The following is a 288,358-nucleotide window of genomic DNA, read 5'->3' as shown; positions in this document are numbered from 1 at the left end:
CTCTGCTGTTGTCTCCCTGGCTCACAGTTTGTTTAGAGTTTAGTGGCCATGTTAATGCTGTTCTTTTAACAGTGTTTCCCCATGGTGGATCCTGAGATAAGCATTATCTCTGGCAAGCTCTTTTTTCTTTCTTTTCTTTTTCTTTTTTTCTTTTTTCTTTTTTTTTTTTTTTTTTTTACTTTTCTTTTTTCTTTTTTCTTTTTTTTTTTTTTTTTTGATACAGGGTTTCTTTGTGTAGCCCTGCCTATCGTGGACTCCCTTTGTAGACCAGGCCTTGAACTCACAGAGATCCTCCTGCTTCTGCCTCCCCAGTGCTGGGATTACAGGCGTGTGCCACCCTGCCCAGCTGGCAGGTTTTTTTTAAATTATTATTATTAAACACCTCAATGCCTAAAAGACCCGGTCTGGTGGTAGCAAGAGATTGACGGTTGCACCTGGCCTGATCAGTTCCCAACAGCCCCACCCCCACCCCACCCCCCACAGCCTGGATGATTTTGTTATTTTGTTTTTCAAGACAGCATTTCTCTGTGTAGCTATTCTGGAACTCACTTTGTGGACAAGGATAGCTTCAAACTCATGAGGTCCTCTTGCCTCTGCCTCCCAACTGCTGGAATTAAAGGCGTGTGCCACCACGCCTGGCTACCTGGATGATTTTTATGTAGTAAACAGTAAGATTTTTCTGTTCACACTGTGTATCATTATGTGTTGGTTTTGGGTGCAGTAACAGGTAACCCCATTTCCCCCTCTTCTCTCTGGAGTGGGTGCTGTTTGGTTTTTAATCATCACTATGACATTTATTCTTTGTTGACAGTGTCCCAGTACTGCACTTTGGCATGTGAGAATTGTTTTGAGGGTCTGTTTTATTTTGTTTTGTTTTGTTAGAACACTAACTTTATAAACCAAATTCTTGGCTTATTGTATTAAATTCCACCTCATAGGATTGTTCTCTCTATAGGAATAAAACTGGAGCCGTGGGGCATGGTGCTGAACACCTTTAATCCCAGCACTAGGGAGGCAGAGGCAGAGGCAGAGGCAGGTGGATCTCCGTGAGTTTGAGGGGAGCCAGGGCTGCATAGTGAGACCCTGATTCGAAAAAGCAAGAAAGAAGGAAAGAAAGAAACAAAGAAATCTGGCATCCGGGCACTTTTGTTATTTGGTGGGTTTGAAGCTGGGACAGGAATTCTGTCAAGTGCTTGTTTGTACTGAGGATTTCAGAATTGGGTTTAGAGACCTCAATAAGATCATATGACAAGTCCAACAGCCCAAGGGATTTTTAACCTCTGGAGATTATGATAATTTCGACGTGAAATAAAATGGCTCCCTCCGATGCAGGAAGCCATCCGGCATGCAAAGCCACCCATATCACACACCGTTGCCATGCACAGGTATCCACATTACATAGTGGTGAGACTTTGGCCCCGCCTCCTCATCCTCATTGCACCAACAGAACAACCCTGGAATGGCAGCATTTCATACTTGTGACAGTCTTTCTTTGCAGCACTTCCTGGTTTCCAGCCGTGTAATTGATTATGTGTCCTTCACTGTGACTGCTAGGGTAAGAAGTCTTGTCACTGGTGTCCCATGTGGCAGGCTTCCAGTTTCTGATAAGAAGGCCACTTTCCCCTCCCAGGTGATCTCCTTCGGCCTTTTGGATGATGGTCCTTGAAGCTGCTTTGCTGCCTCTTCCCCAGTAGATCTGGCTAATGTTGTTAACTGATAAGCTAACTGACTGGCCTAACTCACACTCAGGTTAGGCGCTTAGTAAATTAAGAGTAACTTCTTTCTTGTTATTTTAATTTAATGTTTTAAATTTAATTTAATGTTTTGAGTCAGGGTCTTACTATGCAGCCCTGGCTAGTCTGGAACTCTCTATGGAACAGGTTGGTCTCAGACTCACAGAAATCCACCTGCCCCTGTCTCCTGGGTGCTGGGATTAAAGTACACTAAGGTTAAAGCCACCACATCTGGCTCCTAAGTAATTTTTTAAAAATCTATTTAAAATCCAAGTTTTATATCCTGTTGAGCTACAGGTCAGCTTGACCAATTACAATGTAAGATGTGAGGTGTTGTCACCAAAGGGGAGGAAAGGCAGGCAGTATCACCATATGTTTTGGTGAGTTGACAGTGGCCTTCTGGGAGTTTCCACCCATCTCCCCAGGTAGGAATGGGCCTGGAGAAGATGATAGAGCTGGTTACCAGATAAAGTCCCAAGCTTCATGTTCATAACAGAAGGGAGCTGACAGGATGCATCCGGACGCTCCATTGTCACATGGAGGCTCCAGGCATTTTCCTCACATGGCCTGACCAGTTTTAACATTCAACTGACTACACCTGGGCACTCTGAGTTGCTCAGCATCCTCTACGTATTAGATAAAATCGATCACTTGTGCTTAGGATGGAACCCAGGGTTTTGTATGTGCTGGGGAATCCCTCTGTTCCTGAGCTACACCCTAAGTCCCTCATAGCCCTTGATTCTCAAGCATGCCTTCCCTCCTGTGTGAGGAAGTGTGGCATGGATGAGTGAGTGAGCTCGGGCAGCCACGAGATGCAGGTCAGAGTGTCACCATCACTCTCAAACCACCTGGCCAGTGCGCAAGCCTTGCCGCCTTGCCTGTAAAGTGGAGCCAATTCTTTTAGCACTTAAAGGGGATGACATGTAAGATGCTGAGCATGTATGCTACATAGACAATTTTTCTCCCCATCTTTCTCTTGTCAGCATTTAGAATGTTCTGGCTCCTCTAGAGAAAGCAGAGGAGCCAGTATCTTTGGAGGAAACACTCAAAGCCTTGATCTCCCATTGAAATAGTCTCATGCCATCTCTCAAGGTGTCTGTTGTCCCTGGGTGTTAAACATGAGGCTTTGGGAGCATCTGACCAGTCATGCCATGCTATTTTGCTTCCCTGTGTGGAGGTTTGCTCACTAGCTTCCATGTGCATCTGTCACTGTCTGGGTACCAGATTGTATTTAGAGAATGGCTCATGCCACTATTATGTACACAGAGAGCCCATGTGTAAACAAGCACATTAAAGTACACTGCAGATAATGGAATGCCACATTCCAGAGTTTGCTCTGCTTCTTTCTGTATTTGTTTTTAATTTGATCTTTTTAACTTTTAAATTAAGTGTGTGTGTGTGTGTGTGTGTGTGTGTGTGTGTGTACATGCATACACACCATGGCACACATGTGAAGATCGAAGGACAGCTTGCATGAGGTAATTCTCTCCTACCATGTAGAACTTTCAGGTCAAACTCAGGTAACAGGTCCCTTCCCCAAGGAGCTATCTTGTTGATCCTATTTTAAAAACTATTTATTATTGTTGTGTGTATAAGTCATGTATTTGTACACGTGTGCCATAATCTACATGTGGAGGTCAGAGGATGACTTGGTGGCATTGGTTCCCTTCTGCTATGTGGACCTTGAGGATCAAGCCTAGTCCTCTAGGCTTGACAGCAAAAGCTTTTACTCACTGAGCCATCTCGCCTGGTTAGACTCAAGGCTGCTTTCTGATCCTTTCGTAAGTTGCTCTCGTAGGAGGCATTTCATAGCTGGAGTTTCTCTGGCTGTTTCGCCTAAGTCCTCTGTCCTAAGTACAGGTTTTTTTTTTTTTTTTTTTTTTTTTTTTTTTTTTAAGCTTGCTTTACTCTTTTCCCTGCCGTTGGCTCCTGAGGTCTGGGTTAGCCAGGCCTGGGAGTTGTTCCCTTGGCAAAAGGACAGAGGTAGGCCTCACAGACAGAATGCTGAAGGGCAGTGACAGCCTACTGGCATAAGGTCACTTTGCAGTTCTGGAACCCTCTGCACACAAAATAGCTTTTTGTGTCTTTGCACCCACTCACGGTCAGCCTGACCTCCTTGGCACAGCTAGGCAGTGTATGTGTGTCGAAAGCACATTGGATCCGAGATTAGAATCTTCTCACGCTATTTGGTCCTGCAGTAGCAGCCAGCTCTAAATTCTGCTGCAAGCTAGATACAGGCGGGTCATCTTCAACTCAGGGGTTTGGACTCAGCCGTCCCCTTCCTAGCTAAAGCTGAGTGAGGAGCAGGTCTCTTAGTGCCATCAGGTGTCCCTGCTGAGTGGGCAAGGTTAGGACCTGGGCACACCGAGCAGAGGACCTTCTACCCTGGTGATCTAGAAACGCATTCGTAGAAGGTAACGCTCCTTTTGATCTGAAAGGATGAAGAACAGTTCAACCCCTCCTGTAGGAAAGGAAGGCCAAGGCAGGGGTGGCACACCCAAAGCCATGGCAGATAGTCCTGTGACTTCTGTTCAGGGGAGGGCGCTTCCCTTTCTTCTCCTTCAAAAAGCCCTGGAGACTGAGGAAAGCCTTAGAGGAGGTGGTTGGTGGAGCCTTGCTTTCATTCAAACGGCTCTGGGCTGCTGTTAGGATGCCTGGCTTGGGCAGAGCGCACCACCGCTTTTTCTGCTAGTCTGTCTGTCTGTCAACTTGAACCCTGGGATCGGCTCTACTCTCCCTTCCTCAGTTTTGCTTGGTGAAAAGCTCTTCCTGAGCTGGTTCTGACTTATTTTAGGAAACAGTGTGAAAAGAAACCCCCACTTGGGTCGAGTGGCAGCTGACTGCCCAGTGAGTGGCGGGGAGAAATCTTTGGGCTTGCAGCTGTTCACCGCCCACCTCTTTTGTTTTTGTTTGTTTTTTTTCCTCTCTGTGGACATCTGGATGAGTTCCGACCAGAGCACTTGGGCCCATGTAGGCTTTCTCAGCACAGGGAAGCAAACCTATTTCCCAGCTTAGGCACCACGGGGATTGTTCTCGAAACCTCTAGGGAGTGTCTGGGACGTTTTAGTGCTGAATACTCATGGCAGAGCTCAGGCACTCTCCTGCTGTAGGAAAAAGGCAGCTGACCAGCACCACCTGGCAGGTGATGACTTGGTAGTAGTCACACTTAACACATGCAGATCTAACTAGGGGTTATGCTGTGAAATACAGGGAGACTTCATGACAGCTGCCTGCAAAAATGTCAAGAACTCAGATGCTAATTGGTCACATACATGATTGTAGCTCCTTACTAATAATTGAGCGCAGTCACCACAAAGGATGAATGGTGTATATAGTCTTGACTGTGAAGGCAGACGGGCTGGGCTGGGCGTCCTTGGCCAGGTGAACCCCTAAGCCTGTTTCTGGAGTTCAAGCTGGGTTAACAGTTTCACCCAGAAGCCATGGGCTGGAAGGAAAGGGGCCCCGGTGTGCTGAAATCTGCCAGGCACAGGGAACAGAGCATTAAGTCAGGGGGCACAGACTTGCCTTCTGTGAGTGCTACCAGCTGGGCAGCTAGTGGAATGAGTGACCCCTAAAAGTTCATGGCCCATCCAGAGAAGAGTGTTCCTCAGTCAGTGAATGACAAGTAACCAAGCAGGGCCATATTGAAGGTGCTGACAGCTACAGGGAGCTGACGGCTGCCTGACACTGACCTCCAGCAGCTCACTTGGGGCACAGGGCTGTGAACCTTCTCTCCAAAAGCTGCTGCCCCTCCCTGGCTGCCTTCTCTGCCAGGTTCGGCCACCCAGTATACATACTCCTGAGAGTCTGCATGCCTAGGAGGTGAGAGGGTAGGGCACCAGGGAACTGCCTGGGTTAGATCTTAGTATCTAAGAGCAAAGGTAGTACCCTGGAGCTAGAGTTACACAGGTGCTGGGCACTGAACGTGGTTCCTCTGTAAGAGCACTGTCTTCCCTTAACCGCTAAGCCATCTCCAGCCCCAGCACCTGACGTTTGGCTGTGTCATCTCACCTCTGGTTCCTTGATACCTTGACCAAGAGAAAAAAATAGCAAGGGCTTTAGCTCTGAACACATGTGGCTTCATAGCGCAGCACCTCCACTGTATAAGTCAGCTATTGCCGCACCGATGCTTGGTAACAACTATCCCCAACCTCAACAAACTCCTTCACTGACATCAAATTCGGCCAACTGTAGTTCTGCTGAGTGCTACTTCAGGCTGGAGGTCAGGTGTGCTTATCTGTAGGACACACAAAGGGCTCAGTCCGGCTACACTTGTCTTGTTCTGTTTCCAGACTGAAAGGTTGCTGTCCTATGACACTATGACTATAGCAACTCTTTCTTATTTTCTTTTCTTTTTTTTTTTTTCTTTTTTTTGTGTGTGTGTGTTGTTCTTTTGAGACAAGGTTTCTCTGTGTAGCCTTGGTTGTCCTGGACTCACTTTGTAGACCATACTGGCCTCGAACTCACAGACATTCACTTGCCTCTCCCTCTCTGAGTGCCGGGATTACAGGAGCGAGCCACAACACCCGGCTGACTATAACAACTCCTATAAAGAAAAGCATTGAATTGGAGCTGCCTTACAGTTCAGAGCTTTAGTCCACTGTCCTCTGGCAGGGAGCATGGCAGCCTGCAGGCAGACATGGTGCTGGAGAAGGAGCCAGGAGTTCTATGTCTGGATCAGCAGGCAGCAGGAAGAGAGAGTGAGCCACCCGGCCTGCCTTGAGCTTCTGAGACCTCAAAGCCCACCCCCAGTGACGCACTTCCTCCAACAAGGCCACATCTCCTAATACCACTCCCGGGCCTTTGGGGGCCATTTTCATTCAAACCACCACAGACAGCAACTGCCTGGGGCTTGCTCATTCCAAAGTGGTCACTAGGGTACCCACAACCAAACACAGAGTACATGTGAAGATCCTGCTCAGTTCACGCCCTTCACCAACCGGCCTGTTATCAGTGGGACTGGAATAAAGTCCACCTACAGTGGGAGGAAATTCAGTTTTGTTGCAAAGGCTGCTCATGAAATTCAAATCCAATCTTTAATGTTGGTACTTAGGTACTGAACCTCAGTCTCTTCGTCGACGAAACAAAATCGTGTGATTTTTGTGTAAAGTTCATGGTAGATAACTTATCAACAAATAGAGTTCTTGCTGAATAGCGCTCTCATTGTCAGCTCCATTTCAGAGATGGGAGGACGGAGGCACCGTGGGTTCAGATTGCTAGAGAAGTGCCCAACAGGCTTCTGTGATACCAGAGCCAGCGACTTTGGCAGTGAGCTGAAAAACATATGGCCTTTCACAGCCCTTGCTGTCTTCCTCAACAGGAGCCCTTTAGGAGAATGCTGGACATATCTACCCACTCTGCCTCCCTCCCTTCATCCGTCTGCCCCTCCCTCCCTCTGACCCTCTCCTTTCCTCTCCCTCCCTTCCTTCCTTTCTCCTTCTGTCCTTCCCTCTGACCCTCTCCTCTCCTCTCCCTTCCTCCCTTCCTTCCTTCTTCCTCCCTCCATCCCTCTGTCCTCTTCTCCTCTCCTCTCCCTTCCTCCTTCCTCCATCCCTTCATCCCTCCCTCCCTCCCTCTGACTCCCTCCTCTCCTCTCCCTTCCTCCCTCTTCTATCCCTTTGTCCCTCCCTCTCTCCCTCCCTCTGACCCTCTCCTCTCCCTTTCGTCCTTTCTCCCTCCATCCCTCCCTTTGTCCCTCCCTCTGACTCCCTCCTCTCCTCTCCTCTCCCTTCCTTCCTTCTTCCTCCCTCCATCTCTCCGTCCCTCCCTCTGTCCCTCCCTCTGACTCCCTCCTCTCCTCTCTCTTCCTTCTTCCTTCTCACCCACAACTGTCTCATTTAGCTCAGGCTGGTTTTGAACTCACTACGTCACCCATAGTGACCTTGAACTCTTGATCCTCATGCCTCATGCCCGAGTGCACCACCCCAGCCACATTATTGTGTCCTAGGTCCAGGGTCTCCGACAAGCTAGGTAGCACACTACCAACAGAGCAGTGCCCCTGGCTCCAGATCTCTCTTAGTGATAGAGGCCCTGGGACACTCCAGTCCTGTGGTGCTGTACCCTCTGCAAGGACCCTGCTCTCCATTTCTGTGACACTTCTAACCCTACACAGAAGGTTGGGGTGTACTGACACTGCCTGTTAACATGTAGGTTTTGTTCATGGTATTCCCAAAGACAAAATGAGACGAGGCAAGGAAAGGGCTCTTGGCCCTAACTCTGGCACAGTGGGTCATGACCCAATGAAGCACCCATCCCTCCCAAGGCCTTGGCTTCCCTGTTCCCCTTCTCCTTGAGGCCGGAGTCAGAGCCATCCAGCCTAGGAGAGGGCTCTCGCCGGAGTCAGATCCATCCAGCCTAGGGGAGGTCTCTCCCCGGAGTCAGAGCCATCCAGCCTAGGGGAGGTCTCTCCCGTTCTCCCAAGCACTTCTTCCCCATTGCTTGTGTGAAAGGCTGCTTCTCTCCCACCCAAATCGGGTTTCCCCTCCTGCAATTGGCTGCCCAACCAGAGACTGTGCTTCCCAGCCCCCTTTGCAACTGCATGGGGCCTTGCCATGCTTAGGCCTCATGTGCGCAGCTGTAGCCCTCCTTTAGTACCCTAACACGGAAAAACCCGGGCTTTTTGTTGTTATCATCCAGGGTCTTTTTCGGATGCCTTTTCTCTGCCAGCTAAAGAATGAAAAAGCAGGAAAAAAATCTCCAGCAGGTAGCCCTGGTGAAGTCTTGAGTACAGCCTACAGCAGACAGTCTCAGCAGATGGAGAAATATGTTTATGGTGGGTTGGGGCGGGGTGAGGAAACACTCATGGCCCAGACACATGGAGAAAAATGCCTTCTTCAAAGCAGAGATGGGCTTTGGAAAACCATACACCCGGTCTCCTCTGAGGGCTGGGCCTTTTTAAGTTTCTGAAGGGTCTTCATCTCCTTCCTAATTTAGGAGTCTGACGAAAGGATGCTGATTGGTCCGCAGTTGTTGGTGCAACATGTCCTGGTCTGGCTTTGTCGAGCCAGCCCATCAAAAGGGGTCTGCTGGCAGGAAAGGAGGACCACAAAGCCAAGAGGTCTTAAGCTGCCAGGCTTTTGTTTCAGGTCAGCGAGGTGAGAGAGAAGCTAGCCATGCTGGAAGTCCTTTACCTTTGTTACCTGGCTGTGGCCCGGCTCTCTGCCATCCTCACCGCCAGGGCCTCCAACTCTTCTGGTTCCTCATCGGGATAGAGTTTTGGAGGTTTGACAGGTAGAACTCAGGGCCGTGCTGAGCGAGGCCCCAGCCCCTGTGGTCCGGATGAAGGCAACAGCGCGGACTGAATGAAGGTGTGGAGGAGGGAGACCTCACGGCAGTCTGTGCCGCTCATCTTGCTAGCAGGGATCTTTTCCCTGGGGTTGTGTCCTTCCTGTTAAAATGCCTCAGAATTCACCCTCACGACTCAAAATTCTCCACCTCCTGTACCCCACCCCTCCTATCACCCCCCCACACGGGACAGCTCACAACAGTCTGTGATTCCAATTCCAGAGGATATGATGCCCTGTTCTGGCCTCTGCAGGCACTAGGCAAGTCCATGCTGCACAGACACACATGCTGGCAAAACACCTGTACACATAAGAAAAAGAAAAAAAGGGAGGGAGGGACAGTCCCCAACAGACTTGTCACAGCCTGACAACCCTTCATCAAGACTCTCTTCCCCCGTGATTGTAGGCTGTGTCAAGTTGATAATTAAAGCGAACACCACACTCCTCCTACTTCTACTCCTGCTGGTGAGTCACTGCTCCCCTACTGCCCCTGCGCCCCGTGTACTGCGCTGCTCTGCAGTTCCCATGCTTCCCAGGGCAAAGGACTGGGTCGTGTTTATAGTGCCTGACCGGGGTGTGCACTGGGCATGTTTATGGTGATTCTCCTCATCTTCCTCCAGAGGTCCTGAGCCCACAGCCACTTGGTTTTTTGCTCTGCTCTTCCTCCAGCAGTTAGAGGAGGCATACACAAACACACACACACACACACACACACACACACACACACACACACACACACACACACCAGTGCCCTCCCCAGCTTAAATCTTAGACTTCCCAAACGGTCATCTTTGCTTCTCTCTGGAAGTGAAATGGTTTAAAAAATTCTTACCAGAGACCCTCCCAAGTGAAAGCCAGTTCCCGCTTAAAAGGCTAAGAATAGTTGTGCCTGGTTTGAGATCTGGGAGGCAGCACACACCCATTTGTGTGCACTGCCAACCCTTGCTGAGTAGCCATAGCACTGCCAGCTTTGAACGGGTCCCAAGGCAGATTCAGGTTGCAGTTTAAGATGCTCTGCCAGCTTCACCTCATGACCCCACGGATCCAGTGGTGTTTACGTTCTCAGAGGTATGCATGCGCTATGGCACTCCCAGAAGACTCAAGCAGCAAAATGCCTGTGTCCCACAATCACTTGGCACAAGGTCGCATCCTCCGCTGATCATTTTGAGAGGTAGCTTCTGAAGAGCACTGGGGCCTGGAAGAGACTGCACACCTGACCGCACCAAGTAACTATATAAGCCAAGCTCTCCGTCATGAACCGATGTCAGCCACTCCCTGTCTGCCCGTCCAGACCTGCTCAGACAGCAACACGTTATCATCAGGAGAGAGTAAGATGGCATACGTCCATTTTGCAATATTCCTGACTCTTCCTTATTCTCCCCGAGTTCTCGCAGGGGAGTCACTCCTTGTCATGAGTTGGTGGAGGAAGAAAGAGCTCTGGCCTAAAGTAGAAGTGGATGGTTGCAGCCCCACTGAAATCCCCTGGCAGGGCAGGCACTGCAGGTGGCAGACGCTGCTTCTGGAAAAGGGAATTCTAAGCAGTACCTCTCAGAAGGTCTGCTTTACCAAGATGGAGGAAGAAGTCCAGAAATATAGCCCCAATACTTACCTATGCACGGGGTGGGTGTTTTGTCTGGATGCTCAGGAGAACGGTAAGAGCTGGGAGATTGGATGCAAGTACATACATGGGAGAGGACCTGCAGATGGCGCTCCGACAGTCCGAGCAGGGTGGGAGGATGGTCTGTCTGGTCCTGTATACAACACCTCTGTGACCATTGGGCAAGATGCTGCGTTTTGGAGGTTCTAGGCATTCTCTTTGCCTAGGTGCCCTTGTGCTCAGCCAATTGCTCACATACAGGCTGGCCATGGTCCTGAGCTGCAGGTTGTGAATGGACATAACACGGCTTTCCTCTCATCAAAACTGACTTAGGGTTCCTTCCTTATATGGCCCCGTTCGCTACAGAACCTGCCATCTAGATGTAGACTGATTAAGTGGAGTGTCTCCACCGCAGATGCAACAGTGCTCTTGGCGGGTGTTCCTCCCTGACCACTGCAGGCACTGGCCTGCGAATGCCCCATTTCCAGTTGTGCACTCATTGAAGATTTGCTGGCCCAGCGAAAGAAACGTGACTGTGGTTAGACCCACACAGTGTGCTGCTGTGCTGTGTGGGTCCTGGGAATGGAACTCAGGTCCTCTGGAAGAGCAGCGCTCTTAGCTGCTGAGCCATCTCTCGAGCCCATGGGCTTTGGTGGTTTAGAGATGATAGTTCCAGGTGGGAGTGCATCAACGGTGCCGGTGAACTAGACATCCATTTTGGACCTACACTATTGGCATGACAGGCAAAAACTTGGTTTGTTTCCTGGCTGGGCAGATTGGTAGTGACTGCTAAAGGCACTTCAGGGTGGCTGCTGTACCATGGCGGCATGGAGGATAATATATGGAGACTACTTCCGTATTTAACCATACAAGATCAACAGAAAACCAAGGAGTCATTTTCCAGATAAACCCCAACTGGAGAGAGAGAGAAGTGATAAAGATCAGTGGAGGTCCAGGGATCAGTTTCAGAAACCGGTAGGATTTTCTTCCATTTCGTGTGTGTGTGTGAGAGAGAGAGAGAGAGAGAGAGAGAGAGAGAGAGAGAGAGAGAGAGAGAGAGAGAGAGAGAGGGGAGAGAGAGAGGCGGACTGAATAGGAGGCTGGCAATGATTACACTTAGATCTAATTTGTGTATTACAGTATGTGAGGGAGGATTGTGAAGGCTGGAACTGAAGGAAGCGTGAGTAGATCCAGGCTCCTGCCTCCTCCAGAGACGAGGCTGAGAGAAGGGCTCCGAGAGCCTCATTTTGGAGTGAGGAGGAGCATGCCCTCTCATAGGGTGCTCACCCCACTAGGACCCATGTGTTATTGCTCATGAGCAGAACATTCATTAGGACTGAGAGGGTATTCATGGGATGCCCAGTAGGGTGGACAGTGCCAGACTGTTTCTGTGTCTGCAGATCCCACCCTTGTCCTGTCCCGGCCATGGCTATTTTCATGTGTATGTATGTATGTTTTGCATGCCTAGTGCTTACAGAGGTCAGAAGAGATGTCCAATCCTCTGCAGGTGGAGTCGTAGATTTATTGTGGGCCACCGTGTGGGTACTGGGAATTGAACCTGGGTCCCTTGTAAGAAAAACAAGTTCTCTAATCTTCAAGCCATCTCTCCAGCCCCATCTTTTTGTTTTGTCTTTTTTCTTGACAGTAGGTCTCACATTGTCCAGGCTGGCCTCAGACTCACTACCTGAGAGTGACCTTGAACTTGATTCTCCTCTCTCTGCCTCTCAAATGCTAGGATTACAGGTGTGGCCCACCATGCCCAGTTTATGCAGTTCTAGGGGATCAAACCCTGGACTTCATGCATACTTGGCAAGCACTCTACCAACTGAGCCACGACCCCAGCCCTATTATTTTTCTTGTAACCTTGTTGTAGATACACAAATTTTTATACTTTATTTTTTTGCAAAATAAATAAAACATGTGTTCTCTGGAACAAGTTATATCCCCAGGTTGGGAGGGCCAGGCGTGGTGGCACACGCCTTTAATCCCCGCACTTGGGAAGCAGAGGCAGGCGGATCACTGTGCGTTTGAGGCCAGCCTGGTCTACAAAGTGAGTCCAGGACAGTCAAGGCTACACAGAGAAACTCTTGTCTTCAAAAATCAAAAGAAACAAGAAAAAAGGAAAGAGAAAAATAAATTAGGGCGGAGGCATGTGCCCTGGTCAACCCCAAGAGCAAATGTAAGCAAATGGACACACACTATAAACTGTGAATTCCTGTGCCCAAATAAGTGGCCTTGTAACAATGTGAAAAGCTTTGGCTGTAGGTGAGGCTGCACTCTGTCCTTTCTCAGCCTCCCAACTGCTGGGACAATAGGACATTGCCACCTTGCCAGGCTAGCTTGCTCTCCGGAAGAGCCGGGTCTGAAACCTCACACCTCTACCCCTAGTTCCTGACTTTAGAAATGAAAGTTGAGTAGACAGACACGGGTTAGAAATGAAAAGCAGTTGCTCCTCCTGGATGCTTTATTGGGGACTCTAAGCACGAGCGGCAGTGACACCCAGACCCTTTCCCAACATGCAGAAGGCACAGGAAAGTGAGACCCGGGGTGGGGGGCAGTGTGGAGGAGAGACCCCACTGCATGCAGTATGAGTTTCTGGGAAATGGAAAGGTGGCGGTCATGAGGGATGCACCCCTGCTCATGAGCTGAGACTGACCTTCAGAGGCGGAGGTCATGAGGAATGCACCCCTGTGCTTGAGCTGACTGACCTTGGGAGGGAAGGTCAACATGGCTTTTGCTGGAAGTCCTCCTACCTTGAAGGGTGGGAACTCAACTCAAGGTAGGGTGGGAACTCAACTCAAGGTAGGGGTGGTGGATGGCTGCTGCCTTTGGGAATTTCCAGGTAAGTATCAAACCTCATCAGCTGGCCAGTGAGGAAGGGGGTGAAGGGTGTGCCCATGGAGTTAGTTGGTCCCAGCCATGGATGGGTTTTGGGGTGCCACTGCTTGGCTTGAGCCAGTGCTGTCTCACTCAGTCCATGTCCAGGAGAAGAATGAGACCCCTTTGGATCTTCAGAGGCCTCCCACAGGGACCCTGGCTCTGCAGTCCCAGACAGAGGTACTGGTTAGATGAGTTGAGTCTCCATGTTGGCTTTGTCCTATAGAAGAGGTCTCTGCCAAGAGGGAAGGGAGGCTGGGGTCAGGCCCTCTGAGTCCCCAGCACCTCCCAGAACCTGGGCCCCGCTGAGTGGAACGTCCAGGGACTCACCTCAGATCCTAACCAGTCCCCACAGTAACGTCTTGAGTCCTTGAATCAGAAGAAAAGACATTCGGGTTGCCTTTCTCTTGCTTTCTTTCTGTGTCCTCTGGGAGAGCCGTGGCCGTAGTTCACGGCGTTGACAATGTCTACTTCTAAACTATGGAATGTTGTCACACTGACAATAGAATTACTAGGAAGAGGGGGCAGGAAGTTCTGTCCAGTGCTCATGGGACAGTGAGTTACTGAGAGAGGGATGTGGGAAGCACACAGCACAGAGACACCGCCAGTCATACACCAGGCCCCAGCCCGGCTCTAAATGTATTTTTTCTTGAGGTACCAGTAGGCAAAGTAACCCATCCCACCCAAGGAGCCCATGAGGAAGGATGCCCCGAAGAATGATGGCGGTTTCCGCTTGACCAGTCGGAACGCATTGGGAATAACAGCTGACAGCAAGGTGGTATGGATGTCCCCCAGGACTTTCCGGAAGGCAAAGCGTCTCTGGACTCTCTCAAAGAACGACTGCAGGTTGGGCCGGCTGCCGTCTTCCCAGTATTTCTTGGACAGTCCCAGGAACTTGAGGCGGTGCAGGGTGGCTCCCAGGAGTACATCCGCCAGGGTGAAGGCACAGCCACAGAGCCACAGCTCACACTTCTGCCCTGGAGAGGGAGAGGACACCTGGCTCTCACTTCCCAGAAGCCCTGGCTCTGGTCTGCCGGCCAGTGTCTCCTCAGGCCATATGCTTCCTTGTGCTGCCTCTGCTTTTCCTTTACGTCAACTGACTTGTAAAGATCTACCTTATATTTTTGTTTGTTTGTTTGTTTGTTTGTTTGTTTTTAAGGCAAGGTCTGATGTAGCCCAGGCTGGCCTCTGACTCACTATGTAGTGAGGATAACCTTGAGTTTCTCATCCCCCTGCCCTGCCCTCCCCCCTTTTCTCTCTCTCTCTCTTTTTAATTTTCAAAATAGAATCTATATCCAAAAACTGGTCTCAAACTTATGATCCTCCTGTCTCCGCCTCCAGAGTGCTGTGATTTCTCTCTGCATCATCACCCAAAACTGTAGACTGACATACCTACATACCTAGCTGCCTGGTTGATAGCTCCACCTAGTGTCACTCCACATTCCAACAGGGAACTCTGGATTGTCCTTCCCAGAGCATCAATGCAGTAGTGTCTCTCCACCCCCAGGGCCTCTGGGCGTCTGTGCCACCACCAACTCTTTTATCCACTGTCCCCCTAGTCAGTCTACTGGTATGCCTGATTAGCTTTCTCTTCAGAATACAGCCAGACTCGTGTCTCTTCTTAAGCCATGGCAGCCCAAACAGTCACTCTCTTCTATGCACGTTTCTTAATGGCCCCCCTTGCCCCAGCTTCTGCCTCCTTAAGTCTACTCTCAGCACTGCAGCACACAGAGGGATCCTGTTAAGATCTACGTGGGATTCTGTCAAAACTGATGCGTCATGGCCACAGCAGAACCCTGTGGCTTTACTGTGTGGCCTGCCCCCCTCCTCCCTTCCTTCCAGGCCTCAGAGTCTGCTTTCCCCTTGACTCTTACCCACCACACTGATCTTGCAGATCCTCGTGCCAAGCCCGATCTTACCCCAGGGCCTATGCATTGGCAGTCTCCTCTGCCTGGAACAGTGTTCTCCTACAGAAGTGACAGGCTCCTTCACATCCATAGATCCTTTGCTGTCTAGTCAAGGGGCCTCATGGACTATTAGTTTAACATGGAAGGGGCTGAGGGCATAGCTCAGTTGGTAGCACGCACTAGGCACTTGGTTTGAGCCCCTGACTTGAGCAAACCGGGCATGGTAGACCATCCCTGTAATCCCAGCATTTGAGAGGGGAAAGCAGGAGGATCAGAAGTTTAAGGCCATTCTTCATTACAAAAGGAGTTCAGAGCAAGCCCGGGCTACTGGCCAATGGGGCCAAGTGTGTGTGGGGGGGGACCCCAGGCTAGAGATGCTGCAAAGGGGTATGGTGGGCATGAAGCTGGTGCGTCAGCAGCTGTTGGAGCCCCAAGACATCCCCTTGCAGGGCCAGGTGAGACGATGGGTGCTAACACTCACGACATCATCCTTTCCACCCATGGGAGTAGACAGACGCATGCCATGCGCTGCCACCCTGAGTACTCTGAACGTCTTGTGTCATACAGTGTCCCAACGATTCTGTCATTCTCCCTGCTCTGTGAAGGATAGACTGAGGGCGGGACTTGGCAAGGCCACTGCAACCCCAGAACCTAAGTCTGCCTGAAGCCCCAGTTCCTGGTCCTAACCAGCTGGGAGGGCTCTGCAATCTCTGGGGACGGGGGCCAGAGCTGCGGATTGGCAGAGCGGGTAAGGTAAGGTAAGCAGGAGGCTGAACCCTTTAGTATGGCGTCCATGGCACCCACCCTCGTTCTCCAGTTTCCTCTTCTCCAGCTCTGCTTCGATCTGGTCCAGCACCATAGCCAGCTCCCCAAGGATCTTCTTCAGGTAGCTCACATCATCGTGTTCCAGGATCTTGGCCTAAGGGCGGGACAGGCAGATGCCCAAGCATGAGCTGGTCTCCTGGGACTCCTGATATCCAGAGATGGAGGAGCTCCGCCTAACATCCCCCCAATGCATATAACCCGCCCGGTGTATGGCATGGCCCACCATTGCAGTGCACCCTCATCCGGGACTGAGCCAGTCCAGTGAGCTTGGCCACTTTGCCCACATTCCCTGGTATGGGGCTGGAGCCATTGTTTTTTTCTCAGAGGATGGCTGCCTGCCTGGGAGGAGCCGTCTTGCTGCTCAGAAGCAGATGGAAGATGAACCCCCTCCACCCCCACCCCACCAGGCAGTCTGTAGCCAATGGCTGATTGATACAGGGTATTAAAGCATGGCCAAGTGTGTAGAACCTTCTACATTCCAGAGCTTTCTGTGGGGCCAGAGGAGGCTCGGCTACATCCCCTTTCCTTCCTCACCATGTCCTTGGAGCACTCTCTCCATACCATCTGATGTAAGCACCTGTGTTCAGGCCTCTGCTTTCAAACTAGAGGTTGGGAGTAGCCGTGGCATTCCATGGCCAAACAGCCAGGATATGGTGGAGAAGACATGACTGGAAGAGCAAGCCAGTGCTTTTTCCAGTCAAAGCATCTGCTGATCCTCCATTTAGAGCTGGTTTCTCCCAGTTGTCCCTGCCTGTGGGAGGACGGAGGGATGGAGGGAGGGGGTGTGGACAGGACACTCACCATAAGCTTCTTCTGTTTGGAAAGGTAGGGCTCAGAGAGTTGTGGTTCCTCCTCATGGTCCAGTTTCATGAGGTCTGTGGTGGCGTTGGCTAAATGTCCTGGGACAGAATAGCAAAACTCTTGTCTCCCTGCTCTCTAGGGCCTCTCCTTCCCACACGACCAGGAGAGGACCACCAGCCTGGAGCACATGGGGCCAATAAACCTTGCTGTAGGGGAGGCTGTAGCCTTGAGGAGGAGGAAGAGGAGGGGGAGGGGAAGGAGGAAGAGGAATAGGAGGCGGAGATGATGCTGGAAATGTGTAGAACCTGAAACCCAGGGCTGTTCACCTTCCCAGAATCCGTGCCTGGGATGTCTCCAGAGCCCCTCACCTCAAACCAGGCCCTGGAGGTTCTCCCTCCAGCACTCATCACATTTGCAATCCCCATCCTGACCTTCACTGCTCAGTGCCCACCTGTACCTCCTACTTGAGTGAGTTTCACAGGGTTTGCCATGCAGCCCAACAGGCCTAGAACTTGCTGTATAGACCAGGCTGGCCTCTACCTTGTGGGGATCCTCCTGCCTCTATCTCCTAAGTGTTGGTCTAGAAGTTTGCATCACTCCACCCTTCTCCACTCTCACCCACTGAAGAGCTTCTGTGCACACACTCCTTCCCTTCCCCCTGCCTACAGCTCCTCCTGGGCCCTTCAGATGTTGTCCCAGCTCTCAGCTTGCCCTCAGAAACCATCTCTCAGCTGCTCTGTCTCTCACTGAGCTGCCCCCCAAACCCTGTCCCACCAGGTACATTTCAGACACTCAGATACATTTCTATGTGCCAGACCATTCCAAACCTCCTAGCCCACATCTCCTTTCCTGGAATAACCATGTCCTCTACACTTTTTTTTCTTTCTCTTTTTCCCTTATTTTTGCTGGACAGTGGTGGCACACACCTTTAATCCCAGCATTTGGGAGGTAGAGGCAGATGGATCTCTGTGAGTAAGAGGCTAGCCTGGTCTACAGAGCATGTTCCAGGACAGCCAGGGCTACACAGAGAAAATCTGTCTGGAAAAACAAAAGATTTATATATATATATTAAGTATGTTTTGCCTGCATGTGTGTCTGCACACATATGTAATACTCTTAAGAGTCCAGAAGAGGGCTTCAGAGCCTCTGGAGATGGAGTTTACTGCTTTCGCTGCCTTGTAGGTGCTAGGAACAGAACCCAGCTTCTCTGCAAAAGCTACAAATGCTCTTCCCTGCTGAGCAGTCTCTCCAGCCCCTTGAAAGCCTCCTGCTGGATCTAGCTAAACGGCTCCCTCTATGAAGTTTCCCCTGATCTTCCTGGTCTGACCTTAGAGCCTTTGTTCCCAGTGCTCTGCAGACCCCTGCCAAGAGACGGAAAGCTACCAACCAGGGCTGCCACAGTCAGTCAAATGGCTCATCTGTGGCCTCTGTGAATGGTGTTCCTTGCACAATGCAGTGCGCAGCGTGTATTGTTTGCCAGATGTGGTGACTTGGATGTTGGTGTACTTATCTCTCCTCGCAGTCTCTGAGCTGCTGCAGTATAAACCTCACCTCTGTTCCCTGAAAACCCAGGGCAAGCCTGGGCCAAAGCAGGACTCAGTGAGCGTGGAAGGAAGGGAGGGAGGGAGGGAGGGGTGAGCAAGAGTGTGAGAGGCTGCAGCCCTCTGGTGTCTGAGGCCTCCTCACCTACCTCCCACCATGGCCTGGTGCAGTAAACACTGTCAACTGGCTCCTCTAGCTGTGGGTTATATTAACTCTCAGTGATGTTTTATGAATGTGAAAGTCAAGCGATCCCTCTCTTCTCTTCTTTTCTCTCCTCTTCCTCCTCCTCCTCTCTCTCTGTCTCTCTCTCTTTCTCTCTCCCTCTCTCTCTCTCTCTCTCTCCTTCTCTCCACGGCTGCCCTTGTGACAGTCCTTAGAGTATGGGGAAGACCTTAGACTACTTTTATAGTCCCTGTAAACTGGCTTTGATCATCTTCACCCTGTGAGGTCCCCCCTTCCCCACTCCCTGTGGGATCCTGAAATTATCTCTGCTCCCTCAGAGGGGTGAAAACGAGGCCCACTCTGAACCTTGCTGCCTTCCACATCCCATGAGATGGATCAGGACAAGACGAGGGCAGTGCCCACAGCCCAGACTGGACAGGTCACTAGTAACTTAAATGACAGCCAAGGTTTCATACCTCCTCTTCCAGGGCTCTGTCTTTGGAAACCACAGAGCTGCCCATGTCAAGGCCCATCGTTCCTCCCCCTCCTCCAGGCCTGCTCCTCAAATCCACACCAGACTCTGCTGCTGCCCCGTGCTCCACTCTGCCCCATTATGCTCCCTTTGGCTCTGCACACCCTGCACCTGTCTTACCCCACAACCTAACGTGATCCTCCCCATCTCTCACAGATGTGCCTACTTGTTCTTTGATGTTGTCACAATCCCAGGTCCTAGGATTCTGTGACCCTGGGACCTCTGTATTGTCCTGACTCTGATACTGGAACTAGATTTTTTTTTTTAAGTTTAACTAATTGATTTGCATATAGGTTACATAGACATTAAAAACATACATAGGGGCTGGAGAGATGCCTCAGCAGTTAAGAGCACTGGCTGCTCTTCCAAAGGACCCAGGTTCAATTCCCAGCACCCACATGGCAGCTCACTATTGTCTGTAACTCCAGTTCTAGTGAATCTGGCTCCATCACACAAACATAGATGCAAGACAAATACCAATGCACATTAACTACAAATTTTAAAAAATTTAAAAACCTACATACTTAAATAGGACTTCATGAAACTGAAAAGCTTCTGTAAGGCAAAGGACATTGTCAATAGAACAAAATGGCAGCCTACAGATTGGGGAAAGATCTTCACCAACCCTATATCTGACAGATGGCTAATATCCAAAATATATAAAGAACTCAAGAAATGGGCTGGAGAGATGACTCAGAAGTTAAGAGCACTGGCTGATCTTCCAAAGGTCCTGAGTTCAATTCCCAGCAACCAAACGGTGGCTCAAACCATCTATAATGAGATCTAATGCCCTCTTCTGTTGTGCAGGTGTACATGCAGGCAAAACGCTGTACACATAAATAAATAAATAAATCTTTTTTTAAACTGGGTGGGAAGGGGACTGAGGTGGGGATCAGGTAAGGGCAGAACAAGGGTGGGAGGTGAGAGGGCTGGGAGAGAGAAAGGAAACCCACGCACAGGGGTGGGGAGGTGGTGACATTTCTGGGACAAGCTGAAGACCTGTGATGGGGGAGGCTCCTGGGAGGGTATGGGGGTGACTCTAACTGAGACTCCTGGTAACAAGGGATATGGAGACTGAAATGGCCACTTCCTATAGCCAAACAGGACTTCCAGTAGAGGGTGAGGGACACCAACCGACCCACCAAACCTTCAACACAAAATTTCCCCATGCCTACGAGGTGTGCAGGGATAAAGACGGAGCAGAGATTGAGGGAAGGGCCAAACAATGACTGGCCCATTTTGAGATCCACCCCATCCATGGGAGAGAGCCAACCCCTGACACTATTAGTGATACTCTGTTATGCTTGCAGACAAGAGCCTACCATAACTGTCCTTTGAGAAAGCTCCACCCAGCAGTAGGTCAAAACAGATGCAGCGACCCACAGCCAAACATTAGGCAGAGCTGGGGGAGTCCTATGGAAGAGTTGGAGGAAGGAGAGAGGGACCTGGAGAGGGCAAGATCCATAGGAAGATGAACAGAATCAACTAACCAAGGACCATGGGGGCTCACAGAGACTGAACTACCAACCAAAAAGCATGCATGGGCTGGCTTGAGGTCCCCTACAGGTATGTAGCTGATGGGCAGCTTGGTCTTCATGAGAGTTCCCTAGCAAGTAGAGTGAAGCCTGTCTGATATGGACTCTGTTGTCTGTGGATCCCTTTCCCCTAACTGGGCCTCAGGGGAAGAGGGTGCACTTAGTCCTGATGTGATTCGATGTGCCAGGGTGGGTTGGTGGGGGAGGTCTCGCCTTTTCCGAGGAGAAAAGGAGGGGGGAAAGGAGAAGAAGATGGGACTGGGAGGAGAGGTGGGAGGGGGCTGTGAGAGGGATGTAAAGTGAATAAATAAGTAATTTTTAAAAACTTGGCAAAAGTAAAGACGTGTAATAAAAATAAATCTCACTAGTCAGATGTGGTGACCAACACATCTGTGTTCCCAGGATTTGGAGGCAGAAGGATCAGGAGTTCAAGGTCTACCTCAGATACATAGTGAGTTCAAGGCCAGATTGGGCTATGTGAGACTGTCTCGCAGACCCCCAAAACAAAGCAAAACCATAATTCCCTCTCTACCCTCAGACTCTGAGCTCTGTTCCCTGCAGTACAAACTACTGAAGTTTCTTGTACACTTTTCCAGAAACATCCCTCGCACTGAGAGCCCGGGGCATTCTTCAGTACTTGCTAGAGCAGGAGGCACGTTAAGTGCTTGGTCCTCTCCTCTTTCCACCACTCATTAGTGTATCTCTGAGAACATTCTATGTGCCTAGTATTTTTCGACAGCTCCAAAATGAATTTGCTTGGTCTCTAGCTTGTGGACACCAAGGCTGTTTCCAGGGATATTTCTCATTCTGCTGTGGTGGATACCCCCACCATCCCTTCCCCCAAGATGGGGATTCTCTGTGTAGCCTTGGCTGTCCTTGATGCACTTTGTAGTCCAGGCTGGTCTTGAACTCACAGAGATCCACTTGCCTCTGACTCCCAAGTGCTGGGACTAAAGGCGTGTACCACCTCACCTGGCAGATAGCTTTGTATGCACTTCTTGGTGCATGAGTTCAAGAGCGACCTTGGGATAATCTTCAAGGCATGAGCCTTTTTGGCATTTGGTACAAAGTGCCTCCACCCCCAACTCCTAGCTGTCCATGTTTCCTTGGTCTTGCAACGTCACCATGTGACCTTGTCTTTGCTCCCAGGTGACCCTGGGATGGCAGAAGCTGTGCTTACCTGTTAGCAGCCGCATCGAGGGTGAGGCTGACCGAATGGGAACAGCGGCATAGACATAGCTCCTGAGTCTTCCTCAGAGGATTCTACAAGTTAGGCCTGAGCTCCACAACCTGAATCCCTCCCCCCGCCCACACACACCTTTGCACATCAGTGGGACAGGAGGAGGATGGGGATGGATAGGAGGCCAGCACGCGCTGAGCATCTAGGACCTATTAGACATGGTCATGGCTCTTCTGTCTAGAGGACCACCAAATCCTACAATAGAACCTAGACCCAAATCTCCATGAATAAACTACTTTTTGGCCATCTGGCTGGATCTAACTTTCATCCACTGACGGTGGGCAGGATGACAGTTAGGAGAGTACATAGATGACCTTGGATCAGAAAACAGAGACCTACTGGGCGTCTTGCCATGGCTGGGCAGCCTCTTGTAGAAACCTCAACCCTGATGCCACTCAGTGTTCTTGGCTACCTATGTAGGGCTCTTCCCCAGGGCACTTGACCTCAGGTATCTGCAGCTGGGACTCCCCAGGAGGTCTCACAGATGTGCAGAGCTACTGTTGGACAGGCATCTGTGCACTCATGTGATTGGGGTGGCGAGAGTGGGGGGGGGTGCACGGGAGGAAAGACAAATGGAGAGAGAGGGAGGAAGGGGACAGATGAATAGAGAGACCCCAGAAGTGGAAGTGTGAGGTGAGAGGGGAAGACCTTCCATAAGGAAAGAGGGACTGGAAGGGTGAATGGGGGGCTCTGTGGGGGCAGGACTCACTGCGGATCTCGGCCGTGGCGTACTTGGGGATCATGGAATCCGTGGTGAGCTCAGGGTGCAGGATGCAGCCATGCGTGTAGGCGTCCATAGGCAGAGCATCCAGCAGCTCCCGGTACTGCAGCACTCGGGCATGTTGTGGGCTGCCTGCCTCAGGCATCAAGGCCACCACATGCTCTGTGGATACCACCAAGGGCTGGAGCCAGGTCTATGTCTGGCCCCACCTAGATACCCACCCCCTAGGAACCCAGGACCCCAAATATCATGTCCAGGGGTCCCAGACCAATCGTTCTGGGACTCAGCCACTGGCAGTTAGGAATCCTGGTGACCCAGTAGCCCTGGCTACTCTGGGCTTCACTAAGCTGTCCCCATGGGGCCTTCATGATGCCAGATAGTAGCCAAGTGGAAGTGTATGTCCAATGTTGCCTGCTCTCCATGGGCTGAAGAGCTGGGTGCTTAGAACTTAAGCTTCCTTGTCTTGGAAAATAATTCATATTTATGCTTCTTTTTTTTGGGCTGGTATCTCACTGAGTTTGCAGCCCAGCCTATTCTCAAATTGGAGATTCTCTTGCCTCTGCCTCTAATGTACTGGAAGTGCAAGGCATAAACATGTGCTTCCATACCCAGAAACTTTATATTCTTTTTTAAAAAGTTGTTTTGAGATTGGGTATGGTGGCACATGCCTTTAGTTCCAGTACCCCAGAGGTGGAGTAAGGAGAATCTTTGTGAGTTCTAGGCCAGCCTGGTCTGCATAATGAGTTCTAAGTCAGATAGAGTAAGCTACAGAGTGAAGTTTTATATATGTGTGTATACATGTATGTGTGTGCGTGTGTATACATATATTCTTAAATTGAGATGAGGGCTCAAATTGGGCTATGTAACTGAGTCTAGCCTTGAACTCCTGATGCTCCAGCCTCCACCTCCTAAGTGCTTAAATTACAACCATGTGCAACTGTATCCTACTTGCGCATTCTTGCTCTTAAAAATAGTACAAGCCCTGGGCCCTGAGCCCACGGTCTCAGCTGTCTGAACTTCTGCCACAGGCGGCAAGCACCGAGCCTTCAGAGGCCAAAGGGAGGCGAGTTTTAGGGGGTCTTGTGTCTCCAGGGTTCCAAGTTGCCTGCCTGAGAGCACACCAGTGGGGTTCCTGGGAGTCTGGTCCTGACTATGCTTATAGGGTTGTAGGGTGCTGGGCCCTGAGACATTTTGATCCTGTCTGTAGAAGCCTGAAGGAATCCTGAGGGCCAGGGCTGAACTTGAGTGAGGTTCTGGAGAAGGGGCGGGGCTATACCCCAATTGATCTGGGTCATCTGGGCCATGTCTTTCCCTGGGGTGCCAGGGAGAGGTGTGTGGCTCCAGAGGCATCTGGGCCCTGGTGGTAGCCCTGTGTGGTTTCTTTGGTGGAACACTGAGTCCTGCTTAGGGCTTGCTTAGATTTAAAGATGCTGTCCGAGCCCATGGGATCCCTGTCGCGTGCCCGGCCCACACCTAGGGGTGCACAGCATACCTCCTGTGAAGGTGCGTTCCACGTAGTCAATGATCTGGTCGTAGTCGCTGATAATGTTGTCTCTGTGGATTATGACCGGCACCTCCTCACCCAGGTTGAGCCGCATGAACCACGGTTCCTTATGCTCGCTCTGTGGCAGGCTCACATCCCTCTCTTCACAGGCCAGGCCCTTCTCTGCGATCACCAGCCGCACCTGCAGGTGCCAGGGTCAGAGCGGGGGGGAAGGCGGGTGGACACAGGGGACACTCTGCCCGGGTGGGGGAGGCATGCAGGAAGGGAGGTCAGAGGTCACACACAAGAGGGGACACTTGCTTGCAGACCATTCTTGGCCACTTGGGTGGGTGGTGGGCTATGGCCAGGGGAATGTGCTTTGAGGGCTGGAACACAGGGCAGCGCTGCCTGGTGGCTGAGGGGCTAACATGTTGGGCTGAGGTCCCATCTGTGCAGGTGTGGGCAAGTTGCCAAAACCCCCAGGGCCAAATGAAAGTATTGATAGTTCCAAGTCCGTGTCTGGCACACAGAGGGTGCTCAGTTCGTGCTTATTGTTACCACAGTGCAGACACTCAGCTCCGACTCCAGGGGTGGATCTGGCCAGGAAACTCAGAAATTCCAAAGGCTGTCATAACTGAGAGCTAAGTGCCACAAATGATTTGGGGGACAAAAGTGAGGTAGAAGATAATGTGGCCGTGTCCATGCAGTCCCGAGTGGCGCCAAATACCCTCCCATCTTGATTGCCTGGTTGGATTCTGGCAGCAGCAACCAGAGGTGGGCATAACAGGGGTGGGGGGCAGCCAAAAGCCAAGAGAGGGTAGGCACCATGCCCCACATCAGACAGCAGCTTAGCAGCCAGGTTATAACAGGAAGCAATGGTTCCATTCAGACCAGGGCCAGTTTCCTCTAGGAGTTCCTGGGGCTTGCCTCTCCCGAGCCTTCCCTTATGTCTCTAGGGGGCTAATGAGGCTGGACACACTCCTGACTAAGGCTGGGTTTGGGAGCTGGGAGATGCCTAAAGCTCTTGTAGCCCTCACATGTGGAGGAAGACTCAGGAGGGAGGATAGTCTCATCCTAGATCCTTGGAAAACAGGTAGTGGCAATCTACTCCAACACTGCCCTCCCACCCCCAAAAGAGGTAGAGGCCGTTCTTGAGCATTTGTGTCTGCCCACACTACACATGGCAAGTCCTAGGCTGAGCATCCCAACCCATGTGGGAAAGACTGTAAGCTTTGTCACAGGTAAAAGCAGTCTTGGTGGGCTTTACCTTTGGACACCCCATGGATACCCTGAGATAGACTGGGTGGAGCCATCCTGGGCCTGCCTGGAATTCAGGAAGCAGACCTGGGGACTCCACCTGGACTATTGTGTTTCTAATTGACCCTCAACAGGAGAAGGAGACTGCCCTTTGCAGGTGACACAGACAGGTGAAGAGGAGAGAGCAGCAGCAGGTACAGGCGGGGCACGTGGGTCAGTGAACAGGGTGGACCAGCATGCAGGCCAGAGACTAGGGACCCGTCCCGTGGAACGGATACTGGAAGGTTCACTCTTTTTTCCCTCTTGTGTAAGCTAGTTGGGTTGTATAATAAAGTTTAATTGTTAAGAAACAGAGCCTACAAACCCCCTCTGAGGTTCCAGGTTAGTATCAGAAAAGGGGACCTGGCGTCAGAATTACAGGCTTCCTGTGTCTTTTCCAACCCAGAAGATGGCTTTAAAAGTCCCCTTACTTCTGGGAGCCTCCTGCTACAGGGAGTCCCACTGTGTTCCCTCCGAGGGCTGTGGAAGGAGCAAAAGCTCCTCCTGTATGACGTCCCAGCACATAGTAGGGACAATTGTGTTAGCTGCGTGGATTAGACCAGGTATTCTGGCTAGTCTCTTGTTTTTAATCACAGCAATGGAAAACTAAGATTTCAGGTTTGGGAGACACAGACTAGAGTCATTTGGAAAGGAGGACTCTCAATTGAGAAAACAAGAAGATGCCTCTGTGAGATCCAACTGTAGGCAGGTCTGTAGCACATTTTCTTGATTGATGTGAGAGGGCCCAGGTCACTGAGGACAGTGATATCTCTGGGAAGATGGTCCTGGATGTACAAGAAAGCAGGGTGAGCAAGTCAGTAAGCAGCACCCCTCCATGGCCTCCGCTGCTGTGCTTGCCTCAAAGCTCCTGCCTTGTTTTTTTGCTCCTGCCTCTGCTTCCCTCAGTGATGGACTGCCACCTTGGAGTTGTAAGCAGAAACAAACCCTTTCTTCCCTAAGTTGCTCTTGGTCAGTTTTATTTTTATCACAGCAATAGAAAACTAAGACACCGAGTTTGGGAGACAGAGAGACTTGGTATTGAAGTCTGGCTCTATTGTATGTTTGCTGTGTGATTTGAAGAGCCACTTGACCACTCTGACCCCTGGTGAGATAAACGATTTATTTCTGTTGTAAGGTTGGTGTGAGGTTGAGATGGAGTGGTGTGGACAGAGTCCCAGCACAGGGAGTTAATCCATGGTCATAACATGGACACACACACACAGACTGCACACTCACTTGGTGTCCTGGAGCCCTTCATGACCCACACTCACAGGTATTGTGAACGTCTTTCCTTCTGTTTGGTGGCTTTGCAAAAGGAGAGGTAGTTCACCCTTGAACTTCCAACATTGAAGCTTTGAGTGCTCCTTGGCTAAAAGCTAGTTCTAAAAGGGGTGGCTATGGTGTAGATGGAACCCCTAGGCTAGACACAGGGTCCCAGCTCATCTTTCTGGCTCTGCTGTATGGCTTCAGCAGTCATTGAGCCTTTCTGGGCCCCCTTTCCAGCTTCTTCCTTCCTTCTTCCCTCCTTCCATCTCTCCCACCCTCTGAGATAGTGGGAGAGGTGTCCGGTGCTGCCAGAGCCAGGAAGAACTTGTGTAGTGTGAGCAGCCTGGGGCAGCATCTGTTTTTCTCTAGGTGTGTGAGTGGGCAGGTATGAGTGGGCAACTGTGTTTGCATGTGTACACTATGCTTGCAGGAGTGTAAAGGAAGCGTGTCTACTCAGCCCGGTAGAGTGTGTGTGTGTGTTCATGGGCAGGGTATGTGTGGATGTGCACATGTGAGCCCATGGTGGTGGGGGTGAGGTAGGGAGGGGTGTACCCTGGAGAAGACCCTATGCTTTGAGGTGGAGCTGGGCAAGACAAAACCATGTTCCATATTCCTGTGTTATCTCTGGCCTTTGGCTCTGCCAAGTTGAGGGGAGGGACTCTGAGTCAACCTGGGACTTCCTAGTGGCTAGAAAGAAGACCAAACCAGGCCTTTGCTCTTTTCCTTTCTATCCTGTCAGGGCACCTTTCCCCAGAAGCCACACTCTGGCCTGTGCCCTGAGACTCCCTTGAGGGAGTCAGGTACCGGCTTCTGCCTGGGGAGGTACTATCTTTAGAGACACAGTAGCCCTGCGCGGAGCTGCCTCAGGTCACCCTGGCAGATGGCCGAGGAGGCTTTCACCTTTAACGGAGCTGAAGGCCAGAGCTGTGCACCATCCTGCAGGAGAGCGAACCCGGACAGGAAGCAAGGCCCAGGGGAAGGGCACACAGCCACCACAGCCATCTGCCACTCAGTCTCCTGGAGATTTGGCCAGACACACACTCTGTGTGACCATCTCTGGGGGCTCTACCTCCTCTGTGGGTGCCTGGAAAGTTTTTTCCGTTGCTTCGTTGGGATGGCACACAATGCAACAATGGTTGTCGGCTTTTCTACCCAGTAATGCAGTTGCTGTGTGACTTTGTAAAAGTCACTTAAAATCTCTGAGCTTTATCTATTCTTCCAATGTCCCCTCCCCAAGTAAAGTTCTTTATGGGCAGCTGCCAGTTTATTGAAGCAAATACTTTTTTAAAAAATTGTTTTTATTTTTAGGCAAGGTACTTTTTTTTTCTTTTAAGACAAGGTCTCTAGCTCAGGCTGACCTCTATCTCCCTATATAGCCAAGAATGACCATGAACTCTCACCGTCAGGCCTTTATCTTCCCAGTGCTGGGTTTACTAGTATGTGCCCCTACACCTGGTGTATCAAACACCAATGGCTTATGAATACACCACTTTTCAGTACTTGTTCCCTGAGGATCTACAAGCCAGGCCTTGTTCTGAGTGCTGGAAGCTGTGCGGGGAACACAACAGACCCTGTACTGCTATTTCTGATGTGGTAGCAGGACAGATGAAGATAAAATGTCAAGACAGCAGAGCAGGGTCACGGGTATCAAGGTGTCAGAGAGACAAGGGCAGCATCCAACAGGAAGGCGCATCATTAGGCAGGCCTATGAGGATGTAACACTTCAGCACAACTCTAACAAAGTGATGGAGTGGTCCATGGGAGGACCTGGGCAGGGAGTTCCAGAGCAAGAACTGCCGCTGCAGAGGCACAAAGCAGAGCTACGGGGATAGGTCTGAAGCACCCAGATGCCAGGATGGGTGGGTGAGGCCCAGGACTGGAATACAAGAAGGGTTGTGTACTGTGGCTTAATGAAGACTCCCAGATTTTGGTGGGGCGGGGGCGGCCGTGTGCAAATAAATACGGGGAGTCCATGAACCAGGACGGGAACGACAGATCCCTTTAGTGACAGAAGCTGCCTGGCTGCTATCCTTTTCTTCAAGGATGTGGGCAATAAAGTCTGGTGTGGGCGTGGCTTCACAGTTGTTGCAGTCACTCAGAGTATGTGTGTACTCACTGGGACTTGAACGCGACCTGCCACCCGATTGTGTTAGATAGCGGGCTAGTGCAGAAAGACAGGTCATCACACACAGCAGCGGTATTCAAAATAGTTCCACTGCTGACCTTGAAAGTGACTGGTCCTCTTTCTGCTCTGATAACTCAATCATGACACATTGTTCAACTGAAAACAGCGTGCTGAGAAAGGTCTGTGGGCTTTCTGTGATTCGTCCTGACTCCCCATCAGGTTAGAGTCCTTGGGGCCCGTGGGAGGACTCTGGGTCTCTCCTGGAGGGACTACAGAGCTACTGTGGGTGCCTGAGCAAGGCAGGCCCAGGAGTTTGAAAGGCAAGGTAATTAGTTGCCCTTCCAGCTCTTCCATGGCGTCAGGAGGACTGGTCCCTGGCAGGACCCGGACCTAAAGCTTTTAACTTTAGGGTCTGAAGGCTGGGCTAGGGCTCCTCATGGACACAGCCAGGACAGTGGCCCAAGAAGATGGGACAGAGGAACCTTGAATCAGGCATGTGGCAGAGGGCAGATTCATTCTCAGAGAAATAGCAAGATCATCACCAGGTCATTCTCTTATATCCTGCTGGTCCAGACGCTGCACTGACAGCCTTACGTGAACGTAATCGCATGCTCCCTACAGATACTCGGGGATCTGGTGCCAGTGCCTACGAATACCCAAGCACTGCCAATAGTCAAACTTTGCAAGAGGAAAGAAGTCCAGAGACTATGAGTAACCGTTGCAAGTAGCTTAATTCTTTAAAAGATTAGCAGATAAAGGGGAGTGGGGTATAAGTAAGTATGTGTGTGTGTGTGTGTGTGTGTGTGTGTGTGTGTCTAAGGCAGAGGCCACTGGGTTAGGAAAGGCTTTCTTTCTGTATGAGGAAGGATGGGTCCTGGCGGCTTGTAGCTTATATATTTTCCTATTGAGGGAACTGAGGTCCAGACATATCCAGTTAGTGGAGCCGTGGTCCTCTGACTTTCTGATTTTTGCCCCTCTTGGCTTCCCTCTTTCCCTGGGAGGTAGAGGAAACTGGAGAAGGAACATCCTTAGGAGCCATGTTCACATTTCCAGGATGCAGTCACATCTTCTTCCAAACCCCATGGCCTCCAACCACCACCCATGACAGTGCCTGACCATTCCCTGCCAGTGTGCAGCTGTGTAATACAGGTGCTCCATGTGTGACCACGCATGACACCATTCAGCCCTCACACCATCAGATGGAGTTGCCATGGTTGCCACAAAAAAAGTACCAAACAAAGCGAAACCTACAGAGGTGATGACACCCACAGGGCCATGTGGCTGAGGGGGACAAGGATTGAATCTGGCTCACGTTGCAACTGGTGTCTACATGGCAGTCAGTGATCACAGAGTCCTTGGCACATGCCATGTACTTCCTAGGTGATGCCCAGAAGTCCATGTACTGCCTCCTTTCAGTGATTTTTATGCCCTGTTTACCAAATGCATAAATGAGACAGGAGAGGCAAGGTAATATGTGCATTACTGCTAGACAGGGGAAGCCCAGCTGTCCGGGCCCAGAGTCTAGGCTTTAGGCTCCTACATGGTCTTGCTGCCCTTGGGGTCTACTACAGTGCCCAGTGCTCAAGGGAGTGTCGATCACTCTCTGAGATAGGCCATTTCTGCAAGTACCAGCTCAGGTACCACAAAGGACATGCTTCCCAGAGGTACCTGTGGGGAGAGTCTGCTGCAAGCATGGCCTCAGAGCCAAAGAGAAAGATGAATGCGCCAGCTGAGTTCCTACTGCACACCAAGCTCTTAACACACACACCTGTATTCTGGAAATTTCTGCCTGCCCCCCTCCCCCCGCAGCAAGGAAATCTGCAGGGGCCAGAGAGAAGGCCCTATTTGCAGGTGAGGATGTTGAGTCACAGCCAGGTGAAGTGATTTGCCCAGAGTCACTCAGAGGGTGAGCAGCCAAGAGGAGATGAGCCAAGCCATATGGCTGCCAAGCCTATCCTCTTCCTGTGTGCTGCTTGCAGGCTGCTATGTGTCTGCCCTGGTGGAGGAGGCAGGAGGATGCCTAGGCTAGCTTGGAAGACATGTAGCCTAAAGCAGTGCTGCTGTGAGAGGTCCCTTCCCTAACTCCAGCCCACCCAGGCCTTGTGCTTGGGCTCAATGGTGAATCTTTCCTGGGGATAGAGTAGAAGAGGTTCTTGAGGGACAGCAGGGGATGCCTCCACCTGCCCCACATTGTGTCCCAGTCCCTGAGGCCTGCTTCCTGGAGATCTGGATTGGGAAAGTTCTGGGATCTGGAAGTCAGTCCGACCTATCTCCAAATCCACAGTACCTTGTACAATTTAAGACATGCTCAGAAATCAAATATGTGCTTGGTAGGCACATGCAGAAAGCATGGACAGGCCTCAGAGTGACCTTGGCAAAATCTGACTCTTCTTTATTTAGCAGTTTTTTTCCCTTAATGTTGGGACTTGAGCCCAGAGCCCCATTCATGTTAAGCACAAGCTCTTCCACCGAGGTGGTCCCCATGCCTTCCCCTAACACTTTCAGGAACCCTCACACCCCTGTCAGCAGAGCCTCCGTCCCTCACCAGACACCAACATCAACACTGTTCACAATTCACTTCATCTTCACAGTAGCTCCCTGTGGAAGTGACGGTGTTTGCCCCATTGTGCAGATCAGAAGCACTTGGCCTTTGGAGAGGCAAACAGGGGTATCCAAAGCTTCATAGCTGGCCAGTGAAGAAGATGGCTCTCCTGCTGGGCTCTGCCTGGCCTCAGACTCAAGGACTCTAAACTGGGTGACCAAACCCTGATGGGTGGCCCAACTTTCTCGGTATCACCAAGATTAGCCTCTGGAACAAAAGCCATCTGGGGCAGAATCCCCAGCAGGCTGTGTCTTATCCAGGATCATGAAGTGATTTCAAGGCATAGTGGAGTGTGAGAAGAGCCAGCCTGGAATACTGTTGTGTCACCCCTTAAACAGTCCCTCCAGCAACTCTACTGAGGGGCTGAAGTTCCTATTATTACCTCTATCACTATCCTATCTTCCAGGTTATAAAACTGAGTCTGGACCAAAACACAAATCTAAGTCTTTGGTTTCCAAAGCATTTATCTCCAGCAACAATTCCTGACCCCCCACCCCGCCCCCAAATGTAAACTGGCTAGGAAAGCTCTAGTAGTCTGGGAACAACTCTGGGCTCTGGCCATGGTGCTGAACCCACAGGCTGCAAACAGCACCCAGGATGAGAGACTGAGTCCCTTAGAAGCAACTGAGTATTGGGGCACAGTATTTGGTCTCACTACCACAAAGCAGGAGCCCCAGTGACAGCATTAGGGTGTACTTTCAACTGCCTTTACCACAGAAAGTAGGGGAGTGGTCTAAGGGGCCAGAGCCAGTCTGTATCTTTAAGACCAAAACACAGATCTGATGGGCAAGCCAGCTGTCTGAGGGGATGGGTTAACTCCTTCTTTCTCAGCTCTAGCGAAAGGGTGACGGCTGGCGACAGGCTTTCCAAACCCTAGAATGAAGAAGACCCCAGCCAGAACGAGGGCCTGGGAGCTGTGCTCTGCGGGCTCACCATGTCTGGGGCAGCGGGTGGGGTCGAGGCTGGCCCAAAGTGAGGTTCCCTCAGCTCAGCCCCATCAGGCCGCTTGCTGGCAGGGCCGGTCTGTCCCTGGCCTTTGTCTCTCTGTTCAGGTGTCCCCAGGAGGGAACGAGGCCTAAGGAGATGCTCCTGGAATTGGGGCTGGGCTCTGCGGCCAGGCAGACAAGACAGTTCCCTCCGGGGAACCCCATGCTATCTGCCCTTCTCGCCGGTCCCCTCCCAGCCTCCTCCCCGCACCCGGTGCCCGCTCTACCTTCTGCGAGCTGAAGGACTGGGTCCAGTGATACAGAACCAGGCTCTCCTTGGGCCAATGGGCGGGGCTGGCTGCCTCCGGTGCGTCGGGGGCCTCCACTGGCTTGGCTGCATCGCTCTCTAGCGCGGAGATGGGCCACCAGCTGCAGTTGGTGGGGGTCAGGTTGTTGGGGGTCGCCATGACAGCCCGCGATCCGAGGAGGAAGGAGGCAGCTCGGCGGCGGCTCGCTGGCGCCCAGCATCACATGGCCTCGTCGAGCCTGCCCCTCTCTCTCCTCCCCCTCCCCGCGATGTCATTACTCACTGGGTGCAGGGGGAGGGGCAAGGGGATCCCGGGGCTCTTTCCTCCTCCTCCCAGCTGTGGGTCCTCCCTGAGGGCCCTAGGGAGGGAAGGATGCGGAAACCAGGGCCGCGCCCCCCAGAGCGCTCACAGCTGGCCAGTCACCTGCCAAAAACTCTACCACCATAAAGCATTTGTAACCCTCAATCTTGCTAAAGCACTTCTTAGTTTAGATAAATGGCAGTATAGAGGTCTGTTTAACCCTTTTCCACAAGTAGTGTCTGGAGATTGCTCTATCTGAAACTGCCGGTTTCGTTTTCTGACTTCCAACAGCAGAAGGGTATGAGCTACAATTTATTAAATCACATTGGCAGTTGCTTTCTGTCCAGGATGGCAACTAAGGGCTTCACAGCTGTCGACCTCTTTGGCCTGTTTTACAGAGGAAGAAAGAAAGGCTGGGGGGTGGCGGGGGGTGGTGGGGGGTGAGAAGTGACCTTGCTGAAGGTCACTGAGCTGCTAACTGTTGAAGCTGAGATTCAAACTCAAGGCTGGCTGCATGCAGGACAGGACCAGCTGGTGATTCAGCAGTCCTGCGAGCAGCAACTCAAAACCTTTCACGGAATCATGTGTCTCAGCTACGTGGACACGACTTTCCCAGATGAGGAGGGGTGCCATTGGTGGGGTCCTAAGTCCCACCTTTTCCCCAGGATACGCAGCCAAGTAGGAGTCTGTAGGATTTCTTGAACGTTCTGTTCCTTAGTAAACCCATGCTTCCTTTGGAGAATATTTTTTTTGAGACTTATTTATTTTTATGTGTATGGGTGCTTTTGTCTGTATGTATATGTCTGTGTACCATCTATATGCCTGGTACCTTCAGAGGCCAGAAGAGGGTGTCAGATCCCCTGGAACTGGAGTGTCAGACAGTTGTTAGCCACTGTGTGGATTTGAACACCAGCCCTCTGGAAGAGCAGCCAGTGCTTTTAACAGCTGAGCCATCTCTTCAGTCCCAGAATATTATGTCTTAGTTTACTTTTGAGAAGTGGACCCTGAGAAAGTAGATGAAAATATAGTTGCTGGCTGGGTGTGGTGGTGCATGCCTTTAATCCCAGCACTTGAGAGGCAGAGGCAGGTGGATTACTGTGAGTTTGAGGCCAGCTTGGTCTAAAAAGTCCAATACAGTCAAGGCTACACAGAGAAACTCTGTCTCGAAGAAAGAAAGAAAGAAAGAAAGAAAGAAAGAAAGAAAGAAAGAAAGAAGATACAGTTGCTGGTCGTTTAAGGAGGGGAGAAGTTCCTTGGGGCAATGTCTGCAAATGTCCCAGAGTTTTACTGAGAACCACTGTCTCATGTGCCCTGTTGTCAAACCCTGTTTTTATGAGTTCATGTAACTGGGAGAGCAGGCCTCTCAGTTTGCTACTTGGGGCTCTTGGGCACATCACCTCACAGACTATATGTGTGTGTGTGTGTGTTAAAGAAATGGAGTTTCTTCCTTCTACTAAGTAAGCAAACTTCTGCAGAACCCATCTTTTCCTTTATGCCATCGCTGCCAAGAAGCTTGAGCTGTGTTGTCTAAATCTCATTGTTACCATTAGCTTCACTGTTCAGGAATTTTTTTGTCATGCACTGTGACTTTTTTTTTCTTTCTTTCTTTCTCCTTTGAGCGTCTTGTTCACAGTTTGATTTTGCAAAGACAGACACTATACTAGTCAGGGCTCTCTAGAGGACCAGAACTGACAGAATGAATGCATGTCACAAAGGTGGGTTTTTTGTTGTTTTTGTTGTTGCTGCTGCTGCTGTTGTTTGCTTTTTGTTTTTTGAGACAGCGTTTCTCGGTGTTGCCTTGCCTGTCCTGGACTTGATTTACAGATAGACCAGGCTGGCCTAGAACTCACAGAGATCACCTGCCTCTGCCTCTGCAAGTGCTGGGATTACAGGCATGTGTCACCGCACCCAGCTACACAAAGGAGTTTAGTTTGCTTTAGGGAGACAGGCTGATGAATATAGTAGCAGCTGTCTGCATGCTGGAGAACCGGGAACCCAGAAGCTGCTTGGTCCATGAGGTTGATGTTTCAGCAACTCCAGCTTGGCGCTGTAGGCCTGGGGAGCCACTGGTCTTTATGTCGGAAGACCAAAGAAGCTAGTGAAGGGTGATGGCGGCGGCAGCAGCAGCGAAAAGCAGGCGGCAAAAAGCAGCCATTCTTTTCCTTTAGATATTTTTACACTGGGCCACCAGCGGAAGGTGCCCATGGTAAGGGAGAGAGTAGTCTTCTTCCTTCAGTTCATCCTTGTAGAAAATACCCCCTGTCTTAGTGAGGATTGCTGTTGCTGTGATGAGACACCACGACTAAAAGTAACTTGGAGGAAGAAAGCATTTATTTAGATTGCATGTCTTGGCTGGGCGATGGCAGTGCACACCTTTAATAACAGCATTTGGGAGGCAGAGGCAGGTAGATCTCTGTGAGTTCGAGGTCAGCCAGGTCTACTGAGTAAGTTCCTGGAAGGCCAGGGTTCTGTTACACAGAGAAACCATGTCTGGCAAAACCAACCAAACAAACAAACAAAAAGATTACATACGCTGAACTACAGTTCACTGAGGGCAGCCAAGGCAGGAATTCAGACCAGACAGGAACACAGAGGCCGGAGCTGGTACACACAGAGGCTGTGGAAGAGTGCTGCATAATGGCTTACTCGGCCTGCTTTTTTTTTTTTTTTTATAGAGGCCAGAAAAGCCAGCCCAGGGGTACACCCCGACACATAGTGGGCTGGGCCTTCCCCCTTCAATCACTAAGAAAATGCCCTACAGCCTGATCTTATGGAGGCATTTTCTCAAGTGAAGTTTCTTCCTCAGAGATGACTCTAGCTTATGTCAAGTTGACATAAAACTAGCAAGCACAGCATCGCCGGTACAACCAGGGCCTTGTCTCTTAGTTGATCCCAGGCCCAATCAAAATGATAATAAAAATTGATGCATCTTGTGGGGAACAGTCAAATATTTGTGAATTTAAGGAAGCAAACCTAGATGTTTGAAAAGTTAGAAATTCTGCCTCATAGCCAGGAGCGGTGGCGCACACCTCTAACTCCAGCACTCAGGGAGGCAGAGGCAGGCAGATTGCTGCGAGTTCGAGGCCAGCCTGGTCTACAAAGTGAGTCCAGGACAGTCAGGGTTACACAGAGAAACCCTGTCTCGAAAAAGAAAAAAACAAAACAAAACAAAAAACAAAAACAAGCCGGGCATGGTGGCACACGTCTTTAATCCCGGCACTCAGGAGGCAGAGGCAGGCGGATCGCCAACCTGGTCTAGGGCAAGTCCAGGGCAGTAAAGGCTACACAGAGAAACCCTGTCTCAAAAATTAAAATAACAACAACAACAAAAACAAAACAAAACAAAACAAAACCAACAACAAAAACAAAAGGGAAGGAAGGAAGGAGCTCAGCGGACACGGACACTTGTATATCCATGATGAGACACAGTTGTCATTAAAACCTTGTCCCTTAGCCGGGGCTACACAAAGAAACTCTGTCTGAAAAACAAAACAACCAAACAAAACTTGTCCCTCTTCCATTCTTTACTAAAGGCTAGAGTACTTGGAGTAAATTATGGGTATTGTCTTTATCAAATGAAATACTTCAGTTTAAGTGACTGGTTTTTGCTTTTGGGTTTTGTTTTATTTTTGCTATTTTTTTTTTTACATTGATTCTTATGTGTATCAGTGTTTTACCTGCATGTATGTCAGTGTAACACTGATATGTCTAGTGGCCAGAAGATAGTGTCAGATACCCCAAGAACTAGAATTACAGATGGCTGTGAACTGCCAAACAGGGAATTAAACCCAGGTTTAATTCTGCAAGAGAAGCCAGCATTCTTAACCAGTGAGGTACCTCTCCAGATCCCTATTTGTTTTTTGAAACAGTCATATTCTCTGTAGCCCCAGCTGCCTCAGCTTTCTAAGTGCTAGGGTGACAGCTGTGAATCACCCTGAGCATCTCAGATACTTTGTAAAGTAATAGGTACTTCATATCTAACATAGGCTGTCATATGTGTGCCCATGTTTACATGTACACACACATGTGTATGCAAGGGTGTGAGTCCACATGTGCAGGTGGAGGCCAGAGATTGATGACATGTGTCCCCACACTTAGGAGAGAGGCTTTGCTCTCAGATACAGGCAAACAAGCTCCTACTGGAAGGACAGGATTAGGTCTCCCAACTTAGAGCTGTCCCCCTCCCCCAACACCTGTGGAAGCAGCAGAGCCTTTCCCAGTATCACCAGCACAATCCATCCTCAAAGGTCTGAGCCCTGCTGCCCCCAAGCTGTAGGCCATCTGTTCTTGGGTGCTCTGATAGGTCTGGGCATGTGCTGGGCTTGATGAATCAACTGGGAGCCTGCAGGCTCCTCTGTCAGGGAAGGAAGGACTTCACAGACTGGAGAAGTAGACTACAAGACAGGGCGCTTTGCCCAAAAGTCTCAAGGCTTTTAGGTCTGCAGGCTGAAGAAAATGACAGACTTGTTCTGTGATGTTCTGAGCCAGTCAGGAAAAGAAAAACAAACAAACAAACAAAAAACCCTCTGAGATGACGTTACAGCTGAATCAGGAAAATTTTCAAACTGGCAGGAAGGGGTGGAGCCTGGATGACCTTCACTGTAGGGTGTTAGGGGCGCTGGATGTGTCCTTTGAAGGAGTCCCCCACTGAGCCTGAAACGTGGAGCCATCTCACTGGCAGTGTGCCTGGGTCATCACGTGCTTCCTCCTGTGGCTGCTTATACAAAGCCTTTATGAACAGAACAGTGTCTGGGTTGCTCCCTTCTTGCTCCTAAGCCCCAGGTCAGTGCCTGCAGCTAAGCTCCCAGAATCTGTCACAGCATCTGACATAAAACAGTAGCTGCCCAATAGGTAATTGTTAACTTAACTATAATTGGTTGAAATGAATGTTAATCCCTTAAGAGTTTCTGATTGGTTATTCTTGCTCACAGCAAACTACTTGGCATCCTTCTGTGCCTTTAAAAATAATTTTAGTCAAATGTTCATATTTTCAGTGGTTTACTTGTTTTCTCGTATTCTTCATCTGGCTTCTCTCTGTATTACGAAAACAACTAAAATATCCTAAATGGCCCATAAGGGGGGGGGGTGGTGTTAAATTAAGTTCAGGTATGTAATGATTTACTTATTTATTTATATTTGTTTTTTCCAGGCAAGGTTTCTCTGTGTAACAGAGCCCTGGCTGTTCAGGAACTTGCTCTATGAACCAGGCTGGCCTTGAACTCATAGAGATTTGCCTGCTTCTGCCTCCCAAGTGCTGGGATTAAAGGCGTGCCCTGCCACTACCACCAAACTGCTTTTATTTGTTTTAAGAAACATGTTTGTTAACTGCAAGCAATTGTAGCTCAGTTAACAGAGTGCCTGCCCAGCATGCATGAAGCCCTTCGTTCCATCCTCAACACCCAATAAGGTGAGTATGGTAGCATATGCTTGTATTCCCAGCATTCTGGAAGTGGAGGCAGGGGGAGCAGAAGTTCAACATTATCCTCAGTTCCATAGTGTGCTTGAGGCCAGCCTGTTTCAAAAGGAGAAATAATAATAAATAAACAAATTTACATATTATACAGTTAGCCAATTTTCCTTGCTGTTACAAATTTCCTGGGAAAAGAACTTGTAAGGAAGATTTGTCTTTGCTCACAGTTTCAGAGGTCTCAGCTCATATGCTCCGTTGTTTCTGGGCCTGTGGTGAGGCAGAAACTATGGCAGGAAGAGGAGGTGGGCAGAGCTGCTCACCTGGTGGCAGCTGGGAAGCAGAGAGGCAGGAAGGGGCTCAAGACAAGATGCATATTTCAAGGGCATGTACCTAGTGTCTGACTTCCTACATAATATAGCTGTATTATGAATCCATCATGAGCTTAACCCATTGATTAGGCCAGAGTCTTCAGAATCCAGTCACCTCCCCAAAGCCTATACTAGCAACCAAACCTTGAACACAAAAGTCTCTCAGATTCTAATCCTGAGAGTCGGTGAAACAGTAGGTTAACTAAGCAGCTTTAGGGTGGGAACTCTTGTCTTTTGTCTGTTTGTTTTTTGAGACAGAGTATCCTTATGTAGACCACGCTGGCCTGGAACTCACAGAGATCTGCAAGTGCTGTGATGGAAGACATGGTGGCCTGATTCATAAAATATATTTTTAAAATGTGCCTACAAAGTAGTTAAGAGAGCAGGTTTTGTTTAAAGGAGAATAGGAAACTCTGGAAAGTGAGTGGGAGGGGGGCACGCGGCAGAAATCCCATGTCCACAATTTTGGTGGTTCATAGGCTCCCTGAATTTTCCCTAAATCTAGGTTAAGAACTAAAGATCAAACCACCTAGCTGGAAGGAGCCGCCAAGATACCAGCGGCACGGCACGGTACTCTTGAGAGCTTGTTACAAGCTGGGCAATGGTGGCTCAAGCTTTAATCCCAGCACTCAGGAGGCAGAGCCAGACAGATTTCTGTGAGTTCAAGTCTAGCCCAGTCTACAGAGCTAGTTCCAGAACAGCCAAAGCTGAAAACTTGTCTCAAAAAACCCAATGAATCAATCAACCAAACCAAACCAAACAACAACAATAAAAAACCCAAACCTTGTTATAGGATCTTTCTGGAATAAGCACTCCAACACCAGAGTGGAAGGGAGGAGAGTTACCCCAGTGGACTGGAGCCAGGAGAGTTCCTTCAAAGGCTTCTGTCCTGGGTCTAATTGGCATTTTTGTTGTTGTTGGTTTTTTTGTTCTGTTTTGTTTTGAGACAGGGTTTCTCTATGTAGCCTTGGCTGTCCTGGACTCACTTTGTAGACCAGGCTGACCTCAAATCCACAGTGAGCCACCTGCCTCTGCCTGGTATTCTTGAGATAGAATAAGCTGTAAAAGATAAATTATTAGATATTGACATATTGGTTTGTTTAGCGATTGACTTAAAGCACCGCTCGCACTGTCTATTTGATGACCATGACTTCACTTGCTGCCTGGAACAGAATGACCTGGAGGAACAGCTGCAATAACCCTAACCCCAACCCTTAACAACCTGCTGACTGCCGGGCAGGCTTCTACAAAATATTGCTTGCTTGCCTGTCTCGCCTTGTAGTTTTAGAGTCTTAAAAATGAGAACGCAAAGCAGGCCTGACCCTGAAGGCTTTAAAGGGCTGTCCTACCACCAGTGTCACCTGCTACCTTCCACTCTCACTGGAGCCACAATGCTATCCTGCTACATTCTCATTGTATGCCTTGAAACCACAAGGTGGGGCAAACAAACAAGCAGGTTTTACGGACTTGTTCACGGCAATCAGCCGGCTGTTTTTAAAGGCATGTATCAGAGTTGACAGTGGTAAGCTTCTGTGGTCAGGTTGTTAAGGGCAATAGCTCACTGTTTCGGCTATTGTCAGGTCACTCTGTTTCAGTGAGTGAAGCCATGCTTAGGAGTGAGCACTACAGTTCGCGCAGTGTTTTAAGTACATCTCTAGGTAAGTTGGTACAGCAGTATCTGATGGTTGGCCTTTTCTATCATATTCTTCTTCAAACTGCTTTCTGATTGGCAACATTTTCTTTCCCATTCTTCCCCCTCTACTGCTCTGAACATCTGTTACTTACAAACAAGTAAAACCAATAAATAGGAACTGGAATTATTCCAGACCCCAAATCCCCAGTGCATCTTAGCCATCTTGACCTCACTGGCAATGCTTTTGAGAAAGACAGGGTTGAAAAAGTCAATGTTTGCAATTACTAGTAAGTGGGGAAGCCAAGGCTTAAGGAGGCCCAGCAAGTGTGGGGCAGGAAGGAGGCCAGAACCAGAGCTCAGGCCCTTCCTCACGTTACAGCCTCCCTTCTCTTCCCACTATGAGCCTGTTGCCACTCTCCTGTCTCTAAGTTAGCAAGACAGAGTATCTGAGGCAGCTGTGGCCTTGCACTGGCTTGGTTTTCGTATGACTTGAGAGTGGAGGGAGCCAGCAGACCAGGCAGGATCCACATCCCTTTACTATATACTATACTGAAAATGCACACTGGGCTGTGGCTTAAACACATAGAACCCTTGTCTCCAGCATCAGGGCCAGGAGCATCTGCACACTGTGAAAATCCCTCTCCCCTCTCCATCCCCTTCATAAAGGCTGCAGGGAGTTCTACAACATGTCTGCTGCATGGATTATTTTCTTGGGAATACCTAGGTCAGAATACAAAGTCCTTTAAGGACTCTTTCTCCAGGCTTGCTCTTTAGTGTGTGGAAGAATGGATAGGAGTGTAGTCTGGGGTCCACTCCATATATGTGCTAATGAGACATGGGGGAGGGAAGGATAAGCCTGTTCATGCTTCAGCTAAGCCTCCACCAGCAGCAGCTCAGGCTCTGCAGGTGCACTGTGTGTGCATGTGCATGTGTGCACGTCTTGGTTGTGAAGGCCCTGGAAATCCTGAGGAATGAATGTGAGGATTTCTTCTGTGTCTGGGTAGACTAGTCCTAGACATTCTAGTGTGGAGCCCTGGTCTGTCGTGAGGCTAACTGGTTGAGAGGCAGTGCCTGGTTCTGGGGTGTGCACTAATAGAAGGTGCTTAGGAAGAACAATGGAGTGTCTGAAGGCCAGAGGAAAGGAGACTGTAACCTGCAAGCTGGGTGGGCTCCTCCAGGGCTATACCAATGAGCTTTCTCTATACACCCTGCAGAGAAAGCGGTACCTTCCACTGGGACCTTTTTTTTTGTTTTTTGTTTTTGTTTGTTTGTTTGTTTGTTTTTGAGACAGGGTTTCTCTGTGTAGCCTTGCTGGTCCTGGACTCTCTTTGTAGACCAAACTGGCCTCAAACTCTGAGCAATTCACCTGCCTCTGCCTCCCAAGTGCTGGGATTAAAGGCATGCACCACCATGCTCAGCTTGTCTTTTAGGACTTTCAATCATGGCCTTGCTTGTACATTTATGCCACCAATTTCACTTCAGAATAAATTTAGAACCATTTAAATTTAGTTGAGAAGCACTTAAATGCACCATTGGTAATATTTTAAAATTTAATGATATTGGAAGGTAGTTGACTAAATATACCTATAAAATGTTCAGAATTAGAATTAGGTAGATTGCAAATAGAAAGATTGGCAGTACAGAATGGCAAAAGGAAAATGTGAGGTGCAAAAAGGGTGGGTGACATTTTATAATATTTAATGAACAAAATGATATGAACAGGTGCATCCCTATGATTGTACTGAAGCTGTACACACACAGAAACGTGTCTGGGCTTTGAGGTGTTTTGTTTTGTTTTTGAATTCATTTGCTTGAGACAGTTTCACTCCAGCCCACAATGGCCTTGAACTTGGGACCTTCTCACCTCAGCTAAACCGTAGTGGTGCTTTCTGTAGAGTGGGAGGGAAGGGCAGAAGAGCACAGGGCATGTTTTCTTTTCTGTAGGCACTCTAGCACCTGCCATCTTCCAAGAACGCTGTAAAATAATCAGTATAAAAGGAAGGCTCAGAGCAGAAACCTCACTGAACTCCAGCCTGCTCCCCTCACCCCCAGCAGATCCAGCCTGAGGGGTTCCTGGAGTGGCAAACTTAAAAGCTCCTAAGCCAGCAAGTATCATACAAACCCCAGTACCAGGTCCTCATGGCAGGCAGGACAGGACAGGTACTCCACCTTGCAGGGTCTGAGCAAGAGACCCCAAGATAGTACTGTAGCTTGCTCAAGGTCTCACAGGAAGTGTTATTGTAAAGAGATTGGAAGGAAGGAACCCAGCACTTCCTGGTCCCCACTGCTGGGTCCTTGTGCTGCCTCCCTCAGGGGGTTAGAGCACTGGCCCAGCACCCACACAGTTGGAGGGCTTATCAACATCTTTCTCCAGACATCTCTGATGCAGCCTGCATCCTCTTGCACTGAGCTTTGCATAGTAAGGAGCTGCCAGTGGGCACAAAGCTCCACAGATGCCTCACCTTACTGGGCCTCATCTCTAAGTCTCAGATAAACATGTCTAACTTCTTGAAGTTGTGTGTGTGTGTGTGTGTGTGTGTGTGTGTGTGTGTGTGTGTGTGTGTGTACACGTATGGTGACCACAGAGGTCAGAAGAGGCTGTGGATCCTCTGGAGCTAGAGTTACAGGCTATTGTGACATGCTCAACATGGGTGCTGGGAACTGAACTCCAGCCCTCTAGAAGAACAGGAAGTGCTCTTTGTTGTGGAAGTTTTGGTTTGTACGTAAACATGTTTTTGTTTTAATCCCAGATGTGGGATGTGGGGCCCTTCTGAAAGGGCAGGTGGTATTTGTCAGCTGTGAACTACCTTGTGTTGGGGCGTGGTCTTTGTCAGTGGGGATAAAAGCCAGCCTTAAAGGAGCCTGGGGGCTTGGAGAAAGGCAGCTGCGGCTGCTGCTTCCCCCTTGCTGCTCCTGGCTGCTGTAGCTGCAGTTGGATGAGAAGTTGAAGACATCCTGACCCGAGGATTGGATTTGCCCCGAGGAACCTGAAGACCCTGAACAGTAGGAAGCAGCTAAGAAAAAGTATGCCCCCTCTCCCCACTAGCCTTCCCTCCTACCTGGTGTTAGAAGGGACTGAGGTGCAATAGGGAGAGACTTAAGGAACCCAAAAATAAAAAAATAGTTGTTTAAGATTACACCAACAGCTCTTAATTCCATTTCCCCATCCCCTAGTGTCTAATTTTAATTTGGGCCTTCTCTTTTGATCAGGTGGCTAAAGGTTTGTTCTTATTTTGTCAAAGGATGAACTCTATGCTTCATTTATTATATGTATTACTCTAGTTTCTACTCAAAGTAGTCAGGAGGAGGCCATGCCCAGTGTCCAACAGTGCCTGGGCTTTAACCATGCTACTGGATTCAGAAACACCAGGTTATTCAGGAAGCTGGCAAGACGTAGATAGATAGACAGACAGACAGACAGGCAGGCAGGCAGACAGACATGGGTAAGTGTAAGTAGAGATGCTGACTAAGGAGTCTCTGAAGGGAAAAACGACAGTTGCTTCAGAAGGGACCTAGATAGAATGGGGCTTTTTAAGTTTTGGTCTTGACTTTTTTCCCCTCATTTTGTTTTGGAGTTTTAGAAGGTGAGAGAAATTCTTTGTCTATAAATATAACCTGCCCATGTGGCAGAGTGGGGTGTTCTGAACCCTTTTTGGTCTGGACTGCTGCCAGATTTTAGAACTACAAATAAAGCCAATTAAGACTAAAACGAAAACAGTGATAAGTCAATCCGAAAAGACACGAGAAGACATGGTGTACAGAAAGCAGTGTTTCCAAAGGAGGTGAAATAGGGGAGTTTGAGGGCTACTAGAGCAGGGCTGGTGTCATACCAGCCTGGAGACAGACATAGGAAATGGACCCAAACAAGGAGACAGGCACATGACTCATGTGATACCTTTTCCTCACCAAGCAGAATTAGCTGTTGTGTAGATAGCTAGACTTTTAGTTGTGATTTTACTAAACCAACAAGGCTGTTCATTTCAGAGTTCAACCAGCAAGTCATGAATAGGCCTGCTATCCACTGCCCACCCACTCCTCCAAACCTCTGAAGTTGACTCCATTGCTCTTCATTGCTGCAGAAGCTCTCAACTGGGCGTGTGGTTAGCTCAAGGGTCTCCTGACCCAGTCAAAGTTAAAAACTATAGTGATAAGACATCTCACCCTAACCCAATAACCATGTTAACACATTGCTTTGCATACTGAGGTTTATTTTTATTACATTTATTTATTTGTGTGTGTGTGTGTGTGTAAGTATATGCCACAGTTCACACTGAAGTTCAGAAGACAACTTTCAGGAGTCTGTTCTCTCCTCCCATGTGGGTTTCAAGGTTGTCAGGTTTGGTGGCAAGTCCTTTACCCACGGAGCCATCTTTAGAGGTTTGTTGATGTTTTGTATTTTTAGATTCTGGAACTATACTGGGTTTGAATAATGCACAAGCATTAAAGTACATATTATAATATTTTCATAGGGTGACCACATTCCTATAGCCAGTACCAGATGAAGACGTGCATATGTTTAAGGGCGTCACAAGCGCCTCTCCATAGTCCCCGGCCTCGTCGTAAACGCTCTCTGGCAGCTTTACTTCTTGATCCCATTTTCCACATAAACCTTCCTGACATCATCGCACAATTTAAACTGTATAAGTCCGGCGACAGAGGCCAGCTACTCACTCACCTGGGGTCTTTCAAGCTCTGAAAGCTTTAAAGAAGGGAAGTTGCCACCCCTCACTGTCTGCTGGTCAGAAATAGCTACTAGGAAACAGTCTCCCTCCTGCTGCGAATTACAAACAGGAATTCAGGAGTTCAGACCATGGCCAACTTACCAGGAAGCAAGAGAGATGAACTGGGTTAGGCTGTTCACGATGTATCGCTATAGTAGCCCTTCTGTGCCCCAACATTTGAGGAAAGCATACATATGGTAGCTTTGGGTCCTATTCCCCCAAATGAGAGCATGTAATGACCCATTGCTCAGATTAAAGGCTGAAGGGATCTGTTGTGGTTCTAAAGTGCCAATAAACAACTAGAAGTCCTTGCTGAGCTGACGGACTGACAGATGGCTCCATAGGCTCACTCAGTCAATACAGTGCTAAGCCTGTGCAAGATTCAGACACACACACGCAACCGATGTGAGCCCTATTCTGAGGGAGTGACCATGAATTGCCATAGGAGCACCAGTACAAGGGCATCCAACCTACACAGGTAGACATGAGATGGCAGGGCTGAGGGGATAAAGTGTAGCAGGTGCTTCTTGCCATCCGGGCACTCAGCAGACAGCTGATGAAGAGATGTCTGGGTGTCACTGTCAGTTTTTTGTCGACTTGACGTAAGTTAGAGTTATTTGGATAGAGGAGCACCAATGGAGAGAATGCCTCCATCACATTGCCTATAGGCAAGCCTGTGAGACACCTTGATTGATGATCAATGGGGGAGGGCCCAGGCTACTGTCTGTGCCATTCCTGGGGCAAGTGGTCCTGGGGTACATAAAGCAAAGTGCCTACGCCAGAAGGATGAAGCTTGCGAGCTGTCTTCCTCTGTGGTCTCTGGTTCCGTTCCTGCCTCCTGATTTGAGTTGTTTCCCTCAATGACCTAGGGTATGTAAGCCAAATAAATCCCTTCTACCCCCAGTTAGTTTTGATCACAATGCTTTGATTACAGAATAGAAATCCAACCAAGACAGTGGGTAAAAGGCTGGAAGGTAACCAAAGAGGTCAGCCCCTGAACATGAGTGTAGTGTCACTGGAGTGCGGGAGCTGGGGAAGAGCCCAGAGCTGGCAGGTGATAGGCAGCACCTGCAGTGAGAGTCACACCCATTTCACAAAAAGTCCTGAAGGTCATGGTCCAAAAGCCTCTGTCAGGATAACAGATACCCACTGATTAACATACAGAATGTATCCTTTCCTTAGCTGAGTTTTGCTTTCACCTGGGGTTCCAATTCCTTATGTGTAGTGAGAATTTTGTAATTTTGGCTTTTTTTTTTTTTATAAAGAAAACACAGAAATACTAGAATATGTTTTGTTTTAATCCCATGGGGCTGCTTTGCAGCAGCTGACTATGATTTGTCTCGTGTTCCAGCAGAGGTGTGATTTTTGCCAGCTGCACATAGTTTCTGCGTTTGTGTGATGTTTGGAATTCTGGGGATTTTCAGTGGGTATATAAATGCTAGAGCCCTATAGGTAGGTTGCTGTTTGGTAGTTCAATGCTGTTGGTTGCAGTTTCTTAAGTAGTTGTCTTAAAGAAGCAAGAATAAGAAATTAGATATCCTGATGGCCAAGATCAAAATGGCCCCAAGGAATCTTACACCCCTAATCAGCAGGAAGTCGTCTAACCCTGACACTGCCCCTTTCGCCTCTCCTTTTCCCCTCCTATCTAGTGTTAGGGGATTGAGGGGGAGGGAAAAGGGGGTATAGAAAGGTGGAAGAATGAACCACAAAGTAGCAAATGCTGGCTACACTTATGGCCCAAGTCAACCACCCACTTCTCCAGCGTGGTCCTCCTGAATTCCCTCTCTTAGTGAAGGAAGTGTCACCTTTTGGCCAGGGGTCTGTGTCCAACGCCCTGAATCTAGTCTCTCCAGAACCCCCTCCATCTTGTGCCCCTTCTTCAACATCTTTTCTGCTAGACTCACAATCTCCTCACCTGCTTTCTCAGGTGATACGAACTACTAACTGGCACACTGCCTTCATGAAAATAATTCATTACTTCCCAGGAAAAGTCAGGCTAACCGGATTCTCTCACTTACGCTGGCTGGCTGCACCTTCCCTAAGCCCAGGCAAGCCTGCCTGCCTTTTCAATCTCAGTAATACCTCTCCAAGGCGCAGCCAAAGCAGGCTGGGTACCATCTACTATCTACTGGGCTTCGGGCTCTGTGGCTCTCTAATGAGTGTCTAAGGAGTCCATGAACTTACTTCTCAAGCGCTTTTGCACAGCACTGGGCAACCAGCCGGTGCTCAGTGAGGTCTATGTGAGGAGTAACTGAGAAGAGGCACCCTGGCAGGCTAAGCAAACCAAATGGAGCTCTTTGCCCTTCCAGTCTTCCCAAACAATTACTATGAACCCATCTCCTCTCTCCAACCACTACCTCTGGCAACAGGAAACATTTTCAGATAGTTGTGAAGATTAAAGATATTTAAATTGCCACAGTGAACATTCAGCACCTTCCTTTGACCAGTAATTACTGAGTGCGAGGTTTGTGCAATACAAGACTTTAGGCCCTGGGGATACACCGTGTTTTCAACTCTAAGATATCTCTTCCTGCTTTTATTTTTTGCGTCAGTTGAACTCAGGGCATTGTCCATTCTGGTCAGGTGCTCCACCACTGAGCTATCTCCCCAGCCCAAGATACCATTTTGAAGATTTACCATTTACTGGAGGTGCAATTAAGAAAGAAAGAAAAAAACATGGAGAAATGTGCACACAAGACTTAATTAACAAGTAGTGATGAGGACAAGAGTCCAAGTCTTTTTCCTCAGGGCAGGTTCTGTTTATGTGAGCAACAGTAAACTTCTATAGTGAAAGTGTGCTGAGCAGCCAGAGAGGATTTTTAAGGAAAAATGAAACAGTTAAAAACAAATCTAGGAGTGGAGAAGACTGCCTGAGTAGTTACAGAGGCTCCTCTAGGGAAAGAATATGAAGAGAGACCTGAGCAAAGAGATGAGGAAACAGCAAACCTGGGAAGATTTGAGGGGAAAATAAGTTCAAGGCCACCCATGGCAAGGATAACCGGAACAGAGTCCCAGATCTGGGCAGTCAGCTTCCTCAAGCCCAGTGTTCCTGTCTGGCCATTAGATGTGCATCCGGAGTTGGAGTAGGGAGGGTAAAAATAGTAACAGGTCAGGAGGGAGGGTGTAGCCAGACTGTTCCTCACTTTCCAAGTCCCCCTGGGTAAGGAATCATACTCCCAGAAAGTGCCTAGCTTTATGGAGATGTGCTCACACAGAAGGATGTTTTCACTTTTTAGTACTTAATGACATACTAGGTGAAAGTAAGGTAAACCGGGAGGTTATCAGAATTGTGCAGAACATCCACTCAAGGGTTGTGCTCTGCTTTTCAGGAGTTCCTTAGTGATCTAGAAATCATCTCTGGGGATCCGCAGAGATTTTGCCAGGCCATTCTTTGAAATGGTAACTCAAAGACACATACTTGATGCAAGTAAGCCTGCAATGCTGAGGGAGAAACTCAATTTTCCTTTATTATTTCCCAGGAGATGCTGAAGAGAGCAGCTGTGGACAAACAGGTTTTTAAAGACATTTGGGAATAAAACAGATCTTTTATTTCTTATTCGTACGTGTTACTGATGTGTCTGTAAAGTGTGAACACAGATGGTCAAGGTCACAACTGCATGGAGTTGTTTCGCACATTTCAACTTTATTTACATGGGTTCCAGGGACGAGGCTCGGAGACACGATCTTTAGCCACCGAGCTGTCTTTCTAACCTGACTTTCTAGCACTATGGAACACAGGACAGAAGAGCTAATAAGTTAGTTACTGTATCTCCCTGAATCCCTGTCATCCCTATCTACAGGATGTGTAACATGACAGGAATATTAAATCCGAGAAAATGTACAGAATTGCTGATCATTAGCATTACTGAGTTACAAGAGGGTTCCCCCCTCCGTGCCCCGCCCCACTGTGAACCAATTACAGTACAGAGAGAATATAAATGTTTTATTCAGAAACTATGACATGCGTTATGTTTAACAACCCTATACAGATGCTCCTTAACTTGTGAAGGGGTCACATCCTACTCAGCAGATCCCAAGTAGAAACATCACAAAACCCAAACACACTTAATACAAGTAAAGCACTGAACACCAGAGCTCAGCAACAGAGAGCACATCAGTTTACATTTGTGCTCCTGTGGCTGAAAGGGAGCTGCATCTACTGGCCAGTATCCACAAGCATATCACAGGGTATACTTTTAACTTGGAAAAAATACCAAAATTCAAAATCCGATGCAGTTCCCGTCGAATGCAAAAGGCTTTCACGATATTATAAAGCAAGCAAGCACAGACTAAAAAATAAGAAAAAACAAAAAACAAAAACCCAAGCCAGCTGTCTGAAGACGGGGCTGTCAGTCCCGTGAGGTGTAGATTCCAGGCTCCATGGGTTGCCTCTTGTTAAGCTGGTCATAGCTATTCTAGGCAGCTGGGTGATCACATTTGTGGGAGAGGCCACTTTGGGTTCAGGGGAAAACCCACTCTGGGGTTTAGTTGCTAGAACCAACCCTATGGAGGAAAGCTGTTTTCCTCACAGGATTCAAAATGGAACTCGGGTGTGGCAGGTGAGGGGGAAGCGTCCCCAGAGAGAACAGGTCCTGACAATAGCGGCGGGGTGGGGGTGCCTTTCACTCCTCACCCGTCAGATCACTAAAAACCAGAGGCAGATTGATCAATTTCTTCTTGCAGAATTTAGTATGGACGTGCATTTCCCACCTGATGCTCCCAAACTATGCTTGGAAAAACAAAAACAAGATGCTTTTGCGGATACCATTCCAGACTAGGTAACTGGAGCGCAGAGAGAAAAACAGTGAAGGAACGCACGGGAGGTTGATGCGGGGGGGGGGGGGGGGGGGGGGGGGATCAACGCTAGTTTCAGACTAGCCTCTAACCTACACAGATGAGATCCTGTTTGAACACACACACACACACACACACACACACACACACACACACACACACAACCCTTTTAAAACATTTCCACTCCAATTCCGGGCTAGCATCCACAGCCTGGGCGTCTTCCAATTAATACCTTCTTGGCTTCTCTGCGGACCCAAAGAGACGACGGATGGCCAGTGTCGCGCCAAAGCATTCTCGGAGGCCTCCTCGGCTGGCGCAAACACTCCCGCAGCCCGCCGAACCCAGTTAGTTGCCTTCGGGACTTCAAGTGGAGAAGAAGGAACTAGCACAAGCTCACTCACGTGACAGCGAAGAGGAAGTAGGCACGCCCAAAAGCCTGCCGGGAGCGAACGCAAGCTAGGGGGCGGAGGGAGCGAAAAGAATAACAGGAAATGACCTAAGACGCACGTGCTTTGGAGAGGGGTTGGGAAGAGGGGGTTCGAAAGGCGGGGCCGCGGCCGTACGCCTGCGCACTTGCGGCTGGCCGTGCTGCCGAGTCACTGGGGTGGGAGGAGCGTGACCAGTGGGCGGGGCGCGAGCCTACGTGGCGCAGGCGCAGTACGACTCCGGAGGCGCGGGCCGACCTATCTGCGGGGTTTGGATCCGGGTCAGTCTGGCGCGGCGGTCGCGGGAGAGACGCTCCGAACCGACGGGGTCGGATCCCCGGGAGCGCCTCAGCCGCGGGGAGGTGAGCAGCCTGGCAGGATGAGGAGGGCAGGGGCGAGGCTTCCGCCAGGCCTCCCATCCGCGGGAGGCGGAGTCCCGCCCTCCCGTCCGGTCGCGGCGCCGACTGCCTGGCCTGGCCTGGCCCTCGTCCGCCGCGGCCTGGAGTGCGAAGCTACGCGGCTTCGCTTCCCGCCTTCCTGAGTTCCCGCGGTCCCCGGGCCGCGCCGGCCGCAGCTTCCCCTTTCGCTCTCCTTGCCGCCCTTGGCCCCTTCCCGCCTTTTCCCGCCCTGCGAGCCGCACTCCTCTTCGCTTGCCTCCCTGCGGCTCCGCTGGCTTCTCCCGCGCCCTGCGGCGCCGCCGCTTCCCCCCAGCCTCTTCGGGTCCGCGGTTGGCCGGGCGGGCAGGACAAGAGGCGCGACAGCTCCCAGTTCGCGTGTCCCCGGCTTCTGACCTTTCTCCCTAGAACCCCCTTTAACCGCGCCAGACCCAGGCCCCTGTCGAAAGGACCAGACGTGCTGCTTTGCCTGTAGTGCGACTCGAGGGTTTGAGTGGGTGTACACGGAGAGGTGTGGTTGTGTTTTTGTCCTGGGGACAGATTGATGCTGTCGGGACCGTTCTCCTGGAGGGTTGTTGGGACAGGGCTTTTTATTCTCGGGGCTCTGTACTTCTCAGAGGTATGGGGAGTCCGTCGCTTTTAACTTTGCGAGGACGCGGGCGAATCTGATTTTTTTATTTTCAGACTCCTGAAGACGAGGGGTTCGACTTGAAACTTAAGGGCGACTTACTTAGAACTTCAAAAGTGTAAACAAGAATGTGGAAAGAGAAGCTGGCATGTGATTTGACTTAAAAACCATGCAAAGTAACTTCTTACAGGCTTTTTGAGCCCTTTGGGAATTCTTTGGGAAGTCAGTGCAGAGAAGGGGGTAATACGAGTGTCTCCCACAAATGTGTTAATGAAGATAGGCAATCCAGTCACCTGGTATATAGAGCTGTTGAGCCGGTGCTTTGTGAGCAGAAAGGCAGGAACACGGGGTGGGGTGGGGGGCGGCGGCATAGTAAGCCTTTTGTAATTATAAGCATGCTTTGCTTTAGCCCTTGCTCTGGGTTAAAGTAACTGAGGAAAAACAGGAGCAATCACAATGCTAGAAGTCTGAAAACAGTTTAGGTGGTGCTTTATTCTCTTAAGTTTTGGTCTGTAGCCAGATTTTTATTTTGGGCTGTTTGGGTTTTTAATGATACATCTCAACAAGAATGCTAAGTTTGTATTAACATCCAGGGTGGTCATCTGCATTACAATTATGTCAGCACTGTGTAATTAGAAGCTTCCAGGTTCAAGAAGGAAGCTTCATAGCCCAAGTGTGAGATCCTGGAGGGCAGGGGTGTGAGACCCCTACTGAAATGGGCTTTCCAAGACCCTTGTATTCAGTTCAGCTTCTGTTGTGGCATCCAAGGTAGTGCTGGGAGTTCTGGAAGTACTTGTGAAAGCAATGGGTTTCTGCTTGTGGTGTTCACCAGTGTACATGTAGCTTGGTGCTTACTAACTATAAACCACACTTTATTAGATTATTTTTACATGTATTATGTGTATGAGAATATTACATATGAAGGGCAGAAGGCAGCGTGGGGAGCTGTTTCCTCCTTATTCTAGTTCTAGGAACAAGCTCAGGTGGTCAGGCTTAGGATCACGAGTCCTTACTCTGAGCCATCTCACCTGTCCCGGTAAATCTTCCTTTGAGCCATCTCATCAGACCTTATTTAATGGAGTTTTGGAAGCAAAAATAATTCGTTTACAACCTGTGCTAGACCTTTGTAGATGTGCAGAGCTCAGGGCACACCAGCACTCAGCCCTCCGATTAGTGTATAAAATAGTGTGTATTGGGAGGAGTCCTACTGCAGTGAGGAATTAGAGACCAGTGAGGCCTGCAGCCATGTGAATAAGGTTTCCTCAGGTTTATGACCCAGATATGTGGGAGAGTGAGTTTATGTTGGTCGTCTCATGTTGAAGTGAAAACTAGCTAAGTTCTTTTGAGGGTGAACATGCACATAAATGTCAAACATTGTGACATCTTGACCTTTGGAATATTAGAGGTCTCACAATAACACAACTCACTTCTGAGAAGTCAGCTGCTCCAGAATCAGAGAATATTGAAGGGGATCCATAGGCGCTCTGTGAGAGTGCCTGGGGGGTGGGGGGTGGGGGTAGGGGGTACCAGGTTAGAAATAAAAATAAAGGTAAAGTATATCCTTGGCTTTAAAAAAAAACTCTCTCTCTCTCTCTCTCTCTCTCTTTTTTTAGTTTTTTATTCCCTCTCCTTTTTTTGGATACTGGTGTGGTTATTTGTTCAAGATATAGTTAGTACTTTGGTGATTTGAAGATTAGGTTTGAGAATTTATCAAGAGTTACTTGTGTTTCTTATTGCTTTAGTTGATGATCTTTTATCTCCTTCCTTTGTTTAAATGGAAAGCCAGAGTAGTAGAGATTGAGACTTCAGTAAAGTCAGTTGGTCAAGAGAAGGGCACCGTCTTATCTGCAGAACAGTACTCTGTGTGTTTTCCTACTTCTAACAAGAGAAGCTCTGCTTTGTTCTTTATTGTTGTTTGAGTCAGCTATCATTTGTATAATAACTATGGTTCTCAAAGCTAACAAACCCCAAATAAAGTGCCCAGCCAAAGGAATAGAGTATAAAATAACCAGTGATGACTGAAGTAAGTCTCCATTTCTGCTCTAACAACAGTAGCATCTTGTTTTTCATGTGGGTTGATACATTGGTTAAAATTGCTTTGTACAATTGCTGTGGTGTCATAAATTCATACTTAGAATTGTTAAGGTCAGACTAGACAAATACTCAGTAGCATTCCAATTAATCAGAGTATTGCAGTTTGAGCTTTCTCCTATCTCTGATGGTAATTTTGTTCATATGTTTCAAGGTATGTACAATCAGGGAGCTTTTTCCCCCTCAATAGCCTGAAATACACTTTTTAGATTTTGTTTCCAAAACTATAAGAGGATGTTGGCATCAACCATGTAGGTGGTTTGAATACTGTGGTGTGTGTGTAAAATTTCATATATGTATATGTATATATGTATATATATATAATTTCATTTATTTTCTTAAGAAATAAGCCCTATAGTTTGGTTACATAAATTGCCACTTAGAATAAAAAGCTGTTTTTCTCCTAACAGTAATCATATAAGAAAATATACTCTTGATTGTACCGATTTGCAGTTTTCTTATTTCTTTTTAGTATTAACAGAAACATCCATAGGAGTGCAGAATCTTCACAATGAAATCGGAAGCCAAGGATGGAGAGGAGGAGAGCCTACAAACTGCCTTTAAGAAATTAAGAGTGGACGCATCAGGGTAATTGAATATGTAATGTGTGATTTGGGATTATTTATTTACTGGATTTAAATAGTCCTTTTGCTTAGACTGTTACTCTTCTGACTTCTTTGTTCATCCTAGGGTATGTTGTAAGTGGTAATATTTTGACTGAGCTATATTCTGTGTAAATAACTGAAAAGCAGCAGTTCAATTTTACACTAAGGTTGAGTGTTTCGGTTTTCCTTCACTCTGAGGCAGTCCCTCTTCCTTATTTTAATCAAATGTTAAATCGAGTAATATCCCACCAGGGACTTCTCAAGGGAATCACAGTTTTTTGTTTGTTTTTAATTAAAAATGAATTGTCCCAGTAGAGGTCTGTGAAGACAGTCTTGATTTCACAGTTTCTAATTGCTGGATGTCTCTATGGAAGCCTGTTGCAGTAGGGGTGGGTCCCCAGGATCAGTAGTTGTAGGGCCTTTAGACAAACTCATGGGGGTGTCTTCAGATAGCTGCTGTCTAAGCAGTGCTACTCCACCCTTGACAAAGTGTTGTGTGCAGGTCAGTTCTCCTCTTAATGCCAGTTGTTTTGCCCCAAGCCAGGCGAGATCTCATGGCTGCTGGACCCTGGAGGCTCAGAGTTGAGCACTGTAGTATCAGTGATAGTCCTAGTCACCAGCATGTGACTCTTGGCCTGAGGACTGAGTAAGCACTTGGAGCAGATTTAATCCTCTACTGTCTTAGAAGTCAGACGCTGCTGTCATCTTCCTACTGGTACAAGTTGCAGTTGGAGTTTGAATGCAGAGTCTTGCTCCAGAACCTGCTCTTCGCCATTCTTTCATGTGGTCTGTTTCAGACAGCATGGACACAGTTTACAAAGTAAAATCCAAAATACATGCTAGTAGCAGCCTGCTTGTGACTAGCACTGTTTCGGGCCCATCTTAGAGTATTTAGCTAATGATTCTGTTCAGTGAATGTTTGCTTCCATGGTACTTTAGAAAAGTATTTTCCAACGAGTTTTCCCTCAGCATGGTTTTTGCCATAGCAATACTTAGATAGACATTTTTGTTTTCCATTTTTGAGACAAGGTCTTACTATGTATCCCAGGCTAGCCTCCTAATCATGATCCTCCTTTCTTTGTCTTCTGAGTGCTGCAGTTATATCCGTGTGCCACCATACCCAACTTTACGTTGTCTTTGTTTTTGTTGGCGTGCTCTGTCCTGGGGAGGGAACTCAGGGCCTTTCTTGTGGTAACTAAGTACCCTTGGTAATCCTTTTTGAGAAAAGGAAATAATGTGGGAAAACATAATTCTGGATTGTGGTTTTAGTATATTCTTTGTGGGTTTTGGTGCATAAGTGACTTAAATTTAAAAAATTCTAGAGATATACCATATACGTGCATACAACTCCTCTAGTATATAAACCTATAGAAGTAATTCTTCATATGCAGACTTTTTTCCTGATGCTTTAAAAAATTGAAATGTAAGCTTGGTGTTGTGGCACACAGCTTTAATCCTAGCACTCAGGAGATAGGCAGGACTTTGTGTTATGAGACCAGCCTGGTCTACATAGGGAGTTAGAGTACAGCTAGGATTATGTAAAAGAGACCCTGCTTCAGAAAGAAAAAATAAATTAGAGTAAAACTGAGCTATTGATGGCATTAAAACTTACTTAGGCTGTTACAAAATGTCTTTTGAATATATTCTTACAGTTTATGGTTGTAAATTACATATTCGGGGGCTGGAGACATGACTCAGTGGTAAAGAGCACGTTCTGCTCTTGCACAGGACCAAAGTTCAGTCCCTAGCAGCTATGTCTTAACTGTGTAACTGTAGCTCCAAAGAGATCCTGTGCCTCTGTCTTCCACAGAGAGCTGCTCCCAAAAGTGCATACTCATTCACAGTCACAACTAATAGATACTAAGATGGGTCTTTTTGAAATTATGTACTTGTAGCATATGAAGTGCCTTTATCAACATTATAGGAAGAAGGAACAATAGAGACTCTCTGAGAAAACTAAGAGTAGACGGGATGAGTCATTAGTGTGACTCAGCAAACTAAGCCTTGTAGAGTTTGCAGTATATGTTTCTCATCGTTTCCTACTGTTGTCATACACTCTGGATGGACTGCTGAGGACTGACTCGTTTAGCTTTGCCAGGAACTTAGCATGATCCTGTCCAACAGGTTTTGATTTTCAGTGGTATTTGTCTTATCAGGACAAATATCTTTGTACTTCTTATACAACAGTAAGCTTTTTAATGTGACTATAAACATTTAGGGAAAAATGATAAGAATGAGTCACAATTTAATCTCTAGATCACGTACACACATATTATGTACATACATACAAATACACACTTATATGTGGATATGTTTGTTTGTTTGTTGATGTTTTTCTAAGACATGGACAGGGTCTTTTTAGCCAGGCTGATTCCCAACTTGTGAACTTCTTTGGCTCCTGAGTTCTGGGATTGTGGGCATAGTGTTTTAGATCATGATGTGCACAAGCATTTATCAGAGTGTCTCTTAATGATAATACAAACATGTGCTTATGTCATTAAAAGTTCTTTGTACTTCTAGGAGTGAGGTTGGGATAGGGTCTTACTAGGAAGCCCAGACATCTTTCTGTGTATGTGGCCCAGGCTGGACTTGAACTTCTTGTAATCTTCCTCCCTTTGCCTCTAGAATTGCAATCAACGGCTATCATGCTTCCTTGGCTGGTGTGTGTGTGTGTGTGTGTGTGTGTGTGTAGACACACGTACAAGTACACAAAACAACATGGAATGTTATTCAATGGGTGGTACCCATATGTTTTTGGTTGTTTTTTAAAGACAAAATATCTCATTCACCTGGACTTGTCATACAGGCTAGGCTGGCCGGCCAGTAAGCCTTTGGATCCTGTCTTCTTCTACTCAGCTTTGTGATTACATGCACACACCATTACACCGGCCTTTTATGTTAATTTTGGGCTTCAAACTCAGGTTCTTGTGTTCCGTGTATTTTGGAAGGACATATGAAAATGCTCATGGTGGTAGTCTTGGTACAGATAGTTCTCTTCTATATATTTTTAAAATGTTCTTCACTGGGAACCCATAGTACTCGTATACTTTTAAAGTAAAGATTTAACGCTGAGTAATATTTCAGATTTGCTAGTTGGAAAAGTAGGATTTTTGTTTTTTCGAGACAGGGTTTCTCTGTGTAGCTTGGCTGTCCTGGACTCACCTTGTAGCCCAGGCTGGCCTCGAACTCACAGTGATCCTCTTGCCTCTGCTTCCCAAGTGCTGGGATTAAAGGCATGCGCCACCATGCCCAGTAAGTAGGAAATTTTTTGTAAAAGTTGTGAAGTACTCAAAAGTGTGGTCATTTGTTAGTTGAGTTAACTCTTTTAGTTCCTGTGGCTGTGGTTCCTTAGATAAAAGAGTGTCAGTCTTATTAACAGTCTCCCTGAACATAGGCTTGATCTGCCTCAGACAAACAGCCTAAAAGTCTATTATATCCCATGCTGGTTACACTTACAGACCGTTCTCTGGCTTACGATTTTGAAACCATGGGTTTTTAGGAATCTTTCCAGTTTGGTTTTGGAGACACGATTTCTCTGTGTAACAGAGCTCTGGCTGTCCCCAGAACTCTCTTTGTAGGCCAGGCTGGCCTTGAGCTCAAAGAGATCTGTCCATCTCCCTCTGCCTCCTGAGTGCTGGGATTAAAGACATGCACCACCACTGCCCAGCTAAAAAAGCTGAGTTTTGGGAACTATATGTAAACAAGAAAGAAAATAAAGGTATTACTCAAAGTTGTAGTAGGGCTAGTGAGGGTGGAAAGTTACCTATATGATAGTTTTCCATCACAGTAAACTTTGTTCTTGTCCTCAGGTCCATCATATCTCTTTCTGTTGGAGAAGGCACAAGTGTCAGAGCATCAGTCAGAACAGCAACAGATGATACCAAACCTAAAACTGCGTGTGCGTCTAAAGACAGTTGGCATGGGTAAGAGTGCCCTCCCTCTAGTTAACAGTTACTTATTTGGGGTGTTGAACCTGCCTGGGAGTGTGTGTAGAAATCAAAGGACAATTTGTGAGAGTTGGTTCTCCACTATATGTGTTTCAGGAAGCAAACTCAGGTTGTCAGGCTTGGCTTAAGCACCTTTATTCTAAGCCATCTCTTTGGCCTGAGTAAAAGCTTCCCATAGGAAAAATTGTGTTTTCTTTTGAGGTTTAATTTTTTTTTTTTTATTAAAATTGATGTTGTGTATGTCTATGCATGCTTGTCTGTATGTGCATGTGCTTGTGCAGGCCATAGACAGTGTTGGAATCCCTGGAACTGAAGTTATAAGGCAGATGTGAGCCACTTGATGTTGGCTTTCTGCAGGAGCAGCAACTGCTCGTAACCATTGAACCATCTCAGCCCCTGCTCTGAAGAAAAGACTTATCTCAGTTCTGTTTCTGTTGCTATGAAGAGATGCCATGGCCAAGGCAGCTGGTAGAAGAGTGAGTTAAAGTCTATACCCCTCATGGCAGGAACGTGGCAGGCTGGCAGGCAGGCGTGGAGCAGGAGGAGTGGCTGAGAGCTCACATGTTGAGACAAATTATGAGGAAGAGTGATACTGTAAGTGGTGGGCCATTGAAACCTCAGAGCCCTCCCCCAGTGACACACCTTCTTTGACAAGATCATAGCTCCTAATTCTTCCCAAACAGTTCCATGAACGGGGGACCAAGTATTCAAACTTGAGCCTGTGGGGCCCATTCTTATTCAAATGAGGACACCAAGTAACTTATGATTGGGTTATCTTTCCAAGTGCCCAGAAAGAGAGTATGCTATGATCCAGCCTAAGGTCCAGTGATTCTTCTCAGACACTCCTTGTGTGTCCCAATTTGAACATTAATTCATTATGTATCCCAGACTAGCTTCATGTAGCTTCTCAGCTTCTGGGATTACAGACCTGAGCCACTATGCCTGGCTTCACAGTTTTTAATAATGAGTTTACTGAGACTTTCTTTGTGTCCTGGTTTTATGTTTTGGCTGGTGCGTGGTAGGCAAGCACGCTTAGCAACTGAGCTACATCCCCAGCCTTATTATTATGTAGTATTATAATAGCTTTTGTCCTAAGGTCTGCTTGTGGGGGTTTTGGTGGAGTGGGTGGTAAAGGACAGCTCCAGAGTCCGTTCACTCTGTTTGAAATACACCAACTCTTCTAATACGTTCTTCTATCCTTCAGATTTCATGGTGCTGTTGGATTTTTTTACTTTATTTTATTATTTGTTGTGTGTGTATACACACAAATATGAGCTGTGTACCTCAGCACACATGTGGAAATCATAGAACAGTTCTGCGGAGATGGTTCTCTGTGTCCACTGTAGATCCTAGGGATTGAGCTCAGGCTGTTAGGCTTGTGAAACAGCTGCTTGTAACCAGAGCCATCTCCCCTGTTGGATTCTTGAACTAAGATGCTACCTCTCAATGCCCAGCAGGACCAACTTATAGGGACTAGCTAGTTGGGTCCCAGAAAGGTTGGAGAGAAGAGGAGTGAGAGGGGTCACCCCAGCCTCATCTCCACACCTCACACTTGTAGCCCCCGGAGAGGAGTGTCCATACGCTGCTGAAAAACAAGCGGGGCAGAGTGCATGATGAGCATGTGTGAAGAAGTCCTAGAAGAAGCAGCAAATAGAGGGACAGGTTTAAATTGCCTTACAGGTTGCAATTTCCTAACCTTTGTTATACATAAATTTATCTTTCTGTGAGTAATTCTCATAGCAGCATTCTTCATTTAATCCCAAATACAGTTAAAAAAATTTTTTCCCTTCCTATTTTTGCTCACTGTAACTGAGCCTGGACTTGGCCTCACATTCTCTCCATCCGCTTCACTTCTGAGGGCTGGATTTACAGTCGTGTGCTTCTGCCTAGTTGATCCCCCCACGCCACCCCCTTCTCTCTTCTCCCCCTCAACTCCCATTGAGACTTTTTGTTTGTTTGTTTTCTGTTTTGTTTTGTTTTCGAGACAGGGTTTCTCTGTGTAGTCTTGGCTATCCTAGACTGGCTTTGTAGACCAGGCTGGCCTCAAAGTCAAAGAGATCCACCTGCCTCTGTGTTGCGATTAAAGGTGTGCACCACCACGCCCGGCTCGAGATGGGTTTTTATGTAGTCCTGGCTGTTCTGTAATTCACAGTGTAGACCAGGTTGGCCTCAAACTCAGAGATCTGCCTGTCTGCTTCCCAGAGTTCTGGGATTAAACTTGTGTGCCACTATGCCCGGTTTCGATTTTTTTTTTTTTTTTTTTTTTTTTAAAGTTCTGTGTAAGGGTCATGAAGATAGCTTAGTGGGTAACGGTGCTTCAGTGCTGCCAAGCCTACACCTCTGAGAGCAATTTCAGGGATCCAGGTGGTGGAAGGAGAGAACCAGTTCCCAAAAGATGTCTTTCATGTGTGCACTGTGGCACAGGAATGCCACTTCCTTCCCAAAATAATTAAGTTTTAAAAATAAATAAGTAAATAAAGTCCTGCTTTTTCTTCTTCCTAATTTGCTTAGTTTCAAGTCTTTTCTTTGTTCAGCCTTTTATTTAAATGCTTTGTAAATATTTATATAGTGCATCTAATAATTATCACTTTCTAGAAATCTTAGGGACACCAAATCCTGTGTATGTTTGTGTAGATGCACACACATACTCACATGTGAAGGTCAGGAGTTGATGCTGTTTGTGTTCCTCACTTGCTGTCCCCCTGGGTTTTTTGGTTTTGTTTTTTGTCCCAAATGATTTATATTCAAGTTGCATAAGTACAGAAGCAAGCCCTTACAGCTCAATGATTAAAAAGCAAGCAATTAAAACTTATAAAAAAAATCTAAGCATACGTTTCTGAAAGCACACGCAGAAAATATTCTTCACAGTGTATGCCATTAGACGAATGCAAAATAAAACCTAATACAATCCTGCACATGAATTAGAATGGCCAAACGTTGAAAATAAAATGACATTAGAGGAGTATATTAATCAGTGGCTTTGGAACTCTCAAATAACTAAAACGTTTATTGACAAATTATTCAGTACACTTTGATGTAGAATATTATTCAGTAATATATAAGAGAAACATCACTGATACTTGTAATAACAGCAGTAAACCTCAAAAATGTTATGCTGAGTGAAAGAGGGCAGTCAGTAATGAATGGTTTTTATGTTTCCATTTTTGTGGAATTGTGAAAGAAGCAAAATGAGTCCTTATGAATAGAGTGTAAATCAGGGATTGGTCACCTGAAGTACTGGGGCTGAGCAGGGGATTAGTGGTTGCAAAGAATTCATGGGAATGTTTAGGATTACAAAAACATTCTATACCTCTTTCAGACAGAATGGTAGTTGTTAAAATTTGTCCAACTCCAAACTTGGCATGGATGCATTGTATTACAGGTTCTCCCTCGGTTTTTGTGAGGTAAAGTATTTGAATCTGGAGCTGCCCTACCTGGGTGGGCTGGCTGGACAGCAAGTCCCAGGGCCTTTCTGTCTTCTGAGCACTAGCATTATAGGTACATGCCACTGCGCCCAGCTTTTTTTCATGGGTGTTGGTGTGGCAAGTACTTCACTGACTGAGCCAGCTCCCCACTTCTGTTACTTCTGTTGTTTGTTTTTGTTGGCTGTTAAAATGATTTGTACCACTGACCCCTGTTGATAGTACTGTCATGGTGGCTTTTGTAGCAGTTAGTCTTAGTACTGGAGCCACGTTCAGAATGAGGGACTGCATTTTGGTTTTACTGCGTGAGTTTACATGCTTCTCCCATACTCAGAAGCCAAGAACGGAAGGAATTAAGTGTCCTACACCATGTGTCCCATGTGCCTGGGTGATTGTGTTACCTCACTTGTTTCTGTAGACTAAATAGGGGATGCTGAACAAAGTCTTAGGGGGCAGTTTGAAAATAGAGGCGTTGATGAACTTACACCCAGAGGTCAGTTTCCAGCTCTCATGCCGCCTCTCTCAGGAGGGCGCTGTATCGCCACATCTTCTGTGTCTTTTTCTTTTTTAGGTCCACAAGGAAGTCTTCACGAGGAACAGTGAGACCCCAGCGTCGTCGGCGCTCTAAGTCTCCTGTCCTTCATCCTCCCAAGTTCATACATTGCAGTACAGCAGCGTCTCCTTGCAGCAGCCAGCTCAAGCACAGAAGCCAGACGGAGCCGCCTGATGGCAGCAGTGGGCGGGGAACTTCAGCCCCCAAAGAGTTCAACGCAGGAGAGAACTCCACTTCTCTTGATGTTAATCACACAGGGGCAGCCATCGAGCCTCTGAGAAGTTCGGTTCCGAGGCTCCCGTCAGAGAGTAAGACAGAAGAGCCCCCCGATGGTCCCCAAGTTTCCCAAGAAAGTCTTACAGCCAACGATCTCTCTGACTTTCAGTCTGTTTCCAAGCTAAGCCAAGGCAAGCCATGTGCGTGTGTAGGCAAGGAGTGCCAGTGTAGGAGATGGCATGATATGGAAGTGTATTCCTTTTCAGGTCTGCAGAGTGTCCCTCCTTTGGCCCCAGAACGAAGATCGCTTGAGGACTGCTCTCAGTCACTGCACCCCAGAACTCTGTCTGGCTCTCCTCGATCCTGTTCCGAGCAAGCTCGTGTCTATGTAGATGATGTGACCATTGAGGACCTGTCAGGCTACATGGAATATTACTTGTACATCCCTAAGAAAATGTCCCACATGGCAGAGATGATGTACACCTGATAATAGGAAGCTAATTCATGTGCTTTAAACCAATGAAAGGTTGTTGTCAGAGGGTTAGTTAAGGGCAGACCCGGTGGCCACTCTGAGAAGACATCTCTATCTGCTCACTGTGCTTGCAATAAAACTTGTCTTGGCATCTCAGTTAATCTTCATTCTGCCAGCTCACTGAGTTCTTACGTACCTGTTAAGACAAGCAGGTCAAAGAAAATCTCCTAAAAACGTTCTGAGGGCTGAAGAAACCATAATGACTGGAGATTGGCAGCAGTGGGGACAGTGAAATCCTTGTAAGACAGCATATTTCAGACCTGCTTACGATGTGGCAGCCAAGAAGCTCAGATGTGCTTTTGTAACTGAACTTAACACTTGTCGGCATGCTATAGATGCCAGCCCACCAAGAGTAGAGCCTGTAAGACTCACTTAAACTGTTCTTGGTTTAACACGGGTTTGTGTCATTAAAGGTTTCTTATGTTGCTGTTGAGTCAGAGATATAAGGTTTAGATTCGTTTTGAATAAACCAGGTGGCCTGTCCTATATTGTTTGAGGGAGTCATTAACTTTACTTTCACTAAATAAACCCCTGCTGGTGCTGTTTATCCAGAGTTATAGTGTGTTGTTTCTCAAACTGGCTGTTGAAAGTAAGACTGCTAAGCACTTGAAGTATATGTGTGTATGTGTGTGGTACTTGAAATCTGTGTATGTGAGTCACCTCACGTAAGTGATGTGTTTCTTATAGCCAATTGTAATACAGGTCTTATGCCTCACGTGCTTCAGGTATTTGTGATCTCCCACCCTAAAGTCCCTGGATGGTTTCGTACCTATCCTAATGCGCTTCTGGTGAGTCATGGTGAACATCCCCTCCAAGCTCAAAGGGACCGAGCTCACTCCCAGCTAGGAGGGTGAATTTTATTTTATTTTTATTGTTGGGTTTTTCGAGACAGGGTTTCTTTGTGTCTCCTGGCTGTCCTGGAACTTGCTCTGGTGGACCAGGCTGGTATTGAACTCACAGAAATCCATCTGTTTCTGCCTCTGGAGTACTGGGATTAAAGGCATATACCACCACTGCATGGCTTGGGAGGGTGAATCCTTAAATTCTTACTTTTTCCAGATGAATTGGTCAGTCAGTCTCTCTCACCCCCACCCCCAAATCTCACATCTCTCCCTCCCTCCCCCTCTCTACTTCTTTGCCCCTCCCTTGTGCCCCCCAACCCCACCCCATTAGATACTGGCTTGGTACACCAGGCTGCCTTTGAATTCAAGAGATCTGTGCCTCTGCCTCCTAGCACTGGGAGTAAAGGCATGTGAATTCACATTATCCATACCTACCAAATGTGAAAACTGTCCGACCATGAAAAATAGAGGAAATTTGCTTTATCAGATAGCAGGGTAAGTCTAAATTGTTCACTGGCCTTAGTGTTGACTCAGGACAGTGGATCGGCTTCACACATGAATCATCTTTTGCACTTGGGAGAAGTAGAAAACTTTTCTAGATCGGTCTAGAACCTAAGCTTTGGAAAATAGCTGCTAGCTTAGTATGCATCTAGTAAGGAGAAAGCACTTGTCGGAGCAAGAAGCAAAGTGCCACTGTGGCACAAAACGCCGAGTGGCGCTGCTGGTGACAGGATGTACACTGTTTGATACATCTTAAGGCAGCTTTTCCAGGTCAGGATGAGGAGAGTAGGATTGTTTGCTTTGTACATCCCCCTAATGCCTGAGTTCATAGACATCAGCTACATGTATTCTCACAAAAGACCACAAATTAGGTGATCACCAGTAGCTCCAGTGCACCTCTAAGGTAAAGTCTCAGTGGCCTGAAAACTGGCCTTTCAGAAAGATTCCTCCCCGGGCAGTGTTGGCTCATGCCTTTAATCCCAGCACTTGGGAGGCAGAGAGAGGCTGGTCACTGTGAGTTCGAGGCCAGCCTGGTCTACAAGGCTACACAGAAAAACCCTGTCTTGGACAAATACACACACCAGAAAGATTGCTTAAAAGGCCCAAACTCCAGGTTTCCCAGACAGAGCCACTAGGGTATTTATTGATTATAAAGATGCCATTCCAACAACTAGTATTTTGTTTTACCTGTGGGGGATGTGTTTGTAGTTAGCAGGCTATTTAAGATGAATTCAGATGTGTTTGTATTTTGTAAAGGACAAAGTGTCAATGACCTAATAACTTGAAAGGGTCAGAGCAGAGCTTAGACATTGCAGATTGTGGGAATAAGTCATAAGTTAACTTGTTTCCCACTCAAACGCTTCAAAACAATTTTTTTGGATGTGGTCTCACCAACTTGAGTTTACAACACTAGGGAGATAGAAACAGGAGTCAGAGTTCAAGGCCAGCCTGAGCTACAAGCCAAGACCCTGCCTCTAACCAAACACCACGAACATGAATATTGAGGTTAAATATTATCCTGCTCACATCCAATTGGGCAAATTTCAATTTAGCGTCCTTCATGAGAGCATTTGACTTGTGCCTATGAGTCGTCAACACTTGATCTTTGCTAAAGGGACTAAAGGTCATATGGGTGTGGCTTATACCAAACTCATCTCCTATGTCCTGAGAAATGAATTCTGTGATGACTGAGAAGTACATGCTCTTATTTTGGTACTCTTTAACCGAAGGGGTTGTTCTGGGCATTTCTTGATTGTAGCACAAGCAGGTGCACATTGTAGCAGGTGCTGGGAATACAACAGTAGAACAATATTCTTGTCAGTGGGGAAAGGTGAACATAGTGGTGTTGGGTTGGGAAAGGATTGGGAGATAGGAAGGGCTGGGTAGGGGTGGGATTCCTATTGCATTTAAGGCCAGAAGCTCCTGCATAAAGTGCCGTTGGAACTGAAGGAATCAAAGTGAGCCTGTCGACCGCTGAGGAAGAGCACCCTTGACACATACAACCACTAGAATCTAAACGCTGCTGGAGCAGGTGAGGTCAGAGATGCAGGATGGGGTCCATTTGTGGATAATCAGTGGGGTGATTTGAAAAGCTTTGGCTCCTAGTGAGTGAGAGCCATTTGGTGGATGTGTGAAGGAAGGAGACGTGAAGAGAAGTTTGGAGACGACCTTACACAGTAGCCCTGGATGGCTTAGGCTCACCCCTGCCTCAGCCTGCGAAGCTTGGGGTCACAGAAGCACATCATGGAGACCCAAACACTGGCTATTGAGTAGATAACTAGGAGGTCTGTAGGCTGGACAGTGCAGGAGATGTGTTCTGGAACTACTTCACAGGTAGAGCAGGGCAGAGACCTACTACAGGGTGTGAGGAAGATAGGAATTAAGAATGTTCTGGTGTCCCAGTAACCAGAGACAGAGGCAGGAGGACCACTGTGAATTCAAGGTCAGCCTGGTCTTCAAAGTGAGTCCAGGACAGCCAAGGCTACACAGAGAAACCCTGTCTGGAAACAAAACAAACAACCTGGTAGCTTTTGGGAAGTTAAGAACTGGCTTAGATTCAGGAGGGGGAATTGGGAACTTGGCTTTGTTCTTGCCTGCGATGTGTGCTAGGTATGTGGAGCAGCCAAGTGGGTGCTTGCATTAATTACTGAAATCAGGAGGATAGGCACAACTGGAAAGCCAGATGTAGGAGATGTAGGAACTATCAAGTATATGGATTTTTAAAATTATGCTAATGTAAGATTTTAGTAGAAGAGAGTATGCGTGTATGCTGTACTTTCTGCTCATTTTTTGGGGCCTGAAACTTACAGAAAGTGCTATTTGAAATAAACAATTTACTTAAGAGTTGTTTTTAAAGCCACAAGAGAAGAACACCTAGGCAGTGAGTATATAGAGGTTAGAGGAGCAGGCAAGATGCCTTAGGGTAATGTCACTTGCCACCAGAGCTAATAACCTTAGTCAAGTCCTTGGAACCCATACGGTGGAAGGAGAGAAGCAATTCCTGAAAGTTACCTGTAGTCTCTGCTACTAAGGAGGCTGGGCAGGAGGATAGCTTGAGCCCCAGATGGGCAGCATTGTGAAACCTGTCTCAGGATCAAACTCTAGGACACCCAAGGTACAGTGGGCAGGGAACCAGCAGGAGCCTGCAGGGCACTGGGCTAACCAAAGAGGGGAACTCAAAAGTGAATTGAAAAGGCAGTTTTAACAAGGGAGGTCTCAACTGCACACTTGGAGACACAGGAGCACCTGCGACAGGCGTGGTGGAGCAGCTCGGAATCCAACATAGCAAGTATTCACAAACGAGGACAGAGATAACCTTGCTTTTGCACTGGGATTGGTGAGGGGTGCTGACCCAGCCAGGATGCAAAAAGTTCCCTGGGAAGGTGGGCCCTCCCACCCCAGGCCATCAGAAGCCCAGTGCCCTTCTTCTCAGGTTCCCTCCATCCTGGGAAGTAGAGGGAAGGGGTGACTGACAATACAGAGCCAGGCAGGCAGTGGCAAAAACCTTGGCAAGACATAATCCCTCCCCACAAAGACTTAACTCCTGTGATAAATGCTTTGCCTGAATGTCTGTGTACCACACTCATGCAGTGCCTGAGGGCATCAGACCCTCTGGAACTGGAGTTACAGAGATAGCTGTGAGCTAAGTGTGCACTAGGACTCAAACCTAGGTCCTTTGAAAGAGCAGCGATTGCTTTCCATCTCTAAAAACAGCCCAGATTCGGAGCAGCTTAGTAAGTTTTTTTTTTCTTTTCTTTTTTTTTCTTTTGAGAATTTTGTGTTCCTAAGGAAAGTCTGTTGTAATACACAGATAGTCACAAGAGGGCATGCTTTCTCCAAAATTCACAAGGATAAAGCAAGTGGGGCGGGCATGTGGGATGTGAGCTATAGCTTGCGTGACAGCTCAGGTCTGGCTGCATAGTTAAGGCCAATGCCAAATTCCGCAATCTGAATTTTGTTTTTGCACAATGAAAGTGTTCCTTTACTAGTGGGCTGCTTTGTCAGTAGAGAAACCACAGGGTGAGGCTGAGTAAGTAGATGGACCCAATGCCAGTGGAGTTCGTATTTAGTCTTTCCTTGCTGACGATTTTATTAATCAGAGTGGTCTGAAAAGCAATATGTTGTGTGTAGTAATAGTAGCCAGCGTTATCTAGGTGTGTAGTGCCTTCAAAATATAAACCTTATTTATTTCATACCTGTATTTTGCCTATAGGTATATCTATCTGTGTACTGCGTACTTTCCTGGTACCCACAGAGGCCAGAGAGGGCATTGGATCCCCTGAACTAGTTACAGATGGTGTGGGGGTGCTGAAAACCAAGCCTGGGTCCTCTGCTAGAGCAGCAGGTGTTCATAACCATAACCCGTCCCTTCGGTCCCTGAATGCGAACCTCTTTAAAGTAGAGACCCTTGTAACGCCTGCTCATGTCAGGTGGTTGTGATTGTCCTTAATGCAAAGGTAGATCCCAGGCAAGTTCTAGAGATACAGGACCTTGGCTTAAAGAGAGTTGGCAATCACTCCGAATACCGAGCTGGGAGGTTTTTGTTTTGTTTTTTGTTTTTGTTGTTTTTTTTTTCTTTTTTCAATATTAGGGATTGAACTTGGGCCCTCATTGCTACACCACTCCACAAGCACACTACCACTGAGCTCTGTCCCCAGCACTCTACTCTTTATTTTTTTATTTTGAGATGGGTAGCAGGGAGTTGTTCAGGCTTGAACTCATCATGTAGCCCAGGTAGGTTTTGAACTTGAAATCTTTCCATCTCAGCATTCTAAGTAGCTAGACCTGTACCATTAGGCACAGCTCAGAAATGGCGTTTAAACATACATTCAACTCTCAAACTTCTCACTCTATATGGCCTGTATAAAGTAAATATGCGAACCTACAAATATTATCAAGAAACTATTTCAGAAATTCACAATGGGCCTGGTGAGATGGCTCAGCAGCTTAGGCCTTTGTTGCCAAATCTGATGACCCCTGAGACTGACTCTCTCTCTCTCTCACTCCCTCTCTCTCTCTCTCTCCACACACACACATGCGCGTGCATGCGCACACATGGCAGGGGTAAATATAATGCATAAATAAGGGGCTAGAGAGATAGCTCTGCAGTTAAGGGGTACAGCTCTTGCAAAGGGCTCTAGAAAGTTCCGAGCATTCACATAGAGGATCACAATCACCTGTATTCCCTGTTCTAGGAGTCCAACACCTGGCCTCCAAGGGCATCTGCACTCATGTGCACATAGCTATGCACAGATACACATAATCTTAAAAACGAATAGATTAAAATCTACAGTGTTTCAAAGTCAGAGATGTGAGGTGCTGGGAGCTCAAAGCAGATGCAATGACCCAAGGCCTCTCCCAGGAAGCCTGAACTCCATTGGTCTGGGTGGGGCTGTGCAATCTGTGTCTTTATGATTGTGGGCGAGTCTTCTGGAGGGGAATCCATCACAGGGAGCTACTAGGGGTGAGCATGGAGAACGGCTTCCCACGACTGCCAGACCAGAAGGAATCTGGGAGAGAAACAGGGAAAATGGCTTCAGTGGGGAGCTGCCTGAGCAGACTGAAGGTCCCCCTGGATGGGTACCAGTCATCTGGCCAAGATGACAGCTTGTGTGGAGGCTGGTGCTGACATGTGGACCAAAGGGACTGTGTAAGATCAGTGGCTATGCGTGTAATCACGAGAACCAGCAACTGGCAGGAACCCAGTCATAAGAACTGGTTATCAGTGGAGTTGGAAGCAGAGAACACAATCTGCTCATTTCTAAAACAAGGAAATGTCCGCAGTGACATTCAGTGGCCAAAAGCATCATGGGACTTGGAAATATGTCAGATATGGCTGAAGTCAGAAAATTCTGTAATATTCTCTTGGGCCTTAGCTTGTGTGTATATGAGTGTGTGCGTGTGCATACACATGCATGTATGCGTGTGTGTGTGCCCGTGTATCTGTGTGATTTCTAACCCTCGGTTCTAGCCATGCTATGAACACACACACACACACACACACACACACACACACACACCCCTTCCATGAACAGGGAGGACACTGCCCTCTCTGTACTCCTAACACAGGCTGTGGACTGTGGTAGAATGAGATTCACTTGGAAACACTGGAGATTGTTATTTTTGCACAATTCCTCTTCCCAATTTTGCTTCTGCTCCAGTACCCTAAGAACCCATGAGGCCAGACGTCAAAGGCTCTTGGGGCATGAGCCAAGGGCTTAGATGGATTTCCAGCACCCAGGTTCCCACCAACCTCCAATAAGAAGAAATAAATCTCCAAGACAATGAAGACACTGTGGCTGAGGGCAATAAGCCCTAACTGGGCCCAAAGGAACAGGGATGATTCTGGAAAAGGTAAACACCACCAAGAAAGACCTCTTCTTCTTCTTCTTCTTCTTCTTCTTCTTCTTCTTCTTCTTCTTCTTCTTCTTCTTCTTCTTCTTCTTCTTCTTCTTCTTCTCTCCTCCTCCTCCTCCTCCTCCTCCTCCTCCTCTTCCTTTCTTCTTCCTCCTCCTCCTCCTCCTTCTTCTCTCTCCCCTCCCCCGCCATGTATGTAGAGGGTAAAGGTCAATTTTGGGGAGTTATTCCTTGTTACCCCAAATATTTTCACTTATTTATTTACTTTACGTCCTGATCTAACACACATACACACACACACACACCCTTTTTTTAAATACAGTGTCTCTCGTTAGACTCGAGCTAACCAGTTAAGCTAGATTGTCCAGCTAGCGAGCCCCAGGATCTGCCAGTCTCCTCCTCCCCAGCTCATGCCCCCACACCTGTTTTGGTTTTGGTTTTCCTTAAATGAGCTCTGGGGATCAGACTCAAGTCCTGATGCATGGCATGTAATTTACCAACTGAGCTGTCTCCCCAGCCTCCTGAACTGGTTCCTCCTACCAGTTTTCTGGGCTGGGCATGAGGTGGGGACGTGAACACAGAAATCCGACTTGCTCATGTTCAGGACTGTGAACCGGACCTTTTCTGCTCATTCTGAGTTCCACTCAGCTTTCAAAGGCGTATGTGCACCCCACCCCCCAACCATTCCTTTCTCTGTAGGTCATTGGATTCTTCAATGGGGTTGGCATCGGAAGCCCCAGGTCCTGTCACAGCATGCTCGAGGTGGTAGGGCCCCATGTCTGCCACCCTCTGTGCTCTAGGGGATATGAGGTGGCCTGGGATAGGGCAGACGGCTGGTCTCAGGCTCTTCTCCCTGCCTGCAGGTCCTAGGGACTCCCAGGTGGGAAGCAGCCCTGACCCACAAGAAGGCAAGCCACCAAGTGACTCGCTGTCCACACTTGGTTCTCAGATTTCCTGCTCAGCCCTAGGGCCAATGCCTGGGTCTGCAGGCCCATCGGATTGGGAGGCCCCCTCCCTCCGGCTCTGAAGGGGGCTGGGCCAGCTAGGGGGTTATTTTGGGAGCAGCTTCTGAGATCCAATGGCCTTGTTAGGGCAACACTGACCTTTCTATCCTGGGAGGAAGGCAGGGCTGGAGAAGGGGCGGGGCAGCCGGGAGATCTGAGCTGCACGCCCACTGGGGTGGATGAGAAGGGGGCCAGCGGCTGCTTCAGGGTGGGCGGTGGGGAATTCAGCCTCGCCTAGGTTGCTAACTCAACCTGGGAACTGGGAACTGCCCCTCTTTGAAAACACAGGACTCCTCAACTCCTTTCACTGCTCTTTTTGAGGAGGGCACACCGGACTCCATGGAAGCTGGACCTGGGACGCTTTGTGGGAACTGGGAGTCTCTTCTGTCTGCTTCCTTTCTGAGTTGCTGCCGTGCTGGGATGACTGAGGGGGCCTCCCAGCCATGGCACTGACCAGTGTCCCCACTGCCGACTTGGCCTTTGGGCTCTTTCCGCCTCTGATGGCATCTTGCTTTTTCCCCACTCCTGGAGCCCAGTGGTGAGTCTAGGGGCTCAGCCTGAAGGTGCCTGGACAGCATCTGGTACCCCAACAGCCCAAGCTGGAGGACGGAGGCGTTGTAGTCAGGAGTGAAGATGAGATGAGCGGGGGCCGCTTTGACTTTGACGATGGCGGGGCGTACTGTGGGGGCTGGGAGGGGGGAAAGGCACATGGGCATGGACTGTGCACCGGTCCCAAGGGCCAGGGTGAATACTCGGGCTCCTGGAATTTTGGCTTTGAAGTGGCAGGCGTCTACACTTGGCCCAGTGGGAATACCTTTGAGGGCTACTGGAGCCAGGGCAAACGGCATGGGCTTGGCATAGAGACCAAGGGGCGCTGGCTCTACAAGGGGGAGTGGACGCATGGCTTCAAGGGGCGCTATGGAATCAGGCAGAGCTCGAGCAGCGGTGCCAAGTACGAGGGCACTTGGAACAACGGCCTACAGGACGGCTATGGCACGGAGACCTACGCAGATGGAGGTGAGCCCAGCTCTGCTCGCAGAGCTTGAGGGGGATCTGGAAGGGGCAGTGGGAAATGGTAAAGAAATAGATGGTCTAGGGTGTTATTTGCTGTGTGGCTTTAGGTAAGCTACTCTGCTTCTCTGTACCCGCTTTCTTATCAGAAAAAGTGGGGCAATAAAGCAGTTACTGAGGAGATTGGCAGGAATGACTGGGGCAAGGCTGTTGTATGGATGTATACTCACCAGACATCTGATAAGATGTAGTCATTTCTGCTCACTCTCTAGGTATGTAAACAGATTTTAGCTTGTGCTTTAGCAGAACTAGGGGGCTAGACTCAACTTTACTATGAAAATTACTTTCACAGGATAGATCATAAGTGTATATTCATTCACCCATCCATCCACCCACAATCCACCCATCTATCCACCTCCCATCCGACTCATGCATCCATCCATCCATCTCCCAACTCATCCATCCATCCATCCATCCATCCCTCCCTCTATTTACTCAGCATCTATTTACCTATCCATCCATCCCTTCATCTATCCATCATCTATCCATCCATCCAACCATCCATCCTTCTATCCATCCACTCAATATATTCTTTCATTCAACACATATTTCTAGACAATTGCTCTACACCCCAAGCCTTATTCAATGGATGTTTCAGTGGGAACTTTTATTTATCAGTTATTGCACAAATGATTAGATACAAAGAGGACCAGGACATGGACTGTGGCGTCACAGACAGGCAGGCAGGCCAGCACCATACACAGACATGTCAGAAAGCAGTGGCAGAAGAGAACAGGCAAGTCTAAGAAGGCACAGGGAAGCTAGGGACAGGACTCCTGAGCTAGATTTTGGTGGGAGAGCTGTGACCGTGAGAGTAGACGTTGGAGTCTGTCTCAGCAGAGGGAAGATTTAAAGAGACTCAGAGAGCGTCATAGTTTTCTAAGGCAAGAGAGCACTGGGAAATGGCAGTTCTTACCTCAGCGGCAGGGTGTGATCTAGACATGTCACTTACCTGAGCCTTAGTTTTTCATCCACACAATGGGGCACTTGGGACATCAGTACTGCTCAGAACATGGCCAGGGAACAAATAGTGCCGGCATCTACCCCCAGCACAGGTGCCAGTTCAGGGCTCATCAGACCTTCCGAGCAGCAACACAAGCGACAAAGGCTGTTTTAACACGTTCACTGGGAAAGTGTCGCTTTACTGGTACCATGTGATAGTCCAGTTACTTGGAAGGCTGAGGCAGGAGGATCATTTTATAGCAGCTTGAAAATATGGTGGGAAGTAAGGAAGGGAGGGAGGGAAGGAGGAAGGAGGGATGGAGTAAAGGAGGGAGGAAGGAAGGAAGGAATGGAAGAAGAGAGGGAGGAAAGGAATCAGGGGCGAGCAAACTGTAGAGATCACTGGTCAGTGAACCTCTGCCTGTGCTGTATATACTGTAAAGTGAGAGCGTTTCAGACTTAAAATTATGGGGGGAAATCTAAAGAAAAATATTCTGTAACATGAAACATAGATGAGATCCCCCGCACGACATCCTCACATTTGCCTGTCATCTCAAAAACCCTAAAGCATTTACCTGCTAACTCTAGAAGAAAACAGTCACTGTCTTTTTCTTTTTTTTTAAATGACAGAATGTAGCTCAGGCTGGCTTGGACTTGTAATCCTCCTGCCTCAGCCTCCAGAGTCCTGAGATTATAGGCACGCCCCACCATGCGCTGTACTGTGTGACTCAAAGCTGTGACTCTTTAGAAAATAATTACTCAGCATGAGAAGCCACCTATAGGTGGTTGTGGTTATGGCTGTCACTCTTCTTTGTGGCAGGGTAGGGGAAGGGGCCTTCTGAGAGTGCATCAAGGAAACAGGGCTGAGCAACAGCAGCCCGAGGGGTGAGTCCACTTAAGCTGAGACACAGTGAGAACAACCTGAGGTGCAGGATAAGTTCATGCCTGGGATGAGGAGCCACCTTCAGCTCTGTCCCTCCAGCTTCTGAGAGCACAAAGAACAGCTCTGGAGAACTGGATGGAACTGGATTGAACTGAGGAGAAATTCCAATGACCTTGAGTCATTTACCAAGCCTCCGAGTCAGTGCACTTCAATTCAGAGGATGTTTTTGTTGAGCATGGTACTAGGCACTAGAGGCCGAGCAGAGAGCAAGCCTCAGTTTTCCCAGATATAAAATGGACACAATCCTTGCATTCATCTATGCAAAAAGGTATATGGCACGTATGTGCCAAACATCTCTCCCTGTCTCTCGTCTCTATCTTCAAGGCCTTGGAGATCTTGGTTGTGAATCACAGGGATATACATTGCTGGGGTTGGGTGACCACGAGATATGATGCGCTGATCTGCCGATGTGTCTAAAAGGAGGAAACCTATTTACGCCCTGCAGCCAACAAAGCTAACCACCTGTCACTGTACCTAGTGCTTGGGACTGGATGGAACAGAGGGTGGAGAAAATCCTCCAGAAGCCCCTGTTTGGTGAAGGAGACTGAAGCAAACCAGGAAATGCACACACACACATGTATGCGCACGTGCACACACACGCATGCACACACGCATGCATGCATACACACATATACACACACCTCACACACAACACACTCTATATAATTTCTCAAGGTGACCACTAAAGAAGGACAAGGTTGCATGAAGTGGTCTCAGACGCAGGCTTGGGGAGGACCAGAGAGGAGAACTTTCCAGTCAGGGAGTGGAGGTGCAAAGGCCCGAAGGTGGGACCAGGCTTGGCACGTCTGAAGAATAAGGAGGCCGAGGCAGCAGTGTCCGCACAGGTCAGGTGACCCCGGTGTGTGGGTCCGGGGTTTGAGCGCAGGTGTGCCAGGGAGCTCTTGAGGCCCGGTGGTCAGAAGAGCAGCTGACCTGCTTTGCCCAGCCTCCCTCTCAGTGACATGGCTCCACACCCAGGGACTCTGGAAGCCTCATGGGTTCTCTCTCCCAAGCCACATGCAAAGTGTAACCGTCCAAATTTAGATGTGGCTGGGGCTTCGGAAAATGACTTTAATCAACCTGTCATCAGTCCCCTGAGGGTTTGTTAAGGACTTGCCCCTTGCCCTCTCCTGGGTGGCACCAAGAGGAATGTGGACAAATAAGATCCTAAGATTAGGAGCAGGTGGGGGCCAGACAGAGTCCAGGGTTATGACTCTGCCCCACTGGATTATTTCTGAGCCTTGGTTTCCTCATCCATGAGATGAACCACTCCTAATCTGTCACATGATTTAAAATGTCATTAGATTTATTTGGGAGGGGGGGAGGGCATATGTGACCGTCACAGCGTATGTGTGGAAATCAGAGGACAACTTTTGAGAGTCTGTTTTCTCTTTCCATGGTATATGACTGGAGACTGAACTCACATCATTAGGGTCAGAGGCAAGTGTCTTTACGGACTGAGCCAGCCTTTGAGCCCACCTCATCGATTTCACACGGCATAAATAACAGAACTCAGTAAATGGTAGTTGTTGCTGTCATCACTACTGAGACTGTCAATTCACTCAAATAAGCATATATTGTGTTTTGCTAAGCAAGCGCCATGATTTACTGGGAAGTGTAGAAAGAACAGGATGCTCGAGCCAGGAGTGTAACAGGAGCCACACTTAGCCCAGAGGCCAGTGCTAGGCAGGGCCAGGTGAGGGACTGGAGCCCGAGGCTGGGACTCCAGTGTTCAGGAGGACTTCCTGGAATAAGTGGTGAGCTATGACACGTCGCACGTTCATGCGAGCTGCACTTTTGGTTGAAAGGCCAGAGTCCACTAATGACGTGACAGGAGGCCTGAAGCTTGTGCCTCAGCCTCCACACAGAATCGAAACTTGCTTCTTGTCCTGGACACTGAGATGCTGCCTTGTCTTGCAGTCAGCTGTGACTAAACCAAAGCAAACATCAGTTTTCCAAATTGGAGGTACCAACTGGCTTGTTGGTAGACAAATCAATTTAGTGGGTCAGGACCTACATTTTTTTTTTTTTCAAATTGAAAGAACAGTGAGTGTAGGACAGAAACTATTGGAGTCTTTCTTGGAGAACAGATGAAACATTATTTGCTGGAAAATTTTATTAAAGTTGTCTATGTACACATGCATGTGCATAAGAATAATGTATAGACATATATAAGTACCACTGTGTGTGTGTGTGTGTGTGTGTGTGTGTGTGTGTGTGTGTTTAAACATCTGTGCTTATTTGTGCCTTGTTGTAAAAGTATTTGTTACTGTAGGTCACGGCCAAAAAGGTTGGAAGCCACTGTCCTAAAACAACTTACCCAGAACCTTCTTTGAAGGCCCTGCCATTCCCACCTCCACTCGGCTGCCCTCTCCTCCCCAGCCTTGCTTTGATGGGAGGTTAAGCTCCTCAGCTCTGGCAGGGAAGTTGGTGGGGGTAGGGAAGGGCCCTGGAATGGAGCCTCTTGGCGCCCTCCCGCTGCTATAGCCTTCATTCCTTCCCTGGCCATATAAAGTAAAGCTAAAAATAGCTACTGACTTAAAGCCCGGCACACACACCCGAGCCCTGGAGAAGCAGTCACTGCTTGACAACCTGACCACTTCCACTAGGAGACCCACACACACTAACCTTTGAAGGACCATTTGTGACCCTGGCTTTCTCTTTTCTTTTCTTCCTCCTTTTCTCCTTTCCCTCCCTCCCTGATCTCTGCTTTGGAGACAAAGCCTCCCAAGTGCTACGATCACAGATGGAAGCCAACCCCTTCAGCTGTGATCCCTGCTTTGTTGACCTGGGGGCCACTGCCTCGGCTTCCTGCACTGGTAGGGTGTATTCACACGCAAATAAACAACCTGTTCTTTCCCTGGGAGATGATTTCTCAGATATCATCAGATTCTTTTTTTTTTTTTTTTTTTTTAATTTGGTTTTTTTGAGACAGGGTTTCTCTGTGTATCCTTGGCTGTCCTGGACTTTGCTTTGTAGATGAGGCTGGCCTCGAACTCACAGCTGGTATTAAAGGCATGCACCTTTAATCACCAGATTCTTAAAGTGATCTCACACACAAATTAAGAAAAAATAAATAAATTCAGTAACCATGATGTGGCACCAGAGCCAGGTACAGAGGTGCACATCTGTAATGCCAGGTTTAGGAGGAGGAGGAAGCAGGCAGGAGGGTTAGGAGTTCAAGGTTATCTTTGGCTGTATAAGTAGTTAGAGGCCAGCTTGGGCTACATGAAGCCCTATCTCAAACAAGCAAACAAAGAATGCAGTGTGAAGATGGGGCCCCGGCATTGATTGTTTTCCATAAAAGTAACAATGATAATAGTTAATGATTTTGCAGCGTTTACCATGTACTGGGGTGCTGTCCTGGGCACTTGACATGGCCATGTTCCTCTACAGGAAGTATTGTTATTACCCCATTGTGCAGATAAGGAAACTGCAAAAGGTCAAGGACTTCTGGTTAGAGAAGATGGCGTATTCTGAGGCAGTGAGATAAAGGGGATAAGTATGCTTTCCCTGACCTGAACCCTGCTGGCCTGAGCTTGATCCTCTGACTCCCATGGTGGGAGGAGAGAGCCGACTCCTGCAAGCTGTCCTCTGTCTTCTACGGACTTCCGTGGCAGGCATGCACATACAACAAATAAATACATGAAATAACAATTTATTTTAAAGAATGAAGTGCCTTATGTCATTAGAAAGCATTTTGATAGATGGTAGACAATGACACAAAATAGACAGGACCGCCCACCCGACTTGTGGGCCCCATGCAAACAGAAGTGTGGGGCCTCATGTTACCCACTTTCATGTCTTGGTGACCACAGCATCTGATAGAAGTAGCTTAAGGGAGAAGCAGTTGGGACACACAGGAGGGCATGATGAGTTCATAGTGTGGGATTGTGTGGCTGAAAGACCGCTCACCACATCAGAGGCCAGGTAGTGAGGGAAGGAGAGCCTTGGCACCCTTTAGCCTTCTCCTTTCCTCTTTTATTCCCACAGCCCCCAGACTATGGGAAGCCGACATCTGCATTCCAGGTGGCCTTTTCCTGTTCAGTTAACCCTCTGGAAATGCTCTCCCAGACACACGCCCAGCCCAGGAGGCATGCTTCAGGGAATTCTGAACTCCCAGGGGTTCTAAATCCATCCTCTACGCCTTCAAAATCTTTGTGTGTGTGTGTGTGTGTGTGTGTGTGTGTGTGTGTGTGTGTGTGTGTGTATGTGTGTGTATGTATGTATGTATTCCTTGCTCAAAGGTAGTGGCTTGAACTCACTTAGTCCAGTGGATCCTGAACATGCAAACTCAATGAATCTGTCAGAACAGAAGACTGAGTAGGGCAAGATCGTCACATTTTCTGAGCACCTATACTCCCAGCATTAAGCTTTAGAAAAACTTAACTTCCTTATTTATCTATGCCCTCAAAGGAATATTTCTTTATTCTTATTCATCTGCATTCCTAACGATGTTTTTTTAATATATGCTTTTATTTTATTACACATGTATAAAACAAACTACATACATCAGGGAAGACCGTATGACAATCATGAGAATACTGAGTACTATATATGTTACATTCATAGTGACTTGGCCATCTGCATTCGTCTCCTTTGAAGTAAGTGTCATTCCTAACAATGTTAACCTACTTTTGTTATGGTAGCTTTATAACACCCCAGCAACATTGAGTTTTCCAGTCCATGGACATGGTATAGATCCATTCATTGACGTCTTATTCAATTTTACTCAGCAATGCTTTGACCTTTTCAATGCCTACATTAAAAAATGTTATGCAGTCATTTTACAAAAATGTCATTGCATTTTTAACTTTGCTGGGATCAGGGACACACATGCCACCACTTGGAGTCAACTCTCTCCTTCCACCTTGTGGGTCTCAAGGGCGAATACAGATTGTCAGACTCTACGATGCCTAGAGCTGCCGAGCCTTCATGCTGGCCCTGTCTTCTTCTTTCTTTCGACATTGTAAATGCACCTTAAATTTTATTTTTTTCAGCCACTCAGTACTAGGTTATGGAAACATAATTTCCTTTTTCTTTTTGGAAATATTTTATTTTATTAATTATGTGCAGGTGTCTGTGTCAGTATGTGGGTACGTGCAAGTGAGCACAAATGCACACAGAGGCCAGAAGCATTGGATACTTCAGAGCTGGAGTTACAGAAGGGTGATATGGGTGTTGGGAACTGAAAGACCAGGGATACAAAGCACATACCAAAATCCAATAAAGGCAATATACAGCAAGCCTATTACCAACATCAAATTAAATAAAGAGAAACTTAAAGCCATCCCACTGAAATCGGGGACAAGGCAAGGCTACTCATTCTCACCGTATCTCTTTAATATAGTACTTGAAGTCCTAGCTAGAGCAATAAGACAACTAACGGAGATCAAGGGGATACAAATTGGAACAGAAGAAGTCAAAATATCGCTATTCGCAGATGATATGATAGTGTATATGTAAGTGACCCCAAAAATTCCACCAGAGAACTTGTACAGCTGATAAACACCTTCAGTGAAATGGCTGGGTACAAATCAATTGAAGAAAACCAGTAGCCCTCCTGTATACAAATGACAAATGGGCTGAGAAAGAAATTAGGGAAACTACATCCTTCACAATAGCCACAAGCAATAAAATGTATCTTGGTGTAACTCTAAATAAGCAAGTCAAAGACCTGTAGGACAAGAACTTCAAGTCTCTGAAGAAAAAAACTAAAGAAGGTTTCAGAAGATGCAAAGTTGTCCCATGCTCCGCGGGGGGGGGGGGGGATGCAGTAGGATTAACAAAGTAAAAATGGCCATCTTACAAAAAGCAAACCCTGTCCTCTGGAATAGCAGCCAGGGCTCCTACTTGCTGAGCTAGCTCTCCATTCCTGATATAATTATTTCATGTCGACCTTGAATCCTCTTACCTTCTTCAATACGTTTCTCAATTCTAGTGTAATTCTTGTTTCGCAGACTTCCAAGTAGCGCCTTTAAATTTAGAATGTCTCAGTTGAAGACAAAGTATAGAAATTCTAAGAGACTCTGACAGGGGACACGCCACTGTGCTTAGTCTTTGGGGCAGGGGGTTTAGTGCACTCGGGATGCTCAGACTCTAGCTGTGCACCTGCTAAGTATGTGGACATCAAGTAACCTCTCAGGTCTCCTGTGTCTCTTTTCTCTTGACATATGGTTGAAACAATGAGAGGAGATGGTAAGTGCAGAGCCCTTAGCGTATGCCCAGCATATATGAAAGAACCAGAATATGCCTTCTTCTTCTGGCACCCTCCAGATCCCTCAAGCTGAATCAATTCAGATAGCTTGAATCATAGCTGTTCTTATCTCTGGGACAATGATTTTGAACACAAAAACCAGCCTCTGTCTTTGGAAGGGTTAATGAGCTAAGATGCTGATTGGCTCAGTTCTGCCCCCGTGACCTGCCAGTGTAGATGGGACCTATACCAGGCATGACTCCACTTGAATGTAGAATCAGCATAATTTAACCTCATCTCAAGAATCTTATGTCACAGTTCACAGCCAGGGATGAGCATGACAGTGGGCTAAAGTGCTGTCTGGGCAGCTTCTTGGTATTATCTGGTACTCCCGGGAAGGAGAGCTCCCTCAACGAGACGAGAAAGCGGACACAGTCTTTCCTCGCTGGGCCTTGCTTCCGTGACTCATGTATCCGATTGGCCTAGTCTCAGCAGATGTGCCTTGTCCAAGGCAGGCCTTGGGGATTCACTCAGTCAGCTTGCTGATTTCCAGGGGTTGCTAATTCTGTGCCCCCAGCAGCTGTTCCTCAGACCGGCTCTGCTAGGCTGGCCACACCCTTGAGAGGAATGTTTAGTCTCATGTTCTAGAGCGTGGGCTGAAGGGGGCAGGGTGCTTCCTACTATGGGCCAGAGGGCTATCCCTGCTCCCTCCTAGCCCTCCCCTAGCCAGGGCCATAAAGTAGCAAGGCAGTGGGGCCTGGCCTCACTTCCTCTTGTGTGACTTTTTACTTCCCATATAAGTGGCATGTGCTGAGGGTTGAGGAACCAGGTGTCGGGGAAACAATTTGCAAAGCCACTAGAGCAAAGGCCCTAGAGCCTCCTGGGCTCTCCCTGTCAGCAGTGATGAGCACCTGGTGCCTGAGGGAGCTTGAGCCCATGCTGGCTGACCACCATGGAGTGGAGTGAGAGACATGGTGAGGTCTGAGGTGTTACAGCCTATAGGACATGCTGTTCAGGAGTCACTATGTTCCTACTGTTTATTTTAAAGGTAGAATCGCAGGCCCCTCCTCACCAAGCAACCAGGTGTAACTTCCCCCAGTGGCAGGGCAGATGAACAGTGTGTCCCCTTGATGGGGCATACAGAGAAGGACGCTGTGTCCATTTAATGTTCCGTGCCAGGAAAGCAATGGGCAAGGGACATTCTGTGAAGGGTTGCGTATGGTCCTCCAAGGCCATTGTAAGAATGTGAGTTTCAGTCTGAGAAAAATTGGGAACAATGAGAGTGGCAGGTTGGTGATGTTGTTCAGTGGCTGAGATTCCACTGTTAGCATCATAAGAATAAATAAATAAAATAAAAAATTTTTAATTTCATTTTACATATTTATGTTTGTGTAGGTGTGCATGCACCACAGTGCATGTATGGAGGTCAGAGGTCAGAGGTCAGAGTTGTAGGAATCACTTCTCTCCTACCATGTGGGTCCTAGAGATTGAACTCAGATCATCGTCTTGGCAGGAAGCAGGTTTACCCACTAAGCTGGCTTGCCGGCCTCCCAAAGCTGAAGAGTGACAGGATTTGCTTGCTTTCATGGGATACTTTTGTTCCAGGGTGTGGACAAGGCCATCTGGGGCCAGGGCAGTGTTGAGACCCATTCATGAGTTTAATACAGTAGTAATGATCCAGTGCAAAGGATGGAAGCCTGGACCACCATCACCCGAGTGGTAAGATGTGGTGCTCGCAAAGGGCACAGGCAGGGGCACAGGTAGATGTTGATGACATTGTGGCTGGGAGGACTGAGAGAGGCAGGGACAGTGGTCCCAGGTTTTGTGTGATAGTAATAAGCTGCCTTTGAACCCAGCCCTCGGCCCCCCTCCCCGCTGCATATCCAAGTCAGCTCTTGTCTATAGTCCTCAGTGTTGCTGGCAACCCTTGGTGTGCCGAGCTGACCCAGGTCTGGCCAAGGGGCTTCCGCCCAGACCACACAGGCTCTGGGCTGTCAGCACCCAGCCAGTGTTGCCCAGTTAATCCTCGGCTTCTTGTGTGAGCTGTAGGGTGTCATCCGGGGCAGCAGCCTGCATGTGGGGGTGGCAGAGCTCTGAAGGCTAAGGAGACTTGGCATCTATAGCTGCAACCTGACCCTGCTCCTGGGAGCTGTCACGAACGTTGCCAGCTCTTCTGTTCAGGGCTGTCTGTTTGGTGATCCCAGGAAACCAGAGAGCTGTGGGGCTTTGATGGATGGTGGCGTTTAGAAACCACTGGAGAGACTGTGGTGCTAGCCTTGCAGGTGAGGCAAAGAGCAAGGCCTCGAGACCGTTATGGGGGAAACACCACACTGGCCAGACTGGCGAAAGAAATGCATGAGCTCGTGGGACCCAGTTATATAGACGTCAACCTCTTTGGCTCACATGCAAAGGAATCAAAGGCATGATACGTGCACAAAAGCCACCTGGCAAGCATTTGTTGAGTGCCCACCCTACCGTGTAACCCCTAGCCTTTTGCTCCACCTGTCATGTACGTACACTCCGTGTAGCAAATGGCCAGGAAGACAGTGGTCTCACCTGAAGAGACAGTCGAGAGTTTGTCCGTATGCTCACTTGTTTGGATACTTTGCAGTGGGTATATGCACTCCCTCTACAACACACAAAATGTATGTCCATGTAGACAAGGTAAGACATCCTCGAGGTGCAAAAAGACATCAGGAGTGTATTCGTCACTTTTCTCTCATTGCAATAAAGCACCCGATAGAAGCACTTAAGGGAAGAGAGGGTTTTGTGGTTTGTTTTTTAGGTTTTGGGGAGGGGTGCAGGGGAGGTGGAGCTGACAGTTTGAGAGGGAAAAGTCCATCGTGGTGGAGATAGCACAGTGTCATGTAGAGATGGCATAGCATCATGTGGAGATGGGATGACACCATGTGGAGATGGCATAGCATCATGTGGAGATGGCATGACATCGTGTGGAGATGACATGGTGTCATGGTGGAGATGACTTGCCATCATGTGGAGATGGCCTAGTGTCATGTGGAGATGGCATGGCATCATGTGGAGATGACAGTGTCATGGTAGAGATAGCTTGGCATCATGTGGAGATGACATGCATCATGTGGAGATGGAATGGCATCATGATGGAGATGGCATGGCATCATGTGGAGATGGCATGGCATCATGTGGAGATGGCATGACATCATGTGGAGATGGCATGGCATCATGTGGAGATGACATGGCAGCTGGGTTTGCTGCTAGTGGTAGGAGTTTGCCAGGTAGCTTGTTCACATCCTGGAAAATCAGGAAGTGGGGCATGGGAAGGAGGCAGGGGTACAGACACAAGGTCTGTCTCAAGCAACCCACCTCAACCAAAACCTAAAACAACACTGCCAGCTGGAGACTGAAAAGTTTGGGGTGGAGGGGTGTGGTCAAGAGGGATCCTCAGATACACTACTGGGGAGCAAAAAGCGTGTTAGAAAAGTTATTAATGCTATGAACAGACAGATGACAGCATGACACCAGAGACAGCATGTTGAGGCCTCTGAAGAAAGGAAGTCCAGATGCGGGGGTAGAAATGGGAGCCTCCTATCCCTTTGTTATCCCTCTCTGAGGATGGGGGAGGTTTCAAAAAGCTTACACCCAGACTCTCTGAATCTCAGGCAGGAGGCAAAGATGGGGTTGGGGTAGGATGTGAGGCCACAAATACCTTCTTTGATGTGTAAACTCACTTCTCTGGTGAGGGCCACTGACATCAGGAAGTCTCAGCTGGGGACTAAGAGATACCAGCTCAGCAGGGTGCCTGTCAGGATTTTTAAGAAGGGAGGGAGGAAACTGGATTCTTTTTCTTGTTGATGTTCTTGTTTTTGTGTTTTTTGTTTTTATCAAGACAGGGTTTCCCTGTGTAACAGCCTTTGCTGTCCTGGACTCGCTTTGTAGACCAGGCTGGCCCTGAACTCAGAGCAGTCCACCTGCCTCTGCCTCCTGAGTGCTGGGATTAAAGGCATGCGCCACCACGCCCAGCCTAGCAGCTGGATTCTTACACTGTGTTCTTACAGGGACTAGGTGTTCCAACACATGAGTCTGTAGGGGACATCTGAGACTCAGATCCTAACAGGACATTTCCCAGAATCAGGATCCCAAGTGTTCCTTCCTTGTTTCTTCCCATTCTGGGACACCCCCAGGGTTCTGAAGCCTCCAGGACAGGAGTCAGCTAACCTGGAAATCTGTTTTTCCAGTCTCAGCTGAGCTACTGCCTGGCCATGTAGCCTTGGGCAAGTTACTCATTGTCAGAGCCTTTTTGAGAGTCCCCTTTTGCAAAGAGAACATGACCACATTTATTCTCCCGCCCCTTTTTCTCTGTAACCCTGGCTGTTCTGGAACTCACTCCGTAGACCAGGCTGGACTTGAATTCAGAGAGCTGCCTGTGCCTGCCTGTGCCTACCAAGTGCTAGGACTAGGCATGTGTCACCACGCCCAGTGGCCACATTTCTCCTTAAAAATAAATTGATTTCATATAACATTAACTTGCTGTGGCAAGGGATACAGCAAGGCCCTGTTAGTATCAGCATCATGGCTGATAAGCACAGTGGACCAGGGTGGGATGGAGGTGTTCAGGTAGACAAGATGATCTCCTCTCTGAGCTCCGTGGCAGTCGTGACTTTTCAGAGAGTCTCGCATCCGCCAGCTTGTCAGTAGCTGTGTGGGTGGCATGCTTGAAGGAAACACGGACCCTAGATCCCATATTAAATACCGGCATTGAGCCAGCTTTCACTGGCTCAGGAGAGCCCACAGTCAAGCTTTTAGGAAAATTTCAAAGTAACGGTTCAATCCTTGGTGGCTTGACCAGCCAGGGAGGGAGTATTTACACCTCAGAATGGTGCAAATCAAAGTTTGTTTGCTTTTCCTGGAGAGTTGGCTCGAGAGCTTATCAACTCAGTGCCCTTGTTACCCAGAGTTAGGGTCACCAGCTCTCTCGGTTTCCTTGGGACTGTCCCGGTGCTAGCACCACAAGTCACCTCTAAGAAATCCTTCTGCTTCGGGCAGTTTCTGTATCAGTTACTTTCCTCATTGCTATGAGAAGATACTTGACAGAGGCAACATAAGGGTGGAAGGTTCACTTTGGTTCAAGGTTTCAGAGGGCTCCATCCATTGTTCTGGACAAGACAAGATGGAATTCACAGTGATAGAGTCTCCTAACTCCTCTGTGGACCGCGAAGCAGAGAGTGGGAACTAGGGGGCCTGGTATACCCCCTCCCCAAGTCCTGTTCCTAGTAACATACTTCTACCAACTAGGCCCTATCCACCGCCCAAAGGCTCCCCTTCCCAATAGAATCACTATCTGAGGACCACAAACTCAGCACGCAAGTCTGCAAAGAACACACCTCAGATTCATATAATGTATTTTCTTTTCTTTCTTTCTTTCTTTTTTTTTTTTTTTTTTTTTGAGACAGGGTTTCTCTGTGTAGCTTTGGCCATCCTGGACTCACTTTGTAGACCAGGCTGGCCTCGAACTCACAGCGATCCGCCTGCCTCTGCCTCCCGAGTGCTGGGATTAAAGGCGTGCGCCACCACCGCCTGGCCATATCATGTATTGTCTAATAGGGTGAGGACAGCTCCTGTTTGTGGTGAGGTGGAGGTTCTCTACGGTGGCCTTTGTAAAGCTTTCAGCAGCCCTGAAAAGACGATCTGTCAGGCCATCTTCTTGATAAGAGAGAGAGACTCAGAATTTCACCTAAGGCCATGTGCCCTTCAATTAATCTGACAGTGTCTACTGAGTGCCTTGTATATGCAGGTCGTGATGTGCTGGGCTGGGCATGCATGTGGGAATGCAGATGTGGCCTAGCCTGTGGGAACATGGGTTCTAATTGCAGACACATGAGTTCAGGAGTGGCTGTATTGCAGAGTGAAAAGTAATTTAAAGGGAAAAAATTGAAGGATATACAGGCTGGTCTAGTGATTGGAGAAGGCTTCCTGGAGAGTGTAGTTTGGCAGAGATCAGAAGGAAGAAGAGGGGCTTAACCAGACAGTGGCAGAGAGAACAGTGAGTGCAGGGAGCCATGCTGTGTGTGGCAGAGAACAGCAAGTACAGAGACCTGGTCATGGGGACAAGCATGCTGTCTTATGTGAAACCATGGCAAGGCAGAAAACGGGAGCTGGCCTCCATCTCTTCCTGGGTTCTCTCTGTCCTTCCTGGCTCTGGTTCATCTTTACAGTTAATCCTTTCTGGGCCAGTATTTCTGAGCAGACTTTGACCTGCCAAAAAAACTGGCCTTTGAGGGGATAGGGGTAGCTCAGTGCTAGAGCAGGTGACCAGCAACACACAACCTGGGTTCCATCCCCATCACTGGGGCAAAAAGAGCTGGTCTTCAGGGGTCACGTCTTGTCCAGCATCCCTTAGGGAGCACTCCTTGATGCCAGCTCTACCAACCGCCTCCCAGGTACCTCACTTAATTTTTTCCCCCATGAGACAGGGTTTCTCTGTGTAGCTCTGGCTGTCCTGGACTTGCTTTGTAGACCAGGCTGGCCTCGAACTCACAGAGATCTGCCTGCCTCTGCCTCCCAGAGTGCTGGGATTACAGGAGTGTGCCACTGTGCCTGGCTCCTCCCTTAATCTTAAGTCAACTGCCTTCCCCACTCTACAGCTCTCTAGACATTGGCTCATGCCTCTCCTCTGAACCACTGCTGTGTCTGACCTGAATCCCAGGTCAGAAGCTTTATGGCCCATCGCTGGCACTGGAGTCCACACTCCTGAGGGTAGAGACAATGTCCTTTTTGGTCACTTAGAGTGATGGATGCATGGCCTGTGGCAAATGCTTATGAGCCGCCAATGATGCATGTCTCATCGCCCCCACTTCACAGAATATTGGAAACCGAGGCTCTGTGGGTGGTAAATAACAAATGAGGGTTTTAGCACTACTTACGGTCAGAATTAAGGCTGGAATCCATATTATTCCAAACTAAATGAGAGGAGCAACTATGGGGAGGAAGCTGCATGCAGCCTTTGTTTCCCTGTGAGATAGGACTGCATGTTCCATGCTATGGCTGTGACTACCATTCCTAGGGTTTGCACTGCTGAGTCTACCACCTGCTTCTAGTGCCTCTTTCATTCTGGGATGAGAAAGAACAGGATGTGGGTCCTTTTCTTAAGCTAACCTAATTGTGTGGTCAGGAAAAATAGTCATATGTCAATGTTTGCCGGTGGCCCCCTTGGGTCCGGGAATTATGCAGGATGCTGAGACTGTAGTGGGAGTGAGTTGGACTCTACTACTTTCTGCCTGGAAGCTGGTGTCCCATAGGAGAGGATGGCTTACAGCAAACCAATTGCCATGACGACTATCTCACAGCACTTGGGAAAAGCATTAGGAAGATGACGAGGCTGACTTGGGGAGCACTCAAAGAAAGGTTTCAGGGACTCTCCCTGGATGATGCCACATGTAAGCTGAAGTTTGATTGTCAAAGACGGCTGTGACGGAAGGAGGAGAGAGCAGGCCGAGAAAGAATGAGTGAGCCCGGCACAGGGTGGCTCGTGTCTGTAAATTCAGCCATTTGGAGGCCAACACAGGTTGACTGCCAAGAGTTTGAACCTAGTCTGGGCTGAATAGTGAGTTCCAAGCCAGCTTAGGCTATAGTGCAAGAGCCTGTCTCAAAACAAACAAGCAAGCAAGCAAACAAACAAAAAACACCAAAAACAAAAACAAAAAAACCCCACCAAAAACAAAAAACAACACACACACACACACACACACACACACACACACACACACACACACACACACACACACACACACACACAAACCAAAGCAAAAGAAGGCTGGAGAGATGGCTGAGCTGTTGAGTGCACTGGCTGCTTTTTCAGAGAACTCGTGTTTGATTCCTACTAGCCTTATGGTAGCTCACAACCCTCTGTAACTCTAGCCACAGGGGATTTGATGTCCTTTTCTGGCCTCTGTAGGCACAACACGCACCTGGTGCACAGACATACTTGCAGGCAGTACATGTATACACATAAAATATAAGTAAAATCCCCAAAATTCCTGGGCATGGTGGCCCATGCCTTTAATCTCAGCACTTGGGGGCATGGATCGCTGAGTTTCAGGCCAGCCTGGTCTACACAGTAAGACCCTGTGACAAAACCAAGACAAAAATACAAAGAAGTACATGCAAAGGTTTTGAGTTAGTAAGTGAAGCGACCAGAAAACAGGTCAAGCTTAGGTGGCTTTGCCAGGCTGTGTGGCTGCTGGGAACGTTGGTGGGTCCCTTAGAACAGGAAGCATGCCTGCCCGGGACGCTTTCATCTAAATAACTGAGGAGCGTTTCTTTGCAGATGTGTGTGCCTCCTGTGTTCCGTCACAGGCACACAGAGAGCCGGTCCTTCCATCCTCTTATCTCCCTTCCCAGGGCACTGGCACTGTCAATCTCTCCTCTGGGTGTTGGTGGCTCTTGCTGCGTGCCTGTAAGTTTCCCAATATAACCAGACTGCTTCATTTCCAACTGGTGGCCAAGAGCTGCTCTCTGTTGCAGTCTCAGGTTTTCTTGGGCTTAAAGGGGCCCTGTCAGCCCATCTCAGGCCAAATTTTAGATACAGGTAGGTTGCCTGATTCAATTTCACAGACTTCTCCAACATGGAGATCAGATGTCATCTCTGTCCCCATTTCCCAGCGTCTCTGCCCTGCTGTCCTCCCTTCCCTGCTTCCTCTTTTCCCCCATCCTCTTTGGAGAGACAGGAGCAGTGTAGCTCGGCACAGAGTTTCGGCTCTGGAAATATATGAGCTGTGTCATCCTGTGTGTCTTTCATCCTTGCCAAACCTTAGCTTTTCTTTAGACTTTTTCCACATATGAGGCAAAAAAAAAGAATAAAAGTTGTAGAATGGACACATTTTGTTCAGTCATGCAACATATTGTATTGAGTCCCTATTCCTCATTCTTCTAAGCATCGAGGACTCCACAATAAACAAAATAGACAGGAATCTTTGGCCTTATAGAGCTTCCCACTAGTGAGAGCAATAAAAGACAAAAGAAGAGTATCTATTGCTTTCTGTATGCTATGAGGAAGACTGGAACTAAGAAGGGGATAGAAACCTTTTATGGGAAGGTTATTGTTTTAAAGAGTGTGGCCAAGATTGATGACAGGAGTAAAGGCTTGACGACAACAGAAGAGTGGACCATGTGGTTGCCAGAGGGATGAACATCCTGGTCAGAGAGAAGTGTGCTCACAGAGGGTCCTGAGGCAGGACTGGTATGGGAGAGGAACATCTAAGAGGCCTCTATTCCTAAAACGGAGGGAGGAGATGAGAACAGAGAAGTGGTGGGACTAAAATTTGGGAGGGTCTTGTGGGCCCCTAGGGGCTTCAGCTTCTCCTTGGAGTAAGAACGGGCAGAATGGGGCGGTCTGGCTGCATCTTTGGACAGAAGCCCTCTGAGTTTGCTGACCAGTTGCTGGCAGAGGATGAACACTGGAGGCCCAGTCACCACCCAGTCCAAGTGAGGATGCTGAGAAGGGGTCGGGTTCTGGACCACTTGTGTGTTTCCTGGTGGATATTTGCAAAACATTGCTGGGTGGTGTTGGTTGTTTGTTTTTCTCAATTTTTCTTAGGTTTGATTTATTTATTTAAATCAACTTTGATAGTAGAGCTTTTAAGAGGAAGGGTCTAGTAGGAGTTCTGTAGGTCACAGGGACTTGTCTTTCTTTTTTGTTTTGCAGTAGGCTTTAGAGGTTCTAGTTTGGGGATGTTCTTGCCCGTGGGCTGTTGGCCCTTTTGTTTTTTAGTTCTACATTGTGTCATGCTCATCTCGTGGGAGAGCAATGCTGCCTGCTCCAAGAATTGAGAAGGGAGGACACGTCCCCCATGACCTCCTATGAGGCTCCGCCTCTTAAAGGCTCCACCACCTCTGAATAGTGCCATCCTGGGGACCACGCTTAACTACATAGATGTGTGAGAGACTGTAAAGATGCAGCAAGGTCTCTGATTGGCCACGGCAGTGGACGTTGATTGCGCAGTACTGGTATGCATGACAGCTCCAGAGTTGGAGGCCGAAGACTGGCTTTCAGTGCTGCAGTGGGAAAGACTCAGAAAGGTGTGTGTGTGTGTGTGTGTGTGTGTGTGTGTGTGTGTATCCAGGCTTACATCAGGAACTGGAGGCCAGGACTATATTGTGAAGGCCAGCCGTACATACAGTTGTAACAAAACCCCAGATGACATCATCATTGTGGAAGCAGTTTGGGGGTGCAGCCCTAAGGGATAGCTCCATAGCAGGATGGAAGTAAAACACAAAGTCTTGACAGTTTTGTGTTGGCTTCTCCACAGAGCTCAAGTGATCTTATGTGCCAGCACCACTGTCTTGAGCCACAGCATCAAGCACATATTTTTTTCTCTTGGTTTTCCCGAGTTACACACTCATTTAAACCCTCATACTGTGAACTAAGAGGTCATCGCTCTTACTGACAGATAGGAAAGCTGAGACACAGGTCAGGTTAGCTGCCTAAGGTTACACAGCAAGAGTGGAGGCAATACTTGGAATCTATACGCCTTTCTACTTGTGCAAGACTTGAGAGGCCTGCTGACGTGCTCTCATTCTCATGAGGCGGCACTTGTGTCCACACGGGCCCCTGGCTGCTGTACATACCATCAATCTGTATACTAGATCTTCCCTGGATTCAATTTGACTGATGCTTACAAGCCCATACTCACTGTTTCAAGTGTCCTTACCTTCTACTGCAATCGTAGGTGGCCTTGCACACTCAGACCTCCACGCATATTCATAATGTCTTTTCCACGGGACCATGAGCTCTTGGCTTCCTCTGTGCACACTGCCCCAAAAACACATGCCTACACACAAGGCTCTTGCATGCACATGCGTGCACGCATACACACACACATACACACACACACACACACACACACACACCTCTCATGGCTCCCACTGTTCACAGTGTGCTCTGCACTAGAACAGACATGCACTTATTCTCTGTCCTAATGGGATCTTGCCTGTCCACACCCTTCCCCTCTTCAGCCTTTTGACAGCCTTGCATAAGCACTCAAGCCTGCCTTTCCATGCAGTTCCGACCCAGGACTGCCTTACTTTAACCCATTGTGCCTTTCTCCAAAGCTCTCCAACAGGCTGTGTGTGCACTGCCTTGCACCAGCCCTCCACATCAACCACAGTACTGTACCCAGCTACTGTCTCTATATCTTCTTTACCTCATGTAATCCAAAATCTGGGCACTCGTTCAAGTAGCGTTCACAGCCTGACCTGCTCTAATAATTAGGAGGCAGCACACTGAGTCATACACTTCACACTCTGTTGCACACCCATGACCTTAGCATGTTCCCACCGCGGAACTGTTTATACCATTCCACAAATTCCTTCTGGCATGTTCGTTCCTGTATGGCATCCTCCTGTAACTTCACCCAGCATTGGGGTCTCAACTAATCACACAGCTTCACACTGATGCTCCGACTCGCACAACTCACTGGACATCTGAGGTTGCCACAGTGGCAACCTCCCCCTCCGCCCCCCGCTTGTATGTGTCTTGGCACACTTGGATTTTCCGGCATACACAGCAGAATGCATTCCGTCCCTCTGATGGCCCAGCTCTCTCTTGCTGCCATCCTGCCTTGCCCACACTCGGGTCATTGCACTCTGCTGGCTCTGCCTGTAGCCTACTGAGGTCACTCTCCAGATACATATAGCAGCTTGCATGTTCCTCTGATAGCCTGGCTGTCCTCTGGGCTCCACCCTGCCTTGCCCACAGGTCACAGCACGCCAGGGGCCCAATCTGCATCATACTGAGGCCACTTTCCAGGTAGGCACAGCAGCTAACACTCTTTGTCCCTCCGATGGCCTCTGATCTCTCTGGGCCCCTACTTGCCTTGTCCATGTCAAGGGTCACCAAGTCTGTGCCATTTAACTGACACTGCTCTCTTCGCCCGCCCTGCAGGGACCTACCAAGGCCAGTTCACCAACGGTATGCGGCATGGCTACGGCGTGCGCCAAAGCGTGCCCTACGGGATGGCGGTGGTGGTGCGCTCCCCGCTGCGCACGTCGCTGTCCTCGCTGCGCAGTGAGCACAGCAATGGCACTGTGGCTCCGGACTCGCCGGCAGCAGATGGACCCACGTTGCCTTTGCCCCCGGTGCCGCGCGGTGGCTTTGCACTCAGCCTGCTGGCCACGACCGAGGCTGCGCGTCCCCCCGGGCTGTTCACGCGCGGCACATTACTAGGTCGGCTGCGACGCTCAGAGTCACGCACGTCGCTGGGCAGCCAGCGCAGCCGCCTGAGCTTCCTCAAGAGCGAGCTGAGCTCGGGCGCCAGCGACGCAGCGTCCACCGGCAGCCTGGCCGAGGGCGCGGAGGGCCCCGACGATGCAGCCGCGCCTTTCGACGCCGACATCGACGCCACCACGACGGAGACCTACATGGGCGAGTGGAAGAACGACAGGCGCTCGGGCTTCGGCGTGAGCGAGCGCTCCAGCGGTCTGCGCTATGAGGGCGAGTGGCTGGACAACCTGCGCCACGGCTACGGTCGCACCACGTTGCCGGATGGCCACCGTGAGGAGGGCAAGTACCGCCACAACGTGCTGGTCAAGGGCACCAAACGCCGCGTTCTGCCGCTCAAGAGCAGCAAGGTCCGCCAGAAGGTGGAGCACGGGGTCGAGGGCGCGCAGCGCGCAGCAGCCATTGCACGCCAGAAGGCTGAGATCGCCGCTTCCAGGTAGGTGCCTAGTGGGGACCAACAGCCTAGGAGGAGGTCAGGTCAAGCCTAGTCCTGCATTTCTCTACTGTAAGAGTCAGCCATGCACCTAGTTATCTACACACTTGACCATCGTGCCTCAGTCATCCACTCAGCCACTGCTACCCACCCAATTCCAACCCTTGGTATATCACCCATCTAAAAGCCATGCCTCTTCACTCAGCAGTCATCCACTCTACTTAATGCTTACGCACCTCACCATGCATCACCCACCTACACCACCACGCAGTCATTCACCCATTCATTCATTCATTCATTCAGCTATCCATCCATTCACCAAGCCTAGCAGCCACCCAACATCCCTCCAATCCCTTCACAGCTCTAGTACTCAAACAGCTCGTCCCTTCACCTAGCCCTTTTACCCATCCAACCACTCCAGAGGGTTGCTCAGTCTCTTTAGCATCCACCCGAGCGAACGATCCGCCCACACAACCACACTCGCCGTTATCCACACTGTCTAATCCTCTGCACAACTGCTAATCCAATTACTCACGCATCCATTTGACCACTTACCCATCTTTCCTCCATCGATCATCTCTATTCATGCAACTAGTTCGTCCATTGTAAAAAACCAGTAACGAATCCATCCACTCACCCAGCACGTTGCTCCCAGCTACTTCCATTTATTCAGCCACCCAGCCACATTTTCACTCAGGGAAATATCCACTCCCACTCACTCAATGACCTCGCCACCATCCAGCCGTCTAGCCACACCTAACCATACTTCCATTTGCTCAAGCCTGCTCACCTGCCGGGCCTCCCACCCATGCATCCCCCCCCCCTCACCCTTGCACCTGCTCACCACCCACACCATCATCGACATTGTATCTCATAATGTCTTCTCATTGCAAAGCTGATGGCGTTCTAATGTCTTCCATTGTCTTAAACCATATCGACCCCTTGAGCAGCCACACAGGTGTCCTGTGCTACCGTAGATGAGCAAAAAGAGGGTCAGAGAAATAAAGAGCTTTGCCTAGCACTAGCCCAGGAGGTTCCAGTTGCCCCATACGGTGTCACCATTTCTTAGCTGTCCATCTTCAGCCAGTTGTTTTGTTTTGTTTTCGCTTGAAGCTTAGTAGCCTCCTCTGAACAAACAGGGCTGTTCTGAGGCTTGAGAAAAACCTGTGCAGGGGCAGTGCTTTTGGTGAGTCCCCTGGAAGCAGACTCTCGGATGGAGATCCAAGTGCCGGGGGATGTTTATGAGGGAGCGCTCTTAGGGTCAACACTCTGGAGAAGGCAAGGAGCAGGATGGGTCAGGCAGAGAGGATGAGCAGCAGTCAGTCTCCACAGAGGCTTCCGTCAACCCCGTGGGGTGCTCTGCAGAGGGATGGAGGAATTGGACCAAACCCTGTTCATGAAATGCAGACTCTCTCCAGATCGGAGCATGGACAGGCCCCTTCAGCCCAGATCAGTCCCTAGGGAGGGATAGTAGGCTGTGGTTCTCCAAGCAGCTCTTGGGTCCTGAGGCAGAATCTGGAAGGTTCGTTACAGTACCCACTATGGTGCTGAGCACCAAGTACAGGCACAACAATGCCAACAGTCACCAACATTCAGCAGACCAAGTTGACAGATGTGAAACTGAGGCCCAAAGAACACACTATGCCCGGATTCCGGTCATGATGATGCTGTTATCTGATAGAAACAGAGAAGATTTTGTTTTTTCTCACCTGGTTTTGAGGGTTTCTGTCTGCTGGGGAAGAGAAGGCACAGCAGAGCAACACAGTCCATGGTGGCCAGAGAGTATGGTAGAGGCACCGGCTGCTGCTGCCTGGACCCAGAAGCAGAGTGAGACAGGAAGTAGGTTAAAAGTAACCTGCACCTAACAGCCTTCTACCATCTAAGCCTCACCTCCAAGCTTTCCAGAAGAGTCCCAACAGCTGGAGAACAGCCATTTAAAACCTGAGCCCGGATGCTGGAGAGATGGCTGGGTAGTTTAGAGTGCTCGCTGATCTTGCAGAGGACCTAGCTTTAGTTCCCACCACTCACAACCGCATTGAACTCTGGTGCCAGTGGATGTGACACCCACTTCTGGCCTCTGCAGGTTCACGTATGAATGTGTTGTACACACATACTCAGGTGCATGCAGGGAAAATAATAAATTCTTAACACATGAGCCTGTGGGGGACATTTCTGTTTCAAAACAGAACAGTGCTCGAGACCTGGGGGCGGGGGGGAAGCAAGCAAGAGAAGTCTTAAGTTCAAGTCTTCTGATTCCAAAGCTTTAACCTGCACAGCCTTAAATCTCAAATTGTTGTGAACGCCTACAAATTCTATAAAGTAGGAAAGAAATTAAGGAGGTTCTCTTAAGACTTCTTGGCTAAAGGCTGCTAAGGTGAGAATGTTTCTCCCATCTGAACGTGTGGGTAATGTTGTTGCTGTATTAACAATCTCAAGAACTGGGAGTTTTGAGAAGTAACCGGGTCACCAGGACTCTGCTGTCATGGGTGGGGCTAATGCCATTAGGAAAGGGTGAGTTTGCAGTGTGTGTGTGTGTGTGTGTGTGTGTGTAGTGTGTAGTGTGTACACACATATGTGTACAGATGGCATGCGTATGGAGGCCAGAGGTCAACCTAGGGTGCCATTTCTCAGGAGCTATCCATCCACCTTGTCTTTAAGACAGGGTTTCTCACTGGGTCCCAGAGCTCGCTGGCTGCCCAGAGAGCCCCAGGGACCCTCCTGATTTTGCCTCCCCAGTGCTAGGAGCATAAACATGAGCCGCCATGCCTGGCTTTTTAACATGGGTTCTGTAGTTCCTACTCAGACCTTTATGCTTATGTGACATGTACTTTCCTGACTGAGCGAGCTCTCAATCCCTCGTTTGCCTCTCTGATAGGTCAGTCTTTATCCCCTTTAAAGGCCAGAGTGAGACGGTGTGCGAGTTGCCACCGTGAAACAGAATGGCCTGGCCCGAGGCTGAACTTGCTTAGACTTGTCAGTCTTCAAATCTGTGAGTCAATATCCTCCTGCAGTTGTAAACCATGCAGCCCTGAGGTATTGTGTCATAGCAGCACACATGGACTGGGTAGACGGGGCCTATGAGCAGGTGACCACACAGCTGACTGTCTGACCCTGGGTGCTTTCAAGAAGCAAAGGGAGAGCTGTTGGAAAAACAAGACGTTTATGCTGGAATAATTTTAAGTTTATAGGAAAGTTATGAGGATGGGGCTGACGAGGTGGCTCAGTGGTTAAAAGTCAATACTGTTCTTGCCAAGGACCAGATTTCAGTTCCCAGCACCCATGTCTGGCTCACAGCACTCAGGTCAGGCAGCTTATGGTCTCCTGTAACTCCAACCCTGGGGGAATCTCATGTCCTCTCGTGGACTCAGCAGACACTCACTCACCCCTTCCACATATGCAAAGTTAAAATAAAAAGAAATCTATTTTTTAAAAAAGATTGATTTATTTATTATGCATACAGTGTTCTGCCTACATATACATCTGCACACCAGAAGAGGGCACCAGATCTCATTCTAGAGGGTTGTGAGCCATCATGTGGTTGCTGGGAATTTGAACTCAGGACCTCTGGAAGAGCAGTCAGTGCTCTTAACCTCTGGGCCATCTCTCCAGCCACATAAAATAAATCCTTAAAAAAATAAATAAATAAATAAAAGAAAGTTTCGAGAAGATGCCAAGGATCTGCACATCCTTCCACCAAATCTCTAATGTTGACTTTTCAGCAGCCATAATAACATTTATCAAATGGGGAGTGCAGCAATAGATCGCTCAGTGAGGTGCTCAACTGGCAAGCATGTGAGCATGAGGTCGATCTCCACAACAACAACAACAAGGACAGCCAGGAGCGATGGTGTCCTGTCACTGTCTGGAGGTGGACACAGGTGCATTCCTGGGGCTCACCGGCCAGCCAGCCAGATGGTGACTGAGGAACTCCTGATGTCTGCTGATACACACACACACACACACACACACACGGATACCCACAGCTGCATGCACATGTGTGTGAGCACACACGGACATGCAACACCAGCACATTATCACCTACTAACTTATAGGCTTCATTTGAATGTTGCTAGCTTTCCTACAAATGCCCACATACTGTTCTAGGATCCCCCATCTAGAACACTGTGCTGTGTTACACTCTGCCACCCTTGGCCACCTCTGATGAGCCTTCTTGGAGCTCCTCAGAAGGCCTTAGTTTTGAAGGCATACAGGTCACGTATTTTGCAGAATGTCTCCCATTTGGATTTGTCTGCTGTTTTTCTAATAATCAGACTGAGGTGACCACTGAGTAGGCAACAGATGCAGAGTGCCCTTCCTTGTGTCACACGGGCCACATGAACTCCCCATGACGGCGCTTCCGATCCCAGCCTGGATGGTGTCACCTGCCAGGTCTCTCTAACATAGAGTTGGTGCTGTCCTGTCTATTCCTCCTCTATGGGGTCCAGGCATTAGGTTCAGCTCACGGGCAAGAGGAAGCCTCACCTTTCAGGAAGGGATGCATTATTTGAAGTTATCTTGTCTGTCTGGGATATTTATCCCCCTTTCTGTAGATAACATACTCATTTATTTCTCTTAGTTTTGTGGTGGTAGAGCTGGCATGAGAGGCAAGTGTTCTACTACTGAGCTGTCATCATTCTGATAAATAATGAAATCATCAGTTAATTTTTTGTTTTGTGTTTTGAGTCAAGGTCTCTCTGCATAGCCCTGGCTGTCCAGGAACTCAACTCTATAGATCGGGATGGCCTCAAACTCACAGAGATCTGCCTGCCACTCCTTCAGAAGGGTGGGATTAAAGTCACTCGCCATCACTGCCCAGATCAGCTAGTTGTTTTTTGAGACAGGGTTTTGTCTAGCTCAGGCTGACCTAGACCCACTAGGTAGCTAAGGCTAGCCTCAGATTCCTGATCCTCCTGCTTCTACCTCCAGAGTGATGGGATTGCCAGCAATGGTCACCATGCTTAACTATCCTAACTTTATAATAAAGTTATTATACAGGTCATAATTCTTAGTAATTGCACAAGAATTCATATGGTTGTGATAGGTAGGAGCCAGGACTGTTTTGGGTCACCTGGGGACATCACAGAGAGGAGCAAATAAGAGTTTGCCCTTTGAGTTCAGAAGCCCATGACATGATATGCTGCCTCTTGTACCAGCTGCATGAGCTTGCCCAAGTTGCTTCTCCACTCTTAGCGTGGGATTCTCGTGCCTTTATAGGGAAGAGAGGAGGCTAAGAGGAGATGGGCTAGTAGCTGGCATAAGGCAGTCAGCGGTGGGAGTCACCGTCAGCCAGCGTGTTCAGTTTTAAAAACACAAGAGATACTCCCACCTGCTCTCCTACTTTCCCTGCCGTTGTCCTTGCAAGCACCCGTGCATTTTGAATGTGTGGTACTACCACAGAGAAGGCCGCCAGGATCTGCAGCGGGCCTGGGTGTCTGGAATGAGAATCTGGTACCCAGCCTCTCCTGTGCACAGGCATGCTGCATAGGCTATGCACGCTGTGTGCAGGGAGGGGTGCTCTGGAGGCTTGGTGAATATGCAGCCTGAGACCCTGAGTAGGAGTGGCTCGGGCTCCAATTCAAGTCCAGCAGAATTTCCAATTAAGGGAGTCTTTGGGTTGGGAGGAAGCACAGGATTGCAGCATCTTCCTTGAGGCTCTCCCCTCCCTGGGACTTTGGTGAGTAAGCTGGAAGCAGAGGGACAGGAGGCAGTCCTGTGGCCAGCAGCGCCCCCCCCACCCCTGCTCAGGAGGGCGGGGCTTCTGTCTTCCGTAGCCTCTAGCTCTGGGCTCTGGCCTTGGTTATACCCATCAGCTCAGAGTCCACAATCAGGACATCTCTTTTAGGCCAAGGAAGGGTACCAACACCTCTCACCCCTTGAAGATGGACAATGGACAAAAAGTATCCTGGACTCTCATTCTGTGTGCTACCGTCTTGTCACGTGGAACTGTGGGACCCAGGAGATGTGTTTAGTCCCAAGTGACATGTGGGAAATGTACACTGGATTTTAGAGTCTAAAATAGAAGGCAAAGTAAGTTGTTACTTTTTTTTTTTTTTTTAAAGAAATACAAATTAGGGCTGGGTGGTGGTTGCCCTCGCCTTTAATCCCAGCACTCGGGAGGCAGAGGCAGGCGGATTGATTTGAGTTCGAGGCCAGCCTGGTCTACAAAAGTGGGTCCAGGACAGCCAAGGATACACAGAGAAACCCTGTCTCGAAAAACCAAAAGGAAGGAGGAGGAGGAGGAGAAGAAGAAAAAGAAGAAATACAAATTAGAAGGACTAGGAAGATGGCTCGGTTGATAAAGTACTTGCCGTGCAAGCATGAGGGGTTGAGCTTGGTCTCCAGCACCCACATAAAACACATACGCACTTCGGAGTTGCATGAACTTGTACTCCTAGCATTGGGGGTGAGGAGAGGTGAAGAAAGACAGATTCCTGGAGGCTCTCTGGCCAGCCACATAGGCTAATCACCAAGTCCAAGGTCTCAGTGAGAGAGAGAGAGAGAGAGATCCTGTCTCAAAAAACACATGTTGGACAGCTCCTGAGGGACCACACCTGAGATGGACCGCTGGCACCCACATGCATACGTGTATATGGTACACATAATTGCATACACATAATACCATTACATGTTGAAATGGCTGTATTTCAGATATACTGTGTCAGGGGAAATATCCTATTGATATCAATTTTCTCTGTCTCCTTTTACTTTTTAAAAGCACATTTTTATTGGACAGTGTTGCTCTGAGTCTTGGAGCCATTCAGACCCCCCCGCCCCCCAGAGGTAGTATAGCTATTCTCTGAGCATATGGGGAAACCGAGGCACAGAACGTATGCCATCAGGCCCATAGCTACCAAGGGATCCAGGCCTTTGGGTTTAGGGTTTAGTGGCCAAAAGCTCTTTTTCTAACTCCTTTTAAGGTCATGGCTCTGGGTCGTGGAAGAAAGCTAGGAGGTGCCTCAGCTTCTCTGGTTAGCACACCCACACAATACCCCAATTAAAGACTCCCTTTGGAAGGAGCACAGCCAGTGGCTGAGGGAGGGGCTCTGGCTGCCTGTTGCTGGTTTCTTTCCAGCTCCCACTTTCCTCCTTTCTCAAAGGAGAAGGCTGATATCCACCTCACAGCTTTTACCAGGGTCACAGCAGAGTCCTGTTTGCTGAGCACTCTGCCCAGGGCTCCATGCACGCCCCTACTGCTATCTTCTTCTGTGTCCGCCATGTGCAGGCAAGGGGCATTGCTGGTGAGTTCTCAGCTGCCCCATGATAAAATCTCCAGCAACGTAGAAGAATTTGTACCAGAGTGATATCCCACTACTGACTCTTCTGTCCCTTGACCCACTCCCTGCTCCCGCACTTCCTCGAACTGCCCTCTGGGAGAGCCTGTGTTGAGTGCTGGCTTTGCAGGTTGTTAGGGACTGAAGACCCATGTGCACTAATTAGGAATTGGGGCTGCGTCATTAGTCGGCCCAGGGTTGAATCTAGATTTAACAGAAGCAGATTAGGCATGCTGGTCACACTGGGAGTCAGCTTGCAGGACCTGGTGCAAGGATGCCCCTCTTGGCCTGATGTCACCTTGATGGGTTGCTTTCCACAGTGTCTGATTAGCCTCTGTGAGTTCTTTCCCCACCCCCACCCCTGACTTTTTGAGATAGGATCTTACTGTACTGCGCCCTGGCCTTGAACTTGTAAGCCTCCCACCTCAGGCTCCTGCATGCTGCGATTATAGACTGTCTATATTTTTTCTTTATCACAGATGTCTGTACTTTTTCTATTTATTAAACTGTAAAGATTCTTTATTGAGTCTGGACGCAAGCCCCTTTGTCAGACACAGTTTTTCCATAGACTTTTATTAAAAATGCAAATATAAGCTTCCATTAAAATCAGACACAATTTTTGTCGTTTGCAAATGTTTCCCTCATTCTGTGGATTCTTTCCTGCCCTCGACCTTGTAGTGAGGACTGAATCCAGAGCTTGGCTCATGCTTGGCAAGTATTCACCCACTGAGCTCCACCCTCAGCCCTTTCTTTGGCTTTGTAATGAGACCTCACTAAGTTGCTCAGGGTGCCTAGAACTTGTGACTCTCCTACTTCAGTCTCTTGGTGTCACCAGTGTGTGCCACTGTGCTCACCTCTTTCCACTTTGTTTGTTTGTTTTTTGTTGTTTAACATTTCTTTAATTGTTTTTTTTAATTAGCATACAAAGTTCTTATGGTCGCCTTTGGAGCACTCAGGTTTTAAATTTTGACTATGTTCAATTTATCTAGTTTTTTCTTTTTCTTTTGCTGTCTGAGAAAACTTTGTCTAATCCAAAACTCTGGTTTTTTGAGGCAGGGTCTCGCTATGTAGTCCAGGCTGTCCTGGGAGGATGTAGGCCAGGCTATGCCTCCCTTCTATGCCCCCCAAGTGCTGTGACTAAAGGTATGTGCCAGTATTCCTCAGTCAGCTGGATTTCTGTGTGTGTGTGTGTGTGTGTGTGTGTGTGTGTGTGTGTGTGTGTGTGTGTTTTCAAGACAGGGTTTCTCTGTGTAGCCTTGGCTATCCTGGACTCGCTTTGTAGACCAGGCTGGCCTCAAACTCACATCAATCCACCTGCCTCTGCCTCCCGAGCGCTGGGATTACAGGCGTGCGCCACCATGCCCAGTTCCAGTCAGCTGGATTTCTTTGTTTTTTTTTATTTAATTTTTATTAATGTATTCAGATTACAACTCAGTTGTTATCCCATCACTTGTCTCCTCCCAGCTGGATTTCTTATGCTACTTTTGGACTTGTTTTCCAGTAACTTTTATCTGAAATAGATTCAGGATCAACTTCTCCAGCATGAAATCTTATTAAATGAAGTCACAGAGTAAAGCTTTCTAGTTCCTAAGGTCTTCATGTGATCAGTCAGAGAACTTAGTCCCAGCACAGGGGAGGAGGAGAGGAAAGAAGAGGCCTTGAAGGAGGTGGAGAGAGACAAGAAGGTGAAGCAGTCGGGAGAGCCGAGTGCCACAGTGTGCACATCTAAGTGGGAGACCTGGGGACCTGCCTGCCTCCCACACCTACGCAAGTGTTGGGTACCACCACCACCACCACAGCGTCCAGCTTTTATGTGGGTGCTGCAAATCCCAACACAGGCCATTATGTATACACAGCTTGCACTTTATTGAGGAGGCCATCCCTATAGCCCTCTTTTCCCATTTTAAGCACTGTTCTTCAGCATACTCACTAAAATTTAAGGATGGGCAGGATAAGAAATATAATAAAATCCCTCTCCTTCCCCAGCTGCCTCTGAAGGGACCACTGTTAAGAGCTCAGTTGGAAAGTCTCAGCTCTCTGTTTTTTGTTTGGCTCTGCTTTTCATAACCACAGTTGCCTTCATGATGCCCTGGGAGCTTTTCGGGAGATAGATGACATCTCCCCCTCCGTGTAATTTGTTGGTTCCATGATTCAATTAACCAGATTTCTCTGTCTTCATGTCATGAGCACAAGCGAGGCTGCACTGAGCACTCCAGAGCCCCTCTCCTTCCTCACAGAGTCTGGTTAAGGGAATGGTCCAGTCAGGAAACTTCACAGAGATGTTCAAGCATCGTTAGGGCTCATTGGGACTGAATAAACCCCTCTTATCTATGGGAGACGCCCTAAGACATAAGAGTAGGCATGCACAGTACTGAACCTTTATACACCGATATTTTCCCTATTCGAGGACCTCAAATGAAGCTCAGTGTGTAAATTAGATGCAGTTGATTTTTCAATAACAATTAGAAGTACGACAGAGTGCTTATAATAAGAGGCTATGATAGAAGTTAGTTAAAATGTGTAAATGCAAATCTGTTGTTTTAGAAATTTTCACTTAGTATCTTTGGACCTGAGCTGTGGTGTAACTTGCTGTTGGTCATTCAAAAAGCCCTGGGTTCGATCCCCAGCCCCACATAAGCCAGACCTGGCAGCACATACCTGCATGTTTCTGGGTTCGATCCCCCAGCCCCACATAAACCAGACATGGCAGCACATACCTGCATCTTAGCAGTTGGGATGCCAGAGCAGGAGGATAATGATGTTTCAAAGTCATCCTCAGCTACAGAGTGAGTCTACAGGGTGGCCAGCTTTGGCTATGTGAAACTTGGTCAACAAAACAAAACAAAACAAAAAAAACACGGGTGAGGTGGTGCGTGCCTTTAATCCCAGCACTTGGGAGGCAGAGGCAGGTGGATCAGTATGAGTTCGAGGCCATCCTGGTCTACAAAGTGAGTTCCAGGACAGCCAGGGTTACACCGAGAAATCCTGTCTCAGGAAACAAACAAACAAACAAAAATCCATGTTGGACCTTAGGTATAATGCTGCCTCACCCGAGTTTCTGCAAAGGGTTACCTTCCAATAGCCACCTCAGTGACTCTCCTGTTGAGGCCCACTCCAGTGGCCACACCTCTCCTGTACATCTAACAAACATTTTAAGAGCAAGTGTTGCAGGGGTGGGTTATGTGCCTAGAGGGGAGCTTCTGGAGCTAAGCAATGTGTATTGTACTTGCCCTCAGAACCCCTGACAACCTCCAAGGGGCTCTCACCAGATGAATACCTCCCCAACCCCATTGCCAACATCATATGGACACCCCCCAATCCCATTGCCAACATCATATGGACACCCCCCAACCCCATTGCCAACATCTCATGCATTTCGCCTCTGCTTCTTAGTCAATTATTTGAGGGCACGACCACAAGTGTCATGCACTCAGGGACCCCCTTCAACATCCTCCCCAAGACAGCTGTGTAGTGTCTTCCCTGTGGCTTGTCTCCTGACATTCCTGGTATTAGGTTCCACCGGTTGAGTGTGTTCACCTCCCCAGAAATGGGTTGACATGGCAGAAAGGCTCTAGCTCAGAGTCCTGCCATTCCCCAAGCCCTTTCTTTGTGACTCACCTCATAGACAAAATCCCTCTGCTGCTCAGAGTCTGAAGACTGCGGTAGATGGAATTTCCTGAGTTGTCAGGGTGGGATTCTGGAAGTATACATGAGGCAGCTGTGGCTTCGAGGCAGAGACAATTAGGAGGCAGTGTGTCAGGGAGACCTTCCAAGCTTGGCGAGCAGAGAACTCGGGCAAACATCCAGTTCGAATCTGTCCTCAGAAAAATCCAGTCAAATGGAAGGCTCTTCCCGGGAGGGTGAAGCCCAGTGTGCTGGATTCACAATGGAGAAACTGAGACCTGGGAAGGGGCGGGGGGCCCAGCTAGGCTGTGTGGTGAGCCAGGTTGAGCAGATAGGCCTATGGTGGGGATTCTCTTAAGAAGTTTCAGTTAGCTTCTGGGCACATAAGTGGGTCTGATAGACAAAGATCAGGGGCCTGTGCGGTGGAAAGAGGGGCTTTGCCTCCTTACCCTGAGCCCTGTGAACTTCCAGACAGCCAAGGGGTCTCATTACCCAATATTTTTAGCCTGACTAGAAAAGTCAGACAATGGACAGGCTGGCAGTCCACACCTTCAGGAGAAAAGTGTCCTTCCTTGTACATGCCCAGATGTCTCCCTCTTCCCAAGGAGATCAGTGCTTGGCTTGACCCTCGCATGTCAGCTGAGCCCCATGGACCTGGGGGTCAGCAATGGAAGAGTCCAGATGCCGGAATGCTGGAATTAGGAGTGTCGATGAAGGTGCCCTGGCTGCTGCAGGGGAAAGCCTGAGAGCCAAGGTCACAACCAAGGTCAAGAGGGTTGGACTCTGGCTCCATGTCCTGGTTATGTGGCCCTTTCTGTCAGCTCCTCCGCTCTTCCACCCATGTCCTCTATAAACTAGAGGTCAGGAGAAGTAACTTTGTGGGCTGGAGAGAGGACCTGGAAGATGTCCAGCCATGTGACAAGTCCAGGTGGGGGAATCCCACAGCCAGGCTCCATGCTGGAGAGCCGTCATCTACTGCACTCTCGTTGGGGGAGGGGAGAGCTCCTCGTTAGCCAAACGTCTTTCACGGAAGAGGAAAGCAGTGTTAAAGCATGAAATGGCAGGCCAGGCAGGTCTCAAGTTCACTTGCCCGCCTCACCCTTAGGTAGAGACAGCCTCAGCACTTAGGAGTCAAGGTAACTGTTGTGGGCAGATGCTGGCTGCTCAGCTGTGCCCCAGTCTGGTGGAGCTGGTGGCCCCAGAAGCCAGGCACACTGAGGAACTAGGTTCCTATCCTCCCTCACCTCACTTGCTTCATCTGTAGAATGGGACAACAACAGCCTTGCCTCCTGAGGTTACTGGAAGATGACATGAGGTTGAGGTGCCATGGGGCCCTGTGGGTGCTCGGTGAGTAGAGGCTGAAGCGGTTTTATTCCCTTCCTCCCTCCCCGACACCGAGGCAGCAGGGCAGATGAAACAAGCCAGCTCCAGCGTCAGGCTTTTCTTCTGCTCCTCGTGTCATGTTGCCTTTTGCCATGCTGTGTTTCCAAAGCTGGGCCCGACTTCCACTTCCCTTCCTTAGTCCGGAGCAGTCATGCCACAGGAGAGGAGTTAAAAATAAAGCCAGGCCTCAAATCCTCCAAGCAAACACCCAGCTCTCTAAAAATAGTCTTTGCAGCAGGTCTCAGGGCCAGGCTAGGATAGAGGGCTTGGCCTGGGGACAAGACTGGCTCTCCTAGCCAGGCCTCAGCAGCACCTTGGCCTGTCAAGTCCAATTCCAGCCCTTTTTCTTCTGTTACTCCCACTATCAGCCCCTGTCCCTGCCTCCTTTAAGGTCCATCTTGGCTCTTCACACCTCTTGATGCTGAATGCAGCCAGAGTGATTCCCTTCCAGTACCAGCCTGTCCCCTCTGGTCAGTCCAACATTCATGGGGCCCTTCATCTGTGTACTATAGAATATTCTGGCAGAGCCCGGGACAAGGGTTTGATGCATATAGTTATTTTGGAGCTAATTTAAGGAAGGAAATGAGAGGGAGTGGGAGGGGTGAGACAGGGATGAGGGACGGCCAGTTACAAGCTTGTGTCTGGGACACTGCCGTGGACCACGGGGACTGGACTTGGCTGAGACACTGGGGACCCCCCCACACCAGCAAGGGATTTTTCTTCTCATGAATGGACCCTGCCCCCTCCCCCTTCCTCATTATGGATCAGAAAGCATCCCACTTCTGGTTTGAGGTTGGATTTGGGTGGGGGTGACAGGACCACCTACAGCATCTGCCACACCCCAGCAAGCTCTTGGTGGACAGTGATAGCCAGTGACAGCACCTGGTGAGTCTGACCTCACGTGGCCCTGCCCTCCACTGCTGCTGGGGGGCGGGGAGGGGGAGGGGGTCAGGACTAGTCAGAGGAGACAGAATGTGGACACCAGGCGTGTCACTTTAGGAGAAATCACAGGTTTCTGGAGTTTCTAGAACCTTCCTTTTGTGGCTCCAGGTCACCCCATCAGCCCCATCTCACATTACTTGTGTTCAGTCACATTTCTGCTGAGGAAGGCCTTCATTCCTGAATATGGTTCTTCAAATGTGTGCTTCTGTTTGCCTGAAGTGCCTTCCCCTCCCTTTTCCCTTCACTAACACCTGCCTGTCTGTCCAGTCTCACTTAGCTCTGGGGAGGCTCCGAGCTCCCGCCCAGGCTGAAGTCGCCGTGTTATGCACACCAGCACGTGGCATAGTACCAGACACATGCAGAAGCCTCAAAAAGCAGATCAAGCGCTGTGAGATGGAAAAGACCTCCAGGGCAGAGAGGCACCTCTGTGCAGACATTTAAGCTTCAAACACACTCAGCACGTGTTTACGGAGAGTCCTCTGTGTGCCAAGCTCAGGGAAGAGAGCCTGAAGATATGAGACTTCTTCCCTTGTCATAGAAGCAGCCTAGTGACCAGGGAGGACCTCACTGAGAAAGTAGTTCATCAGGGACATCAGAGTGAGTCAGTCAGGGGACAGTGTGCAGAGGGAAGGGCAAGCATGCCGGTAGATGTGCTATGGGAGTATGCCTGGACTAGAGCGGGCGCTTGGCAGTGAGGCAGGCACGGAAACCATGTGTGGTTGGAGTGAAATGGGAGGACTATAGCAGAAGCAGAGACCAGAGAGAGTCGGGGTGTTGGTGGAAAGAGATGGCCACCTTGCCACTTGCCAACCGGTTAAGAGAGAGAGAGAGACTGTCTGTGTGTGTGTGTGTGTGTGTGTGTGTGTGTGTGTGTGTGTATGTGTGTGTACATGTGTGTGTGTGCTGACACAATGCATGCTCCTGTGGGTGCAAATGTGTGTGTGTGTGTGTGTGTGTGTACAGTTTCTCAGGAGCCACCTGCCTTCTTTTTTGAGACAAGATCATTTGTTGGTCTGAGGCTTGCTTTCAGGCTACTGGCTGATCCATGGGCTCCAGGACCCAGCAGTCTCTGCTTTCCCATGGCTGAAATCACAGGCCTTTTGATGAGGGTTGAAGTCGGGTCCTCGTGCTTGCTGGGCAAGCACTTTACCAAGTAAGTCAGCTTCTCAGGTGGTCATTTTAATTAAGATGATTACAAGTTCCAATGCCTAGGTGCAGGAGCCGCATTTCGAGTGCTCGGTAGTTGCCATTTTGGACAGCAGAGATACAAAACAGTCTAACTGCTGGGCACTTTTTTTTGGGCAGTGCCTTCATGTGGCCTCGCAGGTCACTGCCAGCCATCACTGTACACCGTATAGAACTGGGCACAGGCACACATCACAGGGTCCTTTCTTGGCCTCCAAAGGTGTGGATGACTGAGGTCTGCAGGGCCATTAAGTGCAGCCCCAGCCAGTCAGAACATCTTTCCCACGGCCCCGTTAAGCGGCCAGTCACTCAATGCCTCTGCCTCTGCAGGCATGGGAGCTCAGCACTAGCGGAGATGGCTGAGACCAATTTTGAGTATCTTGGCCCTGGGATCTGATAGGCTGGGAGGCTTTCTGCACTCCCGTTGCTTCTTCTTATGGGTCCAATCCAGGCTGCCAGGACTGCCTTCCCTAGGGCATGTGGCCACTCTAGTTAATGACACATTTTATTATCTTTCCTCCCGCTGCCTTTAGAGAGTAGCTTTTATCCTCATACTTAAAGATGGCCACTGCATGCTTGGAGTTGAGAAGAGGAGGAGAAGCAAAGGTCAGATACCATAGCTTTTGTTCTTGGGTAAAGGCGGCACCCCGACCCCCACCCCCACCACCTTGAGGCTCACCAAATCCCAGTGCTTTGTGATTGCAGTCAGAGGCAAAGGTGTTTTTAGACAGATTCAACACTTGGCTGAGTACAACAGGCTTCTGCTTGTGGGGAAGAAGGGGAGCATGGGTGAGCTGCTAACATCTGCCCCGACATCCCCCGCAGAGACCAAGATGTAACCTGGGTCTCCCGTCTCCAGTCTTCCGCATCATATGTCTTCTGTGCCTTCAATGTCCCTGGCTTCAAGTTCCCTTACTTTCTTCACCTTCCTGTGTGTGTGAGACACATTTGTGCTCAGGAGTGCAGGCTTTGGGGTTGGGTACTACTCCATCCCTATGCAAACTTTTCCTCCAGCCTTGGTTTCCCCAACTGCGGAAGGTGGTAGAGATGGGTGTGGTGCTTACTGGCCAAGGTTGTTGTGTGGGCATATTGAGATAAGCGGTGTAGAGTGTTTATAAAGTTCTATCTGCCATGCCTGGCACACAAGCAACAACAACTGTCATTTATTATTATTATTATTATTATTATTATTATTATTATTATTATTATTATTATTATTATTATTATTATTATTATGCTTATCTTCCCCTGGGTGGTACTGACTGCAGAGCCAGAGAGTCCAGCACAGGCCAAGCCTTCTGTGCAAACCTCCAGTGGACCACACTCCCAAAAGTCACCCCAGAAAGAACCTGTCTCTTGCCATGCTGTGGAGGGTGTGGTGTGGGACCACAGAAGGGGGGTGCTGCATGGGGCCCCATCTCCAAAGCCACCCACAGACAAACCATTCACCCTTTCACTGGCTTCTTGCCTCACTGCTGAAGTGCCTTTCCCATTAGCCCTGGCTTTGGGAAGAGGAGTTAGCACAAGGTCATGGCAGCCCAGTGTCTAAACAGTGACTTCTAACCCTAAAGGGCTTGCTGTGGCATGGGGTGAGTGGGGTGCATGGGGCTCTGATCCCCAGGTCCAGGGAAGATGCCACGAAGTGGGTCCTCTGGAAAGAGACTTGTTAGGGGCTCATTGGGGTGCCCTCCATCCTAGCTCAGTTACCCTTTTAAGAGCCAACTGGAGCAGGTAGAGATATAGATCTCACAGAAGCCAGGATGCCATAGCTTCTGTTCTTGCATGAAGGCAGCTGTCTTCCATTTTGGGCCTTACCCTATTGCAGGTGTCTGTGGTTTTTAACCAGATTGCCCCTTTTATTAAAAAAACAAAACAAAAACAAAAATATAGAACTGGGGCTGTGGTTCAGTGGTAGAGCATTTCCCTATTGTAGGTGAGGCTGTGTGTGCGTGTGTGTGCGTGTGCGTGTGTGTGTGTGTGTGTGCGTGTGTGTGTGTGTGTGTGCGTGCGCGTGTGTGTGTGTGTGCGTGTGTGTGTGCGTGTGTGTGCGTGCGTGCGTGTGTGTGTGTGCGTGTGTGTGCGTGCGTGCGTGCGTGTGTGTGTGTGCGTGTGTGTGTGTGCGTGCGTGCGTGTGTGTGCGTGTGTGTGTGTGCATGTGTGTGTGTGTGCGTGTGTGTGTGTGCGTGTGTGTGTGTGTGTGTGCGTGTGTGTGTGCGTGTGTGTGTGTGTGTGTGCACGCGCCCCACATGTATGCACGCATATGCTCAGAAGAGAAACTCAAGCCCATACATAGATGGCTTCTGAGCCTCAGACCTAGAGTTACAGCTGTTGTTTACCAGCAGATGTGAGCCTTGGGATGTGGGTGCTGGAAACTGAATCCCCATCCTCTAGAAGAAGAGTAACTTTCTTACTTGAAAGTTACATGTGCCGGGCGTGGTGGCACACGCCTTTAATCCCAGCACTCGGGAGGCAGAGGCAGGTGGATCGATGTGAGTTCGAGGCCAGCCTGGTCTACAAAGTGAGTCCAGGACAATCAAGGCTACACAGAGAAACCCTGTCTAGAAAAACCAAAAAAAAAAAAAAAAAAAAAAAAAAAAAAAAAAAGAAAGTTACATGTTATATGTACTGTTTTCAACTTTGGGGTGTTTTTTTTTCTTCTTTGTACTGCATATGATAAAGACCTTTCTCTGTTTTTGTAATAAAGGCCTTTCTTGAATTATTTTAAACTCCCACAGAGCTCATTATTTCTGGGGTGACTGTTGAATTTCTTGGGCAACTGTTGAATGTGCAGTGTGAGCCTTGCTTTGCTGAGTCAGGTCACGCTGTACCCACACCACTTCTCCCCTAGGCCAGCAAACTCCTAGAATAAATCTCTTCTGAGCACATTTGCTGGACGCAGGGCTCTCTGCAGGGGCAGTCCCGTCCTATCTTCAGTCCAGTCATGTTTGGGTGGGAGGCCTCTACTGTTGCTTGCAGATATACTCTGGATAGCTTTGTGACTCTTGGGATTCAATTGCTCAGAGGTCTGTGCTCTGTGTGCCGTGTTCACATCTATGGGGGAGAAATGATGACAACACAATTCATCCTCGACTCTTTTCCCACATCCCAACCTTGTGCAGCCACTGTTAACCATGGCTTCTCTGGAACAGGACTTCAGCTCAGACAGAATCCTAGGACTATCTCTGTGACTACGGGCTAAGGCAAGGTTTCCCAGAGGTTACCTACTGAGGTACCTGCCTCAACTATAGTGATCCAACTACCATCGATATGAGTTGTCCTTACTATTTACAAGTATTTTGAATTTCTTTTTTTTCTTTCTTTCTTTCTTTCTTTCTTTCTTTCTTTCTTTCTTTCTTTCTTTCTTTCTTTTTTCAGGACAGAGTCTCTCTGTGTAGCCTTGGCTGTCCTGGACTTGCTTTGTAGACCAGGCTGGCCTCAAACTCACAGCAATCAGCCTGCCTCTGCCTCCTGAGTGCTGGGATTAAAGGCATGCGCTACCATGCCAGGCTGAATTTCTTAAATTGTGATCAAAGAGCTTTATAAAAACCATAAGTAAAAATACAGAAGTAGATTAAAGAAGTTAGTCAAAAGGAAAAAAAAAAATACAAGGCAAATGCCACAAAGCCATCCTTCAGTGGCTCATTCTAAGTTCAGTCTTGAGGCTGTTGGTGTTGTCGCTGAGTTTTCTGTTCTTTGGAAGTTAGGGCTGTAGCTCAGAGGTGGAGTGTAGGGTCTGGGGGCTTTGGGAAAGAAAACCTGCTGAGGAGCGCCCCAGAATTATTGGGAAGGCTGTATCCTCAGTGAGAAGACAGACAGGAGGAGAGAAGAGAGAAGAGGAGAAGAGAGGGAGAGAGAGAGAGAGAGAGACAGAGACAGACACAGAGAGACAGAGACAGAGAGAGAGAAGAAGAAAGAGCGAGCAAGCACTAAAGTACCAAGTGAGACATTTATTATTGATGTAATCAGAATGACTAAAATGGAATTGAAATTTTTTTCCTTTTGGTTTTTGAGACATGGTCTCACTTTGTAGAACAGGCTGGCTTAGAACTCAGTATGTAGTCCAGGCTGGCCTCGAATTTGTGATTGTCATGTCTCAGTGTCTGCAGTGTTAGAATTAGTGAGCTGCCAACTGATTTTTTTTTTTTAATTTTTAATTGATTTCTTTGTGAATTTCTTATCATGCAGGGTCATCCCACTCATCTCCTCATCCCTTTGTTTGTTTGTTTTTTGAGACAGGGTTTCTCTCTGTAGCCTTGGCTGTCCTGGACTCACTGTATAAGACCAGGCTGGCCTCGAACTCACAGCGATCCACCTGCCTCTGCCTCCCGAGCGCTGGAATTAAAGGTGTGCGCCGCCATGCCCGGTTCTCCCCTTCCCTTTCTATCTGCAGTCTGCCCTTGTAATCTTCTTCCCAAAAGAAAATAAGATAAGATATAACAACAACAACACCCATCTTGTCATGGAAGCTGTAGTGTGTCACTGTGTCACACAATATATCCTTTTGTCTGCACATCTTTACTTGCCAATGTTCATCGCAGTGAGTTTTAAACCAAGCATGATAGCAAATGCATATAATCTCAGAGCTTGAGAGGTAGAAGCAGTAGGACCAGGAGTTCAAGGCCATTCCCAAGACACAGTGAACGTAAGGCCAGCCTGGGCTACATGAGACTCTGTTAAAAAAAAAAAAATTAAACAAACAGAAAAAGAAAACAAAATGGAATCATAGTAAGGCTACTCAATGAATGGCCTTGAACCATCAACCTTTTTCTACCCCACCAGGAACATGGGGCAGAATCAGTCCCAGGGGGCCTGGGGAGTGCTCGGTGGCTACGCAAGCACGAGGGCCTGGGTTGGAATCCCCAGCCCTCAGGTAAAAAGCTGGGCATGGCTCCATGAGCAATAAACGGTAAGCTCGCATTAGGAGAGGAAGAAGGAAGCACTGGGACCCGTGGGGCGCGCGGACTGCCAGTCTAGTTTCAGGCTCGGCAAGGGGATTGTTGGATGGAAACAAGGTGGAGAGACAGAGTAAGATGCTTCATGTCCTTTGCATCGCACAGGAACACCGTGGACACGCGCACTGCCTCAGGCACGCGTACATACCCCACCACACACACACATAAAAAGAAACACTAGCCTGAGAGATTTCTCCTGCCCCTCTCCTTCTCCAAGGACCAGAGTGAGAAGCGGCAGGGGCATCCATCATTGCAAGGGGCCTGTTCTTCAGGAACTAGGCTTTTGGAGGCTTCGGGCAAAAGGAGCGCCAGCCTTTTCAGGCCTCCTATACAGCAAGCACTCAGTCATCAGTTCTTAATGGGTCTTCAGCATTCTTGTGGAAGGACAGATACCCAGACAAATGGTGTCCACTAGAATCTCATCTGAAGACAGGAGTTGTCCTCTTATCTGCCCTTCTTTATAATTATATATATAATTATATATATATTATATAATGTATACAGTGCTCTGGCTGCATGTACACCTGCAGGCCAGAAGAGGGCACCAGATCACATTATAGATGGTTGTGAGCCACCATGTGGTTGCTGGGAATTGAGCTCAGGACCTTTGGAGGAGCAGTCAGTGCCCTTAACCTCTGAGCCATCTCTCCAGCCCATTATCTGCCCTTCATAAGGCCAAGGCCTGCTCAGATGAATAGAAGAAGAGCCCCCCGAGTGGAAGGGAGGGATGCTGGGCCACTCCCACTTCATCTTTTTCACTCCTCTTGCTTGCACTACATAAGAGACAAGCCCAAACGTTAAGCACAAGTTTACTTCTTGCTCATGAAAACCCTTCTTCCATGTGACAGTTCAGGGACCAGGATCCGCCTACCTTGTGGCTCTGCTACTTTCAGCATATGGCTTCTAAGGCCACATTCTCTTTTGCTGGTAAGAAGAGAAAATGCACCCCGCTGGGAGGATTTTATTGTCTAGGCTGGGGAAGTGCAGAATTATATTCTCTCACATTCTATTGGCCAGAGATAGTCACGTGGCCCGTAAGGGACCCTGGGAGAATGAGTAGCGGAGCTGGTTTAGTGAGTTGTTCGCTCCCTTCAGCCCTCTGGTGAATTCGGTGAATGCAGAGCCTGGCATTTTCACACACGCGCTGGGGATTTAACTCAGCAGCTCTTTTTGCCGCTGAGGCAAGCCCTTTACTGAGTGAGCTGTCACCAAAGCCACTGAGGAAAATCCTGTCAACCTTGCCTCACTGAGTTTTGGGGCAACCCAGCTTCCTTCTGTAGGAGGGAGAATCACAAATTCAGGGACTCACTTTGGCACCCAGGCCTTGGACCTGTGCCCTCAGCCATCATCCGCCATGCGCCCAGCATGCCCCTCCCACCACCTCTCTCCTCTTGCTCTGTCTGTTCCTCCTTCTTCCCCCGAGTGTACTCTCCCATCGGACTTGTTCCTATAAACATGTCCCTAGCCCTACCCAAGGCCCCATAGCGCCTCAGGCCCGCCATATCCTTCCTCATTGCGTGACTAGCCACTGTTGGTCACCAGGCATGAAACTTCTTGGCTTCTTTGTGTTTTCCCAGTAGAACACCTCTTGCTCTTTCTTCTCTTTACCACTCCAGGCCCAGGCCTGTCCAGGCTCTTTAGAGGCTCAGCAAATGTTTCTGTATCGGGTTTCTTAATTGTATTGGTTTTTAATCGCCCTCATTGTGTGGATTAGTTGTTCTCCCAGGGAAATCTGAAAGCCAAATCCATTACATCAAGCAAAGCCTCAACTCGTGTGATGCACCTATTATGTGTTGGGTGTAACGTTCATTGCTGCAGCTGTACACCTACTGTGTGCTGGGCATGGTATTCAGTGACGCAGGGGTTGCAGCTGTGAGAGAGACAGGGTCATCTCGGGCCTTAGTGGGCTTCCTGGTGTAGTATGGTCCCCAGGCCTGGGGCGGTCCTGATTGATTCTAGCTGTAGTCGCTTACAGCTGCTAATGCCCGATGGAATTATAAAGGCTCTGGTCCCCCCAGATACCAAGACTTTGGGGGGGGTTTCCCCCATTTCGCAAAAGGGGAAGCAAGACACAGAAAGTAAAAGCAACCTATTGGAAACCACAGAGCTAGGAAAAAGTAGGGTGTAAGTTGATGAGATACCTCAGGCACTACAGTCATGGGCTGCGGGGATGGCTAGTCCGTAGAGCATTTGCCACTCAAGGATGAGGACCTGAGTCTAACCCTCAGAACCTGTACTGAAAAATAAAACAAGGGGGAAAAAAATAAATAAAACAAGGGGCTTGCGGGGTGGCTCAGTGGGTAAGAGCACTCACTGCTTTTCTAGAGGGCCTGAGTTCAATTCCCAGAAAACACCAAGTGGTTCATAACCATCTGTTACTCCAGTTCCAGGGTATCCGATGCCCTCTTGTGACCCCTGTGGGCACCAGGCACACACATGGTGCATGTACATACACATGCCGGCAAAGCACTTGCACACATAAAATAAAAATGGAATAAATCTAATTAAAAACAGACCAACAACAAAAGGGTGTGGCGGTATACTTGTAATACCAGTCCAGTTTGGGAAAAGAGGTTACAGGCAGGACCCCCCCCCCCCAAGGCTCACTGGCCAGCCCAGCCTACTCTGGGGAGCTCCAGGCTAGTGAGAGATCCTGTCTCAAAAAAGGGAGACGGAGCTGAGGGATGGCAAACAGGGCTGTTCTCTAACCTCTGCAAGCACACATGAGCATTCACATGAATGTATGCATTCATAATGTACACACACACACACACACACACACACACACACACACACACACGAGAAAAAGAAAGTCAATCAGCTAGTAAATAAATGTAATAAAAAAAAAATAAAGTTTAAAAAAGTGGAGTGGGGTGGAGCTGGTCATGTGGCACCAGAGTTTTCCTGTTCAAACCCACCCTCAGCAGGAAACTCTGGGATAAGTCCCCTGACAGTATGGCTGCTCATAGTAGCGGCAGACTTTCCCACGTCCTGTGTACAAGGTTTCATCATTACGGCTGTCGGGCGGTTCTGTGACTGAGAGGCCGTGATGGTGGACATCTCTTCCAGAGGCTGGTGCCTGGCATGGCCTGCACTGGGTTGTCACTAGGACAACCTTTAGAACCAGGAGTGCAATTTGTAGCTGTAGTTGGGAGGGACCCCTCTGGAGCTTCTTCCTGCAGGGTCTCAGTGGACGTGCTGGGGACAGGGCTGCCAGGCCCCGAGAGCAAATGGGAGCTGCTTGGAATTCCTCCCGGAGTCTTTATCAGTTTCCATTCACTCTGGGTGGGGCCACTGGGAGCTGCTCTGGAGAAAGCTGGAATGGCACAGCTGAGCTCCACCTGGGGAGGGGCTGGAGGTGGGGACAGTGCTGAGCTGGGACAGGGAGGGCTCAGCTGTCACATTCCTGGGGCTCAGGCAGAGCACTCCTGGACGCCTTGTCCTTATTAGGTAGATGTCTGCTGACTTGGGTCTGCCGGATGCCATGGCCAGACTCAGCCCTCACCAGGTGGGTGGGGCAGGTTGAGCACAATCACAGCTAAGTCAGCAAGCTCTGGGGCAGACGATCCCAACTGACCCAGACACCCCTGGGTGGCAAGTTCAACCCTTGCTGAGATAAAGCACCCTGTCAGCAAAAAAAAAAAAAAAAAGAAGCAGCTCCCATTTGTGGGATGCCTGCTGTGCCAGGCACCACATTAAGTCAGCCTGTATGCCTGTTGAGGGCTCTCCCATACGCTGCTGTATGGCATGGTGCCCATGCTAGGCAATTCCTGATCTATGGCCCCAGCCCCTTCCATTTTCTTCTTTTGGTGGAAGTCAAGATGGAATTCCAGAATTGCCCCTTTCCTGTTGGTGTGTGTGGGCTGGCTTCCCAGCCTACTCACCTGTCAGTGAAGATCGCAAGCCAGAGAGGAGTGACACCAAGTGGTTTCCATCACTGTGGGCAGGATCTTGTTTGTTCCAGCAAATCACTACTAGAGTTAGCACACATTCAGAGGGAGGGAATCACCCAAGGGCGTGGCCTTCAGGAGCCAGCTGAGAAATCGGCCTGTTACCCTCATTTTTCAGACAAGGATTGTGTAGGGCGGTTAAGTGATTCATGCAGGTCACAAAGCTAGGATGAATGAGAGTCTGAGATTCAAACCCAGACGTCCCTGGTCTCAACCTTGATGGCTCAGTTACGTCTTTGTGTTCACAGCCCCGTTAGCAAATCAGTATAGGGATGGACACACTAGGAAGGCAGACCCCCAAACTGCTATATCTATTGGCTGTTTGGCAGGGTGGCTTCTGCATGCTGTTGTGTCAAGGGTTACTTTTCCAGGCATTCATAAAAGGTTATTTAAAAGTTGGAAGTGGGGGCCAGGTGTGGAGGCTCATGCCTTTAACTCTAGCACTCGAGAGGCAGAGCCAAGCAGGATCTGTTTAAGTTCAAGGTCAGCCTGGTCCACATATCAAATTCCAGGACAGCTAGGACTTACATAGAGAGACCCTGCCTCAACAAAGCAAGGCTGAAATAAGAAAGTGTACCTTTTCTTTTTTTTTTTTCTTTTTTCTTTTCATTTGGTGCTCGGGCTGGAAACAGGCTTGGCACATGCTAGGCAAGCGAATCTGCTACTATACTTAAGCCCATGAGTGAAGCATTTTTTGGAAAAGAACCTCCCTGGGGGGGGACTCAAAAGAGCCCTGTCCTTTGCACAGCCAGCTCTGGTGGGCCTGAAGGTCCATGTTCTCCTGTCGGGGCTTCTCCAGTTGCCAAAAACTTGGCTCAACCCTGGTCTAACTGTCTACCAGGAACTGCTGGCCGCAGAGACCAGCCTCCCCGGGGAGGTGAGGGACCTTGCTGGTGACCACCTGTTCTGGAGCAGCTCAGACAGGCCGCAAGGATGTAGAGACGGCATAATGGCCCCTAGAGGGGGAGATTTGGCTTAAGGCCCTTTTCAGCTAGTGGCTGTTCTGGACTGTGACAGGAAGTGAAGTATTAGAAGAAAAACAGACACACTGGAGAGCTTTGGTGCTGGGGATCCCGGCTCAGCTCTGGTCTGCCCCACCCCCCTACCCCCGCTCTTCCCAGCTGTGAGCTGTAGTGAATGGTTTTCTGTGCCAGCATTTCTTCTCCAGGGAACTGGGGTGTCTCAACGACGAATGCGGTCATAGGAGTCGTAGTTTCCTGTTGCTGCTGCTGCAACCAATGACAGCGAACTCACGGGACTCAAGAGTCTTTCTCTTTAGTTCTGGATCTGAAAGGTCTCTGGGGAGTGCCACTGGGCTAAAGCCGAGTGTCAGCAGGGCTGGTTCTTACTGTGAGCTCTGGGAGGAGAGCCCAGCCATGGCTTTCCAGCTTCAAATGATCTTTACCCTGACCCTTGGCTTGTGGCCCTTCCTGCATCCTCCGGGCGCATCTTTGGTCCCTGGTGCCCACACATCAGTTCCTCCCCCACTGTCAGTTCTTCCTAGTGTGCCTCTTATTGCATTTGTGATTACATGAGAACCCACCGAACCCATCGAAGTCCCCATCTCACACCTGCCAGGCCTGCATGTCATGTAAGAGGACACTCACAGGTTCCTCTGATCAGGAAGTGGACCTTTGGGACTACTTTTTGGCCACCTGAATAGGACAAGTGTCTGAAATGCAGTGAGCCGGCTCTTTTTTAAAATTTATTTAATTAATTTATTCAGAATATATCTCAATTGTTATCCCATCCCTTGTATCCTCCCATTTTTTTCCCTCCCTCCCGCTTTCACCCTATTCCCCTCCCCTATGACTGTGACTGAGGGGGGCCTCCTCCCTCTGTATATGCTCATAGGGTATCAAGTCTCATGTTAGTAGCCTGCTATCCTTCCTCTGAGTGCCACCAGGCCTCCCCACCAAGGGGATGTGGTCAAATATGGGGCACTGAGTTCGTGTGAGAGTGAGCCAACTCCTATGTGTAAGGCTGGGAGGAGCACGTCTTCCATCCTCGCACTCCCTTGTGGTTATGTCCAACATAAGATATAATCCCCCCGCCCCCGCAGGATGGGGTGAGCTTCCATGGTAGGGAGGCTCTACATAGAGACTGGGGGAAGGTAGCTCATAGACTCTGAATCCATCTCCCCCTCCCCATGCCACCTCTTACACCACTTTAAATGGAATGCGTCCATATTTCAAAGGTGAAAGCATATGAGATCTGCTCTGTACTGGTGTCTTGTGTACTTTCCTTGTTACTGTCATAAAATAGCCTAATACATGCAGCTGGAGAGAGAAAGGTTTATTCTGGCTCACAGTTTGAGGGTAGAGGCCATCACGGAGGGAAGTCGAGGCAGCAGGAGCTGATGTGAAAAGTCAGATTACATGCATAGTCAGGAGACAGAGTGATGGATGCTTGTGCTCAGCTCACTTCCTCCTTTTTACACAGTCCAGAACCCGAGCCGAGGGAATGGCTCCACCTACAGCGGTCAGGTTTTCCCACCTCAGCTAGCCTAAACACAGCTGTTCCCTACAAGCGTGCCCAGAGGTTTGTCTCCCACATGGTTCTAGAGCTCACCAAGCTGATAACTGAGATTAAGCACCAAAACAGGGCTCACCCCATTCCCAGTGGCTGCTGTATATTGCGTGGCTGTATAATCCGGGAGCTCTACGCTATATCTCTAGGGCTTTTTATATCACCATTTTACAGATGGAAAAAAAAAAAAAAAAAATCAAGGCACCGGAATTTCAAGCCGCCCAGTCTTAACACCCCTAAGCACTAAAATATGAGCAGTAATTTTTTTCTTTATAAAACAACTTGCTTTCCAGTTTTTATACAAGGTCTGGGCATTGTTTTATAATATACGAAATTTATAAAATATCCTTAAAATTCAGAATATAGAAATAAAGAAATAAACTTATCTCTGTGCTCACATATTGTAAAATAGAGATAATAAGGTGTCAGCTATGGCCATGTAACCTGCCCGGTGGGCTTTCTCCTCCAGAGCCTTCCATTCACTCTACTCTTAGGACATTTCACCTTGTCTTATCTCTCCCCCAGACTCTTCATCTTTCCAGCGCAGGGGCCTGTATGGCTCAACTCTCACTTTAATACTCAATGGGTAAGTGACGTGACTTCTCTCTTCCTCGGTTTTCCCACCTATAAAATGGTGGCAGAATCTTAGAAGTGATGTGAACCCTTAATCTCTCTCTCTCTCTCTCTCTCTCTCTCTCTCTCTCTTTTCTTATTAGAAGTGATCCTCACATCTCTAAATAGGAAATGAAAAACTGTAAAACACATAGAAGGAAATATAGAAGGAAATCTTTGTGACCTTGGCTTAGGCACTGACTTTCTTAGAGGTGACGCCAAAAGTCCGATAACAAAAGAAAAAGGTAATTGAGCCTCGTTTCAACTTGAAGCTTTTGCGTTTCAAAGAGCACCATTCAGAAAGTGAAAAGTGCAGGATGGCACGCACCTTTACTCCCAGTGCTTGGAAGGCAGAGGCAGGTGGATCTCTACGACTTTTTTTAGGCTAGCCTGGACTACAGATCAAGTTGCAGAACAGCCAGGGCTGTTACGCAAAGAAACCCTAACTCAAGGGGAAAGGAAGAAAGATCGACAAGAAAGAAAGAAGGAAAGATGAAAAGTTGGATAGCTGGACCAGCAAGTAAAAGCACTTGTAGTGTAAGCCTGTGGACCTTGGTTCAGTCCCCAAAACCTGTGTAAAGATGGAAGAGAGTAATCCACTGTAGTTAGCTTGTTTACCGAGACAGGGTCTCTCACTGAACTTGGGGCTCACCAATTTGACTGGAGTGGTCAACCAGTGAGCCCCACGGATCCATCCGTCTATGCTTTTCCGGTGCCAGGGTTGCAGAGAGATACTTCTGAGCTTTTAATGAGGGTGCTGGAAATCCAAACTCAGGTCCTTAGGCTCACACAGCGTCTTCCCACGTGAGCCCTCTTCTCAGCTGCTTAGCCAACTATCTTAATGACTTGTTTCCTGCGTAGTGTGTGTGTGTGTGTGGGGGGGGGTGCATGCCAGGCACACCTGGTGGGCAAGATGGCTGGATTCCTAGAACATGACTGGCCAGCAGTCCGTGGCACAAACCGGGTGCAAAGTGCTCATACGGCTAGCCAAATGAACGTCAGTGACTTCAGGAGGGACAGAAGCATTTGCCTCTGCATTAGGACAGAGGACGGCAGACCTTTCTGTAACAGGACCAGAAGGAGAATGCTTCCGGCTCTGTTCGTCATACAGTCTTTGTGGCAACTGCCTAACTCTAGACAGCACACAAATGAGTGGGTGTGGCTGCACTGCACTGCACTGCGCTAAAACTCCATACAAACACCGACATTTGAATCCCAGACCCTTTTCGCATGTTAGAAAAATATTGCTCCTTTGGGATTTTTTTTTTCCAACCACTGAATAAGATAACCATTTTAGCCAGGGTGCTACAAAAATAGTCCGGGGCTGTATTTGGCCAAGCCCTGGCCTAACTTTAAGAGGGGTTGTGGGAGGGGGGGGGTATGTTCTATTAGCAGTTGTGTTTGAGGGGCCTAGAACAGCGCCTGCCTCATAACAGACACTCCATAAAGTTGTAGTAAGTGAATGAAGCGATGCGCTGACGTGGTCTTTGAGCACGGAAGGAGAGGGTTAGGGCCTTCCAGGCTGGCAACCAGGCTGAGCTAAGTCCTGGCATCAGAGTGCATCCCCTTTTTGGCTCCCAAAAGCCGCTAATATGTGGTGTGGACAACAGGGAAAGAGACTGGCTGTAATTAAGCAGCCAGGAGCCTAGGGATGGGGAAAAGGAGGTGCTAGGGTGGGGGTGGGGGTGGGAGCAGGAGTGGGAGGCAAATGCTCCCCCAAGGTGGCTGTGCTGAGTGATGGCTCCGAACCATTCCAGAACTACCAGCCTTATTTTTAACCCAGCGGCTGAAAGATAATCCGAAAGCCACCAAGAAAAGCACCTTCTCCCTGCCCCTCCCCTTGCCCCAGTTACTGTTCCCCTCCCTTCTCCCCCATCATCCTAGGAGACCCTCACCCAGAAGCCTCATTTGGATGTAGAGGGTGGGTGGTCAGAGAGAAGGAAGTGGCCCTGTGTCTCCTGTTACAGCCTGGGCTGGAGAGGGTCATTGGTGTTTAAAGATAGCAATCCAAGGCTCCAACCCCCACTCCCCCCTCACCAGCAGGCTGGGAACAGCCTAGAAGACAGCTGACCTCAGCTCTGCGGACACTTGCTTCTCAACCTGGAGTCAGCCTCAGAGGGGCTGTACAGCTTGTGGGGGGCGGGGGGCAAAGGTCACTCCCATTCTGAGTCAGTAGGTTTCTGGTGTAGCTCGAGAGTTTGCATTTCAGCTGGGCATGGTGGTGCATGCCTTGCATCCCAGTACTGAGGAGGCAGAGACAGGCACATCACCATGAGTTTGAGGCCAGCCTGGTCGACAAAGTGTGTCCAGGACAGGCAGGGTGACACAGAGAAACCCTGTCTCGAGAAACAAAACAAAACAAAACAAAACAAAACAAAACAAAAATCAAATAACACAAACAAAGAATTTGCCTTTCTGATGAGCCCCACTCAGTGATGATGTTGGGGTTTGTGCAGTGGCCACATCCCGAGTGGCACCCAACTGAAAGCTGTGGCCTTTTGGTGACAGTAGTGCCATCAGTCCTTCACTCTAGGGTTGCCTGGTGCACCCAGGGAAGGCAACCTTGAGCTGTCTCTGGTAATCCCACTCTAAAAGATGACCTCTAGTGGAGGGGCCTGACAGCATATGCTATGCCCAGTAGCTGGGCTACCGCTGGAAGCTCACGCAGGGTGCGGCTGTAGTTATAGCGATGAACACATTCCCTAGGGAAGCAAGACGCCGGGCAGGGAGGAGATATACGGATAGGGAATAAAGATGTGGCTGGCTTGGGGAGCCAGGAAGTCCGAACCAGCGGGTGCAGGGAGAAAGACTGGTCAGGGGTCACCCAGCCAGGCTGTGGGGTGGACAGAGGTACGTGTTCCCTGCTGTCACCGCGGCCCTCATGCCTGAGACAGTGGTCACTCCCATCTCCATGCCCGTGCTGGCTGCCCTGGCCACATCAGAAAGGAGAGTTCTTCAGTTCATATGACTAAAAAAGGGCATCTTCTCAGCAGGAAGGCTGGCCTAGCATTTCTCTTCCCTCCCACCTGAGGTTTCAGGTTCCCAGAGAACCGGCTCCCCAAACGGGGGCTTTTTGTCACATACACACACAGATCAGACTGAGCAGGGGTGACTCACCTACCACTCTGTTCTGGTGCCAAAAATGCCTTCTGGCCTTACCTGCCACCATCATTGTAGATTGTCACCATGATGTGAGAGAACACTTCCCACCTGCTGTTCGTTCGTTTCATTTCTCAGAAACATTACAAGGGGAGGACTATGGTTTCCACCCTCTAGATGAGAAACTGGGGCACAGAGAGAAAGCTGTATGCCTGAGGCACTGGAGTCCCTGTGGGGTTGTACTGGGCTAAGGTGAGGTGCAGAGACCAATTTAGTCTTTATTTAAAATATTCTTCCTTGTTTGCTTGTCTGGTTTCTTCTTCTTCTTCTTCTTCTTCTTCTTCTTCTTCTTCTTCTTCTTCTTCTTCTTCTTTCTCTTCTTGCATTAATTTACTGTAAAATGTTGTACTAAAATATGATTGGGGTGGCTGGGTGTCTCAGTGGTTAAACCACTTGCTGAACAATCATGAGGAGGGGTGGGGGGTGGGGGCTGGTCTCCAGAATCCTTGTAAATGCCAAGTGGGTGTGGCAGCACTCCGGTAATTCCAGAGTCATGTTGTGGAGACAGGAGCCCAGAGCAAATTGCCTAGCAAGACTCCACAGAAAGACCCTGTCTCAATGAGGAAGGTGAAAGAGCCATTGAGGATGATTCCCAAAATCAACCTCAGGCTTCCCTATGCATGAGCACGCATGTGAACTCACACACTTGTGCCTACACACATGCAAAACATACACGAATACACGTGCGCATGGCACACATGCACATGGGGAAAAAATAAAATACAGCATGATTTGTCTTGTTTACGGAGCTCTTTGCCATGGGAGCATCTCCCCTCACCTGAACCCACAGAGCCAAAGCTGGAGGGCAAAGCTTTGGGAAGCTCCTGGTGTGTGTGTGTGTGTGTATGTGTGTGTGTGTGTGTGTGTGTCCACAGACTGATGCAGTCTGGAAGCAAACTGTAGTGAGACTGTAAGCCCTGGCAGAGAGGGCGGGGCCTGAGACTCTGACCCCTGAGACTTGGAGGTCAGATTCCACTATTCCTTAAAGTATGAAAGGCAAGCCTACCTTACCGTGTGGGTGGGGCATGGACTCTCATCCACAATGCTGTTACTTCCTCACTGCGTTTCTAGGGTGGTTTGTTTCTTTTGCTTTCTCCTTTGGAAAGAGGGGTGATGGCATCACTTCCACAATACGGAAAGATCAAGGAGTCAAAGGAGGCCACACCTATGGAGTCCTTTGCAGCCACCCACTACTTTGTGTTAGATACATTTTGCACCCTTGAACAAGAGCCCCTTCTGAGCGCCAGCAACTATGTAACAATTGGCTCTTGAGCACTTTTTGTTGTCGTCGTTTGTCCAAACAGGGTTTCTCTGTTTTAGCCCGGCCGTCCTCTCCAGCAGTTTTGAAGGTTAGCAAGGAGAGCACAGATTTAAACCAAACCCCAGATGAACAGGTTCAGTGCGCGAACATTTGCTTCGCAAGCATAAGGATCTGAGTTCGGATCCCCAGAACCAGCTGAACATGTGCAGGCAGAGTGGGGGCAGGGTGTGCATCAGAGAAGATGAAGAAGATACTGAGGAGGACATCCAGATGTGAACCTCTGGCTGTTCCATGTGCCTTTACATCACACGTAGCGTGCGCACGCACACACACACACACACACACACACACACACACACACACACACACACGCATACACACACACACACCTGGCCCATAGGAGTTTAAGGGAACGCTTTCCCCGTGGCCCACTGTGCACTAGAGAGGAGGAAAGACACATGTGCATCTCTGAGGAATTGCTAATCTGCAGGGATGTGTGATAGCTCAGACTTGCAAACTCTCTTTCCTTTCTTAGAGCCTCTATTTCAGTGGTTCTCAACCTGTGGGTCATGACTTCCCTGGCAAACTTCTATCTCCCAAGAATATTTACATTATGACTCATAACTGTGGCAAAATTATATGCACTCTTCTTACTACCTGGCTCCTCCCACCCTTCCACCTTTGCTCAGCCTAAGGGTTGTGTTTCTTCAAGTCTGGAGTCCCGAGCCTGACTGAACCTGATCCTCCTCAGTAGCCAGCCAACCTCCACAGACACTATCAGAAGTCTTCCCATACTGTTTCCTTGGATTCTAGGCACATCTCACAGTTATGACCTGATAGTACCACCACCACCACCACCACCACCACCACCACCACCACCACCACCACCACCACCATTTAAGATTTATTTATTATTTATGTATACAGTGTACTGCCTGCATGTCCACGTGCACGCCAGAAGAGGGCACCAGATCTCACTGTAGACGGTTGTGAGCCACCATGTGGTTTCTGGGAACTGAACTCAGGACCTTTGGAAAAGCAGCCAGTGCTCTTAACCTCTGAGCCATCTCTCCAGCCCCGCGACCTGATACTTCTGCTGTTGAGTGGCAGGGGCTGAGCTGCCATACCTACAGTCTGGGTGGTCAGCTCCCGCCACATTTGATGATGTCCCAGAGCAGCAATCGAGTGCAAAGAATTTGGGGTTAGGGTCAAAAGTGCCAACTTCCACATTCCTTGACTGCCCTCAGCTGGTTAATAAGCCTACCTCTGCCTCAGTTTCTTCCTATGTACTGGCTTCCTAAGGCACTCTGACAGTTACTGAGCTACTTCATAGCTCCTTCAGAACACTGCCTGGCCTGCTGTAAACACGCCTGTTCCTGGGGTAGGCATTGCTCTTCTCTTGGTCATGTTAGACTGGTGCCAACAGCTGATACAAATATTTCCCAATGTCAAGTGTGTGACATGACAAATGTGTAAAGTTTGTTCTTGTAGCATCCGGCGTGGGACTGCAGGAGGAATCTTTCTACAACCTGACAGGCTCAAGCTTTCCACAGAATCAATCTATCTATCTATCTATCTATCTATCTATCTATCTATCTATCTATCTCTTTCTTCTTCTTTTAGAGTTGCTCCTTCTTTTTATTATTCTCTCATATATTACATCCTGACTGCAGTTTTCCTTCCCCTGCCCTTTTCCTCAGATCCACCCCGGCTTTACCTCCTGCCAGAAAAGAGCAGGCCTTCTAAGGACATCGCTCAAATACAGCATAACAAGCTACAATAAGACTGGGCACATATTCTCACATCAAGGCTGGATGGGGCAACCCAACAGGAAGAAAAAGGTCCAGAAGGCAGGCAAAAGAATCAGAGACAGGCCCCAGTTCCACTGTTAGGAATCCTACAAGAGCACCAAGTTATAAAACCATCACATACGTTCAGAAGACCCAGGTCAGACCCATACAGGCTCCCTCATGTCTGTGAGCCCACCTGAGTCCAGTCAGTTGGTTCTCATGGTGTCCCTCATCCCTCTGGCTCCTCCAATCCTTCTTCCTCCTCTACAGGACTCCCCAGGTTCTTTCCCTTTCTTCTTTCTTCTTTCTTTCTTTCTTTCTCTCTCTCTCTCTCTTTCTTCTTTTTCTGAGACAGGGTTTCTCTGTGTAGTATTGGCTGTTCTAGAACTCACTCTGTGGCCCAGGCTGGCCTTGAACTCAGAGATATGCCAGCCTCTGTCTCGCAAGTGCTGGCATTAAAGGAGTGCATACCTGGTTTCTGAATTTCTTTTAATATAATATTTTTATGTGTAGGGATGTTTTGCCTGAATGTGTGTGTACCACGTATATGCATTGCCCCACAGAGGCCAGAAGAGGGCATCAGTTCCCCTGGGACTGAAGTTATAGATGGTTGTGAGCTGCCATGAGGGTTTTGATTCAGATTCCATTTGCACCCAGAACCAGTGCTTTTAACTGCTGAGCCATCTCTCCGGCTCCTCCAATGTATTCCTTACATGTCACCAGGGATTTTTTGGATAGAATTTAGGGGCTCCATGTCCCTAGAAACATGGCCTGTGGTAGCGATTCCCAAGCTAATGATGCTGAGAGAACGCCCTCAGAGAAGGAGCAGTGAGAGGCAGATACACAGGAAAGGAAGGGGCTGAGCAAGGACTGGCCTCAGCTGCAGGCGTGTTTGGTCTGAGCATAGTCCCGGGACTGTGGGGCGGCAACTGACATTGGGGTTGTGGTGGTCACAGAGGGAGTGGGCTGGCGTCATCCAGTCTGGTGGTAGCTCTCTGGGGCTGGGGAAGTAGCGCTTTCACTTTGGACACTAGCTTTGCTGCCTTTGTGCAGTTCTCCGGGGCAGCTAGTACTCACAGCAGCTAGGGCGGTGCATTTGCTCCAGGAAGGGGCTGAGCCAGGTACCTAAAGTGTCTGTGCACACGTGAACTGAAGCTCCATATGTTCTTCAATTCTGGAACTAGGCAGTAAGCCACAGGAACACTTGCACTACCTAATAGAAATAACAGGGTTTTTTAATGACACAAGTGCCATGATTATACATGGGAGCCACCATATCCAGCCATGCTCCTTTAAACTTTTAAACTGTGGTGGTTAGTAGACCTGATATATACATACATACATATATATATATATACATATATATGTGTGTGTGTGTGTGTGGTGTGTGTATGAGTGCTCTATTTGTATGTATGCCTGCATGACAGAAGAGGGCATCAGATCCCATTGTAGACAGTTGTGAGCCACCATGTGGTTGCTGGGAATTGAACTCAGGACCTCTGGAAGAGCAGCCAGTGCTCTTAACCACTGAGCCATCTCTCCAGCCCCCTGATAGATATTTTTAATGTTGGTGAAAAGAATGTATGTTCTGGGCTGTAGTGGCATACACCTTTAATCCCAGAACTTGGGAGAAAAAGGCAGGCAGATCTCTGCGTTTGAGGCCAGCCTGGTCTCCACAGCAAGTTCTAAGGCAGCCAGGGCTATACAGAGAAATTGTCTCAAAAAAAAAAAAAAAAAAAAAAAAAAAAAAAGCAACCAGATAAACAAAAACAAAAGAGATATCTGCTATATTATGAATTTGTTCTTTTATGTTTATTTATTTATCTATTTATCTATTTATTTATTTATTTGAGACAGGGTTTCTCTCTGTAGCCTTGGTTGTCTTGGACTTGCTTTGTAGACCAGGCTGGCCTCGAACTCATGAAGATCTACCTGTGTCTGCCTCCTGAGTGCTGGGGTTAAAGGCACACACCACCATGCCCAGCTTTATTTGTTTTTAATTGTGTGCGAATGAGTACCTGCATATAAATTCAGGTACCCAAATTGTTCAAAGAGGGTGTTGGATCCCCTGAAGCCAGAGTTTCGAGGAGGTGTGAGTCACCCAGTATGGCTGGTGGGACCTATACAAGCAGGTGTGAGTCACCTGATGTTGCTGGTGGGACCCGTACAAGCAGGTGTGAGTCACCTGATGTGGCTAGTGGGACCCATACAAGCAGGTGTGAGTCACCTGATGTGGCTGGTGGGAGCCATACAAGCAGGTGTGAGTCACCTGATGTGGCTGGTGGGAGCCATACAAGCAGGTGTGAGTCACCTGATGTGGCTAGTGGGACCCGTACTTGAGTCCTCTGGAAGAACTGTGTATGTGCTTTTAGCCACTGAGCCATCATGCTAGTCCCACAGATTTGTTCTTTTAAATATTTTATAAAGTATGTCAGTTTAGGTGCAGCTGTACACAGCCCTATACATGTTGCATATTTAAAAACTTTATTGATCTCATTATTTCGTTTTTGTTTTTTGGGTTTTTTTTGTTTGTTTGTTTGTTTTTTCTTTCTTTTCTTTTTTCTTTCTTCTTTCTTTCTTTCTTTCTTTCTTTCTTTCTTTCTTTTGGTTTTTCGAGACAGGGTTTCTCTGTGTAGCCTTGGCTGTCCTAGACTCGCTTTGTAGACCAGGCTGGCCTCGAACTCACAGTGATCCACCTGCCTCTGCCTCCTGAGTGCTGGGATTAAAAGCGTGTGCCACCATGCCTGCCATTGATCTCATTATGAGTGTGTGTGTTTTATGGTGTGTGTATGTTTGCATAGAGGTCACAGGACAACTTTGTGGAGTTTGTTTGTTTGTTTTTTTTTTTTTCCTTCCACCTTTACACGGGTTCACAAGCTTGAACTCCAGCCTCAGGCTTACTTGGCAAAGCTCTTTTACTTGTTGAGCCATCTTGCCTGTCTCTTATTTTCTGTAACTAAAAACACTGTTCTGCCAGATGTGATGGTGCAAGATTTTACTTCCAGTACTTGAGAGGCAGAGGCAGAGGCAGATGGGTCTCTGGGAGTTCAGGCAAGCCTGCTTTACACAGTGAGATCCAAGCCACCCAGGACTACATAGCGAGACTCTGTCTCAACAACAAAACAGAACATTGAGTGGAGAAAACACTCATGAGTGTCATCAGTTGGCCAAAGGAGGGAGAGAAAAATCTATGACATGAAAGAAGCTAAACACCCTGTGCTGGTGTGACAACCTCTTCTGTATTCAACCAGCAACAGGGGAAAAGGCTTTATTGATCAGACCCGTAAATAACATATGTCAGGTCTTCTCAGAATGCACTGGGAAGAATGCAATCATCTAACCATATCCAGCTGCAAGGGAGGCTGGGGGATGTAGTCTGTATACCTAGAGATTGGAGGACTGAGCCGGAGAATGCCCAGTAGTCTGGGCCAGAGGGCTGTAATAATTATTGACATCCCAAGAAAGAATCTCTGTCCAGGGTGACTCGCTGTGCATTAGAGGGGATGGGCAGAGGGCTAGATGCTAAATCTCCCACCATTTTGTCTCCTTAGGACAAGCCACGCCAAAGCCAAGGCAGAGGCAGCAGAACAGGCTTCCCTGGCTGCCAACCAGGAGTCCAACATTGCCCGCACATTGGCCAAGGAGCTGGCCCCAGACTTCTACCAGCCAGGTAGGGCCAGACAGGGGTGGGGTGGTGGGCAGAGCAATCCCAGGATAGATCTTTTTCCTCACTGGTTGCCAGGTGGAGGTACCTGAGTGGAGCTCTGGCTGCCTGTGAGTTTGGAAGCCGTGGGTGTGGTGCAAATGGGAGATGAGATTAGGCAGGGGCTCATGGCGGGCGGGGGGTGGGGTGGTGGTGGTGCGGGGCGGGGGGGGGGGGGTGGGGGGATGGGGGACACACATCTCTACTTCTATGCAGACGTGGGGTTGGGGGTAAGGTAGCTGAAGTTCCAAACTCTGCATGGGACACACTCCAGCTTGTCTCTTGTCTGTCCTCTGGACAAAGCAGATGAGGGGGAGCTGGCGATGCTGAAATGAAGGACAGGTCTCTAGTGACCCAGAAGGTCAAAGGGCTCTCTGCAACTTTCAAGAGTTTGCAGAGAGTTGATCAGGCACTGCCTATGTGTCAGGCACCATGCTGGGCTCTGGGGACATACAACTGGGACCCAAAATCAGGAAGGGTCTCACGGGCAGCTTTGCACTGGGTAACACAGACTCTTAATGTTTACGTCCCAGCTTGCTACTTCTGATGTCGTGCTAGGTAACGCTCCACGACATGGATACAAGAATAGCGCCTGCTTACTAAGTGCACGTGTAACGGCTGCAGGGAGCTTGAGGTGGCTGGGGCTCCCGTCATCTACTGCGTCTCACACAGGGGGATGAATATGGGCCTGAGTGGTCGGACTGGGCCAGCTCAGGTCTGTGGCTCTGACTTGACACTGACTGGGCCCCGTCCTCGAGTTCCTGATTCGGTGGGTCTGGGTGGAACCCGTGATTGGCACACCTAATGAGGTCCAGGGAAGGTTACACAGCATCTGGAAACCCTTTGAGAGCTACTGCACAGGAAGTGCTGGGTGCTCTGGCGCACGGAGGGAGAAGGCAGCGCTGCAGGCTCAAAGGCAGAAACGGAATAGCAGGAAGCTAGATGGTACAGCAGGCAGCAGGGGGCGAATTGAGTCAAGAGATTCGGGGCTGGGACACAGACTGCGCTCGGCAGAGCTGAGCCGGCTGCTGAGCATGGAGATGCGTGTTCTCCGCATCGGAGGGCTTTTAAGCGAGCTTAGTGCACTAGAATCCTCATTCTGGCTATAGTTCACCATACAAGTGACCCTAGGTCTGTCTGTAATGCTGGCGGTGCGTCTTCTAGCCACAGTGCTCCCCCTACTGGTCACGGGAAGCACAGCGCCAGCCTGTATTGGGTGACCGGTGCAGTAGAGGCTTTTGTAAAAAACAAACAAGCAAACAAAAAGCCAACAAACAAACAAACACACACGCACCCTCTTCCAGTACAGTAAGTGTGAGTAAGCCCCTTTTTTTTCAGACATAAGGATGGAAAGAGACCAGCTATTAGCATCATCTCGGTCCTTTGCTGTGTGATGTTGGGCACAGAATTCACACTCTCACCTACCTTACAGGGTTATTAAAACTGACTGCTTCCACCAGAGTCTGATCCTCCGTGTAGTGAGTAAATGATCGCGGCTCATAGAGGCCTAGTAGGTCGTGGGTTCGAAGCCTACCTCTCTCTGTTGTCCATGGCAGGTCCAGAGTATCAGAAGCGTCGGCTGCTCCAGGAGATCCTGGAAAACTCGGAGAGTCTGCTGGAACCCCCAGAGCGCGGCCCAGGCGCCAGACTCCCGGAGCGGCCCCGGGAAAGCCCACAACTGCACGAGCGCGAGACCCCGCAGCCCCAGGGCGGTCCCCCATCTCCAGCCGGGACACCCCCTCAACCCAAGAGGCCCCGGCCGGGAGCGTCAAAGGATGGTCTGCTGAGTCCGGGCGCCTGGAACGGCGAACCTGGAGGAGAGGGCAGCCGACCCGCCACACCGTCCGATGTCACCGGCCGTCGCAGCCCGGCGCGCCCCGCCTCGGAGCACATGGCTATCGAGGCGTTGCAGCCACCGCCCGCGCCCTCGCGGGAGCCCGAGGTGGCAATGTATCGCGGCTACCACAGCTACGCCGTGCGCACCGGGCCACCCGCGCCCCCGCCCTTGGAGGATGAGCTGGAGCCTGAGGTCCCCCGATCCGACTCCGCGCCCCCGTCCCCGGTCTCCGTCACCGCCCCGGAGGAGCAGCCCCCGGCACCACCGCGAAGTCCTGTGCCCGCTACGATCACTACGCCCGCCACGCTGGAGCCCAAGCCTATAGTCCCCAAAGCCGAGCCCAAGGCCAAGGCCCGCAAGACAGAGGCCCGAGGGCTGAGCAAGGCCGGCGCCAAGAAGAAGGGCCGAAAGGAGGTGGCGCTGGCGGCAGAGGCCGAAGTGGAAGTGGAGGAGGTGAGGATGCGGGCAGAGGCGAGCCTCTGAGGTCCTTGCACCTCCAGGCGGGATCGTGTGCGCTTACGGAGTTGGGGCTTTACTTGGGGGAACTGGAGGCAGGGCAGGGCAGGAGACAATTCCAGGGGTAGTGGGACACTGAGTGTGGCCTGACCCTCAGAGGGCTTGAGCACAGGTGGCAAGGCAGAGGAGCAGCGGCGGGTGGGATTCTGAGGAGTAGAGTGCCATCTGCGGAGTCTATGGCATTCAGTCAGGGTACCAGCCACCTCTCTGTTCAGGACGAAGGGAGGGCTTCCAGGGGTGGAGGAAGATCCCAACAGGGCTTGAGTTCCGGGCCTCTCTTGGGGTCTAGGAGTCAAACACAGCAGCAGAGAGTGTTTCAGACTCTGCTCTGCCCTTGATGTGGCTTGCCTTATGTTCTTTCAAGACCCTGGAGGATTGGATTAATTAATTCCATGAATTCTTCCAGTCTCCCTGGTCCGTTATGGACAAGGGTGCTGGATCCAACAAGCAGGGATGCTCTGCCTAGCTCTGTGATCTGGCTGGGGGCGTGAGGGTGTCTAGAGGTCCCGGGGACTCAGGCAGCCTTTCTTCCCGCCTTCAGGTACCCAACACTGTCCTCATCTGTATGGTGATCCTGCTGAACATCGGTCTGGCTATCCTATTTGTTCACCTCCTAACTTGACCCTCATCTGCCAGGTATGACTAGAGGATGGGGCTTGGTACTTGGTACTGAGCATGATCCTGTGGGCTAGGCAAAGCCCGTCCCCTAGTGTACAGGTGTGATACTCCTTGCATCCCCCACATACTCAGCTCCATCTTCACTCTCTCTCTCCACTTTGATCCACCACCACCTTCAGTTTTCTATCCCTTAGTTGGTTCTGTTTGCTTCTAGGTAGAACTTGGGTTTGGGCTCTGTAGGATCTCTGTGTCATTGGACACCTGAGGAGGGTCCTTTCTTCGGGTACCGAGGACTTTGGGGTCCATAGAATAGGAGTGCCCCAGAAGATAGCAGAGAAGAGATAGGATTGGTGGTCCAGCAGGGGGCAGGAGGGAGGCTCAAGGGTCTATCTCTCACTCCCTAGCAGAGCAGAGGCCTGGTCCCTGCCTTGCTTGTGGCTCAGCCTTGGGCATCATCTCCCTCCACTGACTGGTGTTGTCTCTCTTCAGAGCCAGGAGTTCCACCGAGGGTGCCAGCACCTGTCTTTCTGCAATGCCAAACAGGTGTCCCAGGAGGACCGGACTGTGGACCTGAAGCCTTGCTCACATCCACTCCATGGACGTTTAAGGAGGCCTCCCATGAGCCCATGTTGGTTGCCAGGGTGCCAGAGGAAGAGAATGTCTAGGTACCCTCCAGGGCAAAGGATGCCCCGAGGGAAGAGCCCTGGTCTCCGGAGCCCTTTGACCTACTCCCGCATCTGTCCTCAGTCTTGCCTCACCTTGTCCTGTCACCCTTCCCTGAGCTTTTGCGTGTTTTGAAAGATGTCACCTAAGCAAGATACTAGAACAGATCACTCCCTTTCCCTCCCACCCCATCCCCAATCTAGTCCTCTGTCTGATGGCTTGAGGCCACCCAGGAAATTTAAGGGGTGCAGAAGTTCCTTGAGTAGTGAAGGGATGAAGACCCTTGGGTAGTGCAGTCCTCCCCAGCCCATGCTGCTCCAGAGATCACAGAGTTCTGGAGGGCAGCGTAGTACATGGAGAAGCCCAGCTGAATATACCAGCATGCAATGCTCTGCATCTGCCCACCAGTTCAGTTAGCATCCCCTAGGACCAGTAGCAGGGAAGACCTGAGCATCTGAGCCTTTGGCTGGGAAGCCACCTACAGGGGTCTGGGGTTGGGTGCTAAGAAAGATGGCAAGGCATGTTGGTGATGGCTCCTGATTTTGAGTGTGTCTGAGCCTGAGGCTGGAGTTTGTTTAGGGTTACTGATGTGCCCTGGGTAATTGTGCAGGAGTGTCCCAGGCCTGAAAGCTACAGATACCATGATGTCCTATGAATTGGCTTATCCTTGTCCTCCACTGAAGCCACTGTGGGATCAGAGGAGCATGGCACAGAAGCCTCTGGAAGTTAAGGGCTGTACCCCTGGTGTGCATTCTCTGGCAGAGGCTAGAGTCAAGCATTATGCAGGAAGACAGGAGTGAATCTGGGCGCCAGCTGGGTACAGCCTGTGCAATAATGAATCTTGCTTGGCAGAAGATTTGCTTGCATGCACCTCACTTAAAGAAGTTTGCACCACACTACGTGTCTGGGCCCTTGGGCTTGCCCGGGGCAGCATGGCAGCCCAGGACTAGTGGTCTCCTATTCCCAGGAGGATGGAAGGAAGGACCCTCAAGTTTAGGGAAGAGGAGGCAGTGGCTTCCAAGCTGAGTGGAGGAAGCTGCTGATACTCTGACTTTATTTCTTTGGACCTCTTGGACTTGGGCACGAAAACCAGGCCTCCTCCTAGAGCATCCTTTGACCTGGATGTTGGGGCTCAGGTTCCTTTTCTTCTTAGTTCGTGGGCATCTTCTAGCATCACACTAGCTGTCCCCAGCACTGCTAGGGCTTGGTGGCTTGGCTGGAATTGCTTTTTACTGAAAGGAGCCTGCAGATGTTCCTGTCCCAGCCAGTATGGGCAGGACGTTGCCTCTGGGTCTTCCTGGATTCTTGGGAACGAGGGGGTGAGTGGGTGTTGCTCAGGAGGGACAGACCCTATGCCTTGGCTCTGGGGCCATTGTTCTGCTCTGGGTTCAGTCCAGCCCTCACGACAGGCTTGTGACTGTCAGAGATATCAGAGCTGTTTTAGTGGGGTATGGGAATGAGAGGTTAGCGTTCAGGGTGCCAAGTCTGTGCCAAAATAAATCTGCATCTGCTCACAGGTCCAACTGCACTGTGGTGTCTGCTTGTGGACCCAGGATGAGGGGTGGGGGCTGCTGGGAGAAGATCACAGGGAGAGGCTGGGAGATGGCTGAACCCACCACATGACATCCTCTTTCTAAAGATGCTACCATAAAGCATGGAAGGGTAGCTGAGTCTGAAGGGAACTGAGCTCCAGTCTGGAGAAGCGATCCAGGACCATGCATCTCTTGTGGCCTTTCCCCAAACATTGCTCTGGTTAGCCGATGGCAGCACTAAGAGTCTGACCTTTGAGGCAGAGTCTCTCTGGATTCCAGCCCTGGTTTAGATGCTTTGTGTCTGGAGTATCCACTTATATCGTCCCATCTATAAAGCAGGAACCTCTTGGGATCACCGTGAGTGCTACAGTAGGAACTGAAAGGGTCTGGAGGCTTGCCTCACCGGTAAAGTGCTGTGCAAGCATAAGGACCTGGGTGGGGATCAACAGAATCTACACAAAAGTGGAACACGGCAATGTGCACCTGTAACTCCATCTCTTGGGGGCTTGCTGGCCAGCCAGCTGAGCTGCAATGGTGCACTCCATGTTGAAGGAGAGACTCTGCCTCAAAAAATACAATGGAGGGGCAACTGAGATAGACATCTTGATGTCAACCTCTGGCATCCATATGACCCTCAAGGAAAACTCCCTTCATCATATACACATTTTATTTCCCTCTTTCCCGATCCCCGGAGCTCTCTCTCTCTCTCTCTCTCTCTCTCTCTCTCTCTCTCTCTCTCTCACACACACACACACACCAGCCACAGTTTATGTAGAGTCCAGCTACCAAAAGCAGATGAGAAATATTTATCTCATTGCTCTCATATGTGATAATGCCCTCTTGCACTTTGATGTAGAGACCCCAGGGGCCCCAAAGGGATAGAGATGGCTTGAGCATCATCTCGGCAGTTACTGACTCCTTCATTGGGAGTACCACGGCCATCTCATCCTCCGCAGAGGCTGGGGGAAGAGGTGGGCTTGCCCACAACAGGTACTTGGAGGGAAAAAGGATCTCTGGCTTGGTTGGGAACAAGCAATGCCTATTAAAGTTCCCTCACAGCTGGTGGCCAGGGAGATCTTGAGAGGACAGAGTCTGTCACCACCCGAGCTGTGCCATATGTCATCAGTTCTGACTGTCTAGCACGCCTGCCGACTGGCTGTGAATCCCTGTGGCTGCCTTCGTTCTTTGTTCTATTTCACCACGGAGAGTAAATAGCTCCTGCCTTATGGGCCTTCCTCCCCGGTGAGCTGCTTTGAACCACTTCTATAGAATTGGGGTGTTGAAGAGAGTGTAAGAACTCTATGCCCCCGTAATTCCTAGGAAGTGGGTGGCTGCGGAGTACATCAGGAGGGTCAGCGCAAGTGGGAATAGGGACAGAATTTGTTTAACGTGCAGAGGGTTTGATAAAATCCACAGAGGGGAAGGGAATGGGTACCTAGCCAGTGACTATTTGGTTTGCAGACTGGCTGGGGCTTCTGGGACACAGGAAGACTGCTGGTATCTTGGAGACTGGGTCAGGTAAGGCTAGCCTGAAGGTCGCCCCCTGGTGGCTTAGATACAGAACACAGCCTGGCAGCCGTCTTTTCAGTCTTGGTTCCTGGCCCCATGCCCTGCGTGACATGTGCCTCTAGTCATTTAAGGTGTTTTATAAGATGGGGACTCTGGACACTGATAAGGGCTGTGATAACTGACCATTGCCTTGGGGGAAGAAAAGAGAGGGGCAGGGAACTACCCAGGGCACATTTGGGATCTGTAGCAAGCAGTTTCTTACCCCTCAAGAGACCCACAGAAAAGCTGGCTGTGTTGAGAGACACCAGCTCACTTATGACCTCTGAGGAACCAAGCTTGACGAGCTTATACGGAAACCTGCCTTGAGCCTGTGTAAATAAAAACAACACTTGGTTGGTAAAGTGCAGACCTTGAAGCATGCTGAAGTGGCCTTGTTTTCCATGGCTAAGCCCTGACTGTGTCTGTGGGTGTAGATAGCCATCCTTTCTCTTGTGTGCTCTATTGCTTGGAGGAGCTAATCCTTGCAAGCCATTCACCTCCTTTCCTGGGGCAGAAAAGTAAGCAGCATGGCTCAGCTCACAGATCTACCTACAATCAGGTGCCTGCTTCCGCTCCCGGTTCTGCCTCTCTGTAGACTTCCCCTCACTGTGGCAATGATGACCAGTCTGCACATGAGTAAAGCAAACAGTGAGTGTTCTAATAATACCAGCTCATGGTGCAAGCACACGAGAGCCATGCAACAACTCCACCACGTGGGTACCAGCACTTTGGCTTTTAAAGATGAGAAAACTAAGACTTGGAGAGATAGGACCCAGGTACCACAGAAGTAGAGGGATGTAAAGCTGGGACCCAAAATGAGAGCCTGTGTGCATCACGCTTAGCGATTCAGCCACAGTAGACAAAGGAGTGAGTGCCCTTGCTGGAGAAAAGGCAACTGAGGGTAGACGGCTACTAGACGGGGTAGTGTGTGTGTGTGTATGTGTGAGAGAGAGAGAAAGAGAGAGAGAGAGAGAGAGAGAGAGAGAGAGAGACGGAGGGAGAGAAAAGAAGAAGAAGAAAAGAAGAAGGAGGAGGAGGAGGAGGAGGAGGAGGAGGAGGAGGAGGAGAGAGGTGGCAGGATGGGGGATGGGGGGAGGGGCATGCTATGGTGTGCACCTTAAGGCCAGAAGACCATGTCTAGGAGTCTGTTTATTTTCCTCCCTCCACCATGTGGGCCCTGGGAAATGGACCCAGGTCATCAGGCTTTGTGGCAAGCACCCTTACCTACGAATCTGTCACCTCGTTTTGTTTTTTAGTGGGGACCTCTGGTATCTTAGGGTGGGGGTTGTAGCCAGCAATGGTGTTGGACTTCTGACCCTCCACCGTTCACCTTCTCAGTGCTGTGATTACAGGCACGTGCCACCACACCCCGTTTCTGCCTTGCTGGGGGTTGGATCCGGGGTTTTTGCACATGTCAGTCAAGCATTCGAGTAACTCAACAACATCCGCTGTGTGAGAAGCCAAGTTTTCATCCTGCCTCTAGTTGCCCATTGGATGTTTGTGAGCCCAAGTACAGATTCTGTGCTTTGAGTGAAAGTGGCCTCTACAGTTCCTTTGTGCTTAATACAGTTTTCTAAAACTTTAATTGTGGAAAATGTGGTTGACACTGAACCTACACTGGCTGTAGGCGAAGGGCAGGAAACTCAGACAGGGGGAGCCTCGGGATAGAGGGGTGACCATTAAAACAAAACAAAACAAAACAAACAATAAAATAAACCTGCCACTTCTGGCTCCAGGGGCTTAGCCATCAGAAAGGTTGTATGAAGTCACTGGCGGCCCCACGCCTCCTCTGAGGCACTGGTGGTCAGGAAGGAGAATTGGTCTTTTTGTTGGCCTCCTCAGCAGTTACTAGTGACCTTCCCTTACCTCTGTCCCTGCTCTGCCCTCCGGCTTTCACAAAGACATCTGGGCTATCTCAGAAGCTCTCTGTGTACAGGCCCTGGGAGGTCTGCAGGGGGAGCTGGGAAGAGCTGGCTGACAAGTCATGTGGGCATCTTTCCACATCTCATCCTCTGCTCGGGCCAGCGCCAGCTTGTCTCCTGAAGCCATTCTCCAGAAGCCCAGAGACTAGTTGTGCTGTCTCAGGGAAGGAGGGCAGTGGGTGCCTCGTTCTGGCTGATGAGATGGGCTGTTGAAATCAGTTGGCCAGATTGTCTGCCTGCCTGGGAAAGCAGTTTGGCAGCCTCTGCTGACGTTAAACACATACCTACCCTATGATCCAGGATTCTCACTCCCACATGTTTACCCAAAATAAATGGAAACATATGTCCAAGAAGACGTGAACAAGGATGCTCACAGTGGCTCTGGGTATCGTTGCCAAAGACTAGAGACACGTGCGACTGTCAACAGGCAGAGTGGGAAAACAAACAGCGCTGTCCATCACTAGGGGGCTCTCCCTGGAATCCTGAGGAACAATGACAGACGGCAGGATCCCATTTAAAAGCCACTTTGTTAGGTGAGAGAAGCAGACATGTAAACAGCATGGGCAGAGATACGAGAGACTCCAAAAAGCAAAGCCAGGCTGGAGCGACAGAGTCAGCAGTGTTTTCCTGGAAGGTGTCCTGGAAGGTGGCAGACCAGGGAGGGATTGGCTGGCAAGGGGTGTGGGTATGTTTCCGGGGGATGGGAAGTCATGCATCTGGCCTGAGATGGTGATGACACATGCGTTGGTCCAGGCCCACCGATTCGTACCCCTGAGATCTAAACATGTTAGAGTAGGTCATTTAGACCTCGGTTTTTCTTCCCTTTAATATATTTGAAATAGAAATTAAAAACTTCCAATTCTTTTGTGTGTATGATGTGTGTATGATGTGTGTGCGTATGCATGCATGTTCATGTACACAAATGCAGGGATATGTATGCCTTGTGCCATGCACATGTGTGGAGATCAGAATACATCCCAGGATGTTGAGCCTTAGCTCCTACTTCTTAAGTCAGGGCTTGTTGGCCACTGTGGAGCCAAGCTAGGCAGCTCACAGGCTTCTCAGGGTTCTCTTTCCACCTCTTAATTTGTCATTGAATGCTGGGATTGCAATGGACCTACTGTATCCATAGAACGCTGGGATTACAGATGGTCCTACTGTGTCCATAGAGTGCTGGGACTGCAGATGGACCTACGGTGTCCATAGAGTGCTGGGATTACAGATGGTCCTACTGGGTCCACAGAATGCTGGCATTGCAGATGGTCCTACTATGTCCATAGAGTGCTGGGATTGCAGATGGTCCTACTGTGCCCATAGAGTGCTGGGATTGCAGATGGTCCTACTATGTCCATAGAGTGTTGGGATTGCAGATGGACCTACTGTGCCCACAGAATGCTGAGATTACTATGTCCATCTTTACATGGGTTCTGGGCATCTGAACACTGATCCTCACACTTTCATGAAAGCACTCTTGAGAGCTATCTCCCTAGCTCAGAAAGTGACGATTTTATTAGAAACAAAGGTGAGCTGGTCCAGTCAGAGCCAGTTATGGTCAGTCACACGTCCATTAGCTCCAGTCATTAGGATGTGTCAGCTCAGCGGCTTACTTTTGCCCGTTCATGATTAGTCTGGGAATGGTTCAGGGCTTCGCTCTTAGCTTATAAGAAAAATGGTAAGATAGCTGCAGGTAGGTGGTCCCTGGCTTGGGGAGGTGTCACTGTCTTCTAGCTCTGTGACCCTGGGCCAGTCACCTCTGACCTTTAGCACTCTCGTGTGAAGCTCAAACAATCGCCTTCGCTGCTGCACAGGTCTGATGAGACGACCATGAGGCCATCGGTACCCAGCGAGGACCCCAGCCCATGGGCTCTGTCAGTACCAGCCTGCTGTTCTCACTTTTCCACTGGCATCAGGAAAGGCTGCTCTTGGAGCGAACAGAGAGGCCTTTCTCCTCAGCATTCCGCACACATTTCTGTTGGCTGGAAAAAGAGCCCGCAGAAAGTTGGGCCTGACAGAATACACTTGCGATCCCCTGAGTTTGTGAGGCTATGGCAGAAAGATTGCAAGTCCAAGGGTAGCCCAGATCATATCAGAAGACCAGACGTGTGGGGCCCCTCTCTGTTGGTTACTGCTGAATCCTGGGAGAGGGGGAGTCATATTCTCAGATGTGCACACCCTGGTGAGACAGACACACCAGGTTTCCTGGACAGTTCTGAGCCCGTGAGCATACACACAGCCCTGGTTAAACTCAGCGAGTCATAAAACAAAACAAAAAGACATGACGTTGGAAAAGAGACTTGTAGGAAGAGGGACAGTATGGAGATAAGAGAGAACAGGAGGTAAGAGTGATCAGAATGTCTCTCTCTCTCACACACACACACACACACACACACACACACACACACTGTCAAAGAACACATTTAGTTTAAAAATTCTGGGACTCACAAATGAGAGAAAGCATGATATTTGTCTTTCCAAAATTGGATTAATTCACTTTGCGTTGTCTCCAGTTGCATTGCTTTTCCTGCACAAACTATGACTTCATATGTTGTTTCCATAAGGCAGTGTGAACAGTGCTATAAGAAGCATCAGTGTGCAAGATAAAACAAGAGCCCAGGATCTCGTGAGGAGTGGAAGGAGAGGTGGGGTGGGGTGGGGGCTTCTCCAGGGGCCCTGTGGTTTGTAGTCAGGCCTGGCCTCTGGCCCTCCAGTCCCTGGGAGGGGCTGCCAGCTCCAGGGCAAGCCTTATGTGTGTAAGCGTGCGTTCCTCCTCTGTGCCAACTCTGCGAGCAGGCACAGCAGGTGCAGGCACACAGACAAAAGGCCAGAGGCAAATGGAGGTAATGAAAGCATTGCTATCCTCCCATGATCCCCAGTGACCCCAGGTTCCTCCTTTCCAGGAGGGAGATCTGTGGTAAATCCAACCTTTTTTTTTTTGGTCTGCATTTTGGGATAGTTTTTAACCTTGGTGGTCAGAGGTTGTGGCCACCTCAGTCACACATTTCTGCTTAAAAGAGAAATCTGTGTGACACTTCCTATAACCCAAAGGTACATTTTACTCCTGTGACATTTCCAGAGTCTGAAAGGATCTAATCTTCTTTTGGTTATAGGCTCCAGGCCAGGATAACCCTTCTGTACTATTACCCTGTAAAAGGAAAAAAAAAAACCCCAAACCAAACTAAACCAAACCAAACCAACTGGGTACCCATTTGCCTCACCTGTTCACCAGATAAAAGGATATCCAGTGTGAGCCCAGAGGAGCTCAAAGCCTGTGAAAGTGCCTAACTAGATTTGTTTTGGCTAACTAAGTGCTTTTTAAGGGTTTACTGCATGCTGAGGGGTATTACACTGCTGTGACAGTCACTTCAGGATGTATTTAATTATTGGGAAAGGTCTTGGACAAAGAGCAATCGCTCGTGTAACTTTGTTTATTTCAGAATTGAAGAGTGCAATTTAGCTTCAGGGTTATTTATTTAAGGTGCGGTTCTTAATTTCTGCCACCAAGAGGCGCAACTGCTCCACACATGAAAACAGTCTTGCCTTAGAAGACACTAATTGAAAAAGAAAATCATCGTCATTATTACCTGCTTTATTCTATATGTTCCTCACACCAGTTCTGAGATTTGAGGCAGTAAGACAAAGAATCCAAGATTTGCTCTTCCAAAGGACTCAGGTTCAATTCCCAGAACACACACGGCAGCTTACAGTCGTCTATAGGCCCAATTCCACACCTCCTCCTACCCGCCAAGGTCACCAGGGGGACATATGGTGCACAGAAATATACACGGGAAAAATACCCGAACACATAAAATAGGATAAAAATTAAAAACGGGCTCGAGAGATGGCTCAGCAGTTAGGAGCACTGGCTGCTCGTCTGGAGGCTTCAGGTTTACTCCCCAACACCCACACGCCAGCTCACACCTGTCTGTAACTCCAGTTCCAGGGGATCTGGCGCCCTCACCCAGATATACACGCAGACAAAACCCAATGCACATTAAAAAAAAAAAAAAAAAAAGAATCTAAGATTCAAAAATCAGGTCTGTGCCTCTGCTTTTGAAATCCACCTTTAGCTACATCTTCGATAGGCATCACTTAAGTGAGATGCACGCTCGCAGCTGCACGGGGTCGGCGAGCTTGGGGCTCTTCCTTTCGTGTTTGGCTAGCAGATGTTTTAGAGCACACTGGATGCAAACACTCTTATGGCAGCGCAGTTTCTCTACTTAGCCGCACTCTTCATTGTGCCCTCTTGTATGCCACCCTGCTTACATTTACCCACGCAAGCCTGAGGCGCTTGACTTCACAATTACACTTGAGCTCAGACTATTGGCATGGCTATACTGACATTTTTTGCGGACTAGCATCAAAGGACACAGGAGAAAGTTGAGGGTGGAGTTTGTAAGGTAAGTAGGAAAGATGGCTATGGCTAACTGTCATGCTGGAGATGGTGGGGGAGAGGAGGTGGCCTTGTCATGCCGTGCTCCAGTCTGACACACATTAGTGTCATTTCTCTCCCATACCCCAGTCGGGCTCTGTGGGTTAACTGGGTGAACAGTGGGGAACTGGAGGTGGGATGTGGCTTGTCCTCTCAAGAGAGGGCCTGGATGACTCGCGTCCCTACCTAGTCCTGATCTGAGCCTGTTTCTTTTTGTTTGGAGAACCACTGGCTGGACTCAAATGACATCGTTGTAAGCCTTACACTGCTATCGAAGAGACTTGAGTGTCCCAAAATTCACAAGCCAAAGCCCTGGTACCCAAGCCTTAGTGACGGGGCTTTAAAGAGTGGTCCGGTGGCCGGTCGTGATGGCGCATGCCTGTCATCCCAGCACTCGGGAGGCAGAGGCTGGTGGATCGCTGTGAGTTTGAGGCCAGCCTGGTCTATAAAGTGAGTCTAGGACAGCCAAGGCTACACAGAGAAACCCTGTCTCGAAAACAAAACAAAACAAAACACCCAAAAAGAGTGGTTCGGTGAAAACGAGGCTGTTAGCGAGGGCTTGAGCTCGGTCTGCCTGATTTCCTCATGAGACAAGCTGACACAGGGCTATCGTGGGTCCAGGGTGAGGTGGGAGGACACAGGTGCAGGGGCTAGCTGTGTGAAGACGCCATGAGAAAGAACAGCACAGAGAAGCAGGGACAACGAAAGGGATGTGGGACAGGACATGATCTTCTTAGACTGTTATTTGACCGTCTGAGCCAAGAATTCCAGTACCTTGCGGAGGCTGCCTACATGGAGACAAGGATTCTTTTGTATAGGGATAGTCTTTAGGAAGCTTCTGGAGGGCTGGAGGGATGGCTCAGCCATTAAAGGCTCACAACCGAAAATACAAGGAAGCTACTGGGAGACGTGCTCCACTACAGCAGAGATGCAAGGATTTTTAAAAAAGGAGGCCATAGGCGAATCTAGAAGAGAGTACCCGTTGGGGGAGACAGCACAGGGCTTTGCCAATAACAGAGGGACAGTCGGCAGTACCTGTGACCCAGCTGTAGCCAAGAAGCCACCACGTTTGCAGGAAAATGCACGCAGGTGGAGACAATTACACGCGGTGAATGAAGCCAATCTCAGGATGACAAATAGCAGATGTTTCCTCTCATCTCATTTGTGTTTCCTATATTTCACAGAGCTACATAAAATCATGCGTCATATACGATGTGAAAGCAGAAATGGAACTACAGGGACAAAGGGGACTAATGGGAAGGAGAGAAGAGGCGGGGAGGGGATTAAAGGAGGGGACAGGACGGGCTCAACATACCATAAGTATGTATGGAAAAACAAGTTAATTGATTGAAAAACAGATCTGCCAGGTGTGGTGGTGCACACTTCAATCCCAGCACTAGGGAAGCAGAAGCAGGTGTCCCTGTGAGTTTCATGTCAGTCAGGTCTACACAGTGTGTTCCAGGCCAGCAATGGCCACATAGAGAGACTCTGTCTCAAAAAGAAAAAAACAAAACAAAAAACAAAACAAAAACAAAAACAAGTGGGGCTGGAAAGAAAGCTCAGAGGTTAGGAGCACTTGTTCTTGCAAAGAACCCAGGTTCGATTCCCAGCACTCACGTGGAGGCTTACAACTGCCTGCAATCCCAGTTCCAGGGGACCCAGTGGCCTCTCTGAGCTCTGAAGGCATCAGGCATGAATGTGGCACACGAACATATATGCAGGTAGAGTGTTCCTAGACATAGAATTTAAAAATAAATCTAAAAATTAAAACAAAAACCCTAAAGCATCAAAGTTCTCTGTTGTACACTGTTAAATTGTATACATGCTCACTAGAAGAAGTCAAAAATCACAGACAAGAGAAAGAAAACCAAGGGGCTGGAGAGATGGTTGGGGTGGGGGTGCAGTGTGTGTGTGTGTGTGTGTGTGTGTGTGTGTGTGTGTGTGCGCGCGCGCCTGCGGTGTTCACAGAACTGCACTTGTACAAGGTACTCATAATCTTTTAAAAAAGTAAAATATTTTTAAAAAGACAACTAAGATACTTATTACTTATAATATTTAATACTGACGTGCCACCACCACCACCCCTGCCACCCCGACCTTATTTATTTGTTTGAGACAGGGTTTCACTGTGTACCGCTGGCTGTCCTGGATCTCACTTTGTAGACCAGGCTGGCCTTGAACTCACAGAGATCCTCCTGCCAGTTTCTCTGAGTGCTGGGATTACACCGGTGCACCAGTGCACCCAGCTATCTGTTTGTTTTGTTTCTTTGTTTGCTTGTTTGTCTTTGGGTTTTTCGAGACAAGGTTTCTCTGTGTAGCCTTGGCTGTCCTGGACTCACTTTGTAGACCAGGCTGGCCTCAAACTCTCAGTGATCCACCTGCCTCTGCCTCCCAAGTGCTCGGATTAAAGGCGTGTGCCACTACCACCACCGCCCAGCCTGGGCCTGTTTAGTTTTTAAGGGCTCTCCTCACCTCCAGATTGATGGCAGGCCTGCCTGACGTTCTTGCTCTCAGCAGGTATATTTTGGCTCTTCTGTTCTTCATCAGGACTCAAGACTTCAGGGTATCTCGGGGAATCCTTGTTTAATGTGTTTTTTTTCCACATTAAACCTTCTGAATCCCACCAACACCATTGCCCGTGGAACCAAAGTGAATGTTTGGAAGCCTGTGTATGTGTGCGTGTGCGTGTGTGCACACATGCATGTACATACAGTGCGTGTGCCTGTGTGTGTCTGCCTGGTGAAGTGATTGCCACATGCTACCTCAGGAGTCCAGGCCTGGCTTATACGCAGGACCAATCTTGCAGCCATGGAATGAAACCAACTTGATCACGCGGTAAGGTTTTCTTAATGTGTTCTTAAATCTCTTTTAAAAGTTACAATTATGTTTATTTATGTGTGGAGGTCAGAGGGCAATTTGCAGGAATCGGTTTTCTCCTTTTCACCTGTGGGTCCCAGGATTGGAACTCAGATTGCCACATTGGCAGCAGGTGCCTTTACCAGATGAGCTGTCTTGCCAGCCCTTAAGGTGTTCCTGAATTCTATTTGAAAAATTTTTATTGCAAGTTTTTGTATCTATGTTATCAGGGACACTGGTGAGCTGTATCCTTTATTTGCTGTTTTCTTCTCCCCCTGCTCCCCTTCTCCTTTTTGGTTTTCGAGACAGGGTCTCTCTGTGTAGCCTTGGCTGTCCTGGGCTCACTTTGTAGACCAGGCTGGCCTTGAACTCACAGCAATCCTCCTGCTTCTTACTTGTTTTCTTATCTGGCTCTGGGAGCAGGGTAATCGGGCCTGACTGAAGAAGTGCAGGGAGACACAGGGTTGCTTGCCACTTTTCAGAAGTTTTATTACAAAGAGGTCTGAGCGAAGCACTGGGGCACCAGGACAGACATTGCCAGGGCCAGGAGACAGCTGCGAACAAGAACCAAAGCCTGAACCAAACCCAAACCCCAAACCACACACACGTTAGGAGAAACCACAATGCCGTTCTCAATTTGCCTTCATAAATAGATAACCAAAATCGTCGTTGGCAGTTTTTAAATAGGTGGATATATGATACAAACAAAACAAGAGGAAGAAAAAGAAGAGGAAGAGGAGGAGGAAGAAGAGAGGAGGAGGAAGAAAAGAAGAACGCCCCTGGGTATGACTTAAAAGTTCCCGTTCTCTCTATGCAGATTAGAATCCGTTTGACAGTTGTTCTTACATGTCTCCCTTAAGATAAAACGTAAAAAAAAAAAAAAAACCAAAAAAAAATGTGCTAAAGGTCTTATAAAATGTTTTTTTTTTTTTTTTAAAAACCTTAAAGGAAACGTTCTTTCTCCCCACAAAATAATCTTACAGATGTCTTCAGCATGGTTCTAAAACAGTGAACTACTTACACGGAACCCACAAGAGTGGGTTTCAGCATCTTTTGTGTACACCGAGCGCACACCTGTGGCTGGCCCAGCATCTGGGGGTGGGTGTCTGTTGCTAAGCAACCTCGAGGGGGGGGCAGCCCGGTGAGGTGAGCTTGGGCTGGGGACCAGAAGTCCAGACGCAGGGGACTGTGTGCAGGCCAAGGAGTGGGGTCCACAGCTACCCTGGAGCAAGCAGGTCAGCGGGCAGAAGGTTCCTGCAGGTTCTTTGGGCTGGTGGTAGGCGGTGGGCTGCCTCTGCAGAGTCTGGTGGGAGGTCGAGGGAGAGACTCAGCCCTGGGGCATAGGTGTGTCACTGCTCTGCTGGCCGGTCACCCTGCCTGCTGCCATGGCCTCTCTCCTGTGGTCAGCCCTTCCCGCTGGGAGCAGTGCCCTCCGGAGAGCCTCAGGGAGGGAGGGGAGGCGGGATTAGGTGAGGTAGAGCGATTTATCCCTGGGGAGCAGGCTGCAGGAGAGAGTAGGGGCTGTCAGCTACTGGAGCCCGCACTGGTGCCCTGGCCCTGTGCCCCTCACTCTGATCAGCTGTCTCCATAGTTGAAGAAGGGACTGCCCACCAAGCAGAGCCTTAATTTGCTTCACGTCTGTTGTGTTTATTTGCTTTTGGAGACAGGATCTTATGTGTCCCAGGCTGGCCTTGAACCTGTGATGTAGTTGAGGATGACCTAGAGCTATTGATTCTCCTGCTTCCATGCCACCCTCCACCCTGAGTCCTGGGATTCTAGGTATGTGCCACCACACCAGGTTTAGGCAGTGCTGGGGATCGAACCCGGAGCTTCAAGCATTCTAGGCAAACATTCTTCCAACTGAGATACAGCCTAAGCAGCCCCACCCTGTCTGCTTTTAATCACAGCACCGTCATTTGTCCATTTCCAAACAGAATTACAGGCATCTTTCTGTCTTTAGAATACACATGCCTGTGGGAGCATGAGGCAGGAGGATCAGGAGTTCAGGGTTAGCCTGGGCTACATAGACAGGCTCCACATTTAACAAGGAAGACTAGAATAGGCTGTTGTGGATCAAAACCCTCACTGGGGGGAGAAGGGCCAGCCTTGGGAAGTTCAGATACAAAGTGCTTACTCTTCCTTGGCCCCCGACTTACGGGAAGAGAAAGGGCTGGAGGAGAGCCTGTGCCTGCTCGGCCTATGAAGGGAATCCCTACGCACGTGAGTCTGTGCACCTACAGAGGCTCGCCCAGGAAGGTCAGAGGTGGAAGCCAGGGCAGGGTTCATGCAGGGTGGAGGACTAGCAGGCTGGGCAAAGTCAGGAGCCTATGCTGAAAAGCTGGTGGCCAGGCATGGGGCACTCGCTGCATGGTGAAGAAGACGGTCACCATGCACTAAAATGCTCACGCCTCACTCTCCGTTTGTGAAAAGGGACAAAAGGGGGAAAGGCCTGAACCAAGGCCAGCCCCACTTTCCCAAATGGCCTGGGTGGTCAGTCAACCACCACCGCCCCCCCCCCCCCCCACCGGGGCTTGGGTTTGCTCTCTGTTGGTCCCTGTACTTTAAGCATCCACAGGCCCGGGATGACAGTGGCTACCTTGCATTTCCCCAAGTGTCTCCAGGTCTTCCTGGACACCCCTGCCCCCTACTAGGAATGGACAATGAAGGGGGGTCTGGGGAGGACTGACCTGCAGGTGCCAAGGCCGCGCTCCCCGCTGGGATAACTCCCATCCCAGTCCCCGCTGCTGCTGGAAGGGTTGGATGGGCCGGGTGAGCGAGAGCCGGAGCCACTGGGGAACTCAGAGATGTGTGGGAAGTCCTATAGGGAAAGGAGAGGATATGGTGAGCAGAGGAGACAGGAGGGGAGGCCTCTCTGGCAGCTGCCGTGGTCTTTGTGTGTCTGAAGGTGTCTACACTTCACAGGCATTTCCTAGGCCCACACAGTAGGACCACTCTGCCTCTCCCCCCTTCTTCCTAGCAGAGCATCCTTGGGGAGAGTCAATCTGAGCTAACTCTGTGGCTCATGGAGGCTTGTGAGCCTCTGGGTTCCACCCCCCAGTATGAGAAAGGAAAAAAAAAAAAAAAAAAAAGAACAAAAAAAGAAAATTCAATCCTTGTTTTTAGCAGAGTTGGGGGTGGGGGTGGGGTAGGCGGCAGGGGAATGGTGACTTCACTTTTGGGTTCTTTCCTGGGCCTCAGTTTACTGATCTGTAAAATGGGGTTACTGGGCTGCATGCGTGCCTGGGAACTGTTTGTGGAACCCTCACTGAAGGCTAGGACTTTGGAGATCGCTAGGAGCTGGGGAAATCTGGCAGAAGTCGCTGTGGCCTCAGTGCCTTGAGCTGAAAGGCTAGAGTAGAAGGCTAAGAGAAGGTTCTGGAATAGCCGGCAACTAGTCAAGTGCCTGAGGGAGCCAGCATCTCTCGGGGCAGGTGTTCTAGACCCATTTCAGAGAATTGGAAACTGAGTCTCAGAGAGGTGCAGTGCCATGGCTGAGGCTGCACAGCTGGTGAGTGACTTGGCCAGTATATGAGCCCCACCCCACCCCCACGCCCAGCTGCCTTCCTTCTTGGTGAGAGTCACAGGAAGCTGCTTGGTCCTGCTTACCTGTGGCCCTGGAGGCGAGGGGCTCATTGCCAGCTGCACCTGGAGTGCCATGGGGGCAGGCAGGACGGGAGGCTGAGGGGCTGGGGACATGCTGAGAGGTGGGCTAAGGAGGGTGCCCTGTGCGTGGGGGGGCAGTGGCAGCTGCTGGTGCAATGAGGTGCTGAGAGGGAAGGATGGGGGTGGGGGGGATGTGCTGAGGCCTGGCAGCAGGGCCTTGGAGCCCAGGGTCCTGGCAAGGCTGGCGGGAGAAGCTCCACTGCGGAAGGCCTGCAGGTCGGAGGGCGTCAGGAAGGAAGCCAGGCTGGGCATGGCATACATGGGCTGCTTCGGTGGAAGCATTTTGGCTGGTGGGTTTGCCTGAGCGTTCTTGGCCTCTCCTTGGTCCGGGGGGCTCTGGTGGAAGAGGAAAGCCAGAGATACATGACTGTCAACCAGGTTGGTCTGTAGCCTGCCAAGCCTCTAGATGGCTCAATGTCATGCTAAGGGTCCGGATGTGAACTAATAACCCGTAACTATGCAGGGGCCTTTGTGTACTTGTCAATGATCAGCCATGTAGCCCCCGTTTCCTCTCATGGAAAAGGACCGGCCAGTACCATCTCACTACTCTGGCAGCCAGTAGCCAGACCAATTCCAGCAAAGAGCCATACTCTGTGCCGCTCCCAGCCTCCCACCTTCGGCTCATGCAGGTCCCTCCACTTTGTAAGCTCCCTTTCCTTGGCCCTTTACAGTCCAACCCAGGTGACATTTCCTTCGTGACAGCCTCTAGGATAATGCTTTCCCTCTTTTTGGGGGGCCTCAGACCCACACCTTGCCCCTGTGCTTCTGGTATGGACAGAGAGGCAGAGGGTGTGGCCAGGAGTTAAGACGCCAAAACTGGGTTTGAGCCTACAGCAGTAGCTCAAATAGCCAATCCCAGGCTCATTGCTGAGCCCCCCTCACTCCCAGCCCCCCTCCCCCGGCCAAGTGCTAGCCCTTCCTGCTGAAGGAAGTTGATGACATGAGCCACATATAAAGCCTGCTACCCTGGAGGTGCTCCCAAGGGGCGACACACAGGTACCACTCATCGGGTCTGAGGTCTGTGGTACCTGCTGTTTCTATGAGCCCAGGCCCTGGTGCTATCCCGCCGGGGGTGCACTCTCATCAGGGCCTAGGGCCTGGGGATTATGTTACCTTGGACACGAGGCTAGCTCTGTAGGCCGCCAAGGCTTTCAGGTACTCCTTCTTGGCAGCTTCGGTCTTCCTCTTATACGCCTGAAAGATCCGAGACATGGGCAACTCTGGAGAAAACGTCACAGAGGAGCCTCAGTGCAGAGGCTGGGATGACAAGTGGGGGGCTCCAGGGCCATGCACGGAGGAAGGTGGTGGAACCAGAGGCAGGATCGGTCACCCACTGGCCCCTTTCTTTCGAGAGTATTGCTCCAGAAACATAGAGGCCGCGTTATACTCCAGTTCCTCAGCCACGGTGTTGGCACAAGTGACTACAGAAGGACAAGTCACACAGAAGCCCCTTTTCTGACCTGGCATCACACCAACGTACTAATGTTTGTATTCTGACATGAACCCTGCTCCTGCTCGCATTTGCTACGGTTGCCACTATTGGTGCTAGACCTACGTTTACACGTTACTGTAAGAACGGCCCTAGTGTGTTTCACGTCCCCTCTGTGCCTGCCTTCTAAGTAGCACTCTTCCACAATGACTTGGGACTCAGCCTTGAGACTGTATGGCTAGTGACGTAAGGATAAATTCATGTGGGAGACTTGAAAAGTTTTGGGACCCTGGAATGGCCTCTGGCTGCTCTGGGAATCCAGCCTGGTGTTTGAGTAAGGATGGCCCCCATAGGCTCATATACTTGAATGCATAGTCAGCAGGGAGTGGCCCTGCTTGAGAAGGATTGGGAGGTGTGGCCTTGTTGGAAAGAGGGTGGTGTCACTTTAAGGTTTCAAAAGGCCATGCCAGGCCCAGGATATCTGTCCCTGTCTCTCAGTCTTTCTATCTCTGCCTCTGTCTGTCTCTCTCTGCTTGCAGATAAGGCTGCATCTCTCAGTTGCTTTTCCAGTACCTGACTGCTGCTGTGCTCCCTGCCGTGATGATGACGGACTAAGCCTCTGAAGCTGTAAGCAAAGCCTCAGTTAAATACTTTCTTTTATAGGAGTTGCCTTGGCCATGGTGTCTCTTCGTAGCAACAGAGCAGTGACTAAGACAGCTGATTAGCCTGTGCGATCATGAGGCACGCAAGACTTAGCCATCCACCTTCTTGAGGAAGAGCTGCCTCGTGTGCTGCAGTTGATTGCAGGGGCATAGACAGCTCTCCTCAAGGGCAGCAGATGAACCACCCTGCGAAGCCCAGCACAACCCACAGCATGAGAAAAATGACAAAGGACTCTGAGTGGAAGCTGGTAGCGCTGCCTTCTGGCCTAGCTCTTCCCAACTGCAGCATCACACAGCAAACAGAGCATCCAAGGCCAGCACAGCAAAGGACCCAGCAGAAAGCTCGCCCTAGGAGCAAGACCCTGGCCTGCCACATGAGTGAGACCAGCAGTGTGGGAGGACTATTCTCCCTTGCAGCAGCTCTCAACCAATGGCTAACAGGGTCCTTGTAGCTCAGATGGGTTATTTGGGACAAGGGCTCCTATCACCCACAGTGGGAACTCTCCAGACAGTGACCTCTGCCTTCCCCTGTCTCATGGTCTCCACTTCTTTACTGCAGGTTTCAGACTAGCTGCACTGGACTATGCCACAAGATCTCTACATTGCCGAGTAGGATGAAGGGCGCACCTCACCCGCATCCACGATCCACGTCTCTGTCCCCTAGCTCGCTACTGCTCTGTGCTTTCCATGCCTATAGACAGCAACTCTACTCCCCACCGCGAGGGTCAGAATCCCAAAGTGTCCCGACCACACCTTTCACTTTTAAATCTGCCTGTTCCCAGCTTCTCATCCCTCTTGCCAGGCGAGGACCCTGGTTACTCTACCTTCTGGCATGTAGCTAACCTGACGCCCCTCAGTGCAGACACTTCCGTGGCTCCCTTTTGTTCCATGGCAAGTAGCTCACTCCTGTCCTCACCTGCAAAAGCCTGCTTGGCCCCTACCCCCCTCTCTAGCTCTGTCACACTATGTGAGCCTTCACCATCAGCGTTTGGTTCCCCCAGAAATCCTAATAGCATGTTCTTGCCAGACCCTTTCTGGTCTTTGTCGGCACAGCGGCCCCAGCCTAAGGCTCCCTTCTTATGAGGCTCACCCTTCAGAGTCACTTTGAGGACCTAAAGGAACCTATCCCAGGGCTACGTCTTTTCCTGTTTTTTGTCCCCCATACAGCCCATGGCCCATGACACCACTGTAGTTTTACTCTTATTCATCTACTTATTTGGTTCTTAGTTTTTTTGTTTGTTTGTCTGTTTGTGTTTTTGAGACAGGGTTTCTCTGTGTAGTCTTGGCTGTCCTGGACTCACTTTGTAGACCAGGCTGGCCTCGAACTCACAGCAATCCGCCTGCCTCTGCCTCCCGAGTGCTGGGATAAGTTCCTACTTTTATGCCAACATCCCGATTGACTTCCCCGGTTCTACAGGCCCGAAAAAAAAAAAAAATCCTGATGCCAGTCTTACAATGGGGGGGGGGGGGAGGGGGGCGGCGGGGGCGCGGGGCTTAATGAGTCATGTGGCCTCTTGTTGCATCACTCTGTCAACAGAGGAAATGCATGGTGACTGCCTGGAACACTGCAAGGATGTACTGAGGTGACGGAGGGAGGGATCTCCATGGTCCTTAGCCTAGGCATGCTCCAAGAATGGTAGCCAGCAGATGAGGAAACAAGGGTTCAAAGAGGTTAGTCAGTCAGTCTGAGGTGAGCAGCTGGTAACACATTTCCAACTGCATGAGCCAGCTCGGCTCCCTTCCCCCTGGAGGCCTTCAGAGAGACCATGGGGCCAGCCGGAGCAGAAGGGCCAGAGTTGAGGGGACTGTTAGATACCATGGAGGTGCTCCCTGCTTTGTGCATGGGGGGAGCAGGGGCCCAGTAAAGGCAGAAATACACAGTACACAGTAGTACTAGAGGTCATCAGGGCCAAAGGAACCCTGCTTCCCAGCTTACAGATGGGCAAGCAAAGCAGAAAGCTCTCTGCAGAAGTCTCTTGTCCCAGAAGCCAAGCCTGGCACGACACTGTTGGAGGGGTTTCCAGGGCCTAAAGTCAGGGACAGTTCAGAAGGGGACCAAGGCTCTCACCTGTTTCTGCTCTTCTCCCAGGCTGTCCCACATGGAGGCCACTATTTTGGACACATCGCCAAAGGTGGCGCTGGGGTTCTGCCCCTTGATGGCGGCTTGGGTGTCTCTGAAGAAGAGAGCGTAGGCCGACACGGGCTTCTGTGGCTCGTTGGGGTCCTTCTTTTTCTTTTTCTTTGGGTTCTTGGCCTTTCTGCCTGGGTCCGCTGAGGGTCTTTTCTCTCCCGAGATCTGCCACAGGAGAGGAGCCAGTAAACCCACAGAAGTCAAGGGCCTCCTGGCCAGAGTGGTCCTGGCTAACCATGGGCCAAGCTAACCTTCCTCAGCAGTTTACCTCAGATCAGTCCTGTTCTCTCCCAGGCAGCGACAGGGCTGGCCCAACCAGGGGGTGCAGACTCAGGCAGCTTTGGCCTACATTGTTACACACTTGGAAGAGGGGATATCAACAGACACATATACACAGATAGACATACATGACCATATGAACACAGACAACAGGCAGACAGGTGCATACATGTATACACGTGGGTGGAAGTAGACACCAGCACACAGATATAGAGGTAATAGGCAAACAAACCGAACAACTCAGAGATACACAGAGAGACACAGACCTCAGGGCCAGAGGGACCCAGAGGTATACACAGACAGAAGGACAGACAGATGCTCATGTGCACGGGTGGCAACCTGAGGTGTAGGTTTAACTGCTTAAGGAGAACCAGCATCTGTGTCCATTGAGAGGGTCTTGACAGTTTCTGGAGACTGCTGAGCTAAGAACACTAACTTGCCAGCAAGGCTGGCCAGTGCCTGGGACAGCAATCAAATCAGTACCTGGGACTTTCTACCTTTCCCTGTGGACATTTCTATCACTCCAAAACTTAAACAAAGCCTTTTCTGTTTTTCTAGATGCCCCCCACCCCCCTTAACATCTATCTTTGCAGACTTTCAAAGTCTCCTGATCAACAATGGGTAAGAAAGCCAGGCATGGTGATGCACACCAGTAAGTACTGTACTTAGGAGGACTGAGAGATGAAGGCTAGAGTGGGCAACATAAAGAGACCCTGTCTCACAGAATAAAAATAAGAAACCCAGGGTCCATTCTCCCAGACAATAAAGTGCACCCGTTAGACCCTTTGTCGCTGCAAGAATAACAAGGCCCAGCTGCTGAGGGCCTGTTTGCGGGGTCTCCTCCATGCTTTCTCTTCCCATCACGATCATAAACAATATCCAATGCCTCTGATTATAAAGGGTAGACCACCTTCACTGCACTTCAGCTGTGACTCTAGACAGTGGCCTTTCCCCTGGCACCCTCTGATGCTGGGCACGGGTGAAGGTAACATGGCTGCCACCCTGTCAGAGGACCCGCCTGAACAGACTCAGGGACCATGGTCTCTCCCTGGTCTCAGACACACTTGTCTTAGGGTTTCCAGGATGGGCAGGGGTTGGGAATGCTTTTTTGAAGACCCCAGTCATTCTCTGTGGGGACTCTCAGGGGACCTTGGACCCACAGACTGGATCCCACAGTGACGCCTGTGTTTCTGTGTACCGATAAGACAAAGGCAGTCTGGTCAACTGATGGGAAGTCCTGGCCTAGTGAAGAGACTCAGACCTCATGTGTGAGAGGCAGGGAATCTGGCAGGGCCTGTGGCAATGCTGGCTCTGTTCCAAGTGTCCCTGGGGGACACTCCAGGCTTTCATCTAGCTAGCCCTTGGTGGGGCCTTGGCAAGGTGAGGACCGAAAATAGATCTCTCTGTCTCTGTCTCTCTCTCTGTGCTATGTGTATGTGTGTGTGTGTGTACACATGCATGTGTGGGTACATTGGTATGTGAAACAGCAGTTCATCTCAAGTATGGCTACTAAGATACTGTGTATCTTTTTTTTTTTTATGACACAAGGTCTCCTATTGGCCTAAAGTCCCAGTCAGCTGAACGGGCTGACCAGCAGGTCCCAGAAATCCTACTGTCTCTACCTCCCTAGTGTTAGGCCTCAGGCATCATCGCAAATACTTTACCATCCCCTGTTCTGAAAGCAGATGGCTCTTGGATGTGACAAGGCAGTGGTTAAGGGTGCATACGCCAGGCTGCATTGCAACCACCTGGGTATACATTGTGTCTGTGCATCACTGATATGTTAATTAACCACTCCATGCCTCAGTTTCCCCATCTGCCAAATGGAGATAGTGAATACTGCCTGCCATGTAGGACTGTTGTGGAGACTAGAGGAATGGGGATTTGTTGAGGGCTTATGAAAGTGTCTGGTCTGTGGGTTCTATAGAAGTTATAGAAGTGTCTGTTTTGTTTTGTTTGTGAGACAGATTTTACATGGCCCAAGTTCGCCCTTCTATACAGTGAGGGGTAACCCTGGACTTAAAGAGGAGATTGAACTCCGGATCCCCTTGCTTTTAGTTCCTGAGGGCTGAGGTTGCAGGCATGCCACCACCAGGTCTAGTTTATACAGTGTGGGGCTGTGTGCTAGGAAGACACTACCGATTCAGTTCTATCTCCAGACCTTTAGTGTTGCCTCACTAAAAAAATAAAAATAAAACAGAAACCAGCCCCGGAGAGGGAGGGGCAGGTTGGCAATAGAGCGCTTGCCTAGCGGGTGCAGGGGTTTAGGTTAAGTCCTCAGGAATGTGTAGAGACAATGGAGAGGCAGAGCAGGGGAGAGGAGAAGAGGGAGCGAGGAAGAGGAGGAAAGGGATATGGGCAAGGAAGAAGGCATTATCCCCACCTGGCCTGTGATGGGGGCCAAGTTATCCTGAGAACTGATGCTGGACCAGGATGAGGAAAAGCACAGGAAGCCCTGGTTAGTTCAGGCCCTCCTGTCATGGACACAGTGGCTGGGCCCTGGGCCTCTTCAGGGCCACCCATGTGCCTAGAGGGTCTCCAGTAGACTCAGCAGCCTGATGTCCCAAGGGCCCAGGCATTGTCCCTCTGACTAAAGGTCCACGTGGTTTTCAGCAAAAGACTAAATGATGGTCATGACCCTGCAGAGTCCCTACTCCACCGGAAAGGCACCTTGAAGCCACACCCTTCCCCCTCACGCACCTTGAAATGGGCATCTGACTCCTCTTCCTGTGTGGAACTTGATGGAGAGGGGGTTGCCGACTTGCTCCCTGGGGGTGATGGGGAACTGTGGGTGATGCCACTTCGGATGCCCATCTGAGAGATGAGCTGGGACTGGCTGAGGGCACTCATGTGGCTGGCCAGCATTGCTGGGCGGCCCAGCAGGGGCCCTGGCCGGCCGGAGTCATAGGCAGCTACCTCCGAATGGACCATCTCCTGGATCTGAGAGAGGACAGAGTGATTGTGTTAGAAGGCGCCACCTTGCCAAATGCCACACTTGCCTCTCAGGCTCAGGGCAGGGACGTGTGGGTGAGAGGTGGCAAATGGCCATTTCCACACTGGGCTGTGCTTCCCACCAGGATCCCCATAGGAGAATTTCAAGCTGGAGTTCCATTCTCCCCTGAGCTCTGCATGATGTGGAGCACCTGCGAAGCTCCTAGAGACCCTTGGAAGTTTGCTGCTCTGTTGGCACCTGCCCTGGGTGGGCAGATGGTCAGCATGCCGCCCATACAGGAGCTCGGTCCAGCTGTGAATGGATCGTCCCATGATATAAGCTCCATGCCCAACACAGCTCTGCCTTGTTAGCTGGGCGACAATGAGCATCAAAGAACACAGAGGCTGGGAGTCCACTTCTGAATCCTGGTCCAGTCCCTCAGCAGGTGGGGGACACACTGGCTGAGTGTGATCTCACTGGGTCTCAGTTTGGTCATCTGTAAGATGTGTTGCCAAACTACCTTCCAGGATTAAGTAAGGACCACATGTACCCAGCACAAAGTAAGCTTTAGATCATGTAAGCCTGTTCAATGCGTTGAATGAATAAACAAACCTCTTGGTGGTTTAGCATTTTCCCCCTTATAGGTCAGTCATTTTTCTTGTTAACTTTATTCCTCTTTTTCTCCTAGTGGTTCTTTTTTGAAATACAGGAAAACTAATTATTTTTACACACGTGGGATTCTCACACTGAACCCATAGTTAGAACAGTTGTGTACAAACACTCTGTAAACGCATGTTTCACTGAGCTGCTTATGTGGACAGTCCTAGAATTATTTTTATTCCCTCTGTGTTTGTTTATTTCCTCTGTCTGATTTCTTTCTTTTTTCTTTTTTCTTTCTTTCTTTCTTTCTTTCTTTTTTTTTTTTTTTTTTTTTTTTTTTTGGTTTTTCGAGATAAGGTCTCTCTGTGTTGCCTTGGCTGGCCTCAAACTCACATTGATTGATCCACCTGCCTCTGCCTCCCAAGTGCTGGGATTAAAGGCATGCGCCACCATACCCGGCCTCTGTCTGATTTCTAATGTTAAATACCTGCACATTTTCAACATTTTCGTCATTAAGCAGGTGAACAGACTTTATTTTACAGGGCTTTAAAACTTCTCTTTAAAAGCGTCAGCTCGGGCTGGAGAGATGGCTCAGTGGGTAAGAGCACCGCCTGGTCTTCCAAAGGTACCGAGTTCAATCCCCAGCGACCACATGGTGGCTCACAGCCATCTATAATGTCCTCTTCTGGTCTGATGGTGTACATGCAGGCAGAACACTGTATACATAATAAATTAATCTTTAAAAGAGTCAGATCTCACTAGGCATAGTGGCACTCACTTGTAATCCCAGAATAGCCTGAACTACAAAGTGAAATTCTGTCACACAAACAAAACAGACAAGATTTCAAATTTATCCCTTCTCCTTCTCTGTTTTCTAACTATTTAATATCTAATTTCATCTTTCTATCTCCTCCTTCTCCCTTACTTTTGAATTATATTTCAAAATTCATTTATCTCCCTTTGTTTTATTGTTTTTTTAAAATTTTTATTTATTTTATTTATTGTGTATAATATGCAGAAGAGGGCATCAGATCTCATTATAGATGGCTATGAGCCACCATATGATTGCTGGGAATTGAACTCAGAACCTCTGGAAGAGCAGGTGGTGCTCTTAACCACTGAGCCATGATGGATGAGCGGTCCAAGGTACTGCATTCAGGAGTACATTTTTTAAAAGTTCCTAGAATCAAATAAAACAATAGTACCATACAGGTATATGGTTGTTCACCCTTTGTTTTATTGTTAACAATGTCTAGGGGGTGAGGAAGTGACTCGTTGGGGAAGGAACACGTTGTGTGGGCACTAGGAGCTCTGTTTGGACCCCTAGCATGCATGTAAAAAGGGGGCATCTTTATCTGCAACCCCAGTATCAGGGCTGGGAGGTTGGAGGTGGGGGAAGGTTTTCAGGGAAGGAGAAAGCAGAGACAGCTGGATCCTGGGGTCTCAGCTGGAATTGCAAGGTCCAGGTTCAGTGAGAGACTCCATCTTATTAGAAATGAGAGCAGGCATGGGGAGACGCCTCAGTGCTTAAGCTTAAGGGTGGAGAGCCCATGTACATGCCAGGTGGAAGTGATGGCCTGCTGGAATTCCAGGCTTGAAGGCAGAGATGGACTCTTCAGAGCAAGCCAGCTAGCAAGACTAGCCGCATCACTGAGCCCTGGGTTTGATTGAGAGACCTCTCCTCAGTCAATAGAGTGGAAGAACGTTTGGGCTGTAGAGCTGAGACAAGCAGCTGAGGTTGCCTTTTTAACCACGTTCTCCCAGCATCCCTCAGTTCCTACCTGTTACAGGGCATGGCTGGCATACCCGCCCTCTACCCTGACCTTTTCAGCCCAGGAGAAGGGGGTTTCCCCTCCTTTAGAGGCTCTTCACCATATAATACAGACATGTTGGCTCTACACTCTCTCTTTCTGCCTCCTTTCCTCTCTGTCTCTCTGGGTGTGCACTTTCTCTCTCCCCCTGTTTTTTTCTGTTTCCCCATGCATGGCGATTTCCCTGGCCCTGTTCCTTGGGACAGAGAGCTCCCAATAAACTTGCATTTAAATACTTTAACTTGTCTTGAATTAGCTCATTTCACTAGCCGAAGAACGCTCATCAAGAAAAACAGAAGGTAATGCCTGCCATGGAATCCAGACTTCCACATGAACACCTGCACATACACACTCACACACAAGTACATACATACATGTAAATACACACAAACACACACACACACACACACACACAGACACACACACACACACACACACACACCAATAGAGGAGAACCCTGAGGCTGGCCTCTGGCCTCCACACACTTACTGTGCACGAGTTTCTTCACACACCTTTCCCCTACAATTAAAAATAATACTTTAGCTGGGCGGTGGGTGGCGCACGCCTTTAATTCCAGCACTCGGGAGGCAGAGGCAGGCGTATCTCTCTGAGTTCAAGGCCAGCCTGGTCTACAAAGTGAGTCTAGGACAGCCAAGGCTACACAGAGAAACCCTGTCTCAAAAAATAAAACAAAACAAAACAAAACAAAAACAAAAACAAAATTAATACTTTAGCTGGGTGGTGGTGGCAGAGGCAGCACACGCCTTTAATCCCAGCACTTGGAAGGCAGAGGCAGGCAGATCTCTGCGAGTTTGAGGCCAGCCTGGTCCACAGAGTGAGTTCCAGGACAGCCAGAGCTACACACAGAGAAACACTGTCTTGAAAAACCAAATAATGATGATGATGATGATTTAATGCTAAACATTTCCTCTGTAAGCTCAGCAAATGTTCTTAAGTGTGGAGCTTTCTCTCCAGGCCTCAAAAATATTGCATAAGGTTTTTGTTATTGATCTCTTTTATACATAGCTATTTCATTCTTTAATTTTTTTCCTTTGACAAAAAAGAGTTTTAAAGAAGACTCTAGCAACTTCTAAGCAGCCATTTTTCCTTATTTCTGCTTTGTCTTGAATTTCTAGTGTCTCTACAGTATGCCATTTGTACTGCTGAGTATTTGTTAAGGGTTTCTTAACAATTTAATCATATTTAGAACCCAAATATAATTATATCTTTACCTGTTCCAAAGTACTCCCAGGCAAATGCAGGCTGTGGCCATGATACGGTAGGTACTGTTGACTGATTAGCTTCGATTGCATTGTTTAAATGCTCTTTTTAATGTTGGCTCTCTACTCTCACATGAGCTTGTCTAGGCCAGAGCTTTTAAAACTTTTTTTTCCCCACTTGTGACCCCTTTATTATCCAAGAAACCTTTACATGGGCCTGGGTACACAGCAGAATAAGACAGGCACACACTGCTGAGAAACTGTGACTGAGGTTATTTGAGAACAAGTCTTTGGTTTAAGACGTGGCAAATGTACACACTAATGAAGTGGGTATGCTTATTTGTGCTGACATGAAGAATTAAATCTTAGCTGAACTCTGGTATGCAGGATGGAAGATGTCTTTAAGCTTTAACCTTTTTCAGAGTTGATAATTTTTATAGTCATCGACAGACGCTGAAACTCTGCTTTGCATAAATACATAGCACAGAATGGCAGAAGTATGTTTAGCGCCATTTCAGACACTGTTGGAAATCCTGTGCTAACCCTACGACAATTCACTGAACAACTTCTTATGAAGCACACAGCAACTCAAATGGCAATTTAAAAAAAAAATCAAACATTCTTTAAAAAAAAAAAAAAAAAAAAGAATCCGAAGATTTAATACCCAAATCCTAAGGAAGATCATGGGAAAATATGGAATCTTCGTTTTCCACAATGAAACTATGATTTTTTTTACATTCATGTATGTATGCATATATGTGTAATATGTCCCTCTGGAGGTCAAAGGTCAACCCTTGAAGGGACGGGCCTTTTATCTGCTAAGCCATCTTTCCAGCTCCCTAGGTTTACTGCTATTATTTTGAGATTTGTAAAACTTCATGCATATAGGTGTACTGCCTTCATGTATGTCTGTGCACCATGTGTGTTCAGTCCTGGGGCCTCAGCAGAAGCAGTTCTTCTGTTAAAAATTCAATTTAACAACTTCCCAGATCCTTACTGAACCGTGCGTGACCTCCTGTCCCATATCACTCACCTCATGTGTCACAGGTCATCTATGATACAGCCTTTTCAAATTACGCAGTTTATTGAATGCTTGCTTTATCTGGTATAGAACCATCTAGATCCAGGGGATGGGTCCAGACAGGAGCAACTTCACCAGGGGGAACATCTGAAAATGTCTATAAAGACATTTTCCGTCCTCACCACTAGGGGCGTGTTCTGGGCACCTGGGGGCGTGTTCTGGGCACCTGGTGAGTAGTAGCGAAGGACGCTGTTGAACCCTCCACAGTAAGTAGGGTGGCTGCCCTCCACCCTTGACCTCCAAACAAGGGCTTGTGTGTGTCGAGGCTAAGCAGCTCTGCTGTCTACGGAGGACGTTTCCGTGAAGGAAACCTCCGCTGTGCCCTGTGTGTGTTTCTCAAGACTGAGGGCTGGATTTCCGCTTTTACTCCCAGGCAGTTTGCAAGTGTTTTAGTGGAATGCATCCTTTTATTATTGTGGCCAAGGGACAGAAATCCTAGAGTTTTAATTTTGGAATATGCTAAAACTTTCCTTAGGACAGAACTATGTCTTGCAAAAATGTTCATGTAAAACTAAAATAATGTGGGTTTGGGGTTGAGAGTGTAGCTCAGGGGTAGAGTGCTTGCCCTGTGTGTGTGAGGCCCTGGGTTCCATTCCTAGCACCGAAAAGAAAAGTAATTGCAATAACTCCGTGCCTACTGACTGTGCTGTCTTGACATCAGCTGTGAGACCGAGAGAACCGAACTAAAGCCGCCATTCCCTCCTGTGTCTGCATCAGTTCTCCAGAGCAGTTGGTGTGAACGGGTTTTTGTCAGGTTAGCTGACATGAAGTCATTCGGTGCTTAGGTGTCTCAGGATGCTCTATCTTCTTGAAGGCTGCTCCTTATTCATAAAAGCATTTTTTTTCCTCCAATGAATGTTTCTGCCTTCCATCACTCTCTGTTGGCTGTTGTCATGGTTTCCTTACTGTTTTCTTCTCATCCTGCGTTTCAGACGTACACCATGCGAACAGCATATGGGCGAATGCTGTTCTGCAACCTCGTTCTCAATATATTGTGATCCGTATTAGTGCGCTAATCAGAAACCCGAAAAAATAGGCTCAGCAAGTGAACTTCTTTAAAGTGTGGCAGGTTTTATGATTAAGACTCTAAACATCTCCCCTTTCTACCACCAATATTACATGTCATTTCTTCTTTGGAGTTGTTTGTTTGTTTTCTTTCAGGTAGGGTCTTACTATACAGCCCAGGTGACTTTAAATTCTTTATCCTTCCTCCTAAACCTGGAACTACAGATGTGCTCCACCATGCCTAGCTTTTAAGTTTTATTTATTTATTTATTTGAGACAGGGTTTCTCTGTGTATGCCTTGGCTGTCCTAGACTTGCTTTGTAGACGAGGCTGGCCTTGAACTCACAGCAATCCTCTTGCCTGTGCCTTCCTGAGTGCTGAGATTACAGGTGTGTGCCACCATACCTTTAAATTTTAAACAAGAAATTGACCTGATTTCCTCCAGGGCAAACTGGCTGTGGCTTGTTCAGGCATGCTGTATTTTTCTTCCCAGCTACCTGCGGCAGAATTCTTCATCCTTGCACCTCTGCTGTTGATATTTGATAAATTTAAAGGCATCTAAATGTATTGCTGTTGTGTTTATGTTTTGCAAATCCCCTAAGCAGGAAACATTCCAAGCCTGATCGCTGGTGAGGTGGAACACCATCCATAAGGCAGTTAGGCCACTTGGATATGGGCTAGCAAGCATGGACAGTCGCCGAGCTCAGCTCTTAGGAAGGCTGGGACGTGGCACAAAGTCCTGGGCTCGATCCCAAGCACCTCATAAACTGGGGTTAGTGGTGCTTGTCTGTAAGCCCAGGATCTGGGAGGTTGGTGGCAGGAGGATCAGAAGTTCAAGGTCACCCTCAACTATATATGGAGTTCAAGGCCAGCCTCGGTTTGAAACTCTCAGAAACAAACCCAAACCTAAAACAAAACTCAACCCTTAACAAACGAGTTCACAATTTCCAGCATATCGCAGCTGCACACCTAACAATTCTCACTTGGCCCACACACAAGGACATGCACACTTTGACACAGATAAATGAATGCCCTTTCTTTTGTTCTTACTTTTTTTCTTTGTTTTGAGACAGGGTTTCTCTGTGTAGCTTTGGCTGTCCTAGACTCGTTTTGTAGACCAGGCTGGCCTTGAACTCACAGCGGTCCACCTGCCTCTGCTTCCTGAGTACTGGGATTAAAGGCGTGCGCCACCACGCCCGCCATGAATGTCCTTTTGATGTTCTGCTGGGCACTGTCCCCTGGGCCTCTGAGGCTATCTGATCTAATCTGCAGTCACCTCTGAATTTGACTAGGCTATGCTAATTCTACAGCTTTTTAAATTGTGGGGCGAGGGAAGCATTATTTCAACCAATTCTTTTCTTCAGTCATTAAAGATTGTAAAAATAAATACATTTTTTCTAGTAACAATTTTTAATTATTATGGTGTTTACGTAGGCTGTGTGTGGATGCATGTGCCACAGTGCACATGCGGAGATCAAAGGACAACGCTGAAAGTCACTTCTCTTCTTTGTGTGGGTCCTGAGGGGTCCAGCGCAGGTTGCCAGGCTTTCTCTACAGGCGCCTCTACCATCTGAGCCAACGCTCTTGCACTGACACAATCATTCATATACACACATATTAGTGTTGTGAGGTCACAATGCCACCATCACCACATCCACCTACAGAGTCGCCTTTACCTCTACACCTACTAAATAGTAACTTCCCGTTTCTGTCTTGTCCAAGTCCCTGAAAACCATAACTCTCCTTTCTTTGCATGTGGCACATGTGTGTGCAGGATGTACGTACACACGTGTGGGGGGATGCTCGTGCCTCAGGGCCTTGGACATCCTGCTCTATTCCTCACCCATTCCCTTGAGATGGTATTTCCCACTGAGCCTGGAGCTAGGCTGACTGACAGCAAGCCTCGGTGACTGGCTCGTCTCTGCTACTCCTAGCACACAGACACGCCCTGTTTGTGGCTGGGGATTTGAACTCAGGTCCTCAAGCCTGTGCAGCAAAAACTGACCCATGGAACCATTTCCTCAGCTCCTATGATTTTACTTTCTTTAACTAGATACCTCCTATCAATGGAATCATACCATATAAGTTTTCCTTGTGACTGCTTATTTCACTTAGCACGATGACCTCAAGATTTATACACACTGGAGCGTGAGTCAGAATTTTCCCCTTTTAATTATAATTTATTCAGATTAGATCCCAATTGTTATCCCCTCACTTGATTTTTTTCATTTTTAAAGGTTGAACAATATTCCATTGTATGAAAATACCACATTTTGCCACCCATTATTCTATTAATGGGCCTTTGAAAGATTTCTTTTAAAGATCCAAACTTTTAAAGATACCAACAGTGAGTGAGTGTCCAGTGGAAGATGACTGAGTCTTGTCCACAAAAACACAAATTTTTTTCTGGTAGAGATATAACTGACCCTATACTATAGAAAAGATACTTCTAATCATCATAGCCAATTGCTCTGTGATAGCACCCAGTTTTCTAGTTCTTAGTAAATTTATTTCAGCAACCCTGACCGCTTAAGTGTGTGTGTCTGTTTTTCAGATTCTCCTCCGAACTTAGTGTAATATCTTAATCCTACTGGCTTCCTCACTAACAATCAGCTATGCCCAGTTTTAATGTGTTCGCATGTTACACTTGTATGAGAGTCATCGTGTCACCTTTGGAACACTAAACAATACAGAGGATACAGAATTTCAAGTTCCAGAAAAAACTGGAACCATTTTAAAGGCTTAGCATCTGAGGAATGCAAACATGGCATATTCACAGAGTGGACCTCTTCCCCGAGTCAGAGCCGCACTCCCCGGCGTGGGTGAATGGAGAAGAAAAGGAAGGCGCCAGAGAGGGTTGGGAAAGCCACAGGCAGCCCCATCGTACCTCTAAACCCACGCGCAGCGTGTGGAGCATTGCTCTGACGTGCTTAGAGTGGGAGAGCCAAGGCAGCAGAGCGGAGGCAATTTCTGAGGAGCAGGGAGGTGAGAGGGAGCATTTATCCCATCAGAGGCAGGACTGGTGCACAAGGTTGACCACAGAGGCTTGTCAAAGCGGAACATCCAGCTCAGGGGACATGGGTTCTGAGGAGCCTGGGCTGCTGCAGAAGTGGCCGGCATCTCCATGGCTTAGCTGGCCATGTGACATATCATGAAAGAGTTCCCAGAAGGTGACGTCAAAGACTCGGCCCCTAATCTCCAGACAAGTGGCTGCGGACGCAACATTCAGCCACTTGTCTAGCACCTCCTTCCCGGAAACACCTCAGATTGTGCACACAGGAGGGGGAACCTTATTTCTCCCTAGACTTTGCCCTAGTTTTACCAAAACAGCACATGGCATCACCGTTTCTGCAGTTACCCAAGCCATAGATATGAGCGCCAGCCTTCTTCTCCCCATTCCCGAGTATCCCTGCCTGGGCCCTGAACACACCAAGCCCTGGTGGCACTTCTTCCACGGTGAGTTCTAAACCCCTCACATGTTTCTCCTTCCCACAACAGTCACCCATACAAGCCAGGTCCTTCTACCCTTTCCTCTCACTTTAGAGGTGCTCATCCCACTGGGCACGGGGGCGCCTTTAACCGCGACTCCTAGGAGGCAGAAGCAGGCTGATTTTGGAGTCTGAAGCCAGTCTGGTGCTCTAACGAGTCCCAGGCCAGCCGGGGCTGCATAGTGAGACCCTGGCTCGAAACAAAGAAGCAAACGATCTTCATTTGCTTCCTGCTCTGCTTACGTCAAGCTAAGTCGTCTAATAATCTGACAGTAAATAACGGCTTGGTGTACATGCATGTGCACGTGTGTATATGGCGTGTGTGTGCGTGTGTGTGTGTGTGTGTGTGTGTGTGTGTGTATCATGCACATGTGGGGTATCACAGAGACTAGAAGACAACTTCAGGCTAGGCTGGCCAAGATCCACCTGTCTCTACTTCCTCGGTGCTGGGATTGTAAGCATGTGTCAGTACCACACCCCTGCATGCACACACGCACACACACGCTCTGGGGACGGAAATCAAGTCCTCAAGCACGGCACCAACTCAGTCATTGTCTAGCCTCAATAATGACGCTTTTAAACTTTAAAGGTTCTTTGAGGTTTTTAAAGAAGCCCTGTGATCTACATCCACGGAGGCAGCGTTCTTAATGTTGCTGCTACTTCGTGGATTCCTTTGAGCAGAGCGTTTTCTGCGTCTTCAGATGGGTGGCATTTTCTACTACGATTCACTTGATTGTTGCTCTTAGTTTCCTCTGAGCCTCCCATTTAACTCACGCTGAATCATTAGGCTCTTTCATCTCTGCCTGTGTGTTGAGTTTTGGAGTTCAGAAGAAAACCCCAGCTGTTGGCCTTTGTTGGTTGGTCAGTGCTGTGTTGTTCAGTGATCTCACCGTATTTTAAGATGCAAGTGCTGCTTAGCTTATCTGAACACACACTCTTCTGATTCTGATTTTTCTGTCACGTGGGCAGTTTGTTAGGAAGAATTCCCCCTTATTCCAGCTTTCCCATTCTCAGAAGGCATCCTCTTGACACCTGGAGATTTCTACAGCTGGCCAGGGGTTTTTTTCACATTCCTAAAAGGACTCTGTGGAGCACTTGGGAAAACAAAACAAAACAAACAAACAAACAAAAAAAAAAAACCCCCCCAAAAAACCAGAAAGCAAATAGCACGTCTGGATGCCTTCTGGGAAGATGTAGAGTTTTACCACAGAGCTTGCTCCTGCCATGCTCACAGCTTCTTCCACAAATGCTGGCAGGTCTGTCAGGGCTTCTGTGTGGACTTGGATCCAGTGCTGAACACTAGACACGAGCGCCTTGAAGGCTTCACAGTCAGTCAGGGGCACAGGCCTTTCCACAGGGACAACATGGATACAAACCAATATCCTAGACTTTCTAGAGCACTGCACAGACTTTCCTAAATCCCCAAAGTCTGTCACTTGAGGCTATCTGATACCAGGGTCTCTGTGTTAGTCAGACCCGAGACCCTATCTCATGCTAAGGTCCTCATCTGTCATGTGCTTGGGGACACTGGCACCTGTCTCCTTATTTAGAGAAGTGTCACTTACCAGTGGGAACCATTCAGTGTTAGCATATGGGCAGCCCCAGCTAGCCTGCTTCTAGGTTGCTTAGCAACCTCTGACGTCATCACCTGCCACCGCCAGGTGTCTGCCAGCTGCTCACTGCCCACCCTTCTAAGTTTCTTTCTTTCCTTTTCGAGACAAGGCCTCTCTGTGTAGCCTTGGCTATCCTGGACTCGCTTTGTAGACCAGGCTGGCCTCGAATTCACAGCGATCCATCCACCTGCCTCTGCCTCCTGAGTGCTGGGATTAAAGGCGTGCGCCATCACGCCCGGCTCTGCCTAAGTTTCTTTCTCCCTCCCTGTGTCTGGGGCATCTCGTTCCCCTATCTTTCTCTCCCACTGTCTCTCTGTCTCTGTCTCTCTCTACCCTCATGGCCCACCCAGGCCCTAACTCCTTTCCCCTTTCCTTCCCAAATAAATCTTTTTATATCAAGTCTGTTGAATGGCATCTCTATATTTTAAAATATAACACCCAGCAATCCCCATGCCTGCCCTGTGGCAAACCTCACTGTGGCTTGACTGATGTAAAACTCCCTGGGGTCATGAGGGCTTCTCTCCTGACAGAAACTTTCCTCTGTGGTGGACCTTCCCGAACTCCACTCCTCTGCTGCCTCTCTCCCAGACCTTTATCAAGGTGAGGGCTTGGTGGGCACAACCTTGCTGAGGAGATGCCTAGAAACAGCATGAAGTGGCCTTCTGCTCTCACATGCAAACATATGGCCAGCTGGGAGCCACACCTGCACCCTCTTGGGCAGGCCCAGACAGAGGAGCAGGAGGGAGATGGCGGCCTCGAGAAAGTAATTAGACTTAATAGATTCTCAGGGTTGTAGAATGCGGGGAGGTTTTCACACATACCCAGCTGCGGTCTCCATGGAGTGTGTATGCTAGGTGCTGACAGCAACCCCACGAGGGACAGTGAGAAATCACACTTCCTCTCAGCTTCTGCCAATCCACAGAGCCGAATCCCGTCCTGCCTCCTCAGAGGTAGACCAAGGGACTGAGCTGCCCCTTTTCCACGTTAGCTACAAATGTTCCTTCCAGTTATGTTCGGTCACATAGCCCCTTCCTGGGTGCAAGTGAGCCCCAAAGTTCCTTAAGTTCTGAGTCTCGTCAGAACCCAAAGACGGGGCTAGAAGCCACCGGCCAGCATTTTATTTTATAATCTCTTGACAGCCTCAAATATCAAAAAGTATCAAAAGACATTAGCACCTTTGCCTGCTGCCTGGGATCCTCTGAACTTTGCGCACAGAAACCCCGCTACTCTGACAGAAGAACGTGGTGACCATGAGCCTACCCTTCATGGTGGGGTGGGGAGCTGTGTGGATCCAAAAGAGGCAATGTTCTACAGAGCAAATCATATGAGTATCCAGCCCAGAAGTTTCCCTCTTTCTCCCCCATGAACTTGCTCATGGTGTGAGTTTGAACTATTACTTAGCTAGGAGGAGGCTCTGGGAGGAGGGCAGAATTGATGAAAGGGAGACTTCTCACATGTAACAGTATGAAGGTCGGCCCAGGACTGGCACATCACAAATAGTCATCACGCTGGTTTTTTGTTTTTTTTTAAACCAGGAGCGGGCAAGTTCCTGTGAATGGTCGATATTAAATATTTTAGGCTTCGGGGCCAGATGCCGGTCTGTTATAACCGCCTAACTGAGCTGCTACAGCCTAAAGGCAGCTATAGGCAACAGGCAAACGAATGGCTGGGAATATGTATCAATAAAGCTTTGTTCACAAGAAGACCCCCTATATAGCTATCCGCCTCCTTATTAATTGGATGCCATTGATAAAGACAACAGTGGTGTCTATCCACACTTCACTTAGCAGTCCCCACTTGCCAGGCAGCAGCCTGCTCACCACACTGAATTCTCACCCACTCCCAGAACGGGAGTTTGCTTTATCTTGTACTTTTCAAATGTGGCAGTGGAGGCACAGGATGGACGGTCACTCTTCAAGGTCACTTAGTGCAGAAATTCAGTGCAGGGTCTGGGTGGCTCCCAGGCCTGCATCTCCAACTGTAACTCTCAGTCCATCCTCTTGCCCCCTCCGCCCCCACTCCCTCACATCAGAGCAACACTTGCTAGGAACTCTCCCCGGGCCAAATCTTGCCCCGGCCACTTCTGGGGTCTAGTTCTGAGTTCAAGTTCCAACCTCTCGCAGAAACGGAACCAGGGTGCCCTTGTAGGGGAAGCTTTGACATGTGGCCAGGGCCACTTCGGGACCTTGATACTCTGTTCCCCTGTTTCCAGGCATGCTGACTTCCAACAGCTCACTCCTACTCATCTCTAGGAATCGTCTCTGCTGATGGCTGCCGCATCCCATGGCTACATCCCCTCCCATGGGTGCTTGTATAAAGCCAAGTGGGGTTCAAAGGTCCTGTATGCTTGGTTAGTCTGTTTCCAGGAGGGCCTGACTGTCCACAGTCTCCTGCCAGCCAAGGTCTCCTGAGCTTAACCACATGTATGAGGACACTAGTGCTGTGTGAAGTGTCATACTCACGGGTAGCCAGCCTTTTTAGATGTTGATATGCTGGAGTGAGGCAGTCTTCTAGTCCGCCATCCCTTGGAATCGGTGCTACGGGATGTCACAATTAAAGTCACAAGTCACCCCACCTTTCCCATGTGTGTTCTGCTCTCTCAAATATTGGTAGGCTTAAGGAGCCAATTGTTTGAAAATTAAACCCCTTTAAAACGCATGCACATATGCACGTGCGCGCGCGCACATGTATGCGTGCACACACATATCCCTAGTACCAGAAGAAAAGCGAGCCAATAGCAAGCCCTCCCCAGTTGCCTGCCCCTTGCCGGCAAGCCTCGTTGGCAAGTATTTCTAATAAACTTTCATGCTTGGCGGGAGATCCTTTGCAGGCTGACAAATTCCTCCTGAAATGTAGATGTCTTGTTCAGGGTTATTACTTCAGCACACAGGTGCCCAGCTGCTATTGTAAAACCAGCAAGCGTTTAATTGAAACAAACGACTATAATAACAGTACATTATCCCTGCAGGCCAAGCACCATCATAGTTTTAATTATTGAGTTAAGAGTCTCACTAATTTATCCTTTAAAGCAACAGCCCATTCCCACTTAGACGGATCATCTTGTTATGAATATGAAGGCTCAGTAGGGAGGATGTGAGTCAAAAGCCATTTGTCCCCTTCAGGGCTGCTTTTGTCTTTGAAGAAAGGTTTGCAAACAGGCAGCTGAGCCTCTTGGCAGGCTCCACTGGGGACAGAAGGTTCTTGTTGAGGTTGGAATGGGGACCTGCCTGGTCCTTGACATCCTTCCTCTGGGATGCAGGCCCTTTTACAGAGTCGGCTCTCTAATTGATGGCAACGGAGAGGCAACGTCCTTCCTAAGATACAGTTCCCACCACAGTCTTAAATCCCAATGCCCGTACCTCCCCTGTCCCCTTCCTTACTGTGCCCCCCTACCACATTTCACCTCCTCATTACTGTTCCTTGAATATTCAAGCAGACTCTTGCTTCAGGACTGTGTAGAATTGAGTGCACTGGGAAAATCTCTTGACATTTTTGGTTGTTGTAACTGGACAATGGAATATAAAGCAACAGGAAAGCTTAGAATCCAGAACGGCCACCTCCGAAGTTGCTCATGCCAGTGTGGGCAGCCCTGTTAATGAGCCTCAGTGTGTAGACTCCTTCCCTGATGGAGGCAAGTGCCCAGCCTGCACACTCACTCATTCCTGGGGAACTTGGTCCAAGCCTCAACTTCCCCAGGAGGATTTCCCTGGCCCAGCAACATAGTGCTGCAACCTGTGCCCCCAAAGCACACTGGAGAGTGGGCTGAGATCCCTAGCCCCTTGGGCTGCTGTTGTCTTTTCTCCAAAGCACCTGTAACAGAGGGTGACTTATTTATTCGTTTTTTTTTTTTTTTTGTAGCCCCCATGTAAACTGCGCTTGGTAAAGACTTTTGGTTTGTTCCCTGACTACAGCCCAGCACCGAGCAGGGGTTGAGGGTCAGTGAGGCCCAAGAATGTTTTCTAGAGGTACATGCCTGAGGGCAGTCCTGGTTTTTTCTGTCTGCTTATATTCATCACACCCAGAGTGCTTGTCCCAGCCCTATTGTTACACTTAATTGTTATTTTTAGAATTTGGCAGCTCTTTGGCAATGGGCTGTTGCATATATGACAGTCACCGTGTCTATATGTCTCATTTGATCTGTACCAGGCACTGTGTGGAGCCATCAGAGAATTATAACTAGTGACAAGAGCAGGTGACAGCTGCCTCATAAAGTCAACTCCACATCCTGCTCAATACACACTGAGAGGTTGTAAGGGAGGGCGTCAAAGCCAGACTAGGGGATCAGCGGGGTCCTGCACTGAGTGGTGGACAGTGGGAGGGAGGAGCAAGGATGGGGTAAGGAAGAGATGGAGGTCCAGCTAGGACAGGACTGGTGGGCTCTAAGGCCCAAGGAACTGCAAGTGTCCTGTAGACCAGTTTGGCTGCTAAAAGCATGTGACAATTGTGAGGTGAGGAGCAATGAACTTCTGAGAGCCAGCAGGGAGAGAAGCAGAGAGGAGAAATATAGACGGGACACGAGTGGGTGGCACAAAGGACACCGGAAGTGTGTCCCAGAAGAGCAGAAAAGGGAGTTTCCAGAGGAAGGGAGAGGCTAGCCTGCCTGTCAGGCATGAGAAAGATGGTGCATACCAATGGGGTTGAGGAAGCGGAGGTTACCAGGGTCCCTAACCTGGGCTGCTTTACAGGCACGGGGAAGCAGAAGCCAAAGCCAATGGCAGTAAAGATGTGAGCACAGCCAGCACTGTCCGCGAGGGTGGTCTAGGGCTTCTGGAAGCTGACAAAGGCAGACTGACTTTCTGCTAAGGTACTGAAGGAAAGTGGGAAGGGGACACTGCGACCTTGGCTCTCTCAGACATCCGCATTCTCAGGCCGTCTTTTAATGACCCCAGACCCAGTGCTGCTGTGGCTTAGGCGTGGCAGGTGGGCAGGGGCACCTCACACAGGCATATGAGGTCCGCAGTTCCCTGTGTGAGGCAGAGCCAGGCTCAGAGCCTGAGTGAGTCTGAGACTTACATTAACTCTTCTCACTACAGCCGAGGGGCTGGTGTGGGTTGCCTGGCTTGACTGTGTCTCCTCTTCTGCAGTTACAATGTTGTCCCCAACGTATGTGTCTTTTCTTTACACTCCAGGAAGCTGGCATAGTTACCTGTCTTGCTTTGATTAATCTGTGTGACTTATCTTTCTGTGTCTTTGAAGAAATGTGAGGGAACTGTTGAACAGTTAGTGACTAACCATCACAGAACTTCTGTGATCACAGAAGAGGTACGAGTGTGTATGTGTGTGGGAATACGAGCATGTACATGTGTGAGTGTGTATATATGTGAGTGTGTGTGTGCGTATGTGAATGTGTGTATGTGTGTGAGTGTGTATGTAAGTGTATATGTGTGTTGATGGTCAGAGACATTTCAAGAGGCACCGGATCTGTGAGGACTCTCTTGTTCTCTGGGGTCACAGCAGGACTAAGGCTGGAGGAATCAAAGGAATAGATCACTAAGAAGCAGAACTTCTTCCTGTGGGCACAGGGAAGCCTGGGAGCTATGTGTGGCAAGATGTGTGCTCAGCTTAGTAAGTGAGAGGTAGGGACAAGAGGCTCTAGGGCAGACTTGATGGACAGGGATGAGCTGGGGAAGTGGAGGCAGCTGTTCTTGGCCATGGGTGGTGATAATGGGGGTGGGTAATAAAAAATGACCTGTCTACGCTAGACTTTTACATGTTTCTAAACTTGAGAGCTTGCATATATTTGATCCCAGGACTCAGGAAGCAGAGACAAGTGAGTCTCTGAGTTCAAGGCCAGCCTGGTCTACAGAGGAAGTTACAGGACAACCGAAGCTACACCGAGAAACCTTGTCTCAAAAAGCTGGAAAAAAATCCTTTTAATTTTAAAAAAAATTATTTTGCACAAATGGATGTTTTTTCTGCCTGTATGTCTGTGCACCATATGCATGGATTGCCCACAGAGGCCAGAAGAGGGTATAGACTAGGGCACTGGCTCGCCAAAGCCTGGAGGTACAGATGGTTGTGAGCCACCATGTGGGTGCTGGGGATTGAACTCAAGTCTTCTGGAAGAGCAGCCAGTGCTCTTCACTGCCAAGCCATTGTTCCAGCTTCCTCCTTAGTTTTAAAGGCTCTTCCCAAATGTTCTTGCCTCTGGGAAGGCCTGACTCTACCACCTAAACCTGGGCTCCCTGGACCCTCGCATGTACATTGCATGCCTTGCTGGGAACTTGTCACAACTGTCACTGTACCTTCATTTGCGTGTATGCCTGCATGCTCAGCTGTGATCAGGGACGACACAGCTGGATTCTATCTTTGACTTGCTTCTCCCTGGTAGTCCCTCAGTGCGCAGGCACCTCCTCACCACTGCCTGTGTGGTTCTCTCTGCCAGAGATGCCTTGCTTCTCCCATGTCCCTAGCTACTGACCCACATCAGTTAGCAATGACCCCTGACCTCATGCCTCTGGGCTCCCTGGATTAAAGGCAGAGATGGGACCAGATCTGAATTTAGGAAGGAAGGTTCTACTGGCTACCCTATGGGCATGAATGGGAGCAGGAGAGCCTGAGGCAGGAGGCCAGTTTAAAGGCAGCTGCACCAGCTGGTCCCTGAAAGAGATGTCTGAGCTAGCGGGGTAGGGGAGCAGGGAGGGAATGGAGGAGTGAGTCTTCAGGGCTTTGTGGTGGGTGCAGGGTGGGCTCTGCCCTACTCAGTGCTCCCTGGAAGAGGTGAGACCCCTCCATAAGAAGGAAGGAAGCCGAGGCCAGAGTTATCCACCCCCCTCCCCGTTCACACTAAACAGTCTACATTCTAAATTAGCACATGCGCTAATTAAAACCATCTTTCCAAAGAATTTATTACCGAGTATTCTGAGCTAATTATAAATTCTCCATGGCTGATCCTGAGCAGTCTGCTAATGCAGTGTTGAAATCTCTGTGGCTACCCTTGTTTAAATTATTCATCAGGCCCCGGCAACAGTTGTGAACTGTAATTTAAACAGTCAGCTCATGAATATTCAATCTACACAACAAACAGCGCTGTGTTTTACTGCCTTGCCGCTCAATATTTTGTATCCTCGCCTGTGTTTGCGTGTTTTTATGAACTCTCCAGGAAAGAGGAGCGCACTGCCTGGTTAAGCTGCATCTGAAGTGTTGGGAGTGGGGAAGGCAGGAGAGAGGGGAGTCCTAACCTCCTCTCTCAGAAAAGAGGTCCAGGGATGAGGCTCAGTGACTTCACCCCCAAAGAGGGTGGAAGGAGGCCCAGGCCCACAGAGGGTAAAGACTGAAGACACATAGTGGGTCCCAGGCACCGGCAGAATTCAGTGTTCTGGGAAGATTCCTGATGCCTAATTGGCCACAAATTAATTAGCAAAGGATATCTGGGGAGAGCTGGCCTGTGGGACATGGCCAGGAGGCAGATGAAGGGCATGTTCCCAGCCTCCATAGTCAATGGCCAGATGTTGCCAAGTCATGTGATGTTATTCAAGGCAACAGTCTACCTGCCCTGCTTCAAAACCCAACTTCCTGCTCTTCCATTGCTATGCGCCTTCTCCCATCACATGCTTTAGGGCCTCCCAAACTATGAACACCTTGGATGCCTTCCCAGGAAGCATCCTCATTTATCCACATGTCTTTCCTGGGGAAAGGCGAAGACTCGGGGGGGAGGAGGGGAGGGTTTGAAGTTGTCTCTGATGTGCTGGCATGGACTGGGGCCTGCGAGTCCCATGGACCCTCCTCGTCTCACTTCATTGACCTGCCTTTCCACTGGGGATACATGTTACACCTTGGGGACCAGTGAGGGACCCTCACTCGTCTCAGGACCCAGAAATGGGACAAAAAAAAAAAAACCACTTCAGTCATCATATTAATTAAAAAGGACATTAATCTACAAAGTCGTGGTGACAGGAAGGGAAGAGTGGCATCCTGGTACTATGAGCAGAGGTATAACTGAGACTCCTTGTTGCTGGGAAACCAGAGTGGAAGGGCAGATCTGGTGGGGGCCAGATGTTGCCAGGTCATGTGATGCCACTCAAGGCAACAGGCTACTTGAGTCCTTCAGAGCCTGAGTCCCCCACTCTTCCATCGCCACGTGCCTTCTCCCCTGCACAGGTCTTGGGGCCTCTCAAGCCCTGAACACCTTGGAGGCCTTCCCAGGTAGCATCTTCATTTATCCTCATGTCTTCTTCAAGGTTTCCCAAGCCCTCAGTTTCCTTCCCTGTGAAGTGGGGGATAATCTCCATAGTTGTGTAAGAATCGAACAGTGCACATGACATAGTGTGGCAAGCAGGAAGCAATCCCTAGACGCCTCAGCTTTCCTGGTCATCCCCACCAACCCTGGTGATGACTGCAAACACTGCCTGCCTTCTAGCCTGCTACCCATTCAGATTTGGTACAAACAGTCACAGCATATGCCTCAGCACTGGCCACTGTGGCAATGAATGAGAGATACCTGCCTCCTGCTTTCAGGCTAGCTGCATCCCCATGAGGCAAACCAAAGCCACACAAGACCCATCTACAAGTGCACTGTGTTTTAGGCAGTGCGAAACGCCATGGAAGGGATTAAGGCAGGGAAGATGAGCGAGGCCGTTTTGGAAAGGGTAGGCAGATAAGGCCTCGTGTAGAAAGGGACATTTGGGTTCCCTCTGAGACGTGAGAGAGGAGTGGGAACAGGCCCGCAGACAGTGAGGACGAGTGCTGCAAGCAAAGGGAACAGATGAGCCAAGAGCCTGCAGTCAGGCACACGCTGGCATAGGATGCAAGCCTTGGGGCAGGGGAACTGGCAGGCCTTACGCCATGGACACTCAGAGAGATGATTGGGGCCTGTAAGACACAGAAGTTATCAGCACACGGAGGGCATTCAGAACCACAACCCCAGATGAGCTCCTAATGAGCCCCAGTGTACACAAGAGAGGAAGAGGCCAAGGCCGGAGCCTGGGTCCTCCTGGGCATAGGGTGGACCCCACAGACCACGGCAAGAGAAGCAAAGCCAAACAGAAGAGCATGTTCTGGAAGCTAATGAAGTAAGTGTTTGGGCAAGGATAAGAATGTAATTAATTGTCTCAGAGGTTGACGAGTGGGCAAGTGGGAGGAAGGCCAAGAACTGACTGCAGAGCTTAGTAACACGGAACCATTAAAAACCCAGAATGAGGAGCTGGAGAGATGGCTCAGTGGTTAAGAGCATTGCCTACTCTTCCAAAGGTCCTGAGTTCAATTCCCAGCAACCTCATGGTGGCTCATAACCATCTGTAATGTGATATGATGCCCTCTTCTGGCCTGCAGATGTACATGCAGGCAGAACACTGTATGCATAAAAATAAATAAATAAATCTAAAAAAAAAAAAAAAAAAAAAAAACAACCCAGAATGAGGGCAGTTTCAGGAGTGACTTGCGTGAAAGCCGAGGGAGGTGGGGCGCAGAATCTGAGAAGAGGAAAGCCAGATGGCTATTGCAAGGAGTTTTGAAATCCCAAGCCCTCCACTCCCTTCCACACATTCACAGATCTGAAATGATAGGCTGAGCCGGCCATATAGCGCAATGGCAGAGCGCTTGTTTAGTGTGGGTAAGAGGTAAGATGATTAGCATCACCCATGGCCGCTATCAACTTCAGTTATGACAATAAAAAATATATAAGTCAGGCCTGGTGGAGCAGACCTGTAACCCCAGGTACTCAGGGACATGAGGTAGGAGTTTTGCAAGTTCAAGACCAGCCTGGGAAACTTGGCCAGATGCTGCCTCAAGTAAAAAGTAGAAAGTAGAGTAGAGCTCAGTGGTAGAATGCTTCCTAGCTAGTATGAAGCTCTGTGCTGATTTAAAATGTCTGCAGGGCCAATGAGATGGCTCCGGGGGTAAAGGCACTCACCACCAAGCCTGGTAGTCTGAGTTCAATCCCCAGGTCCCACACAGTAGAAGAAAGAGAGAACTGACTGATGTAAATTGTCCTCTGACCTCCACATATGTGCTATGGAATGCATGTGCACACATGCGCGTGCACGCACACACACACACACACACACACACACAGAGAGAGAGAGAGAGAGAGAGAGAGAGGGAGACACAGAGAGACAGAGAGAGACAGACAGAGAGAGAGACAGAGACACAGAGACAGAGAGTGACAGAGAGGGAGGGAGGGAAAGAGGGAAGGAGGGAGAGAGGGAGGCACAGGGGAGAGGGAGAAAGAGAATAATTTTTTTTAAAAGATTGTAACCATTGCCAAATGTTCTGCCCCAGTGAGGAATTGCGGAGGCATCAGAAACTCACAGCCCTGTCAGATGAGGCCAGCATCCCACTTTCAGCTACTAGGAATGCTGGCCACTTGGGGATCAAGCTTCCTTTTCTTGAGTGAATACCCCTCAGCTAACACGCGGTGCTGGCCTCAAGGGCTTACTTTTCCCCCAGCCCATGGCCAGGCTGGCACGGGGTAGGAACAGCTGAGCCTCCTCCTGAGACGGGATGGACTCCTCCGTGGTGTCGTGATGCCTCAGGTCTCCATCTGTGTAAGTCAAGGCACATAGCTTGACTCCATTGAAAGGGACTTTCTCCTCTCGACCCGACCTCCCCTTCTCCCAGGACTCCAGTCTCTAAAGCCCGTTTCATGTCTCCCATGGAGCCCATCCTGAGCGAATGCAGAGACAAGTCAGAAATGGATCAAAGTGTCCAGGTTGCAGGCTGGGAACACAGCTCAGTGAGTGCCAGCTGTGCCAGCCTGAGGAGCTGAGCTTGAATCCCCAGAACCTGTGTAAAACACATGTGGTGGCCCATGTCTGTCCTCTCAATGCCCCTATGACATCACAGCAGGCAGAGAAGGGACTTAGGCCCAGAAGCTTGCAGGCCAGCTAGCCTGGTGTCTGCAGTGGCAAACAGCAAGGCAGAAGGAGGCAAGGATGGCTCCTGAGGTTGTCCTCTGACCTCTGTATGCACACTGTGGCACATGCACACTTGCCTTCTCCAAGCCCCTCCCCGACACCATATCCACAGGAAGATTTGTTTAAGTCAAGGTCATGAGGGAATGTCACACAGTGGAGGGCTACGCATCCTACTAAAGAGAGACAATGTGGTGTTTCGAGTAGGAATGGCCTCTTTTGCCTTATATATTTGAACGCTTAGCTGCCGGGGAAGGGAGCTCTTTGAGGATTAGGAGGTGTGACCCTGTTGGAGGTATGTGACTAGAAGTGAGTTTCAAAAGCCCATACGAGCCCAGCCTCTGTCTCTGTCTCTTTCTCTCTCTGCCTGCTGCCTATGGATCAGGATGTAAAGCTCTCAGCTCTGGCTCAAGCGCCATGCCTGTCTCAGAGGACTCGCCGTCTGAAACTGTGAGCAAGCCCCAGTTACATGCTTTCTTTTATAAGAGTTGTTGTGGTCATGGTGTCTGTTCACAGCAGTAGAACCGTGACTAAGACAGCCACAATCTGTGATCCCACACATGGAGACATATCTGTCAGACAGGCCACAGAACACTGGTGGGTCACAGAACAACACGGATACAGCAGGCCAGAAAGTACAGGCAACGGTGCCATTCGTTGGTCCCCGATGGCAGCAGCATGAAAAGGACTGAAAAGATACTTAGCTGGGTTGATAAATTATTTGTGGGTAGTGGCGTGGTTTTAATAGATTTTCTTCTTTAATTTTTAAAACAATGAAAACATGGCATTTTAATAAAACCCACCAAGCTATGTCTGGGGAAGGAAAAATAAAAAATAAAAAGATGTAAGAACACTTCATTGCAAAATTTATAGGGTACAGCCAGCCAACACCACACTCAGAAAAAATATGTACTGCCATAACCTTTATTATTAAACAATAAACAATAAAAGTAAATGAACAAAGGGACATGAGGATCGAAAATGAAAAATTTAAACCACCACAAAAGGAGGGTGAGATAATAAAAACATAAAGGGAGAAACTGAATAAATTAAGAGGAAGAAAAATAGTATATTCCAAACATAACTCTGATGGCCAATTCTTAAATAAATAAATAAATAAATAAATAAATAAATAAATAAATAAATAAAATGAAGAAAGCCAGAAATGGAGAGATCTCCAGGAGAGAAACCAGAAACACACCATCTAAGGAAACTGGCTGTAAGTGATAAAACCAATGCTGGCAGCTGAAGGTCCAGTGCCATCAGCTACCTGTATCACCAAGTTGGTTTAACCCTACTACTGAAGAATGAGACAGCTGTCCATTAAACAACAACAACAACAACAGCAACAGCTGTGGAGATGGCTCAGTTATTAAAGCCTTGCAAGCCCTGGGTGCTGAGCTCAGGGCCCAGCATCCACAGAAAAGGCTAAGTGCACCCCTGTAATCCCAGTGCAGGGGTGGGTGGGGAGGAGGAGACAGTCTAGTTGACTCGGTGGGTGAGTTCCAGACCCCCCTCACCCCCCCAACCCCACCCTCCATCCCTGTCTAAAAGTGGAGGGCCAGTGAGGAGGCTCAGCAGGCAAAGGCACTTCCCATCAGGCATGAGATGACTGAGTTCAATCTCCAAGACCACAAGGTAGAAAAGAACATATTCCTGCAAGCTGCCCTCTAGCTTGCACACACGTACTATGATGTGCACGCACTCCTCAATAACGTTTTCAAAAGTTGGAGAGCAATTTAAAAGGATCGGTGTTGACCTATGGCCTCTACATGCATTGTCTCAGTCTCTCTCTCCCCCTCCCTCCCTCCTTACCCCTCCCCCTACAAACACACTACACACCCTGCACCCCTTAGCTACATGTTTGTTTTCCTATAAAACGTTAAAGAGCCTAAATGAAATCCAGCCTATATTCAAAAGCACGTGTGTTTGTAAGTGAGCTTACACATGGACATAACTATACACATAGTGACAAAGTAAGCCATGTAAGTCCTGGGAATCTACAAACTCATCAACCCCAGACACCAAGGAAGGAACCTTCTTTGACCACCTCAAGGTGCAGTGAATATACTCTGGATTGATAACATAGATAACACAAGTAAGCTGAAAAATGAAGCGCTTCTAAAAACATGCCAATCAGCCTCATGCCCGGGGCAAATCACACAGTTGTCACGCAGGAAGCCATTGGCATCGTCCCTGTGAAGTGAACTTACACCTACTGCAGGCTGCAGTGAAACGCAAAGGACGGAGCTTCAGCCTTGCACTTCCGGTAGACAGTGAGAGCCTATCTCAGAGCTTCTAAGACTTAGATTCCAGGAAGCTGGAGTCTGCGACAGCCACACAAAAATGAATATAGCACAGACCATCTGAAGACTCAGACTCCTGGCACTTGTGCGGCATTTTCCGGGGGGGGGGGGGCAGGGAAAGCCCGGGAGGCGGGGACATCCAGGCCTTGCTCTCCTCAGCATACTAATTTCCCAGCGACAGGTGAAAAACTTAGAAGATAGATCGGAACAGTTCTTATCCTAGAAACGCAATGGACGAGTGTAAAGACTCAAAGTCAAGAGATGCTCGGCTCAGGCACTGTGTACATGCGCGCAGGCACATCAGCACACACACGAAGCGTCAAGGAGGGGGTGGAAGTTTTAAAATAGACGGACGTTCACATTGTGTGTCTGGATGGCACAAGTCAGTATGACAGCATAAAGTCTCTTCTGTCTTAATTTGTGGATATAATGAAATTGCAGTCACCTAAGGGAACCTCTTGCCTAGGAGATCCACATGAGCTCACCTCCTACCAGCCTGTCATTAAGACTGACTTCCACCTCCTGTGAGGATGGAGAACCTACAAGTGCTGTGGTCTAATTCGTACTTCAGAGGTCCCAGAGGGGCCAGACCAGACCTAGACACCACCTAGAACAGCTCCTAACCCTATGAGGAAACTGGCCCAGACAGGTTAAACACTCGCTAAGGTCTCCTAGTTGGGTCACATGGTTGCTGACACCATGTCCCTCCCTTTTAGCCCTTTGAGACTCTGAGTCCCTGGGGACAATAGCATCTTACAAAGTCCTTTGAGCTGCCTTATGGCTGCCCAAGGTCATATGGGATGTGTCCATGCCGCATAAGAATAGAGTGTGGCCAGTGGGGAAGTGGCCCACCTCATACCATCCCTTAGTGTCGGCAGGGGCAGGAAGTGGGCACAAGTTTCCTATCCCCTGGCCTTGGTACCTATTTCTGGCATGCAGACAGAACTAATGAAGGCAACAGGGTCACTATCTGGGTCACTCCCCAACAATGGTGCCACAGTTTAGGGATGTTTACACATTCATTCATTCATTCTCCAAATCTTCTTGAGACACCTGCAACCCTCAACCCTCAAAGCTAGGCAAGAGTCAAGAACATCCTTCAGCACCCTGGATTCTCACTGCCACCATAGAGTAGCAACAGCGGCTCCATCTTATTTGTTTGTCTGCTTTGACACAGGTCTCACCTAGCCCAGGCTGGCCTTGAATTCACTCTGTAGCCAAGGATGACCTTGCACTTCTGATTTTCCTGTCTCTACCTCCGGGGCTGCAGGTGTGCACCACCATGCCCATACACCTTATGCGGTGTAAGGGATTGAACCCAGGATCACATGGGTGTTAGGCCAGGACTCTACCAATGGAGATAAAAACCCCTCCTTTAATTAAAAATCAATCAAACAAACAAACGGGGTCTCATGTGGCTCAGGCTGGTCTTCAACTCTGGATCCTTCTGCCTCCACTTCCCAGGTGTTAGGGTTCTATCTCACTCAAGGGGTTGGGGGAAACACATGCCCAAGGTTACTCTCCGGGAAAAGCAGGGACGGCACAGAGCTCTGGGCTCCCAGTGAAAGGCATGGCACTGGCTGCCCCCACCACAGTCTGGCCACAGGACCTCTGTTGGTGTGCCTCAGCTTCCAGCATGGAGATTCTTCTGCACACGTGTGTATCTGGAGTCTTTCAGGAAGCACTGTGCTCCCTCCTGGAGTTTTAATATTTAGACGGGTTTGCCTGCCTGGCTGTCTTTTATAAAGAGTCCTCGAAGTTCTAAATGGTCAAAGCCACAGCTGAGAGAAAGAGCACACGAGACAGACTTTTTTATTATTCAGCCAGAGCAGGGGGGAAAACGACTCCCATAAATCTCAAGTTTTATGCGCTCCTGACACTCTGCGGAGACATCGCTGGTTTCTCAGCTATGCCGATGGTACATTAAAACCTCATTTTCCCAAACATGGTACTGAATATGCACTTGGAGGCGAGAGCCATTATACATAGTAATATTGGAACTACAGCTGACGAATGTCGCTGCAATTCCCCCCCCCCCCCACCTCCTCCCAAATTCTCTCAGCTCACACTCGGCTGCTGAGCTTGGCATCTTGCCTGGAAGACTGTTAAACACCTGGCCTCTGCACACTCCAAGGCCAGGGGGTCACAGCTCCGATTAGCAGCCTGGCAGGAGGTTGGAGGGGTCGGTTCCAGAGGGCGGCGAAGCAGCCATAAAACATTGCAAACCGTTTTCCGAGTCATGGCAAGAAGGATGGAGATTGGGACTGAACGGAGAGATTCCTGCAGGGTCAATTTTTTTTCCCTCCAGCCTTTGCTGTCTGTCTTCTTGTCTGTCCTCCAGGCCCAGTGCTAATATTAACACATCCAGGAAGCCCTCCCTGCCCACGGCAGGAGAAAGAGGCATCAAGATTAACAAGAATAGCAAAGGGTAAAACGCCTAGACACCTCTCCCCACCAGGGCTACATGTAAGGGATATAGCATGTCCAAGAAAAGGGGAGAGGCATATAAATATAGGAGAAGGCCGAGGTGGGGGAGCCTGGCTGCGGATGAGACCCATAAAAGGCTGAGGCTCTCACGGCTCAACGCCATTTGAGCTCCTATCCTTTCTTACCCCCTGGCCCTCTTCCACAATCAGGAACATTCTCTTAGTAAACAGTGTTTGTTTCAGACACAATCCATGTGTCCCTGGTACAGATTTTCAGTTTAGTTTTGTGTTTTGAGACAGGGTCTCATTGTATAGCTCTGACTGTCCTGGAACTTGCTATATAGACCAGGCTGTCACCTCACCGAGTTCACAGAGATCCACTTGCCTCTGACTCCCAAATGCTGGGGTTAAAGGTGTGTCATCACACTTGGTTTTTTTTTTATATTTATTTTTATTTTATTATTTATGTATATGTACGTATCTTGTGAGCCTATGCCATGTGTGGTGGGGGGATGGGTGAGGTAAGAAGAGGATGGTAGGCTGGGTGTGGTGGCACCACCTTTAATCCCAGCACTCGGGAGGCAGAGGCAGGCAGACTCTGAGTTTGAGGGCAGCCTGGTCCACAGAGTGAGTATGAGGCCAGCCTGGTCTACAGAGTGAGTTTGAGGACAGCCTGGTCTACAGAGTGAGTTTGAGGACAGCCTGGTCTACAGAGTGAGTTTGAAGCCAGCCAGGGTTACACAGAGAAACCTTGTCTCGAACCCCACCCCCCACAACAAAAGAGTGCCAGGCACATGGTGAATGGTACACAAATGAGCAGACCATGGTTATAGAAAATTAACTCCTCCACTGGGGTAAAGTTCCTAAGAAAATAAATGGTTGACGTGTGCTCTCTGTACCCCAAGTGCCAGGATACAGGCAACCACATGTTTGTGAGCAGTGCCCCAAGGATCAGCTATGGTGGGTCTGTTCTTGAGGGTGGTTAGGTGACCGGTCCTCAATAGCTCTTGACTGGCATGGAGGTTGTAAGGCTTAAGTGAGCCAGCCTCAGGGAGTGCGGGGTGGCAAATGGATACCAGTCAGGGGTGCATTCCCAAGACCAGGAGCACCCCAAAGTGTCTCTCCATCTTTCATGGCTTAAGTACAGTTCTGTAAGCAGAGTCAGGCCAGCCCGTCTAAAATGTGCCAAGAGCATTGACTGGGCTTGGAGTCCAAAGCCTGGCCTAGGTTCTGGCTTTGCATTTTTCCCGGCTAGGCGATACTGGGCAATTGATTTCCTTTCCCATTTACCCAGTGCTAAGCAGGCACCAGTGGCTAGCTGGCCCCTATCCGATGCCTGTGCTGGAGCAGTTACAACACAGGCTTGGCTCAGGCTGCCCATAGAGCCTAGATTCAGACAGGGATCATTCCATGAGTTCAGCCTGCTCCCACCTTTATGAGGATGCCTGCTATACTGGCCGTGTTCTGGTGTTGACTCTGATCTATAAAATTATTAGAGTAGAGAAACGATGCCTGCCAATGTCTAATGTTTAATATCTAGGATCCACATGGTGTAGGGTGAGAGCCAGCTCCTTTGAGTTACGCTCTGACTGCCACCTGCATGCCACAGCACATGTGCACATGCACACACACACACACACACACACACACACACACACACACACAGTTTCTGCACATTGTCAAATATCCCTTGGGTGGCAAAGATCATCTCTAACTGGGAGCCATTATGCGCAGTTCCCTCTGTTTACAGGGTTTCCCTGTGTTCTATGGCCGGAAAAGGCAAGCGTATCATTCATGCAGTGGAAGAGAGACCAGAAAGTGCAGAAGTCAGGAAAATAAGACCTTGATGCAATCTTTTTTTAAAATTTGTATTCTGTTTATTTATTGTGTGTGTGTGCACGTGTGTACAGATATACACGCATGTATGAATGAGGTGAGAAGACAATTTGGAGTCAGTCCTCAGATGCCGCCACCTCTGGTTTTTGAGACAGGGCCTCCCAGGAACCTAAAGCTCACTAAGCAGACTGGCTGTGCCGGGAGGCCCAGGGATCTGCCTGTCTCTGCTGCTGAGGCACTGGGCTTACGGGGGCATGTCACGGCACCTGGCTTTTTAAAATGTGGATTCTCAGGATCCACCTCAAGTTCTTGTGCTTGCAAGTGATTTAGGGCTTTTCTGGCTGAGCTACCTACCTGGAGCTGGACAGATTGCTTGCTTTTGCTTTTGCTTTTGCGGGCAGGGTAGGGGGATAGTACTGGACCATAGGGACAGTGAGTGGCAGCCAGGGCTGCTGACAGTCATCAGGCGGTCCCCCAGGAGAACCCTTCTCAGTGGAGAACTGTCCTGCACAACATGTCAGCAGACACAAGGTTGAGAAATCCTACACTAAGACGCATGCGAAGACCTACAGCTCACACTGCTACTTTAAGCAGCCCTCAGCCTTTCCACGCCCTCATTTCTACATTGGACGAATGTTGGGAGGAGGCACTGGGCTCAAACCTCACACAGCAGGTGCTCAATAAATGACCGTGTCCTAACCTTGTCCTCACTGAACACTCCCCCAAACTTCAGAGCTAACCATTCTCAGAAGAGACAACATTGCTGGGTTCCAAAGAAAACGTCACCACAGAAAACAAAACAAAACAAAACAAAAACATGCTTCAATCTGCTCTGACCTTCCTTCTTGAAGAAAAAAGAAAAAAAAAAATCCATGAATCTTATCTCTCAACAAATGTGATCCATTCGTGGAAAACCCGGGCACGTGCCGGCTTATCGCTGCCCTGAGTCCTAACAGGGAGTAATTTTTTATGACCGAGTTGTAAACCTTTGCAGAAACCATTTTTAAACTAAAAAAAGAACCGCTGACAGATTCTTAACCACTCTAGTCACTAAATTAAGCATGAGGGATGGAACGTTGGAAGGTGCAAAAGAAAACAAAAAGTGCCCAGAAAGAGTTAGTGGAGGTAAACCAATGTTCATTAAAAATAGAAACACACACTCACACACGCACACACAAATCTTTTGTGTTTAACTTCACACTCGTACATCATAATGTCCCAGTAAAAGGGCATTTCCCCTGAGATAATAAAAGAATTGAATTTTTCCTTATCGGTCATCTATTTTTCTAGCCCAAGCTATTACTCCCGCTCTAGGGTTGCTAGGCAACAAGAAATATTAATAGCAGCTTTTATTAGCTTAGCTTTTGCAGCGGAGTACCAGAATGAGAAAATGGGAGACATAAATGTGTTACATAAATCTTTCAACCTCTCAGAGCTGGTGTTAGTCTCTGTTTTCATAATGATTTATTGAAGTGATGGTTCATTTATGAGCAAAAGGAGTCTGGGATAAGAAGACGGAGCAGTCCCCTGAAGGAGTGTTTGAAAATAAATAATTATAGCAGGGGAGTAAAAGCTGTTTAAAGCCATTTTTCCTTGGGTTTTATAAAAGGTAAAGGACACATTTCTTCAGCTTATGGCGTCTGAAAAACAGGAGTGGGAGGGGTTGAACCCGGACTCCAATATATACCGAGAAAACTCTGAGTAGCCCCATTTCTGTCTTTCCGGGGCCCATTTTTGGGACTAGGTCTTTTTCCTACTCCTGTCCTGCAGGAGACAAAAACATGGCTCCCTCTGTTCTTTTCTGTGATGGATGCGTTCTCTGGTCACGGAGCTAAGATGAGCTGTTTCCTGGGCCCTCGTTCTTTCAGCGAGAGAAGCAGAGCTGTCACTGGTGTTGGTTTTAAATGCCAAGGCCTGATGACATCATGACATCGTGCCATGACGGATGTGCTCGAACCTGCCAGCCTCTGACTGCCTCCCACCCCACCTCCAGCCTTCAGGGATTCCCACTTGCCTTTCTAATCTCCATCTTAAACATTCGCGTTGAACAGCCCACACACTTGCCACATCAAAGCCACACCCAGCAGGCCAGCCTGGCTGACCTTAGAGACGAGGCAGCGTCTACTCACACCCAACGTGAGCAGAATGCTTTCACTAAGCCACAGTAGCTTACACTGGTTGGGCCTACTGTGTGCCACTTAGATTCCTCCAACCATAGGCTTTCCAAGTTCCCATAAGGCGAGCACCCTGACCTCCATGGTACAGATGAGGAACTTGAGGCACAGGACTCTGAACCCCTGCTCTGAGTCACAAGTGTGGGAGCTGGACTTGGAACTGAGAGGTCAGCGTGAGCACAAGGCCTGTGCCTGTGACTTTTGAAAGGTGCCGAAAGTCAAGAGAACAAAATATCATCAAGAAGGAAAAAAAAAAAAACAAAACCAAACCAAAACAAAATCACTTAGAAAAGCAAAATAATAAGTGGCCTACTTCCATTTCTATTGCCGAGTGATAAAAATATCCTGACAAAAACCAACTTTGGGGGGAGGACATGATGGATAAATGGGTGTAGGAGCTTGCTGTCAAGCCATATGACTTGAATTTGATTCCCAGGTCCCGCATGGTAGAAGGAAAGGAAATTGTTTCCCTCAAGCTGTCCTCTGAGGGACAGACAGGCAGGCAGGCACACCCCCTAACAAAATAAACAGACTAATATAAGGGTGAATGGGTAGATAGACAGATAGACAGATAGACAGATAGATAATGGTTGGATAGATGGATAGACAGACAGATAGACAGTCTTAGGTAGGTTTCTATAGAGGGAGTAAAACATTGTGACCAAAAGCAACTTGGTGAGAAAAGAGCTCGTTTCATTATACAGAGCTTATAGTCCATTATCCAGGGAAGTCAGAGACAGGAACTCAGGGCCGGAACCTGGAGGCGGGAGCTGAAGCAGAGGCCACGGAGGGTGCTGCCTACTGGCTTGCTCTGTATGGCTCACTACCCTGCTTTCTTTTAACTTCCAAGGTTGCCTGCCCAGGAGTAGCACCATCCATAGTAAGCTGGGCTTTCCTACATCAATCATGACTCAAGAAAATGCCCTAATGGCTCCTCGCAGGCCATCTGGTGCGGTCTTTTCTCACTGGATGTTCCCTCTTCCCTCTCTACCTTGTTTCAAGGTAGCAAAGAGCTAACCAGGAAAATGCTTTTAAAAGTAAATTAGGGAAGATGCGAGTTTATAATACTGGGACTCCGTCTATCTTTTGGGGGAAGTTAAGGCAAGAACTCAAGAAACTAATCTTAGCACATTGAGGGGGGGGGGGAGAGAGAGAGAGAGAGAGAGGAGAGAGAGAGAGAGAGAGAGAGAGAGAGAGAGAGAGAGACCCCATGCTGCCTGCTTGCTCACTAGGGTTGGGTCTTCCCTCATCAATTAACAATCAAGACAGGCCAAACCTATCGAGACAGTTTTTCAGACGAAACTCTGCTATCCTAGTAATTCCATGTTGGGTCAAGCAGACAGCTAAAAGTAACCAGGTTACAGAAATGACCCACCCTCCTATCTTTTGAGATCTTTCCTTCTGCATGACTGTGCCACTTCTCTGTCCACGAGGTGGGTCCATTGCTCCATTGCTTGGCTCTCTGGGTTGGATGTTGTGACTGGCTTTGGCCAAAGCATTAGAGACTAACAAGAAGTTTGAAAATTTGCACCCTGGAGCCCACCCTTTCTCTAGGCTCCTGGTGATGAGAGACTCTTAGCTAAAATACCTGAACTGGTTCCAGCTGACGTGAGCCAGGTGCTGAGAGGTACGGCTCTCCTAGACAGTGGGCCCAGACAACTAGTTTGCTGACTCCAGGAATCACAAGAGGCAGTTCAGCTGACACATGAATCACCAGAGGTAATTAAAATGAATTGTTTTATGCCATTAAGCATTCCGGTGGTTTGTTACAAGGCAAAGCTAACTATACACACACACACACACACACACACACACACACACACATCCACACATCAAGAATAATAAAAACAACTAGTTGGCCTTGGCGAGGGTGGAGGGGTGGGAGGGGGTGGTGGCGCCTCCTGCCGTGTCACTAAGAAGCGTGGTCGACAAAGGCTTGTCTTTGTGCCTCAGACTCTGAAGGAGAGTTTCTGTGTTTCAATCCATGTTTATCCAACATGGTAGACCAAGCTTAGGGGCGGGGCCAGAGGGGCAGTGAACAGGAAGGAACACTGGTGGGGAACAGCATGGAGTAGTAAGGGCAGAGTGTTCGGAGATCTATTAAGGACCTGCAGAGGCAGCACATAGCCTGGGCTCCCCGCTCCCAGGCCCAACGCAAGGCTGTGTATAGGTTCTCTCATGAGAGAATCAAAAGCAGGCTGGTCAAGTGCAAGCAGACTGCAGTCCTGCCTCTAACAAGCACCCCTCCCCGCCCCGGACACTGGCCTGCAAAAGCCCTTCACCTGCTTGGGAGTCCCCGGGCCAAGCTCGTAGCCCTAGTGTGCTGGGAGAACACCAAGCTCTGCAAGCACTTTAGAATAGGGACTAGAGTGCAGAGAGTCTAAAACTCAGTGCTGGGGACTTTGATCTTAGTTTTTACAGGCTCCCCACAAATTGGCATATGTAGTGGTGGCTCCAGGAAGTCTACCACCTCAACCAATGTGCTTGCCTACTACAGTGAAACTGGCCAAGCAGTTATGCCATTTCACCAACGCTGGGATCCCAACCCCAGTCCACTGATGGGAAAACTAAGGCTGAGGGAGGAGTGGCTCACCTAAAGTCCCAAGAAATCCAGCAAGACTCAAAGCAGGAGCTGGAGAAATGGCTTCGTGAGCTTCGTAAGCAAGAAGATTTGAATTTGTATCCCCAACACCTGCGCAAAAAAGCTGGGGCTCTCGGTGCCTAGCACTCTAGTGCTAAAAGGTGGGAGGCTCCCTGGCTACCCCGACCAGCCCTTCCAGCCGGTCAGCAAGCTCCAGGTTCAGTGAGAGCCCTTGTCTCAACGTACAAGGCTGGAAAGGTGGCTCAGCAGTTAAGAGTGCTGGATGCTCTTCCAGAGGACCTCGGTTTGATTCTCAGCACCTGCGTGGTGACTCGTAACTGTCTCCTAACTCTAGAACCAGGGGATCTGACATCCTCTTCTGCCGCCAAGGGCACTGCACACATGTGGCGCACAAACATACATGTGAGCAAGTATTCATACTCAGTGATTTAAAAAGGCACCAAACATCAACCTCCGGCCTCCACACAGTCAAGCACAGAGGCCTCAAAGAAGGGAGGAGACCGTTAGAGGGACCTGTGTCCTGCCCCTGCATTGAGCACTGAGCACTGAGATGGCACCCGACGGTTCCAGTGATCCCTGGGCTCAGCCTGGGAAAATCCCAGATTCTTGACCACCAGACTCCACTGTGATTCTGCTTCTCCCTCACCTTCAGGTATCCCTGGTTACCTGAAATGGGGGTTTCCCTTGTAGTAGACCACCAAGCCCCACCCCTTCCTGGCACCCCCTTTCCCCTGAACCCCAGTTCCCAGAGGATTCCACAAGAAGTGGTCTCAGACTCCACGAGACGCTTAATAAACTCCACACTCCGAGTTTCTTTGGGCGTTTTAGAGGCTGATTTATAAATACAATACCTCTCTCAAAATGAAACAATCAACATAGGATAAAAATTATTGCGTTATGAAAATCGAGGTCAGATGGAGGTGCCATGCTTTAGATTAAACCGGCAAAATAGATCTTTCATACTAAATTGACTCTTTTTTGTCTTGGAAATGAATGTTTAATCAGTTAAGACTCGGAAGTTAAGGGAGAAAGCCGTGAGCATATTTAATTTTTTTGTAAAAGGGTCTGCTTCCAGTATTGTACACGATACCGACAGTATCAGCAGAGGAGCTGGATCCACATGCCATGAGAACTAACAGTCAAGCAGGGGACTGGTAACCTCTGGGCACAGAGCTATGAGGGTTCTGGCATTGATGAAATGGCCACCAAAGATCAAAGTCACACCTACTTCAATAGAGATGGCATCTCTAGGGGATCTGAGTCTGTGGGAGCAATACCTGAGGCACCTGGCATCTGGGTGTCCTCTGTGCTACCTGCAGCCTGACTGTGCAATCCTTCACACATGCACACACACACACATACACACACACACACACATACACACATGCACACACATATACACACACACACACACACACACAACTGGGAGGTAGACAGAGAGGACTTAGGATGCTGTGACCTCTGTGGATTCAGCTTGAGAACGAGGTAGCATTTTCTCTCACAGAGTATAGCATACAGGTCGGCCTCGTGCCCAATTGTCACCTCTCACATGAGGGGTAAGGCGTTTTCCAAGAGTCATCTGCTGTCCTGTGACAGGCTGAGTCTCCGCCAATGCTTCTGAGGTCCCAGTCAGTTGGTAGAGTGTTTGCCTAGTATGAAATCCCTGGGTTCAGTCCCCAGCATGGCATAAACTGAGAGGTGGCACATGCCTGGGAGACAGAGGCAAGAGGATCAGAAGTTCAAGGTCACCCTCAACCACATGGTTCTAGTTCAAGACCATGAGATCTTGTCGTATTTAAAAAAAAGTGGGGGCCTGGAGAGATGGCTCAGAGGGTAAGAGCACTGACTGTTCTTCCAGAGGTCCTGAGTTCAATTCCCAGCAACCACATGTTGGCTCACAACCATCTATAATGTGATATGATGCCCTCTTCTGGCATGCGGGCAGAGCAATGTATACATAATAATAAATAAATCTTTAAAAAAAAAAAGGAAGAAAGGCCACAAGGCCCAAGAGTGACTGTCCCTGGCAGTGAAGGTGGGGGAATAAGAGGAAGAATTCTAAAGCTAGCCGGGCGTGGTGGCGCACGCCTTTAATCCCAGCACTCGGGAGGCAGAGGCAGGTGGATCACTGTGAGTTCGAAGCCAGCCTGGTCTACAAAGCGAGTCCAGGACAGCCAAAGCTACACAGAGAAACCCTGTCTTGAAAAACTAAAAAAAAAAAAAAAGAATTCTAAAGCTTCCATGGAGAGACTGCCAGCTGTGACTAGCTACTGCCTAGTCAGGTTGAATTGAGTCACCAAGTCAGGGGTCTGTTCCAGGCACACAGATCCGCACTTGCTAACTAAACATCCACAGCACTTTTTTAGAAGCAGGTTGCACCTGTTGGCTTCACAGCTCTGTAACAACATCCTTGAGTCTGCTCATAAAGTTTACCAAAAATTAGTTTGGCTCCAAAAATTCAAGTCTAAGCCTGGGAGTTTGAGGGTACACATGGCTTCGAGTCTCTGTTGAGGGTAGCAAAGCATGATGGGAATGTGAGAGTAAAGAGCCAGGGAAAAAAGACCAGAGTACCACAATCTCTTTGTCCCTAAGGGCCTTTCACTAGGCTCTGCCTCTTAAAGGCCTACAGCCCTCACACAACCACCACCCTGGGTTCTGAGTTTTTCATATCGGCTTTTAGGGACACTACCCACACCTGAACCATAGCACAAGCTCTTGGTTTTCTCTCCGTATGTATCTGGAGTAAGTCAAGGAGTCTCTGAGATCACAAAGCCTGTATCCAAGCTGAAGATAAGCATGTCAGGGTAGGTGGGAAACACACACACACACACACACACACACACACACACACAAGCACAATGCTAAAGATATAAAGTCTTGTGTGGGCCATTGAGAGGGCTCGGAGGGTAAAGGAACTTGCTGTTAATCTGACAACTGGAGTTTTATCCCTGGGACCCACATGGAGGAAAGAGAGGACTGACTGCTGCAAGCTGTCCTCTGACCTCCACGGGTGTGCCAAGGCGCACGCACATGCATGCACACACCAACACCACCCATGTGTGCACACATGCACATACTTAAAAAAAAAAAAAAAACTAAGCCACAATCCTTGTAACCCGTAATGTAACAGAAGCAAGCGGTCTTTGCAGACAGAGTTCAAGCTAGCGACCACAACACTCACTGGGAGACTATTCTAGATTAAATTCTACCAGAATATCCATATGAGAAGGGCAGGGGAGCTACCACTGATAGAAGAGAGGCCAGAGATTAGGGAAAGCCACAGCCACCAGCCAGGGAACCCTCTAGATTCTAGAGTCTAGGAGCTAGAAGAGGTAAAGATGCACAGTCCAGGGCCTCCTAGGGAACCCTGGCTTCCTGGGACCTTGATGTGAACTTGAGTGTGGACTTCTGGGGTTGTGAGTGGGAAGGAGACACGCCCCGTGCCCCCCCTACCTCCCAACCCCCCCCCATACTCCTCCCTCCACAGTCTCCAGCCTCTCCATATTACCCGCCTCCTTCTCTCAATGGAGAGGTACATGGTGTAAGAAAGCATTTACAAATCCCTCCACATGCTGTTTGACAACCCAGCAGGTGCTTCTGTAATCCCTGCCTCACACACACAGCAGGCATGGCACACTTCCTTTCTCCTCAAAGTTCCCACGAATCCAAACTCCTCTGATGTCAAGGCTTCTTGTCTCCTAACCATCCCGACCCAGCACACGGTCCGTATCTGGTTTTCCCGTCTGGTGGGTGCCTCTGCCCTGGGTCATGAGGCCAGGCTTATCTTTCATTAAGTAAGTAAAAGTGAACGAACCCCTGCGGTTCTAGACGAACGGAGAGCTAAGAATTTGAGAAGCATCTTAAATACCTACCAGCTGTAAAGAAATCTGCAAAGGACTGGTTTGCACAGAGCCCATCTAAGTGGTGATTTCCAAGGGGAGCTAGGGGCGGTCTGTGATGAAGAGCCTGGGAAGGGAACCGGGAGACTAGTCACAGTATGGATGTGTGCCGGCCAGGGGATATCCACTGCTGTCACCCACTTTGTTTCTTGGACAGGGTCTCCTGTAGCCTGGAACTTTCCTAGCAGGCTCGGCTGTCTCACCAGCAAGCCCCAGTCTAAGCTATGCCTGTCTCCGACTGTCCAGCACTGGGATCTGGGACCATGAGGACATGCCGGCATGCTGGCCTTTTAAAATTATTATTATTATTATTATTATTGTTGTTGTTGTTGTTGTTATTATTATTATTATGTTTTCGAGACAGGGTTTCTCTGTGTAGCCTTGGCTGTCCTGGAGTCACTTTGTAGACCAGGCTGGGCTTGAACTCACAACGATCCGCCTGCCTCTGCCTCCCGAGTGCTGGGACTAAAGGTGTGTGCCACCACATTCGGCTAAGCCTTTATTTTTAACACAGGTTCTGACAGATCAAACTTAGGTCCTCATGTTGGTAAGGTCACATGACTGTGGAGTCTGACCCAGTCAACCACTTGGAAGAAGAAACTGGGCTCCTGCCTTGTCAAGAGGGTTAAAAGGTCAGGATTCCTGGAGAGTGGAGCATTCATTTCCCTGGAGTTATTAATTAATTAGGTATTGACAAGGTCTCGCTATACAGGTTAGTCTGGCCTGTTCATGAACTAGTGATCTTTTTGCTTCTGTTTATATCAGACTACAAGCTGGGCTGTGGTTTCTGGGCAGCCATAGTGTAGGAATCAGGATCCAGCCAATACCGTGTGACTCTGGTAAGGAAGTCAGGTGAGTAGCTTGTCTTTCAGCCTTAACTTGGGAGGCAGAGGGAGGCGGATCGCTGTGAGCTCAAGGCCAGCCTGGTCTACAAAGTGAATACAGGACAGCCAAGGCTACACAGAGAAACCCTGTCTTAAAACAACAACAACAACAAAATACAAAAAAAGACTGCTTGTAACCCAGTCTGACACATTAGAGGGTAACTTCCACTTGGATCCAGTGCTTGGCCCAGCCTGCCAGCGCTCAGCCATGATTCTCCTTGCCACGAGGGTGTTAACTGCCAGAAGCCACAGGCCTGCTGTGTGGAAATGGGGGGTGGGGGGCGGGGCGTGGGGCCACAATGACACCCACCTGTACAGCTCCTGCAAAGAAGCATCCGGAAGCCTTTGCCTATCTGTGGCTATGCCAGTACCTATCACTCACTTTACCATTACCCTAAACATGAATGTAAAAGTTCTAACTCAGCCAGGCAGTGGTGGCACATGCCTTTAATCCCAGCACTCGAGAGGCAGAGGCAGGCCGATCTTTGTGAGTTTAAGGTCAGCCTGGTCTACAAAGTTCAAGGGCAGGCAGGACTGTTAGACAGAGAAACCTTGCCTCAAAACCCCCACCCTTCCCCATAAAAACAACAACAACAAAGAGCCATAACTCTAATATTAACTGTGAAGGGATGGGAGGGAAGAGAAACACGAAACAAGGTTGCTTACAAATGGTGCGGGAAGCCCCTTAAAGTGCCCCCTCTACTGGCTTCCTGTAGGACTTGATAGTTCAGGCTAGCCATCATGCTAAAACAAACAAACAAACAAAAACAACAACAACAACAACAAACAAACACAACCCCTTTGGCATGGGATTCAGAACCTGATGCTGCAGGCTCTCACTCCCCAACCCCATAACAACAACAACAAAAAAGATCCCACGCTTCCTCCCTCAGATCCCTAGCCCCTGGCCTCTTCCCTTTGCAAATGGTGTCCCTATCCTGGAATAATACCCTTCTCTGTCTCTATCTGCCTGCTGTCTTTTACCTACCCTTGAATTTCAACCTGGTCACCCCCCCCCCCCGGCTACTTATGTGAAACACCCAGAACCGGCAAACAGACAGAAGCAGAAGGTAGCCTGTGGTAAGTGGGTGTGGTGGTACACACCCGAAATCCCAGCATTTGGAAAACACAGCCAGTGGGGCAGCCTAGGCTACATATCGAGTTGTCAAATAGCCAGGATTATAAAGTGTCTCAAAACAGAACAAAGCCAAATAAGGAAAAGCAATGGGTGGTTGTCTTGGGCCAAGGGCTGAGCATGGTATTTGGGAGGGGTGACCGAAGGTGAGAAGTCTCTTCTGGGTATGGAGGATGAAAACATTCTCAACTAGACTGTACCATTACCCACTCTATGTGTGTGAATTGATAGAACACTTATATCACAATAAATATGCTAGAAATAAAATTGAAATTATATTATTAACAGCCAATAAAATCAGTCCCAAGTTGCCACAAACGGAGCTGTTTAGAAGTAACAGTTTCCCTCCACACCATCCCTATATCCTGCGGATTCCCCCCTGCAATCAGCCAGCAGAACTCAGTCCCTGCATGTGATTGGGGCTCCTCAGCTCAGCCCTGCCACCAGCTCCCCTCAAGCCCTCCCTTGCTGGAGCCACGGAGCCCACGTGGGAGACAGACTCACCGTGGGCAGCTGGCCCGACAGCAGGTGGCCATCCTGGGCTAGCATGTTGGACACCATGATGGCCGGAAGATCCATAGCCTGGTAAGAGTAAGCAGGGAGCAGACCGTTGGGTGCAAGGCCGTGACACAGCGAGTGGTAGCCAGCTTCGTGGTCCCCCAGGTGCAGGAGGGATGGCTCAGGGAGGTTGGGAGGTGTTATAGGAGGAATCTCATAGTCTTCATTGCTCTCGCTCTGGCTGCTGTAGGTCTGAAAATATCAGAAGGGTAGGGGGTGGGGTCAGTGCCTCAAAACCATGGGACGTAGTCAACAGCATCAGTAATGGCAGCCATGGAAACAGTGACAACCCCTTGGCAAAGAGATGACCCCAATGCAAGTCGGAAAGCCTACTGACCTAACTCGGACTCCCACTCCACTCCCCAAGGAACCACCCTCTCTGCAGACAAGAGCCTGATTCCTGGAGCATTGGGCTTCCCAGTAGCTGCTCCTGATCTTCTGGCACATCTGGCCCACTGCCACCTGAAGACCACCATCCCTCGGCCACCCACTTTACAGGGAGGGACTTAGTCCAAGGAAGAGAATGGTCATGCAATGGTCCTCTCTTGGTCCTTATCTTGGTGAGTGGTATAAATATGGAGGCAGACTCGCAGCTAGAAGGCCCTCTCCAGTCTCACTGGGTTATTTTCCCCACTCCAGTGAGAAGGCCAGTGACCCCGGGACAAGGCTAGTAGACACAGGGATCACTAAATGTGCCTTTCACGTTGTCATAGCTGCCACAGGTTTTACCATAGACCATGCTGAGTAGGTACCTTGAGCCCTGGCTTATGTGGCACAGGTCTGGGTATACTTTAGTAGGTGGAAGGGAGTGAATTTTTAAAAAATTGTTCACAGGTTTTATTTTTTTAATTACATTTATTCAGTGTGTGTGTGTGTGTGTGTGTGTGTGTGTGTGTGTGTACTTGTGTGCCATGGTGCACATGTGGAAGTCAGAAGACAGCTTGTGGGGAGTCTTTCCCCTCTGTGGGTTCTGAGTATTGAATTCATGTCATTAGGGTTGGTGGCAAGTGACTTTCACTCCTGAATCATCTTGGTGGCCTCAGATTTTCTTTAAACTCCGCCCCACCCCCCCCCCACCCCATCTACTGAAAGACTCAAATGACCTCACTTTCATCTACTTAATGTGATAACAACCTCACCTTCTTCTTTTTCTCTATTTCACTTTCTTCCTCCATCCATTCCTTTTTTTTTTTTTTTTTTTTTTTTTTAATTGATAAAGGGTTTACTCTGTAGCCTGAGCTGGCCTTGAACTCTCAGCAGTCCTCCTGTCTCAGTTCCTTGAATGCTGGGATCCCAGGCATGTTAAATACCCTGCATCCCTAGAACAAACCTTGCTTGGCCCTGGCCTGTCACTCATTTTGTGCAGTGTTGGACTTGGTTGGTTAGTAATGTTGCATCAGGTTAACATGCGGGGTTAGCTTCAGTCTCCCCGTCTGCTGCTGCTCACACTGAGGGTGCTCGTCTTCCCTCGCTATACTCTGGAGGTCAGACCCAACAGAAGGCAGCTATGTAAACTAGAAGAGAGAGCGGAAGAAACTGCCCATGACCCACCGGAGAGAGATAATGAGATGTCACAGACACAAAAGATAGGCAGATGTCTCGTGGATCCTGCTTTAACAGGCCAGAGGAATGCCGGAAGAGGTACTGGGCGAGGGTATTCCAGGAGCGATGAAGGACATCGGAGGTATTTGTGAACAGGAGAAAACCTTCATCAACACGTATGTTCAAAGAAGGAAAAAAGGTCGGAGCCACAGTAGCACATGGGACTGGGAGGTGGCTCGGTGGCAGAGTGCTTGCTTGCTTGCTCAGCACTTGAGGTCCTGGGCTCTTTCCCCAGAGGGAGGATGGAGGAAGGGAGGACGTGGCTTACTGTTTTGTCTTGCTCCATGAATGCAGCATGAGGTTTAGGCAGACATTCCCTGAAGTCTAGCGCTGTGCCTGCTTCTCGGGGACTGGCAGATGAAGCCATGAGTATAGTGAGGTCTGGGTAGAGTTTTGACAAAGCAGGGACACTATGGCACATTCCTCAGACACCATAGAGGGACCTTACGATGCCCTGGGAAAGAGTGAAAACTGCCTTTTACAGCCACAGTATCCAGCATCGGCCCCTGCTATTGTGGAGTTCTCTTCTCCTTATCCCTTGCACTCCCTTCCAGCTGGCCTCGACTAGCCTCTCTCTGGGTGTCAGGGTTCACCCACCTCCCCCATTCCTGTTGCTCACCTGAACACCACAGCTGGATGTCTCAATAGCCAACAGCCCCTTCCTCTACCTTGCACCTGTGTCCTCTGACTGCACTAGATGACATCACCCTCCATCCACAAACCTGAACCCCCTTCATTTACCTCCCAGTTGCGACAAAACTGCTCCAAAATGCCTTTACAATCTGCCTAGTCCACTACCACCTCCCCCCCCCCCCCAACCCCGGACAAGGACGACGACAGCCTCCGCCTGGTCTCCCACAGCCGTTTCTTATCCCTCTACTCCCTCTGGTAGCCAGAACAAGCTCTCAAGAGAATCATCCCACAAAGTCACTCCCACTTCAAATGCTGATAGCTCCCCTGGCTTTATTGTTATTGTTAACATTTTAGTTAGAGGGGAAAAAAATCATAGGTCTTGTTATGACATTTTCAGAAAGATGTGTCATTGTACTTTCCTGATTCCTTTCCTCCCCCAGCTTAGCTCCCTTCTACTTTCATGTGACATATACATGCATATGCATATATATATATGAGAGAAAACAGGTGATATTTGTCTGAATCTGGATATTTAACACAATGAGCTCAAGTTTCAGTCTTTTCTCTGCAAATGACATCATCACTCTGCCCTTCATGGCTGAGTAAAACTCTGCTATGTATCTATCTATATCACATTTTCCTTGCCCACCATCTAGGCTGCTACAGTACCTTTCCTATTGTTGGTAATGCTTCCAGGATGTGCGGCTCTGCTGGCTCAGATCCCTTCAGACACACACCCAGGAACCACACTTGCCTTTGGGTTCGAGACCTTAGTCTCAAACATGACCCCGCAAGTCCTCCCATGGCTTGGCCATTGCCCGCTCAGGGCTGCCACACTGGTTGCTCTTGGTAGAATTCCAGATGAAGGGACCTCTCCAAGGGCACAGAACAGGTGCCAGTAAGTAGCTCACGGACTCAGCATCCACATTGGTGGGTTCCTTAACCCACGTGCCACACACGGGTCCGTGCACCATGCGCTGAGTCTGTCTTCAGCTGCACCACCAAGATGGGGTGAGGGCCAGCTGTCTTTAGGTGGAGCCAACCACGGGTATCACAGAACTCCGGAATGCAAGTCCCCTGCCTGCCTTTCTGCTCAGAGTCACCTTCTTAGCTGTCCAGTCTATTCTCTGGAAAGACATCTACCTCCAAGCTCCACACTAGGGCGACTTTGCCAGTCTCCCGTGGTACTCAGTATCTCCTACAACTATTTGTGGTGCATCTTTACCTTCGGCTTATAAACCCATCCCCTAAAGCTCCGGGCTCCATGAAGCCTGGAGTTAAGTCTGTTTTGTTCCTGGTACAGTTTTTAGCCCCGAGAAAGAACTCAGTTGCATCATAATGAAGGAGCTCACAAAATGGACCAAGCCAGGCTCTGGGTTCAAGCCTCGCCCAGGTTTCCATATCTGTCCCTCCCAGAAAGCCACTGTCCCTCAGGTACCTGTGTCTCGTGCTATTGAATGCTACCTCTGTCCCTGTCCTCCAGCACCCAGAACTGTTACTGACATAGGAAAGGATGCCAGTGAAACATCAAATGACCACAAAACTCCATTCTTCTTAATCCAAGGCAAAACCTCAAGGCTCTGGAACACACCCAATCAACCAGAAGCCTTTCATGAAACAAGCACATGTTATATCAAAATATTGAAATAACACAATTATGACACTTCCTCCCCAAAAAAGCAATTAGCACACTTAACAAAATAAGCATGCAAACACACACTTGCCTCTTTGGGGTGTAGTCAGATCCCCAAATGCCTGAGCACAAACCAGTTTGTCCTGGGCTGATTTACAACAAGTCCCTACTGTGTGCCTGTCTCAGTTTCTGGCATTTCCACACACTCCCCCTTTAAACATGTCTGTTCTGAAAAGATGGCGTCCATCACCTGTTTTTCAGACAGGGAGGGTGGGGTTCAGAGAGTGGAGAAGGTGTGTCAGTCTCTGACTTAGGCTTTGTGAGCCTGAAGCCAGCATCCCCCCCACACTGGGTCACCTCTCCCAGACTCTGCTGTGCAAGAGGCCTCCCACTTAACATGCTACTCTGCTCCTCATTATGGGGGTCTTGAAAATCTAGAGAGCGGCATCAAGTAGCTAAGAGGCCTAAGAGCTCTGGTACACACAGAAAGGCCAACAGATGTATTTTTCAGGTCCCAGAAGAAGGAAGGGAAGAGTGTGGGCCTGTTCTAATACCTAGGGCTAGGTACAAGGTCAGAGGAGAGCTGACCAGCCCCTAGAATCTGTCCTGGAATTCTCTTTGTAGACCAGGCTGGCCTAGAACTCACAGAGATCCACCTGCCTCTCTCTGTCTCCTGAGTGCCGGGATTACAGATGTGTACCACCATGCCTAGCTTGGGAGGAGGGATCTTACGGTCTAGCATTGCATCCAGGCATGGTGGCACATGCCTTTGATCCCAGAACTCAAGGAGGCAGAGGCAGTCGGATCACTGTGAGTTCAAGGCCAGCCTGGTCTACAATGAAACCCTGTCTCAAAAAAAAAAAAAAAAAGATGTCTACTATTACATTTTACTTTATTATTATTTTATTATTTTTATATAATAGTCTATATTATATTTTATTTTGTATAAGGGTCTCATGTAGCCTTGACTTTACCATATAGCTGAGGGAGACCTTGCATTTCTGATCCTCCTACCTGGCCCTGCCAGGATTACAGGTGTGCACCACCATGCTTTGTTTATGTAGTGCTGGAGTGGAACCAGACACTCAGGCACAAAGCAAACATTCTATCAACTGAGCTGTACCCCCAAAGCCCAGCTTCTTAAAGTGTGAGTCACAAACCCTTATCTACAAAACACTTGGCAACAGTAAGAAGATTTTGACCATGCAAAAACCAAAAGTTAACTCAGAATCAAATGCATGACAAATCTTAGATGTTTCTGTCAGCTGATGTCCGTGTTGCACTGTGTGACTCATTGCTGATGACCATGTTGCATGCGTGACCTCACTGCAGCCTTGGTTCTGAGCACACAATCCATGCATGTTGCACTGTAGGCAAACCAGCAACACCAATGAAAGTTACTTAAAACTGCTCCAGATAAAATGCAGGACTACTGAGCTGGAGAGATGGCTCAGAGGTTAAGAGCACCGACTGCTCCTCCAGAGGTCCTGAGTTCAATTCCCAGCAACCACATGGGGCGGGGGCAGGGGCTCACAACCATCTATAATGTGATCTGATGCCCTCTTCTGGCCTGCAGGTGTACATGCAGGCAGAGCACTGTATATATAATAATAAATAATAAATCTACTTGAGATTATATTCTGTTGGAAAGTTTAATTACAAATAGTAATTGAGAATTACCATTTGAATTATTGACTTGGATTTTTAAAAAACGTTCAATGAATTTGGCTTGGGATTAGTGCAGAACTGCTAACAATTTGTTTTATCTTTTGAGGAGGCAAGCGTATAGTTTGGCTCTGACTTCAGCCCATGTTCACTGGGCCTTGTTGCTTTGGGCTTATGGCGAGGTGAGACATCGTGGTGGAGAATTGCACAGTGAATGAAAGTTTCTAACCTCATGGCGGCCGGGAAACAGGGAGCAAGGAAAGGACTGAGACCCCAGTGTCCTCCTCACGCACATGTTCCATGTATGAGTTTCCAACAGTTTCTGAAGTGGCCCTAAGCACACTTCTGCTGTTCGTACTGTGTATCTGTGTGAAGTGGCATCTTCAGTAAAAAACAACCATCAACTCCTACAAACCCTGAAGACGGTCAGTCAAGAGCCAGTTTTTCCTGTAAAAACAAATACGCTCCCCCATCTCATTAGTATGCAAACTTGCCTTTGTCTTTAATAAGTGCTACTATTAAATGGACTGTTTTAAAATAGATTGCTTAGTGACATACTATCAGTGACTTTGATCTGTACACACTTTAGATACATATATAGCTGGGATTCTGAGAAACATTTCTGTGCATGTCTCAGAATCCAATGTGCAAAGGATCATGAATAGAGAGCTCTCAGAAGGACCGACTCAAAGCATCGCAGGCTCGGGGGGGGGGGGGGGGGGTGTGCAGGTGACTGGGCGGTGGTGAAGCCATCAAGGAAGGGACTAAATTAACGTCCAGTCCACCAAATGCTTAGACTAAGCTCCGTCACCACCATGAAATGAAATGTTCTGAATCACCTTTCTAGAAACATCCTCACAGTCAGAGCCTCGAGGATGAAGCATGGACCCAAGAGACTCTAGACACACACGGAATTGAAAAGCACCACAATGTCTGTCACTCTAACTTGGTGGCTGTCCAGTAAGGCTTGCTAAGACGCAGGCGTAGCTTTAGATTAAGACTGACCCAGAGAAACACTCCAGAGTTCATCAGAAGAGGTCACTGACAACCAAGCATCATTTAGACTGCAGGGCAATTTGAAGCTTAAATGCATTTGTTACAATGACTAAAATTTATGGAGGTACCAGAAACAGTTCAGAAGCCACGAGCACAGTCACAGCGTGATACAATGCCAGCTCTGTCTGGTTCCTAAATGTTTTCGTCTCAAAGCAAGACTCCATTTCTATTCGGCATCCTCTCCCTGCTGCCCTGAGCCCCTCAATCGTAGTAGCTGTCCACTTATTTTCATGCTGGCTCTGAGAATTTATCTACTCTGGTATTTCTTTTTTAAGTAAATGGAATCTGGGTTTTTGTTGGTTTGTTTTTTGGTTTTACTTTGCATTATGCTTTTGATTTTTTTTTTTTTTTTTTTTTTTTTTTTTTTTTTTTTTGAGACAGGGTTTCTCTGTGTAGCCTTGGCTGTCCTGGACTCACTTTGCAGACCAGGCTGGCCTTGAACTCAGTGATCCGCCTGCCTCTGCTTCCCGAGTGCTGGGATTAAAGGCATGCGCCACCACGCCCAGCTTATGCTTTTGAAATTTATCTGCATTCTACTTAAAAGAAAGTTTACCGCTGGGCATGGTGGTGCATGCTTGTAATCCCAGCACCTGGGAGGCAGAGGCAGGTGGATTGCTGTGAGTTCAAGGCCAGCCTGGTCTACAAAGTGAGTCCAGGATAGCCAAGGCTACACAGAGAAACCCTGTCTCAAATAAAAGAGAAAGAAAGAAAGGAAACATGTAGCATAGTTTTGAGATTGATAACACATATCAGAGCTTTAGTCCTTCTCATGGTTATAAAACATTTCACTATATGGGTTTGCCATGATTTGTTTATTTGTCCACTAATGAGCATTAAATCTCTTTCCATCTTTGGCTACTGTGAGTAGGGTAGTCATGAATAAATGTGTACATGTATTTGTTTGAGTATCTTTTTGAGTTATTTTACATACATACATACATACATACATACATACATACATACATGCACACACACACACACACATACATAGGAGTCAAACTGTAAGGTCATGTAATCCTGTTTGACTTTTGAGAAATGGTCAAGGCACTTCCCACAGTGGCTGCATATTTTTATGGTCTTGCTGACAATATATGAGGGTTTCCATGTCCCCACACCCTCAAGTGCCAAGATTGCTAATGTTTTTGTGATGAACATCCTAGTGGTATGTAGGAGGATCTTCTCATGGCTTTGGTTTGTGTTTTCCTAAAGACCAAATACATTTACTCTATTTGTATGTGTTTCTTGGACTTCTGAATCTCTAAAGAAGTGCTTTTCAACCTTCCTAAAGCTGCGACCCTTTAATACAGTTCGTCATGTTGTGGTGCCTGCCCCCTCCCCAGCCATAAAACTATTTTTGTTGCTACTTCATAACTGTAATTTTGCTTCTATTATGAGTCATGATGTAAATATCTGATATGTGACCCCTGAGGGTTGTTCAAGCTCCCCAAAGGGGTCACCACAACCCACAGGCTGAGAACTGCTGCTGTAGAGACACGTCTGTTCCACTCCTTTGTCCCTATTTCAGGTTGGGTTGTCTGTCTTTCTACCATTCCAATTTAATTTTGATGATGTAAAACCCATCTCTTTTTTGTCATCCATGTTATGATGTTGCATTCAGGAATCCACAGTCCTGACAGTTGCATCACAGTATGTGCCATGAGATACAGTCCAGCTTCGTTATTATGCATGTGACTGCTCTCTTGTCCCAACATCATTTGGTGAAGATTGCTCTTCCCATATACTTGGTCCAGGCACCTCTGCCGAAACTCAGTGGCCCGTGGATATATGAGTTTTAACTTTGGACCATCAAGTTTATTCCACTCATCTACGTGTCATCATTCCAAGACTGTGTTACTTGTGTTTGAAGAAATTAGCAACTGTGAGCCCTGTAACTTGTCCCTTGTTCAAGATTACTGGTGCTATCCAGATCCCTTTGAAATGACATGTGAATTTTCAGATCCGTGTTTTTCCATTTCTGCAATAAAGTTTCACACAACTTGACACAACTGACAGTCACCTTGGAAAGGGGCGGGGTCTCAACTGAGGGACTGCCCAGACCAGGTTAGCCTATGACCATGTCTGTGGGAGGATTGTCTTCATTTGATTGATGTGGGAAGAGCCAGTCCACTGTGGGTGGTGTCAGCCCTAGGCTGCGGATCCTACGTTGAAAGGGAAGCAAGCTGAGCATGAGCCCGAGGTGGCAAACCAGTAAGCAGGATTCCTCCGTCTCTGGCTTCAGTCTCTGCTTGAATCCTGGCCCCAGCTTTCCTCAGCTGTGGGTTATAACCTGGGAATTTAGCCAAATAAACCTTTCCAACTTGCTCTTGGTCCCAGTGTTTACCACAGTGACAAAAATAAAAGCAAACTAGCACCAAAGGTCAGTGGAAATCTGACAAGAACTGCATTAACAGGTAGGATTCTTGGGCATTCGTGTTATTGTCTAATGGCCACACACAGGGCAGCATTCCCTTCATTATGCAGGTCCTTAGTTCCCTTCAGAAGTTTTTTTTTTCTTTTTAATGGCTTCCCATTAACAATTCTTTCACATTCTTGCTTGAATTTATTCCTCTCCTCTTATTACTCTGGGTGCTATTGTCTGTGGGAAGTCCTCGTAGTTTCTTTTTTGGGTCATTCGTTGTTGGTTTATAGAAAACATAATTGATATTTTCATGCTCCTTTCATGTAGCCTGACACCTTCCCAAGTTCATTTATTAACAATCTCCTATAATTTTAAGGGAAGGCAGAAAGTCCATAGCAGGAAAACAAACAAACAAACAACAACAACAACAAACAAAACACCAGAAGTTGATTAAACGACAGTCTAATCCAGAAGCGAACTAAACGGTGCTCAGCCTTAGAAGTGGCAGCTGTAAGATGAGGCAGCAGCAGCTATAATGGAGCCTCATAATCTTAGCTGGCCCCTGAGAGATAAAACTCTATATTTTGATTTAAAACAAATGATCTAGCAGATAACATTTGCAACAGACACGCTCCAAATAAAATGACAGGAACAGTTAAAATTAAACAGATGTTATCAGGCAAATGAAAAGTAATGTACCGAAATTAATAGCAAATTAAGGACAAATTCAGGGCAAGACATAGTAAAGAGACTTAGAGGAATACTTTTGCTGACAAATGACATAATCTATGAAGGAGTGACAGACATAAACTTTCTTGGACATAAAATTTTCAAGGAGTCTAAAACGTTAAAAGCCTTTGGAAGTATAAAACTAAACCAGAACTGGTTGGTACACATTTGAAATCCCAGCAATCAGGAGGCTGAGGCAGGAGCACTGTGAATTCCAGGCTAGCCTGGGCTATGCAAAGCCCCATTTAAAGAAACAAACAAAAACAACAACAGGACAAAAAAACAAACAAAGTGAAACAATTTAACACATCTCTTCAGGAACAGACAAGTCAAGCAAGAAGAAATGATTAAGGGGGTGGAAAAGATGGATCTGTGTTAAAGACACTTGGTAATCTTGCAGAAGACCCAGATTAGGGTTTCAGCATCCACATGGGGGGCTCACAATCACCCCTAACCACCGGTTCCTGGGAAACCAACACCCTCTTCTGACTACAATTATAAAACAAACACCTTAATAAAGCCTGATATATGAACAATGGGAAATGTATACCCTTTACTTGAATAACTTTATTGGAAGATAGGAAAGACAAAACAAATGGATTCAGCACTCGGTTGAAGAAGGTAGGAACAGAAAAACTAAATCGGTAGGTAAAAGAAAAAAGAAATCGAGACCGCATCTTAGATAAGAAATAAATGATAGAGTTAGTCTCCTAAGAAAATCTAATTAAAAAAAAATTAAACTAAACTAACACAGGGCTGAAGAGACAGCTCGGTGTATTAGGTGCTTGCTGCACAGCATGATGACCTGAGTTCGGATCCATGGCATCCATGTGAGAAGTTGGCCGTGGCTACATGCACGTGCAGCCAGATGTGTTGGGGTCAGTGAAGATAGGAGGGTTCCTAAACAAAACACTGCCCATGCATTCATCTGCGGATGGATAGCTAGACTGAACCAGCATCTTGGCTGTTGCAAACAGACATGCAGGGATCTCTGTGGGATGCTGGCTTAGTCTCCCCTTCAGGTATACATAGGTATTTTTATTTTACTTTCTGTTGCTGTATCTTGGGGGGAGAAAAAGAGTTGATTTCAGCTTACAAGTTTCAGCCCATCACTGAGGGAAGTCAAGACAGGACTCAAGCAGGAACTTGAAGGAGAAAGTATGGAGGGACGCTGCTTTCTGGCTTGCTCAGACTTAGTTCAGCTTAGCTTTCTTATCCAGCCAAGGGAATGGTGCCTCCAATAGCAGGTTGGACCTTCCTACATCAATTAGCAATGAAAACTATTCCCCACAGACATACCCATGGACCAATCTGATCTGGCCCATCCCTTCACTGAGACTTCCTTCTCAGGCAGCCCAAGGCTGTGCCAAGTTGACAGTTAAAGCTCACCCAGTCAACAGAGTAACATTTAATGGTGTTCTCTTTCTCTCTGAACATGTCCTGGATTAGGCATTAAGTTTATGTGACCACCTGCCACCCAACCGCTTTACCAAGAAAACCCTGCACCCTGTAAGTGGCCCTCAGCTGAAGAATGATAGCATAAGTCGCCATTTCCAGGTGTTTTTCCAACAAGGAAATGTTCTAACTCAAACTCCATCAACTGGAGTGGTAATCCCAACCCTGAACCATCTTACCATGCATGCAGGAGGCCTAAGAACTCTGCAGGGAATGAAACATGGCTGTGTCAAGTCCATAATGCCTAATTCGGGTTAGTCATCTTTGATAAGAGCCCTGCATCACCCACCCCAGAGATGCTTACTAGAATCTTCCTGGTTCTTGTCTCACAGCACATCAGACATGGAGCTCTGAGCCACTTCTCACAGTTGGGATGATATGCCTCCGGGCTGGCCTGCCACCTCACCTTTCTGCACTTAAAATGCTTATAGATAGACAGATAGATAGATAGACTGATGATAGATAGATAGATAGATAGATAGATAGACTGATGATAGATAGATAGATAGATATGATAGATAGACCGACAGACAGACAGACAGACAGACAGACAAGCCTGAATCAAACATGAACCAAATGAGAGCAGGAAAGCTGTACTATGCAAACCAACACGGAGTTTGCATGAGGTGGTGAGGGACATGACGCCTTGTTAACCCTTTGTTCAAGGACAGAACCTCGCTCAGAGTTGAGCAGGACCACCCAGAGGTGTGCAACATCCTCAGACACTGTCAGCCAGAGCTGTTTCACGGCTGTGCCTGGTCCTGGAGCGCTTGGGTTGAAAAAGACAGAAACGAGACGTGAGCCTTGTTTGTTGATGCTCTGCATAGAAAGGAGTGTGACAGCACCATGAGCTCGAGCTCACGAAATGGCCAGACTCAAAGGCTAACAAGGGGCTTCCTGAGTGATTTACCTTGGGGGAGGAAAGACCCCTGGAAAAATGGGGCGCTGGTGGTGGGGTTTGGGCTTTCTTTGTAGGGAAGATGTAGTTACAGAAGAACTCAAGATGACCTGGGTAATCTGAGGGCCCCAGCACCGCAGTGAGACAAAGCAGCCTGAGGAGGAAGCCGCCATGCTACAGAGGAGGACTGTCACTTCCATGGTTAGGGACAGAACTGCTTGTTCATGTATCTGCTTGCATAGCATTATTTCAGCTTTCATTTTTTTATGTGTGTTTGTATGTATGTATGTGCATCTGTGTGTTCAGTGTCTGCGAAGGCCAGAAGAGGGCACTGGATTCTCTGAGGGAAATCACACAAGTATAGGAGCTGGAAATTGAACCTGGGTCCGCTGATACAGCAGCTAGTGCTCTTAAACACGGAGCCATTTCTACAGCTCCTCTCTGTTTGAATAACATTTTTATAACCACGTGTCCACCCGTCTCTTGGCACTTTTACTTGGGTGTCCGAGAAGAGGCCTCAGCAAACTTTCTGCAAAGGTCCAGCTAATAAATATTCGGAACACTATTCAACTTTATTATTGTAGCTTGAAAACAGCCATAATTAGGGGTCCCGCTCAAACTAAGGCACCAGCCAAGGACAATACAGGAGGTAAACTTTAAACCCCTTCCCAGATCTAGCCAATGGTCAGAATATTCTCCACAGTTGAGTGGAGAGTGTGATATGACTTTCTCACGTACTCTGGTGCCTCACATTTGACCATGTCCCCTGGAGGGGGAGACCTGGTGGCACTCAGAGGAAGGACAGCAAGTAGCCAAGAAGAGACTTGATACCCTATGAGAATATATAGGGGGACATAATCCCCCTCAGGAACAGTCATAGGGGAGGGGAATAATGGGAAAATGGAGGGGGGAGGAATGGGAGGATACAAGGGATGGGATAAACATTGAGATGTAACAAGAATAAATTAATAAAAAATAAATAAATAAATAAAAAATAAAAAATAAAAATAAAAAAAAAAAAAAGAAAACAGCCATAATTGATATTGAAAGTAAAGAATGTGGCCCATGTTCCAATAAAGCTTTATTTACAGAAGGCAGGTGGAAGGGGAGATCTGGCCCGCAGGCCATGGTTTACCCACCTGTGATCTAACCAATAAGGAAATAATTGAGGTCCTTCCAGTCCCTGTCCCAACTGAGTGTGTTCCCCCTCACTGTTTCTCTACTTGATGGTTCACACCAGAACCTGAAAGTGGGGCTCAGTCTTGGCCCCCCTTCCCTCCTTTCCCTCCTTTCATCTTCCACTTTCCACTCTACCTATTCCTATGAGCTTCAATGTCCTGCGGCCTCTACATGTCACTGGGTCACAAGCTCTCCCACTATACTCCATCTGCTAGGTGACCACCCTGGGTCAAATGGTCACTGTTTCCCCAGGATGTCTGTAATTAGCTCCTCAATGGTCTTCCACCTACCCTCATTCCTTCTAGTCCCTCCTCACCCCACCCCCAGCAGCCCAGTCAACAGATTATAAATCCAATCACCCTACTTCCATTATCTGACTTCTCTTTCACATTTAGGATGTGGGATGAAACACTCCAGGGTAGCCAGCAAGATCCCAAGCAAATTGCTCTCCAACCTCCACCTCCTATAAACCCTTTGTCGCCATGGACTAGCACCGATGGCAGCTGACACACCAGGTGCCTTCCCTTTCCGTTACCTTGCTCAAGAATTGTGTCTGCATGGCTGGCTCCTCGTCTTCCTGTAGGTGAGAGGCCCAAGATCAGCTCCCCATTGGGACTTTCCTTGGCTACAGCAAGTTACAGGTCTTCCCTTCCCTCGCAGCACTCCTTCTTCCTTCATGATGTTTCTTACCCTTTGTGGGTTTTTCCAGATTACTGTTGTGTCTCTTATACTTAGAGAAGAGCCTGGGAGGGCTGGAGCCATGTCTGTTTGCTCCATGTTCAGCTTTCGGGACCCAGAGCCATGTTTGGCACTTAGGAGAAATCAAGAATCTATGTAGAGTGCATGCGAAGCTGATCACTGAGACTGCCTGACTCCATGTGTAACCTCGCCTGACCCTCACACCTTCCATCACCATGAGCAAAGGCGCTTTCCTGTAGTGCAGCTAGAAGGCCTTGAGACATCTGCCCGCTCCAGCCTGCTCATATGTCAGGACCTGCACTGGCCAAACTGATCAGTGACAAGGCGAGGCTGCAGGCGTGCACAGGTCAGAGGACAGCCTCGGACATCTGCCTTTGCCTTCCGCATTTGCCACTCTGTGCTCCAGGATGGCTGTTGCCCACCAGCTGAGGGAGGCGTGCCGGACTGCTCAGGGCTGCATCTCAGCAGCTGCTCCACTGCCCGACACATAGTAGACACTCAGTCGGCATGCTTTTTTGTTTTGTTTTGTGGAGACAGGATCTCACTATATGACTTTGGCTGGCCTGAACTCACTACGTAGATCAGGTTGACCTTGAACTCACAGAAATCTACCTGCCTGTGCCTCCTGAGTGCCAGGTAGGATTAAAGACGTACCACCCTGATCAGCATCAGCAAGTTTTTGAGTGGAGACATGTACGATTGAGGACCAGGGATCCACAGTCCCTGGCCCAGCTGTGTGCTCCCTTCCCAACGAGTTCTTAGAAGTCAGCCAAGCTGGGAAACAGCTTTGCCCTGATAGGAGCTGCAGAGAATTCTAAGTTAGCCCTGGGTATCTCTTGTCTCTGGGCATCTTCAAAATCACCTTTTCAGGAGGTATCAAGTCCCAGAGGTGGTCCCAAAAGGTTCTATGACCTTGGCCAAGTCACTGCCCCTTTCTGGGCCTCACCAATACTGCCTGTAAATAAAGGGACTGACTTGGGCCCCTGGGCCTAGTTTGCAGGTATGCAGGCAGACCTGGGCAGAGCTGCTTTTGAAAGCATTTAAAACTACTGAGTAGGCTTTCTAGCCCTTTCTGTGCTAAAATAGCTTCTGGGGAAATGTCTATTATGTCTCTTTGCAGGTATTTTTTTTTTTTTTTTTTCCTTTTCCATCCCTGCCTTTTGGAAACCACAGAAGTAGCTTTACCTTTTAAAATGTGCCTAGCCAGCACCAGAGCAAAGCTGCAGAAGTTCTCAGAACATAATGGCTCTTGCATGTACCCCAAGAGCGGCTGAGCACTGCAGATGCAAACTGTAGGTTACCCAAGGTCTTCAGATTAAGGTCCCAGCACTGTTCTAGCATCGAAGGGGCTTGGACAAAATAATATAACCTCCCTGTGACACCAGCCACAGGGCCCCCAATGTGTCCCCCTGGCTCCTCTGCTTAGGCCACTAGCCCTTGGCCCCTCCCCACTCCTCCTTCAGGTGATGCTTGCTCATTGGCAGGGTCATGACTGTGCTCCGCTGCCTTGCCAGAGTGGGTGCCTCTGAACAGAATGGATAAAGGCCTCCTCCTTCTCCTCCTCCTGTAGCTGGGACCCCATGCTCCTGCTGCATGGTCCTCATTCTAAGGTTGCATCCTGGAGCTCATCCACGGCCTTGAGACTTCCTGAGCACACACCCTGGAGCCAGGCTGGTGCTGGGAGCTGTGGTGTGGCTCTTGGAAGAGGTGACACAGCCCTGAGGTTCACACCACTTCTCAACAGCTTCGTTCAAGATGCAGTGGTCGCAGTGCGCATTTATACAGCATGTACCACGTGCGCGGGGACCCAGCTCTGGGTCATTTTCACACGTGAACGTTATCATCCATGCAGTGGGTGCTGTCACCCAAGCCACTGCATAGACAAAGAGATGAGAACCTTGCCCCAAACCCAAGACAGACAGACTGGAGCTAGGGACCAACCTGACAGTCTAGCTCAGGGGAACTGGCTGTGAAAACAGCCATCAAAGGGACTTGGAGATGATTCTCCCTTCTCACCAGCACCCTCTCACTAGCCCATAGCCCCAACTGCCACATTAAACTTCCCCAGAGATCTTAAGCCTAAGGCACCCAACTAAGCCACCCTGAAACCCTAATCAGGTGGGGCGAGATGTGTGCTGGCTTTAAAAAAAAAAAAAAAATCTGGCTTGCGTGCTTGCGTTCTCTTTTAAAGTATTATTTTTTTATTCTGCAGGTGCCGCTGCTTGTGCGGTGCATGCACGCATGTATTCGTGTTCATATGTGTGTAATAGCGCCCCCTGTGGTGCCAGGAAATCATCCACAGTGCATCTTTCACTGTATCCAGTGAGGCAGGCTCTCTCAACCAAGCCCGGAGCTCATCAATATAGCTTCTCTCACCAGCCAGCTGGGCCTGGGCATCCCTACTCTCTCTCTACCTTCTGGGGCTGGAATTACAGGTGGGGTGTCAGTGCCCACCCAGCAGTTGTGTGGGTTCTGGGGACCCGAACCCCACTCCTTTTGCTTGCATGTTAACCACTGAGCCATCTCTCCAGCTCTGTTTTGGTGAGAGTGTGCGGTACCTGAGGCTCACGACGGACACTTGGCAAGCCTGCCCAGACGTAGCTCCAGTCCTCTTTACCCCCCCCCCCCCCCTTTTTTTTCTCTTGAGACAAGCTCTCATTTAACTGCCCTAGAGCTTGTATTCGTAATGACTATGCACTTCTGCCTCTTTATGAACAGAGAACTTAGGCCTCCTTGTGGATGCTCCTGTGTTTCCATGCTGTGCCTTCCATTTTAACTGCCCCACAGTGTGGGCCTGTTCCAACCCAAGCTAGGCACCCCTGAGCACAGGCTCCCTCCCTGCCTAACACCTGGGGCAGGCAGTACTCCCCTCACCCCCATATTTCTTGGTCAGTACTGCACACATACAATAGAGACCTTGCAGTGCAGCCTGACCCTGGAGGTGGGTGGAGCTGACAAGCTCTGGGATGCTGCAGGTCCCTGCACACTGGAGGCACCATGGCCCGAGGCATCAACAGCATAGACTTTGCCACAGACAGATGAGGGTTCAAAGTCTAGCTCTGCCACACCCTGGCTGGAGAGTCCTTGGTCTCACAGAGGAAGAGACAGTTCCTTGGAGTCACAGAATAAATTGCAGCTTAGAAGCAAGCTAGGTGTGGCGGTGCACGCCTGTGACCCTGGCACTTGGGAGATGGAGGCAGGGGAATCTGTCTTAACTACATAATGAGCTTGAGGCGACACTTGGGCTTCGTTAGACCACGTCAAAAGAAAGGAAGGAGTGAACAGAAGAAGAAAGGGAGGGAGGGAAGGAGGAAGGGTGAGTGGGTGAGCAACTGCTCTGAGTCAGTCCAGAGCTCTGAAACTAGAGCCAAGCCCACCCTCCAGGGTGTTGAGTCTGGACACACTGGCATGCACCCACCACTACACGTGGCATGTCTACTGATATGCAAATCCTTTCACAAGCCCACTCATGGAAAAAAAAATATAGGTCGGCACCTGAACCAGGGGCCTGCGGGAGTTGCTCGCTTGCTCGCTCGCTCGCTCGCTCGCTCGCTCACTCACTCACTCACTCACCAGGCTCAGCTCTTCCTAGAGACCATGTCCCCAGAAACCCGCAGGTTAGAAGGGAGGCCGTCATTGAACTGTAAGGGCAAAATTAATGCCATATTCTATATGTAACTTATATGCTGCAACTAATGCCATGTCTGTGAACGTTCTGTGAGAACCTGTCCTCCAGGTGAGTTCACGTCTTCCTGCATTCCAGGAATGACCACTGTCATAAACTAGACCTGCCAGCAGTCTCCAGAAACTCCACCTGAGTGGATTGGATACAATTAACTCCTAACGATCCTCTAAGATAAAACAACTTCCCCGGAGACTCAGTCTCCACCCGACCTGCCAAAAGGTTGACATTCCTGTGACCCATAACTTCCCTGAAGATCCAGCCTCCACCCAAGCTGCCTACAGGTCGACATTCCTGGGACCCACAGTCTCCGCTTCCCTTTATAAACCCATTGTCCTCGAAGCTCTGGGTCACAATTGTGATCCAAGGCTGAAGCCCATAATACAGGACCCTGTGTATGCTGCATCGGTATCGAGTCCTAGTGGTCATTTTGGGAGTCTTGTGATCTGAATAATCTCAGCATTACCCGGGGCGATCTTGGCATTACAGAACAAGTTAAAATAAGAATCTCCACCCTGTGTGTATGTTTTTGTTTTTGTTTTTCGAGACAGGGTTTCTCTGTGTAGCCTTGGCTGTCCTGGACTCATTTTGTAGACCAGGCTGGCCTCGAACTCACAGTGATTTGCCTGCCTCTGCCTCCCGAGCGCTGGGATTAAAGGCGTGAGCCACCACGCCCGGCTAACCATGTGTGTATGAAACACGTGTGAATAAGCCCTGTTCACAACAGGCTGGACCACATGTGACTATTGCCTCCATTTCTCTGAAGAAACCGAGGTAGTGAGCGGTAGGAGTAACTGTCCTGTGCAGAGCTGCTTGTGAATGACCATGTCTGTGCGTGTGCTTGTATTTATGCACAAATATGTGTGCATGTATGTGTATGTGTATGTGGGGGGGGGGGGGAGTAATCCTGGCCTGGAGAAACTACCACAGACATCTTCAAATAGTCTATGAGCCAGCTCTTCTAGGTCTATAGAATCATACCAGCCAAACCCCACCACACCTGTGTACAAACTGAGAGACATCTGTGATCTGAACGCTCCCTAAAACTGTGTTCATAAAGATGGAAGTACAGGCCACAGCCAGCACTGCCAGGCAGATATGGGGAAGCCTCTGTCCTCTGCTTCCCGGAGGCAAGCCATTGCTGGAGCCATGACAGACTTCACAGTCCATCTGGTGGCTGAAGGAAAATTTCCTTCCCAGGAAGTTAAGCAAACTGTATGGGGTGAGTCCAGCCTGGCTCCCAGTGGGAACATATTGGTCAAGATATAATGGATAAATGGCCAAGGCTAGCCCTTCCCAGTCATGGCCAGGCTCTCTGCATAGAGACACCTGAATAAAACCTTGTCCTGAAGGGCAGTTTCTCTTCAGAGTATCTCTTCTCACGCCTCTCTATAAAGACCCTGAAGCACCCTGGCGGCTTAGCAGTGAGGTGGGAGCAACTGAACAGTTATACTGAAGTATTTATTTCCTACCGCAGACAGAGCTTTACCGTGTGTTTGTCATAAGTTCTTCTCTTCCAGATGACCATGACTGTGAAGTGGACATCAGTGACGCCTGATGACAGGAAAGTAGTGTGTGGCACCCTCTGTAGACATTCCACAGGGGCTTGTGCGCTCAAATTCAGAAAACCCAGTAGATGGCAAAGGCTGTGGAAATGGCTCTGTGGCTAAATGCTCCTGCCACACTAGCTGGCAACTTGAGTTCGGATCCCCAGATCCCAGGTAAATGCACTGGTGTCTGTCTGTCATCACAGCATGCCACCCTCTTAGGGAGACGGGATACAGACATAAACTCCAGAAGCCTGGCAGTCAGTGAGCCTGGTTACACAGAAGCAAAGAGGTCTTGTCTCATACAAGATGAAGAGACAAGGACTGAGAGGTGTCCTCCGACCACCGCCACAAAGGCACTGTGACACTCACATGACCTCTCTCACACACACAAATATAAATAAACCTCGTGGACGCATCGCCATCACTGGCATCCTCGTGGACAGGACTACAGAAGCATTCAAAAGACAAATGACCGAAAGTGAGTCTCTCAGGGGAACCCAAGAAGAACGCTATCCCATGTTTCACGTGCTAATCAAGAAAACGCAATTTGGCATATTTACTAATATGTGATCTAGCAAAATAATAAACACACCGGCATGAATACAATTCCTTGACGGTGTGTTTTCTTCCTATCGACACACAGGAGACCAATAGAAAAGTGAACAAATCACCAGCAACCACCTCAACAAAACTTCGCAAAGCGTATGTATATATACAAACAGCTCAAGAGAAGAAAGAGAGCCTCCTGGCAACCCTGCCTCCAGACCCTCAAATCCCCTTGCCCTCTAAGGCAGTGCTTCTCAACCTGTGGGTCACGACCCCCTCGTGAGAGGGCTAGGGTTGGTGACCTTTTCATAGCGGTCTCCTAAGACCATTGAAAAGCACAGATATTTACATTGCAACTCAAGACATTAGGAAAATTACAGTTACAAAATAGCATTGAAAATAATATTACGGTTGATGGTCACCAGGACATGAGGGACTGTATTAAAGGGTCGCAGCATTAGGGAGGCTGAGAACCAGTGGTCTAAAGAGAACTGGAGCTCACCTTTCTATCACCCTGGATAAGTTCACGTCTGTTTTGTTGTCTGCCTCCTTTTGCCCAATGCATTTGTGAGAGTCACCCCACATGACTGCACCAGTCTTGTCGCTGCTGCCTAGTGCGCCCCTGGGCAAAGATAGTGTCCAGTCAAGTATCCAGCCTACCCTTGCTAGATGTTTGGATTCTTGCCAGTTTTGTGCTTTGATTTTTTTTTATTGTTATTTTTAAAATATCCTGCCTGGAGGGTCTCAGAGCTGAGCTTCTCTGCTTACCCGAAACATACACGTCAACCCCTCGGTCGCTGTGCCACAGTCCTAGCGGAAACATTCATTCTCTTACCTGGTTCACTGCTTCTCGTGTTTAAACTGCAAATTAGCTTTATCCAAAGAGATGGCCAGTTACCCTGCATTGCTTTGTGGGTTTCTTAACTACTCTACAAGTTAGGTATTAAAGCTTTCGTTTTACAGAGGTGGGAACTGAGACCAAAAGAAGTCGAGGAATCTGGTCAACGTCACAGGAGCAGAACAGGGAAACCACAGAGGAATACAAAGGATAGACTAGCCATCAGCCTTCACCCTCACTGGGGGATTGTCCGGAGGGAAACACCAGGCCCCGCTGAGACACAACCTCACTCCAGGGCTTTTCTTCCCATCAAAGCCTCAGGCAGAACAGCTCTGTGTATGGTGTGTGTGTGTGTGTGTGTGTGTGTGTGTGTGTGTGTGTGTGTGTGTTGGCGGGGAGGGCATCGTGAGTTGTGAGCCAGGCACCTAGGAGACCAGGCCGACTCCACCGGCCAAGGTTGCTGAGTGGGGAGGGCTGCACACCTCCAATGGGCTACAAAAGATCAGGGGCATCCTTTACTCGTTTTGTGGCTTTTCTAGGGCTTTCTTGGTACATTTGAAGGCAAAAGAATTTCACGAGCATCTTTCTAGGTTTGACGCCTACCCTAATCTGAGTTTCACTGAATAAGCCAGCTGATTGGACTTCCTTGGCTCATCTTTCTGAGACTACATCTGACTCCTGAGCTGGATACACTTGAAGCAGATGCAACCTCAGTTTTTCCTTCCACAGGGATGGGAACCTTGCTAACATTTCCCTCTAACCGCCCTTCGCCGTGTGCCAGACGCCTGGGTATCAATGCATCCTATTTACTCTTAGCTGCATCCCTCTGAGGGACGTCTAAAGATGCAGCCAAGTCTCGGAAAAGCTGGTTAATCTTTCCAAACCCACAGTTTTCACCTTAGCTCCCCGATAAGCCCATCTCACTGACAACATTTCCTTATTGTAGCCTCAGTTGATTGACAACAGCCTCAAAGCCGCTGGCCTCATCTCCAGGTGCCTTCGGAATGGGTGTGACCTGAGCGAGGTGGAGAAGGACATTCACCAGCAGTGTGGACAGACATGGCCCCTCCTCTGCATTCCTAGGCAAGTGGTAGAGGAGAAAAACCTCCAGGTGACAAGAGATACCCTGGCAGGGTTCTCTGAGGTGTCGCCGGGCGCCCACTCATGGATGTTGAAGACTAGGGCCCAGAGAGGGCAGATGACCCACCCCAGGACACAGAGTGAGTGAGTGCTATTCTAGGTAGGCCCCTACATGCGGCCATGTTTCTCTTGCTCCCACACAGCAAGGAACAAATGTGTAAAGCCAGGGCCACTCTGACTCTCCCCCAGTGAAAAGCTAGGTCCCCCGGGGAATAGTAATTTTGAGATGGGCTGGGGGAGAGGGAGGGACTCCCGTTTTTATGAAAACACTTGAAATTACATTTCCAACCCACTGGCAGCCCCTCCCCCCAGCACCGTCACTGTTTCCACCACAGTTGGAAAGAGCGAATGCTTCCCGGGATTCAATTCCCCTCGTAAATGGTCGGAAGGAAACAAACTATAGGCTGTAAACACTGACTGCATTGTATGAGAAATAGCTTTATGATGGGGAGCCACGATGAATATAGCCTAAGTCCCCCCACTAAAAACCTGTCCCCTAATGTCTCCTATCTGAACATCTTACAGGCAGGAATCTATGACTTTAAAAGACGTGTATTTTTAGCCGCCGGAATGCGAGATGAGGATGGGAGGGACATAAGACTCCCTCTCTCGGCAGGTCTCTCAATGAATCCTGGAGACTCCTGCATTTTTTTTTTCCCTGAGCCTGGGCTTCAGAGGGTGTGTGCACGCCAGCTCCCCGGGACACACACTCCATTTTCTCCTGGTACATAGGGTGGGGCTTTATCTCCTCCCTGCATTTTACTCTCCAGCTGGGAAATGACATTAACTTTCATCAGATCCGAAGCAAATCTATGGAATGGAAGCCTTTTCCTTTCAGGCCCCTCATATTTATTCAGAATTTATGAATCATGTTCCAATAACACAGCCGTAATTATTTTTAAAGTGTGATGCTTGTGGCTTCAACAGGAAACGGTTGCAAAAGGCCTTTTCGCTCTTTGATTGTTTGTAATCTCAGGCGTAATCGCTGCCGTTGCCTTCTCTGAACCGCAGCGGGTGAAACACAATTTCATTTTAATCTTCACCCCAGTTTTAATTAAAGCAATAAAAGCCATGTCATCTTTGCCCTTTGCAATGTACACAGACCCGGAAGCCAAAGTGACTAAGCGCAGAGCCTCAGATTTCAACCCTGGCGGGAGGGTCTCCTATCTACCCATGCATGCGTTTGCTGGGAAGTGGTTTTGCTTCACAAAACCTCAATAGCCTAGGTTTCCTTCCTCACCTGCTGGATGGGGACAACTGTGCCTAAGCAACAAAGGCATCTGTGTGTGGAATAAAGGAGCCCTCTGACTCCAGTGCCTAAACCCATCAATTTTCAAAACTATGGCACCAACCAAGGATAATATGTGCAGTGAGCATCAAACCCCTACCTAGATCTAGCCAAGGGACAGGACATTCCCCACAGTTAAGTGGAGAGTGGGGACTGACTTTCACATGAACTCTGGTGCCCCATATTTGACCACGTCCCCTTGATGGGGAGACCTGGTGACACTCAGAGAAAGGATAGCAGGCTACCAAGAAGACACCTGATACCCTAGGATCATATTCAGGGGGAGGAGGTTCCCCTCAGGCACAGTCATAGGGGAGGGGAATAGGGTGAAAGCGGGAGGGAGGGAGGAATGGGAGGATACACAAAATGGGATAATAATTGAGATGTGATATGAATGAATTAATAAAAAAATTATAATGCAAAAAAATTATTTATTTTGTGTGTGTGTGTGTGTGTGTGTGTGTGTGTGTGTGTGTGTGTGAGAATGCTTTGTCTTCACGTATATCTTTACACCACATGCATCCCTGGTGTCCTCTTCCTAAGAAGACAAGAACATCAAATCCCCTGCAACTGGAGTTGTGGATGGCTGTGAGCCACCCTGTGGGTTCTGGGGCTTGAACCAGCGGTCCTCTGCAAGAGCAAACAGGGCTTTTTAACTGCTGAGACATTTTTCTAGCCCTTTTTTTTTTTTTTTTTTTTTTTGGTGGGATAAATCCAACACTCTTTTCTGATTATTAGTGGGGAAATTGAAGCTCAGCAACACACCAGCAAAGGTTAAAGGAGCTGCATGAGACAAAAACTTGAGGATCGGAACGTCTGCCTTTTTCCCATTCTGGGCATCTTACACTGCCCCCTACTGGAAGGAGGCTTCCAATCCAAAGCCACAAGGACCAGTCTACACTTCCTGCTACAGTGTATAAAAATGTGTCCTCTCACAAGATCTCTGAGGGAATGTGCTATCAAGCCTTGGGACTTGTCGTCAGCCTGCTGGATGAGTATGACAGCTTTAGTCTCTCCCTTGTACATTTCCTTTCGGTAAATTGTTGGCTCAGGTCTCCTTCCCTTCTCACCACTGTGGTTCTAAACTGATTTCTCGTAAGTCTTGATACATTAAGGAAGTCGGTCCTTCAACTACGTTGTGAGCTGAAAGTATTCTTGCCCAGCTCACAGTGCATCTTCACTCTGGTGTTCTGGTATTGCAAACATCATTTCATGTAAGTTTGTGGCCTAGTTTCTAAACCTTTTCCTCAAAAGTTTCCAGGAGGAGTGTCTCCCTGCTCCGAACCGCAATGCATACTAAAGGCAATTTTATTGGTTCGCTTATGATTTCTCTCAGCCCATTTCAATCTTTAATTGATTTCAAATTTGCCTTTAAAAAAAATTTTTGAGACAGTTTAGTGTAGCCCAGGCTGACCTTCAACTTGCTATGCAGCTGAATATGGCCTTGAACTTGTAATCCTCTTGCCTCACAGAGTTCTGTGACTGGTTTTAATTCGATCATTTCTGGAGAGAAAAGGGGCTGTGGATCCAGCACCATGTTCCCTAACCACTACCCGCCCCCAGCACCATGTTCCCTAACCACTGCCCCCCAGCACCATGTTCCCTAACCACTGCCCCCCAGCACCATGTTCCCTAACCACTACCCCCCAGCACCATGTTCCCTAACCACTGCCCCCCAGCACCATGTTCCCTAACCACTGCCCCCCAGCACCATGTTCCCTAACCACTGGCCCCCCAGCACCATGTTCCCTAACCACTACCCCCCCCAGCACCATGTTCCTAACCACTGCCCCCCAGCACCATGTTCCCTAACCACTACCCGCCCCCAGCACCATGTTCCCTAACCACTGCTCCCCCACCAGCACCATGTTCCCTAACCACTGCCCCCCAGCACCATGTTCCCTAACCACTACCCCCAGCACCATGTTCCCTAACCACTACCCCCCAGCACCATGTTCCCTAACCACTACCTGCCCGCAGCACCATGGTCCCTAACCACTACCCCCCAGCACCATGTTCCCTAACCACTGCTCCCCCACCAGCACCATGTTCCCTAACCACTGCCCCCCCAGCACCATGTTCCCTAACCACTGCGCCCCCCAGCACCATGTTCCCTAACCACTACCCCACCCCCAACGCTCTGCCCATGGTTTCTAAGGCTGTATGGAAGGACACAGAAAGTGTCAAAACAAAAGTAGGGGTGGGAGAACCATTATTAGGCTCTCTATGCATCTCTCTTTTCATAAGTTTCATTTAACACACACACACACACACACACACACACACACACACACACACACACCAGGCTTTGATCCACAGGCTGAGAACCCACAGTTTACATGACGGCTCCAAACTTGACAGCCGTCTAACTGCTTTTAAATGAGCCTCTCAAATGTCAAACGCAAGTCCAATCTCCTGAAGCCGGTGTGTCCCAGCTCAGAAGACGGCACAGCCGTGCCTGAGCCTGAGAGTCGTCCACCTCTCTTCCTCCCTTCTTTCTCTAAATCTCTTAGCCTGATTTCCAAAATTACATCTCAGGCCATCCCCTTGACGTCACTTCCTTTGTCTCTACTGCAGTCTAGGACCCTTCACTTGCCTAAGCCAGGTCTCCCTGAGTCTACTCATGCTATTGGGAGCTTTGGCAAACCTCCTGTCATCAATCTCAATCTATTTGCCTCTCTCCAGTCTCTCTCCCTCCCCACCTAACACACACACACGCACAATTTTTCTTAAGGAAAAAAATCAAGAGAACTTTCAAGCAAATCTTCTTTACAGCCATAAAATTGGGAAACTACCCACAGCCAGGAAAAACAGCACAAGACACTAACATTTGCAGTACCTGGAAGGGACAGACATTTGTTGGGCAAAGATGACTAGGGGATTCCCATAAAGGAAGCAGTGTTCGTGTTGACGCAGAATTGACCAGACGCTCATCTTGTGTGGCCAGAATATTATTAATGGGAACAAAACAATAGAAATAAGCCATTGCTGTTTTCTCTGAACACTGGTGGTTGGCACAGGCTCTTAGTTTAGATTTACCCTAAGGAAGCCTGAGATGAGACTCGTCTGAGACACTCAGTGTAGGAAGGAGCATGGAGTTTGGGGAATGAGAAAAGGGGTAGGTGGCTGGAAAGAGAGGAGGCAATGAGGTTGCGATTGGGATGAACAAATAAATAAGTTAATGGGGAAAAAAAGAGGGTAGAATGCAGCCTGGCCCAGGATGCCACGCCCATGCAGGTTACACTGGAGAGTGGGGGGGGGAGGGTTCCTGTAGAGCGAGTTATCCTTCGGAAACATAAGTTTGTCTTTCTGACTGCCCCACCACCTGGTACCCACTTGTCACAGGCCACACTTCTAGTTAAGTTAGCAGTCAGCACCCTCAGCAGCTGGACCTGGGTACTGTTGAAGAGCCCCTAATTCACTGCCAACAGAACCCACATCCCTGCCTTTTTCTTCTCCCAGGACCCCAAGAGGCAGGTGTCACTCTTCCTGTCAGTAGGAAGCTAGCATCACTGTCATGGAGACATCCAGCCCATACTGGGCACAGAAGAGCTAGGAACACGGGTCCAGGTCTGTAGGGGGCTCAAGTCTTTCCCAGGTAGGCAGACGCCCCTTCTTCCCGAACCATGCAACCGGACAAGATGGATCCCTGCAGCTCAGGGTCTGCTCTCAGACAGGAGGGAACCGATCTCTGCTTGAAACATCCTTGAAGCTGCTGTTTGCTAGAGTCATAAGGTGCCCAGTGAACCCTGCTGCTTGGGTGAACTCGGGATGTTAAACGTATTTATGAGTTATATATACCTTCTGGTCTCTGAGACCTTCATTTTCCCATGATCATATGGGTCCTACGTTATGAAAGTGTGTGTGTGTGTGTGTGTGTGTGTGTGTGTGTGTGTGTGTGTGTGTGTATTCAAATACAGACTCCAGGGAAAAGAGAGAAATTCCTAGCTGTCACTTGCCATTAAAGACCAGGGGCCAACATCACAAAGAGCCTGGGTCAATTCATTAACACAACCAGCATGAACTTCATATCCTGTTTTTCACACGGCCGTTTGCAAAGGGGCTACAGAATTTTACAGTTCCTCTCTTTTCAAGAGCTAGCACCTAGTTCCCGTTGCTTGAATCTCTGCTTGGCCTGTGCCTGGCTTTGGCCAATGGAAGGAGCTAGAAGCACTTATAGACCAGGTCCATGTCTAGGCTTCAAAAGGTCTGGCAGCTTTTGGTCTTGTTGCCCTGAGAAGATGTCCCCTACCTTGTGAACAGCATCGGGCTAGCCAGCGATGGGGGGGGGGGGGGGGTGTCAGGAAGGAGGGATGAGAGCTCCCACGGAGCAGAAGCAAAACTCCACCAGCAGCTAGCAAGAGGCTCTTCCATCTCTTACTGTCACCACTCCAGAAAAGCCGCCCAGCTGAGCCCAGTCAAACTGCCAATCAATACAACCAGAAGCTACCTATACATTTGTTGTTTTTAGCCACTTTATTGTGAGGCACTTGCTTTACAGTAAAGAAAGAAAGAAAGAAAGAAAAGAAAACTATGTGAAGTCTAGGCTGCATTTGCAAAATTGCTGATGTAAAATTTGGCTTGTGCAACTGACTGGGCTCAATCTCACAGAATTCTAATTATTACTATTTATTACTATCATTATTATTATTATTATCATCATCATCATCATCAGTTGGAGGAGGATTGCTATATTAGGTATATGCACTAGGAAGCCAAGGCCAGTCTCAAAGTCACTGTCTTCCTTCCTCAGCCTCCCAAGTGCTGAAAATCCAGGCACACATCACTATATCCAGCTTCTAATGTCTTCCCTTAAATTAGGCAGCCCCTCTGGTGACAACAAAAAGGTCTACAAGAGCCCTTGAGGAGTCCAACTACCTTGTTCTCCTGTTAGAGAAGGTGAGGCCACACTCACACATCACCGGAGTTCCTGGAGTGCTCTCTCAGTGACACCCACAGCCTCATGGGAGGATCTCACAGTTAGTATAACCTCCTTCTGCCATGGAAGTCACAGCCTCCAGCTGAGCCACCACACGCATATGGTAGATGAGCACAGACAGTAGCAAGACCCAGACATGAAAACAAATTGGGGGGCTGGAGAGATGGCCCAGTGGGTAAGAGCACTGCCTGCTCTTCTAAAGGACTCGGGATTCACAACTGCCTGTAACTCCAAGATCTGACACCCCTACACCAAGGCACATAAATTAAAAATTTTTTTTAAAAAGAGAGAGAAGAAAAGAAATTAGTGCCGTGAGAGACAATCCTGGTCCCAGTTTGGAAGCGGAGGTTATGAATAGCAGTCTGAGGAGGTGATGGGTTGGCCTTGACGTCAGAGCACAACACGCTACAAAGTTCCATGTGGACTTAGGAATGACTCAGAGGTCCAGAGTAAGCTCTGATCTCCTGGGATGGCCACACTTCCAAGCCGAATCTGAACAACCAAGCATTGTCAGTGTGACATCGCCAGGGCTTGGAGTCTTGTTCACCATTCCCACAGGCTGGCACATGGTAGAGCAACATAAAGGCAGCTTTGCCATGGCAACATAGGGGCTCACATAGGGGCAGGCCAGAGAAGGGCTGTGAGGTGTGGCACCCCCAGTATCAGCATCCTTGCCACTTGAATTGCATTAGATTCCTCACTATCAGAGCTCTCCATGGACCACAAGCCCACATCTTACTCATTTATGACCCCATGGGACCTGTCACAGAATAAGGTACACTATGTCTGTGAATTAATAGGCTTTTGTTTTTCTCCAGCCAGAAAATGTGAACCAGCCACGATGGCTGAGGGGCCAGCCAACCTCAGTTGCCAAGACAGAAGGTGGAAGTCAAGAACAGGGCCAGGCTTGCCCTCCAGCTCCACAGGGTTCCCAGCAACTGGGAAACTCCTTGACCCCCATCCAGCATCTTTAGCTGTCACCATCCTGCAGGCTCTCTTGCCTTAGGGCGCCATTTTCCATATTGTCCCAGCCTACAGCAAGGACACTTTCCCTGGTCACAATCTGTAGTAAGGATGCTCACCGGGTGAGAGAAATGTTTACTCTCTGTTCCCTGTGGAAAATTCAGTGCCGTCTGTGGCCCCAGAGGTCTGCATCACTGGATAGAACCTTCCAGGAGACCTTTGCCCTCTTGCCCCTTTGTGCCACATCCATAAGCCTTCTCAGCAGCCTCAGATAACCGATTCCATGTGAGAGCTAGGATCTGTTGACTAGTGTGTAGACACACGCCCCAGGTGTCCCCACAGGTGCTGTGGAGGGAGAAGGCAGTGGCAGAGAGCATGGAACACCTGACCCCACTGCCATGAAATCTGTCCCTCACACAGGAAATGTGGGCGACACATTTAGAGTGTTATGGTCTCAGCGATGCCCACCGTAAGCCAGCAGTATTCAGTCCTGGTTTGACTGTCTCTCATAAGGACACAACTGATATTTCGAACAACAAGAGAATAGCCTTAGGCCATGTCCTGCAACTCTGACAAAGGCGGCCCTCCTACCTCCATGCCAGCAGCATCTTGGCTCCACAAGCCCAAGACTCAGGGCCCCCCCCCTTGGGGAGGGGGGACTCACCTGGCTGGTTGACAGGAGCTCTGGGTTTCCGTCACTCATCCCCACGTAGGCACTGTCACCATCAAACTAGAACAAAGAGAGAGACGCCATTCTCATTAAAATGTTCCTGGAAGGAACCAGGACCTGTATCCCAGGGAAGTAAATGGGGGGGGGGGGGCGGGGGTGTACTGAGAGGAAGAAAATGCAAGGGCTGCAGGAGCAAGCCTCGGAGCCCAGGATGCCCAAGGCCCCATTGCTGCAGGGCCAGTGGCTCTTGTTCTGCAGCCTCTGGAAGCTCAGGTCAGGACCACCAATCACACACAGGACAAAGACGAGCAATGTCTTCCACTGTTGATATGTTGTCATAGCAGCCTGCCTTGTCAGGCACTGAGCTGCCCACCCCTGCAAGTATACAAATGACTCTTCTTGCCAGAGTGACTGAGGCAATCAGCTAACACTGGAATCCCATGTGCTAGGAAGGGGCCTGAAGTCCGCTGCCTTAGAGTCATCAACAGCCCGCCTCAGAGATACCCTCTACATCTTCCTCCCCTAAATGGCTTTATCCCTGCCTCTGACTCCTTTTACCCATGGCCACAGTCATGAGGACAGTGGTGGGAACAGACAAGGGAGCACAGTCCTGTGTTGGAGAATCTGCCCCTTCCTGGATTCAGGAAGAACTGCTCACCATGGGGAACAGGTGCAGAGGGAGAAACGTGTGCCCTAACAGCGGCCTACTGATGTGTGTCCTTCAGCTGGTGTCCCAGCTTCTGAAACTCCTCATCTTGTCAAACGGGGGTAGGACAGTGGTCCCCTCTTTATGGGACACTTTAGAGCAGCTTTCTCCCCATGCCATCAGGTTTAGCTCAACTCCAGGCAGCCCTTTTTCCTGGAGAATGGCGTCTTTATAGAGTTCCCCCAGGAGCAGAGACAGAGATATGAGTGCACTTTTGAGTGAGCAGTTGCGGAGGGGGAGGGGGGAGAGGGAGCTGGGGGGGGAAGAGGGAGCTGGGGCGGGAAGAGGGAGCTGGGGGGAAGAGGGAGCTGGGGGGGAAGAGGGAGCTGGGGGGAAGAGGGAGCTGGGGGGGAAGAGGGAGCTGGGGGGGAAGAGGGAGCTGGGGGGGAAGAGGGAGCTGGGGGGGAAGAGGGAGCTGGGGGGGAAGAGGGAGCTGGGGGGTATGGGGGGCATTAACCTGTATGGACATCGGCTAAAGGAGCTAAAGAAGATTACTCACTTCACCGTCATCCCATGGTGACATGTCATGATGTCATGAGACATGAACTGCACACACGCACAGAGGGTCGGGCTCAGCATGAAGCAAGGGTTGATGGTCCTTCACAGTCTACAACAACTAGCCATTGTTGTGCCCTGACCTTAGGGGACACACAGAAGCACATATCTTCTGTATCTTCTGAGCAAGATGGCCTCCACTGGGCCAGGGACAAGAATCCTCCTGGAGGGCTGTATCTACTGAGGGCTACATGTCTATAGTTACTACACACACACACACACACACACACACACACACACACACACACATACACACACACACACACACGCCAAATTGTAATGTTCTGTATATTGCTTTGTGTCTCATTTTTTTTTTCTAATGGAAACACACCTTGGAAAGCACTCTGTATCAAGACATAATTGCTTCTGCCAGTCTCCAGAATCCCACAGCAAGAAAGCAGCATAGACACTCAACTATGCTGAGCTTTGGCCCAATGCACGTTCTCTCTTTTACAATTTCAACATGGCTGCATTAGTCGTTGCACGAGGGTGTAAGCCTCTCTATGGGCTTGATTTGCACGAGGACAGTTGTGCAGACACCGGATGTAGAGCTCTGCACTCCCTCAGCCATGTAGATATCTATCCAAGCCCTTCCCTCGGCACTGTGTACAACGGCCCGCCCCGAGGCCAGCCCCCACCCCATCCCACCCCACCCCCACCATGGCCTCAGAGAGCCAGCCTCTCCCACTGCTACCTCTTGTCTTTCCCATAGCCTATAACTTTCTAGCACTCTCTATCACGTCTTCATTTCCCATGCTCAGTGCTTAAGTTGGATTCCCCTGCCACACCAAATGTTCCCAGAGATGTGGGAGTTCGTGCTATGCATGAAAGAGAAGCTTAACCAGAGAGCTGAGACATTTTCTAAAACATTACAACTAAACAGGGGGATGTAAGTTAATAATACATCACGATATGTAACAAGAAAAATGGACTGGAACTTGTCCTAAATCCCTGTGTAATAGCCATCAGTTATCAAACTATCGCAAGAATACAGCTATCAGGCAGGGGGGAAAAAAAGTCCATCTCTTTTTTTGTATACAGTGGGCAAGTGACCAATAAATAAGTTAAATTAAATAAATAAAAAATGTGGTGAATTGACTCTACCTGGGTCCAAGTGCCAGGCTTTCTATAGAGGATCTCAACAGTCCAGTGACGACAACATCCTTTCCCCCATTAAAAAACAAGGAAGCAGCCAGGTGTGGTGGCGCATGCCTGTAATCCCAGTACTTGAGGAGATAGAGGCGGGCGGATCTCTGTGAGTTCGAGGCCAGCCTGGTCTACAAAGTGAGTCTAAGACAGCCAGGGCTACACAGAGAAACCCTGTCTTGAAAACAAACAAACAAGGAAACACAAAGAGAGGGCAAGTCGCTCAATAGGGAAGAGACCACATGAATGCCATTTGTTTTCTTTGCCTAGATTCTTCCCTACCATGCTACAAGCTCCCTGCAATCAGGGACCAAGGCTTTTCTAGATCCTTCCATTTGTCAACAATCATCCCAGGGCCCTAGACACAGTAGACACTTGACAAGTGTGCTTGAGACTCAGGAGAGAGAAGAGTCACCCAGAGTGAGCAGTGGACCATGGCCTTAGACAGGAAGCCCTATTGGAGAGGGTCTGGGGCAGGTGAGGGGGTGGGGCAGTGAACGCCTGTGCGGTCACCAGAGAGAGTCTCACGAATGGGCTCATTCATTCACCCATCAATTCAAATGACATCTAGGAAGCAGCTGTTGTATGTTGGCGTGAAGCTGGCTTTGGCTTAGAGGAAAGACTTAGTTGGTGGACTGCTCCCACAGAACTTCGGCCTTGCCTCAACTGGGAGAGTCTTGGGTGTCTCACACAGTGTCCTGAAGTATGCTGGGCTGAACAGCTGTGAAAGCGGCTAAGGAAGCTGTTTGTCTGTCTTCCTCTGTCAAAGTTACTGGGCAGAGACTTTGAATCCAGGAAGTGAAGTGCGTGTAGTCCTCAAAGGCTCAGAGGGTTCTACTTCCTTGGCCTCCAGAAACAAAGGTCTGAGGTTTCTCCCTTGTTTCTCTCCTCATAGAGGACTCTTTCTGGAAAAAGAGCAAGTTAGCTGAGGAAAGAGTCTCAGACCTACCTACTCCTCCCTTCAGAGAAAGCATGGCCACCTTCCTCCACATGTGCACAGACCAGATGGAAAACAGTCTCATCTCCACCTCTACCCAGGACAGACTGAAGTGAGCAGAGAGTACAAGCACACATACGCCACAAAACCAGATTTGTATGGACCCGTGTCATGCACAACTTGGCCCCACAGGTCTCATATCCATGAGTGATACCAGTGTGCACAGAGCATAGGTGCAGGGCACATTTGCAGACTGTGCAAAACTGGCACACAATCCCCAGAACACGCACAGGAAAGGAAAGGAGGGGTGACGGATGTGGAAACACACCACACACACCTGCAACTGTCTGCTGGAACTCATGTAAGTGTGAACACAAACACGCATTCCGTGTTCCCAGAGAGACATGTTAGGTGGCACGTGGGCAGAAATCCTGTGCACATCTCACAATTTATCGGACCCTCTGCCAAAATTCATTTTTCACACTGCACAACCTTCTGCGTGCTTTAAAATGTGCCTAAGAATTGCTATGAAACGTCAGAACATCCTCTTACCATTGCCTGGAATAGATTAATTTTCCCCATTTCATATTCTAATTATAATTCCTTTCCCCACTGCCATCTTCAGTCCTCATTACAGCTGGAAGATTGTTCTGCAAAAGCCAGGCCCTTCATCTTCTCTTCCCAAGAGTTTTGTCATGGAAATGAGTTTTGGAATCTGAAAGAACCCACTTTTTTTTTTTTTTTTTTTTTTTTTTTTTTGCAACTATCGAATGTGTAGGGATAACCCTTTCATGTCAGCCACCAGGGATAAGCTCACAGAGGCTTCTAAAGGGGCTGTCTCTCTCCATACTGTGTGGCCGCCTCAGGAATAGGAGCTCGTGGGCCTCTATTCCAACAGCCGCCCCAACGTAAGCACGTCATGTCTCCCCGAAGGATTGTTCTTATCTTAAAAGATACCTCACACCCCCCGCCCCAAAAAAAGGGCAGCCAGAGTGAAAAAAGAGGAGCCCTGATCTGAGAGACAGAGTGCAGCTCTATCTGTCTCACCTTAGGCAAGTGCCTTACATACGAGCCTTGGCCATATTCTTTCTGGCCGACAGTCTCTGACTCAGGATAGATAAAAATACCTATCTCTCACAGACACGTGCTATGAGATGGAGACACACGGGAAGTGGGCAGATGAAAGGAGGAAGAAAATAACGGATGGATTGATGCAGGTACAAAATGAATGAGGGATGGAGAGACAGGTGGATCCGTGGATACAGGACTGATAAATGATGGATGGAGGCAAGGACTGAAGGATGATGGATCCACGGGTAGACAGATGCAGGGACGAATGAATGAATGAATGAACACGTGTGTGTGTGTGTGTGTGTGTGTGTGTGTGTGTATGATTGTATGTATACATGGGTGGATGGATGGATTCATGCGTGCATAAGTAGGTATATGAAGAAACCAAAGAATGATGGGTGGATGGATGGACGCAGCAATACATAGATGTTTGGATAGACAGATAACAGATTGCTTGGTTGATCAGCTGATCCAAGGAGCAATGAGTGAATGGTGGACAGGTGGATAGATGAGTGAATGATCAGTTCCTGGGTAGATAGGTAGATGGATGAATGATGGGCAGAGGAGTGTCGAGATGGAGGAGGATACACAGGTGGAGGATGGAGAGCATACATCTCACTGTCCAAAGGAAACATAATACAAGGCAGAAATGTGATCCGCAGGTGTAATTTACATTTTCTAGTAGTTGTCATTTAAGAGCAGGTAAATCTCATTTTAATGAAGCCTTCGATTTAGCCTAGCACATTTATCATATCATTTCAACATACAAGCAACGTTAGCCTGTTAATTGTTGATAGGATGGTTCAATCGTGAGGAAAAACAGAAAGCCTGCCTGCGTGTGATGAGTGGATATGTGGGTGGGACGGTTAAGTCAAGAGGGAGGATGAACAAGTGGGTAAGATAAAATGGCTGAGCATGAAAACACGGGTGCATAAAAACATTGGGATGGCAGATAAGATAAGCAAATGGGTGGTGAGGGTGGGAGCCTGGGATGCATGGGTGGGTGGGCGGGCGCCTGGGAGGAAACAGGCTAGATGCGTGGTGAATCAGGAGAACTTTCCCCGAACAAGATTACATCATCACAGCTGTACTACGTCACCATCTCTCAGGTACTCACTTATCTTTAGCCAAGTCACCCCAAATTCCAATCTACAGTTTCTTCTTGGTAATTTTCCCATTTGGCCTATGACCGGTTCAGATAAAAGCCCTCCATCACTGACTGCAAGGGCGTGGGCTGTCTCTTTCACTGGCGCTTCTAGTCATAACAGATACCACCGCCACACAGGCCCAGCTCGATATTCTGTGTGACTCCGAGCTTGTTCTACCTACGCAGTCTTCTCCAATCTGATCACTCACGAAAGCTTTCTGCTTGGCTCCTCCACTGACCTGGCATCATGAGGCTGTCCCTTTGCTCTCCAGACCAAGCCCTGCTTGGTTTCTATAGTAACCCCTAAGACACACACACACACACACACACACACACGTGTGTGTTTCTGTATGTATGTATATATATATATATACACATATATATAAGCCATATATGTATATACATGTGTGTGTGTATATATGTGAGCCATATATATGTACATGTGTATGTGTGTATGGATATATATTTGTACACACTCACAAACACATCATTCAGTCCTGGATCCTGTGGGGGCCTCTGACGTCTGTCTCCTTGCTCTTACCTTATCTTTAGCCCAGAACACTCTCTTTTTCATGGCTCTGCTCCCTGAATTCCAACTTTTTCTAACTTCTGTTTCTTTGAAGGCAATCTGGCAACACAGTCTACCCTATGGTCTTTCACTAAAAATTCACACTTTTTTTGTCCAACCTAAAAGCGGGTAAGATCAGCTGTGGGCTTACTTCTTTTCGGCACAGTGCGAAAGCTTTGGTGACAATATGGATTTCAGAATCTGAGTACCACTTCCTCTGGGTTGGATCCACAGAAGGAATGCAAGTTCCGTTAATGCTGAAGTGGTGAGGAGGCCCACCTGTAGCTCCAGTGTTTGGAAAGTGGAGACGGGATCTCCAGAGAAAGCTGGCTAGTGAGGCCAGCCAGTCAGTGAGCTCTGGGTCCAAAAAGACCCTGCCTCAAAGAATAAGATGGAGAGGGACAGAAGAGGACTCCATATGCGCACACACATATGTGCCTGTGCACCCATATGAACACATGTGCCCACATGTATTTGAGCATGCTTACACACATGTACACACTAAAGAAAACAAGGTATTATTCCTACCTTACGACAATTATTATATCTGTTATCAGACAGCCAAAAGCAGGAGTGGCTGCTTGTCTGCCATGTGCAGTATGCTAGGTATCCAGTGGGTCATGGTGATCAAGCATGGCCCTCTGTCTGGGAGCCATGGAGAAGTGATGGCTCACCACCTTTCCTGCCTTTCCTCGGCTCTGCAGATGACAATTGGCCATTCCCTGGCCCCAGCTCTAATAACAGGTGACTACAGACCAGTTCACATCCTGACCTGCCAGGGACAGTTTTGCATTTGGCCAGCCTCTGAAAGCCACGTGACAAATAACATCCTACTTCAACGGCCTCGCGCCACAGCTGGGTCATGTGGCCAGCCCAAACACATCTTCTTTCTAAGCACATTGGGTCTCCATGCGTCCCTGAGCCACGCAAATCCCAGCCCCTCAGCTTGATGAACTCAGAAAGCAAGGCACAGAACATAGCCTCTTGCTACACCCTCAAGCAATGGGGTTTTCTTTGGCAACCGAGACAGGGACCCAGAAGAAGAGAAGCAGGGAGGATGGCTTTTCAACAGAGGCACTTCCGGGGTCAGACATAGGCACAGACAAGGCAAAGAGCAGGAACATGACATTCAGGTTGCTGTGAGGATGCGCCAATGACCACCTTTCCGGACTCAGACTATGCCTGAGCATCTCATTAGAACCCTGTAGAAACAGCAAGGCTGCCACGGCCAGCCCCCCATGAGAGAGAACAAGGTGAGATTTCAGGTAGTTGGAAGCTTGCCCGGAGCCACTCAGTGCTTTTAAACCTGCCCTTGATCCCAGGTACCAAAGCAGCAACTGCGAAGAAACAGCTGGTCCTCTACTCTGCACAGAGACAACGGGTCAAAGATGAAGGATGAACAGCCCTCAGCCCAGCCAGTCACGAGGCGCCAGGCGATGTGCCTGCGGCGATCTGAAGAGAACCGATCAAAGCAGCTCGCCGCTCCTGCCAGGCTTGATGCAGCCGTGACAACACTCAGTCTACAGAGACAAACTTGAGCTCAACAGACAGTGGCAAGAGTGTGGCAGCTGTGATCTGGGGTCTGCCGAGAGTGTGGTTTCATGTGGAGTCTCAGGAGACAGTCACGGAGAGAGAGACCTCTGCAGATGGAGGGGGGCGATCACAACTGCCATAACGAAGGGAACCCTTGGGCTTGAGCAAGTCCAGGCCCACCACCACACGGGGAAGGGCAATTATAATTTATCCAGCTACAGATGCCAGGCTTCCAGGGTTCAGACACTGGGCAGACTGCGTTCTCCACCCACCTGCAATCTTCACTTTTGACTGATGTCTGTGTCTTGTGCTCCTCACGTGGGAAATGAGTATGACTAACTAACCCTGGGGTTAAACAAGTGAAATTGTGAAGGGTGCCTAGACCCTCATCTTGGAGTCCAGAGAAAGCTATCGGACACACCCAGTTCAACAACACTGGTCATGTTCTAAGGAGAGGCTGCCCACTGAGTTCTGAGGTCTTCACCATGGAAAAGATTTGGTCCACACTCTGCCTGCAGCATACCACCTGACATAAACCTGTTAAGAGAGTCTGGCCGTGAGGTGTTTTTTTTTCCCTCCATAATAACTTGTTATGTTTCGTTCATGAAATGCCAATCATCTGTGTGTGACCTGAGCGTCCCCCTCCCCCACTATTATGCCTGCCTGATGTGCTGGGTGTCCCTGCTCTGCTGTGCACAGTGCTGGGTGTTCTTATGTCACTCGCCCTGGAAGCCCAACACTCCAGCTGAGGCCCAGAGAGGTTTGGGGCTTTGCTTAAGACCACACAGGCACGATATACCCTGGCTGAGTCTGAAGCCCAGGCTGTGTGGGACCCCTCAAAGGCTCACTTTCTTCAGAGGTGTAGCTATTGGTAAGTTCCCACATCCTTGTAAGTGACCCTAATGAAACTCATCAGTTACCAGAAGGAAAAAGGCATGGAAGTAGAGAAGAAAGAGGAAGAGGTTTGCAAGAGTCCACGGAGGATACAAAAGAGCAACAGGGAGCAAACGTGACCAAATGCACATTGTATGTCTATGAAAATGTCATATTATAATTCATTACTCTATATCATTAAATATGCTAATAAAAACGTTTTTTTAAAAAAAAAGTTCACACTAAAAAAAAAATTCACACTGGCTTCCCACCTCAACTTCATGCAAGCTGTGTGGGCCTGAGCAGGTGACATCATCGTCCACAGCCTGGACACAGTTTTCTTGATTCATCAGGAAAGGGAAAGTCTTGACAATCGCCTGCCAGAAAGTCTAGGAATGGCCTCATGAGAAAGCCCATAGCTCTGGGCCCCCTCAGGACCCTTGTTCCCACTAACCACAGAAGCTGGTAACATTTGTTTCAGTCAATAAAAGTCATCAAGAAATAGTGTGATGGCTATGGTCACCATGGTAATCACAGATGAGTGTCGCCAGGTGCCAGGCTCCTCTGGAAGGTGGACTCCATGTACCTCACAGATGGGGACACCTAGCACTCCCACCAGGTGCTGTCCACCAGCCACCCAGAAACGTGCTTTGTCAATACCAAGGTGTTTGAGTATTAAACATAGCCAGCTGTCAAAGATACAAGAACAGCAGGGATGCCCAATACTTCGTCAACATTGTTATATTGATTGCACACCGAAATGATCCTTCAGCAGACCTAAGTCACCAAGAAGATACCACTAAAGTTAATTTTGCCTCTTTTTTTTACTTCTCTTGGAATGTGGCTACAAAGGTGTTCGGAATTATATTATGTGGTTTGTCTTACATTTGATTTGTTTCTGTTTTTCTAGCACTGGGGATGGAACTCAGGCCTCCTACACACTGCCCAGACGCTTTGCCACTAAGTTGAAATCCAGTCCCACTTGCTTCCATTCTCTCCTTGACCATGCTGATCTAGAGATTCGGGGCCAACCACTATCCTGTCCCAGACCCAGAGTTCTGAACAGAAGAAACTCAGCATCAGCAATAGCCGAATCCAGGTCTTTCTGTCAGTGTAGGGAAACTGGGGCTCACAGAGAGACACGTAAAAGGCAAGAGGCTGACAGAGAGTCATTCAGTCATTCAGGGAACGTTCGCCGACACCTCACAATGTGCTGCTCTGAGTTCTGGGGTGCGGCAGGAAAAAAAAAGCTGAGGGCCATGCTGTCGCTCAGGGCTCTCTCCCTGCTGCCATTTTCAGGACATGGTGGGTTTGCCGGAGAGGTCTTGCCTGGCCAGGTCAGTAGTTTGGGCAGGAGGTCTCACCGCCCACAATCCGCTCAGTTACAGATCTCTTGGCCTGCAGGTGGGTGCTCCAGATCTACCGCAGAGATGCCCCCTCCTCCAGAGCCACTGGTGGGTCCTACCACAGCACCTCAGTCAGCTGCAGCTACCCAATGGGTATATCATGGTGGCCTGGTGCTGCCTCTGGTAACTCACATGTCGAGTACGTTACCGCAGATTTATGGCAAAAATTATCCTCTCTCTCAGCTCCATTTAAAGCCATTTGGAGCTCGCTCCCATCCCCGATTATAAATCTAATTGCACATTCCAAACAGACAAGCGCTCATTAAGCTTTAATTATGCACATGTTGTTTTCAACAAACATTTTCATTTGGCCGCTGTGAGGGGGAATGGTGCCAAGGGGGCTGCAGGCCTGGCTGCTGCTGCTGCTGCTGCTGCTGCTGCTGCTGCAGGGGGCCGGGACTGGGAACTAGGTCAGGGTGTGGTCAGATGAGGTTGACTACGGGGCAGAGCTAGGAACCCATCAGACTGGGCTCCACACGGCTCCTCATGGGAATCCTAACATATGCATGCACAGCATCTCCCTGACCCTGGTCCAGCCTAAGCCAATGCCAATGAGCCTCTCTGAGGATGGGGAGAAGGGAAAATAGCCTCCTCTAATCCTGATCTCACCCATACCCCACAGTGCAGCTGGTACTTTGCTCTTTGCCCCTTCACTCAAGATCCTCATGTGACTCTGCCCAAACCACTTCCTTCCAAGTCCCACCTCCCACTGAGGAAGACTCCAAAATTGTGTTGTTTCTTGATTTCTGGACAGGATCTTTGTGATATAGCCCATGCTGGCTTTGAACTCACTGCAATCCTTCTTCAGAACTCTTTGCGCTTGGGACTACAGGCATGTGTCACTCACCACCGTGGCCACTAGAGGTCAAAAATCCTTGAAGCGAAAGTGGCACTTAAAAGCATTTGAAAATATGCCTTGCCAGCCCAACCACCCGTCCACCCATCACACTATAAACAAAGTCTCTCTTCTGCCCTGAGGTGACTCGGGTCCCCACATGCACCCAACGGTCTGCATGCTGGGACTGTGTCTCCACAGCAGCTCCCTTCTCGTTCCTTTCCACATGGCTGGTACCTAGGGAAGTGTCTATGCTGCCCCTCCAGAAGCCACATGTAGGCCAGACTGGCTGCCCCCACATGCCGGGGACATCTATAAAGTAAGATAGTTATTGGACCAGGATGTCATAAGTACCTAGGACCGTCCTCCTACTGTGGGTGGCTCTCTCCAAGGAAGAAAGGGCATCCCCAGCTCACTGAGTGGCTACAAACAAGGTCTTCTGCTTTCTTAGTATCTTTTTATCTGTGTCTGGAAAGGCTAAGCAAACTCTCCGGGCCCCTCCGTGGTCCCTTAAGTGTGTACTTGGTTCAACAGCCAAACCTCTTCCTTCCTCTCTGAAGAGGAATGAAGAATGGAGACCCATCCATGCAGGGCTGCCAATGGGTCACAGGGCAAGCAGGGGTGTCTAGCTGGTACACACTCGGACACTGCAGGTCAGGATGACAAGCACCCTAAAGCCACCAAGAGGCTTTCTTTCCTATAAAACTGAGTGAAATAAGCATGGATTTAAAATTAGAAGCCAGAGTTGGCTCAGCATCTATGCAGCTCCTCGGAAACAGACTCTGAAGGTGACAGATACAAGTGGACATTCACCGGGGAAGCCAGGAAGCAGGACCATAGTGGACTTGTGCAGCCTGTCCCAAGGGGACTCAGCAGGCAAGACAGCCCTGAGGAGAGATGTCCCAAATCAGAGCAGGGAGCCATCAGATTCAGGCTTCCTCCTTCACCCAAAGCCATCACCAGAGCGACGCACCCTGTACGCACCCTGTGACGCACCAGGAGCAGGTAGCATGAATGCCTCAGTCTTGGAGACGAAGTGGGTGGGTCAAACGCTCACATTAAGTAACTTGCACAACAGTGACACAGAGCTCGCTGAGTGGGTGTGCCCACATTAACTCATTCGGACCCTCTGAAACCCCATACGTTAAGTAACCAGGATCCAGACTGCCACCTGACAGGGGAGGAACGAAGGTCTAATGAGGTGAAGCATTTTGTCTAAGGCAACACAGCTAGGAAATAGGAGATATGTGGCTCGAACTCAGAGCCCATGCGCCTGTGACCAGGCTAAGTCTTCTCGGTGCTCTTGCCCTGTGCTTTCCAGGACAGCTGTGGTTAGCAGCCTCGAGCCCTGGGCTGCCCAGAACTGCCAATATTTGTGCCTGACAATGATCTATCTTCTGTGCGGTTGGGAACAAGGCCCAGAACAGATTCTTGCCAGAGACAATTAACTAAAAGCCGCAAGAGCCCTGTGTAGGGCGAGACAGTGTAGGGGCGCGGGGTGGGGGTGTGGGGGGGGGGGAGGGGAGCCGAGACAATGAGCGGCAGATGATCTGGAAGATATTTTCTGCCCAGTGCTGCAAAACAAGGCCCTCAATCATGCCACAAAGGGCTGGCACTGTTGGAAGGGAAATATGTCGACGACAGTGCTTAGTGTTGGATGATGAGGCCGTTTTAAGAGAGAGAGAGAGAGAGAGAGAGAGAGAGAGAGAGAGTCTTTTGAAATTGTAATTTGACCTAGAAAGGCTTTTCTGGGTCACCTGAACCTGCCACTTGTGCATCTAACCCCAAAGCCAGCGAAGACAACGCGTGCCAGGCTCACTTCCCCTCTATCCAGTGCCCACAGAGGAGAGCGTGTTTGTAAACACTGCTGGTAGATATGTAAGCGCCGGGTTACAATCTGTCTTTGGGCAGCACTTTGGGTGGAGAGGGTACTGACTGCATCTCTAAAAGCCTGTAGATCTGGGTTCAAGTCCAGGCTCTGCACTTGGCTGCTGTGTAGCTCTATGAGCAAGCAGGGATCTCGGCTCTCTCAACCTCAGATTCCTCCCCTGTAAAGAGTGGAAGCAGGTGTGGTGGCATATGGCTACAATCCTAGCATTGGAAAACCGGAGGCAGGAGAGTCCTGAGTTCAAGGGCAGCCAGGGATACACGGTGAGACCCTGTCACAAACAAAGAAATGGAAACAAAACAGGGTGTTCTGTACCCGGCAGTGAGCAGAGTAACGCAATGCCTTCAAGAGGCTAACTTTCTCCCCTCACACACGCACCGTCCTAGGCTGGGGGTCACCCCTCTGTTCTTCACTCCTGGACTCTTCTTATCCCCCAGATCTCAGCTCTTCCTGGAGCCCCAAAGAAGCTGTGGAGCTCGGGGCTGTCTCAATAGGCTTTTTCTCCCTCAGAAAACAGAGATGTAAACTGCCCTGATTTGCACATCCTATACCTAGAAGTAATTCTAATTCTAATCTGTCTTCACAACTGTGCCACTTAGCTTAGGAGAACTCACAAGGTGTCAAGGCTGGTCACACTTCAAACTTCTCTGCATTCCCACGAGGGAAACCAAGGACAAGGCTGGTAGATGTCCTTCAGCTACGGGCAACATCGTATCAGCAGTTACCACCTAAGCCTGTGTGTGCCGCACCCCCCCCCCCGAACAATACAGTTATGGCCCAGTTCCTGCCAGAGCTCAAAGGTCTTTCCCACGCCTTGTCTTGAGCACTTGTGATGCTGTAAGCCACGTACGGCTCAAAGGGGCACCTGAGACACAGAACGGATATCCAGGGAAGCTCAGTGCTCACAGGACATGCTGACCCTCAGAAATAAGGAGGCACTGTGTTGGGGGTTGGGGGTACATCTGTCAGGTAGAACAGGTAGTAAGATAGAGTGATCCAAAGGTAGATCCCTTGGGGGTGGGGTGAGAAGATGGGTGCGTGTGTGCATGTGTGCATGTGTGTGCGTGTATTAGCGGAAGATGGCTGTCTCCAAGTCACTGAGGTGGGTATCAGTGCACAATAGGAGAAATGGGACCAGCAAACACCAAAGAGAACACGAGGAGAGCCTACAGGAGTGTTCACAGAGCAGTGAGAGGGAGCTTGCTTTGGTGAGGGGGTGAGGCATTCTGCAGGGTGGCCTGCAAAGCAACGTGACAGCGGCACACAATGAGACCGTGTATGTGGCCCCAATGCCATCTTCTGCCCTCAGCTGGCACCAGCTCATGTGTGATGCACATATGTTCATATAGACAAAACACTCATACACATAAAATATAATAAATGTTAAGACTTTTTAAAAGGTGTGTGTGTGTGTGTGTGTGTGTGTGTGTGTGTGTGTGTGTGTGTGTGTGTGATGAGGGTGGATGTTAATGTTGGAGCTCTTCCTTAACTGCTTTTTGCCTTAGTTTTTAAGACAAGAGACCTCTCACTGAAACCGCAGCTTGGCTAGGTAGCCAGCACGCCCCATGGGCCCACCCGTCTCTGTCTCCTCAGGGCTGGAGTTACAGGTGCGTACACTGATGTCTTCTAGCGGCTGCTTAGGATCTGAACTCATGTCCTCACTCTTGCACGGCAAGCACTTTGTCGACTGAGCCATGTCCCCAGCCCCAAAATAAGGACTTTGAAACAATAAAACAGAGGGGCAAATTTGGAAGGTTAGCCCCAACGAGGCAAGGAAACACTGGGCCTAAGGGGGATTCCCTCTGTGCCGGGAATCATGGGATAGCCTTTGAAAAACAACCTCACTCAACTTTTGCAACAGCCCCAGGTGACAGATGACAACATCACTTCTACAGAGGAGAAAACAAGTGAAATGTCACTTGCAGGCTGTGGGGGTCACACAACTAGACTGTGGCAAAACCAACTCATAACTCTGCCAAGAGTCACGCTCATCACGGGTGACTTTATTTCGTCTTTCCTTTTGGAAACAAAGAGATAAAAGAGCGATTATTTAATAAACATGGGACGTCAGGCTCATTCTGTTTGGGAACGTTGAAGTAGATAACCACAGCAAGGCACCAACCTCAGGCGCCACAGAAGGGTTAAGAGTTAAGTACACAAAAGCACGTCTGAGGCAAACACTCAGACTGGGGAACACAATGCTTATCAGATCCGCAGAGGCAGGGTGACTTCCTCAGCCCTTGAAGCAATCACAGAGAAAGAGATTGACAGGTTCAAATACACACGCATTAATATCTTCTGCGGGAGGGAACGTAATAAAACAGAAATGAAAAGGACATCAGACTAAGAAAATATCAGCCCCAACGACGAGACAGTTAATATATACGATGTAGAAATGGCTCCGTCGACTCGAACTGAAAGCAAGATGCTGAGAGACAAAGAGACGTGAGATTCAAACGGCAAAGTCACCTGAGAGGCAGCATTCCAAGAAATAAATGTGTGCTTGATTCAGTGGCAATCACCTAAACCAGCAATCGTGGAGCCAGCATCTTTTACCACACACACAAAAGATCCTGAGCTGACTGGAAAGTAAATATGGTGGTCACCAGCGATCAGACAGCAGGGAAGAGTACCCAAGACCTCCGCTTATATCTGAAGCCATTCCCTCCTCACACTGCCTCGCTGCCTCAAGGACACCCTAGTATCTGTGAGGCACAGGCACTCTTTGTCCTCCTGCAGCTTATGGTCCATTGATAGGGACTGGAGCAGGAGTTCAAAACAGGGTGAGGGACAGGCTTGCTGGAGCCTTGCCAGGGGCCATGCACAGAGGAGGTAGCTTGTAAGCATAGGTGAGGGAGGAGAGGGCGTGAGGCAAGAAGGAGGTTAGAGGATGTGCCATCCCCAGGCCTCGGAGCCGAAAAGAAAGAAGGCCCCATTCGGAGATTGTGGTGGGTTGGCAGGGAGAGCAGAGGAGGCAAAGAGACAGGAAAACTGAGGGAAAGGGCAACAGGGCCGCAACTGGGAACGGACATAAAGGGCCAGAATTTGCGCTGTGTTTCAAAAGCAGCTGTGGATGGTCCGGAGGGAAGATGGTCCTGCCCACGAGTAAGCACACATGGCTGTGGCCCCAGGTGGAGTCAGGAGGAGATTCTGAGTTGGCTTCGCACCCAGAAGAAACCCTAGGCCGGGCGTGGTGGGGCATGCCTTTAATCCCAGCACTTGGGAGGCAGAGGCAGGCGGATCGCTGTGAGTTTCAGGCCAGCCTGGTCTACAAAGGGAGTCCAGGACAGTCAAGGCTACACAGAGAAACCCTGTCTTGAGAAAAAACAAAAAAGAAAAGAAAAGAAAGAAAGAAAGACAGGCAGAAAGAAACCCTAGATAAAGCACCAGTAAGCAGAGGCTAGGGGGTGCCTGGGTTGCTTGGTAAAGTGCTTACAAGCTGGGCGTGGCAATACAAGCCTGTGATCCCAGTTCTGAGGAAATGAATACAGGCCAGCCTTGGCAAACTGGTGAGCACCAGTTCAGTTAGAGATCCTGACTAAAAAGAGAAAGTGGGGAGTATCTGACTGACCGCGCGTGCAGGCACACGCGCGCGCGCGCGCACACACACACACACACACCCACACACACACACGGGGGCGGGGGGAGTGTAGATGTGCATATATACACACAGACACACACACCAACAGCAGCAGCAGTAGTGGTAAATAGAACAGTTCAGCTGTAGCCCCAAAGGAGAAGCATACACCGATGGCTACAACGGGAAGTCTGTAGCCAGAACAAAATCACCGCAGCTGCAGCGCTCGACAGAGTCAGTCGCTGAGGCTCAGGGGTGAATGAACAAGGGCAAAGGCCCACTCAGGAGACAGAAAAGGGGTGACTCACACTGGTGGCAAACCCTAATTTCCTCTCCTTGGTCACACATTTCCTTTTGATTTCTTTTTCTGACAATTCAAAAGAAAAGGATATTTTCCTCTTAAATTCATAGCAGAAATGTTTGCATGTGTGGGCTCTTCCTGCCCCGGGTTTTAACCTCTGCCCTGACCCAGCAGAACCCAACTTCACCCCAGGTGAATGAGAGAGGATGTGGGCTGCTGGGAAAAGAGAAAACTGTGAGGTTCTAGGCTATGCAGGGCCAGAGGGAGCAAGACGCAGGGCTCCGCGCCAGCCAGAACCCATGCCATTCAGAATTCTGAATCTGCTTGGTTGGCTTCCAGAAAAGCAATGGGCAAGAGGGTGACACATGTTGCCAAATGCATTTGTGCTGGCAAATCGGGAGGCAACTATTTACACAAGTGGATTGGTCCTACTCAGAGCAGAGCGGAGCTGTGCTCCCTGCGCCAGCCAGGCCAGGTTTGAGGGCCAAGGGAGACAGCAGTCTATTTACAAAATAAGGTTTGCTCACAGAGGCCCATCTCTGCCATTGAGAGGTTTCAGATAAAGGAGTTTTGCCTTACATTTGTGTTGACAGTCCCTTGCTGAGAGACAGTCCCTTGCTAGGGGACCATCTGTCCAAATGTTCACTGTGCGGGTGGGGACTGAGAGCTAGAAAGATAAGGAACATGCTCACTGTCTCTAAGTGGCCGACCTAGGCTCTGAACGTACTCTGACGGTCATCTCTCCCCACACCCTCATGTGTTCCCCCAAGAGGCGGAGACACCAGGTAGAGCAGAGGACATATGAGAGTACAGGGGCAGGTCTGTTCTGTCAGAGCAGATGGAGGCTTCTAAGCATTGGGTTTTGCTAGTGCTTTCTGATTTGAAGTGATATGTTAGGTCCTCGTGGCTGCCCAGACAAATCACTGTAAACGGACAAGTGTAAAAGCCACACAGACTGGCTGGGGCTCAGAGGTGGAGTACTTGCCTAGCATGTACATGGCCCTGGGTTCTATCCCAGGCACTGCGAAGCCACAAACTGACAAAAAGCAAAACAAAATAAGTAGCAACAACCACAACACACACACACAAATTATTCTCACACAGTTCTGGAAGCCAGAAGTCCCAAGTTCATCTCTCAAGACTTCAGACCGTGTCAGGACAGGAGCACCACTGACTCCAGTGGGGGGGGGGGCATCTTATTTCTTGTATGCCCAGATTCCAGGGGCCACCTGTGTCCCTTGGCCTGTGACCCCTTTCTTCGCCTTCAAAGTGCATCAGCTCAATCCCCCCCTCTCTCCTGGCATCACCTCTCTCCTGGCGTCACCCAATGTCTCAGACCTCTGCTGCATCCCTCTGAGCAGCTACCACAAATGACTTTGGGCCTCCAAGGACCCCAGGACAACGCCCTCAATTTGGGATCTTTATCTTTATCATATCTGCGAAGCCCTGTTTGCCACAAGAGGTGACAGTCAGGTTTCAGGGTAAGTTCCCACAGGCCGTGGGCTAACTGTGCCTCTGCCTGGAGACAGCCAGGGAGGACGCGCCCACCATGACAGGCATAACCATAGTGCCTCCCTTTTCTCTGCTCTCAGCATGGGACCCTGGGGTTAAGTTCCTCTTCTGATGGCTCTGGTTTAGAGCGAGGGTCTCAAGCAGAAGCAGAAGCCTCCGTCTGCTCTGACAGAACAGACCTGCCCCTGTACTCTAACAGCGTGCTATGCCCTCTGCTCTGCCTGGGGTCTCCGCCTCTCAGGGGAACACATTGGGGTGTGGGGAGCAGAAGGTCTTTTCCTGTGGAAGTGAAGAACAGCAAACGTAGGAACTCCAGGCTGGCTCTGCAGGGACAGCAGGATGAGAGAGAGAGAGAGAGAGAGGGGGGGGGGGAGGAGAGGGAGAGAGAGAGAGAGAGAGAGAGAGATGAGGCCAACCTTCATCCTGAATGATTCCGTGGGGCAGAATCCAAGATCCGCTTCTCTGATGCTTGCCACGGAACACATGGGAGGCACAGAAATATAGCGTCCTACTCATTGGGATGGAGAGGGAGCCGGAGGGATAAGACAGCACAACGAGGATGAGTACAACACTAAAATATATATATATATGTAAACTGAGAATCGGGGATGTTTGTTACTGAGGCATGACCCAGCCTAACCTGACTAATACACTCAGTGAGCAGGCTTAACAAGCAAGCCACTGACTGACCATCGGGTACAAAGCAAGGACTTCACAGAGCTGATACATAATCCTGTATATTACTCAATCAAGGTCAGAATCCTTACTCACTGAACAGGCAAGGAAACTGAAGTGTAGAAGTAGAGGTAACTGCTGCTGCACAGCTGAGAAGTGGGAGAGCTGGGATTCGAGACAGAATAGGGTGGTCCCAAAGCCAAGCTCACAAGCCAGGCAGTGTCACACCTGTGACCCCAGCACACGGAAGGCTGAGGGAGGAGAGTGTGAAGTCAACCAGGACTGCATAGCCAGACCCTCTCCCAAAAGCAAGTGGTCAAACTCATAACAACTCTAAGGGTCAACCCTTACGCGGTGCCACATGGGCTTCTAGAAGCCTCTCCGAACCCAGACATCTGTCACTTTGGGGTCTGTAGGGACTTCTGATCAAGGCTAATAAGATCTTGATGCCAGAGTCCCCAAAGACAGTGAGTCCATCCCCCAGTTCTAAAGCCCCCGAAAACACACCAAACCCAGACCAAACCTCTTCTGATAGACTGGATGGTTCTTCATACCCACGTCCGTCCATGAACTGAAATAATATTTACTGAGTGTCTACTTTGTGCCAGGCCCTGTGTGTTATGAGCATCTAGAGATTAGCAGTGAACTAAGGCCACTGGACCTTACTGTCCTGTGCTGGAGAAACCATCAATACGCAGAGAGAACAAATGGCTCGCACAGCACATTAGAGGGCTATCCACACCTGGAAGGAAGGCCGTGAGCAGGTGATGTGTCAGGAGGGACTCCCCGTAAGTCAGCCAAACTGGACTTTTAGGAGGAAGCTACAGAAAGATGGACAGAGGTAGGAAGGTGAGGGAGGGAGCCAAGCAGGTACTGACTCGGCCATGCTGCCCAGCAGCCAGTCCAAAGGCCTTCACATGGGAATGTGTGGTGTTACCTTGGTTAGCAAGGGGACATCAATGTGGGCAGGGCAGGCAGGGGAAGGGAGCAGAGGCCAGAGAGATGATGGGGGGCAAAGCACACCCACAGATGGCACTGCGATTACCCTCCCCAGAGAGGAAGCCAGCGCTCTTTCCACACTCTTATCTGGTGCTGTGGTTGGAGGAGCAGGCGAGGGCAGGCGTGAGGCTTGCTTTGCTAGCACATCTGAGGAACCTCATCAGCCTCGAGGCAGCTGACATCCGCTTGGCCTGCGGCTTCTCCTGTGGGTTCTGCATATCAGGGTGCCCCGGTGAATGCTATTTTTTGCCCCTGTTTAGGGACCTGTGACACATTCCTCTGTGTGGGGCACTGAGGGCCAATGTGCCTGGCCCCGATTCAAGTTTTCTGTCTACTTGGAGCCAAGGGAAGGGGTCACTGAGATGTTCCTAGTGTCCCAGAAAGAGAATTGTGCCCAGAAAGTAGAAGGGATAGGTGATATGGCATCTTGCTAATCCTCAGAGATGTTAGCTGGCTTGTCCAGGGCCACACAGACACATGAAACCACAGACTGAAGGGGTCTGTCTATGGGGCCGGATTTACTTCTGCAGAGCATTCTTTCCACTTCTGCCTATGTGGGTGCATCCCAAGCAGACTGTTCCAAAAGATAGGAAGATAAAGGTGCCTCATCCGTAGGTAAGGTCCTCCAGAGACCCACAGTGATCCTAGCGGGACCATGACACACACAGAGGGACAGTCAGAGGGGGCTTTGACAAAGCCTTGATGTCCTTGCCAGGTCCCTGGCAGATAAGCGGGAGTTAAGAGGTATAAAAGAAACCTGTCGTGGACACAGGGGCCTGGAGTAGGAAGCAGGGCAGTCTGGCTGTGGAAAGAGCATCAGACAGGATCCTGGAGGAAGCAGAAACCCCTGGGCATGGAAGTAGATATGCCCTGGTCAGGTAGGAGAGGCTTTGCGATGGGGCACGGTGGTACAGAGGAGCAGCCCGCAGTTGCCTAGGGTCTACAGGAGGAACAGGTTCACCAAGCAGTTCACTGAGCTGGCTTCAGGGAGGACAGATGCTAATAGGAAAGTTAAAGGCAGGAGGCTATTGATATCACCCGAGTGGCAGACAACGGAGCTTTGAAGGCACAGCCAGCAGCATGAACAGGCGGGTTGGGACAGGGTAGAAAGGGGCCGTGCCTAAGTTTCCAGTGGGCAGTAACAGTCACTAAGATGGGTAAGCATGGTGAGCAGAGGTCTCCAGGCTGTGGTCACTGCCATCTATGCTCACACCCTTCATGAGGTGCCTGGGGGTGGGGGGGGGGGGCGGTGAGGGGGGGAGTGGCATGGGTCTCCTAGCTTGAAAAACGGAAGCCTTTACCCCTGATTGCTGCTCCAGTGACAAACTCAGAAGATATTCTCCCGCGAGGGGGCGTGTGTGCGGTTGATGACCTCCTGGGAAACACCTCCCAGAGCCTAAGAGAGGCAGGAATCCACTCACCTGTGGATTTTTTTCCCCAGGCCTCTGTTCCTGAGCTGTCTCCTCCAAAGGCACCTCATCTCAGTTCCTGGTCTCAGTAATGATGGGTTGGATCCTGAAGAAGGCAGCTGGGTGGGGGGCGGGGGAGAACTGGGGCCAAGGACAATCCCCAGCATCATGCAGGTCTGCATCAGACCCCCACCTCCTCCTCCCCCTGCGCCTGCCCCTGGAGCCCCATCCAAAGCTCCCCAGGCCCTTTCCCCAGGAAAGGGTGGCTTTTTTTTTTTTTTTTTTTTTTACTCACGAAGCAAAACACTATGCCTTGCAGATCTCCTCCCACGTCATCCTTTTAGCCTGGCATTCTGTAGAATTCGAGGCAGGGTAAAGTGACCCGCCTGAGGTCACACTGTCATCTCCTGGAGCAGAGACCTGCCCCAAGCTGGGCCCTAGACCTAGGTTCAGTTTCTGTTCCTGACAGGAGGGCCTGCGTGGATTGAGCCACTCTCCAGCCACTCTCCCTTCCCCCGCCATTCCCTGCATCCAGCCCAGACCCCCAATCAGCACTGGTGACAATCAGCAGCTGGTGACTTGGCTGCCTGTCCCTATAAGACCCCCAACACCAGGTTGCCTACCAGTCTTGAGGACACCATGGTGGTGACCAGGGCAATTTCTCTCAGACAGCTCTACACAGAACACAGCGCCTCCCACTCTAGACACGGTGGGGGCCGGGGGGAAGAGGCTCCCTGGCTACACATGTTTGCACTAGAACATGTTGTCCCACCAGGCATCCTGGTTCCTCCCCAGCTGAGCTGGCCTGAGTCATCCATCTACCCACTCAACCTGGATATGGAGGGCCTTCTGGCTGCTAGACCAAGTATGAACGACCTGTACATGGCTGTGTTCATGAACATGTGTGTGCACACACCATCACAGAGAAGGTGCCAGTGCCCACTTTGTGGGCATAGACACCTAGACACGGGCAGCTTGAGGGGCCCATGTTATGTCACAGACTACTTAGGACGAAGCTGGGATTTGAAAGTGGTCACTAACCCAGACCCTGGTGCCTGACAGGGCAGGCACCCATAGCTGTTTCTTTCATGGCCAGCTGGCTGTGAGAGGCTGGGCCCAGTGTCTCAGACAACTCTTTGTGGCTCTGTGGGGATTAGGAAGGATGCTCTGAGGAGGCGTGAAAGATGCTGGTCCCTGGTCTCTCTCTGCTCCCCTAATGTTCCACATGAGGGGACATGGGCCTGAGCTGTCAGCTTCCATTTCTGAGATGCCGGGATGTGCATGATGCCGGGTCCCCAGCAATGACTGTGGGAAACGGGAGTGCCCGAAGAATCAGGCCTTCTGATCTAGGTTCAGCACTGTCAAGAGCAATGACCACCCTTCCCCCAACCACCTCCCAGCCAGCTCCCCAGAGGCAGCTGGAAAATGCTGCTAACAGGAGCCTCTTTCACCTGCCACATTGTATGTTCACCCTTGGGTCCCTCCTCCCTCTGTTGCTGCCTCTCTTCTCCAAATGACGGCCTCTCTTCTCCAGCTGGTCACTTCCCCGTATCCTCACTTGACAAGAAGAAAGGCGGCCTTTACTAAATGAGGGGAGAATTCTGATTGCTTCCCCAAACTTCCTCTGGTGCCATCTTTAGCCGCACCTCACCTCATCCCTGACACTTGCTCAGAAGACCCCTCCTGCTTTCAGGCCAGTATCTTTCTGGGTCCTTACACATCATGGGCTGTGGCCATCGCTGTTCCCACTGTTTCTTGTCTAAGACGGCAAGACCTCTCCCCAATCTACTCACACTCCCACCAACGCCTACACCTGGCTAGGCCTGCATATGTGAACTGAATGCAAAATGAATGAATATATAAATATACATATGAATGAATGAATGAATGAATGAATGAATGCTTCCAGACTGTTCTGGGCATCAACACTGGTGGCTAATCCTATTCAGCAGAGACAATGCCGGCCACACACAGAATTCCTTATCCCAGAGGAAGAGGCATTCCATATCCATGCCCTTGGACCCTGCACAGCATCACTGCAGAATGTGGAGAGAACCAGTGCCTGCCTGGCCCCGCCCAGGATCCAGCTTCACCCATCTTGCCCTACAAGGACAGCCTGAGCACCTCCACCCCTTGAGAGCAGCGGGTACCGCTGCTTACCTTCTGCAGAGCCGCACCTGCAATGCACCAGTGTCTCGTGAGGAGCCTGAGCTTCATTCCACAGAATCATTCCACAGAAGCCCAGGCAGCGAGAGAACGCGCCTGCGACAGCCTCTGCGAGATGCTGCTGCATAATCAGCAGAGAAAGAGGGAAAAAATGCCAGAAATAGCAGCTTTATAAGCCCTCCCGACGACTCTTGGTCCTCTATTGGCTGGAGGCCCGGCACCCCTGCCCCCCCACCCCACCCCCCGCGCCCCGATCCCGTTCCTACAAGGTGAAACGGAAAAACCTGTTATTTAACCTCTTTGATCCAAATTCATCTTCTATGCCAATTTGGGCCCACGTGTCTGGAGCACCACACCAGGTCTTGGGGAGCAGAAAAGGAGGCAACCCCCATACTGCTCTCCGTCACCCCTGGCTCCAGAGGCGTGCTGCCTTGGAGAAGCTGCTATAGCAGAGGGCCTCTCAGGAGGCAAATTGGCAGCACCTGTCAAGGTACAAAATCTGCACTTTCATCCAGCAATTAGACTCCTGAGCATCCATGCTGTGGCAATACCTGCATCCCGCACACAGGCTTGCCAGAGGATGTTGCTTGTTACACATACCTGAGGCAGGATGAACGCCTGAATCCAGAACTGACTGCATACATGAGACACATCCATTTTATGGGCCGGGGTGAATGGGGCTCATCGGCAGGTGCCAGTTTGGAACTGGTTGGGAGAGGAAGTCAAAGGGCATTGTCTTATTTTTATGAAAATATGAACACTCTCTCTCTCTCTCTGTGTGTGTGTGTGTGTGTGTGTGTGTGTGTGTGTGTGTGTGTACTCGTGCACATGCATGTGTGTGCATGTCCACACTTATGTGTATGGCATGAGGGTGTGTGTGTGTGTGTGTGTGTGCATACATAAATTGGGGTGGATGCACATGCACTTGGATTTACATGGTCAAGGACACCAGGCTGTTAGCTGTGGTCACCCAAAGAGCAGAAGGAGGAGGGGACTCAGCTGCCCCTGCCATCTTTTTTGTTTTTCTTTTGCACAAGCAAGCATTACATATGTAACTTAAAACACAAACAGGGAAGCCTCCCTCGGTTAATCATCCTTGTTGACTTAGGTCAAAGGGCTTAGCGCTGAACACATGGCGGTGCTTGAGGGAGCTGCAGCCCCCATGGAGCCAAGGAGCTGCCCTGCACCTGCAGCCTCTCTCCCCCGCCCCCGCCCCCGGCATTTTTGTTTTAGATACTTAGTTTTCAGATTGCTCCTAGGCTAGATGGTTATGGTGCAAAACAGAGACACAGAGAGAGATGACTCAGCTTCCTGTGGAGGGGCTGTGGCCTGCTGGGAAGACATTTCCATTTCTGCCTTCCTCTCTAGAGCCCTAGAGACAGCTCATGGGGGCGGGGGCGAGGGGGGGGAGGTGAGGTCATTCCCAGAGTGAGGGGTAGACACTATGGCCAGGCTCTGGGTCCAGTTCACCTGGGTTCGAGTTCTGACCCTACACCTCCTGATTGAGATGCTTCTCTGAGCCTTCGTTCATGAATGTGGAAACAGGAATGATAGATTTTCCCTGAGCTTAGCATGCAAAGCAGGTGTTACCTACGGGAAGAGTCTGGTCTGGTGCCTAGCACAAAATAGGTGGCTCATAAATGTCACTGTTAAGCATGACAGCCCCCATACGAGGCTCTCCCTACACAGCACAAGTCTGTCTTATGGGTGAGAAAACTCAGGAGCAAAGCAGATTTGAATTTCTGTCTTCCCTTTCAGGAGGACCAGCACACAGTCAGCACACAGTGATTTCTCCTGGCCCAATATGACCAGTCATGAGCGCGCACACAGGCTCTGTGCTGTCTTCATCTACAAAATTGGGCACACAAACGAGCGACAGTCCACAAAAACTTTAGGAAAGGCACTAGGGAGACGGCTCAGTCAGTAACAATGTTTGCTTTGCAAACATGAGGACCTGAGTTAGACCAGAGTCCCCAGGACACACACACACACACACACATAAATGCACACACACAAATGCACACACATACATACACACACAAATGCACACACAGACACACACACAAATGCACACATACACACACACACGAGAGAGAGAGAGAGAGAGAGAGAGAGAGAGAGAGAAGAGAGAGAGAGAGGACTTCAGAAAAACCCATAAAGAACTAAGGAGCCTTCAGCCACATTACAGGGCTCTTTCCCCTGAGCAAGAATCCAGAGTGCCTGCAGCCCTCCCTGCATCAGTCCCACAGATAGACTCAGGAAAGCCCTTGGAAGGTCTAAAGAAAACACCAAGACTGAGGAAACAGAGGAAGGAGAACCAGCAATTTGTGCAGGAAACTATAGCAGTCCATGAGCATCGACACCAGAACTAATTGAAAAGGAAAACACCAGAGCAGGTGTGCCCAGGGTACCTCAGGCTGCCCAAACCTGTCCTCACCCCTGTCCCTTGACTCACGAAGCCCCTGCTGACAACCTTAATAGTAACAGCCTCATTTAAAACCCCATGATTATCAGGGTTGATTTCCATGGAACCTTCCCTTCACAGCCTCGAGAACCTCCCAGGAGTGGTAATTGCCAAGTTCAATTTTAGCTCTGTCACACCCAACTGTCGGTGCTAAGGCGGCTGCTACGTCGCCAGGTAAGCTGGTAATGAAGTCAGCTCCGGGCGTCTAATTTCACAATATTGTGATGGCTCTGTCAGCACCCATAAGAGCTGAGAAGCTGGGAGCTTCCAGTGAACGGGCTGCATATGGGGAAATGGCTGAAGCCGCTCTGTGCTTTGGGGCTCCAACTTGAGCCCAGGCCTGCAGGGCTACTGTGGCTGCTGGGTCCTGGATGCTTCTTCCCACAAAACCTACGGCACAGGCGCACCACACAGTGCAAGGTACCCTCTGATCATCACCCTGTGTTGGCCACCTTGTCCCTGTCCTGTCTCTGGCCTTCCTCAAGCTGGGGTGCGTCCTCAGAAGATCCTTTTCATGCGCCATGCCAATCAGTTCTCCAGTAAAGGAAATACTGAAAAAGGAACTCGATACCCACTATTCCCTCCCCAATTGAAAGCACTGATGAGCTCCACTGTCCTCAGGGCCAGAGCCTAGCCTGGCTCCGGATAGAGCCCTAAGCACACTCAGGCCCACTGCCTCACAGCTCAGGCAGGCCTTCAGCTCTCTGGCTTTGTACTGCCCAGGTAAACAGGTTCTCCAGCTTTCTTTCCTATTAGTTCCACTGAGCCTTTGCACGGATGTAAAGCTCTGCAGATAGATCTGAACAAAACCCAATAGTGGAGGGGCTTGGGAAATAGTGCAGTCAGTGAGATGTTAAGCATCCTCGAGCATGTACCCCTGAGTTCAAACCCAAGCACCCGCATGAAGAGCTAGGCACGCGGTGGGGCACACCCACCCGTAATCTCGGCACTAGTGATGCGGACACTGGCAGATCTCTGGAGCACATGAGGATTAAACCAAGGCCACAGCACTTCTCCTGAAAGTGCCCCTCATCAGTGCCATCTCCCTCTCAGTCTTGGCATTTACACCTTCCACACCCACCTCAATGCTCTGGTCGGCCCTCCAGCAACCTGCAGATCGGTGGTTCTCAACCCGTGGGATGCGATCCCTTTGGAGGCCAAGCGTCAGATATTTACTATTCATAACAGTGGCAAATTTTTCAGTTATGAAGCAGCAACAGAATAATTTTGTAGTTGGGGGTCTCCACCACATGAGGAACTGTCTTGAAGGGCCACAGCCTTAGGAAAGTTGAGAACCGCTGCTCTGGACCTCGGCAATGCAGAAGCTCTGCCTACCACCCTTACCTCCTGCATCAGAATCTGCATTTTAATGCGCTGCCCACCACCACTGTGAACAGACATGAGCGTTAGCCAATACTATGCTGTGGGGTACGCATGGTTTCTTTTGCTCTGTGTGGGTGCAAATCCCAGTACCACCCAGACGAAGGTTTCTCATCCTTCAACACACCTTTCTTGCTCCCCAGAATTCTGCTTCTTTTCAACCATAGAGGGACCAGCCCAGCTAGTTCTGGCGTCTTTTAGAATGCAATGCATAACACCCCCCTTTCCTTGAGGCACAACCAAACCTTCTGGACAGGCCCACCGAGGCCCCGTTTGGGGACACTGAGCACCCTGGCCCTCAGGAAGCCAACAATACAGCACTATTCTTGCATTAGTCAATCAACGCCTTTGCTTCCCCCCCCCCCCCCCCAGAAACCAGCCCACAGGAATCTCTGCTCCAAAGGAAGAGGTCCTCAGCTGGGCCAGAGATGGAAGTGGGGGCGGGGAGGGGAGAAAGTAACCCTTCTTTGGAGACCCTGCCCCAACCCACCAGAGGTTGACTCCCCTCCAAGGGGTACCCATGACCTTTGCAGAACTAAATGCAATACCAGAATCCTATGTGCAGAGCAGACCCCAGGGCCAGCGTGGAGGTTGTAGTAATCCAGCCTCATGTTTGGACAGGAGCCACCCTGCAAAGCTCCGTCAACTCTGCCTGTCGCCTGAGGAGGGAAGCACTCACCTTTGCTAATCACCCTAATTCATTTTTTATTACCGACTTTCCCTTCTTCTATTTGCCCTCTGATTGAGGATATTACCCCAGGCGTTTAAAAAACAACAGATCAGACCACAATGGCAAACACAGCTCTTCGCTGAAATCTGCATTGATGGGCGTATAATTCCATATCACAAAGACCTTGGGGTCTGCATGTTAGGCAGACTGGGCAGGAGGTATCTGCACAATTGAAGGTTTGTCGGAAGACAATGAGCTGTGTGCAGAGGGCACGATAGAACGGGCACCTCCTCCTGCGGCTGGTGAATACAGTCAACCCTTTTTGGAAATAGCACGCCAGGCGCTGGGGAGACGGCTCAGTGGGTATAAATGTTTGCTGAACAAGCCTGAAAGGCCTGAGTTTGAATTCTCACAACCCATGGAAAACTGGGCACAGTAGTGGGCGTATGCAACCCCTGAATTCCTAAAGTGTGAGACAGGAGACTGCCCAGAAGCTTGTGCGCCAGCAGTGGCAAACAACAAAGAGACCCTAGCAAACGTAGTGGAGGGTGAGGCCTGACAATCTACATTCCCACATACATGCATGCACACAGAGAAAGAACATGGCTAACAAAATCAGGAGCCATAAATATGCCACATGCTCCTCCTCCTCCTCTTCCTTCTTCTTCCTCTTCTTCTTTTAAGACACAGGCTTGTGTAGCTCAGGCTGGCATCAAACTCACTGTTTAGCTGAGGATGACCATGAACTTCTAATATCCTTCTGCTTCCACATTCCATGTGGTTTATATGGTGCTGGGGACAGACCCTCAGGCCTTGTGTATGCTAGGCACTCTATGCGCTGACACAGCCCTGCCAGAGTCCTCCACAAAGCTGTTCTCCTAGAGCAGGGGAAGGAATGAGAGGGAGGGGCAGGGCCCACTGACACAGCGCAGGGTAAACGGCATGCTGTTCCCAGAAAAAAACAAAACAAGAGTGGGGCACCTCTGGCAGACCAGGATGGTGTAGCACCACTGACAACATTGAATACTGAGAAGACAAAGGGCCAACATGAACAGTGTTCTGGAATCTTCAGTGGGCTAGGAACAGGTGACCTCCCTGAGCTTTGGGTAGGAAATACCGTGTTCATGATTTACGGCTTACTAAAGAAACGGGGAACCATCTTTTCAGGACAGAGAACACCCACACGTCTTGCTTGCTTAACAGAAGCGTTTTCACACAAGAGACAAATTCCCTTATCTCCGAAGGCCAGGCTGCCTGTGGCCCAGATCCTTCAGTCCAAGCAACCGGGAGTGATGTGTCCCTCCCTGGCAAAGCCAAGGTCGCCTTAGCAGGGAGATAAGGCCGGGTCTTCTGGCCCTTGCCTTGGAGGTCAAGCATGACTTCAAAGCCAGAGGCTGAGAATTTCCACCTTCAGCCCATCAGACTGGCATGCCCACTCTCCTCCCTGGCCCAGCTGGAGATGTCCCTGTGTGAGGCTACCAGGGGATCTCTACTTGTCAACACTTGGGAGTCCCAGGCACAGCTTCCGGCAAGGAGGTAAGGAAGGCGGAGAGAACGGGAGTGACCCAACTCTAGAACAGCCCAGGTGCATTATGGGCGCATTCCTAGAAAACAATGGCCCCCCCTCCCTCCTTTTGTCCTTCCAGAACTTATCATTGAGTACTTATTAAGTAGCCAACAGCTTGGCGGGTGTTAGGTGCTGCTCTGCCCGTGAACCAAACAAACACGACCTCACTGGGTTTCACAGTTTACTCGCCAGGCAGGAAACAATCAAGTAATTCCACAGATATATTATGCACCACCACCACCACCCCCCACCCCGCCAAAAAAAAATATGCTAGAACTGAGACCAAAGGGAGGAAACAGTGCCAGCCTCTACGTGTAAATGCACGTGGGAACATTCCAGACAAGGAAAGCAGACACGGCAGTGTGAGAACAGCCAGGCAGGCATCAGGGATAGGCCGGAGACACTCGAGCTGACTGATCGCCATGTCCCTCCCCAGAACACAGCCTGGAGCTGGGGACTTACTGCCAAGTAGCCGGGAGGTCTGAAAAGCAGGCAGTGGCAAGACCCCATAAGTACTGACAGGCCAAAGGAGGGCAGCGAGGCGAGGTTTTAAACAGAGATCCAGTTTAGGGTCATGTGGCTGTGAGTCATAACTCACTGCTTCACACAGAATAGATGGATCCAATACTGCTGCAGAAAGATCTCCACAAAGGCTCCACTGCCCTCCCAGCACTTGACATTCTGTCACTAGACAGAAAAAAAAAATGTCTCTAAACTGCTTTGAGAGCTTAAGTTCCTGGCCTGGGATGCAAGAGGCAGCTGCCTTTCAGAAGAGCAGTAAACAGCGTGGCAACAGGAAGACTGGGTAGAACACCCAGCAAGGCATGCCTGTCACTAGAGAGAAAACTGTCTTGGGGACACCTGGACCAAGACCCATATATATGGTGGTGGCTTATCGTTAACATCAAGGCAGGCACCCATGCAAGAGCAAGGAGGCATGCTCACAGTGCCATCACTGGGAGCGGGGGAGACAGAGACGATCCCTGAGCCTTTCTGGCCAGCTAATCTACACCCAAGGTTCAGTGAGAGACCCTGTCTCAAAAGATAAGGTGGAGAACAGTTGAGGAAGACACTCAGTGTCGCTCTCTTACACCCACATGTGTCTGTGAACTCACACACATGTACACACACACACACACAGATACATTTGAGGGCTCAGTCACCCACCTCCCCCTGCACTGACTGCAAAGCCCACTGGAGGCAAGATGCTACTGGCACATTCTCAGTCAACATGCTCTGTGGTAAAATATTACTCTGACTGATGGCTTCCACCTGGACAGGGAGAAATTGTCTACCAATGATGACTATCTGATGAAGTAATCATCCTTTGGGATTTTCCATGCACTATGTCATTTGTACTATAATGTCCCCTGTGGGGACCCTGGCAGCTAAGGAGACATGTGGCTGCTGTGGAGAACCTGTTTTGAGGATAAGGTGGCTCCCAAACCACCTGCTATGATGCACTTGTTCTTTTGTACTGCCTGGACTAAAACGCAGAGGGAGGGGACAGCACAGAGAAGAGATTTTGGTCCTGTTATCTCTGACACCCTGCCGAGGCAGAGAGCTGTGAGAGCGCCTCCTGTGGCGAGAGCGGGCTGCAGCTCCCATTCCAAATGCTCCCAGGACACTAGCGCCACGCCTGTCGCTTGAGTTAATGTCATGAGTTAAGGGCATTGACTCCAAGAGGCTACCTGAGGGAACCGCAGTGAAAAAGCAGGCTTCTCATGTGTAGTCTCCATTGAAGATGGAAACTCCTCAGTGGAGGTGATACCCGCTGCTCTCCCAAGGGCCACGTGACCTGAGGAGCCCCCAAGTAGCAGGAAGGAGCTGGAAAACAACTGATCTGGTCTCCCAGAGATCTCAGCACCAACATGAGGGGAGAGTGTGGTGTCAGGAAAGTGGGGTTCAGAGAGGCTGATAAACAGGCTCAGGGTCACTCAGCATCGAAGCACCAAGATGTGAGCCCAGGCACTTTGTCAGACACTCAGTCACATGTGATCTACCGCGTGGCTTCGCATTAAAGGTTAACTTACCTCTCGGAGGGCTGGAGAGAACAGAGGGTGCTTGGGGGGCTCTTGAAATCACCCATGGAGCCGTCAGCAAAGGTTTGCAGAATAAACAAACGAGCCCTGAAGTTCAGGGTCTACCTTCTTCTCCAGAAAGTCCAGGGCCAGCAGAAACACAGCACAGTGCAACAATAAGATTTATGCATGAGATTGACCTAGGGTTAACTATGGAATCAGAATCATTTCCAACAAGTTTCTGAATCATTCTGAAAATGAGGCCCAACGTCGAGATAAGCACGCTCTAATTAGCAGTAAGGTGGAGACGACCTATTGGCATATGAGGCCTGAAGTTGAGACCTAAGACGGGAGGCCCCAGAAGAGAAACTTCTACAACAGGGAAAGCAAAAGGCAAGCATACAAGTCCCTGCACTTACACGCACAGATGCATGCACACGCACACACACACACACACACACACACACACGGACATGAACCCATCTATGTGCACACACCTCTCGGGAGGCAGCTTCAGGTAGAGGTCACCCATGAGACTAGGACAAACCCCAGTTCCTCTGCCACCTGTGTCACTCTAGCCATTTGAGCCAGTCCCCACCTACAAATGGTAAAGGGTCATCTGTGTTTATTTCTACCCTACTTTCCCCCCCCACAAAAATACCACAAACTTTCAAACAAAACTCACTAAGCAGGGACTAGGTGCTTCAGGCAACTACAAACATACGTACATACTTTGACTTTTTCCCCTTGTTTCTGAACCCCAACAGAATGAAAAAAAAAAAAAAAACTACCTACCTACCCTACCTACCTTAATTTACAGGTAGAGATAAATATATACATATATATACCCTTATAATGTATAGATATATACACATATATTCATAATTCAGATACAGATCTCTATATGGGAGAATGCAACCAGTCCTTAAGAGCCTAGAGGGCAATGGGATGGAGACAGCAACCATAAGACACTGAGATCCCGCTGGAAATAAAGAAACCAAGGGAAAGACTGACAACATAGCCTGGGAGCACTAAGGAACATGCATTCCAAACCACAGGCCCCGGAAGAGCTATCCTAACCAAACTCTGTAAAGTCCCAAGCAAGACAGCAGAGGCTGGGAACAGGCCAAACGAAGAGATCCATGCATCAGCCCAGAGCCTTTGACCACTGGCTTGGTCCCAACCTACATAATAAAGACAGTGATGCCGAACATTTTAGCCGTGAAGCTCAGATGAAAATAACTTCCATGGTAGAAGTGGCCGCAGATGTAAACAGACATAGTGGAAGTTACTGCTGGCCCAGAACACCGTCTCCCTACCCTAGCACAGCAGGCGTGTTGAGCCCGATCATACGCTGTGTTGGAGATTTTCCTGTGCATTGTAAGACTCCAGTGGTGTGCCTGGCCCCCACCTGCTAGACGCCAGAAGCACCCCTTCCCAAAAACTATAGCACCCAGGAATATTCTAAAAGTGTATCCTTGTGGAAAAAGCACTGGCCTGAGAACTCAGAGATACCAGAAAGGGCTGGCAGGATCCTGGGGCTGTAGTCTCAGCTCCGTGTGTTCCTGTCTGCAAATCCCGTGTCTGCACGGTTGGCAGTCATTGTATTTACACAGACCCAAACCCACAGGGTGATTTATCACCTTGGCTTGGGAGAAGCAATAAAAACATATGGTCGGTAATTATTAACTTAATGAGTCATGGTAAATGGTAATTTTATATCTTAGTGAGAAGATGTTGTGTAGCACAGGGTGATAAATTTTGATCAATTACCTTGATGCTTAAAACGTGCTGCGGTGTGATTGGGATTTCTGATGCCTTGTAGCGTGAGCCAGAAGTCTGTGGTTTTACAGGGCCTATTGCTGGGTTTCTCCAGTGCACAGTGGGCTGTTATAGAGTGCCTACTGTGTGTCCTTTAATCCTGAGTGCTCAGTCACTCAATGGGAAACCTGTACTTGCCAGATGAAAGACCCCGTGGCTCTGCGATCTACTGACTCATACCATAGACCAAGAACCACACGCAGAATTGTCAGGGGCAGTGACAGTGCCTTAGGGAAGATGTCACATAAATGGAAGAGGAGCTAAATGGGGGCATGCTCAGGGATGGGAGGGAGTGCTCCAGGCGGAGGGAAAAGCACCTCAGGGATCTGGCAACCCGGGAGCAAGGGTGCCCACAAAGCTATACCTCAGCCTGCTTGGTTTGAGTGGGGGTGGGTTTGAGGAACAGAGGCTTCACATTCCCAAATTCAGACCAGTCTCCATGATGGTTTCTTGGTCTTCTGGTGGTGGGAAAGATCAGTGGCTTGTGTTTAGCTTCCCCCACGTGCCAGGAACAGTCTGCCTCTCAAACACTGGCTCAGTGGCTGGAGGGCACAGGGATCCAGGTCACTGGGCTCCCCGGCTCAGGTTCCTGAGTTCAGAAACCTGGGAAGCACCTGGAAGCTTGTATTGCTGGCAAGAGGGTGGCGCCCATTTTGCTGGTCAGGGAACTGCTACGAGGGGACCAGTCAGTTCTAAAAAGCATCTGTCTGCTCTGGACACGCAGACTTCTTGTAGGTCTCGGGTACAGAGGCCCGACCTGGACAGTCAGTCGGGCAGCCTCCTGAAAGTTCCTGATAGGTCCTGGGGAGTTTCCTGCACCTTGGGTTTACTCAGGTTTCATGAAAACATAATCAGAACTGGAGTCACTGAGGGGGGATTTGTGCTGAGGGAAGACTCGGGGTGTAGGGTACACCCAGAAGGAGAGGGACAGGTGCTTGGGCAGAGGAAGAAGTTGGTCATAGACATGAATAGTTAGGGCCACTCGGCACCCTGGAGTTATAGTTATCCCAGGTAAGGAGGAGTTTGCCAGGCCCTCACCCCTGCACGCCTCTGCTGTAGGCAGCGGCGCTGGGTGAGCACGGCCCTTCTAGGGAATGACGCTGGTGGACCAACGTAGGAAGCCAGACTTGACACGTTGCCGGGGATACTAATGTTCGTTTCATCTTGTAGTTGAACATCTCATACCACAGCCCTTGTGCAGCCAAGAAAACAGGCCTTGGAAGGCTAAACTGTGTGCCCAAGGTCACCAGGCCAAGCCAATGAGTGTTCCAAACACACACACACACACACACACACACACACACATTCTCTCTACCACCTAGAGAAGGAATCAATGTTGTTATGAAAGCCAGGCCCCACTCCTTGGAGGCTTCAAGCGCTGATTGCTAACAGTTGTGCTCTAGTACACTGTTCTTAGCACATGGAGATGAAAGTGTGTCTTTCTGTACTGAATACGGTGATCTCCATCACTGATGTGCCACTTGACAGAAGAAAGGACCAGACTACTAACTTACCTGTGCTCCTGGTGGTAGGGGCATCACATAATCCTGGGTCTGCTGCATCCCACAGCTGACCCACACTGAACACCCATCCGGGGACTCTAAGAAACCGAGGGAGTGAAAAAGATGGCCCAAAGAGATGACAGCAGCCACATTACAGAGGATTTGTTGGAACCTGTGTATTGCGCTCAGGGGCTCCATTGCTGTTGGCTGCCCTACCTGCTAGGCACTGCCCTCTAGGCTGGCTCATGGGACAGTGCTGGACCCCATCACTCAAAGACTCTTGGTCTTGGCCCTGTCCTAGACTCCAGGGACCTACCACAGTCTTCAGGTCTTGAGGCTGAGTCCCTCTAGCACAGGGGACAGCTGGGCAGCCATGCATTCATTCACTCATTCACTCATGCCCAGAACAAATGTCTGTTGAGCACCTATCTGCCAGGCCCACTCTGGAACACGAGCCCTCCCCTACCCCAGGGATAACATCTCAAGACCCTTTTAAAAAGTTCAGTGGGGGCTCTTCACTGCAGCTGAGATGCTGGTCTCCAGGCTCCTCAGAGGTTCTCAGGAGAAGGATGTTTTAACAGCGGCAAGCCCTGCCTCTCCCTGTGCTTCTGGTTTGAAATGGAATCAATCATTTGTTTCCACACCCGCTCCTGCTGCCATTAGTGTCTTTGCCATGAGGTAAGGCAGCCAAGAGGCAGCATTTAGAAAGCCTGTACTGTGTTCTCTGGACTTTCGGCCTCCAAGACTGTATGTAGGCTAAACTGACCTCTCTCTATCTCTTTTAAAAATCTTTTAGCTTCCAGTTTGTTTGTTTATTATTCAGACAGAGTTTCTTTATGTAGCTGATGCTGGCCTGAAACCCCTAACTACCTTTTATATAAAGTTAACCTGCCTCAGGCATTTTGTTATAGCAATGAAAGGCAGACTAATACACTCCTCAAAAGGCATCATCACCCACCCCGTCCCACGTCCAGTGGAGGATTCTTCCATGCATAATTACAAAAGACATCCCAGCCTTTCATCTCACCATATCTCACACCCTTCTGTCCTGAAGGGATGATGATCTGATTTGATTCCCCTTTGTACACAGTGGAGCAGAAACCCAGAGAAAGCTAGTGACATGTTCAAGTCACCCAGGAGACTGAAGTGAGCGGTGGCAGGCCTGGACTGCTGCTCTTGACATACAGAGAGGACCATCTGAACAGACAGGATGCAAGACTAAATGGGAAATGTGTTGGTTTGAATAGGAACGGGCTCCATAGACTCTTGTTTGAATGCTTGGTTCAGGGAGTGGCACCGCTGGGAGGTGTGGCCTTATTGGAGTGGGTGTGGCCTGTTGGAGGAAGTGTGTCACTGTGAGGGCGGGCCTTTGAGGTCTCCTATGCACAAGCTAAGCTCAGTGTGGCTCACAGTCCCCTTCTTGTCTGTGGATCAAGACATAGAGCTCTCAGCTCCTTCTCCAGCACCTGTGTGCCTGTGTGCTGTCATGCCCCGCGCCATGATGATAATGGACTAAACCTCTGAACTGTAAGCCAGCTCCAATTAAATGTTTTCCTTTATAAGAGTTGCAGTGGTCATGGCGTCTCTTCACAGCAAAAGAAACTCTAAGGTAGGCAGGAAGTAAAGAGCTTCCCAGGAGAGATTTTGGTCTCCTGGTCAAGCCCCTTAATTCCAGCCAACCCAGCATAAGACTCATCACTGCCCTCTGCCCCCAGCAGAAGGGAGCCATGCAAATCTCACCTCCCCCCCCCCCCCCCACTGATACTGTATAGGCCTCAGATACCTCACATCCAGCATAGGAAGTAATAGCAACCTCTACTTCATGGATTCTGCTAAAGGGAACCTCCAGTCACCCAGTAACCGTGAGTCCCCAGTTCCCACCCTTACAGGACGCTGCGCCCAGAGCCGTGTGCGTGCAGAGCAAACAATTCACCCACTACCACTTACTTGCTGAGCCATTATGAGAAGGCAGTGTGCAGGTGCTGGGTATGGTCCCTGCTTGCCAGGAGCCCACACAGAGCTGTGTACAAATAACTAAGCCGCTACTACACAAAATGTGGCCTGTACCATGTGACCAGATGCTACATGCTACATGGGGGCTCACTAGATGTGCAAATTCCTCGGGCTCTCCCCCCCCCACCCCGCCCCGCCCAAGGACCAAATGAATTGAAACCCCTGGGAGTGTGGCCCAAGAAACTGCTTTTTAAAGCTTACCAGATCAGAGGCTGCAGATTTATCTCCCTGGTTATGGTCTCTCATTGAGCCAGAGCTCACTTCCCAGCACGCACAGGCTCCCAACTGCCTGCAGCTCTAACCCCGGAAGACCCAACACCCTCTTCCGGACTCCACAGACATCTGTATAGATGTGTGCATACATGCAATAAAGACATTCACATAAGTAAAAATAATAAAGCTTTGAAAACAATGTATCAAGTGACTCTTACTATGTAGATAAAAAAATTTTTTTTCAATTTCAGAGCTCTGTCTTCAGCTCCCCTCCCCCCACTTGAAACTTGTAAAACAGCCTGGGGGTGGGGGGGGGGGATGGCTCAGTGGATTTAAAAAAAAAAGTGCTTGCAGATGAGCATATAGACCCACCTTTGGGTCCCCAGAACCCAGGGAAAGTCAGGCATGGAGAAGCTGGTCTATAATCCAGTCGTGATGGGGTGGAGGCAAGTAGATTCTGGAAGATTGCTGGCCAGCCAGTCTAGCCAAATATTGACTTCCTGGTCCAGTGAGAAACTGGTCTTAATATATATAAAGGAAGGTCTCTGTTGACTTTTGCCTTCTGTTGCTATGGTAAATACCACAATCTGGGGCGGGGAGGGGGGGCGTTATTTAGCTGACACATTACTTCACTGAGGGAAGCTAGGCCAAGAACCGGGAGCCAGGACTGAAGCCGACACCATGGAGGGATGCTGCTTACTGATTCTTCCAGTTGGCTCACTCAGCTAGCTTTGCCAGACAGCTGCCCCAGACCCACCTGCCTAGAGATGGCACCACCCACAGTGGGATGGGCCCTCCCAAGTCAGTCAGCAATCAGGAAAATGTCCAGCAGACATGGCCACAGGCCCATCTCGTAGGATCAACTCCTCAACTGAGAGTCTTTTTTCTGGGGTCTAAGTTTGTATAACACTGAGGAAAACTAACCCTAGCTGTGACAACACCCAGTGTCAACCTCTGGCTTCCACACATGAATGCACCAGAGCAAACACACACACACACACACACACAGACACACACACACAATTTCAAAGCAGCTCTAGGCGTTGGCTCATCTTAACCCTCTTTCCTGCTTCATATCCAGAGACCTATTAATCATGACACTATATATTTTATCCATAGACAAATAGACAGACAGATAGATGGATAGATAAGCTTGAGAGCAACAATTTGGGTTGGCTTTGCTCATAACCATAGCATCGGTTACCTAGCAAAGTTCTTAACAAAGCAATGATCAATAAATATTTGTTGACTAAATAACAGATGATAGAACATGCCCCCATCCCAAGCAGTACTAGTTACTGAGAGAGCCTGGAGAAAGAGAGTGACACCCAGGCTGGCTGTGTGTGTGTGTGTGTGTGTGTGGTTTTTCAAGACAGGGTTTCTCTGTGTAGCCTTTACTGTCCTGGACTCGCTTAGTAGACCAGGCTGGCCTCGAACTCACAGAGATCCACCTGCTTCTGCCTCCTGAGCCAGGTTGGCTTTCTATGGCATATCAAGCAGAAGTAAAAGATGCTTAGAACAGAGAGGTTAAATCTCTGGAATAGGTGTCAGGTGGTTGATCTCACTACCGACTTATCAATACCTGGTTTCCCTGTTTGGGGCAAGTACTATCCTAGGTTGTATCCTTCACTCCACCCCTGTATCCTGACTCTCAGAAGTAGGCAGTGTCCTCCAGAGGATACATGGTGAGAGTAGGAGTGGGGCTGGAGCACCCATATGATGACTCACAACCATCTGTAACTCTGGTTCCAGGAGGATCCGATGCCCTCTTCTGACCTCCATGGACACTGCATGCTCAATCCTGCATATTCATACAAGCAGGCAAAATAACCATACACATAAAACAAAAATAAATACATCTTAAAGAAAATATTTTAAAGAGGGTACTGAGGCACAGTGATAGCAGAGCGCTTATTCTCCCCACAAGAAGTCTTTTAAGAGAACACTCACGGCAGCTTTACTTACAACTTTCCCCAGATGAGACAAACCCAAATGACAACCAATAGGTGAAGTAACCAGTAGGGCTGTGTTTACACAATGCGATGTCACTCAGCGACAAAGTGGAACAAATTACACACACACACACACACACACACACACACACACACACACACACACCCCAGATGAATCTGAAAGACAGACCGGACGAAAAGAGAAGCCATAATCAAAATGCCTATGTTGCATATGAAACTCTAAGGCTTAGAGTTAATAGTCCTAAAGCAAACTGAAACCAACTGTGCGGGGGTAGAAATCAGATAAGTTGCCACGAGGACAGAGGATGGGGTGCTGACTGGGAAGGGCACCAGAAGAGTTCTGGGGTAACAGAAATATTCTCTACCTAGGCTGGATTAGTGGGTACATGGAGTTTATGTATATCTGCCAAAGCCCATTCACACTTATATTAAAGTCATACTCAGCATCAACAAGGAGCTAGAGAGAGCCTAGGGGCAGCTCCGTGGGTAAAGACACCTGTCACCAAACCTAACAACCTGGTCCTGCTGGATCACACAGTGGAAGGAGAGGGCCTCAGCTTGTCCTCTCAGTTCCACACACGTACTTGTTTAAAGGAGCTAGACACCGTTTCCTCTAGCCCACAAAGCCACCTAAGGAGCCACGAAGCCAGACCAACTGGCACCAGCCTGCCTTAGCTGAGTTGGGGGCTCCCAGGCTTGTAAAGTGCCTTCCAAAATCTGAATGGAAGGAATTCAATTCTCTGTGGATGGAACATAGGTTGCCCAGCCTCCAAACCATGACAGAGACTCACAAGGAGACCAGACCCCTGCCTGCTGTGAATTCAACCACACTATGCCTTTCCCCTGCTCCAGAACCCATCAGACGCTGCTCTGTGACTCACTCAGTCTTGCCTTCCTTGAAGCAAAGAGGAGGCAGTAGTTCCTTTCATGGGGTCCCAGATCCTCAATGCCAGAAGCCAGGAGCCCCCGTGTTTACCAAGCACTGTTACTATATTTTAAAAGTAACGTGTTTGCCTTATATCCAATAAGCGATTTCCCCCCCTAATGTATGCTAACATTACTGTGATTAATAAATTGCGCAAGTATCTCGAAGCTAAAATGAAGCCACAGCGGGTTTTGTTTTTTTTTTAAATCATTGTGTGTTCTCTCAAACAAAAACCACCAAAAGAACAGCTAGTGCTCATGACTTTGATTTTAAAAGGCTGGGAATCTCTATGTAGAAGATTGCTAAGGGGACAGTCACCAAGGGGACCGTCGCCAAGGGGACCGTCGCCAAGGGCCCTTCCAGGTCAACTGCCCCACGGTTGTCCGACATCCTTTGGGCAAATGCTTGAGAGACAAGCCTCTTGTCCTGGCTCCTGGAACAGAGCCCCCAGTGTGTGGGCTGTGTCCCGGCTCTGTAACCCATTCTAACCCACCTCCCAACATAGGCGCACACACCGCCCTAGTGTGGCTATTCCCACACCTTAAGTCTCAGATTACCCTCCACCTCTTATAGTGAGCCAGCCATTGTAAGAGAGCTTGAAGCCTGGACATTTTCTTTCATTCCACAACCATCGGTTTCTGGTGTCAGGAAAAAAAAAAAAAAAAAAAAAAAGAGCTCCTGGTCACATTGTACCTCAAGAACTACCACGCAAGGCCACAGCCCACTGGGGAATCTGCTAACAGGGACCTGGCTCCAAGATGAGACAGCTGCCCCATCACCCCAGCCGCCTCAAGGCCTGAAAAGCAGGTTTCCTATCCAAGCACATGCTCACACCTTCCTTTCAAGCATTCCACTGGCTCGTCCCACCCCGCTACCCTCAAAACTTCCCCAGCTGCGGGCCAGGGTCCTAGAACATAGACAGAAACCAAAATCTCCACCCTCCACATCGGGTGCCCCCGCCTCCCAAGCAGGTTGCCACCTGGGAGGTTCTGGTGCTGAGTCAGAGGTTTCTAAAGGCTCCGAATAAAGCGCGCTGGGGTGGGGGTGGGGGTGGGGGCTCGACAGAGTCCTGATTCCCAAAGGCGGCAGCGGGAGACGGTCTGGCCCCACTCTGGTGGGGTTTGCAGATACATCACTTCCAAAAGACCTCTTGCGACTCGTTCTTACTCCCGCCCCTCCCCCCAGCCTGGGTACCAGACTTTAAGGCACAAATCCTCAATCTCAATCTCCACTACGGCCTCCAAACCAGAGGATGAAGCCAGTCTTGCCCATTTGGTATTTTAAACGTAACAAAGCCAAGGGCAGAAGGTGGCCCGCTACCTCAGCCTTCAGCTCCTTGTGAAACTCCACTTGCTGCTTTTAATCTATTTTCCCACCATCACACTGGAAGCGGCTCCAGAACCCGCCTTCTCTCTAAGGCACCATCCCCCTCTCAGGCTTCCAACTTTGCGGATCAGCGCACAAAAGATAATCTGCTCTCCCCTCCAAGAGGTGTGTGCCGCCCACCTCCGCCCCGGGACATCCCCCGCTTGTGCGGCCCGAGCCGCCCTAACCAGGGCGAACCGCAGAGGGCTACCAGCGTCAGCCGCTCCCTTAGGGCCTGAGGACGCACTTGCAGAGGCCCAGCTTCGGAGGCCCAGCGATCTGCCGGACGCTCGGCTCCTGCCGTATCCCGGCAGCATCCCGTAGTCAAGGGCTGGGTGGACAGCCTGTGGGGAAGGGGACAGACCCCACAGGGTCAAGGATCTAGCCACCCGACGCGCACTCACCACGCAGCGCCGCGGAGCCCGCGCGTCTGCGCCCCGACCGCCCGGAGACCCACGCGCGCTGTTCAATCCGGGCTCTGAGTGACGAAAAGCCGCGCTCGACTCCAGCCTGACCCCGATCGACGCACAGACCCGGGGACGCACCGACCGTTTGGCGTCCGAACTAAGTTTCAAAGTTCCCTTCCCTGCGAGGGAAAAGGACTCGGACAGCGTGGCTGGCCTGACCGTGCCCGCTAGTCTCTAAGAGGAGCTGGGGTCCCACGCCTCTCGTCCCGGGATCCAAGCACAGCTTTCGGCCGTGGCCACGCTACGGGGCCCTGGCTGGAGTTGAGGACAGAAAGCCTAGAAAAACGGGGGCAAGAGGTGCCACCTCGCTGCAGCCCGAGCCTGGAGGGACGCTAGCTCCTCGATCCAGGGAAAGGACAGTCCTTGATTGGACGCCACCAGCATAGAATCCGAGACGCCATGGGGCAGTGACGACCAATTAGTAAACGGCCCAATTAATGCTCAGTACCGAGAAGTTAAAACCCCGACGCGCGAGGGGTGGGGGCGGGGAGTAAAGGGTGCAGGAGCCTGTGACTATCCTTGGGTATGCCCGGGTGTGATGTGACTAAGTGGCCATCAGGGCAATTTGTTGTTGAGGCTTCTCGTCCGGGGGATGGATCTGTGTGACCATGTGCACTTTGTCATTGTGAGTGTGAGCTGTGACTGTCGGAGCTACTTCTTTGTGTGACTGTCCCTGGTTGTTACTGGATGTGACAGCGAAGGGAACATGTGAAGCAGCGTGTGTGTGTGTGTGTGTGTTGTGTGTAGGTGAGGTGACTTGTGTGTGATAGTGTAGCGGTGTATGTGGGCGAGCGGCTGCGTGTGGTTAAGGATAAATGACTGGCGGCACCATGACTTATGTGGGACGGTGAAGGCTGTGTGTGGTGCCGCCTGGCTGGGTGACAGAGTCGCTGCGCGTCGGCTTGTGAATGAATGCGAAGCGTGGGTGAGTGTCACTGTGTACACGTCGTGCGGGTGGCTGTCGGGCTGACTTCTGCCTGTTATCTACAACTCGGGGCGTGCGTGTGACCGGGAGGGTAACGGTGTGAGTGGCACGTGCCCGTCGGCGGGGCTGCTGTGTGAGCGTCCCCCGTGTACGCCCTGGAGTAGCCGTGTCGGCCGCCGCGAGGTGACTCTTGCCCCCACGCTCCAGCCCGGGACACTCGGGCCCCCAGCCTACCTTGCTGCCTACCTTGCCGCAGTGGTAGTAGTCTAGGTGCGCCAGGCCGGCCGGCTCGGCCCCGGGCCGCGCACCTACCGCGGGCGCCGAGGGATACAGGCGGACGTCCATGGCGGGCGCGGCGGCGGCGGCGGCGGCGGCGGCGGCTCCCGCGGGCAGTGCCTGGGCAGGCGGCGGTGGGAGCCCTATGCGAGCCGGTGTGAGAGAGCGGGGGGCGGGCCGGGGGCGGCGCCCGGAGGGGAGATACGCCCTCCCGCCACGCCCTCTCCCCGCCCCGCCCGCGAGCGCTATTGTTCCGGCCTCGGGCGCCACGGAGAGTAGGGGGCCCCCCAGTCCTCGTCTGGGTTAGGCGGACGCCCTGGTCCCCGCCCAGTCCTCCTCCCCTAGAGTTACTTGCCAGTCCAAGTGGACCTTTCCTGTCCCGCCTTTTGTCACCAAGACCTAGAGGAAAGAGAGAAAAAACTCCTGCAACCCCTTTCCAGAAATGGGACAATCCCCGCCCTGAATATTGGGGGTAGTGCCAATCCCCACCGGACGTGTGGAGCAGTGGGAAATGGCTGAAGGAACACCCATCTGGAGATGGGTGCTGTCTTACCTGTCAGACTGGGCCCCTTGATTCACAGGGATCTCAAACCTCCGCCCCCCCCCCCAACACACACACAGACACACACACACACACACACACACACACACACACACACACAGACACACACACACACACCTCAAGCTGACCTGAGTTATTCAGAGAGGGATCAGGGGTCATAGTGCAGAAAAGCAAATTTTATATATGGGGAAATTGAGGCAGAGACTCAGAGCATCACTGGATAGAGACGGAGGAAAGTCCCTGCCCCCTTTAGTGGTAGGACAGGAAGTCTCAGAAGCCTGGTTCACTTGGCCATCCTCCAAAGCTTTCTGGACATAAGAGAGGCAGCGGGGATGTGCCCCTTGCCCTCCCTCTGTCCCAGCACCCTAATTCCTCAGACACTCGCTAGCTACAAGAACTTTCAGGGTCTCCTACTCCTTTACTTCCGCTCACCCCACCCCCATCCAGTTCCTGGGTTCGGGTTCTGGAATACTTCTGGGAAGGACAACTGGAGAAAAGAGCTCGAGACTCTTGCTCACTTGGGAGACAGATTGGAACTAAGCTCCAAACTGCTTCTTGGACTCCGCCGTTCCTGGCCAGGAGCAGGAACCTCCGTAACCATGAAATCCAGGCTCCTCAGGATCAGTGTGGGAACTGGTCTTTCAGTGAAGGTTAGAAAACAACAGAGGGAAATTACAGCCGGGAGAGGAAAGAACTTCTAAATAAACGTCAGTCATTGTTTCTAGAAACACTAGACTTCGGCCTTATCAAGAAGGAATTTCCCACAAGCCTCTCTCTCTCTCTTTTTTTTTCTCCCTCTTCCAGATCTAGATACTCAAGTAGCCTAGCAATATTCACGGAAACACATGAACACACACACACACACACACACACACACACACTCTTCTGCATTACTTTATTACAAATTAAGTATTTCATATGCATGTGGACAGCTACTGCGTCCTCTGCTTACTCTTCTCTCCTTGCGCCCACTGGATTGCTCCAGCTTTGAAACAGTCTTGACCTCTCAAAGAGTAAGTCCCCCACGTTGTTCTTTAAGATTTCCTTGGCTACTGACCTTTTCACTTTAATAAAAGTCAGCTGGAGTTTTCCTTGTTCCCACATGAAACCTTCATGTCAATTTGGATGGAGTGGGTGTTTTCTATGTGAATTATTTTTATCCATGAACATGGTATATCCACTTATTTCCTTACAAGTTCTCTCAGCAATGTTTTGTATGTTTAAAAAAAATGGCACATCTTTTATTAGATTTACAACTGGGGTTTTTGTTGTTATTTTATGCTATTATCAATCATTGATTTTGTTTGTTGCTAATATGATGGCCAAGGCTTTCCAGTAACTCCATCAATCCTTTGACACTGTTCCCAAGTAATAGTCTAATAACCTCCCTATTGAAAAAGGTTATCTTAGCAAATGGTTCTTAGTAAACAGTGTGACTTCTGAGACCAGGTCATAAAGCTGGCACAGCCTCGCCTGCTTCACTTCTTTGTGGGCTCCTGTTGGAGCTGTAGGCCACCATGTAAGAGGGCTAGAACCGTAAGAGAAGCCCTAAAATGGGGCATAGTTGAGTCTTCCCTGAATCCAAAATGTTCAGAACTTGGGACAAAGAAGCAGGCAGGATCTCTGTGAGTTCAAGGCCAACCTGATATACACAGTAAGTGCCAGGGCCACCAGGGCTACATGGGGAGACTCTGTCTCAATAAACAAACAAATAAACAAACAAATAAGTGTTAAGTTTCCATGACAGACAATACGTGCCTATTATTGTTTTAAGCTAAAAAAATTTTTTTGAGGTTCTTTCACAATCATATAGACCTAGAATATACTAGAAATAAAGTTTACACGATGTCCTAATAGCCAAACTCACTAACTCTAATAATTTGTTCTTAGATTCTTTGGCTTTTCAAAATCATAAAGTTATGTTCTGCCTCATCTGTAAAAATGAAAGTTCGCTCTTAACTGTCTATCCTCATATGTTTTGTTGCTTTTTTTTTTCCCCTTGTCTTTTCTCCCTGGCCAGGATCATATTAACATTTGAGAGAAGCCACCAGCAGCCAGCTTTCTCTCTCTCCCTTTTGAGCACAGGCGAGTCAATACTCACCATGAACAGTATGTTTGCTGTACTTTTGTGGGGTTTTTTTTTTCATTTTTATTTGCTTTGTGTTTTATGGATACCTCGTGTGTGTACGTGCATGCGTGAGTGTGTGTGTACGTGTGTGTCAGAGGACAGCTTCTGGGAGCCAGTTTTCCGTGTGTGTGTGTGTGTGTGTGTGTGTGTGTGTGTGTCTTGACAAATCTTGTCCTTTCAATGCAGGACATAAAAGCGTTCCATGACGCCGATGAGGGATGCTTTGTGCTGGTTGTAGCGCCAAAGCTACAGCTAAATCCCAGTGTCTCCTGCAGCATTTCCCACCCTTCTGCACACTTGGTCTCACCAACTCTAACCAAATCTGTCAACAAAATCCACCATGGTCTGAAAGCTCCTATGAGCAAAATTGCCATGGTCTTCTCTGAAATTTGCCAGCACCAGCCACAGTTTACCAGCCCTTCCCTGAGAAGAAAGAAGACACCAAGAAGGCATGCAGAAGTCTGGTGCGATGCCCACCAGGGAAGACATACATGTCCCAGAGCTTGGCCTTAACTTCTTCTGTTGTCTCATCAGATAGGACACCTCCTCGCCACCCCCAAGGAACACCACAGCCATGTTTGTTAGCCTCAGGGTAAGATTGGGCCTTGTACCCTCCTTTCTTTCTGTTAGCCTCAATGGGAAGCTGAGAGAGAATGGGGAAGCTGACTCAGGCCAGCTCGGCTGTCCCTCCCCGGCAGCAGCTCAGGACTCGGGGTGTCTACTCATGAAGCTTCCAGCTTCCTTTGCCATTGGTAGCTAACAGTCGAGGGGCAGGTGTGCTTGACTATGTTTTGTTGTTAGTTAGGTATTATCAGGACCACAGGAGATGATTGTTATTTAAATGACAGCCTAGTATAGTTCCTGAGAGGAGGAGGCATGATGTGTTGGGGACACATGGGGACCTCCGGGAAAGCATGTGTATCAGGGTGGAAGAAGAGAGTAGAACTGTATGTAGAGACTTCTATCAGATTCTACAGGTTTAGGGTTGGCTGGTTGAATGCTCTTAGTAGATCTGGGCTTAGGGTCTGTTCCTGGTTGGCTGGTACCTGGCCCCTGGGTAAATTGAGCAGGTAAGCAGTGACTCAGAATACAGATACCCAATAAAAAAGGGAGGTTGGAGGCAAAGACTGGGTTGTCAGTTGGCTCATAGGCAAATTATATTCTGTTAGGGATAAAGATTGACCAATCCTAGATAGGACTGTCCTTCTAGGATTTGTGAGACCTCAATTGTCAAAGCATCAGATTACAAAAAAAATCAAAGACATGGCTAATACCCACGGGATCCCAAAGAGCAATGAGTCCTACTCCACCCACAGCTCCTTTGCCCAGGGAATGTTATGGCTTTCATTCAAGATGGCGAACAGTCTTAAAAACAGTAGTGTCAGAGGAGCTAGGCACTCAACTGTGAAAGGCTTTCGGTATGTCATAGAATCTTCCTCCCCTCAGGCATGTGGTAGGATTGCACCTTCTTCTGCTTTTTAATTTGAATTTGACCATGTGACTCACTTTACCTAAGGGAACACGAACCAAAGTGGTATGTGGCACTTCTGGGTGGAGGCTTTCAGAGACTGGTTATTTAGCACTTGGGAGGCACTTGGGATCTCTGTGAATTGGAAACTAGCTTGGTCTACAGAGCGAGTTCTGCGACAGCCAGAGCTTCACAGTGAGACCCTGCCTTTAAAAGGTGGGATGATGTTTAACCCTATCCTCTTTCCCTTCGCCCATGAAAAAACAGTAGCAAAACTTAACTCATTTTTAGCACCCAGTTTAACTTTCCTGTTGGGTGAATATTTTGAGGTGCTAATTCGGGGCTTCAACTGTTCTAGGGACTGTTTACACACAGTACCAACAGCATGCACTTTGCCAAACTATGACAACACATGTGCCTTATGAGGGACAATGGTTCCCCTATTTTGGAGACTGTGACTAATACAGGGGCTGACATAGCAGAGAGGCTCAGTTCTCATCTTGAGATAGAGCCTTTGAGGACTCTCCTACACACACAGGAGGAAGAGGGAAGAGGAAAAAGGGGAGGAGGAGGAGGAAGGAGGAGGGGGAGGAGGAGGAGGGGGAGGAGGAGGAAGAGGAGGAAGCGGAGAAGGAAGCGGAGGAAGGAGGAGGAGGAGGAGGAGGAGGAAGAAGAAGAAGAAGAAGAAGAAGAAGACCCTGCTTTTTAAAAATTCCAGGAAAATAAATAAATAAATAAATAAATAAAATAAAATAAAAAATAAAAATAAAAATTCCAGGAGACAGAGTGCAATTGAAAGGGGGTCACATCTGGGCACTTGTCTCCATCTTTACTCTCAGAAGCGAGCATACCTAAGATCTAACTTCAGCATAACCATGTGAGACATAGTATGCTGGCCTTAGCATCAGAAAATGGGCATCCATAGAACCTCGGGTGTCCTATGGAGAGTCTTCCAAAAGCCAGAGATAAGCGTAATCTGAGCCAAGGATCCCAGTGCCTGGAGTTTACTAAATAGTGATTCCCAAGACACACAAGAAGCCGAATGAGGAAGAAAGCCAGTGGGGAAAGGTGCATTACTGTGGGCAGTTGGGTCTGAGCTCCACTGGGGGCATTCTGGAAGGCAGAGTCACATGAATATACCGCGGAATTACCGCCACTTAAGAGACAAGGAGCTGGGGGTCTTTACTCAGCAAGGCCTAACAGCTGGGATTAAGCCATGCTCCGAGACAAAATTCTTTCCCAGGCAGTTTGTCCTGGCAACTAGATGTGAAGCCCCTGCAGCAGAGACACCCTGAGGGCAAACAGACGCAGGACTCAACAGGCAGAGGTTGTGGGCATTTAACAGTGTAACCGCAGGTCTGCTACAGGTGAAACCAGACCCGAGGAACCCCGCCTTTCTTCTGCATTTCACTCTGTGCCTGTGTGCAAAAGCATCCTCTCAGGAACTTCCTAAAACTGGGTACTTATTGACTGAGGGCAACAGCTGGGCATTGCTAGAGCCCTGGCCAATAACACTTCAATCTATTCATTATTTCTGACTAGTGGCCAGGCCAGCCTGCAGCTTCTGTTGTCTATGTCTGCTCGGCAGAAGATCAAATGGGCCAATGCATATGGTAGAGAGTTTGGCACAAGGCCACGCCCTCATCTCACTACACAGAAGAACACAAGACAAAGACGCTGGAGCGCTGGGTTCAAGTCCTGATCTCTGTTCATCTCCCTGTTTGACTTCAGCCAAGACTCTGAACCTCTTTAGCTTCAGCTTTCACCTCTGCAAAATCGGGGCTTAATGCCTGCCTGGGTGTTGCTATGTGGGAGAGAAACCAGCAAAGCTGAATATAAATGAATCACGTTAAAAAGAAATAATTAGAAATGGCCACATATTACCTAGAGGGAAATACAAAGCACTGATAAGGGCTAAGAATGACTGCCTGCCCTGAGCCAGATGCTCTGAGGAGCACTGTGGGCCTCTTCCTCTGTCCATCTTGTCAACCCCCCTAGCAAGTTGGTGCTGCTCCCGTTACTACTTTAAGTGCAGAACTGAAGCATGGAATGGCCAACTTACCTAGTACCCAGTGCAATAGGAAGTGCATAGGAAGTGCAGCTAGTTGAGTTGGCCACAAAGCTTCCTGATGGAACCCTAGGTCTCCCTGCATCTGCCTAATCCTCCTCAGACAGCTCAGCTCAAGAGAGAAAGCAAACAGTCAGCATCTCAGTTGGAATTGCGTTTCATCACTAAATGAACTCAAGATCTGAAATATTTGGAGCACAAATACCTTTTAATTTTTTCTATCTATATTAATATGGAAGAATATTTTTGAAGTGTTGAATGTCTATCTTCTATCCAGGAAACTTGCCAAGTGCGCTCTCTCTCTCTCTCTCTCTCTCTCTCTCTCTCTCTCTCTCTCTCCTTTCTTTTTTATTTTATATATTTTTTATTTATTTGGTTTTTCAAGAGAAGGTTTCTCTGTGTAGCTTTGGCTGTCCTGGACTCACTTTGTAGGCCAGGCTGGCCTCGAACTCACAGAGACCCACCTGCCTCTGCCTCCCAGAACGCTGGGATTATGGGCGTGCATCACAGCACCCAGCTTGTCATTTCTCTCTTATTTTCTATATGGAATACTGTGGCAACCCCAGAAAGAAAGAAGAGATTGGCTCTTCTTTTCTTTTCTAGTTATTTCTTCACTTTGTCTTTGTTTTTACCTCATCCCAGTTTTATCAAAATATATACATATATGTTGCATATATTTGTAATGTAAAGCATATATATATATATATATATATAATCTTGCCTTCATAGCACTTTTTTAAAAATATTTTATTAATTTATTCATATTACATCTCAATTGTTAGTCCATCCTTTGCATCCTCCCATTCCTCCCTCCCTCCCGCTTTCCCCCCTATGACTGTGACTGAGGGGGACCTCCTCCCCCTGCATATGCTCATAGGGTATCAAGTCTCTTCTTGGTAACCTGCTATCCTTCCTCTGAGGGCCACCAGCTCTCCCCATCAAGGGGACGTGCTCAAAAATGGGGCACCAGAGTTCGCATGAAAGTCAGAACCCACTCTCCACTCAACGGTGGAGAATGTCCTGTCCATCGGCTAGATATGGGTAGGGGTTCGAAGTTTACTGCCTATGTTGTCCTTGGCTGGCATAGCACTTTTTTCATAGTGAGAACATTTCAGATCAAATCTTAGCAACTTTCAAGTGTACAACACATTGTTATTAGTCTTTATCTTTTCTTATTGCATTGTCCAGCACCTCTAGAGTATCTGTTAACTGAACGAATAAAATCAGGTCTTGTTGTCTATTCGGTGCTTTGATAAACACGTATCTTACATTCCACCTCGTAGCCATTAAGGAAGATGCTAACTGGTAGTCTGGCCTTGAGACAATGAAAGCATATCCTGTGTCCACAGACTGGAATTCTACACGATGTTCTTTTCAAATTCACTTTACTGGTGTCCAGTTACTCTTTGGATAAGGAAACCGAGAGGTCACCAAGGCCCCCAACGATGTCTGCAACAAAACTTTCACGTAATTTTCTTGTTCAGAAAGGAGAACAGAGAAAGGAGAGTGGCATGTTGTGTTTTTGTCTTGGCTGATGCACTATATGTTGCCTTAATTCTGCTTTTATTTGCTCTGTAGCCCCTTTAAGACACTCAGAGAAGGAGTTGCTCTACATAAAGAAATTTGAATTTTTGAATGCCCGCTTCCCATCTGAAATGTCACTCACACATTAAGTCTGTGTCCTTGAGTTGCTGTGGCAACCTCAGCAGCACTCTTTGCCCAGGGTGACAAAGGGGCCCTTTGTTAGCCAGGAGGCCAGGTCTGGGTGCAGGGACATCCTATTCAGCCCATTCAAACAAAGAAGCCCAAGTTTCCAGCCCCCCATCACCACCACCACCCCCTCTGCACATCTGAGCAGGCCAGCCATTGGCCCAGTGGTGCCTCAGCTGTTGACAGCCTCTGCGAGGAGACTGCCCTCCCGTACAAGTGCCCTCTTTGACCAAAGTTCTCTCTTTTTCCTTTCTTTCTTTCTGTTTTCTTTCTCTCTCTTTCTCTGTGTGCTCCTTGCCATACAAAACCCCCCACAGAGAGGCCCACTTATGCCTTTGCAAAGAAAAACATCCATTGTGCGATGTCCCTGGAGAGCCATGAGGATCCCAGTCTTAATCAAATCTCCTAAAGTTGCTTATTTAAAATGGACTGCCTAGCAGCCGCCATTGCAACCGAGTCTCAGTTTTAACAGGCGCACTGGCCTTGTCCTGGAAATGGGTCTTAGCTGCCACTGGCCCATTGTAGACTCTGAATCCAACAGCAAGAGAGTTTTGCTAAAGGAAGGCTTCCCAATCAAGGTCTGGGAGCTCAGGTTTCATCTATCTTGGACCAGACCCACCCCTCCCCCAACACACACACACCCTACACCCCGCCCCAGGGTTGAAACCAAGGGCAAGTAGGTATATATAGCCCATGATCACAAGGCTGAGTGTCTAGCATCCTGACTTCTGGCCTTAGTCTCCTCAAGCTCACAGGTGAATAGCCCTAGGTTTTATCTGTAGCCTGTTGCCCCTGTTCTGCTCCCAGAACCATAGGCTTCAATGCCCATTGCCACCAGAATGAGGCAAGAAGAGCCCTGTGCCCCATCATCATGCCACCAAAATTGCGTCAAGTTTCTCTCTCTCTCTCTGATCCAGTGATGTGAGAGAAGGCAGCAGAGCGAGCTCAGGCACAGGTGGGTACAGCGTCGAACCCATACACTGTGGCTAAGGGCCAGCACAGAGCCTTGCTGTTGACCCTTTTCACGAGAAATGAATGAGTCTCTGGGACTAGATTCAAGCACTCTGACCCAAACCTTTCTCACTTCATGTCATTTCCAGAGGGGCAGTCAGACCTAGCCCCCAAGATATGGTTGTTCCTTTGTCCGGAGCTGGCTTGTCCGGTTCCCAACATGAAACCTAGTTCTGCAGAATTCACGGAGACTTCTGTGTTCCTCCGTGAAGACCAGTACAGCACACCCAGCACACCCAGCACACACAGCACACACAACACACACAGCACACACACACACCAGCACACACACACACAGCACACACAGCACACACAGCACACACCACACACACAGCCACAGCAGCACACAGCACACACACACAGCACACACACACACACACACAGCAACACACAGCACGACACATCACACACACACGCACACACAGCACACAGCACAGCACACACAAGCACAGCACACACACACACACAGCACACAACAGCACACACAAGCACACACCACACGACACACACAGAACAGCACACACCACACACACAGCACACACACACACAGCACACACACAACACACACACACACACAGCACAAGCACACACACACACACAGCGACAACAGACACACAGACACACAGCACACACACACACACACACCACACACGCACACACACACCACACAACACAGCACACACACACACACACACACACACACACACAGCACACACACACAGCACACACAGCACACACGCACACACACACACACACACAGCACAGCACACACAACACAGCACACCACACACACACACACACACACACACACAACACACACACAAACACCACACACACAGCACGCACACACACACACACCACAAAGCACACAGCCAAACACACAGCACACACAGCACACACACACAGCACACACAGCACACACACACACACACACGCACACAACACGACACAGCACACGACACACACACAGCACACACAGCACACACACAGTCACACAGCACACACAGCACACAACAGCACACAACACCACACACACACAACACACACACCACACACCACACACACACATCACACACACACACACACACGCACCAACAGCACACACACACACACAGCACACCAGCACACACACACACACACACCACACACACAACAACATACACACACAGCACACACAGCACACACACACACAGCACACAGCACACACACAACAGCAACAGAACACACACACACAGCACACAACAGCACACACAGCACAACACAGCACACAACACACAGCACACAACACACACACACAGCACAGCACACACAGCACACACACACAGACAGACACCACACACAGCACACACAGCACAACACAGCAACGCACACACACACAACACACACGCACACACAGCACACACAGCACAGCACACACAGCACACACACACACACACACACACAGCACACACAGCACCACACACTCACACACAGCACAGCAACAGCACAGCACACACAAGGCACCACACACACACACAACATCACACACACACACATCACACACAAACACACATCACCACAGCACACATGCACACACAGACACACCACACAGCACACACCACCACAACACAGCACACACATCACACACAGCACAGCACGCACACACACATCACACACATCACACACACCAGCACAACACAACACTCACATCAACACAACATCCACCACACACACATCACACACACAACATCACACACAGCACACACACAAGCACACATCAACACAAAGCACATCACACACACAACAGCACACAACATCAAACATCACACACACACACATCACACACACACGCACATGCACACACATCACACAACACCATCACATCACACTCACAACAACACATCACCACATCACCACAACAACACACAGCACCATCAACACACAATCAACACACATCACACACATCACACACATCACACACAATCACACATCACACACATCACATCACACACACAACACAACACATCACACACAACACATCAGCACACACACACACATCACACACGATCACACACATCACAACACATCCGAACACAACTCACACACACGACACACACAATTCAACACACATACACACACACACACACACACTTCACACAACAATCACACAACACAATCACACATCACGACAATCACATCACCACATCACACACGACACACACATCATACACACACACACACATCACACACATCGCACACACATCAACTCACATCACATCACACACTCACACACATCACATCAACACAGACATCACACTCACATCACACACATCACATCACACCATCACACACAACACACACATCACATCACACCACGCACACACACACACTCACATCACACACACATCACAACACACCCACATCAACACACAATCACACACAAACACAGCACAACACATCACACACAATCACACAATCACAACACATCACACACACATCACACACACCACATCACACACAGCACACACACAGGCACATCAACAAAGCCACACATCAAACACAATCACATCACACACAAGCACACACACATCACACACAGCAACACAGATCACACAACACATCACATCACATCACAGCACACACATCACACACACATCACACACACATCACAGCACACACATCACACACATCACACACATCACACACAACACACATCACACACACTCAGCACAACACATCACACACACTCACAACACACACATCACCATCACACACACATCACACACATCACACACGCACATCAAAACACATCACACATCACAACAGCACATCACACACAGCAATCACATCACACACACATCACACACTCACATCACATCACACACAATCACACCACACACACACATCACACCACACAGCATCACGACATCACACACACATCACACACATCATCACACACACACAGCACATCACATCACATCACAACACACATCACACACATCACACACAGCACACACATCACACACACATGCTCTCACGACACAGCACATCACATCACACACATCCAGCAACACACACAAAAAACAGAACAAGCACGACACCAAGCACACACACACACACACACACAGTCACACACATCACAACACACATCACACACACATCACACACACACCAGCACAAGCACACAGACATCACAACACATCACACCAGCACAACACACAAACCAGCACACACAATCACACACACACACACTCACACGAACATCACGCACATCACACACCACACACACACACACATCACACGCACACACACATCACCACCACACGCCGCACAGCAGCACATCACACAGCACATCAGCACACACATCACACAGCACACACACACACACACACACACACACAGCACAACACATCACAACACACATCACACCATCACCACACCACCACAACAATCACGCACACGCACACACATCACACCACACATCACACACATCACACACATCACACGACATCCACCACACGACACAGCACATCACAACACACACGCACACAGCAACATACACACCACATCCACATGCACTACACACACATCACACACATCACACACACACATCAACACAGCACACACACACACACATCACACACACACACACATCACAGCACATCACACATCACATCACACCATCACACACATCATCACACCAGCACAGCATCAATCACACACACACATCACACACAGCACCACCACGACACACATCACACACACACACAGCAACACAGCACACACACACACATCACAACATCACACATCACATCACAGCACACACACAGCACAGCACACACACACACAACACACACACAATCACATCACACACACTCACAAGCACATCACACACGATCACATCACACACATCACATCGACAGCACGACACAATCACACACACACACCAGCACAGCACTGCACACAACATCACACAGCATCACACAAGCATCACACACTCCACAGCAGTCGACACAAGCAAGGTGCACATCGACAATCACTACATCAACATCAACATCACATCACACACAGCATCACACACACACATCACATCACTACACACATCAGCACACACAGCACACTCTACAGTCACACAATCAGCACACACACATACACACGACTACACATGCAAGCACACTCACACACATCACACATCATCACACACACACCACACACAAATGCACACACATCCACACACAGCATACACAAGCACGACCATCAGCACACACAGCACACGATAACAATGCACATAACACATCACGACACACAGACATCAAGCACCACATGAGCACACACACACACCACATCACACACAATCACCGCACACACAGGCACTGCGCAACACACACAATCAACACACACACACCACACATCCCACACATCACACACAGCTACACACATTCACACCATCAGACAACATCCAAACATCAGCACAGTGCATCAACACAGTCACATCGATCAAGCATCACAACACATAACCGCACATCAACACACACACAGCACGACACAGCCACTCACACATCACGACACAGGCACACACATCACACACATGCACGACATCAAGCACACCCACTCACGACACATCACACACGATCACAGCACACACACACAGCACAACATAAATTTCACACACATGCACACGCAGCACGCACAAAGTCACACACATCACAGCACAACGATCACACACACACACAGCATGTAAGCACATCACATTCACACACAGCACACACATCCATACACACACATCACACACGACTCACACACATCCACACAACACATACACACATAACACACACATCAGCAACACACACACACACACACACCACAGCGATAACAGCACATCATCACCCATGCACAGCACATCACAGCACGACATCAACCATCACACCCATAACAACAGAGCACACGACACCCGAGCAGCACACACAACGACATCACCCATGCAACACACACAACCCATCACACATCAATAACACATCACACCACACACATCACAACTCACATCACACATTCACAACACATCAACACAGCACAGCACAACAGCACACACAGCACACACAGCACATTACAAGGGTGTTCCCTAGGCTCTTGGGGCTTGGTCAGGCTGGGTCAGGAATGAAGCCTTTATTTCTCAGCAACTCTGTAACTAAGTGTAGATTGGTTGACATCTTTTTAAACCTACTCCTTTCCATGTTTGTTACATTTTCATTTGTCCAGAAGCTAGGACCATAAACGAAAACATGCCCCACCTCCATCCTCTCTCTCTCTCTCTCTCTCTCTCTCTCTCTCTCTCTCTCTCTCTCTCTCTCTCTCTCTCTCTGGAATTCTTTCAAAGTTGCAGTAGATTAAATAGCTGCATTATAACAAGATTCACCCTGCCCCCTTTGTGGTTTTGTTGTTGTTTTGCTGAGTACCAAAAATAAAATTCCAAAAAGGCAATAATTTCAAGAGCTTTGAAATAGGCTAGGTTGGTCTGAAGTCAGTGTCATTTTGGACACTGTGTGGCCGTGTTTGGGTCTTATATTAAATTAATAGAGGCGTGGCTGTGGCCAGGCTCTTATTGCTGATGTCTGGCCCAGTGCCTGGCCCACATGGGGCTCCATAAATCTAAGAAACCCACACCCTGGGTTCCTGTGACCTTCCTGACAGGCATCAGATTAGAGTTGGCAGGAAAGCCCGTTATTTGTGGTTTTCTGTTCTATATCCAAGCTTTTCTCCTCTTGTGGTAAAACCCATGAACACTCATGGATAGGACAGCATCCCCCATGCCGAGAGCAAGTGGTGCAGCTCAGAATGAACTGCCAGAAAGTCACTGTTATTAATAAATGAATGAAACAGATAAGAAATAATGTCGCAAGACAGGCTTTGTGTGTCACATGATTTCTTGAAAATAAAGACATGAGCGGCCCTTCCTTTTCCGAGCATGTTTTTCATTGTGTATGTGCATATATATGTATATGTGTGTGACTATATGGAGATCCAAGGATAACTTGCTTAAACCAGTTTTCCTCTCTAACCTTATAGGTACTAGGGATTGAAAACAGGGACCCTTCCTTATAGCAAAGAGAACTCATTGCACACAGAAGGGTTTGGGGGCGGAGGTCTGGAAGGAGGCATCCTTTTAGGCACCCAGTTCTGCTTGGCTTCCCCTCCCACACGGTACTCTAACCCTCTGTGCCTCCCAGCCCTATTTCCTCTGGTCCCTACACACCTGCTGCTGCTTCTGACCCCACCCTCTGCCTGGACTCCCCTGTTCGCCTGTGTGGATGGAAGGGCGGGGCTCCAATGGCCTCTCCTGCTGGTGCCCAGCGGGTCCAAGTAGAGCATCTGAATAGATGGGCATTGAGGGAGCTCTGTGGGGGCAGGGAGCTTCCATTCTTAGTCCTTAGGGAGTAAGATTGGCCTAGTCAGGGGAGGGTTAGAAGTAGGCTGGCACCTGCAAGATGCTTAGAGATGGAAGACAGAATCTAGGTCCTTTAAAAAAAATTGTGATACATTTATTATTTTGTGTGTTAGGGGTTTGTGGCATGCATGTGGAGGACAGAAAACACCTTCTGTTTTACTTAGCCCTTAATTTTTACTCCAATCTCCAAATCAAAAATTAATATTAGTGCTGTTAACTCGCTCGTATATATTTGAAATCTTTTTTTCTTCCACAGTAGTGTGGGTTTTTTAACCTCATAGCTTCTTTCCCTATAGAAATTTTCTCTTTTTATGCAATTTAATCTGTCAATCTTTCTCTTTTGTTTTTCTGAAGATTGCTAAAATATTCTCCTTTGTTTCGTCTATACTGTATGGATTGTTTCTTTATCCTTTTCATCTTTGATCTTTTTGAAGTTTATTTTGGGGGGAAGACAAGATAGTTTTCTTTTTTTTTTTTTTTACCCGAATGGATAGCCAATTTAAATTCTAAATACAAATTAGTGAACAACGTATTGTTCCCCCCAAAATGTGAACCCAACCTTCACCACTGCCAAGTGAGTACCCAGAACAGTCCATGCCCAAGACCAGCTCTCCCTCTTCCATTTGTATCCTCTTCCTGTACTGCATAACCCGCTAAGTAGGTCAGGCGAGTGTCACTCAAGGTCATGTTTCAAGCAATTCCATTCTGTTCTCTCATCCCCATTCTTTCAGATTCGCAATCAGTCTGTTACGTTCACCCAGACCCACACAGAGTGTTCTTTCTGAGGGCTGTGCTGTAGCTCGGAGGGGGTGGGGCAACGGTGGGGGTGGGGGGGAGTGGGAGCATTTGCTCAGCATGCACAGAGCCTCACATGGGAGGATTTGAACTCAAAGCCAGGTGGACTGTGCACCTTCACTAACTCTCTGCCTTTGGATCCATTTCCCCTACCTGGGCTGCCTTGTCTGGCCCTCAGTGGGAGAGGATGCACTTAGCCCTGCTGTGACTTGATGTGCCAGGGTGGGTTGGTACCCATAGAGGGCCTGCCCTTTTCTGGGGAGGGGTGTGAAGGGGGGACTGGGAGGAGAGGAAGGTAACACGATTAAACAAATAAAATAGTGTGGGAGGAGGGGAAGATGTGGCTGTTTAGCAACACCCCACCTTATTTCTTTCTGTATTTAATTTAGTCAACTGGATACAAGCTAGAATCATTTTGGGGAAGCTCTCTCAGCTGAGAAAATGCCTTTCTAAGATTGGCCTATGAGGTGACCTGTCCGCCATTTTCTTGGCTAATGATTGATGTGGGAAGTAGGTGGGGCCACCTTCTGGGCAGGCGGTCCTGAGCTGTGTAAGAAATGCTGAGCAAGACATGGGGAGCAAGCCAGTAAGCAGCACCCCTCCACAGTCTCCACTTCAGCTCCTGCTGCTGGGTCCCTGCCCTGACTTCCTTCAAGGATGGACTCTGACAGGAAGGTAAAAACCAGCCCTATCCTCCCCAAGTCACTTTTGGTCACAGCATTTTATCCCAACAACAGAGACCCTGACTAAGGCACTTTGTAAGATCCCCTTATTTCTTCATAAAGACTATCCTGTGCTCTTATTCTGGAAATGTCCTTGGAGAGTGCTTGGCCCTCAGGGCACCTCCTGTTCTTCCTTCTTCTCTCTCCTGAGGCCGTTCCTTCCGCACAGATACCTCCTGTTTCCTCCCCTGACTTCTGGACGCAGTGGTTAAGATGGCCTCTGCCTCAAACTCAGGCGTGGTTGGACACACCTGCAGTTATTCAGGAGCCTTTCTCAGGAGAATCACTTGAGCCAGGGAATTTGCAGCCCACGTGGGTTAGCCCTGTAAAACCATGTTTAAAAAAAAAAAAAAAAAAGTTGAAAAGTGAAGCTTCCATGTTGATCCATGAAACACACATGCAGCAGCAACATTTAGCAGGAATGTGGTAGATTTTAGAGAGTTCCCCTGTCCCGCCCCTGGCCTGGGCCAAGTGACCATGGGAGCAGTTCAGTCCTGGGCTCAACATCCACCTTCGCTCTTCACTCCAATTGTGATCTGGGGAAGGCCTCTTGGAGTCTCCACGTCCATGGGTGCAAAAGGAAGAAAACAATGCTCAGATGTTACCAAGATTCATTTGCTCCTTTAGCAGTGTGAAAGTGTGTGAGTGCACACGTGTGTTTGAGCATACACATATGTTCACGTATTTGCATGTGAGTGTATATGCACACATATGTGCCTGTGCGTGTTTGTGTGTGACTGGGTGTGAGAAAGTGTGTATGTGCACACACGTGTGTGTGTGTGTGAGTGTGTGTGTGTGTGTGTGTGTGTGAGAGAGAGATATGTGTATATAGACACAGAGAGAGCCAGGGGGAGAGAGTTTATTACACATCCAGCTCCATTTTAAATAGAAGGCCAGGCACTGACAAAACAGAAACCATGTGTTACGTAAACAGGCACAACAAAGCGAGCAAGATTAGAAGGTGCTAGTGAAAACTGCTGAGGAAAACAAAGCGGAGCATTGGAATGGGCTGTGAGGAGTGAGTGGGCCAAGATGGCTAAGGCCGGATCTTAAAGTAACATTTGGCTGGAGCAGGCTGGTGGTGGGTCCTGGGTGCTGTTGTCAGGAGAGAGATTAGCGTGGGGGGTTAGAGTGGCAAGACACTCGTGGGGTATGAGAGCAGAAGGTATCCAGGCCTCTTCCAAATACCCTGGAAATATTAAGAACTGAGTTACCACTGAGGAAGCTGCCCTTAAGATTTAGAACAGGGAGTTGGGGAAAGAGTTCAGCCAGGATCTGACAGGACTTTAGAGGATGGTATGAGTTCTTGTCACAGCCACATGCTGCCTCCTGGGCCCGGGGTCGCTCACCTAGGCAGGAAGCTACTGAGATGGGCTGAGTGACAGATATGCTCAGGAAAAAGCCCTTTGCCCTTCCAGCTAACTCTATCTGAAGGAAGAAAGGATTGTTCAGTGCCTCTCAAACTCTGGTCCGCCCAGGATCCCCAGGGAGATGGCTGGGCCCCTGCCCCCTAAGTTATGCTCTGTCAGGCCCTAACAAATTGAATGAACACAGCTTAAGTGCAAAGTGCAGGCTGCTTCAAATGGCCGCTAGCTCCTGGAATCTGTTCCCACTTCTTTCTGGCTCCCCAGCCTCAAATCGTGAAGCTCCCCAACCTCAGCCCTGGCCCTTGGGGGCTTGGCAGGAGAGGGTTAAAACTGTGAGAACTGGTGAGTCTTCTCTCACGAGACTGGAATGTGGCTGGGGCTGGGCTGGCTGAGCTGGTGGTCCAGGGCTGGGCAAGGCCATTGTTATAGAACAAGCAAGCCCCAGGAACAGACCAGGGACTCTAATTATGGGACACTTGTGTCTTCTCTGATTGTACGGTCTTAGTGACCCTTAGCATAAGAACTTGCTGTGGTTCTGACATGTCCCAGGCGGCTGTGCTGAAGTGTAAAGAGAGAAAATGGTTAACTGGGGCGTCATAAAAGACAGCCCAGAGAATCCTGTTTGGGTCACACTGGAATGGCCCAGAGGCTTGAAAATGTAAATCCAGGCTCTTGGATTTGATTCTGTGGATGTGAAAACAAAACAAAACAACAACAACAACAACAAAACAAACAAACAAACAAAAACCCCAAAGCTGTTTAGCGGTCAACAGAGACTGCATGCGGAAGCCGACAGAATCCCAGCAGCTGCAGGGACATTTTCGAAGTCCTCAGTCTATCAGACAGGTTCTCAAGCCTGAACTCCTGCAGTCACCCAACGCATCTTTCAACATTGACTTGACCCCCACAGCAGTTCACACCAGTTGACCTGCAGGACCACAGAGTCTCAGAGCTGATGGGAGAGGGGAACAGCAGCAACAGAAATCTCAAGCAGAGAGGGTGAAATCTGAGCTTTCAAAAGTGGCAAGGAGGATTGAGGGCTGCCGTTTCTACTGCTCCGTAAACCTCTATCTATATCTACAGCCATGATAAAATAAATATCAATATCCTTTGTTTGGAGTTGAACTGGGGGGCCGTTTTATATTTTCTAGTTACAAGTTCTTTATCAGATATATTTTCACCCATTCTATACACTTCCACTTTGTTTTTTAACTGTATTTGTGTGTGTGTGTTTGTTTATGTGATACATACATATATATATATATATATATATATATATATATATATATTTTTTTTTTTTTTTTTTTTTTTTTTTTTTAGGTTTTTGGAGACAGGGTTTCTCTGTATAGTCTTTGCTGTCCTGGACTCACTATGTAGACCAGGCTGGCCTCGAACTCACAGCGATCCACCTGCCTCTGCCTCCCAAGTGCTGGGATTAAAGGCGTACACCACCACCGCTCGGCTTATATGTGGTGCATAAATGCATATGTGAGGCAGCAGTCAGTGTTGGGTACCTCCCTTTGCTGTTTTTGTCTTATTTTCTCTCACTAAACCTGGAGCTCACTGCTAGTATCAGCTGGCTGGGTTGGCCAGTGAGTGCCCTGGGTCTGCCTGTCCTCACTTTCCACCCTTAGCACTGAGGTGGCAAACATGCACTGTGTTTTTACGTGGTTGCTAAGGACGTAGACTCGGGTGTCATGCTTGCATAGAAAGCCCTGTATCTGCTGGTCTGACTTGCTAGTTCCTACATTCACACTCTTGGTGGTCTCAGTGACATGAGCATTTCAGTTCTAAGTTATTTTTCTTGCATTTATTTATTGGGTGGGGGGAGTGAATGCCACAGAGCATGTGTGGAGGTCAGTGGTCAACTCACAGGTGACCGTTCTCTCCTTCTACTGTGTGGGTCCTAGGTGTTGAACTTGGGTCATGCTTGATGCCCCTTGATGATGGACTGTGACCTGGAAGCAAAAGCCAAATAGAGTCTGTCC

At 49.1% G+C, this 288,358-nt stretch overlaps 4 protein-coding genes across 7 annotated transcripts; 2 read left to right on the top strand and 2 right to left on the bottom strand.

The window, feature by feature from the left end:
* Nucleotides 1–13,400: 13,400 nt before the first annotated feature.
* Gdap1l1 (ganglioside induced differentiation associated protein 1 like 1) lies at nt 13,401–33,049 on the bottom strand. Of its 2 annotated transcripts, XR_007830498.1 has the most exons (7): nt 32,741–33,049; nt 24,248–24,440; nt 22,744–22,917; nt 17,024–17,121; nt 16,202–16,316; nt 13,821–14,467; nt 13,401–13,725 (listed from the first exon to the last, which is right to left on the bottom strand). XR_007830498.1 is itself a non-coding variant. In XM_051143738.1 (6 exons), the coding sequence occupies exons 1-6, from the start codon at nt 32,918–32,920 to the stop codon at nt 14,124–14,126; spliced, it is 1,104 nt and encodes a 367-aa protein (XP_050999695.1). In that variant the 5' UTR covers nt 32,921–33,049; the 3' UTR covers nt 13,401–14,123. The 2 variants fall into 2 exon arrangements, 1 of the variants encoding a protein (XP_050999695.1); XM_051143738.1 differs by having other exon boundaries at nt 13,401–14,467.
* A 17,581-nt stretch (nt 33,050–50,630) lies between these two features.
* Nucleotides 50,631–63,372, top strand: Oser1 (oxidative stress responsive serine rich 1). The gene is made up of 4 exons (XM_051143746.1): nt 50,631–50,774; nt 53,999–54,114; nt 57,941–58,054; nt 62,072–63,372. Exons 2-4 carry the CDS (start codon nt 54,038–54,040, stop codon nt 62,754–62,756), a joined length of 876 nt encoding a protein of 291 aa, XP_050999703.1. The 5' UTR covers nt 50,631–50,774; nt 53,999–54,037; the 3' UTR covers nt 62,757–63,372.
* A 7,791-nt stretch (nt 63,373–71,163) lies between these two features.
* Jph2 (junctophilin 2) lies at nt 71,164–133,179 on the top strand. The gene is made up of 6 exons (XM_051143728.1): nt 71,164–72,021; nt 92,074–92,845; nt 129,052–129,170; nt 130,760–131,493; nt 132,098–132,192; nt 132,664–133,179. The coding sequence occupies exons 1-5, from the start codon at nt 71,643–71,645 to the stop codon at nt 132,176–132,178; spliced, it is 2,085 nt and encodes a 694-aa protein (XP_050999685.1). The 5' UTR covers nt 71,164–71,642; the 3' UTR covers nt 132,179–132,192; nt 132,664–133,179.
* Nucleotides 133,180–146,058: 12,879 nt separating this feature from the next.
* On the bottom strand, nt 146,059–268,197 carry Tox2 (TOX high mobility group box family member 2). Of its 3 annotated transcripts, none has more exons than XM_051143731.1 (9): nt 268,089–268,197; nt 225,227–225,292; nt 195,655–195,900; nt 155,989–156,228; nt 152,947–153,174; nt 149,901–149,981; nt 148,731–149,123; nt 147,812–147,942; nt 146,059–146,626 (listed from the first exon to the last, which is right to left on the bottom strand). In XM_051143731.1, exons 1-9 carry the CDS (start codon nt 268,185–268,187, stop codon nt 146,590–146,592), a joined length of 1,521 nt encoding a protein of 506 aa, XP_050999688.1. In that variant the 5' UTR covers nt 268,188–268,197; the 3' UTR covers nt 146,059–146,589. The 3 variants fall into 3 exon arrangements, with proteins under 3 accessions (XP_050999688.1, XP_050999687.1, XP_050999689.1); XM_051143730.1 differs by having other exon boundaries at nt 146,059–146,427; XM_051143732.1 differs by lacking the exon at nt 268,089–268,197 and adding an exon at nt 266,855–267,281 and having other exon boundaries at nt 146,059–146,427.
* Nucleotides 268,198–288,358: the final 20,161 nt, after the last annotated feature.

This window comes from Acomys russatus, chromosome 4, assembly GCF_903995435.1.
Source record: "Acomys russatus chromosome 4, mAcoRus1.1, whole genome shotgun sequence".
Taxonomy (NCBI): domain Eukaryota; kingdom Metazoa; phylum Chordata; class Mammalia; order Rodentia; family Muridae; genus Acomys; species Acomys russatus.
This window is presented reverse-complemented; position numbering and strand designations above follow the sequence as displayed.

Coding starts and splice junctions, on each gene's coding strand:
- Gdap1l1 (XM_051143738.1), bottom strand. CDS start 32,920: ATGGCGACCCCCAACAACCTGACCCCCACCAACTGCAGCTGGTGGCCC. Junction 17,122..22,743: donor CGCCACGGCCGAGATCCGCA/GTGAGTCCTGCC, acceptor ATTCTGTCCCAG/GACATTTAGCCAACGCCACC. Junction 14,468..16,201: donor GAGGAAACTGGAGAACGAGG/GTGGGTGCCATG, acceptor CTCCCTCTCCAG/GGCAGAAGTGTGAGCTGTGG.
- Jph2 (XM_051143728.1), top strand. CDS start 71,643: ATGAGCGGGGGCCGCTTTGACTTTGACGATGGCGGGGCGTACTGTGGG. Junction 72,022..92,073: donor GGAGACCTACGCAGATGGAG/GTGAGCCCAGCT, acceptor CCCGCCCTGCAG/GGACCTACCAAGGCCAGTTC. Junction 131,494..132,097: donor CCGAAGTGGAAGTGGAGGAG/GTGAGGATGCGG, acceptor TCCCGCCTTCAG/GTACCCAACACTGTCCTCAT.
- Oser1 (XM_051143746.1), top strand. CDS start 54,038: ATGAAATCGGAAGCCAAGGATGGAGAGGAGGAGAGCCTACAAACTGCC. Junction 54,115..57,940: donor TTAAGAGTGGACGCATCAGG/GTAATTGAATAT, acceptor TCTTGTCCTCAG/GTCCATCATATCTCTTTCTG. Junction 58,055..62,071: donor TCTAAAGACAGTTGGCATGG/GTAAGAGTGCCC, acceptor TTTCTTTTTTAG/GTCCACAAGGAAGTCTTCAC.
- Tox2 (XM_051143730.1), bottom strand. CDS start 268,187: ATGGACGTCCGCCTGTATCCCTCGGCGCCCGCGGTAGGTGCGCGGCCC. Junction 225,293..268,088: donor ACTACTACCACTGCGGCAAG/GTAGGCAGCAAG, acceptor TCTTTGTTCTAG/TTTGATGGTGACAGTGCCTA. Junction 156,229..195,654: donor TGTCGGGCCAGCTGCCCACG/GTGAGTCTGTCT, acceptor GTCCTCTCTCAG/ATCCAGGAGATGGTCCATTC.